Consider the following 288,358-nt stretch of genomic DNA (forward strand, 5'->3'; position numbering starts at 1 on the left):
TGATAGAGATTCTGTTGAATCTGTGGATGGCTTTTGGTAGTATTTTTTTTTTTAATTTTTTTTTTCTTTTTCAACGTTTTATTTATTTTTGGGACAGAGAGAGACAGAGCATGAATGGGGGAGGGGCAGAGAGAGAGAGGGAGACACAGAATCGGAAACAGGCTCCAGGCTCTGAGCCATCAGCCCAGAGCCCGATGCGGGGCTCGAACTCACGGACCGCGAGATCGTGACCTGGCTGAAGTCGGACGCTTAACCGACTGCGCCACCCAGGTGCCCCGGCTTTTGGTAGTATTGACATCTTAACAATATTATTTCTTTCAACTCATGATCATTAGGTATCTTTCTATTTATTTGGGTTTTCGTTGATTTCTTTCATCAGTGTCTTGTAGTTTTCAGAGTAGAGATCTATCATCCCCTTGGTTAAATTCATTCCTAAGTATTTTATTATTTTTGATGCTATTGTAAATGGATCCATGTCTTTATTTTTTCAGAAAATTCACTGTTAGTGTATAGAAATGCTAATAACTTCTGTATGTTAATTTTGTGTCCTGCAACATTATTGAATTGGTTGATTAGATTTAACAGTTTTTTGGTGGAACATTTATGATTTTCTATCTATATAAAATACCATTTGCTAACAAAGAAAATTTTATTATTTTCTTTCCCTTTCTAAGGTCGTTTATTTCTTTTTCTTGCCTGATTGCTCTAGACAGGACTTCTAGCACTACAAGAAAAGTAAGATTGGGCACCCTTGTCTTGCTCCCTATATCCAATCAAAGCTTTTAATCTTTCCCCAATGAGTAGGATGTTACCTATGGGCTTGTTTTATGTGTCTTATGTATTATGTTGATGTGTATTCCTTCTATGCCCAATTAGTTAAGATTTTTTTTTATCATGAACAGATGTTGAATTTTGTTAAGTGCTTTTTCTGTCTTGATTGAAATCATATGATTCTTTTCTTTCATTCTATTAATGTAACATATCATATTGATTGATTTGCGTATGTTGAACCATGCTTGCACTCCTAGGATTAATTCCATTCAATCATGGTGAGTGATCCTTTTAACGTACTGTTGAATTCTGTGTGCTAGTATTTTATTGAGAACTTTTGTCTCTATATTAATCAGGAATATTGACTTGTTCTGGTACAGAACAATTTTCTGTTCTGGTAATGTCTTTATCTGGCTTTGGTATCAGGATGATGCTGGCCTCATATAATGAGTTTGGAAGCATTCCCCCATGTTGGATTTTTTTGGAAGAGTTTGAGAAAGGTTGGGGTTCATTCTTCTTTATATGTTTGGTAAAATTCACCAGTAAAGCCATCTGGTCCTGGGCTTTTCTTCACTGGGAGATTTTTAAGAAGTTTTTATTTATTTATTTTTAGAGAGAGAAAGAAAGAGAGAACACAAGTGAAGGAGGGACATAGAAAGAGGGAGAAAGCAAGAATCCCAAGCAGGCTCCACACTGTCAGCGTAGAGCCCAATGTGGGGCTCCAGCCCACGAACTGTGAGATCATGACCTGAGCCGAAACCAAGAGTCAGGTGCTTAACCAACTGAGCCACCCAGGTGTCCCAGGAGATTTTTGATTACTGATTCACTCTCCTGACAAGTAATTGGTCTATTTGGATTTTCTATCTCTCCCTGGTTTAGGCTTTATAAGTTACATGTTAGAATTTTCTTATGCAGCTTAACTTGTCACAGTCTACTCAAAGTTAACACTAACTCAACTCTGATAACATATATGTAACAACTTTACCCCAATATAGCTCCGTTTTGTCCCCCCTTCTTTGTATTATTATTTTCATATACATTATATCTATATATGTTATACCCCCAATAGTACAGTTATTACAGTATGGCTTTATGCAGCCTTATGTTTTTAAAGAAATTTTTCAACAGAGAAAAATATATACACTATCTTTTATACTTATCCCCATTTTTATTGTTTCTTGTGTTCTTCATTTTCTCCTAAGGACTGAAGTCACTATCTTGTGCCATTTCCTTGCAGTCTCAATGATTCCTATAACATTTTTTGAAGGTGGGTCTGTTAGCAATAAATGCTCTCAATTTTTGTTTATCTGAGAAGGTCTCTATTTGGCCTTCTTTTTTAAAATAGAATTCTGGTTTGACAGGTTTTTCTGTCACCATTTGGAACATTCCAGCGCTTTTTGGTTTTCATTGTTTGGGATCATATGTTAGTTATTGATCTTATTGTTTTTCTGCATATAATGAGTCTTTTTTGTTTTCTTGCTGCTGTCAGGATTATTTTGTCTTTGTTTTTGTGTTTCAGCAGTTTGATTATGATGTATCTAGGTGTGGATTTCTCTGTATTTATCTTACGGTGATTTGTGGGGCTTCTTGGATCTGCAGATTCATGTTTTTCATTAAATTTGGGATGTTTCCCATCATTATTTCTTCAAATATTTTTCCTGCTCCTTTCTCTCACTCTTCTTCTTATGGAACTCCCAGTACAGGTATAAAAGTATAGTTGATGTTCCAAGGTCTCTGAGGCTCTGTTCACTTTCCTTAAACGTTTGTTCTTTCCATTCTGTGGATTGCATAATTTCTATTTACTTACCTTAATGTTCATTGTGTCTTTCTTCTACCATATCAACTCTACTGCTGAGACAATTAGTGAATTTTCCATTTTAATTATTGTGTATTTTGACTGTAGAATTGTCATTTGGTTCTTTAAGAAAACATTTTCTTCTTTGTTGATATTTCCTATTTGTTGAGCCTTCATTACTATATTTTTTCTTTAACTTTCTAAAGATAGTTTTCTTTAACTCATTGGATATGCTCATAATACATACTGAGGTGTTTGTCTGCCAAATCCAATGTTTGGACCCACTCAAATCAGTTTTTATTGGTTTCATTTTTTCCCTGAGTATGGATCACACTTAACTTGTCTCTTAACAGGTCTTATATAGTTTTCTCAAATAGTAAAGATTTTAGAAAGTAGATTTTAGCTAATCTGGATTCTGTGTGCTCTTTATTCCCTGAGGTTTTTTTTTTCCTTTTTAATAGTTGTGTGGTCTTAAACTGAAGTCTGTCTCCCCTGTGGTGTGTGTACCGAATTTTTATTTTCTATAGTCATTATTTTTTAGCCTGACCTTGTGGGATTACTCTTGTGCCTGCATAGCTTAGTGATAAGCCAATGGTTTGGACAGAAATTTTGCTCAAATACCTTGTATCTGTATGGCTGTCACCCTTGCCACTTGGTCTGTGTGTGACTTGGGGAGCACATTCAGAGTTCAACCCCTTCTCCAGTACATCCAAGCTTTTATGTTCTTCTTGGCCCTCTCAGGTGTCCTCACACAATAGTTTATAATTAGCCAGAGATGTGTGGAATGCTCATCTCTCTCCCTTTGTGGACTTCTCATTTCTAGGATCTACCCATTAAATTTCTGCTTATTTGATCTTTGTGCCAACTGGGACTGAAGCCTGGACCTAGAAAAGCTGTGTGTTTCCTCCATTTATTTTTGTAAACAAGTTTGTTGCAAACACTGACAATGCCACCTTGAACGTTCAGCCTGTGTTCCAAGTTGATGCCCTCTTTCCCCATGGAGGCAAGGCTACTGGTTTTCAAAGTTTTCCCCGTTCTGGTAAAAGTACTACATCATGAACTGGGTGGGAGTGGGGAAATGGAACCAGTCCCAGATGAGAGGTCCAGATATTAATATAGCTTTTACCTAACCTTAGTAGTTTTTCATGATTAAATACTTCTCAATTTATTGTTTAAATTTGGTCAATCTTCAGAGCCCAAAATACTTGTTTTATACGTGTTCATACTTATTTATGTGGAAGATGATTTGCCAGCCTCTTCACATTGCCATTGCCAGAATTCCCTCTATAAAAATTGGATTTAAAGAAGATTTTTTATTTCATCAAAGAAGGAAGGAACGAAACATATTTACCTAGTTGTACTAAACCTCCTTTCTCAGGGTTCTCTTTCAGGTCACATATCTGCACAACAGCTTAATTGTTTGCTTTGTGTGTCAAAATATCACGGTGTCCTAATACCTTTCTAGCTTTATAGGAATTCATTCTTTGACTGGGAAAAATCATTTTTCACTTCCCATCAGCATGCCTGGAGAGATTGAAACTGCCTTTCATTCAGCCCCACCCATTACACAGGAAGATAAAATAGGTCAATATTTTTTTCTTTCTTATAAGTATAGAGAAACCATAAAGTATGTTATCTTAAGAAACTCCATTACCTACTATCTGACATAAAGGTTTTATTTTCTCCTTTCATGTTTTTTTAAAAAATCAGTTGACATACAAGAGGGATTAAAAAGTGCTTTATAGAGTATACATCATCATGCTTATTTGGTGTTGATCTGGCAGGAGAGAAAGGGAGGATGCCAGGGGAGATTTGTATTCTAAACCATGAAGAAATGCTACTGTAGGGAAACCAACCATATATCACACAATTTTATTTATTGTTAAATTAGATCTCAGTAAGTATAACCTGTCTGCTCAAAATTAAAAACAACTAAACTTTTCTAGCTCTCCATATTAGACTTTTCATATAAGCAAACTGACAAATGAAAAAATATGCTTTGTTAGACCATGTATCTTGATTTGGGGTATTCAGATACACGGTAAATATAACTGTAGATAACACACCGGAAGGAAAAGAACTCGGAGAAATTGAGAGTGGAGATTGCAGGATCTGTTTTTTTTTTTTTTTTTTCCTTCCCCGGAATGTCAAAATAAGATAAGAATAATGGTACTTTTCCAAATGTATAAAACAAATGGATTTCAGTCAAAGCAAAGAGGGAATGGCAATGACCGAGTAGATTCTTGGTTTTATGCAAATGTATTTACATCTTATTTGGTTGTTCAGGGTCCTCTGATTCTATAGTATGTTCATCAGTAACTTCTCACTCCCTTAAATGTAAGTTTACTTATAATACAATAATAGTATAAATATTGGTAAGATTCCCTGTTATAATTACTTTGTAAAAAATAATCCCTTTTATTCTGATCCTTTCTTCCATTAAAACTGACTTATATTTTCTCATAAGACTAAGATATACTCTCTTTGAAGGGAGAGTACAAAAAGAGCCAATAAAACTAAACTCAGTCTCTTGGCTTTTGGTTCTAAATTAGGTCTTGAAAGCCTTGGCTTTCAATTCCATGAGCGACCACTTGGAGGAATAAGGTTTTGTTTCTTTGTTTTCATCTTCTTCCTTTCTTTAAAAGTTTTTGAAATTTCAAGAGTAAAGTATGTATACAGTGGCTACATGTGGATGATGTAGGAGCCACTTGGTGAAGGGATGAGAAATTTCCCTGGATTGTGGAGGAGACTTTGAAAGTGAGATGTCCAGAAGAGACCTTGAACAGTACTTGCCCCTTCAGAGGGTTGGAGACCACAGCAGGGTGAGGTACAGGAGAGGTGGAGAAAGAATCTAGAAAGCTCACTCGAGCCTCTTCTTAACATAAGAGCCAACCCTAAGAGCATTGACCGGGCCAAGTTCATTGTCTTTAAATATGCAAATATCATCCCTTCCACCCTGGTGAGAACCATCTTGCAAGGAAGGGAGAGTTAGCTACTTAATAAAGCCACTCATGGTGCAGGCTGCTCTCTGGAGTCGTCCCACCAGTAGGGTGAGAAATTCTCCCTGCATTTGCATTTGTGTAACTGAGGGAAGCCATGCATGAGGTGCTTCCCACAAATGAAGACTTACTTCTGATGGCTTGAGAATCTGAAATCTGGAGATAGATTCAGATGTCCATCTCTAGTCATAAAAGACACTAGCGTTTTAATTTTTGCATTGAGGCAGACACACTATTATATACTTGGAAATTCAGAATTTAACGTTCCTAAGTCATCTTGCTTTATTTACTGTAGGTAAGAGAACATATGATGTTAAGTCATGCAAATATAACATTAACTCATCAGCTGGATGTTCCCTAGAATTGAACAATATAAATGATGAAAAACAATATATGAAAAACTAGTTAACAGTTTCTAGAAAGGAAAATGCACGGGCTCTGTATTTCTCGGTTATAAAACATATCATGGAAATTGTGTTTATAAGTGCCAACTAGTGTGGCTTAATAGCGAGAGCCTGAAGTTTCTCTCTTTTTTAAATAGCTGATAGACGAGGCAAGGGAGATTTATCACTTTTTAATTAAGCTCACGTCAACTCGTGAAGTTTATTTCAGTACAAATCTGTTGACCAAAGTCCTTTTTGAAGAAACTGCCCCTTGTTGAAGCTTAAGTATTCATGGGAAATCTCACAGTGAGCATGGACTGCTCCTTGGGCCGAGCTGCCACATTTCAACCAGAATGACTGTGCATTCTAGTGCTTCCTATGTGCCCAGCATATTTATGGAAATGAACTTAAGATCAATCTTTGTTATTTTAAAATCTAGAGCAGCAGGTCTCACTGCCCAGAGGGAAGAAGATAAATGCTGAAATAAATCTTCGAGACTCTGCGCTGAACCCCAAACCAGCGTGTGCTGCCCCCCATGATTCTTGCTGCTCCAGACTTGGAATTTGGAGGTCTCTAAACACGACCAGCAGCGTCGTTGATGGTGTGAAAATAAGACTAAAAGGCAGACTGTGGTCCTTATTTCCAAGGTTCTCCTTGTAATAACAATCCAGACTTTTACGAAGCTTCGGGGAGGAATCTCGATGTGTCTCTGCTACGTTGAAGGTATTTGGAACAAAAGGCTGCAGCCAAGTAGTCGCCCGGTTTCAACAGTTGGGGAAGTGATGAAGAATATGTATTAAAGTCAGATCAGAGTTAAGCTCACCCAGATCTAAACAATTCCCACTTGCTTTTCAGATGCTACTCACCATTTAGAAGGCTGACTCAATGACTGTGAAGGTCCAAATGACAACCACAGTTTAATGAGCTTGAGCTGGGAGGGCAGCAGTAAACGAATGGGTACATTTGGAGCTAGTGGAAGAGGTCTGGGCCGGGTATGAGAGACTGGGAAGCCTCGGCATGCCATATTTGACAACCGAGGCCATGCAGGCGAACTCAGAGAACCACGGCGGCTGTAAGAGATCCCATGGCGCTGATGGCATTTCTAATTTTGACTTCCACTAGCCTCTTCCCTCCAAGTTCTGCCACTCCTTCCCCCTTGAATGGCCTCCTTTTTCAATGGCTATGTGTTTTTACCTTCTGTTCTTTCCTCACGGGAGCTCTGAGCCCATAACCATTTTCATCTGTCAAAACCCAATGCATCTTTCAGTGCCCTTTCCACTAGGGAACCTGGCCCCAACCCGCCGCCAGCACCGGGTGAAGCTCCTATTACATCCGGGGTTCCCATGCCGCCGTGTGCCTTTCCTGCGACACGAGGCGGGTGTTTTGGAGTCCGTAAGGGGCTGGAGCATGGAGAGGCAGGGGAGAAAGGCTAAAGACAGGGGTTGGCAGGAAGGGGATCCTGCAAAGACTCGCGTGGCCCAGGTTTCTCTCCTCTTATGGACTGAATGTTTCTGACTCCCAATCCCCAAATTCTTTCGTGAAAACCTAACCCCCAAAGTGATGGCATTAGGAGGTGGGGCCTTTGGGAGGTGATTAGGTCACAAGGGTGGAGCCCTCCTGGATGGGATCAGTGCCCTTACATGAGACCGCAGAGCGCTACCTTGCCCCATATGCCCTGGGAGGACACAGTGAGAAGACAGCAGCTGGTGAATCCAGAAGAGGGTCCTCTCCACACACCGAATTTGGTGGTGCTGGCATCTTGGACTGCCAGCCTTCAGAGTTGCGAGAAGCAAATAGTATCTGTGGCCGGAGCCCGCAGTCTGCGTTGCTCTGGGACAGCTCCGGGGCTGAATGAGACACTCAGAAGGGGTGCCGTCTGAAATGTTCTTCCTTGTGCTCGCTCTTGGTGAAAAGACCCAGGGAGAGACCTGGACACCCTGCCCCATGTCCCCTTAACCAAGTAAGTGACAGGCTCTATGGCATCTCCCCAACAGTCCTCATTTCTCTCTGTACACCTCCACTTTTTTTAAGTTTATCTTATTTTGAGAGAGAGAGAGAGAGGGAAGGAGAGAGCAGGGAAGGGGCAGAGACAGAGGGAGAGAGAATCCCAAGCAGGCTCCGCGCTGTCAGCACAAAGCCTGATGCAGGGCTCAATCCCGCCAACTGTGCAATCACGACGTGAGCAGAAACCAAGAGCTGGACACTCAGTTGACTGAGCCACCCTGGCTCCACTTTTGACTTTGTCCCCAAAGCCTCTGTGTCACCTTTGCCATTTCCTGTGGGACTGCTCCGTGGCCCCTCTCTCATCTCTGCCCCTGGTCCTGTGTGTATGAGCCTCTGGGTTGTTGCCAGAAGCTACTTTCTAACACGGATGTCAGTGCGCAGAAACCCTCTTGCGATGTGCCCGTGAGCTGCATCCACTGCCCCCTCTGTCCTTGCTTCTGGGACGTGGAAGGCCCCGTCCTTGTTGCCACATCTCTCAGGACCCACAACAGTGTCACTTCTGGGTTGAGTGCTGAGCATTTGTGTTGTACCTGGACAGCAGGGTGAGGACAGGGAGGGAGAGATGGGACAGCATGGGGCAGTGTCACTGGCCAAAGGGGCAGAAAGCCCCAGGAGCTTAAGGGTCAGCCTCATGGAGGGATGACGTCAAGAGAATGTTGGGTGAAAGCATTTGAGATTAGTGACTAGGAGGCTCTCGGTAATCTTCACAAAGGAGTTGATGGGGGCGCCTGGATGGCTCAGTTGGTTGACCATCTGAGTCTTGATTTCAGCTTAGGTTGTGATCCCATGGTCGTAATCCAAGCTTAGTTGGGCTCCAAGCTGAGTGTAGAGCCTGCTTGGGATTCCCTCTCTCTCTTTCTCTCTCTCTCTCTCTGTCTCTCTCTGTCTCTCTCTCCTTCTGCTCCTCCCCCACTCTCTCCCTCTCCTCACCCCCCTCAAATGAAAAAAAAAAAAAAAGAAATCGATGGGACCCACTGATTTCAGAAGTGGGATGGGACCGTGAGGCTCAGGGGCGAAGCAGCAGGTGTAAACTCCTCTCTCAAGAAGCGGGAAGGAAAAGGTGAAAGGCAGGATGTAGCTGGAGGGTAAAACAGAGTCGAGGGAAGATTCTAAAATGATTTTTATTAATAATTAAAAAACGGTGACTTCCAAACCCACAAGCTGAAGTAACCCTCCCTCCCGTGGTCTTCGTGGGGTCCATAGGGGGCTCCGGGCTCTGAGGTCAGCGCATCCCTGGGAAGCTTGTTATGACCTTATATAATCATGATATACAAACCAGGATTTTACAGAAAAACAGCATAATTAAAAATGTCACTATTATTGCACTATGTTTTCTTTTTATAGGAGCAGGTGGAGGCTGGGACCTGGGGGCAAATAAGATCCCTTTGTTGTTGTGATATGAAACAGGGTTGTTGTTTTTTTTTTTTTTAAATTATTATTATGACTTAGGGCATTTCATTAAAATTGATCAGTCGGGTTTAGTGCAGGATTGACTGCTGTGAATTTGTAAATTTACCTTAAAGAAAAACCAATTTGTGTCAAAAAAATCTACAAACAAATCACTCAAGTAACTATTAGAACGTGAATCTGTGTACCAGGTGAGTCGTGCAGCGGGATAATATTTATACGCTGTGTGTCTACAACTGGAAACCTGTCAGTAGCAATGGGGACAGAAAGGTGTGGGGACAAGTGGCTGCCTCAGTCAACTATGGTTCTCGGTCCTTTTCACTGAAAATGCCATTCGTGTCTGTTTGCTCACCAGCGTCTGTTCAGTGAATAACAGACACTGAGTGGTATGTAGTTTAAAGATTAATAGCCTTCATCTACCTGCTAACTCTTAAAGTCCGTGGCCAAAGGTAACACCAGACTGAAACCAAAAACAAAATGGTTATCCCAAGACGGCAATTCTGCTTTCCTTGATCACACTGAGAAATGTGCTCCTGCAGATATTACTGACATTGCGAATGCAGAAAATGTAAATAAATGCAGAGAGCCAAAGCACTCATTATTTGCATATGGCTTTTATCTTAAAGCCTACTTCATTTTCATTTCTAGTTTTCAATCTGGACCCTTTCCTCATTCTTGCAACCTACAATTATTTGGGGGCTTGTCATAGGAAGGGAGAACGCGATCTAAAAAAAAGGAGCATGTATCTTGTACAAAAATATTAGCATGAGCTTTGTGTTTTAAAGCGTATCCTATCTTAGGAAAGATAGGAATTTATCACAGATTCTTATATTTTCCAACACATGCTTCTGAGACCTGAAACATATATGAGCAGTTTGCTAAAATCTATTACGAACTTCGCATTTTGTATAGTAATGACATAGATGTTTGGTTGATCGTTATTTCTATACCAGTCTAAGTCATTTTCTCCTATTTGAGATTTGAATTTCTAAAAATTCTTAACATGTTCCTCTTTGGTATTTATCAAGAAAACTGTAAACCATGGGGATTTCTGATTATCTAAAATAAATTGTGAGGTGAATCTCTTTCCATGAATGTAAATAAAAACCTTGGAGCATAAACAAAGCCAGTATAAAGACTTTGAGAAATGCTAATATATAAGCCCCATGAGGGTGGAGACTATTCCTTCTTTACCAAATGTTCCCAGTGGTGCTCGAGCATTTATTAAGACACTCAAAAAATAGTCTGTTTTTGCATGAGATGCCTCAGTGCCATTTTATATGCATTCATTTTATTCCTGTTCAACTAATCTGAATTTGATTTTAACATATATAAGTATAGATTTTATTACATGTATATTATGTGTAATATATTAATCATACATACACTTATCTATCTATTGTGCAATATATGATACAACATATAATTCAATATATTAGCATATATAATTAAATTATATATTAAATTATATATGAGCATATATAAATGTATACAATTAATATATAATTTGTATGTTATCACCTTCTTATGTTATATTATTATTTATATATTACTAACTCATACATAAGCAGTTATAAATGTATATATACATATGCAGCTGTAAAGGTACACTTTTGAGTTTTAAGGCCATTTTTATCTAAAATTATGTAACTACTGGGGCGCCTGGGTGGCTCAGTCGGTAGGGCGTCTGACTTCGGCTCAGGTCATGATCTCAGTTTGTGAGTTCAAGCCCCGCATCGGGCTCTGTGCTGACAGCTCAGAGCCTGGACCCTGCTTTGGATTCTGTGTCTCCCTCTCTCTCTGCCCCTCCCCCACTTGTGCTCTGTCTCTGTCACAAATAAATAGCTGGAGGGGTTGTGGGAGGGAGGATGGGCTAAATGGGTAAGGGGCATTAAGGCATCTACTCCTGAAATCATTGTTTCACTACATGCTAACTAATTTGGATGTAAATTTTAAAAAATAAAAAATAAAATTAAAAGATAAAAATAAAAATAAATAAAGAAAAGAAACATATCTATAGATGATTTAGTAAAAGCCCAAGGGGGGGGGGGAATAAATAAATTAATTAAAAAATTTTTTTCATAAAAATTAAAAAAAATAAAGCTATGTAATTACTAAGATGTAGTCTGTCTTTAACTTGATATACATGTAGATATAGCCAAGTGGTGAACCTGATCCGATTCCCTCCACATAGCCATCTTCGGTCTGACCATTAAAAAGAAATATTACTGTCACTATGCCATTAATGGGTCAACAGTGGCAGACCCACGCTGCACGCTCGCTCACTCATGTCCCGCCTTACTCCTTCTTCATCGGACGTGCCAAAGCTCTTCTGAGTTTTGGGGGAAGCACCCCCCATTGCAATCCTAGGGGTAAATCTTGATCTGTCTGTGCCAATCCTGGGACCCACACTGCCTTGCGGTCGGTTTAGAAATTGTCACGACGTCTGTGTCTGGCTAGAGAAACCTCTCTGATGGGGGTTTTGAGGTTTCCCTGCTCTTGAGTTAACAAAAGATAAAACAATTGCTTTGTTTTCCTGGATGCGATCTTGTCCTGGGTGTGGCTCTGCACTGCTCTGGCCCGAGCAGGTGAGGCTGAGGACAAGGCCAGGGTGTTGAACCTGGGGAGCTAGGAGAGGAAATGAACCTGGCTCATCATTACTTTGCCAGGAGCAGAATCACGAGCACTGGGGCCCTTGAAGCTTCTTGTCATAGGAGAAAAGAAATCATTTTATTGTCTTCGAATCAGGGTTTTCCTTCTTGAGGGGTTGAAATATCCTGACACGTTACCTGCTGATAACGATCGCCAACAAGAACACAAACTCTGGCACCCAGTTGGGGCTGGTACTACTTACCAGGATGGAAATATATTGATTACCATGACCGATGACGTCACTCTGTGAAGAAAATCAGTGCCCTGGATGGTAGGCTTAAATTGCATCAAGAGCTTGGGTTAGGGATAAAAAATTATAATATGGAAAACTATAATAAACCACACGTGGTGGCATCTGCGTGGAAGCAGCTGAAAGCTACCAATGAACATGAGTTAATGCTGGCGAAAACTTACGACATGCTGAGTACCATTGCAACTGCTTTCAACCCAAGTAAGACAAGATCAAGGAAGTAGAGAGCCGTGGCCCCACAGCAAATAAGGGACAGAGCTGAAATTCATACCCTGAGAGCGGATTCCAGAGGGTGTACTTCTAACCATTGCACAAAGAGCCCCACGAACAGTAGGTCAAGGATTAATGGGTCCACCCACTGGCCATGGAACATTGGCACTTGGTTCATAAGCAATGCTCACATGAGGTCATTTGCATAAGATTCGGGCATCCCTTTATGAAAAGCATTGGAATGCATCCAAAATAATATGATCAAACGAACTTGAAGAGATGAAACGTTAAGGGCCACTTATTACAAAAAATAAGTTGAGAAAACACAAGGGGTTACATTTATTTGGACCAGAAGAGGTACATTATGAGTTTTCAAATATTTCAAATTTTGTTGTCAGAAAAACAGTCATCGAATATTCTCCATAATAAGATAAAAACCATTTTTTGACCTCTTGAGATAGGCCAGGCACATATTCTTTATGTGATCATTGGTTCCCCACTGGGAGTCACACAGTGGCTTTATCCCTGCTCATTTTGTTTTCATTTCTGTTTCATTTTTGGTCACAGTATTATTTCTTTTATTTTTATACTAGTTATGACATATTCATTTTAATATTAACTCCCATACATATATGTTTTTAAAATATAAATATGCTTTCTGGAAATGTGGATTAAAACCAGAATTTATTGTGCCATATTTAAAAGAAACTGACGGACTGATTGTTATAAGTAAAAATACTTTTTTTATTTATAAAAATATTTATTATAATAAATAAGTATTTAAGTATTTATTATAATAAAATATTTATTAAAATATTTATAATTAGAGGATAGCTAATATTATAAAAATAAAATAAATAAAATATTATTTATAAAAATACTTTATTTATTGTTAAGGAAAAATGTATGAGCCCATTTAAGTAACAAAATAATCATTGTCGATAACATATACTGATTCAAAAATATAAGCACGTGTATATTGAAGTACCACGAGATGGACTTGTTCTTACATGGTGTTTCGTAACCTGCTTTTTTACTTCTCCAAATTGTAAAAATCTTATATATTTCAGCAAAGCTATTTATAATATATGTTGTGCTTCCTGCAAGCAAGGTTTGCATCATTTATTGTATTCAATCTTATAATATTGGACATTTGCGTGTTCCTAATTTTCAGTCTTACTGAAATGTAAATTTACTAAATAATCTACTAAACTGTTACCTGGTGAGTAAATCTTTGGAATATTCTTAATGAACTCCCAGCTACAAAGTACTCAGGAATTATGAGGTCAAATTGAATCTGTTTTTAAAACTTTTCATAATTATAGGCTTATAGGGCATTGGTTTTTCTTTCTTTTGTACTGTCAGTTGATAAATTGTGTCCACTTTTAAAATTAAAGACCTTATATTTTGTATTAATTTATAAAATGTCTTTATGTATGACAGCTAGCAATTCTTTGTCCTCCATTATGAATATTTTACCCATATAGCCTCTTGATAGTGAATTTTGTTCACTGTGCCTTTTGGCAGAATCAAATCTTTTGAACATTTCATTGATTATTTCACTCTTCCCTTTTTTTTTTTTAATTTTTTTAACGTTTATTCATTTTTGAGAGACAGAGAGAGACAGAGCATGAGCGGGGAAGGGGCAGAGAGAGGGAGACACAGAATCCGAAGCAGGCTCCAGGCTCCGAGCTGTCAGCACAGAGCCTGACATGGGGCTCAAACTCATGAACTGTGAGATTATGACCTAAGGAGAAGTCGGGCGCTCAACCGACTGAGCCACCCAGGCGCCCCTCTTTCCTTTTTTTAAATAAAAGGTGACCGGGGCGCCTGGGTGGCGCAGTCGGTTAAGCGTCCGACTTCAGCCAGGTGACGATCTCGTGGTCCGTGAGTTCGAGCCCCGAGTCAGGCTCTGGGCTGATGGCTCGGAGCCTGGAGCCTGTTTCTGACTCTGTGTCTCCCTCTCTCTCTGCCCCTCCTCCGTTCATGCTCTGTCTCTCTCTGTCCCAAAAATAAAATAAAAACGTTGAAAAAAAAATTAAAAAAATAAATAAATAAATAAATAAATAAAAGGTGACCAATTCCAAGTGTCCCTGGCGGGAACACACTGCATATTTGGGAACAATGTTTCTCCTGGGTGGCTGTGGCTGTGTCCAAGTGAGGGAGGGGGATGTGGAGGAGACGGGGTCAAGTAAGGATCGTTTACAGCGGCAGATCAGGCTCTGCCTGGCAGGCCAGGGTCAAGACTGTGACTTTACTCTCGGAGACAGGGAGCTGCCACGGTAGTGTGAGTGCTGGAGTGCTGACCACACGGGCAGCCGTGCTGAGAGTGAGCATCGCGGGTACAGGTGGCCTATTCAGAGCATCCCAAGCATCCGCGGGTAGAGTCGTGGCTCAGAGCATCAGAGCGGGGGAATAATAGATGTGAAGTTCAGAAAGTGACCAGAGTCAACGGGATTTTCTTCTAGGTCGGATACAGGATGTGAGGGAGGGAAGAGCCAGGACAGTTCTGAGGGTTTTGTTGACTGACAGACAGGAAGGGGAAGCTAAACATTTACTGGGGGTGTGGCATGGGGCCTGAAGCCAGGGCCATGGTGTTGGGGGTCGTGGGCGGGCTGGGGCCTGAAGACAGGGGCCATGTGTGGGAGGGCATGGGCAGGAATGTAACAGGGGGGTGGACAGGTCAACCTTCACTGGGGAGTGGAGGCAGTGAGGGGACCAGGGGAATGTGACGTGACCATCGCTGTGTATGAAAGACCCCCCCCCCCCCCCCCCCGGGATGAGTCAACATAAGATTCAAATGAAACCACGAGTAGGGTTCTGCGTTTTCCCCATTGTCTGTTGTCAGCGTGGGGTCACAGCAGGTGAGGCAGAGGGCTGGATTGAAGCGGGTTGGGTTTTCCAGGAAAGAGTAATAAAACAGCAGTGTGACCGAAGTTTCTTGAGTGTGACAGCATATTGCAGTGACGGCTCAGGGCACCATGATGGACAAAGAGGGCAGTGAGTGCGTGCGAGAGGCGAGTGTGAAAATAGACACACGTCCGCAGCACAGTCAGGGACCCGCGCCCAACAGGGGTCAGGAGGCAGCGACACGAATACACAGGGGCAGCGAGGGAACTTTTGCCCACCTCTGCCCCCTCTCTGTTTCTGGCGAGGTTGCTGTGTTTACTTTTAAATTCATCTTTCTCTTTGTCTCATGAGGGTACAAGGGGATCACTGGGCATATTCTGTGTTTTATGTTGCCTTCTTGACCTCGCCATCGCACCCATCCTGGGCTCCACATGCCGCTGGCGCCATTTACCGCGACAGAATAGGGTCCCAGTGCCCTGCACCCTGGGGTGCCGTTTGCTCACTCTGCGTCCAGCCCAGAGTGGGAGGTACTCTGCCATGGCCTCCTGACCTTGTGGGTTTTCAGGAGGGAGAACCACTTAGCATCTCTGCTTGTGTCTTCCCTTCTGTCGAGTCAGCTCCGTTTTACTCTGAATATCTCAGATCCCTCTTTTGTTAAGGCAGAGAAATGGTTTCTTGTCTGGTTTTCAGAGTCAATGGTGGTCCCTTTGGTCCCGTTCTGAGACTGGGTTAGATACCTGCGCTTCTGTCACCAGAAACTTCGTGGTTAAAGTTCTTGGAAAAAATAGTCCATACTCACTGCCCATCCTCAATCCAACATAAATCCTTTTTCCTCCCGGTGGTTTCACTGGAACTCTTCTCCGGAAGGACCCATGTCTACCTCGTTAGTTACATTCACGGCAGGATCCAGAATACAGAAGTCGCCTCCAGTTATCAACCATATTTCCTAAAGACCAAACACGGTATCGTACATACTTACCCCCTTGTTCAGGCTTAGCACCCCAATTCTCCACCTCCTTTGAAAACCAGGGATACGGAACTGAGCATTTATTTCCGAGTTCCTTTTCACGCTCCGATTTTGAGACGTAGGCTGAAGTAGACCTTCATGCATCCTTTCTATACATAGCACCAAAATAACTGATTTCACAAATATGGCATAAACAGTGCATGAGAGAAAGCATCTGAGAAGTTTGGATTTCTCTCTTAGTGGTCCAGCGAGGACAGCTGTAGCTAAACCAGCGGACAGAACTGACCTCAACATGGAATGACTTCAAGAGTACGGACACTTCTTCTCACACACAATTCCAAAGCGGGAAATTGGGGTTAACCAGGCAAGTCTGCCCTCCAAGGTCACTCAAGGACCCAGGTTCCAACCTCTTGCTTTCTGCTCTGTCATCTCCAACACCACCGCCATTTTCTGCATGGCGGGAGCCCAGACACTGCTTCTGGATTCCCATCTGCAGGGAGGAGGAGGATGGAGACAGTTCTGAAGTCTGGATTCCCCGAATCCAGAGATGACGTTCCCCACCTGTGTTTCCAGTCCCTTCGTGAAGACATAGGCGTACTGCCACACCGCACGGCGAGACAAGTGGAGAAATGCAGTCTAGCCAAGCAATTATGTGTTATAAGGCTAAGATTATATTACCACTGAAAAGGGGAGAAGGAATTTCAGAGGATAGCTACCAGTCGTCCCCTCAACGACCCTCTTCTGCAATACTGTGTTTTTAGAAACGAGAGGAAAACAACCAACTCCACTTTAGATAGAATTAATGGAATAAAATTCTTCAGGTCCTGGAAAATAATGGCCTCACCATCCTCTGCAAAGGTCTGCCTCTTCTATTTTATACTGTTTTAAATTCTGGTGCTCTTTTTTAAAGATGTGCTCAGATTTTCCAGTTTACTGAAAGCAGAATTATTTACTATTTAAAAATGATATCGCACTCAAAACAGTGAAAGGGACGTTTAGGCTAAGGGCAAACCTTGTTACTCTCACAAAGTTGTAAAAATCTAGCACGTAGAAGAGAAATCAAGTTAGAAAAACATGCGACGATTGCAAAGTTGACCTAATACTTCCAAGGTCTCTTCTGAAATGACGTTTATATGAAAAATAATAATTCTTCCAACATATTCTTAACCAACACTGATTTACCTTTACCAGAGACCACACCCCTTGCAAGGTGCTGGGCATACAGTGGCCGGACACGACTCTACCCTCGAGATTGCTTCCGGTCCCATCATGAAGTGCGGATTTTCAACTAGACTTTCTACGCACTTTAATAATTGGATCCCCTTAATTGGAGAGCATTTCAGAGTTTGTTTCTTTATACTGGCTTAGTGAACTGTTGGCATTTAGTTATTTAGTGAGTGAATCATCACAGAGTAGTCTAAAATAGAAACTCTCTCTCTCTCTCTCTTTTTTTCTTTTTTCTTTTGCAAAAGTATATCTGAGCCTTAGAAATTATCCTTGAAAAATACACAGTTAATTATATATTTTTTTAATTTTTTAAATGTTTATTTATTTATTTTAATTTTTTTTTTTTTTTTTTAGTTTTTATTCATTTTTTGATAGAGAGAGAGCACAAGTTGGGGAGGGGTAGAGAGAGAGGGAGACATAGAATCCAAAGCAATCTCCAGGCTCTGAACTATCAGCACAGAGACTGACGCGGGGCTCAAACTCATGGACCGTGAAATCATGACCTGAGCCGAAGTCGGACGCTCAACTGACTGAGCCACCGAGGCGCCCCTGTTTATTTATTTTTGAAAGAGAGAGACAGAGTGCGAGTTGCGGAGGGGCAGAGAGAGAGAGGGAGACACAGAATCCGAAGCAGGCTCCAGGCTCTGAGCTGTCAGCACACAGCCCTACGCGGGGCTCAAAGTCGGGAATGGCGAGATCATGACCTGAGCCAAATCGGATGTTTGATCGACTGCGCCACCCAGGCACCCCAGGAAATCATGTTTTTAATGCCCAATTAGGGAATGCAATCTCGAATCGGGTGGTAAAGTTAGAAATCCAAAGGAGTTGGATAATTTAGTGAATCTCCTTCCATCTTGATCTATAGGGCTCCAGGGGATTGAAAAATGCCTTAAATATGCACATAGTATAGAGAGTATGACTTTTATGTGAAATGCACTCTTCAAATCCGTGCTTCTTTCCCGGCTTTCTACCAATGTTTGCCATTTGCAAGATCATCGTCACTATTCTCCACAGCAAGACAAAAGAAAGGAAAACAGAGAACTTCCAAATCGTGAAATACCCGGATTTTAGTTGCAATCATTTACGGAGCTAAAGAAAAACTACGGTGAGAGAAACGTTGTGTGAGAAATCCAAAGCTCCTACTTAGACATTCAAAGCAAGGGAACTATAAATTCTTTTTGTTCTTTTTTATTTTACACACTTTCAGGAAGAAATGGGCATAGTGGGTAAATAAATAAAACATTTTGAAATTTTATTCTCTTAATAAAGAGGGTCTATTTTGAAATTGTTGTTTTGTATCATTTTCTATCAAAATGCACTATTGATGAAAATCGATGGTAATTTTTAAAGACACTCCAGGAATTCAGAGGCATTTCATACGAAGACTTTCTGGAAAAGTTTGCGGAACAAGAACCTGGGGTGTGTTCATTTAGCAATTGAACGGAAACCTCCAAACTTAAAAATGCCAACCCACCAGTCTGCCCGTGGAAACGGGAAACTCGTCCAGCTCATCACTAAACTCACTTTTAGTATAACCTCCTGAGGGCAGAGGCATCTGTCTGCCTCATTCACCACTGGGTGCTTGAGGTCAGCCACAGCTATTGGCACATAATAAACTCTCAATAAATATTTGCTGAGTGAACCCATGAATTACGCGTTTAGAAAAGACGTCGAGCCTCATTAGAAGAGACATCCCCAGGATGGATGTTCCTGGAAGGACCACGTGGGCGCAGGGCCCCCTGCAGAAGCACAGGACTGGTGCCTGGCAGGAGCCGGCAAACTTTCCTTCGGAGCAGATGCGGCCGTTGGCAACATCGTGAGGTGACTTTTATGCGTGTCTTTTGCCTTTTCTTAAATTAAGGTGTAATTTCCATATAACGAAAGGTACTGGTCTCGTGTGTTCAGTTCGCCGAATTTTGACAATCACACCCACTTGCGTAACAAGGGATAGATTACCTCCGTCATGTCAGATAATGCCTTTGTGTTCCTTTTCAGGAACTGCCCGAGCCCACGCCGCAGCCCCCCCACCCACGCAGCCACTTTCACAGCCCCCCTCTGTCGCCAAAGACCAAGCGCGTGTCTTCTTGGTACACAGGGAAACAAGCGGCTTGTATACTCCGTGCTGGTTCCTGTTCCTCAGGGTACTATTTTTAAGTTTCAGCCACGTTTTTGCATGTATCAATGGCTCGTTCCTTTTTATTAATGAACGGTGTTCCAAGATATGAACACACCATGGTTTTTTTCTCTCTTCTCTTCTCGATAGACATGTTGCTCCCAACGTGGGGCTACTTTGGACGGGACTACTGTGGATATTCTTGTACCAGGCTCTTTTAAAGGATTTCCAGACCTAATTCCAACATCAGGGACGGGGGGGGTCTCCCCCTCCACAATAACAAGAAATTCTTGGACACTAGCAGGCCGTCTGAGAATTCAACTCAATTCTGACACTATCTATCCGGAGCCAGCATCAAATCCCACAGGTTAAGGACTCAGTCCGACAAGACTGCCCCTCCACACCCCGCTTCAGATGCCCGTCACAACCCCCAGGCTGTGACCGATGCCTGTGACTGCCTCCTTAGGTTTGATTTCTTTGCTACAATAGCTCACAGAACTCAGGGAAACACTTACTTATGTTTACCAGTTTGTTAACGGGTATGATAAAGGCTGTAGATCAATACATATGGAGAGACACGAAGAGCAAGGTCTCGGACAAAGGAGCTCTGTCTTCATGGAGCTTGGGGCCGGTTCAATGGCCCATGGAAGCATGTGTGGAGGCTCTCTGAGAAACGGGACCAAAAGAGCTGTCCTCTGGGCTTTTTATGGAGGCTTCACTGCATAGTCATGACTGGCTAAGTCATTGGCCGCTGGCTGGTTCCCCCCCTGAACCCTGCTCCCTGAAAGTTCATACCCTCCAAACACCTGGCTGGTCCTCCTGGCAACCAGGCCACCATTTGCTTGGGTCCAAAAGTCACCTTCATTAATAACAAGACACACATTTCACCTTAATGGCTCTGAAGTGTTTTCAAAAACAATGGGGGAAGACCAAATATATGAGAAATGTTTTGCTGATCTGAATGACTTCATATATATTTCTTGCAAACCATTATAATGTAAAGTTTGATTGCGGCACGTGTTTTCATTTATTTGGGGTAGATTCTTAGGAAGAAGATCACAAGAGGGTACAGATCTGTTTACTCTTGTAGGAACTGGGAAGCACGATGATCACCCCCTCAACACTCCCTCCAGAAGCATGTGACACCGCGTTCCACGTCCCGCTCACATTGGGTGTCACCAATCTTTTATTATCGTAACCACTCCTGCGGATGTGATACGGTATTTCACTGTGGTATTCACCTGTCTCTCTCTGACGATCAACCATGTAATATTTTAATGCACGAGCAATTGATGTATCTTCTATTAAGTGTCTTGCTCAGGTCTGATTTTTATTGGATTGCCTTTTTATTATTGATGTGTAGGAGTTCTTTGTATATTCTGGGTGCAAGTAGTTTGTCAGTTACTGGTACCACAACAGTTTTTCCCTTGTAGACAGCAGCCACACAGCCAAATCATGGGCTTTGAGGGATGATATTCTCATTTTTGTCATCTTAGACGATGGTTTCCAAATCTCAGTGACTATGGCAAAGCTTTCGCCATACCAAAATGCCAAGAGTAATAACGCCAATTGTAATTCTTCAGGAGGCTAGCTTTAATCACTTGAAAGGACTAATTCCGGGCCGATGTCTTTCCTATTGCGGTTGTTGTTAAAGTGCCCTTCCTGTAATGACATATTGGTTATAGTAGATGGTAGGTTTGTCTGGTATCATTTTAATATTACTATTTTCCATTCTTGCTTTGCATATGTTACTAAATACGTTTTGCAAACGTCACTGTTTCCCCAGTCAGGGAACCGCAGCTCTAACCCAAGTAGTGACTAAAAGTGGACATTTCGGATAAAATTAGGGACAATGGCAGTGCTATTGAGCCCCCTGAGGGAGGCATCTGGAGCCACGCAGAGATTTTCTCCCCCACTTAAATCTACATGTTTGAAACGGGGTCTCATAGTTGCATTCTGCTAAAGAAATGAAGTCACACAGTTACGATCTGTTTGACACTTTACCTTTTGCTAACATATGTGTCCTGCCCGAAACCAAAGTCCTGCTAGGTCAAAATAACAACATCTATTTTGCTTCCATCCATTTTCTCAGGCACTTGAGTTTGATACAGAAGGAAATCTGATTAGTCTAATGGTTTACTCACCACGTAAAAGAGACCACTTATTTTCCAGGACCATGCTAATTTCTAGGAGGTTTTAATGAGATTTTTGTTATTAAGAAATAATCAATTCATTTAATAAAGTCTAAAAAGCATACAAAATAGGGCACTTGCCAAAGATAGAAGCACACATTTGTTTAACTTTCCAGGTTTTATGATTTTAGGACATAAGGAGGCTTTGCATTATTATGACAAATTTGTCAATAAAAACCACCTAGTTTGCGACATCAATTGATCAAGAAAAATTTGGTTCAATGAGATGCTTAACACTAAGTATATAGAAAGTGTATATATTCAGTAAAATCCCTTCCCATGAGTTAAAATACAGAAAGATCCCTCAATGTATCTCGCTTGCTTTTGTGAGGTAAACTAATCATTTTAGGAGTCATTTGATGTCATAGCTAGACTCTAGCTGATGTGATAGTTCTTGTGGTCGCAGGGTTCTAGCTGATCAAAATGAGCCATGAAAGTGCCCCCATGGAGCTGGGCTGCAGTGACCACCCTTCCCTCATGTCTCCATCTTCCCTAGCTCCCCATGGCTTTCTTCTGCACCGACAAAGATACCGGAACCTGGAAATGCTGTGAGCCACAATGGACTGTTTTACAATGAAAGAATAATTTGGATCAAATTATCTGAGAATTTCTTTCACGACGATGGGGATGATGATGATGGTGATGGTAATGGTGATGATGGTAATGATGGTGATGGCAATGGTAGTTACCCTTCTGGAGCACATACTCTGACCCAGGCACTGTTGTAAGTACCTTACACACTTTAATTCACTTAATCCCCACGACACCGCTGTGAGCTTTTGAGAACGGAAGGTGATAATTCATATGGAACTGGGTGAATAGCCTGAGAACTTCTATCTGCCGGTGCAACCTGGATGCGTGTTGTCTCATCAGGGAAACTTTGAAAAAAATGTAGGTGCCTGAGCCCAACCCCTGGCGGTTCCAAAGGAATTGATCTTGGGTGGGACCTTGGCATTGGTATTTATTTTTGAAAGCACCTAGTTGATCTTTCGCACTGCCAAAGTTGAGACTACTGCTCTGGAGTTGGTCTTTCACTCAGTGATTGTGCGTCTCAGGGAGATCACTTGCCTCTCTGAGCATCATCTGGAAAATAGAAACAATAACTGCCTTTCCTAACTCGCATGTCAGGTGTGTTTTGAGAAAGCAATACATTATCGTTTGCTAATGTCCTTAAAAAAACTGAATGGCATTATATGAAGTATTGTCATTAACTGGGAACAACACCAAGTGAAATGAGGAAGAAATCACGTTATGTTATCATCAACCCCACCCTGCAGAATGCAGGGAAAAACAATCTCTGTGGTTACTTTTATTCTACATGATGGAATTCACTAGAAATACTGCAGAAGGTAGGACCCTGCATTTTGACACATCTACCAAGAGAGGAACACTTCGTTCGTTTCTTGGATCTCAGAGATCCATGCAAAACTTTTCCTTCCTTTGTCCTGCTCTCAGCAATCTATCCAGTTCTGGGAAGGAACCCAGAAGACATAAATTTAAATACAGAAGAATATATCCATAAGATAATGGATCAGTTGCCAACTGATACTTTTCCAGAACAGAGCTCCAACCACATGCACGATTATATGGTGCAAAATCATTATAGTAAGGTTGATAATCAGAGTGGGAAAAAGTAACCGCAAAAAGATAGTCTCTTATTTGTATGAGGCACATTACATTTCAGTGACATTTGATCGAAGGATACATATGTTGACAGTCCGTTATGAGTCTGATTGTTTGGAATAACGAATATTTGAAAACAGGGGCTTATGGAGATCATGCTGACTACACACTAGTCCTTCAATACTCTAAAATTTAGAGTAGGCTTTGGAATGCTTGGGAGAGGAATCTGGCTTTTCAGGAGCTTCAAGGGACACCAAGCAACAAACAAATTCAGCATCGCCGAGGTAGCGATTCTTCTGAGGAAGAATTTTGAATTGATGGGAAGGTTTGTGCCTTTGGACCTTTTCAGAATTCCACAGGTCCCGTGGATATTAGATATTTGTATTTACCGCAAGTATTTATTATATGATTCTATAAAAAATATATGCACTATGTAAACACATATATTTTTTATTATATGTCATTATTATATTTTGTTCCTTATAGAAATCTAAAATTGCTATGCATTTTTTAAGCCCACGTTTTAATCCACGTGCATTAGTATTTCGACTTGGTGTGTAATACAATATCAGAACTTGTATATAAAAAGAAAACATAAAAAGTTCTTGCTTCGATAAGCCTAGAAAGAAGGGACGCCTGGTCAGTGAGGGCTATTCCCTGCGATGGGTTACTTCCTGACTTCTGAATTCAGACGCAAATACATTCACGATGCAGAATACAAGTAAAACATTTTCTTTTCATTGAAATGTGTTTGTCAATTGCACGGAATGATTCAAGCTTGTAACATTCCTTTGGCAAACATTGGCAGATACAGACTTTTGTCATATAAATCAGTGGCAGTCTGAGCCAAAGACTCTCTCTTTCTCTCTCTCTCTCTCTCTCCCTCTCAAATATTCGACAGCAGTATACACAAGAGCTAAACAATGCCAAGACTAATATTGTTTTAAATAGATATATGCTACATTTTAAAAGGAAAGGAAATAAATGTCAAATCAGGCCTGTTGGATCACAAATAAGTTATGCTGCACTCAGGAAACAGAACGCGATGCTGTTTTTCCAATCCATTTACACTCCCTGATTGATAACTATTGACTTTCTGATTAGCCTTTCAGATGGGTCCAACTAAATCCAGGGGCCCCCTTTTCCCCAAGAGTCCTCGTTCCCAGGGTCGCTTGAGCTGTCTGCATGGCCTGCCACTCTCTGCCACTTTCCCGCTCCTCTGATGGGATTCCCCCACCCCGTGTGCGCTCCCCACACCTGCTCTGTGCCTGCTGATTCTCCCCCTACCTGCACTCTCACTGGAGGGCCTCTCTGATTTTCACAATTCCTGTTACCATCTGTGTTTCTTTCCTAGGGCTGGAAGCGGATCACCTCACCCTTCCAGAGAGCAGGAGTCCCAAGCTATGGTGCCCACAGGGCCTCCGGAACCCCCGAGGGAGGACCCCTCTGCTCCTGTGCCTTCCAGCTTCTGCTCAGGGATCCTCGGTCGCCCCACTCGGGCTGCCGCGTTGTCATCACATGGACTTCTATCTCTGTGCCTCTGACTTCCCGTAAGGACACCAGAACTGTATCGCTCGTAGTGGGCACCCTTGATGTTTTGGAAATGGTGGGAGAAGTTGAAGAGTAATGGAAGCTTGGTAAGAAAAGAGGAAGACCTCCTCAGCAACTTACAGAGGGGCCCCTATGTCCTGTAGCCAGCGGGCAGGCTGCTAGGGGCCATGTTCAGGACTTGATCACAAGGGTAGAGGGTTCCGGAGAAGGTGGATCTCTTGACCTAGGCAAGCCTGCTGGCTGAGCTCAGGGCCCTGGGAGAGAGGGAATGGAGCTCTGAGGTCAGATCAGAAAATCTACACTGAGGGGCACCTGGGTGGCTCAGTTGGTTGAGCATTTAACTCTTGAATTCAGCTCAGGTGGTGATCTCATGGTCATGAGATTGAGCCCTGTATTGGGCTCAATACAGGTTCTGTGCTGAGTGTGGAGCCTGCTTAAGTTTCTCTCTCTCTCTCTCTCTCTCTCTCTCTCTCTCTGTCTCTTTCTCTCTGTCCTTCTCCTGGTTACATGCTCTCTCTCTCTCCAAAAAAAAAAAGAAAAGAAAAGAGAAAAGAAGAGAAAAGAAAAGAATAGAAAAGAGAAGAGAAGAGAAGAAAAGAAAAGAAAAGAAAAGAAAAGAAAAGAAAAGAAAAGAAAAAAAGAAAAGAAAAGAAAAAAGAGGAAATCTTCACTGATGCACTAGGCAGTCTTGGATTCCCAGAGCCCTCTGGCCCCCAAGTGCAGAAATACTGACTGTCACCTGTTAGAGGCCAGTGCCCCCCCATCAACTAAAGACATGAGGGCCTGAGAGATGTGACCCGCAGGGTCCTGGACAACAGCACTCTCTGGGGATGGGTCATGTCTCAGCTTGGCTGGGGAACACTGATCTGCTAATGGAAGAGAGGGACGTGACAGCAGAGAAGGGTAGAGCCCAGAAAACGTGTCCCTAGGGAGCGCGTGAGTGTGTGAGTGAGTGGGTGTTGAGGCTGGTGGTTCAAGACCTGGGAAGGTGGGCAGCACACAGCGTAACAAAGGAGAGAGTTCACCCATGTGGGGACCTGTCCTCAGATACAGGATTTAAACCTTGGCAAGACCTGGGAGTCGGTGCTACCAAGGTGCAAAAAAGAATGCTTTTCAGAAGGCTGGAGAAAGCCATGGCCCACACTCAGTGAGGCAGACGTGCTGGGATTGTACGAAGTTGGTGAACAAAGGGATTGAAAGGCTCCAAGAAGTTGGCACATAGGGGTTAATATGCAAGGTGACATCAGTCCCTTCCGAGCGTGTGTGGTGTGTGCGTGAGAGACTGTGTGTGTATGAGTGTGGTGTGTGTGTGTGTGTGTGTGTGTGTGAAAGGGTGTGTACGCATGTGTGTGCAGGGTGTGTGATCTAGTTCGAAGTCTCCACAGTCTTGTGCTCTGTGTGCCTCGCGATCTGTCTGAAGTCTCCCGTGTGCGTGTTTGCTTTGCGGGCTGGAGGTGAGGCCACGGGACTACGAAGCACTCCATCCTGCTCGGTCGCCAGAAGGGGCTTTGCGAGGGGGGTGCATGTGGCTGGAGCCCAAACACCCAAAACCGGGATAAAAGGAGACTTCCTATCTTCTCTGAAACTCACCCCGGCTTATCTTTTTTCCTTAAAACAGATGGTTTTCAGAGTAGTTTCAAGTTCAGAGCCGAATTGAGAGGCTAACACAGAGAGTTCCCATCGCCTTCTGCCCCCAGATGTGCACGTTCCTCCCTACTAACAACGTCCCCCACGGGTGAGGTACATTTGTCACAATCGATGAATCTGCACCGACACATCATTATCCCCCAAAGTCCACACTTGACACTGGGATTCACTCTTGGTGTTGTGCTTCTGTGGGTTTTGAACAACGTGCAGTGACGTGCCCACCGTTACTTCCTCGTGCAGAATAGCTGCTCTGTGCCCCGTTGCCTCGTCTTGCTTTTCCTCTAAACCCTGGCAACCGCTTCTCCTTGTATTGCCTCCACAGCTCTGCCTTTTCTAGACTGTGGGAAACACACAGCATGGAGCCTTTTCAGACTGGCTTCTTTTGCTAAGTGATATCTGCATACCTTTTTCATCTCTCCCGCTCTGCTTCACAATTTAAACTTCAGCGGTTTAAAATGTGTGCAGTTTTTTGGCTCATCCTGCCTCCTTGGCTTGAGAAGTCCTTCTCCTCTCTTCTCTCATCCCAGTGAACTCTTCCTCTGGGTTCATGTTGGAGACAGTATCCCTTCCTAGGAGTCATTTCTGGCTGTCCCCCGTCTCTTGGAGCTATTATTTTCCCCTTCAACCTGCTCATGATGCTCTATGCACATTGTTTTCATCGTATTGAGCACCGTTGGTTGTGGCTACATGTTCACATTTTGTCATCATTCTGTGTGATTTTATGTCCTATATGCTGGGACCCACCTTCACATTCCAAGACGGTATCTGACGCCCAGGAGGAAAAATAAGCCACATTTCTGCCATGAACTCAAAGGTTGTGAGCACCGGCAGGGAAAGAGTGACAAGGACTTACGGCCAGTCATCCGGAGGTGACGTAGGAAGAGTCGATGCCATCCAACGTGTGGCTTGATGGGGGTTTTCATGAACTGGCTATCATTTCCCAAATTGGAAGGAGACGTGAAGACTCATTAAGAAGCAAGGACACACATAGTCTTTCTTCTTGGTTGGCTTGAGGGAGAGTGAAACACGGCAGCCTGAAGCAGAACACGTCACTGAAGGGGTCGGGGCTCAGAAGTGGTCGTTGGGCAGCGATCCCTGGGAGGCAAGGCGTGAACAGCAGGAGAGACAGCGGCAGATGTGGTGACTGGCAGATGTTTGGGGAGCATCTGGTTCGATGCTTAGAGAGGGAAAGGCTAGGAGTCTTCCCACCGGGTCGGTGGCTCCACGGTTGGTTAACGTGGTCAACGGAAGGCTCAGATGAATGGAGACATTTCCCCATGTCGTTAGGCGTTCTTTAGAAACATAGTTGTAATGACTGCTTAATATTTTGTATCTGACTTGGTCATTTGTTACTTAGTCCTTTCTTTCCTATTGAATAGTTATGTCTAGTTTGGTAGCGTTGCTAAAAGAGTACCAAAAAGAGCTCGTGTATATATACATGCCTTTGTTTTTCGCATTTCCGTAAATTCGATGAGTAGCAGTTGAATGACAAGGCCAAAAAAGGAAAGACACTTTTTGTAACCTCTTTTAAGGTTTGGAGTGTGTAAAACACCTACATGATCCCTAAATCAAAAAATATATAAAAGGATACATTCAGAGCATGCTCGCTGTATTTCCATGCCCTCTACCTGTCCCCATCCACCTCGTAGGCAACCATTGTATTTAATTTGTGAATTTCTCTTTCTTTCGCTTCTTTTTATAATAACATGAAATATGTACCTGCATATTACATGTGTAATGGTAGAAGATATATAATAACATATATTACATATTTTTTTAATTGCTTCCTCTTTCTCACACAAAAGGTGGTATGATCTATATACTATTCTGTACCTTGGTTTTTCATTTATCTTTTCAGAAGGACCTTCCTCATTTTTTAAAGTCTGCGTCCCATTCTATTATGTAGTCGTATCATAATTTATTCAACTGTTATTTCCCTCTTGATGCTCATTTGGATTGAGTCAGTCTTTTGCCTTTATAAATAAACATGCGCTAAACACCCTTGTTATTATGCTGCTTTGCATTTGATGGGGAACCATCTGAGTAGGTTTGTAGATTCCTGAGAAGAAGGCTATGAGGTCAAAAGATAAATGCACGTGTAATTTTGTTAGCTTCTCAAACCCTCTTCTGTGAAGTTGATACGATTTTTTTTTTCATGTGAGAGCTCCGGTTTTCCCAAAGCTTCACCAACAGAACGCGTTGTTAAAACCACACGAACATTTGCAATCCGCGCAACCAAATTCGTTGCCCCAAATCTTGTATCCTAATGGCCTAGAGGGTGAGAACTGCTTCCGTATCTCACTAACCCACTTCCCGGATGTCTTCTGAAGAGAGCAGCCAAGAGAATGAAGATCCTTGTCACCCGAAGAAGATGGGTTTCTCTTGGCATTTTGGGGCGGGACTATTTTTCATCTCCACAAGAAGTTTAGAGCCTTTGGAACCTTCCCAGTAAATACTAATCATTAAGACCACCAAGAACCCCTGCTCATTTCCTGACACTCCTTACAACTCTGGGTGGGAACCACTGGCAGAAAAGAGATTTCAAGATCAGGAACTTGAACATGTGGTCACCATCTAAAAATAGCTATTTATTTATTTATTTATTTATTTATTTATATGTTGATTTTTGAGAGCAAGAGAGAGACAGAGTACAAGCAGGGGAGGGGCAGAGAGAGAGGGAGACACAGAAGCTGAAGCAGGCTCCAAGCTCCAAGCTGTCAGCACAGAGCCCGACGTGGGGCTCGAACCCACGAACCGTGAGATCATGACCTGAGCCAAAGTTGGACGCTCAGCCGACTGAGCCATGCAGTGGCCCTTGCTGTCTGAAAATATTTAAAACTGGTCAGGCACCACATGCAAGAAGAGTTGGCAGGTCCTGGGGATACGTAGGTTTTTTAGCTCAACATAATAATAATTTTCCAAAACCAAGACTTGCCAACATTGGTGGGATCTTTCTGACAGAACGGTGCTCTCTGTCTCGGGAGGTCTAAGTGGGAGCCCGCTGGCCATCCTGCCGGAGAGCAGGGATCGAATCGCCACCTGAAAGGACAGGTTGGACTGGCTGACTCTATTGCTAGTATGCTGTCTCATAAAACAATTCCTTGTTTCTTCAAAGCTGCTCTCTGATGCTTTGCATCCTGAGCGGTCTCTACCCTCACCGCCTTCCTGAGGCTGGCCTTTCTATCTGGCACGTGCAACACTCCACATCTTGTCTACGCTTAAGCCTCTCCGGTTAAAACCAGCTCAATGCTTCCCAAGACTCTTCTATTAGGAGAAAAGAAAATTTGGAGTTTGTCTAAATATTGAATTTTCTAAGAATGAATTTGAATTTTCACACAAACAAGAAAAAATTGTATGGGGTATCTCTAGTGACTAAAGCCACAAATCGAACAGCATTGTTTTGCTGTCTTCTATGTGAAAAGCATGCAGACGGGCTCTCTGAGAATGCAGCTAACTTACGGTGGAACTTTCTGGTCAAAGTGAAGCTGGTCTCATCTCTCCTAGACCTAGATTCTATGTATGCCACTGAATTTGACCTGGTGATGTGTATAGCAAATAGCATTACTGCTCTAAAACTTGAAATGCAAGCCTCAATCTGCTGCTCAGGTGGATTAAGTTCTATATTTAAATGGACTCAGGTGTTGTTCCCCTACAGTTGGGCACTTTCTTCCTTTACTAATCAAAGTAAACAATGGAGCAATTAAAAAGAAAGCAAAATATTGCAAACACTGAGTCCTTTGTATGTGAGGGGGGCTTTTTAATTTTCTCTTATTACTTTTTATTCCAAACGTGACATAAACCAAAAATTCTTTGCAACAACTGCATCAATTATTTGAAAATAGATAATTCCGGCAACTTCAGTGATTGTGTATTTAACGAATCCATATTGTGCACATATTCTCTGCCAGCCAGTAAACGGGGGGAGGGGAGCCAATAAAAGCCACTGGAATAGAATGAGCATCTGCTCAGGCGTCTAGCCAGTTACCATGAACCCTAAGGTCTGGAAGATTCCCTACCTGTGCTAACACAGTGTACTGGGCAACTAAGTACTGGAAAACCAGTCTCCCAAAACACCTGGCTATAGAAAAGTCAGACGTCAACAAAAACAAAGCAAACAAACAAACAAAAAATCAGTGGAAGCTGAGAAATGCAGAAAACACCCCACCCCCATCCTCATTCCAGAACTGTGAGACCCTAGACCATCACTTTCCCTCTTCGGGCCCATAATGATTTCTTTCTCTAAAATGGGGAGGCCTCTTCCAGATCCGTGCTTCTGTAATTTACTCTATGCTTTTGTGATTTACTTGACGGCAGTACGTTTCTTCTCTTGTTCTGGAATTGCAGATACTATTTGCAAGTTTCACAGGATCCATTTTACACCCACATTCTTGGCTTTTCGTGGTAGATCCAGCTGAGGCATTAGACTCTGCTGGAGCCCAGCCTGACGGCGAGTCAAAGGGATGTGGGATCTTCTAGACTAGAGAGGAACCCACTCCCGGCAGGCCCAGTAGATGGGAGGCACATCAGAGAGACCCAGAGGTACTCAAAAGAGGAGAAGAAAGTACTGAGGACAGTGGAAGGACATCTGCAGAATGAAGGGTAGAGGTGATATGGGTGGAGGGGAACCAGTAGAAAACCACTCTTCAAAGTTTGATGGTTTCAGGATCATGGGAAAGCCAGGCATGTCACCCGTAAGAACTCTGTGTAGACTCAGAATGACAGAAAGAGAGGGACTTGGCCCTACGCTCACCGCCATTTTTATTGACACAGCATTAACTGCGGTTAATTTCACACTTTCTTTTTCACCAGGGTCTTGAAACATCAAGGTTGAGGAGGAGTAGAGGTCATAAGCTGGGCAAAATATCTCCTTCACACCTAAAAACTTTCCTGAGAATCATAGAATTTAGGATCCTAAAGGAGACCCAGAAGTGATTCATCCAAACCCCTCATTTTTAAGCTGAAGAAGAAAGCAAAGCCACACCGGGGTTTGATGCTTGTGTGGGGAAAAAACCCAAGAACAGAGCTTGACTCTTTGCTTCAACGGGCCCTGGTTTCAAGTGCAAAGTCTCACTTCATGGATGGGGCTTGTATCTTTTGCAAGGATTCCTGATGGGGGGGATGTGTCTCACCCTGTTTAATTATGGTCACCTTTAGAAGTAGACTCTTTTTAGAAATAGACTCTTTTGTCTATTTTTAAGGCTATTTTAATCTCTTGCACAAAACTGTGAGATTCACAGGGAGAAAGAGAACTCAATCACTGTTTATGTTGAAAAAGATCTCAAAGTGAATATCAATTGTTCACACTAAATACATAACCACCATGCCTTAAATAAACAACTTTTAGCTCCATTTAGAATCATGTAAGTTATATAACTGACCCACCTCCCCCCCCAGACCAAGAGAGTATAGTAGTCTAAGAAGGTTGCTACAGGATTACTTTACTGATGTTAATTTTCTAAGAAAATTTGTCTAAAAGGATGTCTATTGCCAGAGAAGATGGAAGGATTAAAATTTAAAAAGGAACACTTTTGATAATTCTAACATCGGGCAGACACTCATTCATCCATTCAGTTGTCACATAGCCAACCAGGAAAGCTTTATAACGTAAACTATCCAGTGCATTCAGTGACTGCCAAGCCATTTTTCTACAAGTGCTTTTTTGTCTTTTTTTAAAGCTGAGTTTCCATCTTATGAGTTACCTGTATCCTTGGTGACAAAGATCATCCCAAAGATAGTTGGCGTCCTCTAACTCTTGATCTTTAGTTTCCAAATACGCAAGTCAATAGTTAGGGTGAGACTTTCAGTACCAAACCTGAGTAATAACTTAAAAACAAGTGATCATGTGTTCCTCCAGGTACCAAGGGTTGACTTAGGAATCAGTGTATACTTTTTCATCGATAGACCTATGTACCAGTGATCTTCTAGGTTTACAGGTCATTAGCTCTACACTTCACATCCCCTCAATGGTGTAAGAAGCTGAGCTCCAAGAAATGACTTAGAAATATTGGAACTCGATGTCCCTTTGACTTTCTCCGTGCTGTGCCTTTGCAACAGCCCGTTCTCCTTCCCTAGCTGACAAGTGGTCGTATTTCTTTACTCAGGGCAGCCCTTTGACAAGACCTGCAGTGCAACTGACACCAGTCCTCCTTTGTGTCTCAGGCCACCATGAACTGTTAGTCGATGTGTGTTTCATACAAATATTGATGATGGTTTATGGGGTGCTGATTCATAAAGGACTAGAGCTAACAGAATCAAGCCCTTTTCACGATTTGCATTCCCGATCGCTTAGTAAATAATAGGATGTATCTACAAAAAAAAATCTAAAATTTAAATGAAGAAACAATGAGCTCTTGGGTAGTCGATCAAGCATTAAAATTGAACACAACTGTAAAGAGATTTACGTCATCTTAAAGATCCTAGTCTAAGTAGAAGAAAGAAGGAGAGAAGTCTACGCACAGAGGTAGGAAGTTTGTGCCTGTTGGAAAGCCATGCTTTGATTGACAGGCTCCTCAGGACAGCATCCGCTGTTCAGAGAAACTTCAAGAATTATATGGGTTTTCTGTGGGTCAAACGTAAATTAGAGAAACAAATCCTATAATAGTGTCCTTTAAATTAGATTTGTAGCTACCAAGGGAACTTATGGGTAAACATCTTTAAACGTAAACAAAGTGACACAAGTCAGAGGAGAGGGGGGCAGGCTCTCAAGTGTCCTTTCCATTCTACCTTAACTTCGGGACCCTAAGTTGGGTTTCTTTTCTCCCATCTCCCCACTTCCCACCCAAGTTAACGAAATGAAACCTTCCGTCTTAAAGGCTGTATGTTTTTTAAGTGAACATAACAAAATTGCCAGGTACTCAGCGGCCAGTGAAGACAGAAGCTCGTGGGTAGTAGGAGGCCTTATGTTATTGATACTTGTGTTCGTTCCTTTACAAATAAGACGATGGCGTCTTATTTGGCGTCAAATTCAGGAAGGACAAAAATGAAGATAATGACAAGAACAACAACAAAACTACACGAAGTGCACAATCCTGGTGTCTGCTGACGTACAGCCTAAGAAATAACAAATCACACCCGGATAGAAATAGAACATCATCTCTGAATAAGAGAGCAACCTTTAGTTTCCAGAGATACATGATTCAATGGGCATAGGGGCCAAGAAAGAAGGAAGGGGGATTAGGTAATGGGTGTAGGCAAAGTGACTCACGATTAAACAAAAGCAAAGTGTGGGTAAAATTCAGGAAGGTATTGTTCTTGCCCAGGTATTGCCATATTTGTGGAGTGGAGTTATTGATTTTGTTTTACAACATGTGTGGATATCTGGATGCTCTCTAAAGACTTTCATTCACCCCCTGACAAGATGTTCTGACAGCTGTTTCCTCGGGTGGACTCTGTTCTCTGTGTATTTGCCTCAGAAGTGAAATCGCCCCGTTTTGATAGGCATTCAGCATTTTGTTTTAATGCTAATTTGCTGCTTGACCTTTTGCTTCATAAACTAAGAGTACTTAGTGCTCACAAACATTTGGGAATAAAGCGTTTCAGAGGTAGAGCATAGCCCATCCTAAGACCGTCTTTTCGGCTAATAAAAACGATTTCCTCACAATCTGGCAACGGAAACTCCATAGACGTTTCAGTTACCTAAAAACCTGAAGTGGTGAAAGAAGGTGGTCCATTAAACGGGAAGAGAGATGTATTCAGATATGAAGCAGAGTTTTCCTTAGATAACAGTAACATCAAATGCAATTTTGCATGACTGCATTTTTCAGTATCATACTATTGCATTTGGATTTTTTCCTACCGTAAGAATTGCGTGATAATCATTTTTGTTATTTTTTTTTTTTGAAATCATGTTAGTCTAGGCACGCATCTGGATGGAAAAATTGTGTCACTTGGAAAGCAGTGATGTTTATGAGAAAAGGGAATCCACAAGTTAAATTCCCAAATATTGTAAAGGGACACAACAGGGCGAGAAAATGAACTGGGCATTCATAAGCAAACACAATAATTGGAGATTTAGTGAGAATTTCAGTCTTCAGTTTTTCTGTTCCCAAGAAATATAAGGGTTTACACCTAGTATATCAGGTTAATGTGGGACTTTCTAATGAAAAAGTCACTTAACCTCAGTCTGCTTAACTGCAAAGTCAGTTTACTGAATTCTAAAATTGGGATTTGGCCAGATGGTCTCTGAAGTCTTCTCAACTGTGACAAATCGGAGGCTGTAACGGGCGAGAGCCAGAAAACTCTGAGGGTCCACGTGGAACCAGGGCTGGAGAGAACTGTCCAGAAGCAAGAAAGCAAATCCTTCCCCCAGGGGGAGACCGTGGGTGACCCGGGACGCCACATCTAACAGAGTCACTTCCCAAAAAACTCCAGACTCACTCTGAAACCCCAAGAAGCTTGCTAAAGTCACACACCCAGGAAGCAGAGAGTGTGGAGTTGGCTTCAAATCCAAACGGTCTCACTCTGGACTTAACTAGTCTTAACCCACCTCCTGAGGTCTTAGCTCAGATACACCCCAAGACGGCACCCGCTCTCCAGGCAGAGGTCATGATCGGCAGAGTGAGAGATGCTTGCTTACCCAGGGTTTTTCCATCTTTACCCAGGCTTTCAAACCCTGCCCATTGCTCTAATGATCGAGAGAAAATGGCCTTTCTGCCAGAAGTCTGGAAGTAGGTCCCTCAATTCTTATCTTCACTTTGATGCTGAAAACGCGATGCCATCGACTCCCCAGCAAGAGAGGCTGTGGTGAGGCCGAGGCTTTGGGGGCCCCCAGCAACACCACCAGCACCCTTTGCTTCCACTTCAGGCAGAGGCCTGAGACTTGTCTGTAGACACAACAGTGTGGGCTGAAACAAAATTCTTCCTCTTTATAAAAGAGAACAGTGGAGCATCTTAAGGAATACAGTAGAACAGGAGAGAAAAGTCAAGTATTTACCCTATTATGTCATATATATGGTAAGTAAGCCTCAATTTTGTTTCATTTTCCGTATAAATATATACTCCTCCTTGACATTAAGTGTAGTTCTCACTACAGGTTAAGTTAGAGAACCCGGCTGAGAGAAATTCAAAGTGATGTCTCTTTGATAAGGGGTAGAAGAGAATAATGGATGTGCAAAAGAACAAAAGACCAATACTGATAATAAGTTCACGTTTGTGCTCAGGAAAACATCTAGAATGAGTAGCGTTAACGCTGGGGCTAAGAAGAACCAAGAACCACATCAAGCGAAATAACGGATTTTATGTGTATGGAACCATATATAAATGCCATGGAGATTCTCTCGATCTGTGTAGACCCATAGTCAAATAAGCCAAGTTTTTAGGAGTGAAATATTTGTATGTAAACTAAGTTGGGTCTTCAGAATTTGCTCCGCTTTTAACCCATGTTGCCCCTGGAGTATGAGATTGCTCAAGGATAATGGTAGGCTCCCCCGCGATCCTCAAATGAAGAACCATTTCTATCTGAGCAGCAGGAGCAAACACACCACTCTCCCTCCGCCCTGCTCTCAGTCAGCAGCGCCTGGAATAAACCTGATGGCTGCTGGGACGGGCTGCACCTGGGGTCATCACCCAAGGTCGGCGTGCGGGACGTAGAAGGAAGTATTCACTCCTTCGTGCGTTCCCGGGGCACGGTCTCCACGAGAAGGACGCACACGTGGACAGTGAGAGGAAAGCGGGTCTGTGGTTTCCTTCCCACGCGCCCAGTCTCGGATTTCATCCCCGAGTGGCATGGGTCTCTCGGCCCCGGATCTCACTGGGTAACTCCGCCAGTTTACGTGGGCGCACCCTGCAAGGCCTGGGTCAGCCATATGCCGGTAGGAACGAACCGGGGAGAGAGAAAGACAGGACAAGAGCTCGTCTTCTCGTAGCGGTCATGGATGTAAAATCCCGGCAGCACAGTGGGATTCCTGGTAATCAGTGTGACACAATGAATGTTGACAAGACAGACTGTTGATATGTTCATTTGCATACAGATGTGCACCCTTCCGTCAGGTTATACAAGGTGGGCCCGGCGGGAAGGCCCAGGATACTCCTACGGAGTATGGCTCGATCCCTTCAGCGAGGCCTCCAAAATTCTCTATGCAGAGAAAGTGGCATTTTGTTGTCGAAAGAAGAATTTACAAAAGAGAGAGGATCTGAAGATCAACAAGGGACCAGATCACGCATAGTTGCATGCTTCCTTGCAGCGAGCGGGGCGATCTTACGAGGCCATCCGCAGGTGACCTTGCAATCCACGAGTGACCTTGGAGGCAGGACACTGGAGTGCCATGAGGAGACACGCAGGAAATCATTTGAGAACGACATCTAACCAGTAAGAATTGATTTCGCTCATCAAGTCCTAGCAGCGAGCAGGTCTTTGTTAGCGGATCCGCAGGCATCGTGGATGGAAGGATCAAGAAAGATCCATCGCTCTTGGCCTAAGGTGCCCTTCTTTTCGAAGATGTGTGTTTCACCGTGTTGTTCTTGCCACATTGGTATTTTCATTTTCAAAGAAATGGAGATTCCAATGAATTACAACATTCTAGGAGGGGTGGAAACCGACACCTCTGTCTTCCGCAAGGAGAACTGCAAATTTGAGACCCGTCTGTTGGTTTCTGGATTCTGTTTTAAACTCATCAGGAGGAAACTGAGTGGAAGCATTTAGGCATATTACCCAAAAAAAAAAAAAAATTGACAAGGACAATAAACGTCACAACCATTAACTCAGGAAGAACATGATGGATACGAGTGGGTGTGTGGTTTGTAAGAAAGGAAATAATAACAGTTAGGATCTGTTCTCTTCCCTAGACTTCGACGTGCGCTCCGTCAGTACTAGATAAATGTTAGTCACTGGTAATAAAACCAGTGTCCGCTCTTGGTCTATAAGAATCTGAAAGCTCACTTTTGGCAAGGCAGCAGCTACATTTATAATATCGGACTTTCCTCTGATACTTAGCATTGCTAATGTGCAGAGCAGTGGGCAAGCTTGTGGCTCACCCCCCACCACTGTGCTGACCCCCCCCCCCCCGGATGGCTCTGGCTCTGTGCCCGCCCACCTGGGATCCAGGCTCCTGCCTTTGGGTGTCCTGCCCTGGTCTCGTTCGGTCTCCACGGGGCTCTGGAAAGCTCCCCGGAAGTGCGTTTTCCTCACAACATGCAGCCATTACCTATTTATTAAAAACAGTATTGTGTTTATAGGATTCTTTATTTCTGACTGAAGCATTTTCCAGAACATCTGGTTGGTTACACTTTACATAAATTAACAGACTGTCATCCCCTCTTGACAGTTACCTGTTTACTTTCACTTCATTAAATGCCATTTTTCAGAAATAACACAAGATATATGAAACACAACATGTAATTAAGCAAAACAATACAAATAAACAGAACTAATCATAATGAGAACGGGAAGGAGGAAATGCATTGGTGCACGGAGCCAGGGAGGTGACGACTGCCTGGCTTTGGAAGGGAAACGAAGGGCACAGCAATGTGCTGGGAAAGTCTGTTAACCAGTCCGCTTGTAATGTATACGGTGCTTTATTGAAACCAGATGAAAAGTCTTGCCTTGGAAATATATTCTGCAGGTGGAGCCAAGTCCCCCACTTTTAACGCAGGAAAATGCAGGTCAGAGGAAGCAAAATGGTAGGGACGCCCCTGAAGATCCAAGGGAGGAGGACACGGCGTGGGCCCAGCGCAGCAGTGACGGACGGGGTGTGAGGTCTGGAGGCGCACTGACAAGGCCTGCAGCCACCACGCACGGCACCTTTGGAGGACCGACTCCAGGTCCGCACTGGAGGCCCACGGGTCGTCTCAGCAGAGGTGCTGGCAGGTGCCTTTCTCAGTCCTGGGTCTTTTCTCTTCACGGAGGCTGCTGCTATCTCCAGTCTTAACTAACTGTCTACGGAAAAGATTGATTTGTATCCGTTGCTGTACCATGTACACGGGAGAGCAAACCCTCATCCGGCCACCAGTTTAGAGGGAGGGTTTTTTTTTTTTATCAATTTCTCTTTTCTTTCTGGTTTTCATTCTTTTAAATCTCTATGTATCATCTAACCATCTATCCATCTATTATCTATCATCTATCTATCCGCCTATCCATTTATCTATTACCTATCACCTATCTATCTATCCATTACCTACTATCTATCTATCTATCTCTTTCTCTCTCTCTCCCTCTGTCTCTCTCTCTCTCGGTCCATCTGTCTATCCATCATTATCTCCACCAACTTTCACCGTGATCCCTGGGCCAATGGAGAAGGAAATAAAATAATCCTATTTTCTCTTCTATAATTAGCAATAGTCATAAATCTCCTGTTACTATTCATACCCAAATCATGTTTAAATAATTTAATTCTATCAGTGCTGAATATACATTACTCTCAACAGAATCCAACGTTTTTTTTCTCGCGATATACATAATGCATCTCCTCATCCCCCTCAACACAGTGTCACTCTTTTGCTAGGTGTGTCAGTCACAATTTCTTTCAAGTGCTCATACTTCGGGGCCAGTGCCTCTGAAGTGAGCAGCAGGTAGAGAAAGGGAATCTATTTCTGCCGGGTTGGGGAGAGATGGGGCTCCACAGGCTCTCGCTAACATTTTATTCCACAAACAAAAGTAAAGTGTTAGGCAAATACACCCGAACTTAAAATGATTTAACTCACAGAGAAAGTGCAAAATTTACACTCGGTATTTTCTGGTCTATTTTCACTTTCCAGATGAACTTTTTTCCCCCAATAACAGTGCTAATAGACTTGCCAGGTTTGATACATAAAGGCTGTTAAATGAGAGAAGGAAAAAAACAAGACCAACTAAAATAGATGAGACTATTCCCCAACAGTGTGGATCTATGCAAGGCTTTTCCAGGAGAATGACAACTTTATGGCCTTTAAAATACCAGGAAGCCTTTGGCAAACTGAGTTGGCCAGAAAAGGCATGTAAATTAAATACTTAATGTGTGTGAAAGAGAAAACTAGGCATTTTCAACCGTGCAGATATTAAACATTTTTGTGTGGCCAAGAATGATAAATGGAAATCAAGAGGACCAGGAGGCTGGGGGATATTTACGGCACATATAATGAAAGATTGCCACTCTCCCCCCATGTACAAGCATCTCCTAAAATTGACCTAAACATGATCAGAAATCTGAGAAAATTGTTAATATGAGCAGGTAATTCATAAGGACCAATAAACATGCAGCAAGATGTTCAATTTTCCGAGAGTCACGGGAATGGGGATAATGAATAAATGAAATAATGAATAATGAAATCAGGCCGGCCCAGCAGTGGGAAGACACATGCCTGCCGAGGGCCAGGAAGGAGGGGCTCAGAGACTTCCAGGGGATCAGGAAGTGGTGCAGGCTTCTTGAAGAGAAGCGCGGAAACATTTCTTAAAATGAAACATAGAGCAACTCTTGAAATCAGCAATTCTCCTTTCAGGAATGTATCCCAGAGAGAAAACAAAACAAAACAGAACAAAACAAAAAGAAAACCACGGCACCATTAGATAAGAACGCATTCTCAGGATGGAGTCCACGCTGCTCAGGGTGGGTGACAAGAGACCCGAATCAGAAGAGCGGTGGGTGAGTCACAGTTTGTCAGTGCGCAACAAGGTGTACCGTGCAGGAGTCGGAAGCTCCACAGAGCGTGGTGCCCTGAGTCCCGCTGCGCCAACTTGGGTATTTTAAAGCGGGAACAGAGTCTGATGTGGGAGGTTATCCCACCTTTTTTTGGAGATGATGACATGTTGGCACCAAGAGGGTTGAAAGAGGCCAGAATTCCTTCATTGGTATAAGCAGCGATACGGGCCATACGTATCTTCTGTAATTCAGAGAATAAAGAACAGAGATAAACGAGCGGTGTCTACGAGACAGAGCATGGGGGGGGGGGGGGAGACCAAAAAGCAGGTGGCTTAATGTAATGATCTGCCACGTTTCTTGGGGACAGGAAGGTGACACAGCACAGCACAAAGAACCGGGGATCCACGTGCCCGTCTCCCTGCCAATGCAAGCGACGGTTGGAGAATCCCGGAGCATGACTTTAGATGGAAGCCCGAGAGGGGTCAGGCTGAAGATGTAAATCCATCTGGGAGGTCAGGCCTGCGAGGGCCTTTCACAGCACGGCCAGATCACCGCCTGGGAGGAGGGTAGGCTGAGGACAACGTGGCAGGTGGACCGAGGGGTTCTGGTGAAGGAGAGGGGTTGCCCCTGGACGTGTATAGAGAGTCTGCCCCCCGCGGCTCCCCTAGACCGAGGCCTGGGTGTCTGGGCGAGGACTAAGCCACAGTCCTCGGCAAGTGAGCAGAAGGAGAGAATGCCCCTGTCCCTGGGCATCGGCTGCCTTCCCGGGCTGACCTCAGGGTGTTGGTACCAGTAATAGTTGAGGACCGCGATGGTAACAGGGGTAGCCCCACCTGGAGCTGGGCAGTGGAGGGACCGTTGATGGATTCCATGGGGCGCTATTGCCAAACGGCAGACTTGGGAACAGCGTGCTCTGCCCTGGGAGCTGGCGTTGCCCTGGGCTTCGTGTGCCTGGGCACCGGGGTGGCGGGGATGTAGTATCTGTGGGCCGCCCCTTCATTCCCAGGCTGGATATTCCTCTGTAGGGCCTGATTGGTCTGCTTCAAAATCACTGTCAATAAAGGAAACGCAGTAGGTATTACAAGTAAAAGGCCAACGGGCGCCTGGGTGGCTCAGTCGGTTAAGCATCCGACTTTGGCTCAGGTCACGATCTCGCCGTTCGTGGGTTCGAGCCCCGCGTCGGGCTCTGCGCTCACAGCTGGGAGCCTGGAGCCCGCTTCCAATTCTGTGCCTCCCTCTCTCTCTCTGCCCCTCCCCTGCTTGCGCTCTGTCTCTTCCTCAAAAATAAATAAACATTAAAAAAAAAAAAAAAGTAAAAGGCCAGGAGGGAGAAGAAAGTGAGAAATTGCATGTAGTTCAAGATTCAAGTTAAGCCTTGCTTGGGTCACGTTTCTTTGAGCCTAAATCCCTTCAAGGCAATCGCTGTGCCCTTGTTTTGGTCGTTCAGCAGGAAGGGCATTATAAATCCCCCAGGAACAGCAGCGGTGGTGAGTCCCACACACCCCCCTGTGCACAACCACCTTCTGAGCGGGTGCATCCCTGCTTGAGACACACGGGCCACCAGACATGGACTGTCCACCGGACAGGGGAGATCGTGTCCTCTCTTTAACAGAGAACAGGTACACATCCTCTGGCTTGTTTCTTAGTCCTTTGATTTATTTTATTATTTTTTAACGTTTATTTATTTTTGAGAGACAGAGAGACAGAGTTTGAGTGGGGAGGGGGCAGACAGAGAGGGAGACACAGAATCCCAAGCAGGCTCCAGGCTCTGAGCTGTCAGCACAGAGCCGGATGAGGGGCTCGAAACCCACCAACCATGAGATCATGACCTGAGCCAAAGTCGGATGCTTAACCGACTGAGCCACCCAGGCGCCCCTCTTTAGTCCTTCTAAATTTACCGCTTTCTCTTGGGTCAACTCTAGCTCAGGACTTACGGTGTCTATTTGCCGGGGTGCGATCCCACGCTGTGGACCACACAGAGACTGTGTTTCCTGGCTCCTACAGGAGGCTCTGGCTGCACCTGTCTATCTCCACCCCTATTTTTGGCCTGTCCGATGCACTTCATCTTTGTGTCCCTTGCATAATGCCCCAGTGTTTGGCTTTCTTTGGACAGTGCTGTCTGCTCCAAAACTCCCCTGTGCTCTCCCCCGTTCCCGTGCGGTCCCTTCAGAGCTCAGCCCTGCACAAGCATGCGTTCGTGGATGTGGGGACGACCATCACTGGATACTGATGGCCATGTTGCAACAGAATAAGGTTTGCATTTCCATGCACTCCTGAGCCAACGTGACAACACAGAGCAAGAAGGGTGGCCAGCAGGAGGGCTTGCTGAAGTGAGGGGGCACCCCCATGCTGTCCACGTGGCTGACGTAGATTGGGGACCCGCACCTTTGTCCAGCCCCGTTGGGAAGTGAGTGAGTCCGCGGGGTCCCCGGCGATTTGGTCTACAAGTCCTACGCGTTTGATTGAGATTTTACAGGGCTGCTTAAACTAGAGCGCTTTCCTGGAATTGACTGGTGGTTTTGGAATTGTGTACAGCAAACCACAATCACATCCTGCGTGCTGGTCCCTATGTTCCTGCTGATGCTGACCTCAGCTCATGCCAGTGAGATCTGGCATTTGGAGCAGTGGATGAGCCAGAAAACAGAGCGGGAGAGTGGAGAGGGCAGGTAAACAAGGCAAGAATCAAGCCTCCAAGGGAACAGAAAACAAGAAAATAGGCTATGAGGATTCAGCACAATTGTCGAGGGATCGTGGGAAAGGTGAGACCAGAGCTGTGAACTAGCACATCGAGAGTCTGAAGGTGAGTTCACAGGAGCAGGAGATACTTCTTTGATGATTTGTTCATTCAAAAAATATTCTTGAGGGGCGCCTGGGTGGCACAGTCGGCTAAGCGTCCGACTTCAGCCAGGTCACGATCTCGCGGTCCGGGAGTTCGAGCCCCGCGTCAGGCTCTGGGCTGATGGCTCGGAGCCTGGAGCCTGTTTCCGATTCTGTGTCTCCCTCTCTCTCTGCCCCTCCCCCGTTCATGCTCTGTCTCTCTGTCCCAAATAAATAAATAAACGTTGAAAAAAAAATTTAAAATAAAAAAAAATATTCTTGAGCACCCATATTATGCTAACTCTATAAGGTAAAATGTATTAACAATGTGACTGAAATATATTGAACTAACACCTGGTTTTCCAGAAAAGAAAACTCAAAGACTTACAATGGCATAAAAAAAAGTGACGATAGTGGTAATGGGGAAGGTAAATACATGATAGTGTGTCAGTCTCCACACTTGGCATAAGTTATTTAAATTACTTTTAAAAATGGCGCCAATATTTTTAGTGGAAAACAATTGTCCTCCACTAGGAAAAGCATTTTCATGGTGGATAAGCATGATATTATTGGCATGCCTGATTAGAATCTGGAAGCATTTGTTTATAGAAACAAGGTTAAAAGGATGGCTAAATACGCTACAATAATGTTATCGGTAATGAACTTTAAGTTTATTATAATTTAATTCTATTTAGTCCCAGAAGCCAAGCATTTTGTCAATGGGAAGAGGGATGTATGCATTCAGCAAAGATTTATTGAATGTCCTAACAAAACACCATGGGAATTAGAATTCATTTACCAGCCAAGCTACAAGTGAAATTTTGAGCCAAATCTTCCATCAGTTGGAGACTGATTTGCATCTCTGCAAATGAATGTTGAAATATTTGCTGTAACTGAGGGTTGAACTGAAGACTGAGTCCCACTGTTTACTTTATGCTTGACCTTGGACAAATAACCTTACTTTTGCAGACGTCTGTTTCTTCAGCTGCTAAGTGAAGCAGATGATAGGAGTACCTACCTCATGGGATCGTTAGGAGGATTCACTGAATTGAACGCAAAGGGTTTTCCATGACTTCCTGGAATAGCAGAGTGAACGTTATTAGTATCATTACTTTATCAGATGCTTTTCCCGCATCTTTGGGGATGGTCCTGTAGGTTGTCTCCTTTGAGATTGCGAATATGGTCAATTCCTTCCTAGGTTCCCTAGTAGTAAAGAATCCAGCATTTCTAGAAGAAACTCAATTTGAGAATAATACGTTATTTTATGCCTGCTGCATTAGATTGGCTGAAATCCCAATATCTGCAATATTTGGGTTTGAATATTTGCAAGTGGAATAAAATTGGCCGAACGTTTTTGGTTCTTTTTATCGCGCTTACCTAGTTGGACATTTGGATACTACTGCCCACAAACGGGCAGTGTTTGCTCTTTGTTGGCCAGTGTCTTTGTTTATTTTGCACCCAGCGGAATTTAAAGTAGTGATTTGAATGTTAAAAATATTATCGAAATACCATTTTTTATTCCCTCTTGAGTTATTTATATTTTTGTGGTAAATCGTTCATTTTGTCTAAGCTTTCGAATGTAATTGGCATAAAGTGTTCATAATATACTCTGGTTTTTAAATATCTACTGTATTTGTAGTTGTGACACTCTTTTTGCACCTAATCTTGCTTGTTAGTGTCTTCTATGCCCTTATGAGTCTTGAAGATTTTGTGCAGTGAAGCTAACTTTTGGCTTTGTTAGCTCATTCCATTCTGTTGACTTTTTTCCTTTATCAATTGTTGCTTTTTATTATTTCATCCTTTTATTGGATTTATCTTGTTAGTATTTTAATCTTTTAAAAATAAATTAATTAATAGTCCCCTCTCTTCTTGTATAACAAAACCTTTTACGATTATAAATTTCTCTAAGTATGGTGTTAACCAAAATTGTACATTTGGTATGTGGTATTTTTGTTATCTTTTGTTTGTAAGTCTTTTATAATTACCACTTCAATTATTCTTGATTCTTTTAAGTTTTAAAAAATTAGTTTTTTTTTTACTATTAACTTGTAACTTAATTGCTGATAATTTACCAATATGGTCTATATATTATTCTTTCTGTAAAATATGTTAAGGTTTGCGTAATGGCCCTTAAAAGATTCAGTTTTTGTAGAACTCCCATATATATTTGAGAAAACTATATATTATCGACATGTTGAGTGAAGCAGTCTCTGCATATTCATTAACTCATATTTGTTAATTACATGTTTCTACTCTTCTATATCTTTACCAATTTTTCTTGCTTTATCAATAATTGGATAGGCTGTAATAAATCTTTCTACTATGATTATGGATTTGTCAATTCCTTCTTTAAAATCTGAAAAGTTTTCTTTGTGGGATTCAATACTTTTCATCAGACTTATATGTATGTAGAATTAGGTGTTCTCGTTGAATTTATTTTTTATCATTAAGTTGTGATTTCCACTATTTTAAATTATGTCTTTATCTTAAGATGCTATTTTCTCTTACTCCCACTCCTCATCGTTTAAGATAGTTTTCCATCTTTTTGCTGTCAACATTTCTACGTCCTCATGTTTTAGATGTGTACTTAGTAAACACGCACACATACCTCCCGTATAACATTGGTCATAACTGGTAGGTTTAGATCATTTACAATTATTGTATTATGGATGTATTTCTACCACTTTAATTTGCGGTTTCTGCTCGTTTTACTTTTTCAATGTAATGCGTCTTCACTTTTGCTTTTGTAGCTCGCCCTGATTGATACATTTGGGCCCCATTATCTTTCCCAGTTGAGTGCATGTCTTTCCTGGCTGGGTTTGTAAAATACTGCTCTCTGTTGAAAAAATTCTGCCATTGATAGATACTGCGTGGTGCACATGCCTATTCCTGTAGACAGTCACTGTATTAAAAATGTTGTCTTTAAAATATTCTTTTGTTCCGATGGGGTAAGTATCCTTGTTATTGTTTTTCAAATGGTTTTGAGCATTTGTGGGTTTATATCCCCCCAGAACAACATAATAATTAGCTTTTAAGTTCAATTAAAAAATTATGGGAGTTTTAAGTATTGCATTGAACTTAAAGAGTAATTATGGGAAAGAATACCATCTTTAAAATACTTAAGAACAAATGTGATATAGCTACCCATGTTTTTCAGGTATTTTTAATGTCTCTTAAGAATGTGTATGGGGCGCTTGGGTGGTGCAGTCGGTTAAGCGTCCGACTTCAGCCAGGTCACGATCTCACGGTCCGTGAGTTCGAGCCCCGCGTCGGGCTCTGGGCTGATGGCTCGGAGCCTGGAGCCTGTTTCCGATTCTGTGTCTCCCTCTCTCTCTGCCCCTCCCCCGTTCATGCTCTGTCTCTCTCTGTCCCAAAAATAAATAAACGTTGAAAAAAAAATTAAAAAAAAGAATGTGTATAGTTTTTTCATAAATACCTTGCAAATATATAAATTGAGATTTGTTAGTTTACTTATGTTGATTAAAGTTTACCTTCACATTTTAAATACTATTATTATATATTTATTTTTTAAAATTCACCACTGTAGACATCTGAATCTATCTGAAGGGACACATGTTTAGTCTTCATTTAATTTCTTCTACAGTTTTCTGTTCCAGATTTCCACTATATCTTTGCCAAACTTGGTATTACATCTTTTAAGAGTAATTTTTATAGATAGATGTATACATGATAGATTGACTTAGAATTGAGAACCATTTTGTTTTAACGTTTACTTATTTATTTCGAGAGAGAGCACACACACTTGCAAGAAGTGGGGGACAAAGAGACAGGGAAAGAGAGGGAGAGAGAACGAGCCTCAGCAGTCTCCCATTGCGGGGCTCAACCTCACGAACCATGAGATCATGACCTGATCCAAAATCGACCGAGACACTAAAGTGACTGAGCCACCCAGGTGCTCAGATGTGCTGACAGCTCAGAGCCTGGAGGCTGCTTGGGATTCTGTGTCTCCCTCTCCCTCTGCCCCTCCCGTGCTCACACTCGGTCTCTCTCTGTCTCTCAAAAAATAAGTGTTACAAAAAAAATTTTTTAAGGCGGTTCATTTATCTTCTTAATTTAGTGACTTACGGCGATGTATTTTCCCCCATGTCTGGATTTTTTTGCCTTTCATAGGTCTTAACAGACAGGGGCATCCTTATTATTCATTTCTAAATTATGATTTCTCTCATAATTTTTGTAACCCAAGAATCATTTTGAAATGAATATTTTAGTTTCCAGGCAATTGCATTTCGATGGCAAGTCTTTTGCTATTAGTTTTTAACTTATTCGGCATTGTGCTTTTGTTCCCTCAACTTTGTGTTCTAATGTTTTGAATGTGTACTTCCTTTTTACGTTGGCTTTCGCTAATGTCTGGTGATTTTCTGTGTACTCTTCTTTGCATTTGAGGTTAATTAGTTTTAAAATGTTCTTCAAGTGTTTGCATGGAGAGCATCTGGACAGAAGCAGGGCATATAACCTTTACTGCAGCCTGTCCAGTGTGAAGACGCCAGATGAGGCAGCCAGGCCAGTAGGCTGCTGTCATGAACAGACTAACTTCCGATGTCCGGGGGCTACCTTTCCAACAAACCAAGAGCCAACGTGCACTGCTTTCTTCCGGGGGAAGGGAGAAGGGATAGCGACAGGTCAAACTGACCGGCTAGTTCCCTTTCAATATCTTTTTAGTTGCCTTGGTCTGTGTCTGCTGGTCTCAGGTGTACAACACCCTTGGGAATCTCCCATTTTATGTAACAGTCCTAACTCATCTTGGGCTGTATGTTATTTATCTCAATGAGAAATCTAACTGCTATCTGTTTTTCTGATTTTTTTAGGGCTTCTGATCCTCTGGGGATTCCACATCTTAGTTTCTTATTTCTTAGCAATTATGGATCTGTGTGTATCTTCTGTAGGTATTTGACCAAGAAAGAAAAGCTGCCTATGGTCTTGATCAGCCATCTTGAATTAGAACAACGGATTCTTTAAAACCTTAACATATTGCCTAAAAGCTTAAACAGAAGTGAGGGAAGTTTTCAAATCATTCATCGAAATCTCCACTTAGGTATGCAGCAAAAATAAGAGCATAATAAACCCAAAGGAAGAAGAAGGAAGGAAATAACAAAGACCTGCGTAGAATTCAATGAAATTTACAAACGAAAAACAATAGAGAGCATCAATGAAGCAAAAACTGGTTCCGGAAAAAAAGTCAATGCAATTGATAAACCTCTAAAAAGACTGACAAAAATAAAGGAAAAGATATAGATTACCAATATCAAGAATGAGTTTCCGAATCTCACTACAGATCCTGCAGCCACTAAAACGACCACAAGGGAATATTCGAACCACTGAAGCTCATAATTCAAAATTCAAAAGAAATGGACCAATTCCTTGAAAATCAAAAAGCACCAGAGCTCTAGCAATAGGAGATAAATAACCTGACCTATAACCTCAGTCAGATCATCAGAGTCAGTGTCAATAGTGATGGGTCATATTGCCAGTATGTACCCTTAATGTGTAATAACTGGAATAAAAAGAAATATGGGAGGGACGGAAGCAAATGCAGCGAAAGATTAATATTCCTATATACATTGGTTTTAAAAAAAAAAAAAAACTTCCGGAAAGAAACAAAAAAAATCTGTCTTCTCCCAGCTTCCATGACCCTACCTGCCAACCTACGAAGAGAACAGCACTTGGGTGGTCTTGCTCCCCAAGCGCATGTCTGCAGTCAAACCAGGAATCAAACATCAGACAAGCCCAAGCTGAGATGCTGACAGATGGGGTCCTTGAAGCTGGGTTGAGAAGATGTAGTCTTTTTGTCTGTTTGTTTTTCTGGAAGTTCCTTTTCTTTTTAAATCAACGTATATAGGAATATTAATCTTTTGTTACATTTCCTTTCCCCCCTATTTCTTTTTATTCCCGTTATTGATTTGGGGTCTGTAAACAAATTCTGCATCAAATGAGCTGTCCCATATGGGATATCAAACTTGTACCTTTTTCCCCATTAAGGGCTTACTTGAACTAAACCAGTCTGTAACGTAAGAGCTATAATATCAAATAAATAGATCTGCTGATATCTCTCACTTCTATTTTCAGAGCTTCCGAGATCTTTGCAGCTTGTTAGAGTGCATCATTAACCACCAAGCCAAGCCATCAGAAACCTTCTGCTCCCTGTACATATTTAGCTGACTGTAGATTTTCTAGTTTATGGAAAGATACAGTGCAAATCCAGAAGTCCTTACTAGAACACGTGTAATACAGTAAGTTGCAGTTTGGAATCAAATATCCACTTTTAAGTTTATGTCATTTTTTTTTGTACAACAAATGGCTCAGCATTAGCATAGGGTGAATGATATTTCTTAGGTCATGTATCTGTAGACCATTGCAGACCAATCGTTGATCACAATTCAACTTTCTTCCTGCGCCCAGCAATATAATATAAATTTCTGGGTAATCAGTTAATGTGGGAAATGTGAAGGACTAGGTATTAAGAGAGCAAACAACTCACTTTTATATACAGAACCCATACATAGTAGTTGAGGCTTGATCAATAAGCTCCCCTCACTATTTCTATAAGTGCTTCCTCCCCTACCCAGTCCCCGGGCAGGTGTGAGAATGTGTTGTCCATGACCTTTAACCAGCGGGCTTGCTTTGCGCCTTCCGTGTGCCCAACACCTAACCCCACGCACACACGTACCGCCTTCCCTTTCACGGCAACCCCAAGTCCTTCACTGTTCAGATCCTTCATAATATTTTCCCCTAATCTCCATGTCTCATCATAAAAAGAAAAGGTTATTTTGTGATGTCCTCCATTGTTTTTACCACTTAGGCCAATTCCTCATGATGCAACCTATTGAATCAAGAATGGAAACGATAAACCCTCTACCAGCTGTACATAAAAATCTCTGAGTGGCTGTGTCAATTCTATTCGCATGCGTGTTTCGGCCACACACTGTTATATAGACTCAGTTGTAATCTGTCTGCATTGATAAGCATCTGACCTGGTTATTGGTCAGCCAAGAGATAAATACTCCACAGAGAAATCCCCACAAACTCCTGCCTAATGACTACTCAACAGCTTTTTATCGTTCAATATTCTATCTCGCTCCAAATATCTACATGGTGGGAATAGGCATCTAAACCAAATCCAAACTCCTGTTTTGTCTCCAAAACTGCTCCTTCCCCTGTAGTCTTCTGAATAAATTGCAAGACTTTCCCTCAGCTGCTCGAGCCAAAATGCTGGGAATCAGACCCGACTCCTCTGTGTCATAGCCACCACTGACATGCCAGCCAGTCCCACGGGTGCTGCTTTCTGTCCCGAGGATACCATCGCTCAGCCATAGCGCGAGCCTCCATCATCTCCAGCCAAGGACGGTGACAGCATCCCTGCTTCCCGCTCTTGTCCCTTCTGTGGTCTGTCTAGTGTCTGTACAGAACCCCTCGTGGTCCTTTCAGAAGTGAAGACATACCCTGCCACAGCACCCTGCACGTGGTTGTAAAGGCTCCAAGGTATTTTGAAGATAGCTTAGATGGCCAGAATCCTGTCCACATCACCACTGTCAGTCATAACGGGCATATCGCTGGCTCGTGCTGTTCCTGCCGCACCGACTGTCTCGCGACTCCTTCAACACAGCAAGTTGTTCCCACGCCGGGACAGAGACATGTGCCAGTAAACAAGGTCCCTACCTTCATGAGAACTCGCACAAATTGTCTGGCCATATGGAGATAACAGTTCCATAGAGTTGCTGTAAATGTTCATTTAATCAGTGTTGATAAAGCACCTAGCATAGTAATTAACACAGTATAGGAAAAAAATTTTTTTTGAATATTAGTTCTTTAATGCTCAGATAATTAATTTTAATTTTTCTTGGTAACAGAAGAAAAATAGTTTCACGGGATAGAATTACTGCTGAGTACAACTTTAGCAATATTCCATACTTTTAAAATAAATGCTTAATTGCTCTCTCTCTCTCTCTTATTTACCACATTTTGCCTTTGATTTTGATGCCAATAATTCTGTTTAATTTTATTGTTCTCATTCTTATCATCTACCCACCCGTGTCCCCATCTGATAAAATTTCAGCTTTTACACCCACCTGAATTTATGCCTGTTTTTTCACGTATGGATACACCTTTTTTCAATATTTTCTGCATTTCTTTTGATAGCCACAGTTGATAATAGGTAGAAATAATTAATTTTATGCACTCGGTTTTTTCTTTTCTTTTTTTTTTAATTTTTTTTTCCCAACGTTTATTTATTTATTTTGGGACAGAAAGAGACAGAGCATGAATGGGGGAGGGGCAGAGAGAGAGGGAGACACAGAATCGGAAACAGGCTCCAGGCTCTGAGCCATCAGCCCAGAGCCTGACGCGGGGCTCGAACTCACGGACCGCGAGATCGTGACCTGGCTGAAGTCGGACGCTTAGCCGACTGCGCCACCCAGGCGCCCCAACATTCGTTTTTTTCTAACAAATAATGTAAAATTAAACAGATTCCCTCTCATCGGTAATTACGACGTTCAATCGTTCTCTTTTTCCCACGTTGTCATTCCTTTTATCTTACTGGCCATATTCACAAGTGGGCGGTCCTCATCAGACTCGACTTTTGGTGACGCAAAGTTTGGTTTTTATGAGAACATTTTGTCTTCTGTTTCTGTCACCAAGTTTCTGCTTCCCTGATTTTGTTTCCATTTCCCATTTATATCTGATTGCCTCTCTGCCCTCTTGTTTTCCTTTTTCTCCATGGAGTTTCATTCTTCTTTAATATTGCCACATATACATGCTTCGTTGAGGACGCTAATCACATGTCTTCTATGTTCTCACCTTCTTGTGTAGAACACCATTTTAAGTAATACATTCCATATACTGCTGGAAATGACCAAGGTCGGGCATCATAGAATCGATGGGGAGAGTGGCCAGAGACAGAGGAGGATGCTGCATTCACTCAAAGACTCTGGTTTCCAAGAGTCTATGTGGTGGTGGCACCCTTGCACGTGGGGTCGGAAGATGGCAGCAGGCCTGGTGAAATCTGACACTCTTCCAGGAAGGGGTCTTGGGTGCTGGTCAAAATGGTGGCAGGCACTAAGGAGCCAGCATTTTTGTTTGAGTTGGATATCCCAGTTGCTGGGAGCAAGTGGTACCAGACCCAGGGCAAGGATGGGTGGGTAGTCTGTAGTCAGTTTGGGGAAGTCATACTGGAAAAGTCTCGGACCAACTTGAAGTGCCTCCCTCCCATGCATTCTGTCATCTGGCCAAGTGCCCCTGTGTCTGTCTAAGGAAGGCTGCGTTGTTGGAACTTTAGGTAGAGTCTTGTCATGAGCGGTATTTTCTAACAGGTAGCAACACTGGGGTTTTCTCTTCCTTCTGGGTCATCTTATCTCCAATCACCCCGAGAGCCCTGGCTAGGGTTTGCGGGTGACGTGGCTCAGCATCAGCCACCTGCCCCGTCTGTGAAGCAGGATGGCAGCTGAAGCAGAGAAAAGGACTGCCTTGTAGATCTTCGAGCCTCTCCAGTTGTGCGAGGACAGAGGGCTTGAGCTCCCCTAGACCCAGGACCCCCAGCTTCTCTGAGCATTTCCCCTCACCCTAAAGCTCGGATACTCCTTCTTTTTCGCCCCCCCCCCACCCCACCCCCACAGCAGAATTTCAGCCTCCCAAGAGGATTGGTCTCTACAACAACTGTTTGTAAACATGGCTCCCGATTGTTCCAATCTCTTCTCCGATTGGCTGACGACGATGTGGGAGTAACCAGAGTAGCAGACAAACTTCTCATTGTGACAGATGGGCCAAGGTTATTTCATTTTTAGTCTGTTTTGTTTAGAATTTATGTTGACAAAAAGAAAAAAAGGGAAGGACAGACAAGATTTCCTGGAAACAGGGAGGTGTTTGTTGTGTTTCACAAGATGCCCGAAAGGCACAAGATTTCTTTCAGCTTCAATCCAGAAGAGATCACACTGCCTGAGGCCTATCAACAAGGCAGTCTGGCATCTCAAAATGCAAATCAGGCCCGGAGACTGACAAAGAAAAGACATAAAATTGATATTCTGCTAGTTTCGAAAAAAGCCCAAAGTAATATTTACAAATAAGATTTTTGATGATGCCAGGAGAAACCAAATTTTTTTTTTAAAACAAAACAGAAAAGCATAAATTCTTGTCTAAGCAAATGGAAATGCAATCCCCAGGATACCACGGATTCTGTGGCAGCCTTTTTGGTGATCGCGCCTACTGCTCCCGTGTGAGGGAAATCGCGATACGGGGTTTCTGGGTTAAACTGGGATTGCCGACAGGAAAGTCATTTCCAGGTTCAGTGATTTAATTTTGGGTTGACAAGATTAAGTTCATGCAATGCATAAGAGAGGAGATGGTGGGGAGGAAGAAGAAAAGGCGTGCACGTTAGCAAAGTGGCTAATTCAATGCTCAGTTATCTTTCAATTATCATTTGCAGTGATTATGTATATTGCAAATATAACTTACTCTCCGTCGTTTATTCTGTTTTTTCTTGATGACCTGGGTCATTTATCATTGTTTTTGTCATTGACATCTGAATCTTTTTGGCAGACCCCATGCATTTCTTTTTTATAGATTGGGAGATGTTTATTAGAAAATTCTGATGTGGACCTTGTAAGGTTTAGGGTATAAATATGAAGATACTTAGCCTTTACATCCTGCGCTATTTTTAATTTACAGATTGCATCATCACTTGCTCGCGGGTTTCCCATCACTTCTGTTTCGCAACAATTGTTATTGTTTGCAGAACCCGCTTCTCAGAAAAAGCCTCCCTCGTTATTTTTCCAGGATTTTTGGTTTTTTTCTCTTCCAGTGTAATACACAGCATAGTAGGTAAAATGTCTTTCTTTTTAGTGAAGTGAGATTTTTCATCGAGTGTCTGGACAAGTGGAGTCCCCTTTCGTTCCCACTCCATCTACCTGCCAGATTTGTGTTCCGTCCTTGTTTTTAATTATTATCCATTTTCTCCTACTGGGGGAGGGGCTCACATTTTCCTTAGACCTCTGTATTACAGAGGGCCGTCCAGCCTCTACTTATGCTTCGCCACTGCCAGGTTTTAATTTGTTCATTTGACTAGATTTTCTTAAAAATGTTTAAACCTTGGGGCACCTGGGTGGCTCAGTCAACTGAGCGTCTGACTTCGACTTAGCTCATGATCTCACGGTTCGTGAGTTCAAGCCCCGCATCGGGCTCTCTGCTGTTAGTCTCTCGACGCACTTCCTGCTTCGGATCCTCTGCCCCCCCCCCATCCCTCCCCCACTAGTGCTCTCCCAAAATTAAATATTAAAATAATAATAATAAATTTTTAAACCTTTTTAATTGTGAATTAATTACATAATTGTGTATAATTTTAAGAAATCCTACCATGAGATCTTGTATACCTTTCCCCCAGGCCCCCCAGAGGTAACATCTTACAAAACTATAGCACAGTATCACAACCAGGAAACTGGCATGTGTGCAATCCGTCAGCCTATTCAGATTTCATGGGGTTTACATGCACTCCCTTGAGTGTGTGTGTGTGTGTGAGATGGTCCCATGTGCAGGCCTGTGTGACCAACACCACAGTGCAAATACACAAGTTTCATGACAAGGACCCCTATGTTCCCTTTGTAACCCCAGGTACGTCCCTCCCACCCTGTCCCAAAGCCCCGGCAACACAAGTGTCTACTCTAGCTCTATAATGTTGGCATTAAGGAAACTTTGAGTCCGACACCCTTTGAATCAGGCCATGTGGCCCTCCCGCGCATGGGCACAACACCATTGTTCTAGAACCCACTTTCAGCTCTGAAAGCATTCGCTCCTGCCCAGTTACAACTCTCTATAGTAGCAAAAGTCGTATTTCACACCTGGGACCCGAAGGTCTTGTTTTTAGCAATTTTCCTCTCTGCACACAGATGTTTGGTAATTCCCCCCTCAGCTTGCTAACGACAGACACCTGCCCCCTTAATCAATCTGAATACTTTGACCTCTGCGCTACAATAGGACACAGACTACTTTTCAGTTGCCAATGGGAGTTATATGATGAGGCCAGAGAAGTGGGCAGGACCATACCATGCGCTGAGAAGCTTAGATTACCTGGGGTCAGAAACGGCTCCAAGATCATAACGTGCACAGCTGACATTTCGAGCTGTCTCAGAAGGGGCTGTTGCCATCTTGGGTACCTACGACCTTCCGGATGCCATGCTAGATTCGTTCCCCTGGTTCACGAACTCAGTGCACCACATCTCCAGGTCAGGTACGTCAGGTACTGTGAACTCCTCACGGAGGTTAACTCTTCTCTAGTCATGTGGAGGGTGGACAAGGACTAGAATTTGCCATCAAGATGGGAGATCCCTCTCAGAATAACGCTACGTAGGGGTGCCATCACTCCCCCTGTATCTAAAGTTTATGAGTTTCTGCAATGACATAGATAGAATATGCTCTTCTCTTTATTGGGATAATTTCTTTTTTTTTTTTTATTTTTTTTAAGTTTATTTACTTTTGAGAGAGAGGCAGACAGAGAGGGAGACACAGAATCCGAAGCAGGCTCCAGGCTCTGAGCTGTCAGCACAGAGCCCGATGTGGGGCCCAAACCCACGAACCTCGAGATCATGACCTGACTCGAAGTCGGATTCTTAACCGACTGAGCCACCCAGGCGCCCCGGGATAATTTCTTTTTAGTCTTCTTCTAATTATGAGTCCTTTAGCACAAATTTATGACAGATTTATAATACCATGTTGTGCTAAAATTTGTTTAATTTATACTTCATACTTACAAGTTTTTTAAATTCTTCCTTATCTCGGGGCACCTGGGTGGCTCCGTTGGTTAAGCGTCCGACTCTTGATATCGGCCCAGGTCATGATCTCATGGTTCCTGGGATTGAGCCCTGCGTTGGGCTCTGTGCTGACAGCTGTCTCTCTCTCTCTCTCTGTCTCTCTGCTCCTCCCCTGCTCTCCCTGTCTCTCTCCCTCTCAAAATAAATAAACTCTAAAAGAAAATTTACAAAATTCTTCCTTATCTCTGTTATTTTCCCCTTAGACTCTCTTCGATCATTCTTCTTCGTTTTACCCCACACCGGTACATCATTTCCAACCCAGTATCCAGTTTCCTGCCACACTCCTCACATTCAGCTTAGAACCCTTCTGATCAAATCTTTCCTCTTTCCCCGTAAGTCTCTATAGATGTAGGTTCCCCACTGTCCACCAACCCACCATTCAGACATCGTAAGCGGCAATCCAGTAAACTACATGCCCTTGCTTTTATGTTTAATCTAGCTACACATATCCCGCACCCTTTTGTTCTCTTTCAAAGCCAATCAAAATGAGTTGCGGGATTTTTTTTAAGGTCTTTTATTCTCACATGAGTCAGCACCAGTGAATAACAGTCATGCATTTGGTGAAAACTGGCAGGGCCTTCCGTCATCCGTGGGAAGGGAGGACCTCTTATCATCCATGGCGGGGAGGCGGGGACGGTGTACGGTGGCCTCTGGGAGGCGATCACCATGCCTCCTGCGCCTGGGGTACATACAAGACCCACCGAACTCCTGGGTGTCTGTGGCTTTTTCTTCCATGGCGGTGTGTGAGATGTTAGGGCTCGTCGTGAGGAACAGCTCTGTTCTTTGGGGGCATACACTTGACAGCCTGTTTTTGTTGAATCCCGAGCTTCCCTTGACTAATCTTTTTGGCATCATTGCCACATTTGAAACATGTTTTGGGGCTTGTTCCCGGACAATTTTCTCTATCCTAAATAGGAATTCTTCATTATTTCTAATAAAGACGGAGGGAGAGAGAGACAGAGAGAGAGAGAATTTCTCTGCTCTTCTCTGACTGGGTATCCAACTTGCTAGGACACCCCGTTGCTGTGCAGGAGGCATGCCCAAACTTCTGGTGATGGAGATGGGCTTTCAGTAGCCCGGTGTGGGATCTGGAATCTTCCTCCTTTCTAAGAACTTCAGTTCTAGTGCACCTGCTCGCCTCTGAGTTGCTGTCACGGTTTCTTCTGGCAAACCTGAGTTTGAGTTAGCCTGGAAGGCTCCTCTTGCTCTGAAACCAGTTTTGTTGCATTTCTGGCTATTAAACATTAGCCAAAAACAAACAAACAAACAAACAAACAAACACCACCACCTCGGCTGGGTGTGCAGCCTGCTGTCCACTTAAACCAGCACAGACCACAGCACGGAGAAGCCACCTCCCTCCCAATCACCTTAGTGCTTTTCCCACTGGCCAGAAAGTCCTGGAAGTGTGAGGTTTAGCTTCTTCTTCTATTTTCTTTTTTTTAATTTTTTAACGTTTATTTATTTTTGAGAGAGAGAAACAGAACATGAGCTGGAGGAGGGGCAGAGGGACACAGAATCCAAAGCAGGCTCCAGGCTCTGAGCTGTCAGCACAGAGCCCGATGCAGGGCTCGAACCCACGGACCGTGAGATAGTGACCTGAGCCAAAGTCAGATGCCCAACCGACTGAGCCACCCAGGCTCCCCGGGAATTAGCTTCTTAATCAGTGATGTGATGTGATTACTGTGAACAGTAGTAAATTTCCTAATCACTATGCTTTCAACATTTGTCATTTCACGGGAAAACGGGGGGGGGGGGAAGCGATGAAAGCTTTGGGAAAATACCTCCTCTAACTACTACCTACTAGAAATATGAAGGCTGGTTTCTGAAAATAATAAAAAGAGGGGAAAAAAAGCCCCAACAAGCCCTTGAGGTGTACAAAACAGAAAATCTAAGCTCATGAACCACACTGTAACTTTTAAAAGCCGTTCTCTTGGTTGATCTAAATTTTATTCCATCCTCTGGATAATACCCAGTCAGAAACTCCCTCCGAGCCTAACATAAAATAATTAGATGGGCAGTATATCCTCCAAGTCTTGTAAGAAGAAAATGGAAAGCTTTGTTAGCTTGCCTTTTATTGGTCTGAATTTTAAACCCTTGGGTGTGTCAAGAAGTAGGATTTAAGTAAGGACCTGGGAAACTTCTGAACAGCGCCCTTCAACTTGTCAATTACTTTCGAGCAGGGCCGGATGGATAGAAATGTATCCGTTTGATTTTGCTCCTTCTCCTTCCCCGGGATTTTCTGAGTTTCCCGCTTACTCAACGGAGCGCAAATTGCTGTTCCTACAGATGCGGTGCCACGATTTCTGATTTGCTGGCTGTCGTGCCCATTAAGACCCAACTAGGCTGTCAGGCTGTCACTCCTTGGTGATGCAACGATTTGTCTCATACGAGGCACTTGATTCGAGAGGGAGAGCAGGGAGAAATAAAAACCCCTCGGTGGTCCTGTTTCTTACTTGGAAGTACACAGGGGTTGTGCAAAAGCGTGAGCACGAAACACCGACGCCACGTTCAGGCTGAAGGAGCGATTGCCCCGCACGTGACTTGGCTGCACTGTTGAAGCGGATGAGCCTCCCTCCCGGGGCTTGGAATGTGGTGGCTTCAGACCCGCTCTCAGGAACATTCCCATCCACAGCTTTCCGGGGGCTTCATCTGACACAGCCCAAAGCACAGCCTCCGAGCTGAGCAAAAGCCCTCATTGCTCACCGTGCCATCATTAAGCACCCAAGGGTGCATGTCGGGCTCTCTGAGAGCCCGGGGCGCGGCACGGCAAGTGAGGGTTAACCGCGGGGTGCAGTGCCCGGCACAGGAAAGGCCACCAGCATCCCTCCCGCCCAGGCACCCAGTGCAGGTGCCTCTCCAGCCCTGTCCCGTCCTCTGCCTTGCGGGGATCTTCCTGTTCATGCCGGCTTCCTCAGGGGGAAGCAGTCCTGCTCACAGCACAGATGGCTCTTGAAGGCCCCAGGGTCCTTGGTGGGGGGTCACCGGGCAGCACCTGCTTCTGTCTGGAAGCTTCCTCCTGCTCCTTCCTTCTGCCCGCCTCTCTCCACACGGCCTCCATCTCCCTTCCAATGGATAGCGGCTCTCTTTCGCTCCTTTCCTCCGCATCCCCAGTTGTCCTATAGTTTCTAGCCTTTCTTCAAGAAAAGAGCCTGAGATACTGCCTTGGAGTCTTTGTTTCCACCCTGAGGAAGGAAAAGAAGAACCTCACCATGCAGGGATCCTTTCACCAAAATCCTTCACAGACTCATCCGTCCTGTGCTGCAGTCTCCGTGGGAGAGCGCCCCCCACCGCAGCGGCCGGTTCCACGGGTGGAGACCCCCAGGCCCTTCCTCATGGATTACTTGAGAGAGACAGAGACAGTGCACACAGGGGAGGGGCAGAGAGAGAGGGAGACAGAGAATCCCAAGCAGGCTCCGTGCTCTCTCGGCTCAGAGCCCAACTCAGAGCGCCAACTCATGAAGCCGTGAGATCATGACCTGAGCCAAAACCAGGAGTCGGACACTTAACCGACTGAGCCACCCAGGGCCCCTAGACACCCTCCCTTCTAAACTCTCCAATCATCTCTCCAGATCCTTTGTCAGATGAGATTTCCGGATCGCAAGCCGTATTCTGGATGTGATAGACTCAGCCCGGGATACGTGCCGAATCTCCTTCCTATAATCTCTACACTTTGTTCCATTTATACATCTAAGTTAGTTTCCTTTTGTCTTTCTTTCTTTTTTTCCCCCAGCCACAGCGTGTCATTGTATTTTATAGTCAACTTAGAGGCACTGAATGTCTACTAGGAATGTAAAAAATGTAGTCACTGAGATGTTCGCCATCCAATATCATGCATTCAGACCTCACAGATGTTTGGGACTAATTTTCCATTTGATATGGAAATTTAGTCATGTTACTTGCCTCCATAGTTTGCAATAACTTAAAAGACTAAAAATTTAAAGATTGGTTTCTACAAGTCATTGAATATATGGTGAATTAGAAATGAAGCTTATACTCTAATAAAAAAAAAATTGCTAGTGACTTAGTAAAACAATGAAATTTCCAAGCCTTCTAGAAGAGTAGCCTTAACTTTCGTATCACAGAGCATGTGACCAATCACAGGGCAAACACCCCTGCATAAAAACAGTGTTTTATGCAATTCAGGGGCTTCCTGTGGTAAACCTCACCCTTCTGCTTGGAATAAAAGGGTGTCAGCCACAACAAATGTGGTAAGGATAGACTGAAACCCTTGAGGGAGAAAAACAAAACTTCAAGAAGAAAACATAAAGAAAAAAATACTTTTATGACTTTAAGGTAAGAAAAAAAACCTCTTAAACAGGACAGACAAAGAAAGCTTTAACTATCAGAAAAAGGTTGACAAATTGCACTTCATTGACATTAAGAGCTCTTATGTAACAAAAGACACCATTAATAGAGTCAAAAGCCGTGGCGCGGACTGGGGGAATGTGTTGGTAATCCATCTATCCAACAAAGGCACTTCCGGAGAAAAACATCTCGACGAGCACACAGTCAGGTGTTCGCCGTCCTTCGTCATCTTGAAAATGCAAAGGAGCCCAGCGACGAGATGCTACCGTGGTAGCCAGCTGGGTGAAGGTTGGCGCAGGCGACGTTCTCGTGCATTCTGGTGGGACGACACGTTGTTACCAAAACTTTGGCAAAATGGTAGGCAGTACAAACTAACACGAAACACGCACCTACTTTCAACCGAGGTAACCTGTTCCCGGGTGCGCATTCCAAGAGAAAGATGTGGTTATTCCACTGGGCACGTGGAAGTTTGTCCCCATTGGCTCTGTTTATGGTGACCAGGAAGTGAAAGCAGCCCGACGTCTACCAACAGAAGAACGAAAAATAAATCATGATATATTTATGTGAGGAGATATTACACCATGCAAAAAGGAACAGGGGCACCTGGGTGGCTCAGTTGGTTAAACGTCTGACTCTTGGTTTCAGCTCAGGGCACGATCTCACAGGTCATGGATTCGAGCCCCGTGTCAGGCTCTGCACTGCCATTGCGGAGCCTGCTTGGGATTCTCTCTCTCCCTCTGTCTTTCTGCCGCTACCCAGCTGTGGCATGTGTGTGCTCTCTCTCTTTCTGTCTCTCTCAAAAATAAATAAGCATTAAAAAAAAAAAAAAGAACAAAACTACCGAAATCTGCAACAAACAGGTGAATCTCACAGACATGATGTGGGATGAAAGAATCTCGCTGCCAAAGCATATAAACTGGAGATGTCACTTATAAGGAGTCAGTAACAGACAAAGCTGGTATCTGACCTTTGAAATCTGAAAAGTGGGTATCTCGGGGGGGGGGGGTTATTGGCTGAGAAAGGGTAAAAGAGTGCTGGAAGGTTCTACGCCCTAATATCGGTGGGGCCATGTGGATGTGCATACATATATCTACGTATACGTATCAAGCTCTACACTTGAATTCACGCACCTTACTGCCTTGTGCCACAGTCTAATACACAAGTACAAGGAAGGGCTTATGGGGGGAGAAAGGTGTGGTGAGACTTAGAAGATAGAAAGCTGTGACCCTAGCAACAAGAGAAAGACAAACTATCAAATCATAACTTCTCTTGAAACCATCAGCAAGGTGAGGTTGCGAGGAGACGCTTGCGGCCTTCAATCCAAGGAGAGACAGACGAGCTGGGTGCTTGCTCACCACCTGCGGCAGAACCAAGGAACAGGAGTTTCTAGGCATCACACGAGTGGGTACGAAGAAGTCACTTAAAAGCGTAAAGTGTTTCTAGAGGCCTTGAGTGGGCTGGTGTGACAGGGAGTGGGAAGTCGGAGAGGCCGGGAGGCCTGTACCCGCTGGCAGGCGTCTTTTCTTAGATGCCCACCAGGTGCTCGTGAGGGGCACCCAGCAGAACGGGGAGGGGACGATCAGCTCCCCGACGGTGCAGGCCCGGAGAAGAGGACTGAGCACCCTGGGAGAGGCATCGAGATCCACCCGATTCTTCCTCCTTAGGGGACGTGAGCCTCCTTCTCGGGGCAATGCAAAACGCGTGCTGTCCCTGGGTACAGGTGAAGGCTCGCTGTGGCTCGTGGGGGCATGAGGGAAAAAAGCCACCTGCTCTGAGGGAGAGGCTGGAAACTGCTGGGTTCAGGATCCCATATCCAATACCAGGAGAAAGGCAGGAAACCCTCCCTCAAACGAGAACCACCAAAGGCTCAAAGCAGAGATGGGCTGCAAGAGGGAGAAGGTCAGAACCAACAGACACGCCACCCCTCAGACTCAGGTGCACAGAGTCCGCTGAAGATGCATGGACCAGGCTATGCCAGCCAGAGGGCAATACCTGCCATTTTGAAGCACCGGGAGGAACCCGTAACTACACAAGTGTAAATTGGTAGATTAGAGTCCCAACATATTAATAACTACACTAAATGTAAATGGACTGGGGCACCTGGGTGGCTCAGTCAGTTAAGCGTCCGACTTCGGCTCAGGTCATGATCTCACGGTTGGTGGGTTCGAGCCCCGTGTCAGACTCTATACTGATGGCTCGGAGCCCGGAGCCTGCTTTGGATTCTGTGTCTCCTTTTCTCTCTGCTTCTCCCCTGCTCACGCTCTGTCCCTCTCTCTCCTTCAAAAATAAATAAACATTAAAAAAATTTTTTTAATGTAAATGGACCAAACATACTAATTAAAGACAGACATTCTCAGACTGAATAAAAAAGAAGTAGTCAACTCTGTGTTGTCTTCAGGTATCTACTTTAAATATAAGGCTATAGATAGGTTAAAGTAAAAAGACATGAAAAAGTCATTCCATGTTGACACTAATAAAAAGAACGTGTGGTTATCTTAATATCCTATGAAGTAAACTTCAGCAAAAAGATTTCTGGGCGTCAAGAAGGACAATACATAATGATAAAAGAGTCAATGTACCCAAAAGACGTTATGATCCAAAAATGCATATGCATCTGATAACAGGGTTAAAAAACACAAAAAGAATAGACCCAGAGACTGAAAGAAGAGATAGAAATCCAAAATTATAATTAGATTTCTGGTTTCAGCCCCAGGTATAAGGAGCTTGTTGTCATCTCCAATGTTACAATAAGAAAAACCTGAACTGAAAATTCACAACTTTCACACGTTACCAGTGGGAATCTGTAGCCACTCTAGAAAACAGTTCGATGATTTCTTATGAAGTTAGGTGCAAAATTACCTTATAGTCCAGAAATCCCACCCCTAGAGCTTATCCCTAAGGAAAGGGCACTTAGGTTCACACAAATACCTGTCCATAAACGTCTAGAGCAGAATTATAATCACTTGAACAGATGATCCAAATATCTTTTAATTGATGAATGGATACCTAAACAGTGGAGCATCTGTAAAATGAAATACGAGCCAGTAGTAAATAAGAACAAACTACTAATCTCTACAATATGGATGAGTCTTACATGCATTTGCTAAGTGAAAGGAGCCAGACCCAAGAGCCTACTTGTTCTTTGCCATTCTGTAAAAATTAAATTATAGACATAGACCAGTGTTTCCCAAGGTTTGGGGGCTGCAGTAAAGGGTCACCACAAATGGACACAAGAAAACTTTTAGGAGTAAAGAAATGTTCTATATTGATTGTGGTGGTGGTTATGAGGTTATTTTCATTTTTTAAGAACTAATAAAACTGTACACAAAAGGAGAACTTTACTTTTGTAAATTATAACTCAATACACTTGATTTTATAATGATTAATGTGAGCTATATTGTCTACTATAGTTTAGATAAAACTTTGGCCCATTTCTACAGTTTAATTAAAAAGAGGAAAAAAAATCTGATTTCTGGCTTAAAAAGTTGGATGTACCAAATCAAAGGGATTACTACTAAGCTAATGTGAGGACACATACATATTTTATTAATGCTTCGTTGAAATGTATGTCCCTCCCAGTCACCAACTTGCACAGTGATAGGCCCCTTTGTTCGTTCCTGATCGGATGAGGGTAATGAAGAGCGGACACATTACCCACTTGAATATCTGTGAGAAGAATGAATGTGTAGTTTTGTACACTCAGTGCTTGGGTCTCTCAAACTCCTTGCGGTATTCAGAAGCTACAGTTTTATGAAAGACCCTTGAATTGTAGCTTGGAGAAGTGTCAGTTCAAAAAAATGCATGTTTCCCTTCTGCATCCATCAGGCAGCCAACCTGTGGTCCATTAGAAAGGGGACCTTGGAAGAAAGAACACACCTCACTTTACCTTCCCTTGCCCCATCCGTTGTGGGCATCTCCCATCGGGTGACCCTAGTGTCTGGTAGGCGGACTAAGAGGCTTATAGATATAGTCCGTTAGGTTCAGCCTCTCAGGACTGAGAGCTGGACGGAGTGAGTGAGAATCCCAGGGGATGTGGAAGCCAGCACAGTATTCTTCGCAAAGAAGGGCATTTCCGGATGATGTGTCAAAACCCAGCAATCGTACCCCGTATGGCTTACGTTTGGGAGTCTGGAGAATTCTTGGTCCGAATGCTTTCTAGGTTTGCTGGACACCAGTTTTTCAATGATGTGGGTTTAATTCTACTTTCTCTTGGATACCTGCATTGTCTTTCAGTCTGAACTGGAAAATCAAGTCTGCAGGCTTTGATAGGATTGCCTTTAAGTGATCCCTGGATTCATAGAGTCTCATTATTCTAATTAAGAATCCAGAAAACCTTAGTGAACTAGTGGAAATACCAATGTTCTTTGGTTCACAAGAAAAATGTAAAGCAACTTGAAACTGATGCGGGTGGGCGGGGTCCGAAGGCCCAGAGGGGTCCCCCAGAAACAGCTAAGAGGGTCCTTGGCTTCGTGCAGGATAGAAATCAAACGTGAGCCAGTAGGAAGTGAGAGCAGAGATTATGGAAGACGTAGAGAGAGAGAGATACAGAAGGAGCATCTGGGAGACTCGGAAAGGAAAAAGAGCATGAATTTCACCTCTGTTTGAGGTCCTGATAAGTCACTTATTCCCTGGATCCCAGGAAGTCTCGGCGTCCATATGTCTAGCTCCGGTGCTGGTCTGGAGTAGCACGTGATGACCTCGCCCGGTCACTCCTCAGATATTATCTATTATGCTGAAGACTCCAAGCAAATCATCAACTCCTTGTCCCTTACAAGGGGGACATTAAGGCGTATGTAGGGCAGAAGTGCAGGTCCTGGCAAGAATAGAAGCAGGAAAGGAAGCAAAAAGCAGATTTTCAAGGAGCCTTCCAGCTTCCCTGTCTCCACACTCTACCAAAAGCCATTGAAAGAAGAATGGTACTGATATTAGCATGATGGATAAAAGCTCAGACTTGAAAGCCAGTCGCAGGAATTCTAGCTCTAGGGGTTTAGCTGTGTGATCTTAGATCAGTGACTTATCTTCTCTGTGTCTCTTGGTTTTTCATCTGTAAGACGGGGTTAATAACAGCCTTTCATGAGTTAACACATGTACACTTCTTAGAACGGTGCTGATGTGTATTAAGTGCCATGGAGGTACTTTCCATAAAATGAAAAATGGCATGCCTTAAACAACTAATGACATGTAGGAAAAGAAATCAATTTGACCTTGATGTTTTAAACATTCTTTTTCAAGGGGCACAGATTTAGAGAAGTAGGCTCATATTTTTTTCCACCAGTTCAAACCATCTGGTTTTGAAATAAACAAAACTATACAGTTCTAACTGTGAGGTCTGATGTTGCCCTCTTTAATTTTTTGTAAGAGTCCATGGGCAGATGAGAAGGCGATGAAAATTATCATAACTAAATAAAAACGTGAAGGAATAGCCCACTAACTTTGCAGGTGAAGGAATTAGGGACAGCTTAGAATTTCCAGTTCCTGCCTCCAAACAGAGTCAACATTGGGGGTTAGGGATTTAACATAGAAATTGTGAGGGGGACACAGTGCATGACAACATCTAATGTAAATTATGGTGTTAACCACCAGAGTAATAAAGAATAAGATGTCAGTATTATGAAGGAATCATATAAGTGGGAATTGGCAATAGAAAAAAGGATGTTTATTTTTTAATGTAGTTACTTAACGTACTTTTGGAATTGTTTTTTTTTTTTACTACATCTACATATTACTTTAAAAACAAAAAGAAACATACTTTAGAAAAAGCACCCCCAATACTGGTTGTTCATAACGTGCTAAGTAATGTCCTTATTCGAGGGTTATTTTTCTGGATTGACAGGAAGGCGAGGCAGAAGCGTGGCCGAAATCATTGTCAAAGGACTTTATTAAGTGAGTCAAAGAGAAAAGAAATCCTCATGCATCTTTACAGGGAAATATCGTTTTAAATGTTATGTTTTTGATTTTTAGAAATACATTTTCCTCTTGAAGTTTTTAATAATTAGGTCTTTACAAAGGAAAGAAAATAAGATATTGCCATAATTGAGATGTAAGAAAACTTCAAACACAGAGGTTGTTTTTTATGATTCCTAAGGGGAAAATCTGATAGTTATTTAGACCAAGAATCTGAATAACAATGATGTGTGCATAGCTTTAAAAATAATTTGTGGGTGGCTGTTACAGTTTAAACCAGTAACTTCTTCCTTCTTTGTAAGGTAAATAGCTTTTTTGACTTCCAAATTGCAAGGACAACTTAGGGTCAAGATCAGGTGTCTGGCTGATATGAAATAAACAAGACTGTCAAAATGGCAGAAGAATGGCACACACCTGCCCCAGATACTGACACAACCACCTATTTCTGGAAGCATTTGGACTCCAGGGAGTACTCAGAGGGTCCAGAGGCTACTTAGTCAACCAGCCAGTTCTGGAGTTAGTTAATTTTGGAATTCATAATTCAATGCACATACAGCTGGTGTTTGAAGCCAGGAGATCTTTAAACTGTCTCTCTACCAGGAACTTTCAGTCCTAGCTCTTCTTGGGAAGACAGAAGCACTTCTTTTAAAAACAGAAGGAAAAGGAGGCCAAGGTTAAACAGTGTGCCGGGAAGGTAACGGCGATGAACAACGAGAGATGAAGTGAGCAGACTTTCTTTCTCAGGACTGCGTGTCCGTGGGGCCGGTGGGCGCCTATTTGAGTCACAGTGCTGAATATGGCCCTTTATTGTGGGCCTCACTATTCCTCCCTCTCATTCAGGCTGGTGTGGAACCAAAGAATAGAAGTCTCAGGGGTGCCTGGGTAGCTCAGTCGGTTAAGCACCCAACTCTAGATTTTGGCTCAGGTCATGATCTCATGGTCTTGAGATCGAGACCCGCATCCAGCTCCGCTCTGGGTGTGAAGCCTGCTTAAAATTCTCCCTCACCCTCTCCCTCTGCCCCTCCTCTGCTCAGTCACTTGCATGCAAGCCCACGGTTCTCTCTCTGTGTCTCTCAAAAAAAAAAAAAAAAAAAAGAATAGAAAACCCAAAGACTGTAATAATTACCAGTAAAGGATGTTCCATATGAGCTGTTATTTACCCTCATATTTTAAAGAGATGGAATCGACTCAAAATTGCCTTCATTTTTTTTAAAAAATGGTTTATTTATTTTGAGAGAGAAAGAGAGTGAGAGAGAACAGGGGAGGGCCAGAGAGAGAGAGAGAGAGAGAGAGATAATCACAAGCAGACTCTACGCTGTCAGCGCAGACCCTGACTCGGAGCTCGAACTCGTGAACCCGTGAGATCATGACCTGAGCCGAAACCAAGAGTCTGATGCTAAGCCGACTGTGCCACCCAGGCACCCCAAAATTGCCTTCATTTTTAAGTCCCAACTTTAACCAACTTGAAGCGTCATCTCTGCCAACCATTTCTAGCAGCCCACCTTAAAATCTGCGGATCCCGTAGTATCTTCTAGCTCCATGTTCTATTAACGAATGCTACTGCAACAGGTTCTCACTGGTGAAATTCCATCTCTACTGCATTGGAAGAATCGTAAGTTTCCACAAGCACACATCCCCACACTTGGCTTGTCACAAGAATATATATTAATTTGGGAGTTGCAGGGACACTTAGAGCAGCCAACAGATACTCCAGCAGCTAATCAAAGTCATAGCCCGAAAGTTCCCAACTTCTCACAAGACGGCGTCATCGCCTCATCTGACACAAACCCAACGGCACAATGGCCTCCAACGTGGTGATGCCGCCAGGCTAAATGAAGGCTTTAACCGAACCATCACATTGTAAAAGCGTTCTGAGTTTCGCTTAAGAGTCCAGATAAAGAAGAGATTTCATTTAAAAATAAAGACATCTGTTGCCTCCTGTGTCTACATGTCTTAGATTGCCAGTTTCCTGTGGATAGCTTTTGGTCCACTCATATTTCTGGGACCAACAGAAATCTTCCCAGTGATCTCTTTAGAGTGTGCACATCAGGACTCCAATAGCCATATTATGAGGTAATAGATATAATACCGATGTGGGTCATTTCTTGAAATACCTATCTTTCACCTGGTAAAACACTGCAGTGGCTTCAACCAAATCAAATAGGAAGGGAAGGGGGAAAAACACGTATCTTCAAATAACAGCCAACAACGAAAGTTATTTCTTAGGGAAGAAAGGGACCAAATTGCTGGGATTCCCTCAGGTTTTGTTATGAGTGTCCATTTCCGGGTTCTGTTACACTTTATTGCCTCAAAACATGAATGCATCTGTCTCGAATGATGCTTATTTTTTCCAGTCATTTCCCACAGCATTAGTGACAAAAGCCCATCCAATGATGCCCATTCTATTTCAGCTTTATCACATCGCTAGACGCAGAGGGGCTGACTGCAATTTTTGAAAATAAAGTAAAACAATGATTTTTGCCATCTGAAACCTGCAATGAAGACTCTCGTGAAAATTTGATGGTATGATGATGTGGGTACGTGGAAGAATCAAAACACCGCCACTCGGAAAGATGTCTTTCTGTCGAAATATAAAGCACCACAAATTAAAAAGCCCCAGCCCACACAGTCCCAAAGGTTAAACAGAAATTTGGATTTACTACGTAACTTGCAGGTAATTTCTCCCCGAGTGCAGCTTTATTCTCAGGCTCTCTTTATGGCATTCTTTGCAATGCAAAAGTTTTTAATTTTGAATGTTGATGAATTCAGTCTACAGATTATTTTCTTTTATGTGACCTGTGTTAGGGGTCGGATGAAAACTCTTTGCCTACCCTATGGTTATAAAGAGTTTCTTTTATGTTTTATTTTGAAAGTGATATCGCTTTGTGCTCTATAGTTAGACCTGTGATCCATTCTGAGATAATTTGTATGAAGTGTAAGATTCACGTTGAGTTTCATCTCTTTTTATGTGGATGTCCCATTGTCCCCGCACCATTGGGCGAAAGTATCCTTTCTCCACTGACTTGTCTTGGCGCCATAGTCAAAATCAATAGAATATATTTAAGTGGGGCTATTTATACTCTCCATTCTTCTCCACGGGTCTATGTGTTGATGTTTTTACCAATCCTACGCTGCTTCGATGATTGCAGCTTTAGAGTACATCTGAATATCAGGTAATGCGAGCCTCCCATTTTGCTCTTTTTAAAAATGTTTTAGGGGCGCCTGGGTGGCTCACTCGGTTAAGTGTCCGACTTCGGCTCAGGTCATGGTCTCACGGTTTGTGAGTTCAAGCCCGCGTCGGGCCCTGTGCTGACAGCTCGGAGCCTGGAACCTGCTTTGGATTCTGTGTCTCCCTCTCTCTCTCTGCCCCTCCCCTGCCCATGCTGTCTCTCACTCTCTCTCAAAAGTAAATTAACATTAAAAATTTTCAATAAAAAAATAAATAAAATAAAGTAAAATAAAATCAAATGTTTTAGCCATTCTAGTTCCTTAACGTTTCCACCCTTGCTTTAGAATCAGCTTGTAAATATCTACGAAAAATCCACTTGGATTTTGATGGCGATTGCAATGAAGCCGCAGGTCACTCTGCAGAGAGCTGACGCTCTGTGTCAAGTTTTCCCATGTGTGAACATGGCCTTTCCCTCCGGGTTCAAGGCCTTTGTTCCCTGACAATAACATTTGTTTGTTTGTTTGTTTTAGTTTTCACAATACAGGTCCCACACATAATTTTTCTGGGCTTTTAACCTAAATACTCTGTGGAGTATTGGAGTGGAGCTATTGTAAATGGTACTCTAAATTAATATTCCCAGTTGTTCATTGATTGTTTATAGAAATAAAAGTGATTTTTGTATGCTGACCTTGTATTTTGTAACCGACCATCATTGTACATTCACTTAGTTCTAATTGTTGCTGTTGTTAGATTTTGTGTTTGTGCCCTTTTTCGAGTTAAGGGATTTCTCCTCTGTTCTTTTTCTGAATGTTTTTATTGTGGGAGGATGTTAAATGCTTTTTTGTGCATCTATTGAGACAATCGTGACATCTTTCTTTTGGTCTGTTGATAAATTGTACACCGTTGGTGTGTTATATTGTTATTTCAGTGTTGCTAATATTCGGTAAGACTTAAATGTTGAAACAGTACTGCATTTCTAGGGTGAATCCCTTTAGTTATAAAGTATTATAACCTCTGTCTTTTAAAACAGGAGAGCTTTAAAAAATTATTTGATAATATTTATTTATTTATTTTGAGACAGAGAACAAGTGTATGCATGCGGGGGGGAGGGGGAGAGAGAGGTGGGGGGAATGCCAAGAAGGCTGTGCACTGCCAGCACAGAGCCCGATGTGGGGCTCGAACTCACACACCATCAGATCACGACCTGAGCCAAAACCAGTAGTCGGACATTTAACTGACTGAGCCACCCAGGTGCCCCCAAGCAGGAGAGTTTTTTTTTGCAAAACTGTAGTACAATCTCACAAAGTATTTACACTGATAGTGACACAATCTACTAATCTTATTCAGGTTCTCCTAGTTTTTATTGCATTTATTTTCCTGTGTGAAACATACACACACACACACACACACACACACACCCCTTATATGCAATTTTTGTTTGCATATTCCTTGTATGCGATTTTATCATGTGTAGTGTGTGTATCCACGCCATCACAGTCACACACACACACACACACACACACACACACCCCTTGTATCCATTTTTGTTTGCATACTCCTTGTATACAATTTTATCTTATGGGCAGTTTATATCACAGTGAAGACATCACAGTGAAGACACTGAACTATGCCGCATCTACAAGGATGCCTCTCATGTGCCCTTTTACAACCACACTCACATTTCTTCTGTTTTCCCACCCTGTCCCTAATCTTTGGCAACTGTTAATCTGGCCTCATTTCCGGAATATTGTCATTTCAAGAAAGGTACATAAAGGGAGTCACATGGCATTGTAGCCTTTCGAGGTTGGCTTTTTTTTCAGTGAGTCTAACTCCGTCGAGGTCCATCAGGTTCGTCTACGTGGTGTGCCAATGGCTCACTCCACTCTCCTGCGGCGTGGTGGTCCAAGCCACGATGCACGTGCGGAAGTTTGTTTAGCTCTTCACCCATTGAATACATCTGGGTTCTTGCCGGTTCTTATCTGGTCTAACAAAGCTGCTATGAACATTCACGGACAAGTCTTTGTGGGAATGTAAGTTTTCATTTTTCTGGAATAAATCCCCAAGAGTGCAACTGCTGGGCTGTGTGGTAGTTTCGTGCTTGAAAAGCAACCGCCCAACGGTTTTCTTTGCTCGTTGTAGCACCTCCCATACTCCCGGCGATGCACAAAAGACCCAGTTTTTCTGCATCCTTGCCAGCGTTCGCTGATGTCACTATTGTTTCTTTTATCCATTTCGATAGGTGTGTAGGGATCTCATCGTGTTTTCGTTTGCATTCCCTGATGGCTAATCATGCGGAACATCTCTGCCTGTGCTTGTTTGGCGTCTATACATCTTCTTCAGTAAGATGTCTCCTCACATGTTTTGCCCATTTTCTAATTGGATTTTTGTGACTGTTGAGTTTTGAGAGTTCTTCATTTTGATAGTTCTCACTACAGATACTTTGCGGGATATGTGGCTCTCTACCAGTCTGTAGTGGTAGTTCCATTCTCTGCTGGGGTCTCTCAAGACTCCTACACAGCCCAGGGATAAATGACCCTATATGGATCCCTTCTATCATCAGCCTGGAGCTGGAGAATTCTGGGCATGGCCACTTCTTCTGTTATGTGTCTGGGGGGGGGGGGTGTGGGGGTCCTAAGATACCTTGCTTCTCTGTCATCCCTCCAGTCCTTGGGTCCTTAGCCCGACTGTTTTAACTTTTCCCTTTCTAGAACTTTCTTTTAGTTGCTTCTTGCACTATTTCCACGCTCTGGCAGGAAAGCATTGGGTAACGAGTCTATGTCATCTTGTGTAGACCGGAAGTAGGAAGAAGTTTTCTACTTCTTCCACACTTCTTCGTTTACTTATCCCCAACCTTTCTTCCTTTTCTTGGGTTAATTGGAAAGTGTTTATGATTCCTTCTTATCTCCCCTATTGACTTATATATTATTTTTTAAAGATGGTTGTCAGTTCATCATAGTCTGCTTTTAAATACTATTTTACCACTTTTCATCTGGTGTAACAACCCTAAAATGGCATATTTCCAATTATTGTCTACATCCTTCATTGCTGCCAGTGTGTGATCACAACCATCCCAGGTAAGCAAGTTACAAATCCCTCTCTCTGAAGGTGTCAATCTCTCCTTCAATTTGGGGTGAGTTGTCTGCTCTGTATCTTCAGTTATCCAGTGTATTAAAGAGAAATTTATGAATTTGAACTTAGTTTGAAATTTTTTCTTTTCTTCTCCCAAGTTTGGGAGAAACATTCTTTCCCATTTATTGCATCACAGTGCAGAAATATTGGTTCTTCAATATTGAACTATTTCATGATGTATTTCTCTGTGTAATGTTGGATTCGACTGCTAAAATCTTATTAATGATTTTTGCATTTATATCCATCAGGTATATTGAGATGTAGATTTCTTTCTTATAACTTTTTAAAAGTTTATGTATTTTGAGAAAAAGAGAGAAAGAGTGCATGTGAACAGGGGAAGGGCTGAGAGAGACAGGGAGAGAGAGAATCCCAAGCAGGCTCTGCACTGTCAGCACAGAGCCCAACGTTGGGCTCGATTCCACAAACTGTGAGAACATGATCTCAGCCAAAACCAAGAGCCGGACACTCAACCAATTGACCCACCCAGGTGCCTGTCTTATAAATTTTTAAATTTGGTTTTAGTATCAGCTTAATGCTGACCTCATAAAATGAGTGGGAGAGTATTCCTTACTCTTATATTTTCTGTAATATTTTTGAGGAACTGTTATTTTTTACCTTAATGTTGGTTGAATATACCAGGGAAACAATTTGGATATGGATTTTTTTAAGGTAAATATGTTTAACTATAGATTAAATTTCTTTAGTATATATAGAATTATTGAGATCATCCATTTCTTCTTGAGTGAGTTTTGGTATTGTGTATATTTTGAAGTATTTACCCATTTCACCTAACTTGAAAATTTTATGAGTGTATAGTTTTTTCATAATTATTCCTATTATTCTGTTCATATTCTTATCCTATATGTAGGCTATCTAGCAATGTCCTCTCTTGTATCTCTGATATGGGTCCTGTTATTGATGCTATTATTATTCTGTAATGTCTGTAGGGTTTGTAGTAATGCCCCTTTGCTCATTCCTGACCTGATAATTTGTGTCTTATTTCCATTTTTTTCTTGTTTATTGTGATTGAATATATTTCAATTTTTTTTCTTAGAAACAGCTTTGTATTTTATTGATTTATAGGTCCATTTTCTCATTTGTTTCTGTTCTCTTTTTATAATTTGTCCCCTTTTATTTACATAAGGTTTAATTTGCTCTTCTTGTCTTTGAATTCTTCCCCCAGATTTCTTGAGTTATAATTGACATAAATTTTTGAGCAATTTAAGTTTAAGGTATCCAAGCTGATGATTTGATACATGTATATATTGTGAAATAATCACCACAATAAGGATAGTCAAGGTTCCTCTTAATGTGGAAGTTCAGATCATTGATTTGAGACTCTTCTTTTTATAACATGAAGCTTTTGTGCCGTAAATTTTTCTCAGAGCATTGTTTTGACTGAAAAGCACATTTTGGAATGCTGGTTTTTATTTAATTCAGTTTAAACTATTATCTAACTTAACTTGTGATTTCTTCTTTGGTCCATAAATTATTTTGATGTGTGGCCTTTAATCTGCAAATACTTAGGGATTTTCCACACATCTTTCTGTTACTTATATCTAGCTAAATTCCATTTTGATCAGAGAATATAATTTGTATCATTTCAGTATTTTAAACCTTACTTAGTCTTGCTTTTATTGCCAATGTTAGTCATTTGTAATTGTGGAGATATAAAGCTTGGCTGGATTTCCAGGTGCTCCTGACACTCTTTATACACCCTGAGAGTTTCACCCGTAGTCATGTGTCTGCTTAACTGCTCTGATCCAAAAAGATAATAAACATTCTCTTACCTTTTTTTAATGTTTATTTATTTATTTTGAGAAAAAGAGAGAGCAGGGGAGGGGCAGAGAGAGAGAGGGACAGAGAAAATCCCAAGCAGGCTCCTCTGCCCTGTCAGCCCCAATGCAGGGCTCAATCGCAAGAATTGTGAGATCATGACCTGAGTCCAAATCAAGAGTCAGATGTTTAACTGACTGAGCCAGCCAGGTGCTCTGTCTCTGGGCCAAATAGTTAATGCCCAAAGGTCTCCAAGGATAAATGGAGCTCAGGACACTGGAGACATCTCTAGGTGATAAAATCCTAGATACATAGGGCTACTGGGCCTTGGAGAGATTTCTTTACACACCAAAGGACTGGAGTAAGGACAAGACCTTCCTGAAAGGCACAGGAATACTCACTGATACTCATTTATTCTTATTCTTCCCTGTACTGGTTTTCTAGAGCTGCTGCAATAAAATTGTGGCTATGAACATTAGGAACATTTTCTCATGATTCTAGGGGCTATAGGCTTGAAATCAAGGTAAGGCTGCACTCTTCCATCTGAAAGCTCTTGAGGAGAATATATTTCATGCCTCTGCTGAAATTCTTTGGTTTACTCCAACCGCTGTCTCCATTGGCCCATGCCTTTTCATTTTTTCCTTCTGCCTCTGTGCACTTCACTTCTTCTTGTAATGACAGTAGTCACTTTGGATTAGGGCCCACCCTAATGACCTTATGTTAACTTGATTATCTCTGAAAAGGTCCTATTTCCAAATAAGATTACATGCACAGGTACCAGAGGTTGGGACGTTGATATGTCTGTTGGGAAAACAAAATCAAACCCACAACAGATGACTGCTAGAAATGTCACATTTAACATGTCCATACTGAAATTCTAATATTTCCAACTGAAATATCGACTGACAAACTTCCTTTTGTCATTTGATGTCAAGTTTACCTACCAGATACCCAGAGGGAACCTCTTGGAGTCATCTCTGATTGTTCTCTTTTTCTCACAACATGTGACCAATATCCAAGAAATTTTGATTATCTGACATTTTCTCACCATTTACGTTGTCACTACCTTGGTTCAAGGTATCATATTTATAATTGTTTTATAATATTACATGGTGTCCCAGCACTATAACTTACATGACAGTATCCTAATGATTCCTTTTTGCTTCAAATTGTCACTATTACATATGGCACTGTGATAATAATCCTCACGCAAACATCTTTCTGCTCTTAGGTAATTATCTCTTCTAAGTCAAATCCTCGAAGTTGCAGTCAACTTGCAACTCTCTCAATTGCCTTTCAAAAAGTTGTATGAACTTATTTCTTTTAAATGATCTGTAACTCACATCTGTAATTCACATTCTGAAAAGGGTGTTGGTTTTTGAGAAAAGGCAAGGTATTTGCTTCCTCTGTTTATTTTAAACAAGTATTTATTTTGTGCCCACCAGGCACCAGGCCCCGTTGTAGACACAGATCCCTGCCCTCATGGAGCTTAAATTCTAGTTGGGAAGACAGACTATACATAATAAGCATAGTAAGCAAATGAATTATATAGTATATTAGAAGGTGATGTCCACTGTGTCCAACATTCTGTCCTTAAATACATGTATTAATATATAAATATAATATAATTAATAAATATAAATATATTCTCCATAAAAACAGAAGCCATCTCCACCATACTCCTTACTTTTTTCTGAACTCTCAGAAGAATTGCCTTTAACATCTGTGTTTCTGCCAACAGTCTTTCAAGGCAATTTGGGCTTTACCTATTATGGCCCTCAAAATAATTTTTCCATCTGCCAACTTTTATCCAATTCCATAGCCATTTCAGTATTTTTAATGTTTATTTTTGAGAGAGAGAGAGAGAGAGAGAGAGAGAGCGTGAGCAGGGGAGGGGCAGAGAGAGGGAGGGACAGAGGATCCAAAGCAGGCTCTCCTCTGACAGTAGAGAGCCCAATGTAGGGCTCGAACTCATGAAACATGAGATCATGACCTGAGCTGAAGTCAGATACTTAAATGACTGAACCACCCAGGCACCTGCCGTTTCAATATTTTTCAGTATTTGTTATAGCAGCACCCCACTCTTGGTACCAAAATGGGTCTCAGTCAGGATGCTACTAGAAAACCAGAACTAGCAGTGTGTGTGTGTGTGTGTGTGTGTGTGTGTGTGTGTGTGTATGCGTGTAGAATATAAATAAAGAGACAGTATGAGACTTACATAATTGTAGGGACCACCTAGCCAATGAGGAACCTTTAAGTGAGCCTGCCGGCAGGTATCTCACACAGGGTGGAGGTTACAATGGAAGCAGAATTTCTTCCTCAAGGAAACCTTGTAAGTCCTTTCATCAGATCGGATGATGTCCACCTACATTATCAAGGGCAAACTCCTTTACTTAAAGCCAGTTGAAAAACAACTTCACAGCCACACCTAGGTTAACATTCGATGAATAACTGGGCAGCACAGCTAGCCAGGTTGTCACGTAAAACCAACCACCACACTCACAGACTGGCAGTTTGTGTGGGAAGAATTCCCATCAGTTTTTATTGCGTTGCCTTAGAGGTAAAAATTAGGGGCAAAAAGGGGCCATCAGACTTCTTATTTACTGTGAGGCATTTAATCAGAAATCTGTCTCTGATCCAGAATGCCTCATGTGTGAATTCAACATAAAATTAACAAAGATGAATATTAAAAACCCAACAGTAATCTAATAATAAAACTATAAATTTTAAGGGAAAGTTTTACTAGTTTAATTAAATGTTACAATTTTTGAGAACACCTTCCAAAACATGCATCAATAATTTATTGCTATGACTCAGTTCAATGTCTCAACATCTGTTGACTGTGGATAAAAGTCTTCTGTACTCACTAGATTGTTAATATAAAATTACACTGTATGATGTGTATTACCCGCTTATGAAAACCATCAGATGGACTATATGATATACTTTGGTTTCTTCATTCACGTCTTTTCTTTTATCAACTCATTTTTGGAGTTCTTTTTATTGAGTTCATATTTTTATTAAATTCTTCTATAGTGGAAAGCATGTAAAGAAGATCTGTGTTGCTATTTCTTGATTTTTTTTTTCCAACAGAGTTCTTTTTTTATAGCTTTTACACGTTTTTCTTTTCTTTTCTTTTCTCTTATTTCTTTTAATTTTCTTTAATATATTTTTATTTTATTCTCACCTTGAGGATGTAGCATGAATATGTCAAACATGATCCTGCCCTTCTGGAACTTAAATCCTTGACCCTGAGAGACAGATGATCAACCCGAGAGTACATCCTACTGAATAGCTCTTAGAAGAGCCCCAGGAGTCGCTGCAAAGCCCAGTGAACGGCTCCTGAAAGCCCATAGCAGACTCAGAAGTCCTTCCTGCTCATGCTAATGTCCTGCGGTTGTGAAACGGACCTTTCTCTTGAGGGTTTTTCTCCCTTGGTGTTTCCCAGCGCCCCCTTTTCCAAACTATAGAATATTAGGAGAAGTCTAAGGATTTAATCAATGCGGATTTTGCATTCTGCTGTCCGGAGACAGGGATAGGATTAAAATGTTCACTTTGCCTGATTTGAATTTTTAAATTTGTATCTGCCACCATCCCATTGACTTGAATTGTTGATGATGGTGAATGTTCACCTAGCGTTTAATTTCACGTATCAATTTACATCTTTATGTTTAATCTGTATATATGTATTTTGCACTTTTGTATCTTAGGTGTTGCATGACCGTGTTTTATCCCACCCCCTTTACCTGAAAATCTAGCCTTTAATGTAAAATAGTTACCTTAATGCTTCCTGGAAGAAAATTCCTTGCTATTCTTTAACGAATGGTCTTTTCTGTCTTCCTACAGTGTCCGTCGGCATTCAAACAGATGATGCGATCTGTCAGCTTCACACAACCATATCTGTAGGCTCCGGATGAGTATCTGAAATCAATAGGGATGGAATCGTGGTAATTAAATTATAGCACTTACATATAATTACACTTATGTAAAAAATATCCACCCCTGCTCATAGCTGCTCCTGAATATGATAGACATAAATCTTTGCAAATGATCTCTTTGGGGGTGGGGAGGAGAAAGAGCGTTAATCTTTAAAATTATGCCGGGAAAAATTAGGATACTGGAACTATTTCACTTCAGAGAAATCATTTGATTCAAAGTCTAGCTTTAAACCCGTTCATTTTCATAATTTTTATCTTGGAAAATTAATTTTGATGCAGCCCTTTCTGCAAAGCTTCGCGATGAAGAAACTGATCTCCTGGCATGTTTTGCTTGAGGACTGAGAAAAGCAGGACCCGTGGAGTCAGGGTGGTGGTCATGCCACCTGCACCATCAAGAGCACACATCACGCTGGGCACCTTGCAAGCATTTAATCAATGAACTGGTGCTTGTTGCAATAAGTTGATTCATTCATTGACGTTAAAGAAGACTACTGTCCTCCCAAGCATTCAGTAACATGACCTAGATGATTACTTTGTGTTAGACCAGAGGTGGTATTAGCTACATTCTCTCCTTTTGGGTACAAGAAATAAAGACATTTAAAGTTTTTGTTGTCACTCGTTTTTCACCGAATCCACTCTTTTGTTCAGCAAATGTTTGCTTCCTGTGTTGCAATTTACTTTTTCTGCTTTTCATGTGGGCGACCAATCAAAAGTTTATTTGTGTGGGTTCCAAATAATCAATGATATGTATTCCCTGAATCATAAATAAAATATTTCCTACCACCTTTGTCCAGATAGAGTATGAAGTGACAGGGGTGGGGGTGGGGGACAAAACCGGGCCTCGCTATCGATATGGGTTAGCAAGTCATCCGAACTGCAAAAACGTACCCATGGATAGACTGCCAGCCTCAACCAACCCAAACCGGTGAAAAATGGAAGATGCAAATCTACTAACCCCTTTAAAACTTAGTAACTTAGATAGCCCCGATTATGCCTTTTTCCCCCAGAAATATCTGGGAACTAGTCTCCATTTCCTTTCAAGAGTTACAAAAATAGTGATTTTGTTTATCAATATTTGCTTTGGAGTTACAAGTTTCAATAGCTACAACATTGAAATAATATTAATCCTATCTACATTATGTCTATGGCAAGGGCAAAAAAGAGAATAGGCACAAAAAAGTGTTTTAAAATGATATTTTTAGGGGCACCTAGGTGGCTCAGTCGGTTAAGCGGCCGACTTTGGCTCAGGTCATGATCTCGCGGTCCGTGAGTTCGAGCCCCACGTCGGGCTCTGTGCTGACTGCTCAGGGCCTGGAGCCTGTTTCAGATTCTGTGTCTCCCTCTCTCTGACCCTCCCCTGTTCATGCTCTGTCTCTCTCTGTCTCAAAAATAAAACGTTAAAAAAAATTTTTTTAATAAAATAAAATAAAATAAAATAAAATAAAATGATATTTTTAGGGGCGCCCGGGTGGCTCAGTCAGTTAAGCATCCAACTCTTGATTTTGGCTCAGGTCGTGATCTCATGGTTCCTGAGTTTGAGCCCCATGTCGGGCTCTGCACTGAAAGTGTAGGACCTGCTTGGGATTCTCTCTCTCCCCTTTCATATTGGTTCCGGTCATGATCTCATGGTTCGTGGGATCGAGCCCCACGTTGGGTTTCTGTCAGCACAGAGCCTGCTTGGGCTTCTCTCTCTCTCTCTCTCTCTCTCTCCCTCTCTCTGTCCATTCCCCACTTGCACTGTCTCTGTGTTTCTCAAAATAAATAAAAATTAAGATTAAAAAATTAAAAAGCGGTAAGGTTTTAAATCAGTACATTAGTAAAACAAGTACATAAAGTATTATTACTTTAGTTATTATCAGAACATCATCGTCAAAAGCATACTTTTCTAATTAATCTTCCTTTCCCATGGACAATTTATTAGTCAAAAATTGTAAGTTTATACGTAAAACATATACTAGAAAGGGAAAGGCATATATTTTAAAATATAAATAACAAACAACCATAAATAGACCAGGCTTAGGTTAGCGACTTCCTTCTCCTGGTTACAAGTGTGTCGCAGATGATGTCTGCGTCTACATGATCCCGAACAATGTGCAACTTTCAATTTTCTAGGTGTTTGGCATTATGTACAGAAAACACGAATTTCTCGTTCACTGCCTATGAAGATACACTCGGCTGTACGCTGTTGCCATCAGAGTAGATGAGAAATATTAGTTGCTGCTTTGTAATCACTCTGGCTATTTGGAGAAAAGATGTGCAAAACCATAGAACCATTACCTGGTCGGAGTTTCAAATTTCAGAAACTGTGGGTGTCGTAAAGAAAAAGAAGGAAGTGGGAAATGCAGCTGCTTAGTAAAAATGGAAATGTCTCCATGCTGGCAGATCTATGTCACATGTGTCCCTCCCTAAGCCAGTTTCTCTGGGTCCCAGGAAAGTGTTCTCATGATCTAATACTGCCCTTCCCAGAGACAAAGGACCAGAAATCCCTTCTGGATGCACGATTATTAACAGCCTCCACGGGTCTAGGTCACCTTCCCAGACGGGCAGAAGGGACGCGTGTTAGTCCTATGAAGAGCTACGTTTGCTTATTTGTTTCTCCCTATTCTAAGGAGTTTTGCTGTAAAATGGTGATAATTTAACCACAGGGGTATCCGGAGACCAACCCCAATGCCAACAACCCTGCCTAATTTTTTTTTCTTTGACCATAGAAATCTTTACCTGCTCTATGGGTTGTTATTAATCATGCTCACTTTTAAAGATAATTTAGTTTTAATATATTGTCAGTGCAATTCTCTAGGGTGCATGAGAAGCGATATGTCTCGTGCGCATCCGTCTAGCGCCATTTCCTGATTCTGGAGCACCTTCCTAATATTTCTGCTTTTAGCTAAGGGAAGTGACCTAAAGTAAAGATGTGTAATGTACACCCTGATCAGTGTTGTAACTCGCAAATGTCTTTGGGGTCACTGCATTACAATGGTGCCAGAGAGTAATGGCTGTGTATTATCAGCTTTAGGGCTCTTCCGTTGGCATCTTATTTAGTTCTTACCTGGCTTGTGCTGCCAGGGACGAGGCTCTCTTCTCTGGGGAAGGGCGGGGGGATGGATATTTCACAGAACCAAATAGCCTCTCCAAGAGACTCATAAAGCTACAGCTGTAAAAAGGGTCTGCTATTTAAGGCACTTAACTGGTTGCCCACCACCTTCCTATTTGCTTAGGTGTGTGGAATAAAATTTATCGTGTCTAGAAAGCACCATTAATGCTTCCATATTAGATGAGTCACATGGAATGACTTTTTTGTAACAATGGGATCCAACATTAACAGTACTGTATGGTTCAGCATAATACCTGGGAATAGGTTACCTCCCTCCACCCCACCAGTAATTTTTCCATAGAAATAGAGAGCAGCACTTGGGAACACAAAGGATATTACTGTTCTGATTTGCCCACACATTGGTAGAATGGCACGTTCCCGGTAAGAGGTTCTAGCTAGAAGCTGACTTCTATAAGATGTCTTCAGATTAGGTGGACCAGTTCATGAATAACCTTTAGTAACTAAAGCAAAATAAAAATTCTCCCCCTCACAAATTAGGAGCTTCAATAAAGTCTGACGGGCGAGTTATTCTATTTGCTCTCTCCTGAGATTTATCTGTTAAATGTAGACCTCTCTGTGCATATAAGAAAACAGTGAATGTGAGGGGAAATGTGGACATAACGACAGCACATAGATATACATACATCAGAAGCATCTCAGTGTTAGAGCCACTAAGCTGATCCAATGAGAGTTTGGATGAGAACATTTGGACCAAGGGGAATCCCATCTATCCTGTTTGCATTGGAGAATATTGGGGATTTGGGGGCATCGTTCAAACTACTGGCATGAATATGTGTATGGCAGGTTCAAAGGCAGAAGGGAATCTGGAATAAAATTTAACAGGTCAAAGAGCCACACTGGTTGGTGTTTACGGACTTAGGAATATTCCGTCCTGTTCCACTTAAGACATTGTTTTCCTAGAAATGAAACACAGGTCTTGTTTTCAGAAATCATATGAATTTAAGCTACAATGAACTTTTATAATCCAGGATGTGAAGGAGTAAGGGTGAAGGTGTATGCAGAAAGTGCGTGTGCTTTGAGAAAAGATGTAGCCAAAAGAAAAAAACACACACACACCCCGAGAAACAAGCTAATCGAGGTTGATGTTGGCCTGCTACATACTTGTACTATGTGTACACAGCTAGTTCAAGGCTGAAGTAAAGCTCCCCTGGAAATAACTGGACACAGAGTGGAGGTGAAAATGGACATTATTGGCATGCTTCTCGATGCCTGGATTCCACGGGGGAGAGAAAATCAGCTAGACCTTTAAGGAAGGTCCAGTCAGGTAAAGCAGAGGTTGATTGGAACACTACACATGGTTCTAGATGACATCTATCATACGTAAAATAATTTCATTAGAAATAAATTATTTGGCTGGCTTAGTTGGAATTTGTCCTTTTCCGATTAAATATATGAACGACAATACACGACTGATATGAGCTATAGATGCACTTCAGATCTCACTGAGCCTCTGTGTGAAGAAAGTCATAAAATTATTCTCCACTATTGCCAAATACTGTGGCATCTACGCTAAACAGCTGGCGACCGCCACTCAGGAGTTGAGAAACAGGCCAAGGGCTTGCTTTATCCAACACGTTTTGCCTCCCTTGAGTAGACGGCCTGAAATCTGATCTGTACCCACCCTTCAGTTTCTGTACCTCTGGATCCAGGAGAGATGTTCTCATGGTGGAGCATTATTCCTCCCAGAGACAAGAGGAGCCCGCCTTGCAGCCACTCTCTGGTGGAACTTCTACATTATCCTGGAATCCTCACAGTTCTTAAAGTGACTCTCCACACGATCAATCTTTCTGTGATGCAATGCAGGAAGAGCTTTGTGAACATTTTGTGAAGTTTCAGAGACATGGAAGCATGCCATTCTCATAAAATGATCCTTTGGGTTTATTTTTGAAGCAATCATCACACATGTTATTCACAAGCTGTTTCTGATGCATTAAAATATTTATTTAAAAGGTTCACTGTGAGCCAATGGCCCTCTCTCTAGAACAGTCTGCACTAATGGGGAAAATGTCCACAGCTGTCTCAGGTATTGTCAGGAGTGGTTGATTATGTATATCACCATAAAGTATGTTTATAAATTATGTTTATTGTGTTATAATTAGTAGTGCTAACAGTGCATAATATCAATAAGGCAATTAAATATGTAAATAATAAATAATGGCAATATTAATGCCACCAAGGAGCAGTGCTCAATAGCATCATGTCTACTCGGTCAGCTTAGGGCCACATTTCTCATTATTTCACTGGGAAGACATGGAACAGAGCCAGTCATTGGCTTAATGAACACACAGCCCAGTGCAAAGGTTGAACACAGCCTTGCGTAATGGCTGGAAAAGTGAGACTCGCAGGTTGTTTTCCCAGGAAATGGGGAAATGCTACACGGTCTATCTGGTTTCACAAAGCAGTGAATTTTCGGAAATTTGAAAAGTAGATTGAGGATGGGGAGGAGACCTCTTTAGCTTCTCATTTTAAATGATGCCTGTTAAAATTTCCCCACACAGCTGCCTCTATATTCTCACTAAAGGCCTATGGGAATGTAGAAAAGAATATAGAGATCCAAAAGCACCACAAAAATAAGGACTTTCAGATAATTTATAGACTGAATCTTGGAAAAATTTTCTGCTGGTTCCCTGCCAGTGAAGCTGGATTAAAGGACACAGTTGATGGGAGGACCTTACGAATCTCGGGTGGACTCATCCACTACCCTCCCAGACTGAAAACGGGGAGCCACATTCAATGAGGCCCGAGGGCGGGTCTGCATAGACCATTCCTTTGTCTGGAGGTAAAAATCTCTGCAAGAGGTAAGAAATGGAATATTCTGAATGTGAAAAGAAAAGGCAGCACACATAATATATTTTTAATGGGAAATAAAATTAATTTTAGAAAACTTTTAGACATCTTTTCAGTGGTACAGCCAGGCAATGGGAGTGGAATGTCAAAGCTGGAAGATTAAATATACCAGGATGTGATGAATGGGAGACAAGGACAGGTGGAAGGGTTGTAAGAGGCCAAACACACAACACCAGAATGAACATTGATGCTGCAGGCAGCAAATTTCAGGAATATCAGAACCAGAAAATTGAATTGTTAGTATGGAGGGTAACTTTGAGAATCTGCTCAAGAGGGGAAAACAGCAATGTTAAAGGATCGAAAAGTCTTGGATGTGACAAGATGCCCAGACTAAAATAGTAGTTTTTTGAACAACAACAACAAAAAGAAATGAGGAGGAAAGCTATCAAAGGCACAGCTGAGGAAATATTTCTGGATTGAAATAAGAGCTGGTTGTGTAGATCACCATGTCACGAGGTCTCAACCATGTAAAGGGTCCATTATGAAAGGCCCGTTCCCTTTCATAAGGCTCCACTCTTCAATACGAGCCAAGGACAAACAGAAAATCGAAGAAAGCTTTCAAAATGGGAGACAAAGACCAACATGTACAAACAATTAAAAAGAATCTTGGAGGAAAAAGAGATTGAGATTGAAGAAAATTGAAGAAAGAAATTACTGATATCCTTAGGGAGGTATGAGAACATATTCTATTCATGAAACAAGAGCAGGATGCAATAAAAACAGAACATTCCAAGGCCGGAAAACCTCTGTTGAAAATTAGAAATGTGATAAACAGTAGATAAGAACTTAGTGAGTGGATTAAAAAACAAACCTGAAAAGATATCAAAATACAGTACACAAACACACACACACACACACACACACACACACATACACACTGAGACAAAGAATATGGGAAGATTAGCAGGCAGTCCAGGACCTGCCACATCAGAGTAAGTCTTCACTTCTACAATGAAGTTCCAAAGGGCAGGAAAAATATTTGGAAAGAAATAAACCAAGAAATATATATATAGCTTTTAATTTCTTTGAATCAAAGATATGAGTTTCTAGTTTGGGCCACCAAGTGCCTAGCACTATGGATGAAAACAACCTCATGACAAGGCAAGGTATCAAGAAATTTGGGAAAATGGGGACAAAGAAAAGACCCTACACAATTACAGAAGGAAAAAAAAAAGGTGACTCATGCAGAATGCCGAGAATGAGAAAGGCATCGGACTTTTCAATAGCAACTTGAGATACTAAAATTAATGGACAATTACCTTAAATTACCAGGGAAAATGACTTCCAACCCAGGATTCTGTACTCATTAAACCACTAATCAAGTATGAGATAAGAATAAAGACATTTTAAACCATGCAAGATCTCAAAAAGCAGCACAGTGGAGCCAAGAAATCTTTGGTCATTTCAATAAAGTAATGACAATGGTAAAAAATGAAAACATTAATTTTTTAAGATGTGAACTAAAAAACTAACTTAGATACACAGGCCAGGCACTCAATCTATTTTCTAAATCTGGCATATAACTTATATCAAAACCAGGGGAAAATACTACAAAAAGAAGAGAAAGCATTAAACTGACGTCTCACTTATAAATATGACTCAGAAATTCTAAAGTGACCCTTAAAAAGAAAATGTAACAATAGCTTCTAATAATAATCCTTCTGAACCAAGTAGGATTTATTCAAGGAGTGTAAACAAAGGTTAATTATTGGCAGTTTGTTAACATAACGATCGGATGTTTAGGCAGGTTGAAAATGCCATGGAGTTGTACTGAAGTTGCTAGAATTGTCATTGTGCCAGAAACCGCGCACCCACCTTGAAGACCCTTAGGGTCAAATGGAAAAGTGAAGCCAGGTTTCCTTTTGCGACAGTTTCCCAGGACACACCGGAAGCAAGGATGGAGGCGGTCCACCGGTGGCCTCACCAGCCTGCTGACCATCCCAGCTGCTGTGTCTCCACCCTCACGCCCTTCTCCCCGCCCTCAGCCTGGCCACCCTGTCCCCTAGCCCTTCCTTGGTCATGCCAAGGATGCTACCACCCGGGGCCTTTGTCCTGGCACTCCCCCTGCTCTGAATGTCCTTCCCCCACCCACGAACCTCCTCCAATTTCCAATGGTGACCTCCACATTCACCCTGCCTGGGCGCCTCGACATCTACACACCCCTCAGATCCCGTCCATATCACCGAGACTCTAATTATTCTTGGCTTCCTGGTTAGAACTACTCACTCACCCTACTGCACACCTCCAGATATTCTGAATCAGGGCTTTTTCTTTGTTCTCCATATGCACCCCAAATCTGTTTTACCTCCATTACAAAAAAAATCATTTCCTTATAGGTCTACAGAAGTACATTTGCTGTAGTATCCCCCTCTGTGTGTTTGTTTTCTTGTTATTTATTCTCCTATGAAATGGTCACCTGTTTCTCAAGAGAAAGAATGACAGATGAACTTCATGAGCTTCCCAGGGCCAGTGGGCACCCAGCTGCACTCATGATGGGCATGTTCACGGAAAGGGCTCTCTCCCTGCTGACTGCCTCTTCTGGAGCGTTTGCTAGCATCTTACCTAAACTTTCCTTGGTTATCTGAATCCCGGAGGGAACTCTTCCCCTGAAAAGAATGCTCACTGTCAGACCCAGCTACTTCTATAGCTACTTGTATCATTTCTCTATTTTTGAACTGGGCTAAACTATCAAACAGCTCCCACATATAAACTGAAGAAACAGAACATTCAGTTACCTCGCTGTATTTTCCTAGATGTGTTAGCGATGCCAAAGGCCTAGACGCAGCTCTAAGCTCCCGCCTGGGCTCCCCGTTGGGACCAGGAGGTGAGCAAAACACTCCTGACAAAGTACCTGCTTGGGACACAGGGCACACAGGGAGGCAGAGGTTGGGTTTAACTGAGGATGGTTACCTATAGCTGCCGTGTTGACTACTATTTGCTCAACGAGGAGCCACTTTTATTCCCACTCTACCCAATCTCAAAAGCCAGGGATGTGTGGGGCAGCAGATGGAAAGACCAACAGGAAAAAGTTAGTAACATGCCCATCTGTCTTCTCCGATGATCTGATTTCCAGCCAGCCTACTCACTTTAAATGGGTCACTCTTAAACCCAAAGAGAAAATACTTGGTCCAAGTCTCAAGGGCTCCACGGGAAGGTTCTGGAGAGTAACGATGTAGGCACGTAAGGGTGTCCGTGAGTAAGTTCTGCATAGTGATGAGACAACGAAAGTAAGCCACTGATGAGGGTGGTCTTCGTTTCTGCTCATCCCCCCAGTCTCCTCTGCCAAAGCCCCCGGGGCTGAGTCCTGGTCCCCCTCTTTGGGCATCCAAACTCACACCCTGGGGATCATAGCCACCGTGTGGCTTTAAACCCCACCCCCAGGCCACAATTCCTAACCGTGCGTCAACTGCCCCAACCTCTCTCCCTAACCCCAGATGTACACCCAGCTGCCAACTCAGAATCTCCACTTGCGGGTCTCAAAGTCGCCTCAAATGTGGCACACCCGCGACTGAATTTCTGATCCCTTCCTGAACAAGCCTCCGAAGCTGTCACCTTCCGCTTATGAGCCAGCAGCGAACTGTATTCCTCCAGGTGCCCAGAGCAGACTCCTCAGGGTCACTCTTGTCTCATTCCCTCCCCTAACCCTTCACATCAGCAAACCCTGTCCCCAGTGCAGCACGTGCGACGTGTCACCAGCCACGACCACTTCTCACCTGAAATCAGATCCTCTTGCAAAGCACCAGCCACATCCTTACAGCAGAGGGCAGCGCCCTGTGTGCTCGTCCACCCCTTCTCTAGCGGGCTGCCCCTCCCCCTCTACTCCTCACTCCTGCCTCCGTGCCCATTCCTCAGGGCCTCTGCATGGACGGCCCCCTCTGACTGGAACTCCCTTCCTCAGAAACCTGCACCTCCCTCCCTTGTCCCTGCAAACATAATCCCCCACCCACCCCACCCTGATCTGGCCTTCTTTTCCAAAGCGCTGGCCGCCTTCTAACATACAATGTCATTTTTCCACTTACATTCTAGCTACTTATTCCTCGGTTGGGTCTCAGCACCCCGCAGAGTCTAAGCCCTGTGAGGACAGTGATTCCCACTCCTGTTTCCTCTGTCCCTGACGAATCCCAAGGCACCCACAACAGTGCTGGCTCATGGTAGGTGCTCTGTGTCTGCTTAATGAAAGAGCGTGGCTTCTGCAGCTAAGGTCTGTATTTCAAGCGACCGCATTTTAATCATCAAAAGCACGACTCTAGGACGGGAGGATCTTAATACTAGAAAACAACCCGCTCGGTGTGCGTGAACTTGGGCCTTGAAGAAAATGCTTCTGGTAGAAAAGAATGTTGTAGGGCCAGAATAAAAGGGTTTTGCAGCAGGCACCCTGCGGGCTCGGCCAACATGCTTCTGACAGTGATGTGGTGATGTCAGCACTCTGTCCAGTAACGGACCACCGCACATGTGTGGCGGGGCATGGTGCCACACTGTGTTGTCCGTGGGGCATGTTTAAGCTCTTGTACCGCAGGATGTAGCTCCCTTCTGGCTGCATTTTCTAACCTCATCTGGATATTCCACTTTCCTCCCAAAGTCACCATCTTTTGTTTTGTTTTCCACCCCGTGTTTGCCTGTTTAGCGCTGACAAATGTGGAAGCAGAATGGTCCAGATTGCTTAGCCAGGGCTCCCGGCATTGACCTAGAGCCACTCATCCAACACGATAGAGGTTGTGCGAGCACCTGGTCAGGTGAGCTGCCGAGAACACTTAACTCCTAGGACGATGCCTTTTTATTCCTCACTCATTAGTCAGAAAACGTCTTGACTTTTCTCCCACAGAGCGGACATGAGCTAATTGTTGGGGACACACAGAGATAAAATTCTAGATTCTACCCTCTAAAATGTGGATCTTCTTGTTTCCAGATCACAATATATGAGGGACAGGAAATACTAGGCAGAGAGAATGTGGACTAGTACCTTGAACTTAGTTAATTGTTTTTTAATGTTAATTTTTGAGAGGCAGAGAGACAGAGTGTGAGTGGGGGAGGGGCAGAGAGAGAGAGAGAGAGAGAGAGAGTCTGAAGCAGGCTCCAGGCTCTGAACTATCAGTACAAAGCCTGAATTGGGGCTTGAACTCACGACCTGTGAGATCATGACCTGAGCCAAAGTCAGACGCTCAACCGACTGAGCCACCCAGGTACCCCTTGAGGACTATTATATAATATGAAATTTATAATTATAATTGTATGATATTTTTGCTTTACATAAGGCCTATAGTTATAATAAAACATAACAGATGAATCATAAAACAAAATCATAACTCATTATAATATTGTCTTGTGTTTGCATTGCACATTTTAACCTCTCAAAGCCCTTTACAACCATTATCCTGATTTGTTCCTACAATAATCACCAATGAGAGGAATCGGGATCCTTTCACTTTTCCTTATTTTTTTAAAAAAAATTTAATGTTTATTTATTTTGGAGAGAGAGGGAGACAGAGAGACATAGTGCGAGCAGGGGAGGGGCAGAGACAGAGGGAGACACAGAATCTGAAGCAGGATCCAGGCTCCGAGCTGTCAGCACAGAGCCCGATGCGGGGCTCAAACCCACAGCTCAGGAGGTGATGACATGAGCCAAAGTTGGACGCTCAACTGACTGATCCACAGAGGCACCCCTATTACCTTGACCTCCATAAGAAGTAAAAGAGAAAATCCCTTTAGACGCAGACTAATAAATCCAAAATATCAGCTGCCTGGTGTTGTTTGGTATGGAGGCAAATAGGATAGTTTCCAGGGCATCACTGAATTTGATAATATGGATAACCATAGCAATAAGTCTATGTTCTATGCTCTCTTTAGGAAGGTGGGAATTCATGGAATATATTTTACGAATAATTCCACCTAAAATTATTTTTAAACTTCAGCTATCTGGAAATTTCACAATGTCACCGCGCCAGGAAGGAGCACATTGAATGTTGCTTGGAGGTTTAATATCTCGACATCAAAGTCTCTGAATTATTTTGTCTTTGAAAATCAAGTCTCCAAAGCTTCAAAAATTTCTATCTTTGTTAGAACTTTGGGAAAACGTTTAAGGGGCCCTTGTAATTAGATCTTTTTTTCCTTTCACAGAGGCTCCTTTCTAATTCACAAGCATTGACCATGTAAATTCACGACAAGGCTAATACTCTTACGGTCATAAATGCAAAATGTTTTCGGCAGAACGGAGAGAGGTTACTACTCGATGCGTCACAACCTGTGGAATGTTCCGTCCCATATGTTTTGGATATCTTTTTCTGAGACTCCACTAGAAATTTATCAGTTGAAAGGAAGGTGATCATAATAGCAAGATGGCTAGCTGTATGCGCGAGGACGCGTGTGCTCAGAGCTATCGGGGCTCACGATCTCGGCTGACCTCACGGAAATCAGAGATGCGTGAAGTCAAACCCTCTGTCCTGCCGCAGTTTGCTAGGGGGTCGTGTCCCTCCCCCTGTCGCTGTGCTCCTGGCTGCAGAGTGCACGATGCAGGTACCTCCTTAGTGCCTATTGCTCACGATACGTCACTGTCTTCCGCCAGGAAACAAACACGCACATCTCCGAAGTTGTTTGAACCACCCGAGAAGGTCAAAGTTGGGATAATTACAGTCACCTGACCGATGTTCAGATGCTCACATTCCCAGATGAATCCATAACTAACTCTATGTGATGGCAGTTTCACATTATTCTTGTGTTTGCCAGCCTGCAATGTCATTCCAGATGGCAAACACAGAAATAGCATGAAAAATTTCCTCCTGAAATGCACTCTTTGAAAGTGTTCTGTTAGCCCGCTCACAGATCAAGATGTTCCAACATTTCAATCCTCATGAGCATAAGTGATATGCCCCTTCTCCTAAAAAAAAAAAAAAAAAAAAAAAAAAAAAAAAAAAAAAAAGACAGATACTAAAATGCTTCATTACAGCAAATTGCTGGTTGTTATTAATGTCATTATTGGTGGTTCATGAAAGTTCTCTCTCCCACCCCTAAGGAAATCCCCCCTGCTTTATTCCTGGAAGCTGCATTCATCACAGTAGGAGGATCTCCAGAGCAATAGAAACGTAAAGGTGTCAGTTGTTAACACAAAAGTGAAAGTGCTTAAACTTGATTACCTTGTTTAATGAAGTGTCGCATTTATTTACAACATGACATGATGAATCGTGTTCCAGCTACCGTAAATCAGCTTATAAAAATGGACAAATGGTTCAATGGAGTGATGCATTTGCAAATCTGAAATGAGGAGATCTGAACCCATTCTGACATGTCCCACGTGAAAAAAACCCAAACAATGCCATTTTGAGATCGGCCCAGGAATTACACTTGATGAGTAGATTCTTAAAACCTTTTCTGTTCTTCAACCGCAGAGGCCCTGCCTTCTATCTCGGCCTCAGTTTGCATCTCGCTGTGGCTGGGAACCTCCTTCTCTTCAACCTTCTCAACGTCTGCAGCTCCCGGCCCAGCCCTGTGGCTCCACGGCTCCCCCAGGCGAGGCGGAAAGTCACCGCGGTGTCTGACAGCTGGACAGGATTGGCAGGGGCCCCAGCTACTCCTGTTCAGCTTTTCTTTTCTTTTCTTTTGTCACCTGCTGGATGGGAAACTAGGGATCACAGGGCAAATGCCCTCAGCTGCCTGGAGTGAATTCAAATCTGTATTCATCATGGGCTTCTTCAGGGGAGAAGCCAAGTCTCTGATGTGCAGAAAGAACTGCGTGCAGTTGGAGGCTGGGACTGGGGGTGGGGGGGGTGGGCACCAGGGGTCCCCTTCTCCCTTCCCTCCCTGTGGGACGGACTCTGGGCCACAGCAGCGGTGCGGCAGGCGGAAGAGAGGCGGGGCTGGCTGGTGTGGACAGCCTTGTCCGTTACCAAATGCCGTGGTTCCTGAACCTCACTCTTTGAGGAGTGGGACTGAAGTGACAGAGGGAGAGCCTCTGACCTAAGCAGGTGGACGCATTCAAAGTGACAAGATACACTCCCAAGTTGACACTCAGTGAGTCACATGTTTGCAAAACAGGACGTCTGCTTGGGGATCCATAAGGGAACGCGGCACAGAAGGGGAAAGAAGAACACTGGTAAAAATGTGTTTATTGGTTATTATTTGTCACAACCACCGGTGGGCGAGGAGCGATGGGTGCTTTTCAGAGTTTATTTCCCCGGGTAAACTAGACCTGACTCCGTCCGATGGAGGGAAATGGCTTGCCAGTTTGGGGTAGAAGTCTTGTTTTCATGATTCAGCCTTATCACTAATCGAGTGACCTGGACAAACGACCCATTTTCTCATCTACAGATAAGGGACACTGACACCTGGCTTTCCAACATCGTAGTGACAGTTCATGGAGAAAAGGAACTCCCATAGGGCTGGGCACAGCCAGTCATTCGTTAAATGGGACTTTCTTCCCTCCCTCCCTCCCTCCCTCCCTCCTTCCTTCCTTCCCTCCTTCATCCCTCCCACCCTCCCTCCTCCTTCCTCCCTCCCACCCTCCCTCCTCCTTCCTCCCTCCCTCCTTCCCACCCTCCTTCCCTCCTTCTTTCTTGCCTTCCTTCCCCCCTCCCCTGTCTTTTTCCTCCCCTGTTGGAATCTATAAGTCTCCTTTTTGCCAGCATGTCACTTGAACACATCACGCAGACATACAGTCACACAACCCACATTTTTGTGCTCTCTGTATACAGAAAAGTTCTCTCCATGGATTCTAATTGGCTCCCTTTTAATGTATTTCGAGTGTGACTCATCGGGGGAAAAAAAAGCAAGAGGCACTTAAATTTAAGCCTCTAGGAAGATAGTTTACAGAGCTCTTGATTTCGGTTACAAAAGGTAAATACAAGCTTCAGATCCTGTCTTTCTGGATTTTCTCACCAGGCAAACAGATAAGCTAACCCTCGGGTCCTTGAGGCCGGGGGGGGGGGGGGGGGGGGGGGGGGGGGGGGGGGGGGGAGAAAAAGAAAGAAAGGGGGAATTTGAAGCCATTTTGGACTTTTAAACAGGAGCCACACCTCCATTGCAAGCAGGGAATTGGGTGAGAATCTGGTGGCGCGAATCCATGGGAAGAAGCAGCCACAATGGGTTTTCAGGCTGAGAACCTAAGTGTCCTGGGTAGCTCAGTGATAACCCAACACCAAGAGGCCCCGTTTTGTTCCGGACTGGGGGGCCCTGGGCTGCTGAGCCGCGTGGCAGGGTGGGTGGGAGGCGGGGCAGGGTTTCCCGGGCGAGCAGCACCCACCGTGCCCCCCTCCCCCCACGCCATCGTCCGCACTGGGGCACCAGGGCCCGGAAAAGGACCACGACCCCAAGGCCCGGAGGCTCCGATTCCACGGCGGGGCTGCCCTGTACCAACCAGAAGCCCGGCTGGTTCGTCTCCTTGGTAACTTGGAGGAAACCCCTGCTCAGATCTGTTGCCCCATCCAAAATCGAAGACGCTGTTCCCCGAATTCAGAAACCCGTCCCCGGTCTTAGGTCTCACACAGTTGACTTTGGCTGGAAGGAAATCAGTGGCACTGGAGCGCCAGGGTCCTGGGGACGCGCCGCCCGCCTTGCCCTCGGCTCCCGGCCGCCCCGCAGAACGGCCAGCGCCCCCTGGCGGCACTGACACGCAGGCCCGTGACGTGTGGCCTCCGCAGCCGTGGCCGTGGAGGGCGGAGGGCGGCCGGGACGCCCGGTGTGTGTGTGTGTGTGTGTGTGTGTGTGTGGAGCGCCAGGTGGGGGTGGGGGCAGGGAGGGACCCCGCTCGTGAACCTGAGCCTGCCCGCCGCATCTGCGCAAGGAGCCCTGAGTGACAGGTGTAGACGGGTGCCACATCGGCGGCCAATATGTTATGAGACCATGGTAACAATCGCGCATCTCCAGGGAGCGGGGCTGCTTCCTTCTTCACTATCAGACATGAAAGAAGTAATTTCAGGGGCCAGAAAAGGATCTCTGATAAAAGAAAACATCCCAGCTTCCATGGCACTGGAGTTTGCCCCAGAGCAATAGCTTTGATATGTTGGGGTTTTTTTCCCCCCCAGTGTCTTTCTTTATGTTTACAATTAATCCATGATTATCTACAAAAAAATATTCTGGCCTATAGGGTGCTAGTAGAAAAGAATTGGTTCCTTTCTTTAAAAAACATTCTGGTTTTTTTTTTTATTGACTTGAATATCATCTATAATAACATTTACATAGTGCTTCACCGTTTGCAAAGAACTTTCACACACGGAACCTAATTTCGGTTCAGGTCCCTTAATCCTCGCACAAACATGTGAGGTATGAATTACAAGATTATCTCTGTTCTGTAATGAATAATATTAAGTTTCATTCAAAGGGACTGCCGAACATGGAATCATCCCCTGAAAATTTCTTGACACCCTTCTGGAGACATTCTCCGGCCGCACCACCTACCCGTGGAAACCGGTGAAGAAATGGCAGGCTGGTTAGAAGCCGTTGAGCTGGGTGGCTTTGTCTCTGGCTCTTCGACGAAGGGCTGTTCACAGAAACACGAACGAGGGTGATGGTGGCGGCGGAAACCAGAGCTCTCCGCTCGGGTTCCCTCCTTCCTGGTCTCCCTCTGATTGGAATATTCTCGGTCTCTAAAAATCCGTGGCACGGGGAGAACAAATTTGCAGAAGGGAGACATCAGCTTTGGTCACAATCGCCCATTCCGTAGGTTTTGAAGGAGAAAGCATCGCAAAGGGTTAAATCTGCACAAGCCTGTTTGCATACCCAGACCGCTCTTCTGTAAGCCTCGCTCGTTCGTGATTCCTTAAAATTAAAAGCTTGAGACCGTGGGAGCAAAGAAAGGCAGAGTCCTCGCCCAGGAGCACCTTGGGTTCGGGACATGCTCCATCAGTTGGTACCGAGACCACAGGGCGGCAGGTGCCTCTCGGTCCGGTCTGCTTCCTGGTCTCCGGGCGCCCCAGTACCTCTCCTCTGGCCCCAAACCCACGCAGGCCAGAGCGGCGGGCCGGGGAGGCGCTCTGACAGCGGAGGGGGAACCCGTGCACCTGCTGACAGACCCCACGTCCATGGAAGAGGCAACCAGCTGGAGCGAACGGGAGATAAGGTTATCTCAGGCACCTGGAACCCTGTCACGGCTGCACTGGGGCCGTGAGGGAAGAGAAGGGTGGTTCTTATTTGGGGAAATGGTGGTGGAATCCTATTCTCAGCTGTGACATAGGTGTGTGACCAGTTTCAAGTCCTGCGACTTTTTTGCTTCGACTCTGATTGGATCAACGTTGGATTGGGGGAGCAGCATCTGATGAATGCGGGCAGATCTCACCGTGGTGCCTCCCTCTTTCCTCCCCGCGATCACTCAGGAGCAGAGCTTGGCTCTCCCGGGGCGTTAGACGCTGGGAGTACGAACCCCATAGGGCGTCCTTACAAGGCATGTGATGATGCGGTTAGTTAAGTGACCCCAGAGGAGTCCGCTTTCCTCCTAGGCTGAATGCTCTAGAGAGGAGGTCCTCATCATTCTGTGAGTCTGGTCTAGAGAAACAGCAGTTGAGGTGGGAAGGGTGGCAGGGATACCGTCTGGGAGGAGCCGGGGAGCAGGGCTCTGGCATGCTCTCTGTAGGACCAGCCCTGCGGGGACGGGCCTGCCCAGGACAACCCTCCAGGAGGACAGACACTTATCCTGAGATCCACTCCAGTGAGACCTCCCCTTTCAGCCTGCCCAGAGGTTCTAACTCGGGGCAGGGCCGGGGATGCCGATGCCGGCGGGAGACAAGAGGAGGCCTGGGATGGGGAGGGGCTGGGCCCCTGTCAGGGGATGCCTCAGCAGAGCCTCTCCCAGAGATGCCTGGGACTGTCCCCTTGCTGGCCTCAAGGGAGGGGCGTGGGCACCTGTGCAGGTGCCCCCCGCTTTCGGCTCCGGATCTCCCTCGGCATAGGCCCGGCTTCCTTCACTCCCGTCTGCCTGACTTGCCTCCCTCACCGGCCTCCCTGCTCCCTTCCGTCCTTCCTCACTGTCACATCCTCCCGGGGACTGTCACCATGATCCTTCCGTTTCATTTTCAGCCAACTTTCACTTAACCTCCTGGCTCCCGGGACAAGAAAATGTTTAGGGGGCACCTGGGTGGCTCAGTCAGTTGGGCATCTGACCGGCTCAGGTCATGGCCTCTCGAGTCTGTGACTTCGAGCCCCGCGTTGGGCTCTGTGCTGGCAGCTCAGCCCGTAAAACCTGCTTCAGATTCTGTGTCTCCTTCTCTCTAACCCTCCCCTGCTTGAGCTCTCTTTCTCTCTCAAAAATAAACATTAAAAACATAAATTAAAAAAGGAAGCGTTTGGAAAATTTAAGATAAGACAACTAATAATGTTTCAGAGGCACCGGGCTGGCTCAGTAGGCTGGGTGTCTGACTCCTGACCTCGGCTCAGGTCACGATCTCACAGTCCATGAGTTCAAGCCCCACGTCGGGTTCTGTGCTGACAGCGCGGAGCCTGCTTGGGATCCTCTCTCCCTCTCTCCCTCTGCCCCTCTCCTGTTCCCTCTCTCTCTCAAAATAGATAAATAAATATTTACAAAACAATACTGTTTTTTATCTGTGCTGCTTGGAAAACATTGTCCAAGGGCGTCAGCACGGGGTGGGGGTGGAGGGCCGTCTGCGTGGGAGCAGCTAGCTCCAGAGAGAGCCTCCCATGTGACCCCGGACCGGCAACCTCACTGGGTCCCAGTGTCTCCACTTGCAAGGTGGGGGCAACAGCGGTGCCCGCCTCGTAGGGCTGACGGGCTGCTCGATTCCAGACCCGCGTAGACACCCACAGCAGGGCAGGTGCCTGGTCGGTGCTGCGGGCGTGCTCCCCTTACTTTGGGGGGTCCACCCTCCAGCTTGCACGGCGCCGAAGGAGATCTGAGATCCGAATGGCCACGGACCTGGCCAGGGGGACCAGGCTCAGGCCCCGATGAGGAGGGAGCCCACCCGAGTGACCCAAGCCAGAGTCTGTAGGATGGATCGCGTGGGTTGTGTTGAGTGGACCGTGTATATTGCCCCAAAAGTGCGATCACCTCCAAGGCAGCGCACTATATTTAAGGGGAACATTCATAGTGTCTAAATGACGTGCCCTTCATAGTTTTGGATCTTTGTGACTTGACATCACTCTCCCTTCAGGCTGAGTAATCTGGCAAACACCCAGTTTTGTACCCCTTGTTGCTTTTATTTAATTAAAAGAAACCACAAAGTGAAAGTGATCCTTCCTTCCTTCCTTCCTTTCTTTTCTTTTCTTTTTTCTTTTCTTTCTTTTCCTTTCTTTTCTTTTCTTTTTTTTCTTGTTTCCTCCTGTTAGAAACTTCCTCTCACCAGGATCCACTTGGGAAGTTTCCATTCCAGGAATTTTTTATGAAGTTGCAAGAGACAAATTGGGTGACTTGAATAAGTCACCATTGTATCTGCTGCTTTGAAGATCACAATGCACAGGGTGAGTATTGCATGCTACTCGCCCTGTTCGGGAGGAGAAACTTCATTAGCTGAGACGTGGTGAAACATTTACAGACGCCCAGTCGAGAGGCCATTCTAGACGCACAGGCCGTGTGGCAGGAAACACTTGGCTGACGCCCCGTTCGTCTGCGCGGTGACACCAGACCCTATGATGTGAACAGGAAAACGGGGCCCTACGTTAGAAGAGCAGATAGCATGACCTGCTGTACAGTTTGCAAACTTAGGCTTTTTCCCGAGTAGTTCAGTTAGACGCCAACAGGACATATTGAACAGATTTTCAAGTTTGAAAAAACTGTGCATCCCTTCCTGTTTGCAAAGCTGGCCACGCTGACCATTACTGATGACTGGGGAGGCCTTCTTCTTCCCGAGAACAAGGCATTACTTCAGCATCTTGGTAAATCTTCCTTTCGCCCATCTGTGCCTCCTTTCTGGTTTACAGCTGCCGTACTCATGCTCTTTGGGGGAGACCGGGGCCTTGCCTTGTTTAAGGGAGATTATTCTGGAGGAACGCGTTTCCCTCTGGGCTGTACCAACGGAACAAGGTTCCCTCCCTACACCGAGATCACTTACAAGCCCTAACCTGGCAAGTCGCCTCCTTTGATGCAGTTGTCCCACCATGGCCAGCAGCTCGGGAATGGATGGCAGTCAAGGACTCACAGACCCATGGAGCTGACCCCCCTCCCCTCTCCATCTAGCAGCATGGAGGTGACTTTGGTGCAGAGACATCAGCCATCCTGTTACCAGCGTGGGACGGTGAGCCTTGTGGGAGCCCAGCCTGAGGTTTCTGTGCCAACCACGGAAGCCGCCGGGGGAAGCGGGCTTCAACATCCCCGCTGACTGCCTCTCGGAACCTCCATGTTGCCAAAAAGCTACAACAGTGGAGGGGCCGTGAGAGGAAGAGAAGCACCAGGGGCTGGAAGACAGGGCCTGTTGAGCTCACGCAAACGAGAAGGGGACCCAGGAAGACTGCCACGTGCCACCTCTAGAAGAGCAGTGATACCTGCAGGGATGTGGGGCAGAAGATGAAATGACTACGGCGTGCAAACGTGCCACGGACCGGACATCCACATCTGTTGACTGGAACCTGCGTCGTCAACGGGCCTCCCTTTCTCTTCTCCGGGGACCGTTGGCGTCCCGGTGCTTCCCTCATGGAGAACGCACCTTCTGTTCCCACTCTGGCTGTTGGACGGGGTGCCTTCTCTTTCCCGGGGCCACTTAGCCGAGCGCGTCCAGGCAATAGAAGAACCAGGGCAAAAGCAGGAGCAATTATCTTCCGAGCCGTGGGACAAGGTGAGGGGTTCCCTCCCCCCCATCTGTTAGCTGTAGCCCCCTTAGCTCTTCTCACTCCCTTCCTCCCCATCTTGCCCGCCTATGACTGGGGCCACGGCTCGTTCTGTTTCGCGTCCCTCCCTCCCTCCCTCTGCTCAGCATCAACACGCCCCCCGTCCAGTTTTATGTTACTGTCTTCCAACTAACCAGGCAGCGATGCTTTTAAAGATGGGCTGATTTATGGAAAGAAATAAAAACAATCCGAGGGATAATAACAAACAGATTGGAGAGATGGGGGAATTATTAAGGACCAAAGCCCAGGCAGGGTCGTGTGCCATTACACACGGATCGCCCCTCCGCCTGGAAGTCTCCGTGCAAATGTTGGGCGCTTTTCCGCTCTCCCCCCCCCACCCCCGCACGCCTCCTCTTTTTATCTTCTCAAAAGAAAAATAGGAAGAAAATAATCCACAAAACAGAGCTTTCGTGGCGATGTTTGTTCATGTTTTCGAGAGAGGAAAAAAACCCAGGGCATTGTGTGGAAGAGGCTTCTCTGTGGCGAATCGACAAGGGTTTATTATTCTGAGCTGCATCAATCAAATGTGGCCCTATGAACAGAGAGTAATGTTGGCGAATCATCCTGGGGGCTTTTCTTCTGTGTGTGAGTGGTATCCATCTGTCAGCTGTCAATGCCAGTGAGAGATATACGGGGCTGTCACTTCTCGTCAACCAGCATTTGTGAAGTCTTTCGCAGCTGCTAAACAGCACATCCTGTCCTCAGTGAAGGCCGGCGAGGGCTCAGAGACCGTCGTGCTGGCCAGGCTGAGGGGGAGACAGAGATGTTTGGGCTGCCCTGGGGTAACCGTGTCGACTCGTCAAAGACACGAGTACAAGCCTCATTTGTTTCCTTAAAGGAAAGAAAAAAAAAAAAAGAGGAATTGGAAAAAAAAAAAATTGAAAAACCTCTCAAAGGTAATGGAAGTCGACTTTGTCTGCAGAGGGGTCCTGTGCAGTCTGGGGGCCTGTGAAACCCATAAGAGCAAACAAAATTTACATCCCCGTAAATGAATATGTTCGAGGTAGAGATTGGGATACATATTTTTTAAATCAGCAGAATAAAAAGAGGGCATAAGTTTTTTATGGCCTCCCCTAAATAAATTATATTACTACAAAGATGATGCATATGCATAAAAGTTTGCATAATGGAATATGTGCTTACTATGTGTTTGTAATGTGAAAATGAACATCGTGAGCCCTGGCATGGCCGTACTATACTAATGCAGATGTTAAAAACCGGGTTAATTTTTATATGGAAACACTCTATTAATCATGACTCTGGTACTCCAGTGGACATTTCAATATGTTTATTTATAGGGTGACTTCCACTTAATTGAATTATTTTAAAGTAAGCATGGTTTTGGTTTTGTGGTCTTCTGTCTGCAGGAAGTTCTTTGTACAACACCTACCTCAGCAAAACGGCCTCGACTCGCCATTAATTCACTCACTGGTACACAACAAGAAATAAAATGGGGAATTTCAAAGCACTCTTTTGTTGGCGTCTTATTTTAAGGCCCTGCAAAATTTGATTATGTTTTAGTTTTCCTGTGGGTTTGACACAGCTCTCGTTCAGAAAGAAGTCAGATATTTTGGGCTTCCGTACATCATAGATTCTGATTTTATTTTTTTATTTTATTTATTTTATTTATTTTTACGTTTATTTATTATTGAGAGACAGAGAGACAGAGAGCATGAGCAGGGGAGGGGCCGAGAGATGGAGAGACACAGAATCTGAAGCAGGGAGAGAGAGGGAGACACAGAATCTGAAGCAGGCTTCAGGCTCCGAGCTGTCAGCACAGAGCCCGACGCGGGGCTCGAACCCACGAACTGCGAGGTCACGACCTGAGCTGAAGTTGGACGCTTAACCGACTGAGCCACCCAGGCGCCCCCCCACCTTTTTTGTTTTTTTTAATTTCATAGATTCTGATTTTAAAGCAGAGAGGGGTAAGGGATTTCTTGGGGAAATGAAGGAGTCTGCTAACGGAGGAGTCTGCAATTGTGAAAAGAGGAAACGAGACAGAGTTCAGTGGCCAGAGACTGCGTACAAGGGGAGACGTTAAGGCTGCAGCCAGTGAACTCAGAATCATCAGGCACATTGGCTAACATATCTTGGGGTGAAAGCCTGGGATGTAAAACTTATATTTCTGTGATATAAACACGCAGTCTCCATGTACCGACCAGTGAGGATGTGACTCAGATTGAAGAGGAGAATTGATGGATCGTGCCTACTAAGGCCTTGGGTCTGATTCCAGGGCACCCGGGAAGATAAATTTGAGCCCACAGTTTCAGTATCCAAAGAAGCTATAATGGGGATGTGAAGACCATTTAAGTAATAAAAGTTGAATAAACCAAGTACTTACAGAAGTGTTTGCATACAATCGAAGAGAGCCAGGGGAGCCCGGGTGGCTCAGTTGGTTGAGCATCCGACTCTCAGTTTTGGCTCAGGTCATCAAGTCCTTTTTGCCAAATAGACTCCTACTTGCAACCTTGCAGATTCAGAGGATTCAGACATGGCAGTCTTTGGTTGGAAGCAGTCGGCCTGGAGCTAAGGGGTGGGAAGTGAAGTACCGAACACGTTGGGGTCAAATTATGGGGATTGTTGGATTCCAGGCACAGAATATGGAGACTTTCGAGAGGCAGGTAGTTTTGTTTGAGAATTTTTTTCTAATAAAGACCACGGTGCAGGGATAGAAAGACGAATGAGTTCTCTGACATCAGAGATGTAGAAGCAAATATGGGTGACAAGCCCGGATAGAATTTTAAGATTCTCCCAGTTGTGTGATTCTAAAGTACTTTTGCGGTCACCAAATCGAGACACCTGCAAGAGTAGGCTTAATTCAGAAGTATACATTTGCAGGACCAAGAGAGGTCTACTGGTCTCTCTTTATGTTCACGTCATTAGAATGATAAAACAGATCGTGAACAGTAACGTTGCACGGTATTCCTGTTGTCAGAGAAGGAAAAGCAAGGATGTTTTGTTAGATTTAGAAGTGTCTGAGCAAACTTTGAAGAGGTGTGACAGCTGTTTGCTCTCAGATTAAGTGAATCTCAAACAACACGTGGTACAACAGAAACGGGCCAGGGTCTCACCGACCATTTTGACCTTTTGGTATTCGGTTGTTACTCGATCATTTTTCAAACACAAATGACTCGAGAAAGAAAATTCAAGGGGGTGAATAAGGGGACCTGAATCTCGCGCACACACACACCGCACACGTATTGGTAAGCACTCCCACACAGAGCCGTAAACAAAAGCAGTCTGGGCTACAGGCATACGTGGGACGTGTGTTCTGCGAGAATACGTCCTTCGATGACCCTCGGAGGATATACTAGTGAGTGGCCTCAGTTCACGAAGGAAAATTGACGGCATTACAACAGATTGCCTTGTAAAAGTTATTCTTTCCTGGGGGGCACAGAAGAAATGGCTTCTGTGGAGGTGGAGAGCGGTAGGGAGGGGGGCCGATGCCGGTTATCATGATTAAGAAGCCCAGGAGGCAAGGGGATCTTTATAAACTTAGTTATTCTCAAGGATAGAAAGCACAAGCCCAAGAAAATTGGATCTAGAGAAGCCTGTTTTCCACGAGGTACCGAAGAGGGTATTCTTCGGCCCAGAGAAACAAAGAATGACACCTTCTGTCATACTATTTTGAAGCCATCAGATCATATAGTGTTTAAACAACTCGTTGCCATTAACATTTTTCTTTCTCTTCCTCTCTCCCTCCCTCCTTCCTCTCACCCTACCCTTTATATTGCAGCTTTGTGGAAACAGACAGGCCCCTTAAATCCTATCTCTCCTTGTGTCTCTGTGGGTCATACATCCAGCTTGCTCAGATTCAAAAAGAATGCAATAAATGGTAAGAGGTGGGTCTAGAAATGGATGATAGTTATCAGGCAGCTCCCACTGACAGGCGACTGTGTTTTTAGAAGTGTTGACTTTTGTGTCATACGTGTGCACACGATGGACCCAGATTGATGGGCATCTGGACGCTGTTAAAATACATCGTGGGGAGAATATCAAGTCCTCACTGCCTTTGACTTACGGTAAACCGGAGTTTGTATGTTAGCAGAACACATATAACTGGATATTCTTTGAATCTTATGCATGAGGGGTGGATAGTCAGCAAGTTGCAAATCTTTGGCAGAAGAAAGCCATAAACTATGGTGAGATGCAAGTTTGGGTTGAAAAGAAAAAAGCAGCAAAATATGTTTTGTGTATTGACATTTTTATTAGAAAAATATAACTAAAAGAACAAAATTGACAGGGATAAAATTTTCCAACCAGCAGTGGTACAATTACTGCTTGGAGATCTTGTCAAACATCAGGAGACCATTAAGGAGCAGTCCTGCTCATTATACACCAAGGCAAACAAATCCACAAAAAAATACCTTGTCAGGGTAAATTCCTTTCTGCTCCAGATACCAAGCATCTAACAATTTTCTCCCCAGGAGAGGTAATGAAGTGAATGCATTAGAATAGCAATAATAATAATTCCTATGGTTGTAAATTATTTAAGTTTTATCCAAATTTTCCAATTCCCAGTTAGGCTAGGGGAGCCACAAGAAATCCTAAGAGAGGATCAGAAAGGCCCTGGTCAGGATCATCCACACGTCGCTGACTTTTATGCTTTTCTTCTCCATGGAAATGCTTCTTTGGGAAGGGTAGTGTAGAAAGGATTTTCTCAATTATCTTTGCCCATATCCTCTTCTGTGGCTTACCTAAATCCACCCTCTCCCCATCATGGTGTGTGTGTGTGTGTGTGTGTGTGTGTGTGTGTGTGCGCGCGTGCAACACAGATGAGGATGGAAACTATTTTGGCTATGACCCGATGTTCTCAGGGATCGTTAACACCTGACCACTGAAACCAAGGATCCGGAGACAGAAACCAAGTCTGGTAGGGATCAGGACTCCAGTGGCATCGCATTGCACTTCAGATAAGATCCCGTCGCCTAAGCGTGGGTTAGCAACCTGTCCATGTGCTTACCCTGCTTACCTCCCCTACCTCATCTTCTCTTCCAACATCAGCCTTGTGATCTATTTCTAAAACATATCAAATGTGTGCCCACCAAGGGCCCTCACTCTGGCAGGGTCAGTCTCCTGGACCACGGGTAGTTCCTTCTTGCCTTTCACATCTCAACTGTCAGTTGAGCTTCATATAGCTTTACACCTTCCACCATTCATATCTTGGATGACATTCATAATGTCATCTCCATGATATGGCTCCCACATCTGGCCAAGATAGAGTCACAGGGACTGGTTTTAACTTCCCACCTGGAACAATAAATAATGCATTAAGTTAAAGAATAGAATTAAGTATATATTTAAGTATTTTTAAAGAAACTGGACATCAGGCAATGAAAGAGGAAGATTTTTGAGAGACAGGAAAAAAGTGAACCTCAACTTCTGTTCTGTATTCTCTCCTGTCTAGAAAGAGTTTCAAGATCATTGTGCAGAGAGCAGGAATCCAGAAAGAGCCTGACAGTTGCCCCAAGTAGAGGAGAGAAGATGAAATCCAGGGGAGAATAAGGCAGTCAGACTCACAGAACAAAGTTTCAGAGAAGAGAACTTCACAGAGAGAACCAGAAGGTTGCTCCCTGCCGTATTTATCAAAGTACTCATCAGCACATGTATGTGAAGAAACTAATTCAGCTTGAGAGATGAATCATCGAAAACTATTAGAGAGATGGATAAACTGGATCTCACCAAAGATTCAAAAGTTTTTAGCTTCAGATGATACCATTAAGACAATGAAGGCAAGGAATAGACTGAGAGAAAATACTTGCAAAACATATCTGACAACAGGCTTGTGTCCAAACTACACACATATACACATACCCACGCACACACACAAACAACAAACACTCCTTGGGACACCTGTGTAGCTCAGTCGGTTGAGCGTCTGCCTTCGGCTCAGGTCATGATCTCACAACTTGTGGGTTCGAGCCCCGCGTCGGGCTCTGTGCTGATGGCTCTGTGCTGAAGCCTGCCTCGGATTCTGTGTCTCCCTCTCTCTGCCCCTCCCCTGCCCATGCTCTGTCTCTCTCTGTCTCTCAAAAATGAATAAACATTTTTTAAAAATTAAAAAAAAAACCTTTTCAATAATATGAAGACAACTCAATAAAAAAATGTGGGCACACTATTTCTATAGACATTTCACCAAAGAAGATGTATGAATGGCTAATAAGCACAAGAGCAACATTGCATTAGGGAAATGCAAATTAAAGATGCAATACAATACCATTTCACACCCACTAGAATGAATACAGTGAAGAGAACATACAATGAAAAATATTGGCAAGGATGTGGAGAAACAGGAACATTTATATATTACTTGTGAGAATTGCAGCCACCCTGGAAAACCATTTGGCAATTCCTTCAAAAGTTAAATATAAATCTGGGCTATGACTCAGCAATTCCATTCTTAAGTATCTTCTCAAGAGATGTGAAAATACACATCTACACAAAGGCTTACACATGAGTGTTCTTAGCAGCTGTCTATAGGAAAATAGATTAATAGTTGTCTGGGGCAGGGGACAAGGATTAACAGCAAAGGGGCATGAAGAATATTATTAGTATGATGAAAATATTCTAAAACTGACTTGTGGTGATGGTTTCACAACTTGGTAAATTAACTAAAAATTATTGAGTTGTACACCTGACATGGGTAAACTATATAATATGTTAAAAATATATATTAGCGGGAACAGTACCATTATTCACACAGGGCCAAGTATAGTGCCTTTTCCCACCCATAAGCCTGAACTATCTCATAAATCATGGAACACTGGATAGACTGCTCAGAATAGTCTTTCCCCAGAAACTGGGAATAATAGGCCGGTGTTAAGCACTTCTATGATACCACCTAACAAATATTAAAAGTAAGACCTGAAAGGAAGAAGCTATTTGCATGTATCTTGATGAACTGCACCTCAGAACAAAGGCCAAATATATTTTTAGGAATAGAAAAATATACAGTGCCAAATTAGGTGAAATTCAATGTCTGGCTGGCATCCAATCAAAGATGAACAGGCATACAAAGAAAGAAGCAGGAAAATACAAATTATAGTAAGATTTTTTTTAAAAAAAATCAATAAATCGAAACTTATCCAGAACATTAGGTCCAGAAATGTTAGAATTGGCAAAGATGTTAAACAGCTACGATAACTTTATTCTGAATGTTTAAAAAAGTTAAGCAAAAAACATGGATGATATAAAAAATGATCCAAATCGAATTCTGAGAGATGAAAACTACAATGGATGAGCTGAAAATACAGCAGATGAGATCAACGGTAGATTAGCCATTGTGGAAGAAAAGATCCTTGAATGTGAAGATATAGTAATAAAACTATGAAAATGAAACACATGAGGGAAAAAAATTAAAGTGAAACTGTGAACATTGAACTGTGGAACAAATTTTTTTTAACATTTTTTTTAATTTAGTTTTGAGAGACAGAGACTGACAACAAGTGGGGGAGGACAGAGAGAGAAGGAGACACAGAATCCGAAAGGGGCTCCAGGCTCTGAACTGTCAGCACAGAGCCTGATGCAGGGCTTAAACCCATCAACCCTGAGATCACGACCTGAGCCCAAGTGAGACACTTAACCGACTGAGCTACCCAGGAGCCCCTGGAACAACCTTAATGGCTGAAAATATTCCAAATTTGATTTAAAAGAAAAAAAACTACAAATCCACAAATTCATGAAGCTCAAAGAATCCCAGGCATAAGAAACATGAAGAAAACTACACCAAGGTGCATCATAATAAAATTAGTCAAACCAGTTCTAAAAAGAGAATTCTATAAGCACTTCTCCCAAAAGGAAAGGACATGTTAATTACAGAGGAACAAAAATAAGGACTCCACCAAAATTCTGGTCAGAGTCAATGCAGATTAGAAGTGAAACAGCATCCTTGAAGTATTGAAACAAAAACAAGACTATCAATCAAGATTTCTATAGCCAGTAAAAATATCCTTCAAAAAAATAGGAAAAAGGAAAAAAGAACAGATGGAACAAAATGAAAAAAAATAATTGTAAGGTGATGGACTTAAGCTTAGCCATTTATATAATAAAACTAAATGTAAATGGTACAAATATTTTTTTAAAAGGCAGATATTATCAGATTGAAATAAACTGCAAGATCCAACTACACACTGCTTACAGAAATGTACTTTTAAAAAACACAAATAAGTTAAAAGTAAAAGAGTGGGGAAAAAAGATCTACCAAAAGTACAAAATGTGGAGGAGCTTTATAATCAGAAAAAGTAAATATAAGCACAAAGAATATTACCCACCATAAAGGTTATTTTGTAATTATAAAGAATTCATTTTATCCAAAGGACAAACCGTACTAAGCCATACTAGACTATGGTACAATAATACTAGTTTTATGTAATAACAAAACTTTAAATACATGAAGCAAAAACTGATAGAAATAGAAAGGGAAATACACAATATACAATCATAATCAGACATTTTAATACCCCTCTGTCAATAACAGAACAATGAGACTAAAAATCCGTAAGGATATAGAAGACTGAACAACACTGTCAATTAAGTTAATTCAACTACTCAATATCCCACTCATCAACAACAGAATACACATTAAATTTTTTTTCACACAGAATATTTACCTAGGTAGACCAATTTATGGTCCATAAAACCATAAAATAAATCTCAATATCTACACGAATTCAAGTTATACAAAGTATGTTCTCTGACCGAATGGAATTAAATTAAAAATCAATAAGAAAAATAGTTCTACAAAGTCCCCAAATATTAAGAAAGCAAATAACACATTCCTAAGCAATATATGAGTTAAATAAGGGGTAAAAATGGAAACTGGAAAGTAGTTTGCATGAAACAAAAATGAGACTGCATGGTGAAATGAAACATCACCTCCTAATCACTTAATCTAAAGTAGCTACTCATTCATTCTCTGTAACATCAGATAATTTTCATTCTCTGTATCCAATCTCCTTATGTCTGATATTTTGGTATTTATTTAATACTTTTACTTGATCGTTATATACCTTCCACCTTTAGAATCTAGGCTCCATGAGAGTAGAATATTTTCTGTCTCGTTCATCACTTTAGTCTCAGGATCGTATCTACTGCCTTGTGGAGTTCAGTATAGGTATCTGCTGAGTAGACAAATGAATAGATGGATAGATGAATGGTTGAATACAAACAAGGCACCAGGAAAGGTAAAATTAAGGCCTGGGAGCAAGAAATAAAAAGGACAACTTTGTTATGAACCAAATGAAAGGGTAGGATATTGCCCAACGAGCAGAGAGCTGGAGGGAGAGACCTCCAGAAAGTTCACGTAGCAAACAGATCTCCTGAGCTGTCTGACCATTCTCACAGCTGCTTTTATATTGCTTTGGCAAAGAGAACTTAAGTGTTGTTTTCCTAAAGTAACACACTCTAAGGACAACTGGGATTGAGAACCACCAACCGCAGAGTCTCTGTGGAACTGCTTCCGCATTGCGGGGAAGGCTCCTAGACCCTTTTGCACCTGGCACTTACCTTTTCTTTGCTTCTATGGAGCAATGATTTCATTGCACTTTAGTTTCACTGACTAGGGTCTTGGAAATTCTTATCTGCATGGCATGCAGGTGCCGTGGTGATTAACACAGCATGGATAAAATTTAAATGTTGCAAACCAAATTTACTCATTAAGCCATGAGTAAATTTCTCAAGGGTTTGTATAAGTCTCATAAACAAGTAGTAGGGGAACAAAGGGCTGAGAGTAAGATGTTTACGTTAACCTCACACAAATCTCGATTCAAACTGGGTACAGGCACGATGGTCCAAAAAGTCTTACTGTCAGTTCAAAATGCCCTTGACAATCTTCTGAAAGAACCACTGAGACTCTCAAACAGGAGCGAACACACATACACATGTGTGTGTGTTTGTAGACCTATAGATACGCATATACACAGTGCATAATTACTATGCAAAACAATTATGTCCTATAAAGTCACTGCCAACACTGAATTACTGAATACTGAACCCAATGCTCCAAGGGAAAAATATTTGTTTTATTTACATCTATTTAATATATAATATACATTTTATGTACCTATAATATAATATCCCATAATCTTATATGGAGAGTATATGCATATAATCTTTGTTTCTAAGAATTCTTTCTAACATTTCTCTTGTCTAACATCTAGTATCTCTTCCCAAAGCTGTTCCATTTCTTCTTTCTAGTCTTCCTTTCTAGAGGCAATTACAGTTACAATTTTTTTTAAAACGTTGTGAAATATTTCTACACAATTTTCACTTTATGTGAAAAATAATCATTTTCTAATCAATGACACTGACTTTACTTTAGTGATATTTATCTAATGCTAAATATTTTTTTTTAATTTTTTTTTAACGTTTATTTATTTTTGGGACAGCGAGAGACAGAGCATGAACGGGGGAGGGGCAGAGAGAGAGGGAGACACAGAATCAGAAACAGGCTCCAGGCTCTGAGCCATCAGCCCAGAGCCCGACGCGGGGCTCGAACTCATGGACCGCGAGATCGTGACCTGGCTGAAGTCGGACGCTTAACCAACTGCGCCACCCAGGCGCCCCATGCTAAATATTTTTTAACCATTCTTTTTCTTGGCTTTGTATGAGTGCTATGGCCGCCCAACTTTTAGTATTCATCATGGAAAAACCCTTGATCTTCCTTAAGCAGTTACGTGTAGGGGACTCCTCTGTGTGGAAAGCACAGGGGACCGGCCCGGATGGGTCCCTGCAGGGCAGCCCTCCGAGATTCATACCCCACAGCAGCCCCTGGCTTCCTCTGCCCCAGTCCCATGCCTGTTCGTACAAGCAGTGCTCCTCTTTCTATGCTTCTCTGAGTCCTGACACCCTTTGTTATCAACAAGGCACATGGGACGCTTTCAGCTTCAAGGTGAACTCTTCACCTTCAAGAAAGGTCCCTCTGCTGACGTTTCCTGAGACCTGCCTCCCAGGCCTGCTGTCCGGTCTCCACCGCCACGGGCCCTTCTGTCTCTCCTCTTCTCACTCAGCTGTTTCTGATAGACCTTTCACAGAAATCAGAGATGACCTCATACTTGTCTCCTTGTTCACTGAAAATGGAGTTTGTGCAATGTGTCTTTTCTTTTCTTTTCTTTTCTTTTCTTTTCTTTTCTTTTCTTTTCTTTTCTTTTGTCCTTTTTCTTCCTTTAGTGTGATTGGTAGGAAAATGCAGCCGTGATCACGTACTTGCTACTTTGAATAATTATGTGAAAAAGTTTGTGTCCACAGATTCACCCCAGGCCTTGGGCCTCTGCAACTTACATTTTAGAGCTGGACTTTATTTTTCTTGAAGGTCACCGTAGTTAAGTCTCGGAATTCCTCTTCTCACCACGAGTCTGCCGCTGGTGGGCCTCAGGGTTAATTGCAATCCTCTTTTTCTTCCTTTGTTCCTGGCTACCTTCTGGGTCTGCTCCTTGAAGAATGGCTAGATTTGTGTCCTCATGACATCACCCAGAAGTTTCTCACGGCCACATTGGTTCTCTGCGGGCTAAGGAGGGCTCTGTCTTCCTGGTTCTAATACACTTACTACTGCTTTCTTTTTCAAGATATAGGCAGTAGTGTAATCAGAATAATGGTCCCCACGGATGTCCACATCCTAATCCTTGAAATCTGTGAGTATGTTCCCTTGAACAGCAAAATAATTTCGCAGATGTGGTTAAATTAGGCGTCTTGTGATGGAGAAATTATCTGGATTATCTGGGCAGGTCCAATGTAATCACAAGGGTCCTTATAAAAGGGACGTAGGGAATCAGATTGCGAGGAAGGGAGAGAGGAATGTGAAGGTGCTGCTCGGCTGGCTTTGATGATGGAGGAAGGGGGCATGAGCCAAGGAATGCAGAGGGCTTCTAGAAGGTGAAAAAGGCAAGAAACAGATTCTTCCCTGGAGCCTCCAGAAGGAACAAAGCCTTGCCAACACCTAGTGTTTAACCCAGTGAAAGTTCTGGCCCGCAGAACCTTAAGTTAATAGATATGTGTTGTGCAAACCAGTAAACGTGTGGCTAATTTGTTATGGCTGCAGCTGGAAACACAGACAAGCCACGTCCTGTCTTTGTGGAATGTAGCACAGTGGCGATCAGCACTCTAGGTTATCAAAATCTTTTTGCTTTCCTAAATTCTTCTCTCCTCTTGTATTATTTCATGTAACCCTTTTCACTCCCACCACAGCTAGAAGAACTCTCCTGAAGATTTCAATAAAATTGTGAATGTTTACAACCAGACCAAAAAAAAAAAAGGGTTATATTGACAAATATATATTTTATTTAAAAAATAATCTTATGCTTCTTCACCAAGCCATTTTCCTTATTCGGGATAAATATTCATGGTTCTTTTATCCGTTCGTCATATGACAGTTTTCAGATGCTTTGTCAGTATCTTCTCGAAGTTTTTTAGCTTGTCGATGTCCCACTTGCAGCGTGGTCATGAGAACTAGACAGCAAAATATGACCTCCTTAGGTAGTAATAGTAATTATAATTGCTATATGACTTCTGAGTGTTTGCTCTGTGTGAGAAATTGTCCTAAGTTGTTCATTAGACAGATACACTGTTTTTAATGTCTCAGTGATCCGATAAGTATTGTCATTAGCCTTATTCCAAAGACCTGGAAACAGAGGCACAGAGCATCAGGTAATCTGCTTATATGGCTGGAAGGTGGAACTTAAGTACAGATGGGTTTGCCCTAGAAATTATGTTCTTAAGAGCCCTTCTAGGACTACGTGCTGCCCCACTTTGGTTCCATTTAAACTAATATTGATAAAATATTTCATGAAAAACACCTCTGTCTTGCAAAAGACAGAACAAAAGAAGCAAAAGGCAAATGGAGCCAAATGGAAAGCGACAAATGAGAGAAGGAAGTTTTAAAGGAAATTTAATGAAGGGCCACAGAGAGAAAGGAAGAGATATTGCATCAGTGAAAATATAGACAAGATGCTCTAAAAGGAGGATAATTAGTGGACATGAGCTCTTACGAATAAAAAAATTAATAACTGAAATAAAAATTAAGTTGGAAGGTTGAAACATAAATCAAGGATATCTCCCTAGAAGTAGAACAAAAACACAGAGATGGACAATAAGAGAAATAGAGGAGAATTAATCCACGAGGACTAATATCTACCTAACAAGACTTTAAAAAAATTCAGCACTGAAGAACATGAAAATTCAGATTAATGGGTTCCATGAATACAAAGCACAATGTTGGAATAAAGAAGAAAACAGCTGGCATGAAGAGAAATTCCTAAATGCTTTTAAAAAGACACAGACAGACCAAACCTGCCAACATGGCAAGTGATAAGAGTCAAAGAAGCATCCTACTCCTCAACTTGAATATCTGTACCTGGTCAAAAGAATTATTTAATTAAAGAATAAAATAAAGACATTTTCAGACATGCGCAGCCTTATAAAATGTGCTTCCTATGTATTTGTTTTCAGGAAGCTATAGGAAAAAGTGTTCTGCCCAAACAGTGGGATAAACCAAGAAGGAGAATGGCATGGGAACCAGAACAGCAGAGGAATTAATAAAATAACTAGAAAATCCAGTCCCGAGATAAAAGGTGCACAACCAAGCCTGGAAAACATAGTCCAGACAGGAGAGGGGGGTGGACGGCTCGAGGTGGGTTGTCAAAGATAGATCCAGAGGGGCAGAAGTTCTGGCAAAAGAACACTGAGAGTTTGGAAAGAAAGTTACGTCAAGAATTTTTAAGCAGCGATTCACAAAGAAGCTAAGCAAATGAGAAAAAAGAAACAACGGTCAGCTCCAAGGAAAAACTCAAAGTTGCAGGAGACACATAGTGCAAGTATAGCACCCCGCTAGGCTCAGCAATAAATAGTGTTTTCATAGTTGTGGTAATGAAAGTTCAGACAGGCTTACGGATTTGAACATAAAATTAGGATAGAATTCTATTTGGGCATATAGAGGAGAAGAAAGTTTTTAAGTTTGAGTACCTTCGTTTTCCATAATAGAAAGTCAACAAAGTGCAAAATTTATGCAGTGCACCGCATTATCTAGAAGCGTGGAGGTAACTGTCAGAGGAAAACGATCAAAGGCGTTGAGAGTAGATACGACTGAAGAGTGGAAAGAGACAAGATGGTGACCACCACAGGGGATGACTATGGCTGTAAATCTTGAAGACTAGTGGAGTTTTTTTCCAGTTTGGTTGAGCAGACAGCCCTGCGTAAGTTTAAGGTGTGCAGCATAATGACTTGACCTACTTGTGAAGTGACGAACTAAACAGAAGTTTAGTTCACATCCACCATCTCGTACAGATACAAAGTAAAAAAAGGGAAGAAGACAGAAAAATTGAGAATCTTGGGACTGACCCTCTTAACAACTTCCAAACAGACCATGTGTCACTTTAAAAACTTTCATTTAAAAGAATAAGAAGCCTCATTAAACCAAGAAAGAAAATACCAAGGCATCTGAACATGGCAAGTTCCCTGTTGCACATTTGACCAAGTGTATTAGACACAGAATCATTTTACACTCCCGTGGACCGCAGTCATCACATTTGACACGCATTGGGAGCGTTACCGTATTTTTCGCACTTAAGGGATGAGAAAGAGTAACTTCTGGAAATTCACGTTGTTGAGGTGCTGGTAAACATGGACACTTTCAAAAATGCTTATTCGCCAATTGATGTCTTTTTCTGTGAACTGTCTGTTCAACTCTTTTGCCTATCGGAGCCCTCAGTGTTTTTCACGGACCAAAAAGGGTCTTTTAGGCATTAAGACGAAGGGCTTACTGGCCGGTATTTTCAGCAGGTAATTTTCTTCGTTTTACATTTTCATAATTTAAAACATTTTTTTTTTTATGTAGGCCAAACTTTTTCTTTGTAATTACTTCACTCGTTTGGTGTGCTGTATCCAGAAGGTAAATAAACATGCGCTGAGAAATGACAAGAAGAAAGAACAATTAAACACCGACGTCCTGAGAGTGTTCAAGCAGTGTTCCAGAAAGGACTCCAGCTTACTTCAAAAGTACGCTTTGAGGAAATCTGACTGTAAAGAATGCACATGACAGAATGAGGCAGCACTAAGAGTCGTGGGGTCCATTCACTGGAGTGAACCTTCACAGACCAACCACTAGGATCCAGGAACCAGGGTAATAGTCATAATTCATTAGCGTTGATGGAGCACTCATTAAGCGCCAGGCACTAATCCAAGAGATTCACGTGCATTATCTCGTCAGGACAGAAGGGACTAGAGGTGGGATACTGAGTTCCATGCGCCCACAGCCTATGTGCAGAGAGGTCAGGGTGGGGTTCGGGTCATGACGTGTGCATTTGAAATAAAAACATGAACTATTGATCATTCTACCTGCGATGAAAAGAATAATCGTTCAAATGACAACATCAAAACAAAACATTGCATTTTTCATGACTTTTTTTTCCAAAAGGCAACCAACGTTTTTGTTTTTTTTTTTAATTTTTTATTTTTTAAGGTCGATTTAGTTATTTTGAGAGAGACAGAGACTGAGCCTGAGCGGGGGGAGGGGCAGAGAGGGAGGGAGAGAGAGAATCCCAGGCAGGCTCCTCACTGCCAGTGCAGAGACCTGTGTGGGGCTGGAACTCATGAACCGTGAGATCTTGCCCTGAGCTGAAATCAAGAGGCAGACGCTTAACCGACTGAGCCACCCAGGAGCCCAAGAGAGCCAACGTTTTTAAAGACATTGTCATTAAAAGGATGGAGATTGATACAGTCCTCAATCGTTCAGTTCTTTCTCGCTTACCTTTATTTTCTTATCTGGAATTTGTTTTCTCACTCACAAAGTATAAAAGTCACACACGGCTCCCTCCACCCCCCCAACTGTAACAGAATCATCTTTTCTGGGTGTGAGATTCCTCTAGCTGTACCTCTGCTTTTTTGTTCATAATTAATAAAATTTTAGGTCACACTTTGCTCAGTCATGACAAGATGAGAAAATAAGAGAAATCCTGGGTGCGAACGCACTTCTCTTTGAAAGTGAGTACGTGTGGGGGCGTCTGGGTGGCTCGGTCAGTTAAGCGTCCGACTTCGGCTCAGGTCATGATCTCACAGTTCGTGGGTTCGAGCCCCGTGTCGGGCTCTGTGCCGACAGCTCAGAGCCTGGAGCCTGCTTCCGACTCTGTGTCTCCCTTCCTCTCGGCCCCTCCCCTGCTCGCACTGTCTCAGTCTCTCTCAAAATAAATAAATAAACTGAAGAAAAATAAGACTGGAGCTGTCACCGTGGTCCCCCTCCCCCAGCTCCTTGGTGGCCTGCCAGCGTTATTCTGTTCCTTTCCGTGAAGGTCCTGCTCCTCTCTGCCCTTGGTTTCCCGCAGCTGAGTCCGGTACACTTCAGCCCCGTCTGTCCACCCAGGGTCACAAAGCTCTGTTTCCTGAATCCTTCAAGCCTCCAGCCCTTGCCTGCCCTGTCTCCACTAACCTTATTCCGGGAGGGCTCCTTTGGCAAACTAGCTCTCGTTAACCGTTAACGAGTGACAAGGACTCAGTTGGTTACTTTCCGTCACACATCTGCATTTCAGCAGGTGTATTCAAAGCTTACCCCTAAGTGAAGCCAGGCCTGACATGGAAGGAACCAGCACATCGGCCTGATTTCCTCAAACTTAAGTGGAGGTCACACCCTCTCCACAGACACTCCACAGCCAGTCGTAGTCAGTGGCCAGAGGACGTGTCATTGTGCTGAAATAGTGCCGTTTTCAGGAGCTGCTGACAACCGTCACTTACGGAGATTTGCCTCTAACTGGTCACGGATGCGGACTGCTCACGCGGCTCTGTGGGGAGAGGGCATTGTCTGCAAGGGGTGAAATTATGCAGGAAGACCACTTTTCACCACATAGCCCTCCAGAGTCCTGGGGATCCCGGTTCATGCCAGTTTCTGGATTTCTCTGAATTGGCTCATGCTTTGTGTCTCACTCAAGTTTTTCAACTAGAAAGCAATAGGCAAATGTTAATCTTTTAAAAATATTGCCTGGCACAGGGGTGCCCGGGTGGCTCAGTCAGTTAAACGTTTGACTCTTGATTTTGGTTCAGGTCATGAGCTTACGGTTCGTGAGTTCGAGCCCCACGTCGGGCTTCACGCTGGAAGTATGGAGCGTGCTTGGGATCCTCTCTGGCTTTCTCTGCCCCTCCCCTGCTCACTCACTCTCACTCTCTCAAAATAAATAAATAAATTAAAAAATATATATATCGCTATTATAAACAACGACTTTAGGTTAATATATAATAATCGGTTAGTTATAATACAGTCCATATGTAACAGTCAATATAGTCAATAATATTAATTAATGTAACAATTATGTAGTAACATGGCTGTTAAATATAACTTTAAAAATTCTATCACTTATTTTTGTAATTTAATCACATAACTAATATTACATAATAATAATTGCATAATTAATTAATACGTTAGTTAATAATATGATTATAAGTATACATAATAAACCAACAAGTATCCTTTATTACAAAACTATCAACTATTAGCATAGACATAGCAATAGCGTTGGTAAATTTCCCCCGAATGAGGCTTAGCTCATTTAACATTTAAATTAAGCACATGATAAGAATTTCTTCGAAACACGCTTTTGTTGAAGGCTTTTGCCCACATACATTAGATTCCTTTATTTCTCGACTGATCATTCTGGCGTCATCTCCAATGAGTCGTTTGACCGACTTTCAAAAATCAAATGGGGTGGTCACACTGATTAGAAACAAGCCAATTTTTATGTACAGCAGTGTTCTGAAGCTCAAAGACAGGCACGTTCGGATGGCGTTGGGTCTGGCCTGCCCATGACCTATGTATGTGACAGTGGATGACGGGACCTGACATCCCACATGGGCCTCTGGCTGGCTCCGCTTTGGGTGACCAGTTGACCCATCCCTACCCCAGATACACAGCGCAATCACACTGAGAGGTTGGGAAGCTTAGTTAATATTTAAAACATTTTGATGTTCAGATAAAGGGGATTCAAGTTGTCACCAATTAGGAGGGAAAGACTAATTATTATACAGACCTATGATCTTTTATAAGTAGAAATATTAAGGGAATCTAAAAGCTATCACATTTCATAAAAGAGCAGATGGCCTGAATTAGACCCCCAATATATAAGTGTGTGTGTATTTCTGTAGGTATAGATATGGAAATAGGTATAGGTATAGATCACGGAACGGGAATTTTTTAAAGGGCTATTGAGGGGACTGGAGAGGATCTATCTAGCATCTTCTGTAGGAATTTCCCCAGAAACAAATATTGTCTTCTGTTCTAGACTTTTAACTACTTGGGAACAGGCTTTCGTTAGCATATCTCAACAAAATTCATAGTTTAGGCAATGCATACTTCCTGAGTCGCTACTCTGGACGAGGCCCTCAGAGAGTGTGATAAACCACAGCGCTGGTGCTCAAGGAGCACACCTCCCGGGGAGCAGGACGGACGCACGTGTGTGCCCATTTTCCGTCTGGTCACACCCACCACCAGCACAGTGATTCCTGGGCCTTCTTGGGAAGGAACACTCTGCCTCAGGTCGGCTCCTGCGTCTCTCCTGAGCAGGTGCTCCTTCCCAGGCCGCGGCAGCCTCTACTGAGGACCAGCCCGCGATCCCAGACCGGCTCCTGCACCACGGGCACCCTCACACACCTCTTCCCACGGAAGACTGCTTCTGGAGGATGTTGCTCGGCGGCCTCCTAGTGCACCCCACGCAGAAAGGTCCCCTTCCGCTGGCTGCCTGGGCCTCCCTGCTTCACAACCTTGTGCCATTTCACAGACTCTGCTAGACGTTTGGGATTAAAGCAAAGGGATTTCGTGTAGGAGAAAATATGCCAGACTACGCGTGGCTCTTGCCAAAGGCCAAAGGAAACTTTCCGGAATAAAGTTCAACTCTTTGCAACCCTTGCAAGCACTTCTCCACGAAAGAAACCTGAAAGACACCTGTATCCTTCACAAGGGGCAAAGCAGCCTCAGGAGAGGATGCGTGTGATGGGCCCGGGGCACTTTCAGCTGACAGATCGGACGGGGCTTCTCCAATTCAGGCTGATCTCGGAGATGTCTGCGCCGGTGTGAGGGAATAATGCTCCCTCATCAGCCTCCCCGGTCTTCCGAGGAAACCGTCCGTTCAAACATGTGCACACACACACACACACACAGACACACATATACATGCACACACATGCGCACACACAGGCACACACACATGCACACAGAAGCATGTCCTTGCTCACACAGAAAGGCATGCCTATATGCACACACACGGGCATGCACACACATGCACACACAGGTGTGCACATGCATGCACACACACAGAGGCACACATATACATGCACAAAAATGTGCATAGACACATATATGTGCACATGCACACACACAGGTATGCACATACACCACCTGTGACTTTCTTTATCCTCAGACACTTGGAATTCTGAAGTGTGTAAGACGTCATCAATATCTGTTTTCCAGAGCGAACCCGCAGGGCCAGGAGGAGGGAAGTATGTGAAGGAGCAGCTATGACTCCAAAATAAAGCAGAAACAAGTAACAATGACCACAGGACTGTCGCTTTTCAGGAGGAGGACTGAATCTAACCGCCCGTTTTCAAAGTAAACTACTTGATGCCTGAATTAACTGTTTTCTTTTTCAATCTGGTTTGCAAACGTAATGACCGGAACATTTTTGTTTGACGTTTCCTCCAAAATCTCAGTAGCCATAGATTATTTATAAGCAGGTTCAGAAACTCAGGGAATAAGGATTTGGGGTAACAAAGATTCTTTTTGTTGGGCGCGGGATAGGAGCTAGGCGCAGGAAGATAAAGCGTGCCGAGTAGTGGAATGATGAATCCCGGAGAAAGAACCAGTGAACCTTTTGCAAACCCGGGAGCTTTTCCGGACTCGGCAACAAGACCTGGTGTCTTCACACTTTTGTTCGACAGTTACCAATGAGTCACAGATAACGACTGAGGTGGATGGTTTTGTCACCGGGACGTCTGTGTGCAGACAGCTGTGTTTGCGAGATGGGGTCTCTGGTGCTCCGAGTGTGGGGAAAAGGCACTGTGTAGCCCAAAGAGAGCGTGTCGCGCCCTCAGGAAGCTGCAGGACCTCCCCACCAAGGATGTACCCTTCTATCTTGTTTTCATTCAGCTTTACTCTCCCGCCAATGTGGGGGTCCCACTAAGCACACTTCTCTCTGACACCGTGTGGCTGACTGCACCTGCCGGGGTCCGCTCGGGAGGCCCCGTCTGTGGCCACAAGTCTCTCCTAGTCAGAGGGAGGTACCTCCTGTTCTGTTTTATTCTCCTTGTTTCCCTTTAGAGAATTTTATCCAATCGCCTCGTCTAGTTCCTGACCTTCTGTGACCAGTCCGTGGGCTGGAATTCATTCTCAGTTCTGAGACCATAAGGGGGATTTGCGTCTCTCAATGGTTTGGTTACAAAAAGGAAAGAAAATGAAAGAGAGTCCCATCAGCGATGGAGGTGGAGGTAAGATCCCAAGTGCGTAACCCCTGAGCGGTTCCGGGCCCGTGGGGCTCTGGCACTGACCCCGTGCAAGACATTTCAGCAGTTAACCGTATTTTTAGACGACTTCAAAACAGAGCCAAAGAATAAATCTAGTAGAAACAAGGAAAGGAGAACTTTGATTCTGGTTCTTGAAATGTGAATAAAATTGCTTCCTGAAAAAGCTCGGAAAAGTTGTTAATCATCCCTTTTTCAGTCATGATGTTTAGCAGGGTCTCAAGTGCCTGCCTAACAAATAGTCCCGTTGGCTTGAGTGACCTAAGCCAGGCATAAATCCTTACACACTTCCTACATGTCACAATGGCCTGCAAGATTTAAAAATAACGTCCTTGCTTGACAACTCCTTTGCAATTAGGCCGCGGGAGCACGCGCGCCGTGACTTGATCGCCCCGCCGCTGGTCTTTCCCCACCCCCCAACCCCGTCTCCCCACTCCCCTTTCCCTTTAATTGTATGTTTTATACATTCCCCGCAGTCTCTACAAGGCCGGTGTTCTTGGTGGCCGAACGTTACTGCAACTAGAATCCAGAGAGTCTTTCAAACAATAATTTCAGCGGGAGTCCAAGAAAGATTCTTCAAAGGACGTGTGGAGTCCATGCAAACCTTGATCTTATCAGTGTCTCCTCCCTGGGGAGAAGAAAGGAAAATGTTTTGAATGAAAAACATCTAGGCCTACTTGCTGTAATGCAACATGTTAAAAGTCAGTTTTAGATAGATAGAACTGACGTAGTGTGTGAAGGCAGAACACATCAGTTCGTTTATCCAGCCCTTCGATTAGCTTTTACTGCGCACCTACTATGTGGTAGGCATGTGCTCCCGTGCTGTGCGACACGACAGATACAAGCTGAATATCCCCACCTGCCTGTCAGATACTTTAAATCTGACAGTGAGGACAAGTTAGAGATCCAAATAACTATATTACCAAGTAGAAGAGTTTAAAGAAAGCTCCAGAACATTCTTAGAAGGAAAGGACTGCATCTAACTAGAGGGACACGATAAGTCTTCATGCAGGAATGGGTTTTCTTCCCAGAAAATGACTTCTTAAGAATTACTAGGACTCCAGCAGCTAGAGATTCAGCAAGAAGTCCTGCCAAAGCTATGGGAATTGTACCCAGAAATCCAATAAGGCGGCGGGGTTTGGGTATATTTGGGAAATGTTTGTGTAGCCTCGCTGAGGCACTCGTAAGATACGATATGGAGATAATGAAGAAGACACAGATCCCGTCTGTGGGGAGCTTCCGGTCTGGTGTGGGACCTGAACTTAAAACAAGGTGTAATACAGGCTACTTAGCTGCATGAGAGATTCATACACAGTACACGGAAGAGGGCACAGAAAGGCAATAAAGACTAGTCTTGAAAGATACATGCAGTGTCCACCAACCCAGATGGGCTTACGAGAGAAGTAGGGATTTATGCCAAGATTCAGAGAGGGGGAATGTGTATTCTGTGGACCACGTTGTAAGCTCCGGGGCCAGAACAAGACAGACAGCCAGCCCGCGGGGTGATGAAATAAAGGAAACCAGAGAGTTAGGCTAGAGCCACACTGGGAAGAACCTTGAATGCCAAGGAAAGGGATTTGCATTTATTTCCTAGGCCACAAAGGCTACCCAACAGGGGAAGGAAATAATCACGGGAAATTATCTAACCAAATACTTTTCTCTTTAACCAAAATAGGACCTAGAGCCCCCTGTAGTAAAGGAAGATAACACTGAGCAGACAGAAACACGCATCTAAATAATCTGGTATATAAAGGAGTCTTTAAATTTTTGATCATGGTCAAGTACAAGGACAGCCCTGAGCCGCTACCAGGGCCACCAGGGCATCAGCGTCTGTGTTCGCTCATCACCAGGCCCCAGGTGTTTAATTAATATTTGTTGAAACAGTGATGGAAACATCTGACAAAGGAATGAAACAATGAAAATGACCCCAAAACAATTTGAATATTTACGAATGAAGGAGCAGCCAAGAAGATCAATGCTCTCCCGGCTTTGGATAGACAGCCTCTGGCCGCAAAAGGGAGCACCGTGGTCGCCCCTAAAGGATGGGGGCGTCAGCCAAACATGCTCTTTTTCCTCTGGTGAGCTCAGTAACTGAGTGATAGTAAGAATATTCTATCCCAAAGTCAGAGAAAAACAGTAAGTAGCATGCTTAGCGTGCCTGCTTGCTGCAGACTTTCAACAAACGTATGCAACAGATAGGTGAGCGGGGTCCTGCTCACGGGTATCTGCAGGTCACGGGTACAGCAGTGGGCGACCCGACTACGTGATGGGAAGGAAGGTGGGTGAAGAAACCATGAGCCACCCAGAATCAATATTGAGCGGTGAGTTAGTAGGCTTAGCGGAAGGGGTATATAAATACGTGTCGTTCTTAAGGAAAACAACGTAGGCAATCCTATCATCTGCTTAAATACCGATGTGACGTCTTGGAGGCTAGAGACCGCATACCCGACGTCTTGGTTCCCCGCACCTGGCGCCGTGCCTCAGTAGGCTAGTGGGCACCCAAGAAATAAGGAGTAAACACAAGTTAATTTACTCCGGCGCCCCCTGTGGTGCCTGCACCCGTCGCCTGCCTCCAGGTTGTGGAGCTGAGGTGGTCAGCAGCCTCCCCTCATCCAGGGGGGACTCAGGAGACCCTTCTTCCTCCAGAGCCCATCTGCCAGATCCACATTCTGACAGTAAGGTGGCAATGCTCTGTTTTATCATTACAAATTTTTCCTTTGGCCTCTTCCGTGGCTTCCCGCTGTGCTCACAAGAACAAGCACCCGATGGCTCTGGGGAGTGGCGGTGGGGGGGACGGTGGAGAGGGCACAGGTGCTCCCACGGAGGTCCTGCCAGGTCCCTGGGTTGCGCTCACCACGCCTCAAAGCTGACCCGAAATGCCTCCCTCCGTTCCAGGACGGCCGCCTTTCCAGAACGCAGGCTGCGGGCTGGGGCGACTTGCCAAGTGCCGCTCTCGGCTGGAGAAGGTGCCTAGGGATGAGGTCGCAGGATCGATGCCCGGGGACACTTGGATTTTACCTGGATCCGCTCCACCTGGCGAGGCAATAAGGAGGCACGAACCCAGAGGTTCGCCTGAGAACAGATCTCACGCCGGTGACTTCTAGTCTCTGACGTTGGCGGTATCTCTCAGCTCTCTGGACGCCGTCCTGCCTCGTGCCCTTTCCCGGCTGAGAAGGCAACGCCAGCGGGGCTCACGCGTGTCCCGGTGGCAGAACCCATAGCGGGTGACCGCCTCCCCACCGTGTCCGCCACCGTATCTCCCGAGTCCGGGCTCTCCTCGCACCATTTCCATGACGGGATCGTTTCACCTGTAATAATTTTCCGGGGGAGGCTGGAGAGGAGGCTGCTGGAGATTTACCTGCTGTTCAAACCAGGCATGGTCGAAAGGGACCATTTTTCTTTGTGTTCGAAGCCAACAGGAGCACGAGAAGGCCCCATAAATACAGCCAATCAGGAGTATTTTATATCTACTGCTGCAATGAGAGAGCCCACCTGTAACGGAAAAGAAGAGGGCTGCACGGAAATAAGAAGGGGGGAAAAAAAGAAGAAAAGGAAGAAAGATTTAGAGAAAGAAGGGAGCGGGTTTGCCCCTGCCTGTTACAACGCCCCTGTCCTTTATAGCAAAGTAGCGCTTGGGACTGTCAGCGCCATCCGTCAAGGGCTCAATGCCACTCAAATGACGCCCATTACGGACAGGAGGGTGCGCGCGCGCGCGTGTGTGTGTGTGTGTGTGCGCGCGCGTGTAAGGACGGAGATGCTACTTCCCTATGCATTTCAAGTGGAGCCACGCTGGCCTGGAGATAACCTGCCACACGATTTTTAAATTATCTCTGTGCGCGCTCTGCTTGTTTTGGAAACGCTCTAAATAAAAATAATGGACTGTCTTTTAATAAGTCTCATTGTGAGGATTCCACATATCAAACCGCGCAGCGCAGCTTGGAGGCAAACATCGGGCATGTGTGATCTCCTGGAAGAGAGACAAATGGCGCTGCGGTGAGCTCCATCTAGGGACCGCAGACGAGAAAATGGCATTCGCAAACTCACACATCTGTCAGGGTGGAGGATATTGGCACCTGTCATGCAGTCTCCGTCATGACTTTTAATAAAGCTGCTTTCCCTTAGGTAAAATTGGAACTTGACTGTAATATTAGCCTGCAAGCACGTCTTGTTTTCCCCTTCAGAGCGCTTTTGTACGTGAGCCGGTTCAAATGAATCTTCAGGCTGAAGTAATGATGTTTACCAGTGCTTTCCCCCTGGCTCCCCAGAAGTCCGGATTTGAAAAAGATGTTGCACCGAGTTCCCCCCCCCTTCCTTTCTTCCTTTTGCAAAATGTCTCCTTTTGCCAACGAATGCTGCTTTCCATATTTATTTTCATATCACTTGCTCCCCCCTCCCCCCCCCCTCCCCCCCCACCGCCTCCTCCCTCTCCTCCCCTTTCTGACTGGGTTGTTGTTTGAGTGAATTTAGCCCGGGGAAGTATGTATATCATAAAAACCGGGTTGGGATTTGTTGGCTGTCAGTCAATAAATCAGTCAGAGTTTAATTACCAGGCAAGTGATGGGATGTGGCGACAGGCATCAGCTCTGGCGGAGAGCATTTCTTCTGGGGCAGCGGCTAAGAAAACCCTAAAAACGAGGTTTACTCTATGTGTGTGTGTGTGTGTGTGTGTGTGTGTGTGTTCGCGTGTGTGTGCATTAGGTGTGAGGAGGGTGAGAGGCAAGATCAAGAAGTAAAGGTTCAGGGGGCAGGTACCAAAGAGAATGAAATGTTAAGGAATTCCGTAGCTGCAAACCACCCAAAAAAGTTTTTGTTGCGAGACACTGGAAGTCTTAGGAGTCATTTTATAAAATGTTCTTTAGTGAAAGCTTCTTACACTGTGTTTGAAACAGCAGCAGCTGAGTGCGACGTGATTCCTATGCTAACATACATGCGTTTCATTTCTTTGTGCAACCCATACAAGCATTTTATTTGGAATCTGTGGAATTAAAAAAAAAAAATCCTCTAGGGTCACGCGGGCGGCTCAGTGGGTTAAGCGTCCGACCTGGGCTCAGGTCGTGATCTCTCGGTTGTTGGAGCCCCGCGTCGGGCTCTGTGCTGATGGCTCGGAGCCTGGAGCCTGTTTCGGATTCTGTGTCTCCCCCTCTCTCTGCCCCTCCCCTGCTCGTGCTCTGTCTTTCCCTCTCAAAAGTAAACAAACGTTAAAAAAATTTTTTTTTAATCCTCTAAACTAAAAACCCTGACGCTCCCTCCCCAAAAAATATCAGAAAGGATTATTGCGTAAGAAACGATGTAACGTGTTAAACGGAGCTTCCCAAAGTGGGAGTCGAGTGCGTTTGCCTTTGTGTAACGGTTCTCTTATTTAATAATCCCACTGGTCATCAGCAGTTCTTCCTCCCCGACTGACGTTTTCAGGCAAGATTCCAGGTTGAGAGACCCTGAAATAGAGAGTCAGGATTTTTGTTCTCTTCTTTCTCTCTCTCTTTTTTTTTTTTTTTGTTTCCAAAGGCGATTCACAATCAAGGTGGCTTTTATTCTTGGCTGGTTACAAGCAAGGCCATCTCCCACGCGTCTTGTGTCACGAAGCCAGCCGTGGAGCTACCACAGGATCGTGTAACTGCAAGGGTGCTCTATTTTCCTTCAACTCTTCTGCGGCAGGTGTGCTGGTTCGTTTGAAACCGTTTGACCGTTTCAAGGAACTGTGGGAATCTCTGGATGTGGCACGTTTGTGCTTGGAGGACGCACTTCCGGTCTGGGAGCGCAGTCCAGGACGGTGGAGGAGATCGAGGATTTACATTCTGTGGGATTTACGGAGTTATCCTGGAGCTTATCCTCCCCTCTGGAATTATTTTAGGATTTTATCATCAAGAAGATGTGGCGATCATCCACCAAGTACAGGAGTGTGAAATTTCAATAAATAATCGTAAAGGTTTAAGACAAAAGATTGGGCAGGATGAGCTCCCCGGCCACGGACAAAGGATTCTGAGCATCACCAAAATCACCGGGCTCCGGCTTCTGCCGACTGCTCGTGTGAAGAAAATGTTTGGCAGTTTGCCCGCCATCTTAGCAGCAAAACATCAGCCCCTTCAGTTTAAATTGCTGTTAAGGAACAAAATGGAAAAGCAAAGGAAAACAGAACAAAAACCTAGATCACCTAGCCAGAAAATTGCCTGTGACCCGAATCCTGGAAACTTTAACAACTACAGCCAGCCCCCCTGCGCCTGTAGGCTCTATGTCGAAGGCTTCCCAGACCTCAGTTTACCCAGCCTACAGCTCAAATGTCAAAGCTCTTGGGCCCAATAAACGCCTCCACATCTTCAGTCCAGGTAGCAAGTGATCGATTTCCATAAACTAAGGAATGAGCAGGCTTGGTTTAAATGTCCATTGAAACAAATTTTATGACTGCTCCAGTGCTGTATCAGAGAGCCCACTGAGCCTGTAAAACACGGCACCAGCTCCCCGGACGTGTCAGTTGAGGCAACCAGAGTCTTTCCTGGGGACATTCCCTTTGTGAATGTCTCACCCCATATTAACAACCATCAAGCCCAAACCTGATGGGGTATTTTAAACAGAGGAACTGCTATTGGGAGAAATAATAGTGGTCTTGTCTTAGAGGAGAAAGGAAGACGTAAGATCACAAGATGGAAAAAATAAAGTAAATGCGATTTCAGATTAGCCTAAAAGAGCTTCGATCCATAGGGCTTGACATTTCACAGTGGCAAAAAGCTGCCCGTGTTTTTGCCTCAACAGGATCATTACCTGCCACAAAACTGTATCTGAAGGAAAGGACTGGAAGACCATCCATTCCTTCTCAAGACAAATCTAAATATGTCCTCAACAATCAAACGACGGGTGGGTGACTCAATCCAATCCCCCAATTTCTGTTGAGTATTATTCACCCGTCTCTTCAAACCGAGGAGAAAACACACACTGAGAGAGTTGTTAAGTGTGTGCTTTCTCCGCTCCCAAGCAATCGATACCGCGTAGAGATGTCCAGCCGTGAGTGTGTGCGACGTCTTTCATTGCTGTTACGTTGAAAACAACCACCGGGCTTCAGAACGAAGTAACATTAGGCTACATTTTTATATTACCTTATTTCTAAAGATCTTCAGGAAGAAGGTTTTCACTAATGGAATCACACCCTATTATAGGGCTCTAAAGTCCTTCACCACCTCATATCCTGAAGTGCTGACTAGATGTTCATTTCCTCTTCTTCTTTTAAAAGAGAGAGGAAAGACTTCACTTACCTGCTGCGTGTTTACTTTTCCTAGGCCAGCTTACCAGGGTGGGCTGAGGACCTCACAGGGCGGGTGTGGACACTGACACAGCCTTGCTTTCTGCCACAGGCTCCCTGGCATCCAGCACTCCCGCGTCGCTGTGAGCACACGCTCATTCATTCACTCACTTGCCGCTTCGTGCGTCTGGAGAGCCGGTTCACACGTTCCCCGTGAAGACCTCTTCATGCGCCAGGGAAAACACAGTCATGAACAAGACAGGTGAGGTCCCTCACTTGAAAGAAGCTGCCATCCTCATGGGGACAGACTGAAAACAAACAAATGCAAAAGCAAAAAACAAAAATCCACTTGGAAAATAAAAGTAATGCGGTGCAATAGATGTGGCTTTTTTCTTGGCTCTGATCCTTCACTATGATTCTAGATGTCCAATGTCCATATTAGCAGACACCACAAACTCCATGCTTTCCAGGTCACCTCTGTGCTAAGTTCTCTGGGCCCATGACCTGTCCACCACCATGCGTGGTGGCTTTATGACCGAGTTAATGAACCAAAGACTAAGAATAAATCATTACGGTGTTTTATTGACTCTCCAAGCGTGGCACATCCATGCTTCCTGTCTGAAGCCAACCCAGAGATCCTCATTTAAGCATGTGTTATGAGCACAGTCCCAGGCTCATGGACTGACTCACACATAAGTTGCTACTAGTGGTGAGTTTTTCTAGGCCATCATTCAACTGTTTAAAGTTTTGGACTCTAGCCCCTGACATCTGCATGCATTGTGGCAACTTATTTTAAGTTAGAGGAGCCCCTACCTCCCGCTGAGGAAGGGATATTTGGTTAGCTAAGGCGTTTGAGTTTGACCCTACTAGCCATCGAAGGTATTGACCATTTTGGAGTGAAGGATTAGCATAAACTATATCCTTACCTAAAGCTCTTGAGGTCAGGTGCTCTATTCCTTGAGTCTGAGAAAACCCAGCACAGATCAGAGTAGTGGACACATACGGGCATACAACAAAAGTGTGATGTATGAACTACTGTGCGAATGAATGAACACATGGATGACTGAATGAGGCTGAAATATCAATGTTGTGACAGTAGCAGGTATAATTGGGGGAGGTGCACCCTTGTGGGGGAAAAAACAGACACAGCTGGAAAAGTCTAGCAGTGAATTTTTTTTTAACATTTATTTATTTTTAAAAGACAGAGAGAGACAGAGCACAAGCAGGAGAGGGGCAGAGGGAGAGGGAGACACAGAATATGAAGCAGGATCTAGGCTCTGAGCCATCAGCACAGAGCCCGACGCGGGGCTTGAATCCACGAACTGTGAGATCATGACCTGAGCTGAAGTCAGACGCTCAACCAACTGAGCCACCCAGGCGTCCCGTAGCGGTGAATTTATAAGACTCTCATAGGCCCTGACAAGTGTCCAAATACTGTCTATCTCTGTTCAGTGAGTCACTGGCTAACTATGAGCGATATTCAAACTTGCAACTCAGTAGTCCTTGTTCAATGTCAGTGTAACTGGTTATAAAGACACAGGGCAAGATTTAAAGAAATAACTCATAAAATATTTATATAGAGATAGATATATAAATAAAATTAGGTCATCAGAATTACTAATACCTTGACTATCTATGCAATAGTAACCTTGAATCCCAACACCACGTAATTTGATCTAATGAAAACATTCATTGAGTATAACATTGAGTGAACAAGGCATACAGTTTCCAAACCATTTAAAATCCGTGATATCCACTTAGGTATCTGCTCAAGAGGCCTAAATTACGCTCTCAGTATATAGGAATACTAAAATCCAGCTAATTTTCTATTGGCCTATTAACATGGAGTTGTCCACTTGCAAGAACAGAAACACGACCTGAACTGGCTTAGAGGCATGTATGTACCATGGGAAAAACCACAGGCAGGGCAGGGGCACAGTTGAAAAGCGGGGTGTAGTTGAGCTTTGAGGATGGCTGAGATCAGGGACTCAAACACCATCAGCTTCTCTTATTGTCTCCAACCCAGATCTCCTCCTTCCAGCATGGTAAGTTCGTTCCTTCATACTACGGACCAGCTTCTTCCACACCAAGAAGACGTGGCAGCCAACAGCTGGAGGCTGTTACACCTCCATCCTGGGGTGGAGAAGAGCTCAATCCGTTGTCGTTGCTCTACTTGGATGGTGCACCAAGATACGTCTCACCTGTCACCTGGAGATGAAAGGGAATATGACTGACAGCTTTCATGCAAACCACAGAGTCGGGGCTCTCCTCTCCTAAAGAAGAACAGGGCAGAAGAGAGCAATGACCCTCATTCTTCTGCCCTCTCTGTCCGTGGGTAACCTTCTGGAGGCTTCTGTCATCCCTACTGACTGTGCTCGGCTTGTTTTTTTTGTTTCTCACTCAGTTGCATGAGCGAGAGAACAGTGGTGTATTGCTTTGTTTGCTGTGGTACCGCCATAACGAGGTACCACAGACTGGTGGCTTAAACAACAGAGATTTAATCCCTCAAAGTTCTGGAGGCTTCAAGTCCTACATCAAGGTGTTAGCCAAGTTGGTTCCTTCTGAGGCTGGGAGAGAGAATCTGCTTCAGGCCTTTCTCCCTGGTGGTGTGCTGACAATCGTGAGCATTTTGGGCTTGCAGAAGCATCACCCTGATCCCCGCCTGAGTCCAGCCAGCCTTGTCCTTGCCTGTGTCTGTGTCCACGTCTCCCCTTCTTGTGAGGACACCAGTCATGTTTGATTAGGGCCCACCCATACACCTTCATTTAAACTCCATTACCTCTGTAAAGACTCTATAAGATCCCACTCTGAGAAACTGAGGGTTGGGACCCAAACATATCCCTTTTAGGGAGACAAAATTCAACCTATTACAGAGGGCGAGGGACATTTCTGCAAAATAAAATGAATGAACTTGCTGAGAATTAATACCATTTCAAGATACTTTTTCTCGAAATAGATTCTCCGTAAACCCTCTTCCACTTGTTAATTTCTTGCGTTCCAAACATTCTTACTACATTTTAGTATTTTTTACCCGAAGTTAAAATTGTCAACTTGTATTTAACTTTAGCAACACAAGTATAAACAACTTTACTTTTCTTGACATTTACCTAATAATATGTAATTACACATTTTTTCCTTTGCAAACCTATGAACAATCAACATACAAATGCATGTTATTTAGAATTTTTTAAACTGAATTAGCTTTTCTTAAGAATATTTCTCAAGTGGAACATTGGCTATTTCCCCATCTAGTTACTGAAACAATTCTCGGTAGATGCAATCACTGTAGCATACAACATTAAAACTGCTTTATAAATCATGGTCATCGAACACAAGATCTTCTTTTGAAAATTGTGTCCTGCACATTGCACCACAATAGGTATTAAAGACAGAGGTTAAGTGAAAAAATAAATTACTAATACAGGGTATGGTTCATTGTTACACTTTGTGAAGGGTTTCTTGTGAAAAGGAATCACAGGCAAGGGTTGATCTGACATTTTGTGTTAAAATCATGTCATGGTTTGTGCCGATCTGTAAAGCCATCTGTGCCCTCCCCCCCGCCCCCACCATGAGCCATTGGGAAGACTTGCTGGAGTCAAGGAGCTGAAGGAATTTCTGGAGACCCTACTCACCTGTTTCATACTCTCGGAAAATGTCCACACTAATTGGCATTCATCTTGGGAAGGCTGTGATGGCCCCCAGGGGTGTGGGCTGCTACCGTGCACGTAAATACCGTTGTGTCTTCCCTTTATTCTGAGAGTGACAGTGGAAGAAAGTGTGTGTTCTGGATGTACTGACATCAGTATATTGTTACAATATGAGTAACCAGACAGCCCACTGACAGATGGGGCTGTTCCGTTTATAACACGCAGGCACCCCTTTCTTCCACACTCGGAGGATTGAGGATGCATGCCATGTGCTGGGAACAAAAGCAGGCACTGATATTTAACAATGACGCTTTACGTGCTACCTATTCTCCCCGTGCATGGGCCCTAGCATTCAGGTCCCCACACCAAGGACTGGCGACATCCTCCATTGGAAAGACTACCCAACCTTACCTCCCATGGGAGGTGCAAAGAGGGAACCCGCCCCCTGGGGTACCCACACAGAGACACTCGCAAGGAAAATGCAACCACCTCAGTGGGAGGCTATCTGGTCCTGGAGAATCCCAGCCCCAAGATGTGCAGCTCAAGGTTTGGAGCAGCCGGTTTTTGCTTTGAGGTTTTACTATGTGTTTTCCTTCCATGTCAGCATCAAGCAAACACATACTTCTCGTTTCAAATCACTGCGGCTGTAATTTCATCAGAACCAGCACCAGGTATAAGGACGTACTTTCTGCCCCTCCTTGTCCCTCACACAGGTGCATAAGCATTGGCATGGATCCACTGGAAGGGGAAGGAGAAGCCCACCAGGAACTATGGAACCACAAGTATGACAACGCTGCGTCCAGAAGACCCGGGTCTTCTGGGCAGCCAAGCACTCGGGATCCGGGAGGGCCCAAAGTGAGATGTTTTCTCAAGTTTTCCGAGCAACAGTACACAGACAAAAAGGTCAGAGTCTGGCGGCCCCACTCGAGCATATGCACACCTATTTATGAAGACACTTAGCGTGGATTTAGTAAGTTCACCGCAAAGCTCCAGGGGCGCCTGTCTCTTTAAATCCGTCTCCTCCCAAGTGAAATTTGTGGCCCTGATGAATGGCAGAGCAGAGTCATCCATAAAAGGGCAGAGGAAAATCACACTCATTTGCATACAGTAATTATTCTGTGAATCAGGCCACCTTTATTGCTGCAGAAAATCTACTGTGAGCATCACTCTATAGATCACGTTTGAAAATCTAACAGCTGAGGAGAGTAATTGTTTGGAATCCATGTAGTCCGGTATCCTGTCTCCAGCTTGTCAATTATCCCACGTCTAGGTAGACAGCAAAATCTCTGGGTACCAGTCAATGAGTGTGTTTTTTTTTTCTTTTCTTCCCCTTCCCCGAATTTCTGGGAGGTCCCTACGGACCAGGCATGGCCCAGAAGACTTTAAGATAACCCTGGACTTGACTGGTCAGAGTTGACATCAAACATAAATGGCGGGAGGGTGTTGTCCTTCCTTCTCCAGAACCCTAAGAACCCTACCCCTGCCCACATCAACCCACCAGCACACATGCACCATCACCCCTATCTACTCACTCCGGCTGCACCCACCTTATCCCATGTCCACTAGTGAGTCCCAGACGTGGCCTCTGCATGCCTCTCCCTGATGGGCTGGAGAGGACAGATAGATGTATTAGCCTTTTGTGGCTCTCCAGTTCTAGGAAAATGGGGGGGGGGGGGGATTGAGGTAGAAATGGAATAGAAGCTGTGCCAGCGGCTCTGAAAAGGAATGATAGGAATAAATTCATGATTTATGGGGTGGCGGAAGGACACGTAACACATATCTTGATCTCCAGAGGAACACGTAAAGGAATGCTTCCATTGAGAAGAATTTGTACGGGGCGTAGTTGAAAGAGAGACACTTGTATCAGGCTCATTTCAAAGAGTTAGCAGGGACAGCACACACAGAAAGGCTCAACCGGTGACAGTCAAGAGGAAGATAAACAGCTAATGTGATTAAAACAGGTGCTTTTTGATTCTGATCATTTCCATTGTTGCCTGGAATATACAGCTTTCTCCTGATCTGCAGGTTTTAAGATACACAGTGTAACTGGGTCAAAGACTACACAGAGCCTGAGAAACAGCTCCCTGAACTAACCACTTTCTTTACATGTTGATTTATCCTTTCTGTACCCAGGTCCAAAAGCCTGTTGTAAAAACAGAGCAAAGATTTATGTATATCAAAAATTCAAATAAGACACTTGATGTAGAAAAGGCAACATTGGAAACACCATGAGCTGAAGGGCCGAATAAAGCCACGTTACTGCCACCGGGAAGGAAGGCGGAAAAGTCAGTTAAGGTAATGCTGGAAGAAAATCTGGAACTAGAGGGTTCGGTAAATGGTGTTCCAGCCTCCAAGTTCCTACAGGCTGAGATTTGGTTTCGATAAGTTATTTGAACATAAATGTTTATTAAAGAAGATTTCAGAGGCGCCTGGGTGGCTCAGTCAGTTGAGTGACTGACTCTAGATTTCGGCTCAGGTCATGATCTCACGGTTCCTGGGATCTGCATGAAGCATGGAGCCTGCTTGGGATTGTCTCTCTCCCGCCCCCTCTCTCTCTCTGCCCCTCTGCTGCTCATGAACTCTCTCACTCTCTCAAAATAAATAAATAAATATTTAAAAAATATTTTCATAACATGGATGAACCATGAGGACATCATATGAAGTAAAGTAAGTCAGACACAAAAGGATGTGTACTGTAGGATTCCACTTACATGAGACACCTGGAGGGCTTATATTCCTAGATGTGGAGAGTAGATGGTGGGGGCCGGGGGCCGGAGAGGGGGCCGGGGGGTCACCATCTCATGGGGACAGAGCTGCAGTCTGGGAAAATGAAGAAGCTCTCGAGACGGATGGTGGTGACGGCTGCACGGTAGTATGACCGTACTTAATGCCACTGAGCTGTAGTACAGTTGCAAATTCTGTATTCTGTCTATTTTCCCACAATAAAAAATATATATCCACCTTAAAAATTCTTGCACCTTCTTGGACAACGGGGGAGATCCTAAGAGAGAAAGTCATTAATGTTACAAAATTGGCAAAAGTACCAAAGCGTTTGACCAGAGATGGCATCTTTAGGAAATCAGTGTCCTCTCGTCTCATGAGAGATCTTTTGGGAGGACTTGTGAGTTTTACTGCAAACCCGTCTCTGCCAGGCAGAGGTGTTGAGAAGGCAGAACCAGCGCACTCCGGAGAGCAAGCCACGTGTCTCGGTGAACCCCGTAAGTCTTCTAATCCAGCTGATGTTCTAACGGAGGGTTTTCTGATAATATAGAAACAGTATGGTACAGCTCCAGCCATAATCTGTCGGGACACAGAACTTGAGGAAGATGGGAACAGTTGATATGGTGTGTGTGTTACCATTGCTGGTTGATGCAATTGCCGAGCTGGTCTCAAAACCGTAGGCATCTTTATTTGGATACTCGGCTAAGTTTGTAAGTAACCAACCTGGCCAAGAGCTTGGTGCCTTAAAAACTCACAAAGTTAACTACTGTTGGAAGGAGGTGCTACATCCTCCTAGCTCAGCCACTCCTAGCTCAGCACGGCAGTTCTCAAGGTTTCTCCTGCTGAATGTATCATTCGGCTCCTAAGTTCTATTTTCAGTGGCAGGACAAAAGCCGGTGTTTAAGTGAACACAAGATGAGCCGATGTCATTCATAGCGCCGCTGCTGACCTATGAGACGGCCTTGAAAGGAATAAAGTAAGATCCAATCGACCAATTTGACGATAAATTATATTTAAAAGATAATAAATAAATAATCAATCAATCAATAAACATTTAAAAAAAATAGTCAAAAACACTTAGCAACTCAGAAGCAGCCAACCATTCTATTTGGTCTGTGCTTTGCAGGTCAAGTTTTTGATGTTGGTCCGCACAAGCGTAGAAAACCTTCAACAAAATCTTGCAGCACAAATATTAGAAACTGCAAAGTCTCTCCTAATTTGACCTTTCTGAGACTGTTTAGCTTTTATTGTTGTTTGAAGGTACACATTTCTGTTGATCACGAAAGGTGTCTGAGTTTTAAAGCGCTAACCAAGGAGTTGGAGAGGCAGTGTTCACGGACAGAAGGCATGGCTTGTCCAAAGCGGTTGAGGACACTTGGAAGCACTGAGTGGGTTGTGGGCTCCCGAGGACCCAATAAGAGGAATTTGGGGGGCCAGGGAGGGTAAACGAGCCCCATAGGCTGAGTCCTGCTTTCTGTGGTGCTTAACAGTGAGAGAGGGTCGATTCCAAAAGGGCTGGAATTCAACACATGTGAGGAGTGAGCATGGCAGGAGGAGTCAGCTGGCCATGACAAAAGAAAAAAAAAATCAAGGACTTCGGAATTCACTTATTACTTCAACCAAGACTCCCTGAGAAGGTATAAACTGTGAGGTCACAGGTGTAAACTGAGAAGTCACAGGTACGAAGAGAAAAGAGACCCCATCAACTACAAGTCAAATTGCATGAGTATCAGGCTAATGAGCAGCAAAGCTTCACCAACAACCTGGTTCTGACCTAAGAGCTATGTGTTCAGAATTTTTTGACACAGTGAGAAGATCCTGTTTCAAGAGCAAAGGCCCTTTTGGGCCCAGGTCGGTCTTCCTTCCCAACAGAGCCCAACTGTCTACTCGGTACTGAGTAGACATTTAACAAATACTTGTAGATTCATTAAATAGAAGCTCTAATTTAAGTGATTAATATGGTGAGAACAGGCAGGCTACAAAAGGAAAAGCCAGGCCACCAAGAAAACGAATATCAAAGATTTTAAGTGTATTTTAGACAAGATACAAAAATAACTAAAATTTTACTTTAAAATTCACGTTGGGGCACCTGGGTGGCTCAGTCAGTTGAGCACCCGACTTCAGTTCAGGTCATGATCTCATGTCTGTGGGTTTAAGCCCACATCGGGCTCTGTGCTGTCAGCTCAGAGCCTGGATCCTGCTCCGGATCCTATGTCTCCCTCTCTCTCTGCCCCTCCTCTGTCCATGTTCTGTCCCCCCCTCTCTCTCAAAATAAATAAACATTAAAAAAAGTTTAAAAATGATAAAATTCACATTGTACTCATGGCCATATTAGTTCAGGCTATGGGTTAGAATGTTAAGTTTGCTCCACATAACTTTCTATGCAAGTCATAGTAAAAAATTGCTACCATGTATTTTTTTCATATTTCCTATATATCACATGAATTGTAATGCAAGAGAGAGAGAGAGAGAGAATCAACTCAAAATATCCCTATATATTGTGATATATTCCCTGTATATGAAGTGTAGTATTTTTCTGCAAAGGGCCCTGTCTTGGGCATGCTTGTCATATTCTAGCTCTAGCAAGTTACCTTTCTCACTGCCCTTAGGGAGCTCTCCAGACCTCTGGAGACCTATATGTTGCGTGGTACAGAAGTTTAAGGTCTTATCTGGAAATTTTTCCAAGTTGGCCAAGTTCATTACTGCATTAGGCCCATGGATAGATAGTAAGCAAGTTTACTTCTCACATTATTATGTTCCCAAAGAGAAGCGTAGAACTCTAACATTTGCAAATGGTAAAACCACTCTTAGCGCCAGAGAAAAACCCAATAATTCATGGGGAGTCCCGTGATCTGGGTCTCTCTCTTGTTTCCTTCGCTTCCTGGGTAATCGCATGGCCATCATCCCTGGCGGGGTGATGGGATAGAGTGAAAAATGCTGATACTTCTAAGCTAAAATTCTGTGTATTTTATCTCCCTTGTCAGAATCAAGCAGCCATGGAAAGTGCTGGAAAAAGTACATAGAGTTTTGGTTCCTCTCCTTGTAGCAAGTGGTGCTCCTTCAGCGGTCTGCTGTTCATTAGGGACCAAGCTGCCAATATTGGCTTGCTCAGATTAGCTCTTTATAGAACTGTACCGATACCAGTGTTTGAATTCCTCTTCAACTGAAAATTTGTCAGAGAAGAAAAGCATTAAACCTGTCACCAAAGATAAAGATCAGATGTTTGATTTCAAACAGAAGAAGCAAACACTCCACCATGGACTCCATTAACTCTTGAGAACTCGCCTCAAAGTCATGTGGAGAACTAAGCCAGAACTGGAAAGGGGGAATAAATCCAGATTTTGCCGCCATTTTAACAGCTGCAGAGGATGTTGGACTTGGAACAGAAACACGGAGGAAAGGGAACAAAGGCAAAACCTTTCTTCCTTTGTTTCCTTTCATCACAAACGTGATTTCACAAAACCAGTAGAGCTAGCTGGTCTCAAATGTGTTTCATGGAAAACAAATGAGGCTCAACCGTTTACGTAGAATAAAAGGTTTGGGCAGATCGTGCTGAGAAAGAGGTTTGGATGTTAGGAAATCCGGGCACGCCATGACACCCCCATACCACGATTAGAAAACCAGCCCCATGTTGATAAATAAAACGAATACTTTCCAAACTTTCCTACCATCCCGCATTCTTACGTCCATTAAATAAAACCAACGTGTTTCTCCAGTTCATCAAATAATAATGGACAAACGATCGGTTTTGATCTTAACCTAACCCTGGAGTTTAGACGGCAGCTATTTCCACAGGGTCTGGCCACTAAAAAGATTAATAAGCATCTTATCTCTGCAACAAGCCAGATGACAAGCATCATCGTCCCCATATTATGGATTCAGACATCGGGGCAGGGAGAGGTTGAGAGACATACTGGGTGTCATAAAGAAAATTAGACTCTCAAATTTAGTGCACTTTTATTATGCTCTCTCAGGAAGGAGGTGTAAGGCGGTAGATCAGAAGTCAAGACCCAGGGCTGGAAGGTCAACTCTGGCACGGACTCATCCCACAGCCTTAGGCAAGTCATTTCACCTCATCACAGCTCCGTCTTCGACATTAGGTAAAATTGACAATTCCTACCAGCCCTCTCCTCCCCTGCTGCGAGGATTAATGAAATGAGACCTGTACCGCACAGCTTGTTGGTAGAAAGGCTCTCTATAAACACAAAATATGCTAAGTGCCTCCTTCTAGGTTGCGGGAGGTTTCAGCAAGCCCCCGGAGATTCTGATGCACACTGCCGTGCATTTGAATAAGCCGTCCCTGAGCTCTCCCGGGGGCCAAAGAGGCACAGGGAGACCGTGGCCTCCACGCGGGGGAGGGACAGGCAGGCTGCCCAGTGTCATTGCTGGTCTGGGAACACCGTGGCCGCATCCCTGTGAGGCCTGAGATAGGGCGCCGGATTGGGAGCCAGCAGCCAGTCATGCTGCCTTCTCAGATGGGCTCTGGACACCGGAAGAATCTTCTGGGAGGTGGGTTTGTTCTTGGAAGTGCCATCCGAGTCAGTGGGGTCTGGAAGGCTCCCATGGCAGTTGTAAAGAAGCATCCGGACTCTCTTCTGCCCAAAGGGAGGGCCGTGCGACTCCCCCAGGGTAAGCAGTCCAGGATGGGGAGTGATGTGTCAGAAGGTGACCGTCCATGAGCAGAGGAGAGGAGGGGAAGCTGGACCTAGGACCGCACACCTTGGGTATGGAGTGTCGCCATTCAGGAACAAGAGATGGAGAAAATCACCTCTCCTTTCCACAGTGCAGTGCAGGCGCCTCTCGACTCTGTCCTTGGAAAGTGCTGGAAGGACCACAAGACATATATGAGGGCTACTCTCGAATTCTGGCTCCAACCCAGAGATCTCAGGTGCCGACTCCGTTTGTGCAACTGTTCAGCCGGTTTCACCCCCCGGGGCTGGCGAATGGGCTTCTCCAGCTGAACGTGTCCAACACCGAAGTCCTGACCTTCCCTCACACGAACAGTCTTCCTTGTCTCGGGTCACAGCAGCTCTATCTTCCCGGTGGCTCAGGCCAAAGATACTGGAGTCACCCTGGGCATTTCCCTTCTTCTCGTAAGTGCCGTCCGATCTCCAGGAGCCTTTTGGGCACCGCGTTACGGTTTGCCCGGACGCGTTGTCTCCTCACCTCCTCATGCCAACCACCCACCACCACTGTGCCTGGATCACTGCACCCTGTGCCTACCTCCGTGGCCACATCTCCCCTTTTCCAAGGGCGTCAGTCATATTAAGGCCTGCACTGAAGACCTCATTCAAGCGTGGCCACCTCTGTGAAGACCCTGCCTCCAAATAAGTTCCCAATCGGAGGTTTCCGGTGTTAGGACCCCAACCTGTCTTTCCTTAGGGGTCACAATTCAAAGCCAAACATGCATAACGTGTTCATTGAATTTGCTTTGACGGTCTGTTTTCCCGTGCTAGAAAGTGAACTCTGTGAGGCAGGTCTCTGTGTGGGTGTTTAGGGGTTGTTCTTGTTTTCCTGATAGAAAGTCAGCTAAGCACTGAGAATACGGACCGGAACCTAAGAGATGTCACTAACTACTTTCAAGTGAAGGAACGAATGGACTTTATCACCATTTTGCAGGCAAGTTCTGCGCCTTGCCCAAAGACCCGCAGATACTTAATTGGAAAGTCTGGACCCACATCTCGGGGGCCCCCAGCTCAACACACGGGATTTGGATAAATCACTGATTAAATGGGCTGGAGGTAATGGAGATGATGAGATTATTATCAGATGGAAAAGGCAGGCTGCAAAAGCCTGGGAATCTGGCTAACTTCGGCGGCAAAACTTGCCTGGGTTCTGGTTTCAGACAGGTCGTTGGGAGCCCTTGGGTGCCCACGAGGTCGTCCGGCTTGGCGTTTCTGTTAATCAAACAGCACAATAGTTGCCTGGATACCCTCCTCATTTCATCAGCCATGGTGGCCTGTTACCAATTTCCAGAAAATGAAACGAGGCCCCTGAGGACTGTAATTTGGGGAGTGCAGTAATTTAGGAATGTTTAAAGGGATCTGGAAAACCTGTCCAGTCAGTTGGTTCTCAGGCGCAAATGGCAGGAGGCCCAGGCGTATGAAGGGTGGGTACCAAGTGCTGAGCGTGGCCCCCTTATCAGTCTCACTACCAGGGACCTTTTGTTTGTTTACTCGCTTAGATAAACTCTCGAATCCTTGGGAATGCTCCAATAAATCTGTTTTCCTAAATACTTCATTCTTGTTTATAGAACGCCTTCAAAGGCTGTGACAGCTTGTGGCGGACAGAAACAACGCCTGTCCCTCAGCGAATTCCCCATCTTCTTCCCTTGCCTCAAAATATTTCTTGAGGATGTAAAGGCCTCTACATAATGATCTCAAGTCTTCGCCTAAGTGGCAAAGGCTTGCCGGTATTCCTCTGGGTAAATTTTGCGTATTCTCAGTTTAGTTTCGCAGCGACTAAGCTCATTCTTTAATTACATTTGGGTTCCTTAATATACTTCAAGACGTGGCCAAAATATAATGACTATTCTACCTGAAGGCCAAGAGATTATTTTTATTTTTCTTCGTTAGGAGAATAACCCAGTAGAAAATTTGGATCGTTTTGCCTTTTTCTAGGAAGGGAGTTTTAGCAAATGAGATCCGTGTGTTTTCCCAGCCACGGTGAGTCCAGCTTCAGACCAGGCTCGTGCACACAGCTTTGCCGTTCCTGGGCAGTTGGATATAATTCCAACAGCCTTGCCTCTATTATCTGTCTAATAGATTATCCTGCTCCATATCTCCGTGGCACCAGATGGCATTATCTCCTTCGACTGGCTGTTGCCTTGTTAATACAGAGTTACATGGAAACATTAAAGGTCAGGAGGGTACCATATGGTCTATTCTGTCCTGCCCTTTTATGCCCAGGAAAGGCCAAACCATCATCTGAGCTTTGTGTCCGCCAGTAGCTGGTTATATTTGATTCTCCGTGTGACTCATTACTCCATTTCTACCAAAATGCTGTAGCCAACAATGCCTTCAACGTCTGCATGGTGGCCATTACTTCTACATCCCAAACATCTCCGAGAAAACGAAACTGTAAACGACTTTTACCTGGGTTCCTTTTTCTTTTTAAATGCTGCACTATCCTTGTGTTGTTGTTGTTGTTGTTTTTTTTTGAAGAAATACATTGTCTAACAATTCGAATATACTTTTCTAATGTTTTGCATACTGTTGATATCGCGGGTCACTACCCATCGGTGGGTAATTATCACTTGCAATCTGGGTTGTTTCTGTGCGATCTGCTTCTTCGGCCAAGGATCCAAGGATCCTGGTCCGTCTCCTGGTCCCTCTTTCATCATTCGTTTGCTGCCTCAAATGTCTCCCACCCAAGCAGAGAGGCCTTTGTATCTCTCTGATGAGTCCGGGTTCTAATACAATGAAAAGGTGGAACGTTTTGCTTCCCAGGCAGAGCTGCTGAATGAGAAACAAGCTGCTAGCTTGGAGCTAACAGCCATCAGTCCCACAAGAGTCGCCACAGGATGTTCTTTCAGGAGGTGACGCCCATACCAGTGAAGCAATGGCTCTGATGCTAACCCTTTGCATGTTCAAGTATCTCCTGCACGCTGGTGGTGAGTTCCTCGAACACCACGTCTGACCTGGCAGCATCTTTCAATCCTCTCTCTCTCTGTCTCTCTCCCTCTGTGTCTCTCTCTGTTTTTCTTTTCTTTCTTTTCTTTTCTTTTCTTTTCTTTTCTTTCTTTTCTCTCTTTCTCTCTCTCTCTTTAGGACAGTATGAGATCACTGTTGGTAGATCTCACTGTAAACTTCCTCTGCGGTTGTCAATTTATAAGCAATCCTTGAACGTTTGCAAAGTGTGTGTCCCCTATAATTTAGATTAAGTCTTTCTTCCCTCCTGCTTACTTTGGGCCTGAAAGGTCAGACTATTGAATTGTCACCAGATACAATGAGTAAATAATTACTCCATGGAAAGCAAGGATATGGATCAGTTATTAACCTCCGTCCTTAATCCTCTCTCCACACCCTCACTCTCAGAAAGCTTAGAAATTCTGTTTATAATTTCAGAAACGTTCCTTCATCCTCAAGTTCAGCCGGTGCCCCATTTTTCTTTCTTATGAAAGTAATCTGGCTCCAATCCTGGTATCTCACAGGCTCCAGGGTCATCAGGTAAGTCTCACACCTGAACTTGGGCTTTGTGAAGCTGGTGTTCCCGGCAACTCTGCCCTGTCGCCTAGATGCTACAATTGGGTTGTGTAAGTCTGTAATCAGAGAATTTACAAATTCCTTTTCCAATTACATAGAGGACGGTTCAAACTACTCTAAACACACTACCTCTTCGTCTGGAGGTGGCAATGATCGTGAATCTGCCTCCTGGAGCTGCCACATGCTTTCAGTGATGGTGCAGGTAGACCATTTATCTCTGTGCCTGGAGAGTAAGAAGGGCTCACTAAGTGTGACTATTATTATTATTATTATTATTTTAATGGTTATTTAGTTTTGAAAGAGAGAGAGAGGGCAAGTGGGGGAGGGGTAGAGAGAGAGGGAGACACAGAATCCCAAGCAGGCTCCGGACTCCGAGCTGTCAGCACAGAGCCAGACGTGGGGCTCGAACCCACAAACTGTGGGATCATGACCTGAGCCGAAGTCGGACGCTTAACCGACGGAGCCCCACAGGCGCCCCTCAGTGTGATTATTATCACACGAGTTCTCAACAGGGACTGAGAGGTGGCCGTTATTACTCCTATTTCACAGATAGATACGCTGAGGCACAGACAGGTGAAAAAACTCCATTCAGCTCCGACTGCGAGCCTGAAAAAAAGCCAGACAAAAGCCCAGATATTCTAAATTTTCTCTGATTGATACACAGTACAAGGCGACAATATAATACAATATCTATTACAGACAGAAATGAGTCTCCTGGTTACCATTTCCCCAAACAAATAGAAATAGAAGTCATTCAACCCTGAAACCCACATAAGTGCAGGTAGATAAAAGCTTTTCCTCTGCGGGCACGGTCAAGTGGGATGGAATGTCAGTCCAGGTGAGGGTGGAATCAGGTGGCCCAGGCTGGGGCGGGGCTGACAGACCGAAGGGCATCAAGGTCCCCAAAGAAGACGGGTTAGGACTGGCACTCAGTGTTTGGGGTTACTGCAATGCACCTCCCATGTGTCCAACACTTATCTAGATTAAGCCCCACTCCTGAATCCCCGGGCTCATCCCCGGCTCTAATAGTGTGTCAGTGGTGGTGACCAGTAAATTAACCCTGGAAAACACTTATTGATCTCTACCTCAGATTGCTGACTTCAAAAAAATGTCATTGTTCCATCACATATACTGTTCTGCCTCATTAACTGCTGTCACCGTGTTCCTGGGCACCCGGGGACTCATTATTCGTGACACAGGACTCGGCATGAACTTGCCAGGCGGTTACCAGACCAAGGCAACAGGTGGCCGCCCACCCGCCCGCCCTCTTCCTCTACTTGTGGTTGGAAGGGGACCCAGCTTTGTTTACTGGACGAGTGGACACAAAGCTACAAGGTGAAGGATGTTCCCAGCACTTGTGGTGTTCCTCACAGCCTACAGGGTACATGAGCTTACACTTCCTCCAAGGCGACTCCCAAAGCCTGCTCAGGCTTCCTCCTCATGGAGTGGCTGTCACCAGCTGGGTTCCCCGGTGATGACCCACTCCCCTATGAGCTGAGCTCCATCAGATGAGGCTTAATTAAATAAGGACTAGCCAGAGATCTGAAATGCAAATAGGAGGCCATGAGAAGTGGAAATCAGACCAGGTCACTAAGGAGCAGGCTGGGAAATCGCATACATTTGTGAAATTAAGAATTTAGAGTCAGGGCAAAAGGAAATTCAACTTCCATAGACCTAGGAAGCAACCAGAAAACATTTGGAAATTCTAACATCTAAAGGTTTTATCACTTATATGTACATGGACAGGCAAGTCCTACAGGGAAACAATTTTTACTTTTCCTGCAAGGTTTAAGGAAAACCTTAAAGTAACACATGGAACTGAACTTCCTTTTTGTGATAGATTAAAAATCCAGCAGGAGTGGGTAAAAAGTGTGAGAGAAATGAGACAACTAAATTGTGGGACTTGATTTTTTTTTTTTTAAGGGAAAATCTGACTTTGGGGAGGGGCTCAAGAATCAAAACCAAATGCCCCTGAAGCAAATAGTTGTCCAAATAGATGGCCCTCCCCTCAGATAGTCGCTTAGGAAGTCACATGTCAGTGCTCAGATGATTCTGGTACTTTTGTTTCAGATAAAACCCTTGCCACATTCTTCTGGCGATTAGTACGAATAAATGCTTCTTTGAGGTTTGATTCAATTCCACAGCTAAGAGTCTTTCTCAACCGGTATTTGTGAATAATATGTATAATAATATGTACAATTAAGTTTAGTAACACTGTAAGTTTCTTTCTGGGGAGAGGGAGGGTTATTCGGATTTTTTGCGAGTTTTGGGGGATTTTTTTTTTGTTTTTTTTTGTTTTATTTTTTGTTTTTCGTTTTGGTTTGGGTTTTTTTGGGTTTTTTTTGTTTTGTTTTGTTTTGTTTTGTTTTTTGTAATACAAAAGACTAAATTTTCGTTCAGGGCTTATAAAATGGTCCTAAAGGAAACTTGTAATTAATAGACGCTCATCATTGATTTTAATTCCAATTAATCTTGGTTTCTCTTCAGTAGAGATATATCTGAAAGAGTTTTCCCTCTATCGTCCATTTGAGCACATGCTTTTCGGTAGGATGATGTGTAATTTCATTTTCTACAATTTGATTTCTACAGAAAAATTCGGGTTTTGAGAAAAATTAAACTTACCCAAGGTCATGAGAAAAGGTAAGAGAGGAAATGGGTCTAGTTTAAGTGAGCACAAGGCTGAAAGTGTGTCCACGGGGAGCCCCACAACATGCAGGCATCATGGGATGAGGGGAGGGAAGGAAGGTAATTCTCCACTCCCACTGAACGCAGAATAACAGCATTATGTTTGAACAGAGCCATGGAATGACAGTCATGGAATATTGCTGCCTTCTGAGGAGAGTGGTGTCTGTCTCAGGAAGCCGATGCACTTCTAGAAACTGGAATCTCTAACAAGAGATACTAAGATATTTTTTTTTCGAATCTCCATGATATTAAGCCTCATTTTTCATGTATCATTGTATAACAAGTTACCCCAAATGTGGCAGCTTCTAACAACAAATGCACATGGTCTCACATAGTTTCTGCAGGTCCGGAGTCCAGGAGTGGCTCAGGTGGATGGTGTGGCCCGAGCTCCTTCCTGGGGTTGTGGTCAGAAGCAGCAGCACTGACCCCAAGTCTGATGGAGGCCGGAGCAATGGCTTCCAAGATGGCGCACCCCACTGGCTGTGGGCAGGAGGCCCCAGGTCTCCACCACATGTGCCTCTGCTTAGCAAGCTTGAGTGTCCTCTGAACATGCCAGCTGGCATGACACAGAGTGAGTGACCTGAGAGAGAACAGGGCAGGAACCACATATCTGTGTAACCTAGACTTTGGGTCACCTACCAATATTTTGCTGTGTTCCCCTGGTCACACAGACAAACCCTCACCCACTGTTGGAAGACACCACACAAGGACCAGAACACCAGAGCACAGGGATCGATGGAGACCATCTTGAACTGGTCTCCACATCAGCTCTCCCAGCCCACCCTGTTTTCTACAAAGGCCTTGTTTGTGAGAATGTGGAGGAAATTTTTAAAGAAGGACTGCATTCCACACCTAGGTTAAAGTATGAGAACCAGAAGAGAAAAAAAAAAAAAAGATCCATAACATGGACTAATTAAGCATAAGTGAGAATCCGAAGCCAGGAACAACCCCACAAATGTTGAGAAGAATCTTGTACCGTTACTGTACTCACTTATAGATTACCGCAAATACAGCCTGAACAATACCCCTCCATTACCTCACAAGGCTGGAGGTCAGAGGCTGGACCCAGATCTCTCTGGGGTGAAATCAGTGGTCTTCAGCAGACTACATTCCTTGAAGAGGCTCCAGGGCAAATCGTGCTTTGAACCCAACCCATCCTGTCTATCAGTCACACTCAGCTCCTTGGGGCTGAGGTACCATTCACTTGCTGACTGTCTCTGATCTTTGCTCTGGAGCTTTCCTGGGCTCCTTGTCATGCTCTCCGTGGGCCCCAGGGTCTATCTCCAGGGGTGCGGACACGTGGCCTTTGCTCTGAAGCAGCAGTGGTGTGACCAGCTTCTCTCTACTTGGAACCTCTCCAACTTCTCCCAGTCAGACAAAGTGTCCTGCTTCTAAGGGCCACTCTGATTGGATTGGGCCCGCCTGGATAATCCAGGACGACCTCACTATTTTAGGTCTTAAATATCAGTTATACCTGCAAAGCCCCTTCTGCCGTGGAAGAAACAGAGTCACGGGTAGTGAGGATGAGAACGTGGACATCTTTGGACGCCATTCTGCTGACCACAGTACCTGATACTCCTGAAGACACACCTGAAGGGGTAGCTAATTCGGTGATGGTAGAATTGGGAGGGATGGGTAGAGGGGCTAAAAGGTTGAAAGGGAAGGAGCCAAGGCGATCTACTCACAGAAGTCGGACGCCAGAAATGTCCTCTGAGTACCATGTGGATGAGGCCGTCGAGCTCTGCATGGCTGCAGGCATAGCCCCCACACCTGCCCACAGGAGCCACCACTCAAAGCACGTCCCTCACTTGGAAGGCACTGGGGAATGGCAGCAGGGACAGGAGTGTTTGATTTGGTTATTTAACTTTTAACCAAAATTGCGGACATGTTCCCCTCTTTGAATCTCATCAAGGTACACACACCCACATTCACAGCTAGCGTGAGACGTATTTGCCGCATTTTAATGAACAACTGGTTTATGGCTAAGTCACAAACCCCAGAAACAGAGTGATACTGTAAATTCGTGAGAGCCTTATGCTTTAAGTGTTATCATGACAGATCCAACTCATACGAGAATACATCTTTTCTTTCCATAGTGTGGGGTTTACCTTACATTTAGTTTCATTTGCATGCACGGTTTCCTTTCACATTGGCTACTTTTCTGCATGGTTAGGAGAGTTTTCCTCCTGTTAGAGTACTGAATCATTCCTTTGAGAGGAGTGTGGTCTGAAGGTCAATGTTAAAGAATCGCTGGAGAGTCAGGCCAACTCGCCCTCTCTTTTTCCTATGGCATCAGGGTCTCTATTTCCTCACCCTTCCTATGATCTGAACAGCTCTCTTGTAATTCTTCTGCAATACGAATACCTGTGAACACATTCAGTGGCCTGATTCTACCATTAAGTAATGTTTTCTGGTCTCTTTCTAACTTTCCAAGTTGAGAAACCAATAAATATTTGTCCGAAACTTGCCTTCCCCAAAGCCAATCCACCATTAACGTAACACTGATGTACTTCAAACTCTCAAATGTTCTGAAAGAAAATATGTGCTATGCATATATGCTGGCTGGTTCCACTATTTTTACTTAATTGATGAAACAAATTAATTTGAAACAATTTCAATCGAACTTTCTTGTTTCCCCGCCTCCCATGGCTTTGGCTAATAGCCAATGAGACCCATCAAACAACCAAAAGGATCATGGACACACATGTTAGGTTGAACTGGTATATTTTATCCATATTCTCTGACATTTAAATACGGCCTCTCTCTCTCTCTCACTTCCTCTCTCTCTTTCTTTTTCTCTCAAAAAAAAGGGGGGGCAAGGATGCCTGGTGGTTCGGTCAGTTAAGCATCCTACTCTTGATTTCGGCTCGGGTCATGATCTCACGGTCATGAGATTGAGCCCCGTGTTGGGCTCTGCACTGGGCATGGAACCTGCTTAAGATTCCCTCTCTCCCTCTCCCTCTGCCCCTCCCCACCTCAAAAAAATAAACAAATAAATACTGCCTAACTACACTCTTTATTTCCCTTTGCAAGAAGAAAAATTTCTCCTAGCAAAATATGTACATTTTAGTAGAATATTACACAAAGAGCTTCTTTCATATGCAGATTAAGTATAACATTTATACATTTAAAAAGATTAACATTCTCCATAGTCCTCCTTAGTTGGCATTGATATAGATACGTACATTTAATAACATACCAAATATTCTCTGCAGATGTAGACCAACACCTGCCATTTATGCTATCCTCAGGAACCTTAATTACCCATTCTTGAATACACATCTTGGAAGAATGTAATGGTGCACCTGGAGGCTTGGTTCTGGAGACGATCTTCCCAGACTCAGTGAAGGAGCAACCGAGTTCATGACTCTGAGCAAGAAGGAAGATTGAGGGAAACCCCCTGCCATGCAGAGGGGTAGCATACATAAACAGTGGGCACAATCGTGCAAACCCTGATCCCGGGCAATGGATCTGAAATGGCCCGTTATCCATTTCCTAGGTAATACACCAACTAAATGCTACTAAGAGACAAGACAGCTGGAATGTCTGTCTAGAAGTTTAATTTCTGGCAACAAGATGTAGATGTCCAGCCCCGTCTGCCCACAGCAACTGCCAGCTGAGTGGCAGTATTTGAAGGAAGTGGGTGACTGGAGGAATTCAGAAGAACTGGTAACCAGCGTGAAGGAGGGACCGTAACCATTCTGGAGGGACCAGTGGAACCATCCAAGAACCGGAGAGGGCGGGCACACTCAGGAGCAAATTCCCCGATCCCGTCTTGTGATCTGTTAGATGCGAGAGGAAGAAAGCTCAAAGTAAACAGCTTGAATTTACTAAGAAAATGTATAAATGTAATGTTCTTGGAGATCAACAAAAGTGTATCTAATCCCCGCCCCCCCCCCCCCAGTCTATCTATCTTGGCGATCAACACGGGCGCTTCCTTGATTCATCTATTCTTAGAGATTTCCATGAATAAACTGACGTAGTAGCATCAGAGTTTCTAAAACCAGAAGCCTGGATGCCAGCTGGGATAGAGTGTTGCTTCAAGCACCCCGTAGCAGGCAGTGGCTCCCCAAATATTCCCGCATCCTAATCCCATGTCACCCCACCCGGCTCCAGGCTCTTTGCTGATGTGACGTAGGTTATAGACCTTAAAATAGGGAGATTATCAGGGATAACCCAGGGGGGCCGACGCTAATCACATGAGCCCTTAAAAGCTGGAAGCAGAGGGGCGCCTGGGTGGCTCAGTCGGTTAGGCGGCTGACTTCGGCTCCGGTCATGATTTCGTGGTCCGTGAGTTCGAGCCCCGCGTCGGGCTCTGTGCTGACAGCTCAGAGCCTGGAGCCTGTTTCAGATTCTGTGTCTCCCTCTCTCTGACCCTCCCCCGTTCATGCTCTCTCTCTCTGTCTCAAAAATAAATAAACGTTAAAAATTTAAAAAAAAAAAAAAGCTGGAAGCAGAGGAGACAAGGCAGGTGGAGGGGTTTGAAGGGTAAGAAGGGCTTGGGCACCTCCCTGGTTTGAAGGAACAGCTGCAGGATGGATGTGGGCGGCCTTTGGAGCAGAGAGCAGCCTCGTGGTCAGTCAGCCAGCACCCACGGTCCCAGGCCCGTGGCCCCTGGCAACGAACTCAACAGCAACAGGCATGAGCTGGAGGCAGACTCTCTCTCAGATCTCAGGACCAGAGCCTCGGCTGGCTTGGCCAGGAAGGTCCCCGGTGCGGGAGCCAGCCAAGCCCACCTGCACCTCCGACCTCCAGAGCCAAGAGGTGACAAACTGGAGTTACGTTACGTAGCTAAGTTTGTGGTAAATTCTGATGGCAGCAAAAACAGAAAGCTAACAAAGCAAAATGACTACTAGAAGCACTTTTGACAGTCTTTTGAAATGTTCTTAGGAATTAAATATGCCTTCCTTATGTGAGTAAGGATTTGGGCCCACTGCCAGGGAAGGCAAGCTTGTTGGACTCTGCAAATGACCCAGAGCCCCGTTCTTGGGGACACGGCGTGTGCAGAGCCCCTGATGTGTTTATGCCCGCGGTGCTGGGTGCCGGGTATGGTGCAAGACACAAGACAAGCGATGGAGACTCTTTGCCCATAACGGCCACCTCCGTGCAGCATTTAGGGTGTGTCGGAAAGGCTTAGCATCTCCTTGCAAATCGCTTCTCCATTGACCACTCTATTTATATATAGGATGATTCCATGGATCAGAATGGTTTTTTTTGCTTGATGTAAATTTCCTGGTAGGAAAGTGGGGGTTCTCATCTACGTGTTAGCAGGCATCGAATTGATTTCTTCCAAACATCTACAGTAATCAGTTTCAAAACAGTAATGGGGATTCTCTGGGTCTGGAAAAAGGCTTAGTGGAAAAGTTAAGTTGAAACAGGAGGCCTTTTAAGAGAGACAGGGTGTCACAGACCTTCTGTGAACTCCAAAGGCCCTGACGGGCAAGGCCCTGGGTCTCTGCTTGGAAGATATAGAAAACCAGAAGGACGAAGAAAGGCACAGAATAAGAAAGAGGTTGGCAGAGCCAGCTTGCACAAATTGGGAAATTTTACTGAGGGGTGGGCCCTCCGCTGGGCCAGGGCCTGACCCATTTGCAGTCTTGTGCCTGTGGACCCCTTTTCCAAATACTGTTTATAAGCGAATAAGAAAAGACTGCATAGGATTATCAAGGAAACTAATTGCACTGAAATTCAGCTATCACAATATTTAAAAATATGTGTGATATCATCATGTGTTTCTTTCATAGTTTTAAATAAGTTGAACTAGTTTGAATAACCATACCAAAATTTTAAAGTAGTGATGGGAGTCAATGATATTGTAAGTTATCTGTAGCCCTACTAATATGAGATGAAATTACTTGTGACTTCTGTTGACAAAGTCACAACACTGCTAGGTTTCTGTATTTTGTGGCCCACATTGACCGTGAAAAGATGACGCTTCTTAGAGGCAAGCACAAAATTAAGATGTAATTTTTCCCCATCCACGGCTACGTGTTCCTGTGAATTCTCCCCATGGACCCACCTTCCCAAGGATTAGCCTGGGTGGATTCACCCGCCCTGGGGTACCCAGGGGCCTCATGGTTCGTGCACCTCACTTAGTTTGCTTGATTAACTTATAGTATCATGTAACTTCATGAATCAAACCTTGAAAATAAAGAAAATTTATAAAAATGAAACCCTAATTTAAAAATAAAGGAACCAGACAAACCATTTGAATGAATTTTGCTAACTCATGCAAACAGGTAATTTCAAAACGCATTTCCTATAAAATTGTGAGTCTCGTTTTCATCTGAATGGCTTTCTGTGCAGATACAGTCAGAAGTAGACAGGATAAGGCAGATTTAATTTTTTTTTCCTCTTTCTATCAATGGGGTTGATGAAATTATTTTGCAGAGTTTAACTTGAATCTCGTCCATTCAGGTCGAACTGTGGGCACAAGGAAAACATCTTATAAATTGTCTTTGTTTGCAATTTAATACTTTACTGAAGTTGCTCCCGCCATAAAATCTGGGATGAGACCTTTCACTTCCTGACTCCCAGGCTAGGGTTTGATTCGCTGCACCAGACCCTTCTACACAGTATTGTATTAAATTGAATCTCCATAATCAGGTTGGTACATTTTTCTGTCCAATCATCCAAACAAGTACTTATAGCATGAGCAAAGCATATCTAAGCAGCCCCTGCATCTTTTTCTTAAAGCCCCATGGATAATTACAAAACAACCAGGATGTAATAAAAAAAATTCTGAATAATGAGAAACGTGTGAAAAACAGTTAAAATCCAGGACATTTTGGAGAGTTTTCAAAGTCATGCAGAGAGAACGACACCGCTAGTTTGAGTCATATCTGACATATTTTCGGCATTAGAGGAATGTTCATTCCCAGATTTTATGAATACCTGCACGGAAGCAAATAGAAACAGAAATGATTACCACTGGGGCATCTGGGTGGCTCAGTCGGTTAAGCATCTGACTTTGGCTCAGGTCACGATGTCGCAGTCTGTGAGTTCGAGCCCCATGTCGGGCTCTGTGCTGATGGCTCAGAGCCTAGAGTCTGCTTCGGATTCGGTGTCTCCCTCTCTCTCTGCCCCTCCCCTGCTCATGCTCTCTCTCTCTCTCTCTCTCTCTCTCTCTCCTTCAAAAATAAATAAACATTGAAAAAAAGAGAAATGATTACCATTAACATCACAGAAGATGTTACACTTCACAATTATGAATGTAGAACAGCGTCAAACAGAGATGGGAATTTCTGGGATCAACACATCGCCAGGAGCAGGAGGTGGGATACCAAGAATCAGCAGGTGAGATGCAGGAGCTGTGAGAGGGTCCAGACCACTGAGGACCCTTTGAGTAGCCCTGGCTGGAGGAGGAGGAGAGGTCCACTGACTGGACTACACCTGAGTCTGGGAAATCTATGCTTAGATGAATGGCATAGCCAATTGCAACTTGGGTTTTTTGGAGATTTTTTTTTTAATGCTTATGTATTTATTTTGAGAGAGAGAGCAAGTGGGGGAGGGGCAGAGAGAGAGAGAGAATCCCAAGCAGCCTCCACGCCGTGAGTACAGAGCCCAATGCAGGGCTCAAACTCACCGACCGGAAGATCATGACCAGAGCTTAAATCAAGAGTCGGGCGCTTAACCGACTGAGCCACCCAGACGCCCCTGTAGATCTTTTGTTATCAGCAAAATTCCAATTAGAAGAGTTTCTTGGGTGGCTGATGTGGTCATTGGTTGCGTCTGTGCCCAGAAGCCCTTTCCTTTGTCGTTTTGGACTGGAAGCTCGTGCCCCCCAGGCTTCATACGTTGAAAACATAATGCCCAATGTGACTGTATATCAAGAAAGAGCCTGTGAGGAGGTGATAAGTTTAAATGAGGTCATAGGGTGAGGCCTTAGGCCCACAGGCTGCCACCCTGATAGAAGAGGAAGAGACACCAGAGCTCTCTTCCTCCAGCGGGTGGGCATACAGCAAGAAGGCAGCCATACTGGAGCCAGGAAGAGAGCTCGCACCAGGACCCAAATCAGCTGGGGCCTTCATCTTGGGCTCCCAGTCTCCAGATGCACGAGAATAAATGTCCATTGTTTCGCCACCCCGGTCTGTGGGGTCTGTCATGGCTGCCCATGCAGACTATTAGACCCATCTTCTCATGGAATACCCTTTGGTGGGGGGATATTCCCTTTCATTCCTGAGGTTGATGAGCCTGCCAATCAAAATTGCCAAACACTCTTGGGGCGCCTGGGTGGCGTAGTCGGTTAAGCGTCCGACTTCAGCCAGGTCACGATCTCGCAAGTCTGTGAATTCGAGCCCCGCGTCAGGCTCTGGGCTGATGGCTCAGAGCCTGGAGCCTGTTTCCGATTCTGTGTCTCCCTCTCTCTCTGCCCCTTGCCCGTTCATGCTCTGTCTCTCTCTGTCCCAAAAATAAATAAACGTTGAAAAAAATTTTTTTAAAAATTGCCAAACACTCTGGCCACAGGTGGGAGAATGGAGAGTGACACCAAGCTAGTTATAAGATGTGCCACCAGGGACACAGGGTCTATCAGCACCTCCCCTGGGAACACAGGAGAGGAAAGATGCTGAACTCTGGGCTTGCTCAACTGTGTGACCTGAGTCCCTCTGGAGCTCTCTGAACCTTGCCCTCACTTATTCCTCTCCACTGAGCAAGCCCACCAGCCACTAGAAAGTACTAGGGGCCTCAACCCCCAAAGGGGAGGATGATGGGGGGGTAGAGGGCACAGAGGGAGTCAGTGGGGGAGAAAGATGACGGGGGAGGGGGAGGGGAGGGGCAACAGAAGACCCCCACAGCTGCCACAGGAGCCTGAGAACTAAGGCAGCTTGGAGAAGGGTTTCCCTGACCTCAACCACACCAAGAATGCCTAATAAAATGGACCCCAGCCAATTCTTCATTGGGGATCCAAGCATTTGACACATTCACTACTTCAGTGGCCATCAGAAAGATGGTGAGGTCAGCTCCCAGATGGACTCTGGCAGCTAGAACCCACCCTGGCAATTGCCAATCTATTGATTGTCATCTGAGGCAGGCATGGGCAGTTGACCGTTAAGATTGTCACTGAACAGCACAAGAGGTCTGGCAGACTGTACTCCCACAGATATCTGTCACATGTCTTCTGCTGAGACCTTTCCTCCAAATATCTTGCACAGAGAGCTAAGCCACTTCAGGGATTTCAGAAGTGATCCCTTACAAGCATGGCATGGGCCGTGTCCCGAGAATGTGGAATACGCGAAACAGGTCAAAAGCAACCCATTGCAAGACATCTAAGTTGTGTCTTTTGGTTCATTGGAGTCCACTTTCCCTCCTTCTCCTCCTTTTCTTCCTCTCTTTTCAGTGGAATCATATTACTTGTGTGATAATGAAATTTACTTTTAAATTGCTTTTTAGGTATTAAACAAAAACTAATCAGACCCAAACCCAAATAAAAATAAATGAAATCTTGATAGTAGGCAGGCCCTGATAAATGTTTTACTACCTTCCCACTAAAATACGAGTAACATTAAGCACCTCCCCCCACAAACTTCAAGAACAATCTGCTTAAACACTAAGTGGTCTTGAGGAATCTGGGAGGAGTCTTCACTTGCTCCAAATCGTTTAGAACAAAAATTACTTTTTACTTTAATTTTTTATAATGGAAAAGTTCCCAGCAAGAGTAGAAGAAAATAACAGAATGAGCCCAATGTACACTTCTTGGTTTTAAAAATTATCAAATCATTGCCAATATGGTTTCAATTATGTCGTCATCAACTTCTCTTCCTCTTTTGTTACACTGTGGCAAATTCCAGATAACATCCGTAGACATCGCACAGTAATTTTATTTGGAATTAAAAAAAAAAAACACTCTACCTAGACTTTGCATCATGAAACAAAGTTTGGAACATGTGTCATTCAAGAGTACATGTGAGCAGAGATGTCACAGATGTCTCCTGTAGACATCAGTGTAAGGCTTTTTGGCCAAACTCTTTAAAAGATCTCATATTTGTTGTTCTTATATCAAGAGTGTGTGTCTGTCTCTCCTTCCCTTGAATCCAGGCCACCCTGTGACTTGCTTTGACCAAAGAATTCAGCAATGCTGTGCCAATTTTAAGCCTACTCCTTGAAAGGCCAGGAAACTTCCATTTTCGCTCTCTTGGAATGCACACTTATAGAAGCCAGCCACCACAAAAAGCGTTCAGGCTGGACTACTGACTATGGAGAGGCCCAACAGGACAGTGACAGTGCCCAGCTGAGCCTAGCCAGCCCCGCTGGGTCCCCCATGTCCACTCACCCGCCTCCTGGACGAACCCAGGTATTCATGAAGAGCCAAAGGCTGCCCCAGGAGCCCGAAGATCCAGACAAGTGAGATATGATGTTATGCTAAATTGCAAGTTTGGGGGTTTGGGGTCAGAAATTTTTAAATTAAAAAAATTTTTAACATTTATTTATTTTGAGAGACAGAGAGAGGCCGAGCATGAGCAGGGGAGGGGGAGAGAGAGAGAGAAGCAGAATCTGAAGCAGGCTCCAGTTTCTGAGCTGTTTGTTAGCACAGAGCCCGACGCGGGGCTCGAACTCACGAACAGCAAGACCATGACCTGAGCCGAAGTCGGACGCTCCACTGACTGAGCCACCCAGGCGCCCCTAAAATGTTTAAATTACTGACATGCAAATGTAAGAAACTGGAACAAGATTCACTCAGCGTTCCACAATGTTATCAGGCAAAAATAATGTCAATTTTAATTTACATTAAAAAATGTAACTATGTAAGCAATAGAATTAACATACTAATGGCAAGATGGCATGGTGGCTTGGAACAAGATGCCTACATTGACAACATGCTATTTCTGTGACTGTAGAAAATTATCTTGGTTTTCTTCTCCATAGAATGCAATGAACGATCTACGAGGATCAAATGAGGTAAAGAAGGACACACATAAATAAATGAATAATGTAATCAAAACCATAGCAGAGGGATGGGATTGATAAATCCAAGACATTAACATCGACAGATATCTAGCAAACATGGCCAGGGAAAAGATAGGATGAGGAAGGAGGCTGAAGAAAGAAAATGAAGAGAAAACAAAGCAGGAAACACAAAATGCAAACATTACAAACCAAAAAGGGTAATATAATTACAGAAGTAAAGAACAAGTTAATCTATGAAAGTATTATGCAAATCGATGCACAGATAAATTAGAAAATCTTAAAGAAATAACTGGTTTCTGAAGATTAACTTTGACCCAAGAAGAAATGGAAATCCTGAATCAGCAAAACGTAGAGTACTGAAAATATTGTCATAACGACTTCCAACAAAGCCACCCAAACTGGAGAGTTTTACATCTTTTTTTTTTTCTTTTCACTTTCAAATAACTGATAATTCTTGTGAAAATGTAAAACTTCAGAGCCTGGAAACAGTAGCCATTGGTTTCTACTTCCTACTTCTACAGGGAGATGGTTTCCTTCTCTTGCTTTATGCTCTTAGTTTTACAATATTCCTTTTCAGGCGATTCAGCCATTTTGTCTTGAAGACGTGATCTCTTTCTTGCTTGATCAAGTTGATCTTCTCATGAAATTACCTAGAGACGTGAGAAATTTCTACACTTTGTGGGCACTCCTTCTCTTTCGAGTTATACTTTTTTTTTTTCTAGGCCACGTTCTTGCTTCAAGAACTAACAAATCAGATGCATCTCTTATACAGTCTAGAAGAAAATCTAAAAACAGTCTGGAAAATATGTGTTCTTGGAGGAAATTTATCTGCTATAAAAACATACTGAAATGTACAATAACCAAAAGTATGCTGTGGCTTAAGAACACTTAATGGGAAATCTTTTCTTAAGAAGGTATGTTGTGGGGGCGCCTGGGTGGCGCAGTCAGTTAAGCATCCGACTTCAGCCAGGTCGCGATCTCGCGGTCCATGAGTTCGAGCCCCGCGTCAGGCTCTGGGCTGATGGCTCAGAGCCTGGAGCCTGTTTCCGATTCTGTGTCTCCCTCTCTCTCTGCCCCTCCCCCGTTCATGCTCTGTCTCTCTCTGTCCCAAAAATAAATTTAAAAATGTTGAAAAAAATTTTTTTAAAAAAAGAAGGTATGTTGTGGACACCAATCCATCTATCTACCGTCTTTCTCTCCGGCCCCGTACTCCTGCGTGCTCTACCTGTCTGTCTGTTTCTCTCTTTTTTTTCACCCACCATCTAATACTGCCACTTTGTTTTCCTTCTGGGATCCATTCTTTCCTGAACCCTCATTCCCGTGATATTTTTCTGGATCCCTTTGGAGAGGAACACTGGCTCTTCCCTGGACCCGTAGCTGCAAGCTGGCTGGTTACAGAGCTGCTTCTGGAGGCACAGTGCTTCCAGAAGCCATCATGCACAGTCCTTCTGAAGGAGACCGAAGCTTCAAGACAGCGGGGGAAAGGCTCTCTTGAGACTATTTCAACTCTCAATCCGGGCAAGCCTGGAATCAGCCACATCCCCTATCCTAATTGCATTGACTCGAATCTCCCTGTTTTACTGAGTCGGTTTGACTTACACTGGTCCTAAATTCTATAGGCTTTTTTCTGAACTTTATTTTTAAACAGCTTTGGTGAGGTATGATTCACAGACACGCACTTCATCGGAAAGAGCAGAATGGAGTGGATTTTAGTAGACGCACATATGTTTGCCTCCATCAGCAGGATTTTTGCCCCCTACCCGCCTAATCCATGAACGCCCCAGCCCCAGCTCCCCCAGCACTAGAAAACAACCGATCGAATCACACAGTGTGTGGTCTTTTGTGGCTGACTTCTTTCCCACGGCATGACGTTTTCAAAATTCATCCACGTTGTAGCAAGGGTCAGTCCTCATCCTTTGTCACTGCCAGTGACATCCCATTGCACAGATATACCGCCATTTTATTTACCTGTTCCTCTAAGGTTGACGGACCTTAGAAGAACAGAAGAAGACCCATGGAGGAAGTCTTTTGGAAGTGTTTTTCCCTTTTATTCTCTTTTTTTCTACCGAGCAATCCCTCGGACCCTAAACCCGACCAGGTCCCGAGTGAACATCCATGGGTACCATCAGGGTTCTTGGCTGGACATGTTGTGTGACCAACAAGAACAAGACAGTCGAAACACCTGCGAAGCTCTTTCCAGCAGGGAGGAGAGTAGAGCGACTGAAGGAAACCTGCACCTTTTGAAATTTCAGAGCCCAGAGCTGGCAGTTCTAGAACATTGGCGATCGGTCGTGAGGACATTGCGGTGGCTTGTGCTCGTGGAAAACGGACTCCCCTCAACTTGCCAGGAGAGAGCTGTGCGCCTGTGTGGAAGACAGCGACGCCCAAACCTAACAAAACAGCTTGCTAACCGGGCAGCTCTAAATATTTCTAACGCCTTTATCAGTTCTTGTATTTTTCTCCAAGTGCTCCCACACTACCCTTGACATCTGGACTCACTGAGTCATATGGGAGAATAATCGCGCAGACCACATTCTGTTGGCATAAAGCAATGTCCCCAATCATGTCTTCTTTGCAGCTCTGCTAAGAGGTGAACAGTCACTGAGACTTGACCCCCGGATGCTGGAAGACACTGAGGGCTGAGGTTGCTAAGCATCTGCACAGAGCTCTATTCAGCACATCTGGGCGCTCAGCTGAGAAAAACTTAATCTGGTAACACGATTACCGCTTTTCCCTTCTAGGATGTTCTAGCACGTTCCGGTCCATTGAGGGAAAACACCCACCATGAGCTTTCTCTCACTCTGAAAGAGTTTCCTGGAAGAATCCAGGAATATTAGCTACTTATCAGTACATACTTGACCCCCCTCTTCGGGCTTTTTGTTGTCGCTGTTGGGGTTTTTTATGGTTTGTTTGGTTTTTGTTTTCTTGTCCCTTCCCAAGTGAGTAGAATGTGTCTGCTTTTGGAGCCAGGCTCTGTCATTTGTCTGGCACAGATCATCTTCCGGGGATGGCATGTACATTTTATGGCACTTTATACAGACCAGCCCGACTGAAGTAAGTACACAAGATGCAAAGCTCAAAGTGACATATTCCAGATCTGTCATTCTTACCATGGCTTTGAGCTTCAGGCACTGACAAATATTCCACGCGTACCAACTCTCCCAGAGGAGGAAATGTAATGATGTTTATGTTATGCAATATGTAAAATATTTATACCCCAGCTCCAACACAAACTGACTATCATTTAAATCAGGAGGCAGTGTTTACAGTAAGGACAAGTGAAGTTATCTGTGCCACTCTTTGTAAGCAAAAGGGGAACCCCACAGAATAAATGCTCAGTTTATGTACAGAGTAAGATCTCACCACTGTCAGTGTTTTAAAGAATAACAGTTATGGGAAAGGTTTTTAATGTGCATGCTTCTCTTAGAATTGTTAAATTACCAAGAAGGGCAAAATTTATGCCTCTCTGACTATTGCCCTTATCTTTAGAATGGAAAAGTCTTTTCTTTTGACAAACCATTCTTTCATGAATAACCTCTTCAAGAGCATTTAGTTATCATTATTAATAAATTGTTACGGTAATAAATTATATTTTAAACATTTTATTAAATGCAGTTCTCATGTACTTAAAATAAATTGCAAAGCCGGCTTTTTTTCATGGTATTTAATATATATGGTATGACACAATGTGCTTTTAATATATTTAATGTTATATACTTTAAAATGTAAGTGTGTTGTACTTTTATGGAACTTACTTTATATTCCTTTCGGTATGGAAAATGTATTACTTTTTAATATGGGTTCATTGTGGAGTGCCATTAGGAAATAGAGCACGGTTCTTAAAAGTGGTAACTTTCAGAATTTAAGTACATTAAGCGTGGGGGAGGGGAAGAGACTGCATTATGATAACATCAAGCATCTAATTGAAACTGACAAAAGCAAGGGGAGACGGCTCACGCTGACACTGTAATGGCACCTGCATTTGCATTGACATCATAACAATTTCTAATGCAAGCACATGAGACAGCTCCCCCGACAAAAAAAGACTTCCCCTGACATGCCGCCACTTTCGCACATTCTTTGGACACGCTATCACTGTCATTCAAGATAAAGATAAAAATATTACGGAAAACATCTTGAGTCCATGATCATTAGATACTTTCCCCGGTTGAAATATGGTGGTCGTTTTCGAGAGTTTCTTATTTTGAAGCCTCAAAAATACACCGTTCGACTCTCTGGGAAGAATGCATCACCAAATTCCCAACTGCCCAAAAACTGCTCTGTAAAATAAGGGATTTAAAAATGGATTTTGCGGGGGACAATATTTTTGCATAGATCTTTAAGGCGAGAGGGAATGATGGTTCTTCTTTTGAAGCGGCAATTTTTCGGGTCAGTAGGTGCGACGTGGTGAAATCAAGCACAGGTGAAAAGTATGACCCCAAAGGAGGCAAAATAGTTAATGGTTTTAAAGGGGGCTATTGGAGCTCAATCCAATGATGACAATTACGAGCCAGATTAAGTTAGAGAAACACATGTCCATGTTGAAATTCTGAAACTCAGCCTTTGCGCTTTAGCTATCCTGGGGTAGACACCAGGCTTCAAGCTCAAAAACGGGCTTTGGAGCCAGAACACCTGTCTTAGAATGCTGCCTTGTACCCCTGTGCCACTCCACTGGGCCCTCCTGGCCAGGACCCTGCATTCTTCTGCCTGCATTGTCCCTGCCTCTGCACCCTGGCTGGGCCCCCGCTAGCTACACACTGGCTTCCCTGGGGCCCAGTCAGCTGCAGGATCAGACTTCCCCCAACACCAGAATAAGAGTCTGACGTCCTAAGTCTATCCCTTTCCAGAAGGTGCATCTCATTCTAGACGCCCGATCCCTTTCCCATTTTCCTACCACAACGTAGGTCACCAGGCTTTCCCAGCCACGTCCTCACAAATGACGTGAGAAGGATCGTTTAAGCTCAGGAACGTTTTCAGGTTAAAAGGTGAGATCCTTGAAGGGAAGGTAGGTTTTTCTTCCACTCATGTATCCAACATCCATTCACTGGATATTTACCAGGCACCGGCTCCATGTCTAACCTGCCATAGGCACTGTCCATCGGGGAACAAGAAGGGCATGCTGTCTGAGGAAGTCAGACCACGAACAAGTAACGGGCCAATGAACATATGATCTCAAAGAGTGATGATGTTATGAAGAGGCTGGGACGAAGGCACGGGGCTAACCCAGGGAGTGGGTATTTTCTTCATATCATCAGGAAAGGTTTCTCTCAAGTAAAGACCGAAAGACAGGAGCCACAAGACAGTGTAAAGACGAGTCCACAGTGGAAGGTGTGAGGACCCGGCAAGTGCCCAGTTTGGCTACGGTGCCAGTGAAAGGATGGGTTTGGGTGATAGACTGATACAAAGCTGTCAGTCATGTCAACATTTGAAAGTCATCAAAAGACTTAGGGAGCGAGTTTCCACATTCTAATCTGTGTTGAAAAAAAACTGGCTGAGAAAGATAAATGCCACACGATTCCACTCCTATGTGGAATTCAAGAAACAAAACAAACAAGCAAAGGGAAAAAATAATAAAGGAGAGAAAGGAAGAAGCTGGCCACAGAGAACTGATGGTCACCAGAGGGAGGTGGGTGGAGTGACGGGTGAAATAGATGATGGGGATTAAGGAGGGTGCTTGTGATGAGCACCAGGTGCTGTATGGAAGTGTTGAACCACTGTATTGCACACCTGAAACTAATATTACACTCCGTCTTAACTAAGTGGAATTAAAATAAAAACAAAAAAGAGAGAGAAGGGCAACTGAGTAGCTCCGTTGGTTGGGCTTCCAACACTTGATCTCCCTTGATCTCAGGGTCGTGAGTTGAAGCCCCACATTGGGCTCCATGCTTAGTGTGGCCTGCTTAAAAGGGAGAGAGAGAGAGAGAGAGAAGGAAAGAGAAAGAGAGAGAAAGAGAAAGAGAAGGAGAAGGAGAAGGAGAAAGAGAAAGAGAAAGAGAGAGATGGGCATTACATAAGGGTAGAAGGGTCAAAAAAATAATACACATGAAAGGCTGTCTGGCTTCCATCTGCAGGGTGGACCGAAGGTCACCAAGAACAGAATGTGGACAAGAGGGAAGACAGCATTGCAGCAATCCAGGAAGACAAGTTGGCTCTTTGACTAGAGTGATGTCAGTGCCATGGATGGAAGTGGATGGACTGGAACATGCTCTAGAGAAGGAAACCATAAGACCTTGTGGTATGGGAAGCAGGGAGGACGGACTGGAGGCAATGCCAAGGTTATTATCTGAGTAACTGTATAGACAGCAGACCATTCACTGAGATAAGAGAGCCTGAGACAAACATACATTAAGGTGGCATGACACTTGGGTGCACACGTGTTTGTGCATGTTTACACGTGTTGGAGGTGGATAGGTATCATGCACTCCATTTTCAACAGGCTACTCTCGAGGTGTTTCTGCAGAACTCCAGTACAGATGTCAGATAGGCAGCTGGAGAGAGAATTTTGAAGCTTAGAGGAGAGGTTGGCATCAGAGGTAAACATTCTAGAGTCACCAGGACACTGGCAAAGCTTTTGTGAAAAAGGCTTACCCAGAGAGTGGGCACAGGATGAGATAACAAGAGGCTACAGGACCAAAATCTTAGGAACTCCAAAATTTGGATATCAGGTTGAAGGGTAAAAGCCCAAAAACAGAGCAGCCAGAAAGAAGAGAATCTAGAAATCTGGAGAAGTCTTCCAGGGAGACAGGTCACCGCACAGAGTACAGAATACTAAGGAAAGATCGAGTCAACAGGTCAGAGGTGAAGTTTTTCAGGCTAGGAAGTGGGAATTCACTGGTGTCCGTGGCAAGAATGGTCCCAGCACTCAATGGGGACAGCTGGGAGGGACAGCTCACACTGGACTTGGTTGAGGGAGTGAAGGGAGAAGAGACGTGGAGTCAGAAAATGCTCTAGGGCTTTGCCGAGGGGAGGAGTGAAGAAATGGGGCTGTCGTGGGCCAGAGGAACAGAGAGGCTAGAAAATTGTGTTGGATTGAATGATTTCCATTTTTGTTACATTTGAATGGCGTTTAACGTGGTTGTGCTCCCACATACAGCAGCCCATCTGATTCTGTAAACACCTTCCATGAGAGGTAGATAGGGCATTCACTACTTACATTTTACTGATGAAAAGCTGAAGCCTGGAAGGGTTGAAGACACCTGTCTGAGGTCAGCGTTGGCTTCGTGGCTACGTGTAGTGCATCGAATGGCGTCTGCCCAAAAGATATGCTCGTGTCCCGGCCTCCAGAAAATGAATGTGCTCTTACTTTGAAAAGTGGTTTTTACAGATGTAATAAAGTTGAGGATCTTGAGCTGAGACCCTCATGGATTATCCAGATGGGCCCTAAATCTGATGATAAATGTTTTTATAAGAAACAGAAAAAGGGAAAACACAGAGCCTTCGCTCTTCACACAGCCTTCGCCAGGTGAAGACAGAGGTGGAGATTGGAATGACGAGCCACAAGCCAAGAACATGTGGAGCCACCAGAAGATGGGAGAGACAAGAAGCATTCTCCCCTGGGGCCATCAGAGGGAGCATGGCTTCGTCAACACCTTTATTGCCGTCTTCTGGCCTCCAGAACTGTACACGGATCAATTCCCGTTGTTTTAAGCCACGATTTGTGGCAGTTTGTTGGGACAGCCCCAGAACACTAATCCAACCGGCAGCTTGTGCAGTCATACAGGCGTCTGCACTCAGAGGGCCCTGAGGTTGGTTTACTAACTGTATTACCATCCTGAAGTTACTTACCATTTTTGAACAAGGGCCTTGCATTTCCATTTTGCACTAGGTTCTGCCGCTGATGTCCTTGGTCCTGCCAAGGCCATGGCAAAGAGTGGCTTAAGCCAGGCTAGCACACGTCTGCCTCCTAAACCATGTTGCTTTTAATGACGACCCGACAAGTCCCCTGTACGCTGTGGTCATGGACAGCACAGCTATGGCTTCCGTTTTCTTGTTTCTTTTCAGAAACGATGCACGCATGCGGACAATGGGGAATAAGAACGGGGGAATCGCCAAGTGCTCAGCACCTCAATATACTTGGAAAACTTAGAATTCAATGCTTCAGAGGGGAATCACCGTCCTTTTCAGATGGAAAAACTTACCAAGAATACACATGTTTCACAATTCTTCTTAAAACATTAAAAATAGTAGTTTTACCTATTGAAAAATTTGATACAATTTTCAGTTCTCACACACCCGCAGTTTACAAACAACTGATCTATACCAAACAAATGAAATAGAGGCGGAGCTCAATTGTTCTTTCACTCATTTGTTCTTTCGCCTTCTCACTCAATAAGCACCCATTTGGGGCGCCTGGGTGGCGCAGTCGGTTAAGCGTCCGACTTCAGCCAGGTCACGATCTTGCGCTCCGTGAGTTCAAGCCCCGCGTCGGGCTCTGGGCTGATGGCTCAGAGCCTGGAGCCTGCTTCCGATTCTGTGTCTCCCTCTCTCTCTGCCCCTCCCCCGTTCATGCTCTGTCTCTCTCTGTCCAAAAATAAATAAACGTTGAAAAAAAAAATTAAAAAAAAAAAAGCACCCATTAGCCACAAATTATGTTTAAAGTGTTCGATGAGGTACAAGGAGAACAAACAAAGAATAAAAGACAATCCTGTCATCTAGAAAGCTAAGTAGAAATAGAAAGACACCTGAAGTAAAAACATTCACTCAAGTTTTTGAAGTACATGTATTTTAATGTCATGACAAATAGTAAAAATATTACTGAACAAAATGTATAATTAGAGCATTATGGCTCTTAGACAATCTACATATAGGCTAATAAAGTAATTTAGTAGAAGGGGATTCAGGAAAAAGTTGATTAGAGTGAGTAAGTATCACTTGTGAAATTTTAGATTTCCGAGAATGTTCATCCAAAGTGATTCAGCGACTGGAAGAACAAAAGTCTCAATGGTGGGTTCATGGGACATGAAAAATGGACAAGGAGTCCATCTATCATGAGGGGAAAGGTTAGGTAAGAAGTCAGACTACCAAAAGAAGAGAAGTATAAATGAAGAAGCTCTTCTCCAAGTCGGTCAGATGTGTCCCTTCCCTACGACAAAAGTTGTATCTTCAGGCTGTTTGCCAAAGGCGGCCGTTCAGAGAGAGCTTGTAAAGGCGAAGCAGACAGCTATCCAGTTCTATTGGATACAGTGCAAGCCAGTCCATGTAATTAGCATCACCATCGCCACCATCATCATCACCACCATCATCATCACCACCATCATCATCACCACCATCAACATCATCACCATCATCTCCATTACCACCACCATGACCATCACCATTGTCGTTGTCGTCAGCATCATCACCGTTACCATCGTCACCATCACTGCCATCATCACTTTGCCATCATCATTATTTAATATTTATTTACCATCTAGCACTTCATGAATACTGAAATGGAAAATGACACTAAATCGCTTTTAAGCTTTCACTTAAACATTGTTTATTCCAGGAAGATAGAACTACAAAGAGTACACATTTGTCTATTAATGCCTTGGATCTCGAGTTTGTTGTCTCGCCAACTAGACCGTAAGCCTGTTGATGGCACACCACATCAGCTGTCTCTTGAAATCCTCACGGCCTCCGGTCAACATCGTTCGGGGCACAAGTGTAAGTCGTGGTTCAACCACGACTTCACAAGTAAGTCGTGGACGACCACTGCTGTTACTAAAGGATGGTGGTAGTACCAAAAGGAAAACTAATGACTCTTGTGAGTGAACGACTGTGGGTCATCGGTTATTATATAAAAATGGAGACAGGAGTATCTGTTTTAAATGGTGGGAAAAGGAAATCGTTTTATAAAAGGTAGATAAATAGGTAGACACAAAGCTTTTTCTAAGTGTAGTTAATGCATCAAAGACCTGAAGAAGTAGTAATGCATCAAAGACCCCAGTAGGGTGACTGGGAGGGGGGATACAGAAATCATCTTAAATATCCTCCAGGTTGGCATCAACTTTTCAGAAAGTATTTGAAAATAATTTAAGTATATTAATTTAAGACTAGAAACTGGTGTCTGACTTTTCTCTCCTCTGAGTACATTGTTTGAAGTTGTGGAATTCCTTTGTCGCTATGATATCAAAAATAAACTTCATGCTATAAAACATATGATCTATCCATCCAACACTCTTCATCATTATTTTTTGCATCTCGGTAGCTATTCATCCATTTGTCGACTGATTCATCCCTCAGCCGTGTGTTTGCTCTGATTCAACAAACACTTTGCCTCCTGTTTGTTAAACACTGCATCAGTGATGTGGCTGCAAGGTAAATAAGCCACACTCTCTGAGGCGCTCAGATCCAGTGGAAACTAAAATGTAAATTATTTTTAAGAAAACCCGAGAGCAGTTACATTATGGAGGTACTTTAAAGGGTCTGAGGCGTCATAAATGAAAGAGCTATTAAGCCTTCATAAAATGTCAGAGATGTGGGACGCCTGGGTGGCTCCGTCGGCTAAACAACTGACTTCAGCTCAGGTCATGATCTCATGGTTCATGGGCTCGAGCCCCACATCAGGCTCTGTGCTGACAGCTCGGAGCCTGGGGCCTGCTTCGGATTCTGTGTCTCCCTCTCTCTCTCTGCCTCTCCCCTGCTCGTGCTCTGTCTCTCTCTCTCTCTCTCTCAAAAATAAACATTGAAAAAAATATTTAAAAAACATGTCAGGGATGTGGATTGGATTTTCCCAGGGATGGAACGTGGGAGTCAGGCCTTACAAATGGAGGCACCATCTCTGGCACAATATGGCCGCAAGAAGGAGAATGGGGTCTACCCCGCAGCGTCCAACCAGAGGTTAAGACCACTAGGAGACACACACACACACACACACACACACACACATACACACGCATGCACCTGAAAGCATACACATACACACACGCACAAACACGCATACATACGACAGAAACATGCAGTAACACAAAAGCACACCCACAAATACACAAACACACACACACACAAAAGCACACAGCAAACATAAACACACATAGACACACATACAAGAACACACATACTTCTGGCCCAGGGGTCAGAGGGACAGGGAAGGGGGCGCACCCCTGCCCAGCTGCTGCCTCCTGCTCACCAGAAGGGCAGCAGAAGGGCGCAGAACAGCAGCAGTGTGTGGGGCTCCCGCACTCCCAGCCCCCAAAGGGAAACCGTTCAAGAAAGGGAATTCGGGGCACTGAGTTGAGCCTGATCTGTGGACTCATTTCAAAGCCTCCGCGGTGGGTAGACAGAAGGCGGCTGCGATGTGAATGGACCAGGGCTGCACCCACCACGGGGAGCTTTGGGCCAGGGTGGATCAGGGAGGGCATGTGCTCTTGGCGGAGGACCCGGAACTTTATTCAGGAGGTGTCTTGAGGCCCTTAGAAGAGTCTAAGACATTAGTTGGCCTGGTGGTTTTCTGGGTGTCCGGAAAACGCAGGTGTGGCAATGGAGGAAGGAACGAGGGCAGGAGCAAGGGAGGGACTCCGGGGCGGCACACAAGGGCAAAGCAGAGAGGCTCCGGGGTTGTGCCAGGCTCTGGGGCCGGAGACAGTGGTGGCCCGGGCGCACTGCAGGTGTGTGATGAGAACAGGGGCAAGGACCCACGCGGCCAGCAGGTGCACGTCTCGGCCACGTGGCCTTGGGCGAGGTACATAGGTTCCCTCTGCCTCCGCCCCCTCACTGATAAAAATGCGGAAAACCATCCTATTTACCCCTGAAGGTCACTGTGAGCATCGAGGGGCCCGGGGCCCGCGGAGCGTCTTTGCAAACAGGCTCGCACGAATGCCGCCTGTCTCTGTCTTAACAGGCATCTCGCTCCAAACCTTTGGCGTCGGCCGCGTTCTTTGTTCCTCTCTCCCCCTGAAAGTCGAAGCGTCGGAGGCTGTCTGCTCTCACACCCCGACTGAAGAAATGAGGATTCGAAGTGAGAGAGACAACATTGGAAGTGGTGGGGATCTGGCTGCCATTTCAAAATATTACCCCTTAGCCCGGTCGTGTCTGCGATCCCACAGGGTCCCAGAATGACTTCGGTAGTATCAACGAAATCGATTTTAACGTATTGTATTTTAATTTGTCTGCATTCATTATCTATTGATGATCTATTCGCTGACCCTCTATGAAACATCATATTTAATGAATCCTGGTTCCCTAGGTCAGCCAGAGGATGACAAGCCACCGGGGTTGCCAGAAACCAAAAAATTAAATTTCAGAAGCATCAATTACTAAAAAGTACCACTGCAACCTATTATGTGAAATAAGCCATGGTCTGTGCATTTTTTTAGCATGTTAAATCTTTGGATATTTTGAAAGCTGCGGGTTTTTTTTTCTCTGCTAAATAATTTTGTATAGTGGAATGTCGTGCATTTAGACGTGTTGGGAGGGCCAGCACCAAATACTGTAATTTCATGTGAGTATCTTTTCCTTTGCTATGATGTGGTGAGTGAGGTATTGCACTGGCCATCGGGAGAGCTGGCTTGCAGCCCAGCCAGAAGGGGACACGGGGCAGGTCACTTGTCCTTCGGGGAGTGTGCATTGGGTTTTCTCTGATATCCTTGTCCTATCTGGATTTTGGAGCCGAATTGATTCCAAATGGGTGTGAGAAGGTCAGGGAAAGAGAAAGCGTATCCAGTCTCCTGTGCAAGCTGCCGGGTGGAGAAGAGCCCAGGAGCATGGATCCCACAGAAAGTTCCAGCTCTTCCCCTTTCTAGAGCACCCTTGGGCAGGCACTCTTTCTCCCTGGACTTCACCCTTCCATCGGGAAGTGGGAACGATGGCTGTGCCCTCTTCACAGGGTTGCTGTGGCCTGGACAAGCAAGCATAAACGTGTTAGCTAGGGTTACGACTTCCTCCGGTCTCAAGAAGACTTGCGTCAGCAGCCCTGGCTTCTAAGCAGACTGGGTGCGGGGCGCTGTGGGGGCTGAGACGAGAGTCTGGAGGTTCATGGGTCTCCCGAGAGGTCTGGCCGCCAGCCAGAAGCTCATTCACCGAAGGAACTGGCTTCGATTATAACCTCCAAGGATTCTTTTCCATTTTTTATTACCCAATACTTAGTTCATTGAATTTTCCAAGATAACCGGCAAAACTCGGGCAGAAATTTATAGTAAATTGTATTGCTCTTCCTTAGATGAAGCCATTCTTCCTCCTTTCCCCCCACATTTCCCTAGTTTAGTTCATTCCTTTCTTGAAACGTATCCTAGGTTCTGAGTAGCATTTCAGCACAACAACAACAAAATGCCTTTTTGTTTTGAAAGACCCACCATAAGATAAAGGGTCTCAGGAAGCTCTTAAGCCACCAGGTGAGCCCGAGAGGCAGTGTGTCCACCGCCAGGGGTGTCTCAGGGAAGGTTCTAGACCTTCCTGTGGATCCATTGTTCCAAGGTCCCTGAGCTTTCCAATACCCTCAGGAAGGGCAGGGAAGGAGCAACATTGCACCTGGTCTCCAAAGGCACAGGTCCAGACAGGTGACAGGAAAGCGTGCCGGGTTGGTAGCTGGGGCCACCGGTGGCATTGGAAGGACAACATGGGACAGGCTGTGCGGGACTGGGTAGTGTCCCCCAGGGTCTGTGTCCACCTGAGGCCTGTGCGTGTGATTGGTTTGGAAATGGGGTCTTTGCAGATGCAGTCAGGGTAAAACAAGGGTGAGCCCCGATCCAACATGACCTGTGCCCACGTGAGAAGAGAGGAGGGACAGACAGAGGGACATCGGCAGAAACGCCATAGAAAGAGAAGGAAGGAGGTCAACTTCATACGCGAGCATCGCTTCCCAAAGCCACATCGACTGTCTCCAAAGACTATGAATGTTCACGCAGTCTGCATTAATTATATTTATTTCCAAACATCGCTAATTTGCGGAATATATTTTTACTTTATTGATGAGGTACATTAGGATAATAATGTGCTATATTTTTCACTTACACTGTATTTGTGAGGAAAGTATTATTTAGCAGATGAAGAAGTACATATGAAAAGATAAGGCGCTCACATACATCACCCTGCTCATGAAAAACAAATCCCTGCTCTTAACTTCTTTTCCATGCTCCAGCCATATCCCACGGCCGCACTGTCTCCAAAGCAATCTTGATAGGCATATAAGGAATGAAAAAAAAAAGTTATTTTGAATCTTCTGCCCCCCCCCATGATTCATGTTTCTTTGTAAACTGAAATGTTGAGAGTCGAGTAGATTGTATCAGAACAAAGTGGTTAAAGAAAGAGAGATAGAAAGATGTGGAAAGGCAGGTCTGTGGGGCTGTTTGTAATGGATGCCGGAAGACGAACGCTCCTTGCCTTCAGAAATGTTTCTTTCCTTACACAAAAGAAAAAGAAAAAGAGTTTTCAGCAGCCTTCACGACGAGACGTAACGTCCCATCGTTTCTATGAAGTCCTCAATGGTAATATGGAAGCATCGGCATTTAATAGAAACAGATTCGAGGTCAGGTGGCTTTTTTTTCTCCAAAATAGTTCTTTCCTTGCTGGAAAAGGAATGTAAGTTAGAGAGTAATCCATCAATCTTTTAGAGTGGTTTTAAACTTCCACCAGCCTGGAAAATTTCCCCCGTCCTCACCAGAAGTCAGACAATGACATGTCTGATGGCACTGGGCTTCAGAGCCGTGAGCATTATTGGGAAATGCTTTTCAAAGCGCTACTTGCCTTGTCTCAAGGCTCTAAAACAGGACCCGCTTTCTCGCATCGCTCATTCTGAAGCCGAGATCAATTTGCGTGTCTGGAGTCCGTGCAATTTTACCACAACTGACACCGATCTTTTTCTCACTTGTTTACAGTGTGAGAAACGCCATGGAATCGTGTGTTACTTCCTCCAAGTTTCCAGCACATCGTCGGCTCAAGGATGATAGAAGTGCTTTGGAAAATAGGTGCCAGCTTGCCATCCACGTGATCCGCTGCGCTGGCGGGCAAGATCGCGTGAGTCGGTGAAGTCCCAGCAAGTCTGGATACTTCATTCCACCGTTGGTTCAGTTTCTTAAGCACGCCAAGAGTCAGAATGCCAAAGAAAAACCCAAGTTAACGATGAGAGTCGGAGCTAAAATAGCTTGAGGTTTTCTTTAGGAAGGAGGCATGAGGTTGGGGCGCCTGGGTGGTTCCGTCGGTCAAGCGTCCGACTTCGGCTCAGGTCACGATCTCGCGGTTCGTGGGTTCAAGCCCCGCGTCGGGCTCTGTGCTGCGACAGCTCGGAGCCTGGAGCCTGTTTCGGATTCTGTGTCTCCCTCTCTCTCTGCCCCTCCCCCATTCATGCTCTGTGCCTCTCTCTCTCTTAAAAATAAATAAGAAACATTAAAAAAAAATTTTAAAAAGAAGGAGGCACGGTGCATTCTATATCCTATTTTCATTTCTTTAGGAGATGGGCCCAGAAGTAGGATTGCTGGATCACAGGGTAGTTCTATTTTTAGTTCTTTGAGGAACCTCCATACTATTTTCCGCAGTTTACATTCCCACCAACAGCGAACTAGGGTTTCCTTTTCTCCACATCCTCGTGAATTCTTGCTGTCACTTGACTTTAAACGTGCACTGTTATTTGTCAATTGCATCTCAAAACGAAGAATGAGGCATCGTGTTAAGAACTCCCTTGGCCCCTACACTATTCAGCCTGCCCGTGGCAGGGCCAGGAGACAGCAGCAAAAGAGGAGGGCACTCCCAGACACGTCTTTAATGACCTTTCTTCTGGCCATCACCCCCAAGTTTCATTGGCTTAAGCCCCTCACCCTGACCGTGGCCTTTCTGAGGCTCCCAACTTCCCCATCATGGAAGGACATTAATAATATTTTCTCTAGTTGGGAGGGGGACAGAGAGCACGTTCCCTAGCCCCTGGGTTAACAATCCCTCAAAGAGGTTCATGGCCCCTCAAAGGTAAGTCAGCCTTGTTGAGTTTGTTGAGTTTGGTCTGTGTTGCCTTCACCTTCACAGATACCATCCTGTCTGGGGTACAGATGCTCCCTGAAATGCCTGCCAGCTTGGAAACAAACAGGAGAAAGACCCAGATATGAGACGTGAGAAGCCTGGGCAACCCCAATTTAAATAATCTGCTCCTAAGTGACTGAAGTCTGGTTCCCCAGAAGGCGTGCTGCCCCGTCCCTCCTCCCCACTCTCTCTGAGTTTCGAATTTCTATTTTGATGCTGTTCCTCATTAAAATGAGTCCTTGTGTGTGGAAATAGTTTGCCTCTCTCCCTGCCTTATTGAAAATTTAAAAGAACATTACTCCCCAGAATAACTTCATCAGTTTGCACATACAGTAAGCTGTGTTTCCATCATTTACTCGTCTCTGGCTCTTATCTGTCTATCAAATTTAGTCTGCGGATCAGCTCAGCAAAGCCTGTGCCTAGCTCTTATTTTCGCTCAGTGCTTAGAACATAGATCATATCTAATGTATGAAAATAATAATAGCAAATGTATAAAGCGATCATGAAGATACACTGCCGAGGCTAATGCTGACAGTAAATTCTCAAAGGAAGGTTTCCTCTTTCCCGCGTCTTAGGAGATGGGGCGCTGTGCTGCAGGTCCCAGCCGTGTGTGGTGGCCTGCGTGTCCACGGAGCGCTCCCCAGGGTGACCTGACTTCTTGGCTCGGCTGAGGGTAAAGGAGTCCAAGCCACCCGGCACCTGCACTTGCCCAGCTACTCCTGTAGATAGGAAGTTCAGGTTCTGCTTTGGATGACCGGTGGGGAGGCCGATTTCTCCCCCCACCCCGCCCTCCGAGGATGAAGGCACAGGTGTGTCTGCTACTTTCAGACAATCGGATGTTACAATTTTTCAGAGCCTGATGAATCAGCTGAGGTCTGTTGTTTCACTGAAAACATGAACTAGAGATGCTATGGGTAAGTGCATCTCAACGCTTTTCTGGACTGGCAGATTTCCGGTAATATTAAGCACGATCTATTAGAACAGCCGCATCCAGATGTAAGCTGTCACTCGGAGAGGCGTTGGCCATAGTCCTACTTTTATTGTTACAGATGTGCGGGCGGTTTATTGAGTGGTTTTCTCCTCAACTGGAATGTCCTACATATTTAACACATGGGTAGGGGATTATCTGTACATTCACTTATTATGTTCTTTGTCTAGTTCTAAAAGTAATTTAAGCCAACTTAGAGGAATACGAACAACATAACAAAATGACAGAGAAGAAGTGGGGACATTCCAGAGAAGGAAAAATAAGAAGTAAAGTTAGTAGCAGAGCGAGTTAATGCACAGCCACCTACTCTTGAAGTCTGTACCTGTCAGCGCTGGGTATGAACGTGGCCATGAGTGTCGTGTCAGCCAATACAAAGAAAGAAAGGACACAATTTACATGATTCATTAGGTCTATAAAGTTCAAAAATATTTGCTTAGGAGAAGCGTAATCATCCCTATGACTACCGCTAGTGAGAATTCTTTTTCACGAGTTCACATAAAGAGGACATCAAATAATGCAGGGAAGAGCTGCCCCCATCGCGTCCCCTCGGGAGGGACCGTGCCTTGGCACCCTTCGTGCCACCTGGAGACCGCCCATTGATGTATAACTCAGGTCGGGCAATTCCTTGGGGGCAGAACACAAAAGAGCCCGTGTATGCGGGTCCCTGCTGGTTTGGTCAACCCAGAAGTCGATTTCAAAGTGCAGAAAAAGGCTGGATGGCATGTCGTTCAGGCTCCCCTCCATCAGCCAGGCGTTTGGTAAGTGCGGGGCAGCCGTGAGCCGTGAGTTCGAGTTATGGCTCCTGGCAACACCGGCGGTGTGATCACTCTGGGTGGCTGAACGAGGGCAGGGCTGTGTGCTGGGCCAGGCAGCCGAGCTGGGGGCAGGGGGAGTCAGGATCTTCTCCCAACAGTGAAGGATCGCCTGATGAGAACACATGCCTGGTGGGATGACACTGGATGGACCACCTCGACCTCACAGAGAGAGTACACGCTCGCGTTACTCGGGCAGGGGATGCATCAAGCCGCATCCTGCCCGACGGCTTCGCAAAGGAGCTTCGGTTCATCCCCGCTCTGAAGGCGAACCTCTCGGAGGAGTCTCAGCCCTGGGGCCGGGATGGGGCTACCGGATTTTCGCAGCTTTCCACCTCCGGGCTTCAGAATTCAGCGACAGCAGCCGGTCTTTATCTGCAGCAGCCAGGAAATATACGTGTTACTGACAAAGCTGGGTCAGCAGTAAGGAGGGAGGAAACACTGCCGCTCAACCACTGAGAGAAGTGAACGCACACACACAAAGGTCTTTCCTGGCCACAAACATTAACAGGCAACCTAGAGCAGGTCGCCACAGTCACAGGATTGTGGGGTACGGAGGAGCTGGAATAATCTCCTCGCTTTCAACAAAGGCACCACTCGGTGTACGAGACGAGGAGATCAAGTTAAAACGCACTGTGGTTTTTTAGGAGCTATGTGAGCCCAGACACAAAGGCCTTGCAGATCCCACGTGGTCATTGCAGCTACAGACAGAAAAGCATCACGGCGTACGTGCATAAGCACACGCACACGCGTGCACGCACACATCACATGCGCACACAGGCACACGCACCCACACACGCACGTGTGAGCCACGGAACGTATTTGAGAGAACACAGAGCTACGAGACACGGATTCCATCCTTAACTCTATCACTTTCCCGCCAAGTGATTTTGGATAAAAGCGGTAACATCTCTGTGCTTTAGACATCTTCTTATGAAAATAAGTACTCTTGGCTTAGATATTTTCTACGAATCCTTAAAACTCAGTAAACCTTTGGAGATGAGCGCAAAATCTTTCACGTAAGGTGATGTTTTCATTTCTGAAATCGGAAGTCAAGGAGAGCAGGAAATATCTTACCTGATAACAAATACAACTAGTATGGTCATTTCTCAAAGGAGTCATTTATGAGGTGGATGGATAATATCTAATGACAGTTTGCCTACTTAACGTGGCTTCATACAAAAAATAAAGTGTGTGTTTGCCTTTTTTAAAACCAAGCTTAAAAATAATTCATATGATTCTCATTAATAAGTTCAAACACATCTTATTGCAGTGAACTTATCTTACTGTGCTATCTCACTGGAGGAATAGGAAAATATCACCAATTTACTGCAATAAGGTAATTACTGTAATAAGATAAATGTTAACTTTTTAATGAAAACCACTGTACTTGAGTAATTACCCTTCCGAGGACTACTCCATATATGATTTCTTTGCAATTATTAAGATTAATTCACTTTTTTAGTAGGAACAGACCAAAATTCCAAGCCAAATGATCATTTTTATAAGCACATTTTCGAATGTCCTAGAACTTTCAAAAGGGGGAGAGAGAAATGGATGGAAGTCTTGTTTCCAAATCTATTTTATTAAGTCACAGGCTGCCAAGTTCCTGGGTCCAGTTAAATGCCAATATATAAATAGATGTGATTAAAAAGAGGAGTGTTGGTTGACCATCAGCTACAACGTGGCAAAAAGTGGAGATTTAATTAGAACTTTCTTTGTTCGCAAATCCACGAGCCTGCTATAAACAATGCATCACACGGACATCCTAAATGCACGAATAGACGTGTGACCACACTACACCTTCAGAATTCCTGTGGATCCGAATGCCTCCAGGATGCTATGGAAAGGCAATTATTGCGATATCAGCTTAATGTTGAAAGTCGTACAGTCAACGGAACAGCAACATCCAACCAGAGTAGTACCTGGAGAGCGTATATTTTATTTCACGAAGTTTCATATGCACATTGGTTTTCATTATTGGGTTTGCTACGCCTGGCGTCACATCTTTCTCTTAGAGAAGATGCTGGGCTCTCTGATCAGCGTTCTTCCCTGGCCTCTGGAAGTCTCCTCTATTTCTAACCATCAGAGGAGCCTAGGAGAAAAAGTGACCCACTCTTGTGTAATCAGCTTTGTGGATTTAAGCATTACTTTCTGGAAAGCATCATGGTGGTAAACGTGAGGTAGTTCCCACTGGGATGTGGTGTGAGTTGAGGGACTCCATCTAGCACTCAGTCCAAACGTGAGTTCTGCTCAAGTTTTTGAATGTGGCATGGACTTTTGTTCACTGTTTAGAGTGACCAAGTGGAATGCAAGAGAAAAACTACTTATTAAATCTATTGTTTACACTCTATCCATTCTTTATCTCCATCCATCCATCCATCTATCCATCCATCCATCTATCCATCCATCCACCCTCCATCCATCCATCCATCCACCCATCCACCCATCCATCCATTTCTCTCTCTCTCTCTCTCTCTCTCTCTCTCTCTCTCAATTGTACCATGCTAAATGTTGACATATTGAAAATAGGCAAGAAGAGAAGCTCATCCTGCATCCATTGAGTCTGTTTTGCTTTTTGCCACTTCCTGCTATTAGAATAAAACAATCCAATTAGCTCCTAAAAATCTCTGCACATTTTGCTCATTTCATGAGCTCATCCAGATAGGAACAGAGATTGGAGGGAGTACAGTCCTCACTATGCCTCAACTTCCTCATCTGTCAGATGCGGAAAACAGTACTCACTTCATAGAGTTACTTTGAACGGTGCCTGGCACATGGTAAGCACTCTTAGTACTAACTCTCATTAGTATTGGATGAAATTGAAATATAGGAGAGTTAGCCTATGTAGCAGTCAGACTTGTAAAGATGCCCCAAAGTTTCCTCAACTCTGTCCATCCAACCCAATGCTAATACAGGCACAGTTGTGAGTGTGGCTTAGAAGGTGTCTGGTCCAGTCAAGTGAGCCCTTTAAGAGCAGAGTGTCCTCCAGCTGGTGTCAGGAGAAGTCAGAGACACTTAAACCATGAGAAGGACCCAGCATGCCATTGCTGGCTTTGAAGATGGAGGCATCCATGAGGGAAGAAATGTGGGTGGTCTCTAGGAGCAGAGGATGGCCTGACCAACAAGACAACGGGGCCTCAGTCCTACAGCCCCAAGAAACTGGATTCCACCGACAACCTGCCTGAGTTTCGAAGAGGTGTCTCCTTCAAGCATCCAGATGAATCCAAGCAGCTGAAACATTAGTTTGGGGTTTGTGAGACCCTGAGGAGAGAGGTGAGTTGAGTCTGTAGGACTTCTGACCTACAGATCGGTGAGCTAAAAATCAGGCGTGGTTTCAGGCTAAGTTGAGGTCATGTGTTAGTGGCAACAGAAAACTAATAGAACAAATAACCTGGCACTCCCGCAGGGTAAGGTAAGGAGAATTATACACCCTTTATAATATTTTACATGAACTCTTACAATGGTTGAAGTCATGGAGGAGGGCTAAATTATAGACAGGAATCCTTACGGGGGGTCTCATGGCTACCCCCGACCAGAAAGCCCTCTGTCCGAGCTGCATCCTGCATTTTTGGTCACCATGGCTGCTGGTTCATCCATCTTCTTAACATGCTGGAATGGCTCTCAAAGGGCAGAGGGATTCGGGTTGTCCTGTATAACCCAAAAAGAAAATCCCATGGACTGATGTGTCATATGAAGCAAGCCTGGCTGCCGTTCAGAACTATCAGTGGCCAAATGGGTCAATTCAGACAACTGTGGAACAAAACATACACTGAATCATTATTGTAACATGGCCGTGACAAGCGTCTGCTAGATCCAGGGCCACCTTCTCCTCCCTGGGCACTTGGAAGGCCAGCACCCAGCAGTCGGGTGGCCATAAGGCGAGTCCCAGGCAATATGGGCAGAGATAGCGACTGTTGCTTCCAGGCCCAGGCAGTGAAAACCCTGGCAATTCTCCACCCCTTCTGCACCTGTGTCAGTGACCAAGGAGGCTTGGTGATCAATTGGCAGAGCGAGGACAGCAGCCCGGGTCTCCACGTCCCTGCATGGAGAACAGCTCTCCTGGGAAGCCGCTGTATTCCACTGGCTGTTTCATGAGGGAGAAATTAAGTTTCCCACGTTTTGTGGCTATTTGTTACCTTGCTATAACCTAGCCTATCCAGCTGCTCAGCCAAACCATTGTTAAGCATGGGTTTAAGAACCAAATGGACTGAAACATGTAAGTGTTCAGATCATTTCATCAAAGACCCTGGATTTCCTGGCTTACCAAGTTGCATCAACTAGTCAAGGGCAGTAATAGGATCATGAATTATAACTTTTTTTAATATGTATTTATTTTTTTTAAGAGAGAGAGAGAGAGAGACAGACTGTGAAAAGGGGAGGGGCAGAGAAAGAGACACACAGAATCCGAAGCAGGCTCCAAGCTCTGAGAAGTCAGCACAGAGCCCGACGCGGGGCTCCAACTCACGAACCGCAAGGTCGTGACTTGAGCCGAAGTCGGACGCTTTGCCGACTGGGCCACCCAGGCGCCCCCGGATCATGGATTATAGTAACAAGTATTGCCAACATCAGTTGTGTTCCTTATTGTGTGCCTAGCACCATGCTGGTGGCCCGTTTTATCCTCTTTTTATCCTCATAGCAGCCCTACAGAATGAGCACTGTTTTCATTCCGTTACAGGAAGGAGGGAAACAAGCAAGGCGGTTTCATTACCTAGGCCAAAGCAGACAACAGCCCCGGGAAGGGCAGTCTGGCTCCCTGTAGGAAACTCCCTCCTGTAAGTTGAGTAAACAGAGAAAGTGCATGTAGCAAAGTGCGCGTAAATATATCCCGTGATTTTATTAAAGAGAAGCTGGCGTTTTTTTGTCCCCCTTCTGATACTTTCTCTGCTAAAGCCACTTCACTGCTGGCATTAGCATCGAGGAATACCTTCGCTCCTTTCATAGGCTCTTCACTAGCCTCTCGGGGTCCACGACGATAAACAAAGGGGAAGAAAACCGTGTTAGGCTGTCGAAGGCCAGAAATTATTTGGAGCCCCTCCCATACAAGGGTGCGGCTTCTGCCCTTGACAAGCCTCCACCGCGTTGTGTCACAGCTGTGGCGACAGACCACATGAAAGGAGAGAGCCTGTCCGTCCAGCGGTGGCCCCGGGGAACACCGGTGTGGCGGTAGCCAGCCATCTCGCCCCGGCCGAGTCACCCACTGCCTGGGCTCAAAACCCACACAGCCAACCCAGGAAGCATGAGCAGGACTGTCGCCCCTTCACTAAGCTTTCGTTTGGTGTGATTTGTTATTCAGCAATACTGACACCGTGAAGCTGAAGTCATTGATGACACCCGGCAAAACGCTAGAAAATTCAGTTTAGGGAATTCTCCCAGATTCAGTATGGTGAATCCCATTTGCTAAATCTAATTATTCTGTCATTGATTTCAGAAATAATAAGAGGTAATTTCTCCATCAATTGGTCACAACTCAATTTCATTTATCATTGGAAGATAAAAGGGAGTCTATTCCCTTACTTGACTCTATTTTGTTCATTTTCTGAGTGGTCGAATAGCATTACATGCAAAGTATCAATCGGGAAAGAATTCTATCCTTAATGTTAGAGCCTGTTAGACCTCACATGCTTAGGCAGGTCGCGCCGGGTCAATTATTGGTCATTTCTGAGAACTATCTTCTTATGTGCTGCTGGAAGTGTCACCAGAGATTTACTGTTGTCATATCGAGCCAATAACCTGGCAAGGAGGAGCTCTGTCTTTTGGAAAGGATATAAAAGTAAAGAACTAAGCACTCAGCGGCATGAAAGAGCTCGTGGCATTTTGAGTTGATCCTGACATCCCGGATAAATTTCAATCATAGCGATGGCATCCACTTCTGCGTTTGTTACAAGCATTAAGGCATCTACGGTTTTGTTCTGTTTCCTTCTCTTCTAGCTGACGTCCCCTGTCCAGCCAACTGATTCTTGCTTTGCTCGGTGACCCGATACTGCTTGGACTAGGGGTCCTCAGACTCGGTTCTGGAAAAGGGGCCGAACATAAATCTTTTAGGCTTTGGAGGCCAAGAGGCGAAATTAAAGATATTTTCTGAATATTCATATAATAAAAGAGAAGACAAATGTCCCCAAATCCTTTGGTAAAATTCAACACGTAATGGTAATAATCAAGCGTCAAGTTTTAGGTCTACAGCTAACGAAAAGCATGGCACTCTTTTGTGGTATGACATTTGACATAACCGGTGTTCAAAGTTAACATTCTCTGTAATCCAACCAGTTGCGCAGGTTTATCCGTGAAACCGTTCTTAGCTTACACGTCACCCAAAAATGGTCAAGCAGGTGGATTGAACCACAGGTGGTAGTGTCCCGAGGCTGGCTTAGGCACTGACTCTGTGTATTCTCAGGCTGGAGACGGGCTTCCTCACAGACCAGACTGGATCAGTGAGTCACGGACACCGCGAGGGTGCTGTCCCCCAGGACGGGGAGGCAGAATCGGGACGAGAGAAGCGCCTGTGGTTCCACGAGCTGCTGGGGCCATTGCTCTGCAGATCCAGTCTACTCATGGCTCTTTCGGGTTCCGTGGAACATGCTTTTACAAGAGTTCTGCCGCTATATGGCACTGTGGAAGGGAGAGGATGTTTCTCAAAAGGACAATTTTACTCCCCCCAGAGATGAGCAATGTCACTCCCCACGCTGCTGGGGCAGCTGACTTGCCCAGTGTTGCCCAGCTGTCCAGCGAGGCCAGGACTGCAGTGACTGGACCCAGCACCCTGCGGTTAGGCCCTCGTTGTCCCCTTGTCTTGTTTTTCAGAACGCTTGCAAGATTTATTCCGAGCACTTATTTTTTCATTTTTAACGATTTACTGGTGAAATGCCTTGGGAAAATTGTTTTAGAAACCAACCATTTTCAAAGGTCGCTATTCATTGAAACATAGGAATATTATGGCGTGCTATTTCAGTCTCATTTAAATTATTTTACAGTTAAATATACGTAGACTCTTTATATTGCAATTCATTGAAGCCACGGCACCGGGGTAACTTAATTGGTGTTTGTTTGTTTGTTTGGTTTGTTTTGTTTTTACTTCATGGTTTTTTTTTTTTTAATTTAAGTTATAGTTAGCACGTATGGTAAAACAGACTTCAGGCATAGAATTTAGTGATTCATCACTTATATGCAACACCCGGTACTCATCCCAACAAGTGTCCTGCTTAATACCCGTCACCCATCTAGCCCATCCCCCCACCCACCTCCCCTCCAGCCACCCTGTTTGTCCTCTATACTTAAGAGTCTTTTATGGTTTCCTTCCCTCTCTCTTTTTTTTCCCTTCCCCTGGTTTATGTTTTGTTTCTTAAATTCCACATAGTGAAATCATATGGTATTATCTATCTCTTACTGACTTATTTCACTTAGCATAATACACTCTAGTTCCATCCACGTTGTTGCAAATGGCAACATTTCATTCTTTTTGATTGCCGTGTAATACTCCATTGTATATATATCTTCTTTATTCATCAGTCAGTAGACACTCGGGCTCTTTCCATAGTTTGGCTATTGTAGATAATGCTGTTATGAACATCGGGGTGCGTGTTCCCCTTCAAATCAGTACTTTTGTAGCCTTTGAGTAAATGCCGAGGAGTACAATTGCTGGGTCGCAGGACGGTTCTACTTTTGACTTTTTGAGGAACCTCCATACTGTTCTCCACGATGGCTGCACCAGGTTGCGTTCCCACCAACAGTGCAAAAGGGTTCCTCTCTCTCCACATCCTCACCAACACCTGCTGTTTCTTATGTTGTTGACTTTAGCCATTCTGACACACACGGGGTGGTGTCTCATTCTAGTTTTGGTTTGCGTTTCCCTGAGGATGCGCATCTTTTCGTGTGGCCGTTAGCTCTTTGCATTTTATGTCTTCTTTGGACAAACGTCTGTTCATGTCTTCTGCCCATTTCTTAACTGGGTTATTTATTTTGGGGATGTTGAGTTCGACAAGTTCTTTATCGGTTTTGGGTATTAACCCTTTATCACATAGGTTGTTTGCAAATATCTTCTCCCACTCTGAAGGTTGTCTTTTAGTTTTGTTGATTGTTTCCTTCGCTGTGCACAAGTGTTTTATCTTGATGTAGTCCCAACAGTTTACTTTTGCTTTTGTTTCCTTTGCCTCCAGAGACATATCTACTAAGAAGTTGCTACAGCCGAAGTTAAAGAGGTTAATGCCAGTGTCCTCCTCTAGGATGTTGATGGTTTCCTGTCTCACACGTACATCTTTCATTCATTTTGAATTTTTTATGTTTATTTATTTATTTTAAAGAAAGTGTGCATGCACAATGAAAGCAGGGGAGGGGCAGAGAGGGAGGGAGAGAGAATCACAAGCAGGGTCAACGCTAACAGGGTGGAGCCTGATGTGGGGCTCAATCCCATGAATAGTGAGATCATGACCTGAGCTGAAATCAGGAGTTGGACATTTAACTGACTGAGCCACCCAGGCGCCCCTATCTTGAATTTATTTTTGTGTCTGGTGTAAGAAAGTGGTCCAGTTTAATTCTGCACGTTGCTGTCCAATTTTCCTAACACCATTTGTGGAAGAGAGTGTCTTTTTTCCATTGAATATTCTTTCCTGCTTTGCCAAAGATTGGTTGGCCATATAGTCATGGGTCCATTTCTGGGTTCTGTTTCATCGATCTATGTGTCAGTTTTTGTGCCAGAACCATCCTGTCTTGGTGACCACAGCTTGGTAATACAGCCTGAAGTCTGGGATTGTGATGCCTTCAGCTGTGGTTTTCTTTTTCAAGATCGCTTTGGCTATTCCGGGTCTTTTGTGGTTCCAAACAAGTTTTAGGTTTGGTCTAGCTCTGTGAAAAAATGCTGGTGGTATCTTAATAGGAATTGCATTGAATGTGTCAATTGCTTTGGGTAGTATAGACATTTTAACAACATTTGTTCTTCCAACTCGTGAGCATGGAATGTTTTTCCATTTCTTTGTGTCTTCCTCAATCCCTTTCATAAATGTTCTATAGTTTTCAGAGTACAGATCTGTTACTTGGTTAGGCATATTCCTAGGTATCTTATGGTTTTTGGTGCAACTGTAAGTGGGATTGTCGTTGTTGTTGTTGTTTAATTTCTATTTCTGCTGCTTCATGATCGGCATGTAGAAGTGCAACAGATTCCTGTACATTTTGAACAAGGCACACACTTAATCATAGGGCAAAATTTACGTTAGGTCAACCTGCAAAAAGCTGGAATGATTTGTCTCTGGAGGTTATGAATCCACCTCACCCAATATACGCATGCATGGTCTAGCCAACCCAGACGAGCTATTGGTGTGCCTTTTGCTCGGAATGAGGATTTCGACTATTGACTTCAAACTTTTCAGCCCTGTGATTCAATGTATCTGGGGTCAAAATGACAAGTTTGAGTATCATGCGATCACAAATGCTATCACCCTTGAGCCAGCTAGTTAAAAATACATATTTATACATATATATTTATACATATATATTTATACATATACATATTTATACATATTACATATTTATAATATAGTACATGAATTCATATTTTCTTCAATGCATGTAACTCTTACCGATTACCCAAATATGATGTGCACGTGTGTAAGTAGTATATGCATTTAGTAACATGTACTCACCTTGCTCATACTATGCAGTTACCAACTATAAAATACTTTCCATCCATTTAGGTATTAAATGCTGCCACACTGTGATCTAATGGCTGGATAAAATCTAAGACCTAATTTGTAGAGGCATGGGAATTTACCAAGGTTTTCAACAGAGCTCTTAGCCTGAGATAGAATTTAGATCATCCAGCAGGAACTTCTTATTCGTGTAAGATATTCTCTTAGCACAGGTGCCTAGCATCCCTGGGTTGGTAACCCCACAAGCCCTCCAGCTACACAATGTCTGCCTTGAAAGCCAGATACACCGAAAGACAGATTCTGTTGGGTCCTGGTGTCTTGACGCACAACAGAACCCTTGAGGGGGTGAGGGAGCCGCCCTGAGCCATCCCTGCGCCCAGGAGCAGGCGGACCATGCAGGCGCCTGCCTCCGGGGCCTTGCCTGAGGGAAGTTGTTGGAAGTCAATGCAAATGAGAACTGCTTCCTCCAGAGCAGAAAGCAACCTTCGGGAACCTGGAAGGCAGATGTGTATTTGAGGACAGCATTTGTGCCCGGTCAGACCAATAGCACTCTGCGACATTTCAATCCCCTGGCTGGCAACTTCGCCCCCCATCTTTAGCCCCTCCACCATGATGAGAGGGAGACGGAAACAGCTGCCTGCACACTTGTGTTAGCTTAACGAAAACATTAACGTTAAATTTTAGAATTTAAGTTTAAGGGAAAGGGTGGTTCAGTAACAAACCTTAGGCCTGTGCCGTTGATTTTTTTAACTGAAGGGAAATTTACATAGCAAAGTGGGTAAGTCTGCCAGTCTTCACCAACAGAGGTCATACAGCCACTACCACAACCAAGATATTAGAGAACATTTCTGTGCCCCCCACCTCAGTAAGTTTCCTCCTCCTACCCCCAGCCCCTGGCAGCCCCTGGGCTGTTTTCTGTCCTGACAGGCTTGCCTTTTCCAGAACGTTGTATGTATAAAATCATACGGCATGTAGACTTTTGAGTCTGGCCTCCTTCACTTAGCGCGTAATTCACTCGAGCCACATCCACGCGGTTGTGTGGTTCCTCCCCTTGTGTAAGGGAAATAATGTATTTATGAATGTATTTTTTTTACGGTGATAAGAACAGATAATGTGAGATCCACTCTTCTAACAGATTTTGAAGCACGCAGTACAGCGTTGTGAACTGCAGGCACAAGGCGGTCCAGGAGAGCTCTGGACCTTACCTTGTCTTGTGTAACTGGAACTTTATACCCCTGGAGCTGCAGCACCCCCTTCCCCTCTCCCAGCCCCTGGCAACCTCCACTCTGCTTTCTGTGTCTACGATTTTGGCCACTTTAAGTACCTCCTATAAGCGCAACCATACTGTATTTGTCCTTCTGTGACTGTTTACGTCACTTAGAATAATGTCCCGGTCCATACAGGTTGTTGCATAGGGCAGGATTTCCTTCCGTTTTAAGGTTGAAGAATATTCCATCAAATATGTGTACCGCGTGTCCTTTGTCCGTTGATCTGTCGGTAGGCTCTTCAGTTGTTTGTACATCTTGCCTATTGTGAATAAGGCTTCAGTGAACACGGGAGCGCAGGTTATCTTTTCAAGATCCTCATTTTCGTTCTTTTGAATAAACACCCAAGAGTGAAATTGCTGGATCCTATAGTGGTTCTACTTGTAATATCTCGAGGAGCCTCCATACCGTTTTCTGCGGCACTAACACCATCCCACGTTCCTGCCAACGGTGCACAAGGGTTCGAACTTCTCTACATCCTTGCCAACACTTACTTTGTTTACATATAATATGTACCTGAAAGCCACCCTGACCTGTGTGACATGGCATACCGTTGTGCTTTTGATTTAGTGATTCTGAGCATCTTTTCATGTACCTGTTGGCCATTTGAGTGTGTCCTTGAGAGAAACACCTATTCCAGTCCTTTACCTATTTTAAAATAAGCCTAATTTTATCTTACTTATTTGTATTTTCTTTTTTTGGCTATTGAGTTGTAGAAGGTCCTTATATATTTTGGATATTAACCCCTTATCCGGTATGCGATTTGGAAATATTTACTCCCACTTATCCGCGACGTTGTGTCTGTGTTATAGTTTCTTCCTTTTCACCACCGAGTGGCATCCTTCCGTATGGTGATAGCACATTTCGTTTAATTCATTCACCAACTGAAAGACACTTGGGTTGTTTCCAGTTTGGGGAGACGAATAGAGCAGCCATAAATATTTGAATACAGCTTTTTCTAAGAATACAAATTTCCTTCTCTCTTGGGTAAATACCTAGGAGGGGATTGCTGGATCATAGAGTAAACGTATGTTTATTTTCCAGTCAACACAGACTAAGCATATATTGTCCTTCCTTTAAGAGCAAAGACGAGACATCCTTTCTATTGGGAATTCACTTCCCACAGAAACAGTGACCAGAAACACTTCACGGGAAAGTAGAGTCAGAAGAAGTGTAAATTTCATTCGGTCCAATCTCTGCATCTTTCACCGCAACAACGCTGAAGACCAGAGTGACAAACCACACCCATGCGTGCGCAAGGAAGAAGGAAGAGAGCTGGACAGACACTGGACCCCCGAGCTCTGCCTTGCTTTGCCGGCTCCCTACCGCATGCTCCGTGTGGAGTCTTCTGTGAATTACAGGGAGGGGAGGGAAATCTATTTAAGGAAAACATGCCCTATATTTTAAGGAATAAGTAGGGTGTAGGAGTGGAAGGATCCAGATAAATTATTTACATTAATCAAATTCATTGAGAATTGACTCAACTCCCCATTCCCTTTGACCCGATTACATACATATCCTAACTGTCGCATCTTCGTCAAACTCTCTTTTCTACGAGAAGAGCTGCTATAAGTATTAATACATGAGTTTTTATCCTCATTATTATTTCAATCCTACATATAAAAATATGAAATTTAGAGCCACTAAAGCTCACTGGAGGAGCCCCTGACACAGAGCTTTACCAAGTTCTTAATTTTGTTACAGGTTCATTCGCTGATTCAAGTGCTTCTTGTTAGCTAAATTCACAGTTAGTGCAGAGAAATTTTCTAATAAACATCTGAGATTAAAGTACCTTTGCTGACAGCAAAATTACAATTTGTAGTCCAAAGATGCATTCAATTATGATCACTCAGAGAGAAAAAATAAAGGGGGGGGGGAAACCCCAAACACAAAAACCACATACACCAAGGAACAGCAAGGTCTGCAAAAGTAATTCAAATCTTAATCCAATAATCTATTTTTAATTACCCACATTATGGTCATTTACAGGGTGATCATTTCCGAGTCTCAAATATCCAATCTTTTGGCCCAAAGCCGTGGGGGTAATTGCTTTATAACTGGGTGAGAATATATCATCTATGTCTGGTCTAGACTCAGCAAGAGTATTTGTAACCGATATTTAAAGCAGCATTTCTGGATGAGATTCAATCTGCCTGAAGAATTCCTGCTAATATTGCTTATTTTGTCTAATACCTTCAGGAAGTGTTTAAAATAGCCTTACTCATTGGGCGGTACTTCCGTTTTCTAGCTCTATAATCTGGTCATGTGGTTTTGAGGAGAAGTCTGGGAAACAACCAACATATCTACTGTTGCTGGTGTCCAAGAAATCCTAAATGTCAGATGCTGGGTAAGGGAATGCCCGCCTTGCTGCATAGACTATGACCACGCTCCCTAACTTAACCAAACCCTCTGGATCCTACCTTCCCGCATTGTACCTCCACCCCTCCTCCTGCCTCTGGCACTCCGCTGGCCTCCGGTGTATTCCAATTATTCTGGAACACTTCCCCCTAGCAGGCAGAACCCCAAGTTTAAAAACTCTCAGTTGCCCTGTACGGAAAAGACAGGCTGGGACTCTCTCAAGATCCTTACTGAACAGTAAATGAGGGCAGAGGAGGATGGACGTGAGTCAGTGGGGGCAATTTAAAATTCTTCCAAGCCCAGCTTACCTCCAGGGCCAAGTGTTGTTTCATTCATGTGGCTTCCTCAAGCGAAAAGTAGCTCCACCCAGGAAATCTCTATTCCTCGTTTCTCTCTTGAACCAAATGCTCTTTAAAGTGTTTGTTTGCATTTGCAACCCGAGGAACATGCTTCTAATGCCAGTCCCGGAAACCAGGCACACCCTCTCCATTCGGGTGACCCTCTACTCCATGTCCTTCCGATGGGGAGTGGCCTGATCTCAGTGGGTTCTATCCTCTAACATATTCGAGTGTTACGATAACGGCGAGATCCGCCAGGAAGAAGCCCGCGCGTGTGGAAATAGAAGGAAGGACCACCAGAGTTTAGTGGGCCCAGCTTGGGAGAAGAATCATGTGCTCTTCATCCCAGAGGCAGTCTGTGAACACAGTCTGGCCGGGCCCTTTCTCTTGACCTGCGTAGCTCAGAGTTCTCTCTTGTAGGCCTTGCAAGGTAGAAGCGAATGAACAAGGGCGCACCGCCTCTCTTCGTTATGGGAGGCGTAACAGGCGCATGGCAGGCAAGCTTGCGTTTGGCCACTTGTGTTGTTCAGTTCATACCAGCTGGTTCACAGCTACCGGGCTTGTTCTGACCTCCTCGCTTGTGACCCCCAACTCACTTGTTTACACAAATGAAACGCTCTCCCCCCGCCCCCAGGAGGTGACTTCTCATTTCCAGTGGTTCCCTTTTCTCAGACACAGACAGGCATGTTGGGGTGATGTATAGAGGATGCAGGTCTCCATGGTGATGGGTCCCGGGCCTGCATTTCTTGGGCCGCGACGCTGACACCGCAGGTGCCCAGGGTCAGTCAGCCCAAGTGAGTGCAGCAGGATCCCTACCTGTCCCTCCACCCCTCCACCACTCTGTCTTTGGTGCCCTCCAATCTTGGTTGATGAAGACACCCAAAGGCACACAGGGCTTTGCACTGATGCTCTTAGGGGTCTTTCACGGTGGAAGTGCCCACCAGGACCCAGTGCTGGCAAAGCAAGGACACCATGTTCCCTGGCCCCGAAGTTGAATGTTCCATCACAAAGAGTCAGGAGGCAGCAGCACTCAGAAGGCAAGACATGTCCCGTGGCAGTGTGGGACAATCCCTGCTTCCAGAATTCTGCTATAAGGCAGGGACACTCTGCACAGTTACACGGCTGTGCCCTTGGAAATGTTGTCAACGATCCCTGGTAGCATAACTCAGAATATGCTATAACCACATGTTCTCTATAATCATTAGGCTGAGAATAAGTGGTTCCAAACTCTGGCAAATATAACATTTTGATACCCGTTGCCTCACATCTGATAATTCAAGCTTGATCACAATGCGCTACTTCCAATGGGAAATAATGGAGCGGAACTCTCAGCCGGGGAACTTTCTCCTCCATATGGTTCAGAAGCTCCCTGGGATGTGTAATCCTACTGGGAGTGCCATCTGTGTAGACTCCACACAGGCCCGAGCCGAGGCAAGCTCTTCACTGCTAACACAGCCACAGATTTTATTCTGACACCAATACATTCAGACAAAAGGCAAGACTCTCTTCTCACTGTCTTCTCGGCCCCTCACACGCGTAAGGGGCAGCTTGTGTGGGATGTCTCTTTTCCAGGCAAGGAGCCAACCTCGCATACCCCAGAAGGATGAATTAGGGGATCCCCTAGCTCGCTGAGAGCCCGCACAAGCGATCGTCTCTGCAGGCTTGAGTGGCCTCATGGAGAGAATAATCATATACACATCACACTGACAGTGAACTCGCCTCATCTCACCTACCAGGGTGTGAAGTCCTTAAGGTCTCAGAGAAGGTCTTATTATATCTCTGGGGTCCCCCAGTGTCCAGCACAGGAAATTAAACGAGAGTCTTCGTTACAAAAAAAAGATGGACAGAAGCAAAAGAAAATGCATTGAAAGGGTGTGAGACAGTTCAGGGAAATACTGGCAAAGGATCTAGGTAGAGGCTAGAGTTTAAATAACATTTCCCCCCCAAATAAGCTGCTTGCTGGATTAGTGAGAAGCCACATCTACTAACACTGAGCCCTGGAGGCCACGTCCCGTGCGAGGGTGTTGTCTCCGTCGACCGTGGTGGGTCTTCGTGCAGGCAGACAATTGCACACCCTCTTGTGCCTCTGGCTTTGAGTCAGCGTCTAGTGGAAGTGAATCTGATTAGGGGAGACTAGTTACATACTGAGCCCCAAGTGCAAAGAAGGCCGAGAAACTCAACGTCTAGCATGTCGTGCTCCTCGAGAGGAGATCCTCTTTATGCCTTATCAACCTTATGAAGCAGGGTTCCAAGGCCAGACAGACGAAGGGATTCACAAATGTCCATAACACAGAGTATGTCTTATATCGCTCTTTCTCTGTACAAATAGAATACACTAACTAATGAGAGAGTAATTAAGAATGAATGTGCCAACGTTTAGGCTGGTCTTTTTAAAGGCTTCAGTTCATTCACGTTATCTCTCTGGATGAGATCGTCCTCCTAATCAACCATGTGAAGAGTTCCAGAAACGAAGGACTTTCCAGTCTCCGAGACTCACAGTAGGGTTACCACGCCTGATCTGTCAGAAAAAGAACCTCAAATTTTCTGTTTCCTGGCAGACAGATTTAAAACGCTCATCCTACGTGAGCCATCGGTTGCTAGAGTTTATGTTCTTCTAGGTCTGCTACATGTTGTACTGTTAACAACGTTCAGGGCTCTTCAAAGAGCATGCTAGAGTAATGGGGCACCTGCGTGGCTCAGTCAGCTAAGCGTCTGACTTCGGCTCAGGTCATGATCTCAGGGTCCGCAAGTTCGAGCCCCACGTTGGCCTCTGTGCTGATAGCTCAGGGCCTGGAGCCTGCTTCGGATGCTGCGTCTCCCTCTCTCTCTGCCCCTCCCCCGCTCGCACTCTGTCCGTCTCTGTGTCTCTCAAAAATAAATAAACATGAAAAATTTTTAAATAATTGTCCTGGGGATTAGAGAAGACAGACGCAAGGAAGGGAAAGCTCATCCACTGTATCCCTCCCAGCACCATGTGTCTGTGTGTGTCTCTTTGTCTGTGAGTATATATAAGAAAAGAAAATGTCATGCTTCTGACCCGGAGTTACTAAGAACCCTACTAGACCAAGACAAGTGCACAGTGCTTCTGTTTGCTTGAATGTTCTTTAGCTGGGCCCAGCTTATCCGATAATTTATACAATCATCTGCTCAGCTTTGACTGCATAGACCAATCCTATGAAAATGCTGACAGAAGCCTTTCTTGCCAGAGCTTAACTGATAATACATACACTGCATTTTCTCTACCCACGAAAGCTACAATTTGAGAGAATTCCATTTCAAAAAAATTAAGAATTTTATAAACGTGTCGTATGTGCTCGGAAATGTTTTAGAGCCTATGAAAATGACTGAGACATGAGCTTTACTTTAGAAAAGCCCACTGCCTAGTAGTAAATACAAATAGGGCATGGGGGATTGCACTGTTCATGACATTACTTTAAATACTATTTCAGTAATACCAGAAGCAAGGTGACAACATTTTACAAGTTATCTCCCCCCCCTTCCTAATGCCCCTGGAATGTATTTGTGGATTTTAAAAATACAAAAATACTTAATTAGACATATTGAAACAAAGAAACAGACTAGCTATAATGCATGAAAAAGTACAACATAACCAAGTAAGTGGAAAACCAACAAAAAAAGCATTTGTTCAACTCTAGAGCTTTCTATATGACTCTCTGACCCCATCAGGTATCCAACAGTTACTTCCTTTAATGTGAAATGGTCGGTCACAACTGAATGGTAACAAGCGAAATCTCATCACACATTTTCCGAGTTTGAGAAGATTTCCGTTCATCACTCCATCACAAGGGATGTTAAAGAGAACACAAGAACTCTTGTTCCTATTTTAAATGTTTATTTGTTTATTTTGAGAGAGATGGGGGGAGGAGCAGAGAGAGAGAGAGAGTCCCAAGCAGAGCGCAGGCTCTGTCAGTGCAGAGCCCGATGTGAGACTCGAATTCACAAATTGTGAGAATGTGACCTGAGCCCGAATCAAGAGTCGGACGCTTAACCGACTGAGCCACCCAGGTGCCCTTAGTTCCTACTTTAAGTTAAGGGTCTTCCAGTAATGTGATCAACAATACATAACTAGGTGTAATTAGCACATTGAAACTGACAGTGGTCATATAATTTTGTGACAATACCCCGTATGAAGTGGGGTGCGGGTCAGGGAGCAGTGAGCAGGGGAGGGGTGGGGAGCAACCAAAGGAAAACAGTGAGGTTCAAGTGAAGAAATCTGTAGGTCTCATCTACCCAACAATATTTTAATGTTATGTTTGAAAGAAGTAAAGTAGAAAATGTTGATGTTCATCTGCAGGCCCTTAATTCCATGTCGAGATTTTTAAAATTTTCCCAATGGGGCGCCTGGGTGGCTCAGTCGGTTAAGCGTCCGACTTCAGCTCAGGTCGCGATCTCACGATCTCGCGGTCCGTGAGTTGGAGCCCCGCGTCGGGCTCTGGGCTGATGGCTCAGAGCCTGGAGCCTGCTTCCGATTCTGTGTCTCCCTCTCTCTCTGCTCCTCCCCCGTTCATGCTCTGTCTCTCTGTCTCAAAAATAAATAAACATTAAAAAAAATTTTAAATAAAAATAAAATTTTCCCAAGACTAATCTGAGAAGGAATCCAGAGAAGAGAGGAATCACAGGGATGTCATTGTCCAAATACAAATCAGATGGTCGCCCTTCCAACAGGAAGGTAAAAAGCCTTTTCTGATTAAGGAACTAGCATTTCTCTATTTGGAACATCATTTTCTGTCTCCTCCCTCTCATCTTCTCCTGGGTGGTTCACACGCATTCTTCAAAATCCAAATCAGACACAGCCTTCCCAAGACTCTCCTCAGAGCCCTGTAGACTGCATTCGGCAAGGCCTCTCCACTCTCCATAGCTCACCTCTATCACAGCTCTCTGCACACGTGCTTGTCTTTCCCTGACCTACTTTCATCTCTGAGTCCCCACTGCTGCCCACAGAGGAGGTTCCCAAAACACGTTCACTGAATAAGTGAATGAGTGAGTGAATGAATGGTGAGTGAAGGTGATGGACAAGGGGGTTGCACATCTGCCACGCTCTTACCTCTAGACACCGAGGGGACACTTGGAACCCAGAGGTGAGATACATGCTCAACACTAGAAAGCCTGAAGGTGGAAGACAGCTCCCGTTGACTGAATCCCGACAAACGCCAGGCACATCTCTACTGGACGTCTTCTCATTTGTCCCTGTGAAATGCCTGGCGTGTTTGGCATGGTCAGCCCTTCCTTACGGATGAGGATCACAAACCCAGGAAGGTCTACACAGGTTAGAGTCGCTTTCCACTTCACTGCAGAGTCTGATTAATGGCTTGAACACCCATTCATTTCAAAATGAGGTATTAGGTAAATGCAAAGATGATAGTTTTCTACCTCAGTACTTTTGTCAAGCATTCTTACAGTTTAGATTAGTCACGCCATCTAATTGATAGTCTAATACAGTTGGACTTTTGCCAAACACAAATCATGTAGCTCGGGAGCTCGAGAAACACAGGCGCTGGAGGACTAGACACACTGATGCTTCACGAAGACCAGAGAAGAGCCTTGAGCTTTCTCGTACGATAGCTCAGCCCTGGCACCCAGAAATGTGTGAGGTTGTGTGTTACTTGCAATGTTGGTTTCCATGCAAATGTGGTTTTTAAAAATTCCTTTGACTTTAAGGGTGCCTGGGTGGCTCAGTCGGTTGAGCGTGTAGCTCTTGATCTCTGCTTGGGTCATGATCTCACAGTTTGTGGGATCGAGTCCCACGTTGGGCTCTGCATTGATGGTGCCTGCTTGGGATTCTCCGCTCTCTTCCTCTCTCTCTCTCTGCCCCTCCCTTGCTCACTCACTCACTCTCTCCAAATACATACATACATACATACATACATACATAAACTTTAAAAAATTATGAACAAAAAGTCCTTTGACTTTTGCTCCAGATATAATTTCTATCATTTAATTTCTAGTAGAAAAAGGTCTATGTTATGTTTGCCAGGAAAAAATTTTCCTCTTGGAATTGCTTTCTAAGTCATCACCTCTGCCCTGAATGACTGTTAATTCTCTCCTTACATGCATTCCTAGATGAACTCATGCTTACAGATCATTGTCATGCCTACAGATCTTGAAGTTTTACGGATCTTGAGGTCCTGTTCTACCAATTCATATTGTAAACTGGGGCAGAGCGCTTACATTCGCTAAACCTTGATTGTTATTGTTGGTAAAATTGGTAATACGAGGACCTAATTTACAAGGTTGTTGTAAGGTTTCAGCGAAAGGCTGAACATACATCAATACCTATCATAAAGCCTGGTGCTACAAAGAACTCAGTATAAGTATTAATTCAGTCTCTTCCTCTTCTAATTCATTTTACACATAGCTGTCATGTTTAAACCTCCCAATGCATAAAACTAATCGTGTTATAGCTTGAATCAGAACCACTGTTGGCTTCGCCATGAATAAACTTCAAAGACCTCACTCTAAAATTTAAGGACTTGTTTCCACATATCATATATCCTGCATTCCAGCTAAAATGAGCTAAGTATTAATTCCTCCACACAACGTAATCTTCTGTAGTTTTGTTCTCATTTCCCTGCTGTTCAAAATATTCAAATTTGCATTTTTCAGAGCCAGTTTAAGAACAATTCTTATATTCCTATGTATTCATATATTATTTCTCCTTAAGGGACCAGCTATTTCTTCTGAGACAGGTGAGCAAGAAGGATGCTTGAAATTTCACATGACTCAACCATGTTCCATCTCCAGACGGAAGAAGAATGAAGAATTTCTCCTTAAGGAAGAGACATTAGATTTCTTTCCAGGTCTATTCGTGGGCATTAATTTTCCTTGCTTCCCCAGAGGGGTCTGTTAGAAGGATCTCCTGGGGACCCACCCATGACTACCTCCAAAGAAAATTAAATCCTTCCATTTAAATCTCTTAGAAGACACCTGAAAATTATCTGGGAAATTTTCTTTCAAAACCCGTATGTCTGGCCTTTGTACAGACAAATCAGGTCAGTATTTCTGGGGTTTGGACACTGTCGTGAACAAGTGGAGAGAATCCCTCCACAGGTTACAAGGCGCCCTTATTCCCGGAGCCAAACCACTCTCGCATTATTCACCAGGCTGGAATCACATGAGATCACGTAGTTTTGCAATTTCTACCTAATTGCTTAGCTGACACCCCATTCCAGTGTGTATTTACTCCCAATGCTGGGAAAATCTTGGACCACTGTTTCAGGAGGAGTGGCAGGCATCTTGAACAAAGATCTCACCTTATTTCGTTCCACTGTGAAGTCTTCCCCCAGTCTTTGAAAGGCAACAATTTTGGCATCAGTTAAACGCCACAGATCTTCATATCGCTACAGTTTCTCAACATGCCAGAACATTTACGACATGTATGAAAGACCCCACAGTTAAACCCGTGAAAGATTCTGTATTAAGATTTCTCTACAGGGGCTCCTGGGTGGCTCCGTCGGTTGGGCGTCCGACTTCGGCTCAGGTCATGATCTCGCGGTCCGTGAGTTCGAGCCCCAAGTCGGGCTCTCCGCTGACAGCTCGGAGCCTGGAGCCTGCTTTGGGTTCTGTGTCTCCCTCTCTCTCTGCCCCTCCCCCGCTCTCACTGTGTGCGTGTCTCCCTCTCTCGAAAATAAAATAAAAACATAATTAAAAAAAAGATTTCTCTACAAACTCGATGACTTTAGATTTGGTGACTTGGTAACTTTGCAAATCTTCATTTCTCTTGCCACACTGCTGCATTTATCTGTACGCGGTAGCCCTGTACATTGTTCAAAGGATAAGTTTCAGTGAAGACATAGAAAGTATATACTGTCACATGTATACTTTTCGTCTTCCAAAAATCTGCCCGGGAATAAACGCGTGCGTTTGGAAGGAGGCAGGGAGGCATATTACAATCTTTAGCAATTCTTAATCTTTTCCTTGCAATTCACTGTGGTCCAAAAAGAGAGCATGCTCAGTGCTCTTTGAGACATTTTGTGCCACCTGGTAGAATTTTCTTGGAAGAGAATTGTCGGGGGTCTGAATTCCTGCTCAACTTGATCGTCACCTGAGGCATTTTCTCGGCGCTTAATATTACCAGTCTAAGTATAGATTCCCTACTGTGTCAGGCAATTGAACTGCACTAGGCCCATAATAAAGATTTTTTTTTATGTGAAAATTAGTCTTTAGCGAAAGAGACCTATTTTGTTAGCTGCTGGGTAAATTCAGGTAACGCAATGTCATCCACACTTTGGGTCATTCTATTCTAGTCTGGTTAATACATAGAGATTATTGCCAACCTTCTCGCAGGCAACACACAGATGTTAACACTGCTTTCCATTAGTTAGAGGCAAAAGTAATTGTAATTAACCTTTTTTCCTTACCCTCACCCCCAGGAAGTCAAAACAATCTGATAATGTCATATTTAGCAATTAGTGATGTAACTGTTTACTCAAGCAGAGGTTTTTTTTACCAAACATAAAAGGGATTTTAAAAACACATGTATGGAAGCGATAACTGATTTGGGTAGTTGAAAGTCTCTTTCCTGAGACACCCAAACCAATGCCAGGGAAAGCCATCTGGGTAGAGGCGCCATGTCAATGCCTCTCTCGCAGGAGGCTGCCATGGGAGTTTGGGCCAGGCATCCCTATTTCTTGTCTACTGCACTTGCCTTTGTTCTTGTACATTGCAACCATGAACCCACGCGCTATGCTCTACGATGTGGGGCAACGCAGCATTGACAGGATTCAAGATTCCAACTCCCGTTTATTCATGCGGTGTCCTTATGCACCATGAGATCTATCATGAAGAGATAACACTTTCTCTTCAAAGACAGACTGGATGAAGCCAAGGACACTGCTCATTTTCCATGAAACAAAATGTCAAACTAACAAGGCAGTGCAACAATCCAGAAAAATCCCCAAACTTCCCCATTCCATGGTAGAAAGCAAACAAACGAAAACCCCGCCTTCTTGGAAACTAAAAATGGGTGAAAACGCAAAGGGTCATCTCTTGGAAATATTTATACAGAATTCCAAGGGGGTATGAATGGATGTCCTGCCTCCTCGACTCAATGGTAAATTGGAGTGGGGGAGGGGGGTAGGAAAAGACTGAGTCTCATTACACCAACTTGGAATTACACCAAGTGTGTTGTCCTTCACGTTCGACGATGATGCCTCCGAAGGTGTTTTTCTGCTGCTGAGCTCGTTCTAGTTTGTCATAATTTATTTGGCTTAACCCATGTCTGCATATTCGTTGCCAGAAATTCCTTCCACATGTACTCGAGTAAAGACTTTTCCTTTGGCCCACAAGTATAGCCACTATTTGCACTGCTTGTAACTCTTGACATTTCTATCTCTTAGATTCATGTTCGCTGGCTTCTCTCACACTAAAAGAACCACCCAGTTCTGATTGCTCTGTGCCAGGCGGGTCCCAGCAGTGCCCAATCATACTGCCTTCTGCTGGAAGTTGTTCTTCACCAGTCCCTGGAGGACTCCCTTCTCTCCACCCTGTTTGCAGCGGCCCCATTAAAGCTCGTCACACAGCAGCTGCTTAGGTGTGCTTTTGTCATCTAATATCTATTTTCCATAAATATCCACGGCAGCAACATCACCTCGGTGTTTGTGGATGGGCTGTGTTCCATGGCTCGGTCTCACGGACGTGAAAAATAAGGAACGGGAACTGAGGGTCTTAGCTCAGAATCACTGCTCCAACTTAATCTGAAAAGTGAGATATGGTGGTATCACCGATGGGGCAGAGAAAATAGGATATTAGATCAAGAATTTTTAAACAAGGGGCATGTGGAAAAATATGTGGAAGTTGCTGTGTGAAAATCTGTGTGATTTGAAGGGAGTCCATGAGGTTCTCTGAATGTCAATATTCCTACCTGAGGAAAAAAAAAAAAAAAAAGAGCTAATTCAACCTACTTTGTAGGATCATTGTAAGAATGGGAAACGGAATGTCCAGATTGTGTGGCCCAACGCCTGACACAAATGGGAGCTCAGAGCAAACATAGTATATATTTGCTATTATTAAATAATCACTATTAATATTATGAAGCCAAGGAAATCATCACTTCCTTCAAAAGCTGAGAAATGGAAAGAACTTACTGGCCTAGAACGAAATGGAGAAGAGGAAGAACAGGGGTTAGAGTGGAAGATATAACGAATTAGGTGGCTCTTAGCCCCTTCTAAAAATTATTACCAAAAGGGTTACATGGTCGACCAGGGTCATTGAGCAGTCAGCAAAGAAGGAAAGACCTACACGTGAGCTGCGCCATTTATAATTCATGGTAATGTGGGTAATTCTTTGAATTTTTCTAGCGCTCAGGTAGGCCGCTTATAAAAGGCCGATATCTGATTATTTCCAATGTTTTCTCTTTCTTTATCCCTTAATGAGACCAGGAGCTGTCAAATATCTTCTCTGGTTATGGATATGAGCCAAGTCCTGATGGAAGAGAAGTTTCATTTATTGGTTTGAATAGGAGTCAGCAAACTAGGCCTGTGGGCCAGATGCAGCCCACTGCCTATTTTTGTAAATAAAGTTTTATTGGAACATAGCCACATTCAATCACTTACGTATTGCCTATGACAATTTCATGTTACGACCGCAGAATTGAGGAGTTGTGACAGAAACCATATAGCCCACAAAACCTAAAGTATTTACTGTCTGGACATGTATTTTTTTTAAAAATGTGGGTACCTGGGTGGCTCAGGCGGTTAAGCGTCCGACTTCAACTCACGTCACGAGCTCACGGTTCGTGGGTTCGAGGCCCGCGTCGGGCTCTGTGCCCACAGCTCAGAGCCTGGAGCCTGCTTCCGATTCTGTGTCTCCCTGTCTCTCTGCTCCTCTCCCCACGCACTCTCTGTCTCTCTCTCTCAAGAATAAATAAATATTAAAAAAAATGTTTGCTGGCCCATGGGCTAGACTCAAAGTAAAATCAATCAACAAAAACATAAAACAAAATAGTAAAACCAGAGCTTTTCAAATAATTCCTTGAAGCAGTTCGGGGGGGGGGGCAGTTTCTTATTTTAGAAGACAAGACAGATGACTGTTTGGACCTGATCTTCTCTCTTTGTTTTTCAAGGAAGGGTTAGTTGCCAGTAGTAAATCATGTTGGACGTGATCGTGAAAAGATTAGATTCATAGTTCAAAAGAGAGAAATCAGTAAGGAAAAGAAAACATTTGGGGAATGGCTTTCAACGGGTTTTAAAAGTGGCTGAGAAGCATTTAACTGGAATGAAATCTCAGAGATGCGAGGTTAAAGTTTGGGTTGCTTACCATGATTCTTCTAGAGAGAGAAAAACAAACTTAACTGAAGCACAGGGAGCAAATACAGAGTCATGTGTTCCCCCAAATAATGGAATTTTGAAGACAATGGAGCCCTGAATCGCCCACAGGGATTTTGCCCAACGTAAAGTTCAGCCAGGCCTCAAGATGTCCAAAGACAGAGCAAACTTCACAGAAGTAAAACAAGAAGTTATTTTAATTCATAAAGAAAAAAAAAAACCTTTGCGCAAAATACAAAAGAAGTAAACACATATTACCCTCAGCAGGCTAGGAATGATAGACTGTTAAGAGAAGATGAAGGAATTTTGTGGATTTTTCCAGGGACCGCATGGACCTTTCCTACCCTGCCGGCTGGCCTGCAGCTAGGTGTCCCAGTCTCCAGAAGCCACCTGCCTTCTCTCAAGGTCATGGGCTCTCAGCCCCCACTGCTGGAACCAGACATGTACAGAGAGGGTGTCCCGGGTCTGGAGGGGGAGGGGAGGCCCAGGAGGAGAAGGGCCAGGCTGGCCTCGCTCTGCTTCGTGGTATTTCTGTTCATAGCACTGCAGCCGTCCCTGACTGTCGTTAGACCAGCAAAGAACCGCGTGGCTGGCCCTGCTCACCAGGACCAAGAATCCCCACGTGGGCAGGACCCGAGGCACATACCCTTCGGGACACAAGGTCACCCTCCAGGGCACACGGCTGCAGAAGCACCGGCAGAGTGAAAGGTATTGGAAACTACCAGCTGGGTTTGGTGTTTTGCTTACTTGCAAACTGCTTGATTTGCTTTGCTTTTCAAAAAAAAAAAAAAAACCACAATGGCTTAAAAATCCACGGCTGCAAAAGCTTCCACGCTGGCGATACATTAGTTCAAAAACCGGCGCCTGGCTGGCTCAGTCGATAAGAGCGCACGACTCCTGATCTCAGGAGGGTAAATTTGAGCCCCATGTTGGGTGTAGAGATTACTTAAAAATAAAATCTAAAAAACAAACAAACAAAGAACTTGCAGATGAGTGCATAAAAGTACTTTCTCTTATGTCAACTGTTCTTTTTCCGGAGTGGTGGAAACTGGTTGGTTTTTTTTCCCCCATAATTGGCTCATTTTCTAAACGAATGTATGCTGTTCCCATTCCTGGGAAAAATGTAGTCGATGTTACCAACGCTTACCCCATCCCCCCGATTCCGTGGGGCCAGTGCTCTTGAAGAGCAGGGGCGGGGCGTGCCAACCTATGAGCTCAAGGATTGGTTTCCTCTGCATTTGGGAGGGGCGTGCCCCTGGGGTGTTCTGACAGCCCCGCGACACCCCCCGGAGTCCCCCTGTCATGTGCACCTGCTGCAAGTCACACGTGCAGTCCCCCTGCATGCTTCCGTGAGAGCGTATGAAAGTCACATCTCCGCCTTCAGGACCCCTTCCTGACCATTCAACATTGCCCTTGACCAGTAACTCCGACGGCAAAACCATCACTGCACCAGGGCCCCTTGGAAGGAGGCGTTACGAATTTATCGAGACGTGTTCGTTATTTTGCATGTGTGTGTTCTTCAGCCGGAAACTCTTCCAGGGCCCAAGGGTGGGCATTTCATTCCATCAGGCCGTAGAGTGCGTGGTTCAAGGACTGCTGACCCGGAGACTGCGCGGGGGGCAGCAAAGTTAGGGGGCGCCGCTTTCTCTTCTCACGACCCCGAGTGTTCAGCAGAGCCAACGAGACTAGGGCTGTAGCCCCCGAGGGTCAGTCCTCTGGGAAAAGTCATTTTGAGTGAGTAGCAACTTAAAAGGTGGCTCTCCACGATGTATGCACTGATGGATCATCTACTTGGTTGTCGTGTTAAGTTACGCCCCGACACCACTTTCGTTTTCATTTTCTGCTAGATTCTTCTAGCTTCCCACCTCCCTGACTTACACCCGCTCCTGCTTTATTCCCTAAGCCTCTCTGAGCTGCATCCCAGGTGTTTACGCACCGGACACGCTCTCCTGTCCTGTAAATCTTCCCAGCAGCGCTTTCTTGTAGCTTTCTCTGTATCAGTCATACCTGCACAAATGGAGATTTTAGTGCTGGCTGCCACCTCCTTTATGTCTGGCTTAGGTTATAAACTCTTCAGGAGCCTTGTATTTTTATGTGTCCTTGCGAACTCGCAGCCGGCAATGGTGCTCAAGGGCGAGGAGGCACGTCCCCACCCCATCTCAGCTGGGCACTCAAAGTCAGAGATATTACTCGTAGATACCATTTCTATAGGGTATTTGGCGTTTGGGCTTGTGCGTCCATTATTATTATTTTTTTTTTTTTGGCTTGTGTGTTCGTTATTATTTTTTTTTTTTAGGCTTGTGTGTTTGTTACTATTTTTTAATTTTTTTTTAACGTTTATTTATTTTTGAGCGACACAAAGAGACAGACCGTGAGGGAGGGAGGGGCAGACAGAGAAGGAGACACAGAGTCCAAAGCAGGCCGCAGGCTCTGAGCTGTCAGCACGGCTGACACAGCCCCGTGTGGGGCTCGAACTCACCAACCGTGAGATCATGACCCGAGCGGAAGTCGGACGCTTCACCGACTGAGCCACCCAGGCGCCCCGGCTTGTGTGTTCTCTTTAAAGCCCAGGAACCACCAACAACGAGCCGCTGAGGTACGTCTATCGGTAAGAAACAGACGTGACACACGATTCAACTTGACGGGGTCACCGGGTGGAAAACAATGGAGCGTGCCGCACACCCGAAGAGTGAAAGCATACTTTAGAGTCAAAAGTCCAATTTACTCACGTAAGCCTGGAGGATAAATTCGGAAGGCAAAAGTTTGAGAAGAAGATCAACAGTGGGAATGAACAAGAGTTGGAGAACTCCCAGGGGGGCAAGTGGATCCGTTATGTAAAGGTATGGAACTAAAGAATGGGGTATACGGGGAGCATGTTTGTGGGCGTTGTTCACTGCTCCATTGTGACCTGTGACTTGGGGGGACGATCCCACACCTGAGTGACTGCCCTGGACATCCTTTCCACGTTCAGGCTGCTTCCTGGCTGATCATGACCTTGGGAGTCAAACGTCTGGCTCTATGACCTTCCATCTGCATGAACGTGGCCATAGAACCGTAAGCACCGACTGAAGGAAACAGAGGAGATGAGGGGCCCCGTGCTCGTGCTCCATAAATAATCCCTACTGCTTGTGTCATGCTCCCCGTGAAAGAGTGACCTCCTGTGGGGAATTAGGGGCGCCTCTAGTGCTTACACACGCACGCACGTGCACACGCACGGTGTTACTATCTTATTCACTAAGTGTGAATATGGTGCACCTCCCCAGCAACGTTTTAAGCTCCTCCTGGGTAGAGTCTAATGTTACTATTTTTGACTGATCTAACACATTTGAAATAGTTTTCTCCTTCTATTCTTTGACTTAATAATAGCATTCTTTGATGTATAAATTGGGCTGCTATGTATCTGAAAATGATATTCTTTCAGCTTTGTCAGTTATGATAGTTTATTTTGCAATCCATCAAGTGATTTTGAATATCTACTTGTGTGCTATAACCTAACACTTGAGAGAAAAAGCAGGAAAAGTGAACAAAACAAGGTAGAGGGTGGTTGTGGGGGAGTCCGCCGAGACTCTGGCATCCCGTTCACCTTCCCCGTTGTCCCCAGGGTTACCCCTGGCCAAGGCCCCTTCCTCCTCTTCCCTGTCACTGAAGCCGGTGGAAGAAACGAGGAAAAGTTTGCTATTTCTCCCGGGGGAGTTTGATGGGGCGAAAGAGGAGGAGAGGTCGGTTTTGAAGTAAAGGTACGGAATTTGGTTTCAGATACATGATTGCCAGTCGGGACGCTGCTGTGATGCCCCGGGGAAACCTCGTGTGCAGAAGGGGCGGGAGGGAGTGAGGGCAGGTGGGTTCGCCTGGTAGAACAGGTAAAGGGCGAAACGCCAGGAGATAGCTCTGTTAATCTCCGCAGGGCGTCCGTGGGGTCCCTTGAGTAAGAGCAGACAGTGAGACTTGAAGGGGACCCAGAAAGCAGCACTACAGGACATAAGGAAGGAAACGTTTTCCAGGGAAAAGGTGGCACGGGGACACTTGGGAGGTCGTTGGACGAGCCTCAGAGGAAGCCGACCGACGGCAGCGATGAGAAGGTGACCGGTGGCACCCAGGGTCTGAGCACCCTGCCTCCTCCCCGGAGCACAACCCGGCGTGTGATCAAAACTTAAGGTCTATAAGTGCCTCAGCCAATAATTCCATTCTCAGAATTTATCCCAGGGCCCAGTTGTGGAGAAGCGTCGCGACGCAGGCCCCAGCAGATAGAAGACTATTGTTTGTGACGATGTTCGAGCAGCGGGGTAAGTGAAACTCAGACGAGGAGATTTTTGCAAAACGATGTTTAACGCAACTGCTAAAAGCAATACAGCGATAGGAGTGCCGTAAAGATGTGCATCAGATATTGTACAGCAGAAGCCGCAGATAGCGGAATGGTACGTATATCTTTCCCTTCTGGTGGACATCCACGTACAAATGCAACGGTTTTCTCCATCCGGCGGCACAAAGTAAATGCCAAAAATGAGACCCCGCTGACTGAATCCGTTTCACTACCTCCCTGTGGTCGTGTGACCTCCAGCAGGTGAATCACCCCCTTTGCCTCAATTTCTTCGCTTGTGACGTGGAACATCATTAACGGTACCGCCTCCAAGAGTTTCCAGGTGTAAGTGAGCAAAGTGACATCACTTACAAGACTAACTGGCACATAACCACTGCCATTGTTCCAACAGATTTTTTTAGCTTTCCTCTTTTTCTGAATCTATACTTCCTTGTTCTAAAATAAAAAAAAAAGATTCAAGTCAATGGGGGGGGGGGAAGAATAATTATTAATGACATTAGAGAAAATGACTTTGGTCATAAGGGTTACCGGGTATCTTTCTTGGGTTCATACCCTTTAGACGAATATTGTTGGAGGACTTTGGGAAGAATTAGGGTGGCCGTTTGCACTGCATAACCATGTTGAGACGTTGACTTGAAGAGGTCTGCTTTGAAATGTACCGCTGGTAAGTTTCCCTGAAACGTGCGTAATTATTAGCAATTGAATTTTAGACATTCTGTTTTATTTTAATTGAGATATATTTATTCAAAATATCAAAATGACTTTTAAAAGTTTGGAGGTCTTGGGGCCCCTGGGTGGGTCAGTCAGTTAAGCTCCTGACCTTGGCTCAGGTCGTGATCTCACAGTCCGTGGGTTCGAGCCCCACATCGGGCTCTGTGCTGACAGCTCAAAGCCTGGAGCCTGCTTCCAATTCTGTGTCTCCCTCTCTCTCTCTCTCTCTCTCTCTCTCTCTCTCTCTGCCCTTTCTCTCTCTCTCTCTCAAAGAATAAATAAACATTTTAAAAATTAAAAAAAGGGTTTGGAGGTCTCCCTCATATGGTTTTGAGCTTGATTTAAGAAGAGAGAATATAATTTAGAATGTTTTATGCATTCTGGTTGGTTTTTAAACAATTCTGTAGTTCCGTCGAGGCTCTTTTTTTCCTCAAAAAAGCCAAGTTTTCATTTTTTTCAGATTCGAAATAATCTTGTTTCATTCTGATTCAGTACCTACCATAATGTATACATATGGAAGATTTTCTTTGATTAGTAAGTATGTAATTTCTAAGGTGACTCATGCCATTTATATGGAATTTTTGATAGGTACTTTTATTCATATCTTTCTTTTAAAAGTACTATTAAAATTATATAAAATATACCATTTTATAGACAGTGTTTGATAAAAAGAAATGCACGTCACCTTTCAAAACCTCAAGAAATGAATATAAATTATAGAAACTGGCATAGAATGGCTACAGCTCCATCAGAAAAAAAAATCGTACTGTTAACCATGAAAGGATTTGTTTTTAACAAACAAATTAATCCTTCACCTTTCATTTGAGAAAACAGAAATGGAGTGATACCTAGAATTAATGCGTTATTTTCAAAGTAGAGTGAGTTGCATCCAAACCTACCAGCCAGCTGCATCTGGAAGTTTGCCGTGTAGTGAGGAACAGTCCACACAGCATGTCTCGCTGCCCGGTTTCTTGAGGATTTGGACCAGAAGGTACTTAGGATGCTTTCTGTGGCCATCATACATACAATGGAGCTAAACACGAAGGGACAGTAATACTGAGCTGGAAGGGAGAGAAGAAATGCAGTGTGAAAACCTTTCAGGAGGTAAAGTATTGTGTGCTCGCGCTGTTGGTGGCTGCTTCCAGAGCCCCCTGTGTCTGTAGTCCCTCCTCCCCAACCTCAATTCGCATACACTCACTGCAACGAAGTTATTCACTTTCCGTCCTCCTTGCTCACTTCAACCGAACAGCAAGGATTGCATCTTATGTGTTGTGACTTTATCACAGTGCCTCACGCATAATAAGCACTTGCTATGTGATACTAAAGTCCCGAAATGCTTTGTGCGAATGCTGGACCCAAGGAGAGGGGCACTCTGCGTGGCTCCTGGGACCCCCTGTGCCTTGTCCAACACCGGGACGCCCTCCCACCTACAGCTCTCAGCACTTACCTTAGCCTGAGAGGCTGGGGGCTCACCGCCAATGGAGATGGTAAGGAATCTTGCTGGAATGTCACGGGCTCTGTATCGTATCACGTGGAAACCGAGGGTAAATAAAGACCAAAAAACCAGAAGATCAGATTTCCTTTCCTGCATCTTCTTTCCAGCATTTCTTGGTTGTTAGTAGCTCTTTCATAATGGAAGTGGGAGAAACCAATTAAAACAGTCCCATTTGTGATTAAATTTGTCCTCGCAGAACGCAAATCTGATAGCCAAAGGTCAGTGGCCCAGCATTTTATCAGTGCCTTTTATTCTTCATCCTCCTGCACTGACTTTATTTTATCATTTTCAATACCTATTTAAGTAATTCAACCCGCTCAATTATTCTTTAACAAATTTTTATCGACGACCTCTCTCAAGTAGGGTATGTGGGCTGTGTGCTATTAATGTAATGTCGTACAATTAATATCTTCTCGGCATTTCCTTATTCAACAAGTGGTACTGGTAAGGGCCAACCTATCTTTTAAAGGTAAACCTTGTCCGGTTTAATACAAGAATGAAATCACTATAGATCTATTATTTCTCGGAACAGAATATCTCCATTTGCATAAAATATTCTTCCTTTGACAAGTTGCCAGGAAGAAACACCTCATGCCCATTCTTCACAGTGCTCTTTCTATGGCATTAAGAATAGAAGAAGTTACCACGGTGGCCTTAAAACTATTATTCTCTCCCCTTGCACCTCCTGGCCCTCCTGATTTACAATATCGTGCCTCGTGGAGAGCTCTGTCACTGAAATGCCCAGATAATGGACAAAGGGGAGCCTCTTACATAATGTAATTTCACACCAAGGAAGCCGGTTCATAGGTTGGAATATTAGGGTCAGATGTGGAGCCTATAACCCTCAGGTTGGTTGAAAAATAATGGCGAGAGTCAAAATTTAAATAAAATTTAAATCTCACCAACTGAATGATCTATACGCCTTAAGGACAAGCAGCCTAGTAGACCAAGCCCCTGCTTAAATACCAGAGGGGAAGAAAACCACGGGTCGAGTGCTACCGTATTAGAAATCATATGGCTGGTTGAGGGGCAAATATCTTTCTTTAAAAAAGAAGGCAAGGTAATGCCTCCAAATGTAAGAGTTACGGCCCACGTGGAGCTACAAGAGTTGGCCATTCAGGAATAAAGGCATCTTCCGCCAATAGGCACGTGCGATGTTATTTTTATGTGTTGACTTGACGGGTCCACATCGTACCAGATATTTGGTCAAACATGACTGTATGTGTCTGGGAGGGCATTTCTGGAGGAGATTAACATTTGAATATACACACCCATGTGCACACACAGACACACACACACACACACTCGCCCCATTGGTTCTGTTTCTCTGGAGAGCCCTGACGAGTACAGCAGGGTCTGGGGAGAAAGTGTAGACAGACCAATCTCATGTCTAAGTGGAGAACAACCATCCCGCTCACTTTGGTGTGAGACGTCATGTTCTGGGGAGACCCGGGATCCGAGCAGCAAGACGGCGATTGGCCAGAATTCTTGTGGTTTAACCAGTGGTGGTATTTGGCTATCATTCATATGACACCCCCAAGGCTTAGCCAACTTTACATTTCCTATGCCTGTACACTGGTTTGGAAACTGCCTAGTTGACATTTCAACGCTTGCCTTTGACACGTTCGACTCCCATGGAGCTGAGCAGAGCCGCGGCAGCACGGAGCGCCCACGCCTGGAACGCTGTCCGCCTCTGGCAGGCACGTGCCCTCGAGCTCACCTGGACACTTTAATTTTGGAGATGAAAATATTGGGTACACTTGTGCCGGTGGTTTCTTAAAATAAAGTTGTCATTTTCGATCACTCAGCCATGAGTGACAGCTTTTAAAAAAGGTAAAAAGGGAAGGGGGTTAGCTTTGGCGTCTCTTCACCTGTAACACAAGCGGTTCTCACTTTGCAAATGGGCCAAGGGTCTCCGTGCATATTGGCTACCCTGACATTCCAGACCTTGTTTATCCTTGTTTGGCCACAGAACGCAGGCAAGTCAGACAAGTTGTCTAACCCATAGGTTATTTTTTTTAATGTTTCTTTTTGAGAGGAAGAGAGACAGAGCGTGAGCAGAGGGGCAGAGAAAGGGGGAGACACAGATTCCAAAGCAGGCTCCAGGCTCCGAGCTGTCAGCACAGAGCCCGATGCGGTGCTCGAACCCAGGGACCGTGAGATCACAACCCGAGCCGAAGTCAGACACTTAACTGACTGAGCCACCCAGGTGCCCCTAACCCAGAGATTGGATTATTAATCTCTAAAATGAGAAGGTATTGGTTCCCTGGAATTAACTGTAACCAAGTTCCACAAATATGGATGCCTTAAACAACAGATCCAACCCCTCACTTCTAGAAGCCAGACGTCCAGGAGCCAGGTATTGGCATTGTTGGTTCCTGCCAGAGGTGCTGAGGGTAAATCTGTTCCAGGATGCTCTCCCGGCCTCTGGCGGTGGCTGGCAATCCTTGGCATTCCCTGGTTTACACACGTACCACTACAGTCTCTGCCTTCGTGACGTCTCACGGCTGTCTTCCCCCTGCGGTCTCTGTGTTTATATTTCTCCTCTCTTCTTATAAGGACACCAGCCACGTTGGGTGGGGCCTATTTTAACCCAGTAGGGACCCAAATCAAGTAATCGTATCAATTATGTTATATGATGATGATACGATTGATGACATCATTATCAAGTATGTTATATTATGATACTGAATTATAGATCCAAATAAGATCATAGCCTGAGGTTCCAGGAGTTGAGACTTCAACCATCGTCAGGGGCCCCAATCCAACCCAAAACCGTTAAAATCATTCCACTTTCTCGGTAGACTGGGGAGCATTGGATGCCCAGCGGTGGCTCTCATGGGTGGCAGGCGTTCATGTTATAAATGGCATTCTCTGGCCCTAAAACCTCATAGTGGATTATAAGCTATGGAACACCAATTTCTGGTTTCTTTTTTTTTTTTTTTTTTAATTTTTTTTTTCAACGTTTATTTATTTTTGGGACAGAGAGAGACAGAGCATGAACAGGGGAGGGGCAGAGAGAGAGGGAGACACAGAATCGGAAACAGGCTCCGGGCTCCGAGCCATCAGCCCAGAGCCCGACGCGGGGCTCGAACTCACGGACCGCGAGATCGTGACCTGGCTGAAGTCGGACGCTTAACCGACTGCGCCACCCAGGCGCCCCACCAATTTCTGGTTTCTAAATCAGTTTGCCAGGCAGCACGCATCTGTCGCTCTGACACGGATAGGTCCCTCCAGGGGGCAGCTTCCTCGTGGCCTCTGGAGAATCATCTTCCCGAGTAGGGACAGAAGAAGACGACGGCCATCCCGCACGGGACAGCAAGGTTGCTACCCTCCATGTGCATTATGAGAAATGTCACGTACGCATAAGTGATTCATCCTCCAAACACACTGGTAAGGAAGACGCCGTGGTGATGGTTCCTTCGTGGAGATGCTCACGGGACACACACCGCTGCGTGGAGGTTGCCTCTTTAGGATAAAATGTCCCCTCCCCTTGCCTACCACCGTGTCTCCTTAGTCTGCTTTTTATTTTCCCTGAGAGTACTTTCTACCGCCTGGCATGGGGTATGTTTGTATTCGGTGTTGTTCGTGGTTTTTCTCCCCACAATAGACTGTACACCAGGAGACCAGGGATCTTTCTCTGGTGGCTCACTGCCCCGCCCTTGCGCCTGCCACAGGATGCATCAATAAGTGAACAAATAAATCTAAAAAGGACAGGTGGGAAATAGACTACGTGAGTTGCCTAGTGTGGGGCCAATCTAGGATTCAGATCCAAACGTTTCTGACGTCACAGCCCACGGCCCCAGGAACAGCCCTATGGTCCTGCATCGTCGTCCAGATGTCCCTCAAGTCAACCCGGCCCCAGATTTCGGAATTTGGAAACAGAGAAGATCGATCCCAAGTTGGACAAAGCCTTAGGACTCAGCTTTCCCTGCGTCCCCAAATTACTGCTGTAGACAACACTATTACTTTCCTAGGACCCACGTTTCCAGGGGGGACAAATAGCCTGACGGTCGTAGTTGGTGTTTTTGTCCAAATGCTTTACGAAACGTCAAAAAAACACACATGTGATCTAACGTCAGAGTTGGAAAAGAAGAGATTATCTTAGTCCAAAACCCTCATTTAGCTGACCCCACGTGTGGTCCTTCCTCCCAGCTGTTTGAAACACAGACAAATAGTTGATGCATACGTCATTTCCTATTTTCTTGTTCTTGGATTTATCAGACTTTTTTTTTTTGTCTTCTAGAAGAATCAGAGAACTCTTCCTCATTGGAAATTGGTCTGCTTTTCTTCGTATTTCCCACATCAGTTATTACAATAAAACTGGATGATTTCCTGGTCCTTTGGTCCAGGAGAACCCACTTGAAGCAGCTTGATGTCTTTTCATTATTTTGAGGTTCGGGAACGATAGAACGTTGTTACTTTATTGCCCAACTTATCACTTGTAATATAATATTAGAACTACAACTCTACGTAAACATCTGCCGTGGCCAGAGATGCGCCTGCTTTAACGAATTGTGACGGGTAAGCAGTCAGGAGGCCCAAACCTGGAGGTTGGGTCAGGAACAGACTTCCTGTTGTTTAGAGGGTCCTGGAAGTTGTTGGAACAGTGTCTCCTAAGAAGAGAAGAATCAGTCAAAACTGCGGCCAAGTGCATCTGGCCTTCCTCCTCTCCAGAGGAGCACCCCTGAAAATTAGGTGGCTCGGAGGGGTGCACATCCTGCATTTAATACGAGGGTGTTTGCTGTGTCGGGTAAGGAAGGCTGAAGGACGGCTGGCCCGCGAGCTGTACGTGAACACAAACGCGAGCCAAGGGCGCCTTTTGGGAGGCCTGCATTGGATCCCATAAAATCCCCTGGGATGCCTAAGGAATAAGAGTGGGGAAGGCTGACCCTGGAGCCTGGGGTCAGGAGACAGGTCAGGCTGTGCTGGGCCCCTGGTGGCCTCAGGGGGCGATGCCACGCAATTCTGGAAGAGACCTGGGCTGTCAGCACAAGCCTGGAAGGCCGGGCCATACGGCAGGGCCAGATTTGTTGTTAGAAACATTTAGATTCTATATTTAAGATCTGGAGCTCTCCACCCGGGGCCGTCTCGTGCACGCAGAGATGGGGAGATTCCAACAGACGGGAGGGTGGGCCGGTCCCTTCGACAAATCTGGCCGGCTTGGCGAGGAGTGCCTGGCAAGCCGGAGCCGCTCCTGGGAGCCGGCCCCGCAACCTGCATCCGTGCACACGGCCGGCTGAGCCGGGCCCGCAACCTGCATCCGTGCACACCGCCGGCTGCCAGCGAGTTGGCAGCCTCTGGAACAGCCGACGGCCCAAGTGCGGGCAGCGATCCCGCACCCCACGCTGAGCCAACCGCCTGCCGGGGAATTAAATTACCTGCTAACCACCTAACATGCTCCTGGGAGAGAGGGGGTCCCCTGGGTCGTGTCCACGGGCCGGAGGGGAAGGAGGGGACGGAGGGGACGGGTCAGGGCAGGGGTGGAAAGGACGGCAGGGCGCCTCGGACGACGAGGGCCTGCCTGGCACCGGGCAGCGCTGGCCGAGCTCCTGGCCGGGCTCCTGCGGGTGGCAGGGGGGGGCGGGGAGGGGGGGGCGAGCCTGCCTCCGTCACCATGGCAACTGGTCTCCCTGGTTACCTCGAGGGGCCGAGTCCCCACAGGAGCAGCCACGTGGGCACCTCCTCGCAGAGCCCCTTCCCGGGAACCGAGGCCCAGCAGAGTCTGGAAGGGCGGTGAGGAGCGGGGGGGCTGCGGGGGTCAAGTCCGACCAGTGGGGCTGCCGTGCAAGGCAATGAGGAGGCTTTCACCACATGCTCCCCTGGGGGCCAGGGGGACAATCCCAGCACCCAGGCCACATGCAAGGCGACTGGAGGATCTCCAAGGGAGCCTTGGGACACCCAGACCGCCCTTCCCGCCGGTGGGGGGGTGGGGGGCGGGCATCAGAGGGCCACCTGCCCGAGCAGGTGGACTGGCCCAAATCTTCCGAGCTCTCTGCCTCTCCTGCCTGGAGACCCGTCCTCTCTTTCCGGGTCTCTGGGTCTCTCTCTCTCCCTGTCTGTCTCTGTCCTGCCCTGCCTCTCGCCCCCCACCTCTTTCCTGCATCCCTCTCTTTCCCTCTCCTTCTTGCTCCCTCTCTCCCCCCTCCCTGTCTCTCCCTCCTTCCCTCCCTCTCTTCTTCTCCCCGTCTTTCTCTCTCCCTCTCTCTCCCTCCCTCTTTCCCATCTCCCTGTCTCTTCCTCTGCCCCCCCTTCCTCCTTCTTTCCTGCCTCTCTCTCTTTCCCTCTCCCTCCCTCCCTCCCCCCACTTTGTTTCTCCCTCCCTCCCCCCTCTGCCTCCCTCTCTCTGTATCTTCCATCAGGCACAGTCTCAGTTTCTTCCCAATGCAGTTCCTGAAGGAACCAGGGAGCCAGTACTCGAAGATTCAAGAAGGATCACTTAACTGTCTTCAGTCTTTGCCAATTTACTTCCTGTTGCGAAAACAGATGAGAAAAAATGAAATAGACCACACCTGCATATCCCAGAAATAAGATCACCGGATGGTTCTCCTGTGGAGAACTTCTCGTCTTCTATCAGATACAGGTGCTGGACACTTTGTCTCCCGGGTCACCTGTGTGGGGAAGTCCTGTGTCTATAGCAGATGGGAGAGAAGGCTGCCCACCCAATCCAATTACTTACAGATTTCTATTCACCACTCATGGTATCAGGGCGACTTTCTTAACGTATAGTCACATTCAGGGTTAGTATCTCTTCTTCCCGAGCTACAGCCTTCCTGCCATTGGGGCAATAGCGAAGGGCAGCCCTGGGAGTCGCTTTCGCGCTGGAGGAACCTTCCTTAACGCTGATGGGAGGATCATCCGGGACTTTCACTCCATCACCGTGACTCTCGTAACTGCCCAATTCGCCCACAGAACACCCCGTGGTCTGGATGCCTCCCCAGGGTCCAGGTGACTGAGCTTTGGTGGTCCTTGCAATGGTGGCCAGGGAGACCACACACCCCCCCCCCACCTCCACCCACCCAACCCCCGCCCCACAGACCACCAGAGGAGCTCCAGGCTAAGGGCCACACAGGCTGGTCTTGGTGCAGTGCTCAACAGTTCTGCAGGGAGAGAGAGGAGCTCTGAGTGCCTGGGTGGATCACAAGGTTTTTACTCCAGGGCTCATTTCAAGGGTGTCCAAGGGGCACAGCCGATCCCAAACACACGTTGTGGGAAGCTAAGGAAGTGATGTTGAATTTGTGCCATTTTGTAGCCTTTAAAGACGTAGGAAGAGTCTCGAATGCGCCTTGTGGGCCAAATCCTCTGGTTCAGCAAAGTCAAAACAATGAGAATTAGCCTGCTTCTATATATATCTCCGAAACCTCCCACACATCCTTTTCACAGAAGTGCAATGAAGATTAATCATTAATGTTTATAAAGAGATCTGAAGAAAGAAATCATTACCCATAAATGCTAAACATTGTTAAGGTTTTGGATACCAACATCAAGATAAATATAAAACACAAAATGAAAAGTGCCATGCGTCTGCTACGTATATTAGTGATAACCTTCTGGGCTACGTATGTGTGGGAGGGTGAAAGCACCAGGCTTTTGGGTGTTCCTTGGGGGTCATCTGAACAGCTGACGTGACTGACTTTAGAAAATCATTCAAGGCTCCTCTTTACCCTGGGATACTGAATTGCAGAGGCAGAGACGACTTCCATGAAGCTTGCTTTACAGGTTTCTCTGAGATGGTCTCCTAGGCCATTGATAAAATGAACCACCATTGGACGTTCACAGACCCAACATCTCACACCAGAAACCTCCGCTTTCTTCACACTTGGAATACTTTTTACACGTTAAGACCTCAAATCAATGCATGGGGTTTAGTGAAATGAACTTCCATTAGATGCAGTATAAACAAATGGACAGTTCACGAATTTTCTAACTGTTCTCTTTGTAGAACATAAGCTCTAATATCTTACTGTGCTTTGTGGTCCATTGTTTTAATCAAACAAAGGGTCATAAATAGGATTTATTAGACACATGATCATAGACTTTATTAAATCCAAACAGATCACCCCAAATTGAAGCGAGTTTACAGCTTGCCAAGGTACCTATGGCAAATCCTCTCATCTGTCCTCTGTCTGTTATTATTCGATGTTACTGATAAAGAGTCACTCGTCAAAGTCACCCAGGGCTTATCCCTTGCGCTCGGAGGGACAGGTACAAAAGTTAGTGGCTCACTGGGGACACATTCCTTGAACCCGTGGGGAAGGAAAAGCATGAGAAAACAAGTGGAAAAAGAGTTCACCTGCAGCCCCGTGTGTATGCACAGAGGTACAGTTTCTAGTTCTAACTCAGAAGTTTGCTTTGTGCGTCTTTAGCCACACTCACGTGCGCAAAATAGAGAACCCAACTGTGGAACACCATACACGTAAGCAGCAAAGGTCTAGAAGGTATCTCCTTCTGTGAGGGCAGAACAAGTCACGTGTGCCCCCCAGGGAGCAGTGACAGGGCGTGGCTGGCTGCTGGCACGGATCTGGAAGCAGGAGCACTCCTGGGGCCCCGACTCAAGGAAAGCAAACCAGCACAGAGAACAGCGATCCTCGGTCTTCTAAACAGACCCATTGAAAAAAAGGATCTGTCCCCTAAGAGCTCACAGGCCTAATTAAGATTTCTTGAACCTGATCAAAATGTTAATTACTTTGCACAAACTCAGCAAACACATAGGTATCGCATCCCATGAACGTTTCTTTCCATTGCTGTCCTGGGAAGATAGATAGCAATGAAAATAGCGTGTCATTAAGTAGATTATACATCGTGCTCCCTCCTCGTTCTCATGGGTATTGAATCTTTACTGACCATTTTGTTTTTCTTTATAGTCAAGCAGGTGGCATATTATATTGCCAATTACTAATATTTATTGAAAACCTACTCTCGTCAGGCACTTTACCTTTGCTCCTCGATTTAATCTGTCAATAAAATTACCAGATAGATTCTCGTGTTTGCATTTCGTGTGCACTTATACTCAGAGAGGTCAAGAATTTGCTCTAAGTTACACAGCTAATAATCGACAAACCTGCAGTGAAATCCAAGCCTGCCTGACGATCCCACACTCTTCGCCCCGTACCAAACCCACCTCGTAACAAAAGAGGACAAATAAGGCAATTCTGCTACCTCAAAATCCGCCGCGAAATAGGTCTCTGCTTCGAGACCTAGCTTCCTTTCCCCGTGAAAACAGAGAATTCCATTTGTTTCTACCTAATTTAACATTGCTGTACTAGTCGTAATCTACGCTTCTTACCCGGAGGTGTTTGTAGGTGCGAGCGGGATTGCTTATGGACCACATGCTAGCCCGACTGACTAGAAATACACTGACTGAGCCCTAGAAATACACAGGAATGTGCTCACGGAAATTGTTCTGGATACTCTTCTGATGGATTCCAATGGATATTAATCCAGGAGCGATCATCCACTCTAAGCCAGAGCTGGGAGTGTCCTTGGATCCCAAAGGTGACGTTTCCAGAGCCTGAAGGGCCTAGGTGAACCGTCTCCCCATGCTTCCAGATACTTTGAAGGACATTCCACTGGTCTTCTCTCCTGCATTGAGGACGGACAGCGACCTTCTGTGTAAGCCCGAATTCACCGTCGAGCAGACCACAGGGCCCCGAGGGGCGTCCACGAAGAATCCTGGTGCTGAGCCGAAGACAGGTGCGAGCCCAGACGCGTCTCCTCCAGAAACAGCCACAGGCAGATATTTCCTTCCTGCCAGTGGATGCTCGCGGAATTAATAAACACACAAAAGTTCTCTGAGAAGCTGAAATAGCCGCACCAATGATCTGTGCGCTGGATTCGTCAGCCCTCTGGGCCTCCCTTTAGGCCTTCTTTTTTCTGATTTTATACACAGTTCCAGCCATCTTCAGAATCTGGTTTTCGCATCTGAAAAACCACAGATTGGAAGGGAGAAGGGTGTGTTTTCGTTGACAAGCGTGCAGCCATCAGTGAGCAGGGCACTTGAAAACGGGGCCCCAAGAACAGGTAGGGGACGGAAAAAGGAGGCGCCCGCATTCCAGAAGCACAGGGAGAAGCGACCCGAGTGCCTCCGCCCCACCTGAGAACCAGCACCCAGGAGGAGGAGCCCGTCCACAAGGGGAACAGCTGGTTCCATCACCTCTGTTGCAGGAGGAGGAAAGGGTCCAACATTTGGGGGAAAACGCTAAAAAAAAAAAAAAAAAAGTGCCAGTCCCCGGAATGACGTCTGGTTACTGGAAAATAACTGGGGACTCCCTCATTCCACAGGCAGGTTCCCACCCGTGCTCTGTCCACTCACCTGCCCACCTGGCCCCGGTCCGCCGGCCGCACTCTCTGTACGAGGCTGAACCTGATCCGCGCCGGGCTTCACACGTGTCTGCTCGGTTCGTTATGTGCTGCAGCCACGCTCTCTAACCCTCAGTATAAATTTATATGGGGATAAAAAGATCACTTCCTCCTCCCATGAAAATACTAGAAGGGGGGCCTCAAATTATGTATTTACGTTTGGCAAAACCTGAATCTTTTATTCAGTTACTCCTTGCCTAACAGGACCCTGAAAAATCATAATAGTCAGAGCACTTACCCGGCCCGGGCCGGCCTGACACCGTGCTAAGCGTTTACTCACTTCATCTTAGTTAAAATTCACAGCAACTCTCACAGGTTCAAACTGTCACCCCCATTTGACAAGTGAGGAGACTGAGGCCAGGAGATTTATGTAACTTGCCCAAGGTCACACGTCTGGTAACAAAAAATCCAGAAAGACAAGTCGAGGGTCTTATTCTCACGGTTCCATAGCTGGTGGTGTTGAGAATGACCTGGAGCCTTCCTAGACTTGGCCCTGGACGCGTGGTCTGGCCCGAGTGCCCGGGGCCCGGCCATTATCAGCCGGGGAAGCCACTCCGCCGACCATATCTGGGTAGGAGGGGAGCTCCTCAGCTTAGATCAGATGGACAAATACTGTTTTGATTTCAACACTGTCCCCTCCGTGGCCCGCGGGAGAGGGATTTCAGAAGGAGGAGTCTCTTTGGGGAAAACATGGCGGCGGGGCAGGCGGGTGATAATGGGTTTTCCAGAGAGGCCAGACCTGAGGGAGGTTAGGGAGGTCAGAGAAAGGTGATCGTGTGCCAGTGGGGATCTGGGGGGAGGGGAGAAGCTGTTAGTCAAGGAAAAAAGAAGGAGCCCAGGATGCTGGCCAGATGTCGTGATTGGGGGTTGGGGCAGGTGTGGTTAACAGAGTCAGAGAACGTATGAGCAGGAGCACGTTTAGAGGAAGAGCTAGCAAAGTCTGATCTGGAAATTGGGGTAAGGAAGGAAGTTTCTGCAGCTACCGCGGGTGTGGAAGAGGCATCCTTGACTTTGTGCCCAGTGGCCTGTGACGGCACATCAGGCAGCAGCCATTTTCATCTCCAGAGAGCCTCCGGCTGCGCATTCACCAGCACAACGGTGCTCACATCCCTCAGAATCAGGGTTTTTCCCCCGATCTCTCCCAAATGCCGACTCCGAAAGGATTGGCGTGAAGTGGAGTCCTGCAGGAAATTCAGGAGGTGGTGTCCACGTTAAACAGAAAGAGGCAGCAGATTTCAGAAAGGCGGAGATGGCCGGCATGGCATAGCCCTGTCCCCTCTCTCCGCCGTCACCCGGGGACACCTCCTACACCGGGCTTCCCTCCGAGCCTCGAACACACGGAGTGAACATGCTAACCCTCTTCCTCTCCCAAACAGCTTTCCAGCCCTTGCCCGGATGGGCCCCCAACACGCTCTTTCTTTCTCTCGTGGAAACCGCTCCTCTCCGTTCACTGCCTTTATCACAGTCTGTGGGGTCGCCCATGAATTTGTTTGCTCCTTGTTTCTCTTTGGTCTCCGCCTCCGGTGTGGCCTCCCCGTGGGAGCGAGGACGATGACTTTGACTTTCAGAACTCTATCCCTGGGGCCTAACCCACAGCCTGGAACAGGTGGGCCGTCAGGAAATGTTTGGTAATTATTTGTTCACTGACTGTGTTGAGCACATGATGAAGGGGAGGAGAGGCACCGCTTACAGAGGGACAACGGTGAGCTCTCCGACAGATGGTCTCTGGAAGGCCGGAAGAAGAGACAATTTCACTAGCAGCCGACTGGGGTCTCATCCAGGAAGGCAGGCCTTGGACTTTCATTTGCGTGTGACAAATGCGCAGCCATCGGTGGATTTGAACGCAGAGCGAGCCCGCCTTACTAGTACTTAGCACGCGAACAGCCTCCCTGACACCGTGAGGCGTCTCGTGGCCGGTGGATACCTGGCGCTACAAAGCAGGGACCCACACGTTGTATTAAATAATGTGTGAAGATGACATTTAATTGGAACTTAGAAAAGAAAACGAAATGTGGCAACAAATGTATTTCGTCCTCCCTGTAACAATAATCCAGTTATAATTACAACTAAAAACATGGTTCCTAGAGTGAAAATAATGAAGGTTTTTTGTTTGTTTTTTTTGTTTTTTGGTGAAATTTTCAGACACATTTTTAGGATAGGATGCTGTAGTCCCTTTCCTTCGCGTTTACTTTTGCGGCATGGTCATAAAAACCATCACACTTGCAAATAAATATTTTAGGTCTTCCTAATTTTTCCCGAGGGTCTCTCTCAGGCAATGATTTGGTCTCTCTATGATTTTCTTCAGAAGACCCTGTCATCCTTATGGAGTTTTTCTAGGGTGACGTTTACAATTGCCTGTTCACGGCCAAATCCTCTTTGTCAACGTCTTTGTGGGAGATTTAAGCAATTCTCCAATATCACTCCTACTGATTTCTAGAAGTTGTCTGTGTTTTACAATGTTTCCTTTTTTTTTTTTTTTTTTTACAATTCAGTTGTGTTTTCTTGGTAGTGTGTCATTTGAGTCTCTATCTACGACAGAGTGAGTCACCCTTGACTCCGGGAAATTGAGTACACCATGGCATTTGACGGCAGGAGCTAATCTATGAGTGGTCAGTTCTTTTTTTCCTTTTTAATAGAATTTTTTTTAATGTTTATCTATTTCTGAGACAGAGAGAGACAGGGCATGAGCGGGGGAGGGGCAGAGAGAGAGGGAGACACAGAATCCGAAGCAGGCTCCAGGCTCCGAGCTGTCAGCACAGAGCCCGACGCGGGGCTCGAACTCACAGACCGTGAGGTCGTGACCTGAGCTGAAGTTGGTCGCTCAACCTACTTCTGGGCCACCCAGGTGCCCTGATAAGCGGCCAGTCCTTTAATTAAGATCTTGCTGCCTTGGTGACCAAAGCTTCTCTGTGCAGCCTCGCACCTCGGAGGACAGGACGACTGGATGTGGACAGCGGCCATCCTCCTCTCTGGTCCCAGGCCGGCAGCATTCTTCATGCTTCTGAACCGTGTGATTTCCTGTCTGTACCCCAGCCTTCCGCCAGGAATGCCCCACCCTGTTTCTCGTCCATTATTTCTTCCACAGAGCGTTTCCTAATCTTGCTCGTCAGATTTACATCCACTTTCTTCCCACCTGCTTTTCACTTACTTTTCTTATTCTCCTTTTAACTGTAATATAGAATCAAATATGAGGGCTTTCGTGTGGTATAGAAGAAGCTGTATTTGTTCCATGCGGCTGACCTTTTCAATAGCTGTCTGATACCTGATACCCAAGGAAAAGGATAAAGCTGCTCAGAGAGACTCCAAAGAGGGCCACTCCTTGCCTTTGTGTCTGCACCATATAAACGAACGTAGCTTGTGTGTTCACAGACCGTACGAACCCACGGACACTGTGCGATACTTTTGCTTGACCAATACCTACATCACTTCATTTGATGAGTGTCTCTCCCATTATCACCTGGCTGGATACACTGACCCCACACCTGCGTTGCCACAGTTCCGCTGAAACGGGTTCTGATGATCTGCTATGTGTGAGTTTCCCCAACTAGACTTTAAGTTCCTTGGGGGTGCATAGGGATCATACTTTTCTTTCAGTCTCGGGTGTCTAGTAGAGTGTGATGTATAGTAAGTGCTTACTAAGAGTTCGTTTCATTAAGTAATAGATATGTATGAACTTTTCGTTATAATTATGTTGTCATGTCATGATTGTATTCAGTTGCAAACTCCTAAAAGAGTCAACTGAGATGCGAAAAGATCAATACCTCCTGCATTCTTCACCTTAGTGTTCATCCTGCCTGTCCTGGTTGATAATCCTGGGCCGATCACTTACCCACCGCACACTCCCATCATCTAGAACGTGAGAGGCTTGGACTGCTTGTCCTCAGGTGCTCCTCCAGCTCAATAATTCCGGGAATCACTGGATGATATGTAATTTACTGATCAAAACCCCCTTCTACTCATTTCAAAAATTGTTGTGTATCCATAAAGTCATATGGTTTTGTAGTTTACATTTCCTGGGAGTAATCTGCAAATATATCAACCTCCTACTAGTCCGGTATTTAGTTCAGTAATCATTTTACCTCACTGGTGAATAGATCCACCATCATAAGGTGAATATCTCGAGATGCTTAGGGGCAGTGACTTGTTTTGGGCAAACTGGGCACTGGGTCCCTATCTTTTAAAGTAGGACCTTTGACCAATTTTTGCCAGATTAACCTCCTGAAGTGTTCGAGGGAGATTACACTGTAGATGCCGTGGGTCTTCGCCCCAAGAAGGGAAAACTAAAGCACAATATTTTCAAAGCAGAGATACCAGAGAACAGAACGTGATTTCTGAGGCCATCTGGGAAGACCATTTCACTTGTCATTGTTCAAAGACACTCAGAAGAACAAACTCTTATTTTTATGTGCATATATTTACAACATGAAACTACCAAAGATGAAATCGCTATCATTGTTTATCTTGTACGGATACAGCCTTGGTGTGTGTTATGTGAAGTTTTTACCTTGAAGCAAAAGTACCGTAAAGAAGGAAAAGCCAGTTTTGTGCTAGCATCTGAGAACAGTGGCGTATGGAGTTTCATGTTGTATAAACCCATAATCGTTATCTGGTACAGCGCATAATTTTCAGGATGTTAAATCTACGAGTGAGAAATCGGGCATTGTAAGAGAAGCAAGACCCCGAGCAAGAAATTTTGGCTGCCACGGGAGATTTTAGAGCAGGTAGGAAGATGTGCTGGGTGATGTACAGTCATCCCTTCGTGTAGAGGGCCAGAGACGATGCTGAAAAGGTCAGAGCTTTGGCTGATTCCAATACATGATTAGCCGGGACAATGACGGCTGAAGAGTTAAATTTAGACCAAGAGACGGATGCTCACATCCGGAAAGAAAACTGTACTTGGGGAAGGTTTCTCTGAAGACCGTGCCAAGCCCTTTGATTGATGAACACAAACAGCAAAGCCTTGACATTTGTTCTGATCTTTCGGACGGAGCTGGATAAAATAATGCTTTATGAAGAAAAGAGTAACCAGGAATGAACCAGGGAGCAAAAGAACTTAGACTCAAGAGAGGAGACTCTTCCACGGAAACATCCATACCCCTAATACTCCCCCAAAGAAAGTAAAATAGTATTAAAATCATCTTTTGCTTAACCAGCGTGCATGTGTTGAGCACACGCTAGGTATAGAGAATCACGTTGAACATAGCGGAGGTTACGACTCCGTAGAAGACATCGTTCTTGCCCTCCAGCTGTTTACAATATAATGAAGCAAAGTAAGGCAAGCACGAGAACGATGATAAAACATCATGCGAGGCGTGGAGTGGTGACGATCTAGCAGCAACACAGTCTTGCGCCTTTGTGAGTTGCCTACAGCTTTTTGTAGAACAAACGCCCATGTGTTTCTCTTCTGTGGGCGGTGTGCTCAATTTATCTTCCAAAGTGAAATAGCACATCCACGTCCTTTGAATTATGCAAAAGGGGGAAATCGGGCTGAGTAGCTTCACCATGCAGTTGCTTCCCATTAAATTGGTGTGACCTGTCATGCTGACCTGGCGGATCACATAGACGTGGAACAAAAATTCAAATATGCTTTGAGAGGAAGAATGTTTCCCGCTGCTGAGAAGAGTCAAGAAGATGTGATGCAGGCTTCGAAGGAATTCCCAACAGTGAGTCCGTCCATTGTCTCTCCAAACGACACCTGAATAGGATGATGTCCATTTCATCATCCGAAGATTTGGCAGATTTGTTCTAAAAATCCATCTCGTCATGTAAGATCTTACATTTTATGCATCGATTCATCCAAAAGGCCCGCCCCTGTGTTGAGTTCCCACAGTGCGCCTGGAATTCTGGCGGAGGTAGGTCTATGCATCCATTGGGGCTAAAGTTTACAGACCGCTTGATTTTCATCAACAATCAGCCAATTAGTGGATTCTATGCTGACACTTACATTTGAACCTAAAGGTTTATTTATTTTACCATCCACATTAAAGGAATATTGTAGAGAGCTTTTCAAAGAAAAACCGACTGCTCTGGGGACAAGGGAATGGAAAGAATCCCAATGTATCACTTCACCAGGTTCTACAAACACTGCATCGCGAGCCAGTAGCCCCAAGTCAGGACGGCTGTGATACTCTAAATAAATACACCATTACACTTAATTGACTTAGATGGAAATCTTCTAATTTCCTGATTGTTTGTGGACCTTACTCAGCGCATACGTGGATGACGATGGTTGTGTATGTAGGTGCTTGTGACAAGCGTGAAGGGGTATCTTAGATATTAAAGGGAAAATGAATCCGTTTCACTGTATGCAACAAAGGGGGAGGGGAAGTCACCATCTGGACTCATTCTACTTCTGACAAGAGCATCACTAAAGATGACATCCTTGCATCCAGCCCATGTATGTATTGAGAGATTTTCACAAAACTAGAATGCACCACGAATGTAGCGATACGAATTAAAAATTACTAGATGTAGCCAAGAGGAAATCAAAAGTGAGGAAATAAAGAAGCAACCATATAATTTACTGTGCTAGATAGTTTCAAATAAACTGGTATTAATGCTATCATAGCAATGATGAGAAGCAACTAGTCAAGCATCTGATTTATGATTTGTGAAGGATATTCTCATTATCCTCTGCTCAAATGACTGCTTGAGGGGCAAATGGCTTCGGAAGAAAAAGCACTTGTATTTTAAAATCCCAGCAAACTAGGAACCTACCTGGCATTCTCGATAAATACTTTCTCTTCTGTCTTACCATTAACTATGATACCAATGACCAGTGATATTAAAGGTTTTTGCTTCTTTGTCTTCAAGAAACTAGCTCCGGTCATTTTGGTGAAAGAAAGAAGGAAAGAAAGAAAGAAAAGAAAGAAAGAAAGAAAGAAAGAAAGAAAGAAAGAAAGAAAGAAAGACACATAAACAAAAACAACCTATCTTGTTTTGGAATGTGTCACAATACAGCTTAAACATACAAAGAAATTAGTTTATAAAATATGGATTCTGAGACAGCCGCTGGAGGTTATTTTTGTTAATTATTCTGCGTCCCAGGTTGCCTTAGATATTTGCACTTATACTTTTTCAGGTAAACTGAAGAAAATTTGACTTACATAGAGATGAAAACGATCATCCACAATAAATAGCTCTCAGGATCCTAAAATGCTGAACTTCAGCAAAATGACTCCTAGCAGCTATCCATCAAGCATTTATCTTGGTTAAGGCAGTAATGAAGAGGTTTTGGGGTTTCTTCTGTTTTTGTTTTTGTTTTTTCCCTATGCTGGGAACCACTGTGTCACAATTGTGATGAGTTATTTAAACAAAACTGCCAACCAAAATTCCCATAGTTCAATCACGGGGTATTCTGAGGTGTTTTAAATTAATAATGACCTTGGCGAATCCGAAAGGAAAGAACATTTCTGTAAACTAAGCGTTTGATGTAGGAAATGCCTACATTTCTGCCCCAACTAATTCCTTGGTGGTATTTGTGGGGGGTGAATGGGACAAGGGTTATGACTATAGTCGCATTATCTTGAGACATCCATTTCAGATGGCTGGGAGAGATGCTAAACAGAGGAGGGAAATGTATAAAAAGAAACAAAGAGAAAAATTTTGTAACACTCTGTTGACTGAAGGAGATATATAATTTAAATTAGGTTCCCTGACTTCATCTCGGAGCCTCTGCCACTCAAATATAGATAACAAATTGATCTGGATGAAAACTAACATATCGTCAGACCAATACAAAGGATTCTTTTTGTCTAAATGAAAATAAAAATGAGGCTTGCAAAAACCCCCTGCAAAATTCCACCACTGAGATCTTTCACGTGTCTTGAGAAGGTAGAAGGGTCATAGATTGTGCCCCGAAAATTCCAACAATCATTGTCGTATGGGGAGGAATCTGACAAATTATTATTGTACCATCTGTTCAGTTTCCTGTAAGCTTAATTCTACCCTTCTGTTTACAGAAAATATGTGTTTATAACATAGAGAGGGGGGAAGAACCACCTCCTTTCAGGCTCCTGCAAGATTGGCTGGTGGGAAGAGACGAATTTCTCTAGCCACCACAAGCCACTGAAGTCTCTCGACAGACTTTGGAGAATGAAACTGACAGTGTTTTCTGCAAAGCAGATTCACTTTTTATTCATTATCATTCTTAACTCCATCTAAACAATCTCTTCATTGTAGTAGGTGATAAATGGGTCTGTAGCTACCGTGGGCTTCAGGATAACAGTATAGAAGGTAGGGATGCTGTACTGTAATATAGAGACTTTTATCTTGTTTGCTAAATCGACGTGTCTGTTGACTGTTCCCACATATTTTTCCCCAGTTGCCCGTTTTGAACAGAGCCGTCTTCCATTCAGGGAGACAGCTCCTCATGCAAAGTTCTAGGTATCTGTTACATCTGAAGCTCTAAGAACTCACTTTCCTCCATGCGGCCGGCCCGCCACCTGGGAAGCCACTCCCCTTTTCCATTGGTACAAATATGCAGTGAAGCTTTCAATAAGGTACATTGGGCTGCGTGGCAGTAATTCACGTGCAGATGTAAGATTAAACGATGTAAGTAAAAAGCCAGAAGTCGTGATTAGCATTTAGAAGCAGCATCAGCAAATTTCAGACGAGGTAAGCCAATGTCGGTAATTTAACGACCGTGCAAAACACATTAGAAATATCCAGTTTCAGCTCGGGGTAATTCGTTGGACATCAGATGCTTGAGCCTCTTGGAGGAAATCTAAATAAATTATTATAATATAGGATCAGCAGGAATCAACGGTGACATAATCATAGCTAGCCCAATTGTGTGCGTGCTTGTAAAACACCTTCAAGTTCATTGAGAAGACAAGTTTCTACCTTAATCTGTGTATTGCTTTGGGAAGGGCTATAAAAAATGAATAGCCTTTCGCATGCTTCTAAATCCTATTAACTTTAACCTGTGGACACATAATGAAGAAACACTAATTATGTGTCTTTGTGAATTGTTTCCACCGATAGGACAATATTTTGAAAATAAGCTAACTTTTTCAGAGTCGCCTTTTCACAAAATCCCATCTTTCCACCGGGAAGATATTCTGTGGTTCTGGAGCGTCAGCCTACCTTGGCTCTGCCCTTTTCATGGAAGAAGTCATTTGGGCAACGATATTGAACCAAAAAAACCTGAGCTGCCTTCTTCCCTGTGTGCATCCCTGCTGTTTAGGGCTCTGCTATGAATGAAAAGAATCCTGAGAGATACGGAAGAATCCATATCTCAGGCTTCATCTGGGAGGAGATTACATAATTGTGTCTTCACCTCTCCCTTCTGCGAGTGAGGGAATTACTCTTAAAGTCACATCTAAGCCTTTCTCATACATCTTTCATTAACGCAATGTTTAATTTATACACTCATGAATTAAGTAAAATACATCAGACAACAAATTTTGAAATTTTAAAATCGCCGCGGAAGAGAGAAGAGAGCTGATTATTTTTGAAGGCCCATTAAAATGCCAAGCGAGGGGCTTTTGCTAACACAATCTCGTATATTGCTTACAAGTCCATCAGGCAGCCGCTGATCTCCAGAGGAGGAAAGGGAGGCCCAGAGAAGCCAGGTGACCTTGGCCGAGCCGTATGAACTAATTCCGTCCCATGTGCCACGCTGCGATCACAGGTCAGAAGACACTCCGAAGTCAAGTAAGAGCGGGAAACAAAGTTGTGCTGACGGTGACGGTGAAGGCTACTCCCACAGATAGTCAGCTGGTCATAATCTCTGCTGCTAAGACTTAAGAACACTGAATCTATTATCTCAATTTGCTAACAAATTGCGATGGAATCTTTCGACAACTTTCTGCCATCACAAAATCTGAATGCTTTGGGGAGGTCCTCTCTGCATTTCTACTGCCATGATACAAAATCTTGGTGCTTGGTAGGGGCCTAGACTTCCTAAAAGCACCTGTTTTTGTTTGTTTGGAGAGGGAGGTGGGCGGGGGGCAGATGCTGTCAATACGCAAATCTTCAACAAAACAGCAGTGAGCACAACAAGTTAAGCATACTTTTATTGGCAAGGGGAGAGTTTTTAAGTGTTTTTATGTACTGGGTACATTTTATTGCTCTTTTTTTTTTTACAATAAGACAAAAATCAATGAATGCTGTTTGAATTTTATGAACTCTCATAAAGGCACGAGAGTATGTGTTCACAAATATTTACACATTCGGTTTGCATGCATTACATCCGTGGAATCTCTCCGTGACAGGGAAGAATAAGTCACGATTTCATTGTTCCAACCTCTGAGGACTTCTGCCTTTCACTGGCATCATGTCATTAATTTTCACCATGTTCTGGAGACACGGAGTGAAGATGGGAAGTGTTCCTGTTGGTGCTGCAGCCTGAGAACAGCGGCGCAGAGAGGTTGAGCTGTTTGCTCTAAGTCACGCGGAAGATCCCAGGAGCCCACAGGAGGCCACCGTAGGACCGTTTCCAAAGATCTTCTTCCTCTTTACGAAGAAAGGAAAGCACGGGATTCCAAAAGGCCAGATCATGTGGTATAAACCCTCGAGAGCTCAGATGCTTTCAACGTGCATGTTGATGACAATTTGAAGAAACACTTTTTCATGTCGAAGATCGTATAGCTACCTAGCTATCCCATATCCCATCTGCGTCATGAAAATGGAAACACACACACACATACACACACACACACACACAAGATGTCTGGCTGCCTCATCCAAGACTTTCAATGAAGGCCAAAGTACCATAAATAATCATGATAATTATGGCAGCCCTGGTTTTGTTTTGGTTTTTTTTTAATTTTTTTTGATGTTTATTTTTGAGAGAGAGAGAGAGAGAGAGCATAAAAGGGGAAGGGTCAGAGAGAGAGGGAGACACAGAATCTGAAACAGGCTCCAGGCTCTGAGCTGTCAGCACAGAGCCTGACGCGGGGCTCGAACTCACGGACCCCAAAATCATGACCTGAGCCAAAGTCAGACACTCAACCGATTGAGCCACCCAGGCGCCCCTGGTTTTGTTTTTTATTTTCTTTTTCTTCATTTGTCCAATTTTGTAAAAGCCAGAAACAAAGAGGACCATCATCCCCACATGCACTCCGACAGCAGAGCAAGGAGAAGTGAGGACCCTCCACGCAAGGCCGGTGCAGCACCCTGTGTTGGAACAAAGCAGGCTCTCTGCCCAGGAACCTCCCTCCTCCAGGGTTCCTGGGAAGACGGTAGGATACGAAGCAAATGCCCTGCTCAGTGACTGCAGACTTAATGGGAAATTGAACTTATGTTTCAGTACATCTTTGCAAAAATTAAATTTTTAAATAAGCTTTTAATTCTATAATAGTTTTAGATTTACCGAAAAGCTGTGAGGGTAGCACAGAGGGTTCCCACGTACCCCATGGTCAGTCTCCCCTCTTGGTAACCGCTGGCATCCGTAGGATGCATCTGTCCCCAGTTAGTCAACCTGTATGGCCACAGCATCATTACTAAGCTCCGTAGTTTATTCAGATTTCCTTAGTTTTCCTCTCATGTCCTCTTTCTGTCCCGGATCCCATCCAGGACACCACACTCCATTTAGTTTTCAACTTCCTTAGGCTCCTTGTGGCTGTGACCATCTCTCAAATTCTCCTTGTTCTTGATGACCTTGACGGTTTGAGAAGTGTTTGTCAGGCATTTTGTAGAATGCCCTTCAATTTTGGTTTTTTTTCTGATGTTCTCCTCATGGTTATCCTGGGGGGGGTGGGTTTTGAGATGTTTCCAGTTGAGATGAGGGGCCATTGTTTCTAACCACCAAAGATGGTTTGAAGCCACCTTCCTGGACTGGGAGGACTCCAGAATTACCATACATGCTGTGACAGAGGCTGCAGGTTGCCTCGCCTTTACCCACAGCCCCCTTCTTCCTAATTAAAGGAACTGTAGTTTCATTTCAAGCCACAGTGTACACAGCAAAAATCATTCACCTCGCCAGATTTTTCTCTTTTGTAGATGGCGCTGCCTTGTGGCATGGTGCACACAATGAGAAGTGGGAGCAGAGATCATCTGAGGTTTTCTGAAAGGCTTTGGCTTTCTTCATGAAGGTGTTCCCCCACTTTGGCTCTCCTCTCCCCTCAATGGAGAAGTGACATTTGGAGGCGAAGCAGCCATTCTGTGACCCGGACCTAGTGCACATGAAGACAGAGCCAATGCATGGGGTAATGGGGTAGAACATCCCTAACTACCTAAGGCTGTTGCAAGGGTCCCAGGGAGCCTGTCCCAGACTTCTTAATCTATGACCCAGGAAAGTACTAATTTGTTGCAGTCACCATGGTCAACACTTCTGTAACCTGTGGCCAGAGAAAACCCCTGGACCTTCCTCCCTGTCCCACGTCCCACAACACTAGGGTGACAAGCATGTCCTATGCGAAGACCCTGTTCACCGTGTTGATATTACTATTAACTTCTCTTCCACAGGTATCTTCCCCACAATGTGGAGTATCTCAACCCCTATGAGATCCCAGAAATCATTTTTATCCACTCTTTGGTGTTGCCAAATCCTGTTAACTAACTCCAATGCATTATGTTTTCTCCCTTCCTTTCAAGCACCATTTCTTACTATATTATAAGAGTCTCCCTTTTTTAGAACACAGAGGGAAACACCCAGCTCAGACTGAGACTTAGCCCTCAAGGCTGTAAGCCTGTTCTTGTATTGCTGGAAAAAGAGCTCCCAATCCATCCATGTGTGATACGGTTCACAAGTCCCAGCCTCAGTGCAACGACTGTGGCGACCCATCTGAAAATCAAAGGGCAATCTCTTTTCCCTCACTTTTGTGCCATAATTGTTCCAAATTGTGCCAAATACCCTTTGAACACACTATGGAAGAGCCATCAAGTGCTGAAACCTTCTGCCACCAAACGTCCTGCCTAATTCTGGAAGGAATGAATATCTAGCCTGCCTACAGAGGAAGCCAATGGCCACACTTCCTTGGAGGGCAATGTCTTTTCTCAGCAACCATGGTCTAGCCTCAGCAGCATCTAGCATCGCCACTTGTGTGGGACTGAGGACAGGGGTTTTTTGAGGAAACAAAGATTAAAATCTTCTCTTCCTTCCTTGTTGGATTGTTTGCATTGATAAGCCTCTTATTAATGCTCCTTAAAAATGGGCAGTGAGACTTAACTGAATGTCTCTACTGGAACATCTGTGCAGAGGTTCCTTAAGGCACTGTGATCAATCTACCGTGAACTACTTTGATCCCCATGAAACATTCCCACCCTCAAACTCAAACTCAGACCTCAAACTCTTCGCAGGTGTGATTGCTTTGGAAAAGTTGGAATGTCGATGCTGACCCATCACCTGTCGATTCAGCCAACAGTAGTGACCCTTCACCAAAACGGTGCCCCTCCGCGAAAAGCCAGGACCACGCAGGTTATTTTATATGGCACTTTGCTGGGACGCGCCAAGTTGCAGTTGTATTAAGAGTTTGGGTTGGTTTAAGGGCTCCTGGGTGGCTCAATTGGTTAAGCGTCCGACTTCGGCTCAGGTCATGATCTCCACGGTTCGTGCGTTCAAGCCCCGCATCGGGCTCTGTGCTGACAGCTCGGAGCCTGGAGCCTGCTTTGGATTCTGTGCCTCCCTCTCTCTCTGGCCTTTCCTCTCTCTCTCTCTCTCTCTCTCTCTCAAAAATAAATAAACATTTAAAAAAATTTTTTTAAAAAGAGTTTGGGTTTGTTTCTTTTTGTGTCTTCTTTTTAAAAAAATCTTTTTCTGAACCAGACAACCTTATGCTGCAAAAGTAATCCAACCAGCTATCTTCAAAATCTTAACAGGCAAAGTGGATTCCTCAGTTCATCGTCATGGAGCTTGGGACAAATTGATCAATTTTCTTTCTAAATAATTACCACCTGGATGTTGATTTTGCTTTCCTAAGATTAGCCCGTTGAAAAGTCTCTATTTGAGAATGTTAACCTAAAGCAGCTAGGCACGTAGACCACATACCAGAGCAGAAATCATTTCTTTAGGCAAACCCTAACCACTTCGGAAAAATGATGATCACTGATTCTTTGGTTCAGATACTGCAAAACAAGAAAGGAATCTCTAAAATCAAACAACCGTGGAACTCGTATCTTAACACACACACGTGCAAGGGAGGGAAGAAGCTTCCATAAGGCATACCGAGCACCAACCAGTGAAGAAAATTCCCAGGAGATCCTAACAGCCAGGCTTGTCTTTGGAATGGGAAGAGTAAACAGTAGTGCGCCCTGGAGTCCATCTGTCCTCAAATATCTTCTCATCAATACGACATCACTTAAATTCGAATTCTGTTGATTTAAAATGTTACATGCAGTTTGGGCTAAAATGCAGTAAGTTCTAATGGAGAAGAAAGATGCTTCACAGAGTTCCCGCCCTATGCAAGTGGACAACCAAGCAAGAGAGGGAAAGCGGTGTGCAATCAGCAAACGTGCTTCGCCGTGTGAGAAGTTCCCCGAGAAAACGTAAACGTGCGGAGGAGGGAAGTGCACGGGCCGCTGGGATGAAAGCGTCCACGTGAAAATCTCCAGATGAGCCCATTTTATCCACACGTTACAGTGACTATCATGATCAGGATAAACAGTAAACCATTTTCAATATCATGCAGCTCCCACACGTTCTGCTCAATTCACTAACTTTTCATGGCTAATCCTGTTGGCCGCTCTCCCGTAATTTCCCGCGCTGCCACACCAAGAAACACCGTATCTAAGAACAGTGCTCCGTTGAAAGATGCACCTAGACCTCTCTTCATAAAACCCATATTGTAATTATAAATGGTCTCATCCTTCCACTGCCATATCTTTTTCCTTTCTCTTTGTATTTCTGAGAGGCATTTATGATAATACGTTCTTGACATTTGACACAAGGTGAGAAATGTCAACGTAAACCTTGCTTCTCTTTTGTAAAAACAGAACTTATGAGTGAAAGCCAGGCCTTCACAAGCTGTGCATTCTTCCTTGGAAGGTTGTTCTCCCACAGCCTCTCTTTTCTCATCTGTAAAATGAAAATAATAGCCAGCTCAAATGGTTATCTGGGTAAATACAAGTAAAAGAGAGAAAATAAAAACCATTTGGAAATCCCATTACCAGAGGAATTTGCAGTCACCTGGTAACACACATCTTCCTTTCCACTTCATGAATACTTATGTTGTTGTTTTTCTTTACAAAATGTATGTACCTTATATGACAGCTTGTTCTCACACCTTCCCATTTAAGAGTATAGTGTGGGGGTGCCTGGGTGGCTCAGTCGGTTAGGCGGCCAACTTCAGCTCAGGTCACGATCTCACGGTCCGTGGGTTCGAGCCTGACATCCGGCTCTGTGCTGACATCTCAGAGACTGGAGCTTCTTTGGATTCTGTGTCTCCCTCCCTCTCTGCCCCTCCCTTGCTCGCATGCTCTCTCTTTCAAAACTAAATAAACATTTTTTAAAAAGAGTACAGTGTGGGGGCGCCTGGGTGGCACAGTCGGTTAAGCGTCCGACTTCAGCCAGGTCACGATCTCGCGGTCCATGATTTCGAGCCCCGCGTCAGGCTCTGGGCTGATGGCTCAGAGCCTGGAGCCTGTTTCCGATTCTGTGTCTCCCTCTCTCTCTGCCCCTCCCCTGTTCATGCTCCGTCTCTCTCTGTCCCAAAAATAAATAAAAAACGTTGAAAAAAAATTAAATAAAAATAAAAAGAGTACAGTGTGAATATTGACCCATTTAGGTATATATATAATCCTCTACCGAAACTTTTCGCTAACTCTATTCATATAGCTGGAATTGCTGTGTCCAACCATAATCAAAATTCACACTTTTATTTTTTAATGTGTATTTATTTTGAGAAAGAGAGAGAGAGTGAGCAGGGAGGTGCAGAGAGAGCGGGGAGAGAGAGAGAATCCCAAGCAGCCTCCACACTGTCAACGCGGAGCCCAGGGTGGGGCTCGAACCCATGAATGCTGAGCTCCTGACCTGAGCTGAAACCAAGAGTCAGACACTTAACCAACTGAGCCACCCAGGCGCTCCCGAAATTCGTATTTTTAATACACTTCCAAACTGTGTTCTAGTAAAGACTGCAGCACCTGACATTCCCACCGGAAGGTTTTGGGCACGCTGGTTTTCTCATGTTGTCGCCAGCACTATATAGCATCAATTTTTAATCTCTTCTAGGTTATTGATTACTAAAAGGCCATTCATATCCCCACTTATCTCTTGGCCATTTCTTGGCCATATATATTTGTTCTGTGGTGAATTGACAACGTTCATTGTTTACTACGCAAAACATGCCTTAGCCTCTCAGTCACTGATGCTTTCCTTCTCCGCCATCGATGCATGGGCTGTTTCCTCCACTCCCACTCTTGTCCCTGAGGGACCTCAGTGCCCATGTGTGTGACCTTCTGATAGCTGAGCCTCCCAGATCTACATGCTCTTGACCAATCCCTCTTTCTTCCCTTCCCTCTGCTCTAGCCCCCATGGTCAAGCATTGCAATCGTCATCACTGAGAATTGCACCATATCTGAAATCTCTGCCATTACTTCTACTCCCAGTTCCTGTTGTCTAGAATCACACTCCAGCATTTTTGTTGTTGTTGTTACTGTGCACCTCAGTAGGTAGTTCATAGAAGTGATTGCTGAGCAAGACCTTTTAAAATCATATATTTAAAAGGTCTTTAAACAATATAATTTCTTTTTTTTATAATTTTTTAATGTTTATTTATTTTTGAGAGAGAGACACACACACACAGAGTGCGAGAAAGGGAGGGGCAGAGAGAAAGGGAGACATGGACTCTGATGCAGGCTCCAGGCCCCGAGCTGTCAGCACGGAGCCTGACCCGGGGCTCAAACCCATGGACCTTGAGATCATGACCTGAGCTGAAGTCGAACACTTTACCCACTGAGCCACCCAGGCACCCCTAAACAATATTATTTCTTAATATTAAGATGACCATGGAAATCTCATTCATATTAAGAATTGAACATGTTGGGGCGCAGTCGGTTAAGCGTCCGACTTCAGCCAGGTCACGATCTCGCGGTCCGTGAGTTCGAGCCCCGCGTCGGGCTCTGGGCTGATGGCTCAGAGCCTGGAGCCTGTTTCCGATTCTGTGTCTCCCTCTCTCTCTGCCCCTCCCCCATTCATGCTCTGTCTCTCTCTGTCCCAAAAATAAATAAACATTGAAAAAAAAAAAAAAGAATTGAACATGTTTACATTGGACCAACCTGGTCATCGTACCCATGTCATCTGGGCAAACATGTCTACTTTCTAAATTTAAGTTGTGCATTTTCTTTATTATAAGGGTTTGCAAAACCCAAAAACTTTGGGGTCCCATTGGCTTTAATTTAAATTTGGATTTTTTTCTTTTGTCTATACATCTCCCAGGCCCTGGGAATAGGACTTTTATGTATGTTTAATGTAGTTGGGGAGATAGAAAGAATCTGATTCCCTCTTGCCACCCTATGGCTAATGTATAACAGTGGGCACCATGATGGTCTGAAAATTGCCTGTTATTCTGTAGGACATGACTCGATGAGCCCTGTGGGTCTTCACTTCTCTTCCAACGCTGAGTGACTTCACATCTTTTTCAAATCAAATCAAATTAGCACATTCAACATTTGGATACAATCTTACTCATTTTCGTGCTTGTATTTTTCAAAAGTCTTGTTCATCCCCGAGGTTCTCATAAACCTATTGACCAACTCCCATTTTAGAATCATGGAGGGGGGCGCCTGGGTGGCTCAGTCAGTTAAGCGTCCAACTTCAGCTCAGGTCATGATCTCACGATTTGAGAGTTCGAGCCCCACGTCGGGCTGGGTGCTGAACCTGCTTCAGATTCTGTGTCTGCCCTCTCTCTCTGCCCCTCCCTCTGCTCACACTGTCTGTCTGTCTCTCTCTCTTAAAAATAACATTAGAAAAATTAAAAAATAGAATTACGGACGACAAGTTAGTCTCAACTTGGTAACCGTGACAAATTTGTGGGTCACTATTTTAAGCATTATGAGAAATTACAAAATATTTGAAGTGTCTTTCTCTATATTCAAAATAGTTAAAAAAGAATTAAGAGTTAAGGCAAACATGTGAAGTTATATAAAAGTTGAAATTGACATGGAGTAAACCTAAGTGTGTGCATATATTTGAATATTTATGTATGCGTATGATAGATTTAGATATATATTTATATGCATGCAGATGCATAAATATGACAGTCACACACATACACAAAGCTTATCGTGTGTGTGTCTGTGTGTGTCTGTGTGTGTGTCTGTGTGTGTGTGTGTCTGTGTGTATATCTATGTACGTGTGAAATGAGTTACAAACGTAACCGTAGCAAATGAGTTTAATTGACATGGCAACAAGAAAACTAGAAAACAATATTTTTGGCTTTTGCTCCGCATAATTAAACTAAAGTGGATTTCTCGATGCACTTGCGGCTGAACACAGAAAGATATTAAAAGGAAGTTCAGTGTAACACAGATGTGCCTTCAGAGGGTCCAGGTCCTCCTGGTGTGGATTCTTGAAAGTTTTTACATTCAATCTATAGTCTGCACTCCGTTCCAGAAAAATCTTTACACCGTTTTATTAAGGCAAACGAAGGCCACACCAAATGAAGATTTATTCTGTGCTCTTGGAAAGTACGGTTTTCCTTCTTGAAACGCCAGGCGAGATTCAGGTGGATTTTAAGCCTTTCTTCTTTCTGCATTCGGGCTGATGGAAGTAAGAGCTGTGTCTGTGCACAGCTTCACACCTTCAGGCGTCCGTGTGGCCCAGGCGAAGAGACGCAGACCTCCCGCTGACTTCGCGTGGGACTTACTCAGGACGCGATGTGCCCGGTGGCTGCGTGATGGCAAATTCTTCTGGCCCCGGCGGGCTCCCAGCCATGAGCAAGGAGAGCCCCGTACAGGGCTGTGGTACAATGGCGAGCCCACGTGCGCAGCAGGGGACAAACGCTGACCCTCAGGGAGCCTCCTGACCGCTTCCCCATCTCTCTGAGCTCCCAGCACTTTCTTCTGAGTGCTCAGTAGAATACGCTAGGCTGTTTTCATCGTAAGATGTACGTTTCCTTCCAAAGAGATGATTACGAGCTCCATAACTGATGCATGCATGAGACAAGTTGTGTTTCTTTAATTTCAAAATGAAAACATTTTTAAAACCACAGGGGGCTCTGGTGGCCTCCCCCCTCAGCAGGGGGCCTCTAGCACCTGTTCTCTGTGCTCCCCCCGGGGAAAACCTGGGAGTTAAGGAAAACCACCTACTCACATATTCCCAGCTTCCAAAATGCTTACGGGGCGCCTGGGAGGCTCAGTCAGTTACGCGTCCGACTTCTCCTCAGGTCATGGTCTCGTGGTCCCTGAGTTCGAGGCCCGCCTTGGGCTCTGTGCTGACAGCCGGGAGCCTGGAGCCTGCTTCGGATCCTGTGTCCCTCTCTCTCTGCTCCTCCCTTGCTCACCCTCTGTCTTTCTGTTTCTCAAAAATAAACAAACATTAAAGAAAATGCTTACTTCTAAACCTTGAGGGGTGCGTATATTTAACTCCCCAAGCACCTTTTCCACCAAAATTTCAGCCGTGGCCGGAAGAGGAGCCTCTCCGCTGGGCTGTGTCCATGACAGAAAGACACCCAAGCACACTCTGCTCTCCCTCTGTCACAACATCGTCTCCACACCCAGCACATTTCCCGGACACCTACCTGCCCGTAGGAAAAATCTAATGTGAAAGGGCAGGGTGGTTCCTGTCGTCCTGTAGGGGTCAAAGGTCAAAGTGGAGGCCACGGGGAGAGTGCGCCATGATTCAAGGCTGATTTCCAAACACATTTGACAAAGACTGGTAAAAAAGCCAAAAGAGATCCTGCAATCTTAATGCTAAGTGGCTCTGCATTGGAAAAATGCCCAAGGGCTGTGTCTAGCACAGTCACTTACTAATGAGTGACAGGAGATCGATGGGGACGAGTGCGGAGCAGTTCTGTCACTGGGACGCCCAGCCGGATGTGACCGGCCTTAAGCAGCATCGCCACTGGAGGAGTGGTGCCCAGCCTGCCCTTGGTGCGAGCGGCCAGCGATGCCACCCCGTCACCCTGGGGACAGGCAGGAGCCACCTTCTGGGCCTTGAAGGGAAAGAGCAGGTGGCAGGGTTTTACTGGGTCTTCATTTCAACACTCTGCTCTGAGGTCATTGCAGAATGACCCGAGCACCCCTTTGCGCCAAGCACGGTGAAAGGCCGGCGATGTGGAGGGGGCCGGGGATGCTCCAGTGGGAGAGACCATGGCCTTTCTGAACACAGCAAGGGGGTCCCTGGAGGGCACTGCTTTGCCCCCCTCTGCCCACCGAGACTGTGGCCGCGGGGTCAGTTTAAACTCAGTGACCCCCAGCAGACATACCCAAAGGCCTCCTGCTGGTTCCTGTAAGCTCGTCATCTCTCTAAGGACGTGGGTCCCTCCCCAGAAAGAGCTGCCCGCAGAGTGTCTGGCCTGTGCCCCCTGGACACGGAGTCCTGGAAGGAAGAGTAAATCTAATTAAACCTCTCCTGCAACAGTAAATCAAAGGAATGAGGGATAAATATGCTAGGGTTTTGTTGGGGGCATTTGCTTATATCAGAAACAGTAACCCAGAAAGAACAAATAGAACCTCAAGGGGGAAACAGGTCTGGTTTCCTCTACTCAAAAGTCATAAGGAAACATTAGAAAGAGAGAGGGGAAAATCACACAGACAATTCTTCCGAGGTCACCATAGGGAGGGCTGCTAAGGCCTTTGGACCCGGATGTGCACCTGCCGAGGCCCAGGCTGAGACTCCGAGGGGCCGTCAGGGGCCATTCACTCCGCAGACACTATCTGTGACCAGTTCCCTGCACGCAGGGGTCTCTATGCTCAGAGCTAAGATTACTATCAGGAAGAGGCCATTTTAATTGATCGGCTTATGTTCACAAAGTGCTTTGAACACAAAGAGAACTATATAGTGCTTACTAATATTGTAGTTATGTTATTAATAAGTTAATATGTTTTTTAAATGCAGCGCTTTCTCCCTCGTGACTTGGCAGGAAAAGCCAAATGGCACAGAAACTTCTAGAAGTGCTCAGATTCTTGCTCCCTGAAGGCTTTCCTCTTCCGCCGTCCTGAAGGCGCGTGACCTTTGGTATGTGGTTCGGGCATCACGCCCCGAGCGATGCCTCGGTGGGGTGACACTTGTCCTATGCTTGGGGACAAGTTTGCCAAGAGTACTGGCTTATAGGAACTGCTGACAACTTGGCTTAGATATTTGCTTCTGAGTCACTGTTTTAATTGTCCACAAGTTTCCTCTGATTCAATTTTCCCCGGCCTTAACAATGACTTGCCTCTATGGCCTTCTTATTCCAATAAAGAAATTATTTGTAACACTTTTTACGATTCTTTGACTACAATGGCAGACTGTCTCCAGCATCATGCATTCAGCGAAGGCTTTCTTTGCTCCTCACATGTGCACCAAAATCCCAGGTCGCGTCGTGGCCTCATTGCCTCACACTTGAAGCAGGTGCACCTCAAAATTGTACCCACCCTTCAAGCTCAGCTCAGGCCCTCCCCCATCATACCTTTCCAGATCTTTCTACCAGGAAATTATCTCATCCTTCTGTGGTCTCCTGCAGACTCTTCTGTAAATGATTTTATGTCACTTATACCTTGTCACTTTCTTGTTATCCATGTTCCCAGTTTATCTCCTTAAAGAAAAGGCTGTGTCTTTCTTATTGGTTTTCATAAAATAACATATTCATTGAGAACATTCAATATTCTCAGTATTCGCTGAGAACATAACAGGTTCTCAATGAATATTCAATCACTAATTTCAGAAGCGAAGGATGCAAGAAAGAAAAAAGAAAACAGAAAGGAAGGATGCATTCACCATAAAACACGTCTGAGTCTTTATATATATATATATATATATATATATATATATGAAATGTATTGTCAAATTGGTTTCCATACAACACCCAGTGCTCATCCCGACAGGCACCCTGCTCAATGCCCGTCACCCACTGTCCCTTCCCCACCAATCTCTATCAACCCTCAGTTTATTCTCAGTTTTTAAGAGTCTCTTATGGTTTGGCTCCCTCCCTCTCTAACTTTTTTTTTTCCTTCCCCTCCCCCATGGTCTTCTGTTAGAAAACGTAAAGAGACACTTCTCTAAAGAAGACATCCAGATGGCCAAGAGGCACATGAAAAGATGCTCAACGTCGCTCCTCATCAGGGAAAACACGTCTGAGTCTTATACACGACTCCTAGAAGATCTGGAGCAGTCCCAAGGAAGACTAATTTTCTAGGTCAAAAATTCCAGTGCCTTCACTCAGCATGACATGTCCACATAAGAAATACCATATTACTGGGTCCCCTCAGGGACTCACACAGTTAGACGTCTGACTTCAGCTCAGGTCATGATCTCATGGCTCATGGGTTACATCCCCAAGTCAGGCTCTGTGCTGACAGCTCAAAGTCTGGAGCTTGCTTCGGATTCTCTCTCTCCCTGTCTCTCTGCCCCTCCCTTACTATGTCTCTCTCTCTCATCCCCACCTCAAAATTAAATTAAAAATTAAAAAAAAAGAGGAAATACCATATTACGAATAGAACCGAAGTAGACTCATGGTAAAATGGCAGACCATAGAGGGGTTGGCTCCAATCACATAAAAATGCTGTGTGACTTATGGAAGTTCTGAAGAAATCAGATCACCTTTGGAAGAAAGGGAAATCTCAAGGTTCAAGAAATGAAGAAAGAAGTCAAGGACAGTGTGGAGAGTAGACCCCCAGGACCGCTGTTACCTCTGGCCTCAAGCCCACCTGGCAAAGAGCCCTGTGTTCTGCTGCTGTGGCCAAGAATCTCGGACGGCCCAAAGGTGGGCCGAGGGGCACCACCTTACAGCTGGAAAGTCGTGTGAGAGAAATCAAAACTCTTGGAGTGGTGTTTGGCTTTGCACATGTATGGAGGGAGCTCTGGACCAAGACATCTCTGTAAATGTGGGGCTGGGACCATTGAAAGCCTCCGGGGCCCAGCAGAGCAGAAAAAACAAAATACAACATGACCTGTAGGTAAACAGGACCTCACAGAGCAGACAACCCTCTCAGGAGAGGAACTCACGAGAAAAAAACAAAACTCAAACCACATGAGGAGACAAAGCAGGATGAGGGAGAGTCAGCAGATTGAATCAAGAGAAGAATCGGGACCCTTCAAGAATCAGAAACGAGACGGCTATGTGAACAAATGTGAAATAGCATTGAAATTTAAGATATTTATAGGGATCTTTTAAAAAGAGAAACCCATAATAAAAGACAGGATGATATAAAAAATAGGCAGAAACTAAATTGGTTCTCCCCCAATCCAACCTCCAATGTGGTCTGCACCCAGTGCCTTGCTGTCCAAGAGTCATGGTAGATGTGAGGAAGTAAGCTTGCAGTGGAGAAACTCTGGCCAGCCCCACTGTGGCCAAGTGATCAAGGTTAACATCATCGATTAAAAGTGATGTCAATAAGATGTACCCTTGGTATAATGGAATGGAAATTGCACCTTCTCTCCCGCAAACCCATAACCCTGGTGTAATCATGAGAGAAAAAAAGAAAGCCTGACAAAGCCCAGCTGAGGGACATACCACAACATACCTCAAAAGGGCCAAGGTTGTCAAAAACAAGGTAAGTCTTAGAATCCTCACAGCCAAGAAGAGCCTAAGGATACAAGATGATCGTATGCCATGGGGTGTCCTGAATGGGATGCTGGAACAGAAAAGGGACATTAGGAAAAACTGATGAAATCCAAATAAACTGGGGAGTTTATTTAATATAGAGTTTAGCTCGTATGTCTAGCAATGCACCAAGATCGGTTTCTGGCTACGACAAATGTGCTACGCTCATGGATGATGTAACAACGAGGAAAATAGGACTCTGCACTATCTTTGTAAATTTTCTGTCAATCTGAATCTATTCCAAAACAGAATGGATTTAAACAAAAGAACAGGCAACTCTGACAGCCGTCAAATAGACCTTCTGAAGAGATTACCAATAAAACAAATACAATTGCTGAGTGAAAATTTCATAACACAATAGCCGCCAGAACAATTGAATGATACATTCGAAGTGCTGAAGGAAAACAAAAATGTAAAAATCTATATCCCTCCAAATAATCTTGTCAATCTGAGCCAAAATAAGGTTATTTGCTGAGGAAGAACCATCGATAGACATTTGCCATTTACAGACTCTTGGTAGAACTTCCAGCATTAAAAGACATACTTCAGAAAAAAGGCAATGGAACAGAAGAAGCAGGAGATGAAAGATGACAGGAGGAAGTTAGGATGTCTAAGTAAGCATTTACTGTAAATAATAACAATGAATTTGGAAAGTGGTGGTTAAAAATGGTATTAGAAAATTAGTAGACAGTAATAGAAACAAGAAGGGAGAGTCAGTGAAAAAACTTTTTAGGACCCTTGGATAGTTTAAGGAGAACACATCAACATTGATTGTTTGGACTTCATTAAGTCAAGAATACTTGTAGGGGTGCCTGGGTGGGTGGCTCAGTCGGGTGAGCATCCGACTTCAGCTCAGGTCATGATCTCGCAGCTCGGGAGTTCGAGCCCCGTGTCAGGCTCTGTGCTGACAGCTCGGAGCCTGGAGCCTGCTTCGGATTCTGTGCCTCCCTCTCTCTCTGCCCCAACCCACTCGCATTCTGTCTCTGTCTCTCTCAAAAATAAATAAACATTAAAAAAATTTTTTTAAAGAATACTTGTAAAAATATGGTGCCAACACTAAAGAACTAGAAGTGTAATGTTGAACTTGTGAATTGGTATAATAAGGTTTTTGAGAATATGGCCTCATGATTGGTTTTTATTGTGACATTAGGCAAGTTACTTAATCCTTCCCTATAGTTTTCTCATCTCTAAAGGAAAATAATAATCAGAGATAGCTCACAGTGTTGTGGTGAGGGTTACACATATTACGAAGTTCTAAGAACACAATAAACTCTTATCAAACCTTAGCTATTGTTATTTCAAGCCCCAAACAAATTTGGGAAAAAAGAAATACATATAAGATGTGGTGAATCCAATAGGACATGGGAAAAGAAGCCAAGGAAGAGCCTGTAAAATGGAAAACAGAAAATATGATGGCAGGAGTCTGTTCAAATTGTATCAATTGAACAATAAATGTAAGTGGGTTATATTCACACACTAAAAGATTCAGATTTTCAGATGGGCAATACACAAAATCCAGCTCTGAGAATTTTACAGAAATGTTATTTCATATGACAGGAAAAGATTGACTGTAAAGGATAGAAAAGGGCCCCAGTCAAGCTGTTGCAGCACCACCAATAAAGGCAAAAACTGACTTTAGAGCAAAAATTATTCTGAGGGATAAAGAGAATACTAAATAATAATTTTATTAGTCAGGCTTCTCCAGGGAAACAGGATGTGCATAAGGAGAGAGAAAGCAGTTTGTTTTGAGAAATTGTCCTACGAGACTGTGAAAGCTAGCAAATCTAACATCTTCTGAGTCAAAGTCCCAGTTCAAGTCCAAAAGCTGGCAGCCTCTTGCCAGTCCAGGAAGAGCTGATGTCCCAGTTTAAAGGCACTTGGGCAGGGCACCTGGGTGGCTCAGTCGGTTGGGCATCCGAATTTGGCTCAGGTCATGATCTGACGGTCTGTGAGTTCAAGCCCCGCGTCGGGCTCTGTGCCGACAGCTCAGAACCTGGAGCCTGCTTCGGATTCTGTGTCTCCCTCGCTCTCTGCCCCTCCCCCGCTCATGCTCTGTCTCTCTCTCTCTGTCAAAAAATTAATAAACATTAAAAAAAATTTAGAGGCACTTGGGCAGAGCCCTCTTACTAGGGGAGAATTGGCCTTTTGCTCTATTCAGGTCTTTAACTCATTGGGTAAGACACACCTGTATTATGGAGGGAAATCTGCTTTACTTAGTATACTGATTTAAGTGTTCATCCAAAAACACCTTTAAAGAAACCCCCAGGATAAAATCTGACCAAATTACTGGTACCTAATGGTCCAGTCAGGTTGAAACACAAAATTATTAACCCAAGAGTCCAAAGGCAATCTGCTGGCAAAAATTCTGTCTTGCTTAAGGGAAGTTAGTCTTTGTTCTATTAAGGCCTTCAACTGATTGAATGAGGTCCACCTATCCATATCAGGGAGGGTAATCTGCTTTACTCAAAGTCCACTGACTTGAATATTAATCTCATCCAAGAAAGCAACTTCACCAAAACATCCAGAATAATGTTGACCAAATATCTGGACGCCATGGCCCAGCCAAGTTAAAACATAAAATTAACCATCATAATAATAAGAAAAGAAATACATGAGAAAGAGGAAGCGTCCTAAGGGTGTGTTCTTCTAATAAAGGACTGTAAATTGACAAAGAAAAACTTGACAGCAATGCAGGAGAAACTGAAGTAAAAAACCTATGGACATTGTGGGAGATTGTAGCACACTCTTTCTAGAAGCTGATACAGCAAACATCGATGGAAATTTGGTGTATTTGAATACCATTTTTCACACAATCAATCTAAGAAAAATATAGAGCTCTACCCCAAATGTTTAGAAATATGAATCTTTTTTGCATGTAAATTTTTAAAAAATTACATAAAAATTAAAATTAAAAAATTAAAATTAAACATAAAAATGTTTAAATGAACATCTACTCCAAAACATAAAAATTTTTTAAAATGAACACATACTCTGCTGAAGAGAATTTTTCATTTAAATGTCATGCAAACATAGTATCTTATTCTAAAACAATACAATTAAAAATTATTACATATAGACAGAGAACCGCCCCTCTCCCAATTCCCTGCATTTTTAGAAACTAAAAGCACACATTCTAAAATGAAATGGAAATGATTGATCCATTATTTTCTTTGTAGATCCGTGGAACACAACCAGACCCAGTAGATCTATGGCATTACAGCTACATCTTTCTGTAGATTTACGTTCAGCTCATGGAATATTAGAGTTTGGCCAAAATTCCTACCAGTTTACACAGGTGGTAAGCTGTCCAAACCTAAGGCTATGACAACTGCCCCATATATGTAGGTAATAAACGGTCACTGTTTGTCGCTGTGCCACATTTGAGCTTTCTATTGGGTAGCGTCTAGCCGATAGTAAACCTTATTTTCAAATCCCAGTTGGTCAGTATTGACCGGTCAGCACAGACCCACAGAGAATCTTCACGTAAAACAGACTGAAGATCTGTCACGGGTTGGAGTAGGCAGAGAAGGACACCAGACAACTAAGTGAAACACAGCATACGGGGTTGAAACTCGGACCAGAAAAAGGGCGTGAGTGTGAAATCTAGCAACATTTGAGCAGAGTGTATAGACGGGTTCAGAATTTTGCATTGTCAGCTCACCCCATTTGGTCACGGTTCTGGGGTTTACTCGCCGCTAATTGTAGGGGAATCAGCGAGAGGTGTAGGGAGCCAGGTGCATTGTTTTTGCAACTTTTCCGTAAGCCTATGTCTTAAGTCATATCAAACTAAAAAGGTTTTAAGTTAATCTTTGTAATGCAAACTTCACTCTTCCCCAGTCCTCGCGAGCGAAGCATTGTTTCCCTCCAGGATTGGGGGAATTGCACCAAACTCAAAATAGGGAGACAGAGAGCTGCTTACTGTAGTATTTCTACCTTTATGGTTACAAAGCCACAAGGACACAGTCATTGAATTCAGCGGAGCACGGATAATCAATTCTGAAAATTGAAGTGTGATCTTTGTGGAAGAGGAGTGATTTTATTATTTACTCTTTATCTCCCATAGATCAGTGGTCTCCAAATCAGTTTGATTAGCACAGCATTAAAAAGCCTACGCAGAGTGCAAATGCATAAAGCAAATCAAAGCAAAGGTGCTCTCACAGACGGGGGGTGGTGTTTGAGCTTCTTACACGTAGCCTCCCCACACACCTTCTCGCACCCACACGCCAGACTGCTGAGGCGTGGCTCCAGAACATTCTGGAACAGCTTGAAAAAGACTACCACAGGATAGGGGCGATTTGATTCACGCTCTGCTAATGATGCGTAGAACTGAACCCTGATAATGACGCTAAGGCTACTACTTAATGAGCCCCCTGGAACACCGCTGCTGGTTAAGGGATGGGATTATTCTCTCTTGTCTCTCCGAAGAAACATGTTCTCCGGGGACGCCGCTGTGTGAGAAATGCAGAAGTCAACCCCACGCACGTTCTCAGCTGCCGTTTGTGTCTTCCGGGCACTAAGTGGCCATAACGCGTGTGTGAGTCTGCGGGTGCACTTGCGGTCACGTAAATTAACTGTGAGCATTGTATTGGGGGGGGATTTTTTGTTTTGTTAAAAAGGAGGAAAGCCACTCCGCTTGGGATAAATACTAAAGAGAGGGGAGGGCTCTGTGGAGATCAATCTCCTGCTTTTATATACTCCCAAATTACACTCCTCAAGAGGGAGCCTCGAGCAGCACTGTCAGTCATGATAAAGCGATCGGTCTGAGATTTATTATGAGTTTTCTTTTCATGTATTCAATGAAAAACGTCCCACAGGTGTGTTTATATTACCAGAGATAGATGAAGATTAATTGTGTGCCCAGGTGCTGAAATGCAATTGACATATTTTCTGAGATTTAAGTTGTGTGAAGTCCAATGCTTTAAAAGAGCTGGGGGGGGGGGGGTGCCCAGAATTCTCGCATAGAGAAGGCATATGGGATCCCCAAGGACTACAAGAAAAAGTAAACCATCATTTACCTTTAGGAAACACAAACCCAACTCCCACCCTGAGGCCTAAGATACTATCTTTGGATCCCCAGAAGGTAACACTTGAAGTCCCTTGAGGTTGCTCAAACACCCCATGACCCCATTGGCCACCCCCCCACCCAATATGGTATCCTGGCTCCCGAAACTTGATGTCAGCCACAGTCCGAGACCCAGGAAGGAAAGGGGTCAGCTAGCGTGTAAATACAGGTGACTTCAAGCAAAAGGAAAGTTCGGTTGAAATCCCTGGCTCTTTTCTCTTAACTGCGTTTGTGGCTTTAGCTCCATTCTGTACATCTTCCCTCTATAAATGTCTGAAGATTACACACCGCCTCGCGTTGGACAAGACTAGTTGCTTCTGGCTGCTCTCTTTCATAAAGCGCTTGAGGGCAGGAATGAGCCCATTTCTGTTTTTGTTGTTTTAGGGACAAGTTTAAGTGAGGATATTGACAAGCCGTAGATATATATTAAGGCTGTGTGTTGTGAGAAGGTTCTGTAGAACTCCACGGGCAGTAGAAATAGCACATGTCAAAGTTTGTCTTTGTGCGCCGTGAAATTAGCTGTTCAGCTTGGGGGGGGGCGTGGTTCCTGAAACAGAACGCTTACTTCCAGGGGTTAAAAATAAACAAGCCTTGGAAAGGCATTATGGTAGATACCTATTTCCATCCATAAGAAAGAGGATAAATGTCCCTAGTATGTGCTGCACAGTGACACTGGCTGCTCCCATCAGCTGGGCCCATGACACATGTAGCACACGCTGTCCTAAGGGCAGACTGGACTTTTGCATGCAGACGCCCCAGATCTTGTCAAGTGCAATCCACATGACATTATCTGGTATTTGCCAGCTAACCTTCACAAAATGGACAAGTGGCTTGAAAGTGTCAAGAAAGAGAACTGCTTTGAGATGCTACAAAATGCAGGCAGATGAAGCATGAAGAAATCGCAGAGGTGACCTTTCTCCTACTGTTATGAGCTCTTCCCGGCTAGATTAAAAGGAAACAGTTTAATGCCCACAATAACGAGCACGTAATAAAGAAGAGAAATCACACACACACACACACACACACACACACACACGCCACCCGGCACCACTGTTTACCTTATTTCTATCTGTTCAGGATACTCATGTGAATGAGTACAGAATGACTGGAGCAGCAGCAGTCATTTTGCAAGCATGAGGAATCAGCATGAGCAGAAAAGTAAGCATATGCTAAGGACAGCAGAAAGGGGAGCGAGAACGAGCCCAGGTCCTTGATGACAACACAGAGCGACTATTCCTTCCTGTGAGATCCTCCCAGAATATAGCTTGTTTAATATCTTTGCGACGTTAGCCACTGTAGCCAAGTTTTCCGTCATTTCAGCCAGAGCATAAAAACTGAAAGAGTTTTACATTAGCAAAATGATAGCACCGCTCGGTGAAAAAAAACAGATATTGGTGAATATCCGGAAAGAAGTAAGTGATTTGTTTACCACCAATCTGTAATTTGTGGTAAGAATAATGTAAATGCATTAATCTGAAAAAAAAAAAAAATCCCGCAGCTGCAAGCTAGAAGCTTGGAATCCTCTGATGTGCGTAGAAGTTCTTTCCCAAAAACTTGGCCAAGGAGGAAAACAAGAGACACATCTTCCTATGAGTTTCCTGGTACAATTGATTGATCGAGGAATATGGAAGGTGAGGAGCCAGAATTCAACAAACTCTTTGCATAGAAGTTTGAAAACCAAAGAACGTAGGTTTGAAAAACAATTATAACTGAAGCAATGCTTATCATGTATTTTTCTCACTTGGAATGATGAATCTTGGTGAAGGATTTTTTATTTTGTAGTTATGATAGCCATTGAGACAAAGCAGCAGACATAAACTGAACTGATCAATGGCCATTTGAATTGCTGTATCATAAAACATGTACCACATTTTCCAAAAATAACAAAGCATTTACTGCTTTCCCTATATTCCAGTATTAACAATAATTTTATACTCTTAGCATATATTTAATTACTTAAATACTTTCCTAAAAGTTACCTTGTATTTAAAAATTTTTATAAATATTTTCTGAGAGCCTACCAGGCTTTGTAGGAGAAAGAGAGAAAACCAAAGCCTTTGCTTCAAAAACTGATGATTCCCAGGGGCGCCTGGGTGGCGCAGTCGGTTAAGCGTCCGACTTCAGCCAGGTCACGATCTCGCGGTCCAGGAGTTCGAGCCCCGCGTCAGGCTCTGGGCTGATGGCTCAGAGCCTGGAGCCTGTTTCCGATTCTGTGTTTCCCTCTCTCTCTGCCCCTCCCCCGTTCATGCTCTGTCTCTCTCTGTCTCAAAAATAAATAAACGTTGAAAAAAAAAATTTTTTAAAAAATAACTTGAAATAAAAAAGAAAACTATACGTAATTGGTAAATCTGAAAAAAAAAACGACAAAATTTTAAAATAGAAATTAATCTGTTTTAAAGCTTCAAAAGAAGTTTTAATGCTCATACGACTTTAGAATGGCCAATCTTCTCAGTCTGAATAACATGCATTTCATATGAAACTTTTCTATCAGTCTCTAATGCATAGCAAAGGAAAATACTATCCAGGGAGCCAAAATATAAACCCATTGTACATAAATAAATGAAAGTATAGCAATTTTTGGTGATAGAAAAGTCAAATTACCTATAAATAATTTGCATGTTACTGCAAGATATAAAAACAAGTTGATAAATATAGGAAATGTAGCATCTTGGTAAAATAATTCAAATTATCTTCCTATGGACGAGTAGCTAATCCCACAATTTACAGGTATGTAACAGAAAGGATTAATTTCTTTTGATTTTTTCAGATCAGTGTTCAGATAGATTCTGGCCGCCATTTAAGATTCCCACCACATGATGGGGCGCCTGGGTGGCGCAGTCGGTTAAGCGTCCGACTTCAGCCAGGTCACGATCTCGCGTTCCGGGAGTTCGAGCCCCGCGTCGGGCTCTGGGCTGATGGCTCTGAGCCTGGAGCCTGCTTCCGATTCTGTGTCTCCCTCTCTCTCTGCCCCTCCCCCGTTCATGCTCTGTCTCTCTCTCTGTCCCAAAAACAAATAAACCTTGAGAAAAAAAAAAATTTTTAAAAACTGACGATTCCCACCTGATAAGCACAAAGGCATTTATTTAGTGGAAGAAAGGAATCCACTGAGTTCCCCCCAAAAAAGCCACAAGACCCCACATGATGGAGAAACGCCTCCGATCAGCATTCTCTTCGAAAAGTTGAAAAATTAAAATCGGACTCTTGGGTTTTAGTAGGACGAGGAAAGGCCTTCACTGAGAACGCAGAGGTGGGGACGGCTTTGCAAGTCACAGAAGGTAGAGGCCCAGGGAAGTCACCAGTGGTGGTGTCACTGTGCAGAGAGGGTGGCTGTCAGCCCCAGCCCCAGGAGAGCGGGGCAGCTTCTGGGCACTGATGAGTGAGTAGCATCTGCCTCTCGTCTCTTATGCTTAAGCCTGTTTCTAGATAGGAGGAGACTGTCAGAGGCCCCAGGAAAACGACTAGAGGTGCTCCTGGCAAACTAGTCCAATTTTCAGTTGACTCAATTATTAAAAAGGAAGCAGGCCATTCTCTTCCTCACACTGACCTTTCTACCAAGAACCCGGTTCAATTTTCTAGTTGTTTTAAAATTACTATAATTTTACAAAATGAGCCACGTTTTCCTTAGAAAAGTCAGGGCGCATGGGTGGCTCAGTCAGTTAAGTGTCTGCCTTGGGCTCCAGTCGTGACTTCGGCTCAGGTCATGATCTCAAGGTTCGTGAGTTTGAGCCCTCCGTCAGGCTCTGTACTGACAGCTCAGAGCCTGGAGCCTGCTTGAGATTCTGTGTCTCCCTCTTTCTCTGTGCCCCTCCCCTGCTCACGCTCTGTCTGTCTCTCTTTCAAAAATAAACATTAAAAACTTTTTTTAAAAAGAAAGAAAGAAAGAGAAAGAGAAAGAAAGAAAGAGAAGGAAGGAAAGAAAGAAAGAAAGAAAGAAAGAAAGAAAGAAAGAAAGAAAGACTCCAGGGCAGATAAAGACAAAAACTATTTACTATTTGCTAGTTACTAATTACTATTTAAGTATTTACTATTTTGTCACTGAGCAGCTAAAGACCATTTCGATTTATTCTTGTCTACTCTATTTTAATCTGTTACTATCGAGCAGCTGAGTTCTGTGGTCAACAGGAAACATTAGAAATGAAGCTCCAGGTTCGAGTATCACTGGAATGTCTGGGTCCTTGAGCCACTTAACCTCTGGGTCTGTAAAAGGAAGGGTAATGTTGACCTACCTCACCGGCTAGTGAGAAGATTAACCAATTCATGATCTTTGAGTTCTTGGAAAGTGTAAGGTGCTATGCAAATGCTAAGTAGTGTTATTATTAATGTCTCACTTCAAATTAGAGCTTGCAGGGATCATAATTTTTGATATAAGAACATAGAGAATATTCTACAATCAATCCTTTATTTCAATACCATGTAAATAACAAAGAAAAGTATGTAACTGAATATTTTTACTCTATTGTGAAGTAAAGTACTTGCTTTTTTATTTAAGGGAGGACTAGCTAATATGAACGCATAGAAAAGAAGAGAGAGAATATTTCTGGGAGGTTTATTCAAGTCCAGAGAGCCTTGGAGACAACTCATTTCCAACCTTGGAATCCTATTTGGATTGGTCAAATTCTAGACAAAAAAGAAAGAACGTTTTATTAAAGACTTCCTTAAACCTGAAACCTGAAACCATAAAACTCCTAGAAGAAAACATAGGGAAAAAGTATGTTGACCTTGGTCTTGACAATGATTTTTTGGATCTGACTCCAAAAGCACAAGCAACACAAGCAGAAGTCAGGGTGTGGGGCCCCATCAGAGTAAAAGCTGCTGCACCGAAAAGGAAACCGTCAACAAAATGAAAAGACGGCCTAGGGAATGGAAGAAAATATTTGCAAATCATAGGTCTCGTAAGAGGTTAACAACTAACAAAACTCAATAGCAAATACATAAATAAATCAATAATCTGATTGTAAAATGAACGAAGACCTGAGTAGACACTTTTCCAAAGACATACCAACGCGCAAGGTGCATGAAGAGATGCTCAGGGTCAATAAGCCTCGGAGGAATGAAAACCAAAAGCACAGGGAGATATCACCACACACTATCATCAAAAAGACATGATGAAAGGGCGGGCCTACACCAGCCGACTCCATCTTGTTCTGCGTCCTTCACCTAGACCACGCCTCCTCCTTTTGAGTGACCTCCCGCTCACCCATTCAAGCTTCCTGATCAAAACACGCCACTTCCCCAGCCAATCGGCTGCCCCTAGACCCCTATAAAACCTTTGCGCTTTTGAAACTCTCTCTCTCCCCGGCATCTCACCGCTGCGTCGTGCAGGTAGGGGAATGAGCTTGAGCTAGCTCGAATAAAGGCTCTTTGCTTTTGCATCGGACTCGGCTCCCTGGTGGTCTTTGGGGATCACGAATTCTGGGCATGACAATGAGATCACTGAGGTTGTGAGGAACTGGGGAAAAGCGAACCCTCGTGCGCGTTTGGTGGGAATATTAACTGGTGCAGCTGCTGTGGAAACCAGTATGGAAGCTCTTCATAAAATAAAAAATAGAATGACCAACTGATCCAGCTATTCCATTTCTGGGTGTTTATCCAGAGGAAAATAAATCCATCACTAATGAATGAATGGATAAAGAAAATATGAATATATATGAATACGTACGTAATACATACAATACATACGTATCCAGTTATGAAAAAAGAAGTCCTACCGTTTGCAACAACATGGATGGAATTTGAGGGCGCTATTCTAAGTGAGAAAAAACCAGACAAGAGTATTGAGAGTGTTCCTCTAAAAGCAAATACTGTGTGTTCTCACTTACAGATGGAATTTTAAAAAGCTGAGCTCTTAGAAATGGGGAGTAAAATGATGGCTGCCAGGAGGTCATGGGGGAAGGGAGATGATGGTCAAAGGGTTCAGACTTTGAGATAGAAAATGGATACATTCGGTGCATCTACCCCACGAGTGGGGGCCATAGTTAACAATCCTGTGTTGTACACTTGGAAGCCGCTCTGAGAGTAGATCTCAGATCACTGTCACCATGGCAACCACAAGAACTAAAGGGTAATTAGCTGATGTGATAGATGCTTAGATTAAGTATATTTTGGTAAACATGTTGCAACATGTATGTGTAGCAACCATCACATTGGACCCCTGCACTTAGACAATTTCATATGTCAATTACATCTCCGGGAAGCTGGAAACAAACTAATGAGAACCAAGAGACTTCATTTTGGGTAACTGTTGCTTTTGTTGACTCTCACATATTCTAAAGTTGCTTTATGTATTATCTACTTATAAATCACACTGCACTTCACAAATACTGGTGAAGTGAATACAAACATATAAAACATTAATGGTATGTCAAACGTAAAGAAAGCATATAGATGTAAAATAAAACTCTTGGTATTAAGCCATAAACATACAAAAGTATGTTCAAAATTTAAAATACACAAACACTGGGAAAAAGAGAAATTTAAGAACAGAAAGACTCTTTATTATTTCAGGGAAGTACCCTCACAGTAGCATTTGTATGTCGATTTATATTTTACAAAGTGTTTTTCAAAAAATCTCATTTAATTATCCATTGTATTCATCTGGGAGCTTCTTAGCAACCAAGGTGAAAGAAATGATCACTTTATATAGTCTTACCTAAAAAAAAATGAAGGTTAACAGATTTTCTGGGACTATTTCCTGAAAGAATACAGTTCTCAGACCTTGCATCAATGATGTCTAGTTTTCATCTTTACTAGTATTTTGCAAAACAACAGTTACCTCTTCCTAGGGACTTCTGCCACATCACGTCTCTACATATGCAGATACGTTATCTCAAAATCCTAATTCGGTGTCGCTAAACCTTCCGGAACATAAGCTAACATGGTCTCGGGAGGCTCGAGAGCGCAACTCAAACTGTTGTCACTGCTGACAGTTTTCAAAACTGAGCCCGCTTGGCTGCCTGGGTGGAGGGTGTGCGTCTGCGCATGCGTGCGTTCCAGAGGCTTCAGTAGGCAGCTTGGTAATCGGGGATCCCAGAGGCAGGCACGGGATTGCAGCTGTTACATACAATTTAAAACCACAGGAAAGTCAGGCTGCGGTTTCCACCCGTCCTTAATGTGGATTGTGAGGTCCGGAAGAAAGGAACCGAATGTTTTTGAGAAGTCACCGGTGCTTACTGACATTTGCTCACTGAATCTTTGTGACAATGGTCTGATGAAGGGCTTTTAACCATTTTCCCAGTGAGGAAACCAGGCTTGGGGAAGGTTCAACTCCCAGTGTGTGAGTGACCCCTTCTCTGTAGGCGGGCCCATCCCATGGTACTGTCTGCATGCTAGACCTCTTTTCCACTTTTCTTTAAAATAAACCCACCCTCATTTAGATCCGAAGGTCAATATTGTCTCGAGTGTGAATCTCAGTCTATGACTTGATCCTTTTCAAACAAAATTCTCCGTTCCACTTCGGATGCACCCTTACATGATTGTATGGTATCTGCTCTAGTTTGCTAACAGGGACAAAACCTCATATCTTCTTTTCCGGCTTGTATCATTGCCTTCATAGAAGAGCAAACAGCCTTAACTTCAATTACATTTACTACATCAGAAAACAGAATATGCTTCATTTTGTCCTTTAGACATAACCTAATGACAGACCAATATTGAAAGTAAGCGATTGCCTGAAGTCCATTTCAATTCGCAGCATCTAATATGTCTAGTATAAAATAATAAAGTGTTCCTAGAAATATTAGAAGAAACACCATTATTTAATTACCATAAGGCCTTCCGGGACAGAAATAAAACGTGATTTACGTGGATTGAGCAGGGGGGGGTGGGTTAAAGACTGAAAAGGCATTATACAGATGAAACTTGAAGTGCTGGGAGAAAAGAAAGGAAATTGTGGATAACACAGCAAAATGACAGATAAAATGCTAAAGCTAATAAAATTAAAAAGGGGAAAAAATCTAAACAGTGATATTTTGTATCACTGAGGCAGAAACAAATACTTGAAGCATCAGGGGCCAAAAAGACTTCAGATATGAAATAAAGCATTTTTTTTTTCAAAGCCAACAGAAAAAAGAAATCATGGAAGAAACCTTTTCATGTCTATTTCTCCTACGATGCCATATTCCTTTTGGTGAATCAGATTATTAAGCAACTGGCTTGGTTGTAAAAGACGGGGGATCTACAAATGGGTTTTGACCTAGATAGCTAGAAATAAAGTAACACGTATGTAACCAAAATGTGTCCAGTGAGAGATTGATTCAGAAAAGAACTAAATAAGAAACCTACATAATACCCTTAGTAATCAAGTAATGGAAAACTGCAAGAAAAACCAGGTGGTTATAAAACATCAGTCGTGTTACTGTATAGTTTTGAGATTTACTCCTCAGAAATATAAACGCCAGTAGTTAGAGATGTAAGGCCAATTGCAAAAGTTATAGAACATATTTCAGGAGACGATGCGATTCAGCATGTAAATTGAATTTAGTAAATTCACTTATGAAGTGCTTCAAAACACCATGAAATAGCTTGTGCTGTGGTTTAGATCATCCCCCGCCCCCCACCTCTAAAAACGGCAGTTTCTTTCCCTGCGAGAGAGCCTGAGCCACAGTGCCTGTGGGTTTACGGAATTCTTAGATTCGTTGCAAAGTTTAGCTTTCAGACAAGCTAGTATCTTAGTTATGTCCGTTGGCCCCCCAAAAATAAAAAAAAAATAAGGCTTATTTCATTTGAATTAATATAAACAATTTAAATAAAATAAAATTTAAGTAATTTGAAACAAAGGGCTCCTACCAATATTGAGTAATAATCTTTAAAAACTCTGGAGAAAGATGACCACCTACCCACCAGAGGTCGCTATTACAGGAGGACCTTGCTTCCAACTTCCATGACACGAGCGTCGGGGGCCAGCGAGGGCTTTTGCTCTGGGTTGTCTCCACTCTAGACCTGGACGACCACAGTACCTGTGGGAACATTACTGGACACAGGAGCAGAGGAAAAAAGATCCTACCCTGGACTTCAATCATCTGCCCCTTAGCAACCCGAGCCAAACACAGGTGGCAGACTTCGGTGATGTGACCCGGGGCCTGGCAGGCCGGGACCAGGAGCCTCCCGTGATGCCTCCAACAGGTGTTGGACCCATGACACAGAGACCGCTGGGACAATTCAGTCCTAGCAGGCAGTGGGTCTACCGCAGCTTTGAAAATAACTTTGATGAGGTCAGCGGTGCTCCCACCCACGTGGCGTACCTTGTCAGCTTAGCAGCTAGAGCGTCCTCCAAAGGTCAAAGATTGTACCGCAGTGTGAACCTGGGAGCTAGAAAGGCATGTGGAGAAAGATACTGACGGTTACAATTTTTCAAACCTTCCCCCATGGTAGGATACTCCCAGAGACATTTTGGTGAGTGAGAACATTCCGCAAAGTAGAAACTATCTGAAAAATAAACAAGAAGGGGTATGACACGAGCTCCCTCCGAGACATCGCTTATATGGAAAGTCCTCGCTCGCAGACGATAGGATAGAGGGTGCTTTGTAAAGGCCAAGAAGGGAAAACAGGGCAAATGATGACTTTGCATAAATGCACGTTAACATCTTACACGCCAGTCTATTTTCTAAGCGTCTAAAACTTCAGCTGACCTTGTGCAAGGAAACATTCGCGATTATCCATGGACAGGGCGAAGTGTGCATTCCCCGGGCCTGGCGGGCGAGCCCTGCAGACGCCCCCTCCAGCTTTTCCAGACCTCAGCACTGAAATCTCCGAGGATCCCCAGTCTCTGTGTCTTGCCTCCACCAGCTCAAAAGCCACAGGGCTCTCCCACTGTCCCCCTGCACGACCCACTCTTGAGGATGTTTCAGGTTCTGCCAGATCGAGCTGCGTGTTCAAGGCATGGTCTCGTCACACCCACCCAGGTGGTAAGTCTGTCACCTAGTGGTGTCTACTTGGGTGTGTTTATTTGGATTTCGTTTCTCAATTAAGCTGTAAGCTTTTTTTTTTTTTTTTAACAGCCTTAAATTCCAGCAAGAGTCTCACCCCTTAAAAGGTATTGATCAGAATGAAATCAAAAACCAAAATAAGCCAATGAAAATACGAGGTAGTCCAAACACACAATCTGGTATGTACGAGAATTTTATATTTGACAAAAATGTCAATGCAAAACCAGGAGAAAAAGGGGTATGATTTGGTGAATGATTAACAAGTTGAGGCAAAAAAATAGAAACAGCCCCCTCTGGTATACGCCGGAATAAATTCTGAGTCGGCCAGATTATTAAGGAAAAAAACCCCCAAAAAAACAAAAATTGAAGACAGAAGATAATACATACAAAAATAACTATATGATCTCTGAATAGAAAATAAATGTCCAGGGGCGCCTGGGTGGCGCAGTCGGTTAAGCGTCCGACTTCAGCCAGGTCACGATCTCGCGGTCCGTGAGTTCGAGCCCCGCGTCGGGCTCTGGGCTGATGGCTCAGAGCCTGGAGCCTGCTTCCGATTCTGTGTCTCCCTCTCTCTCTGCCCCTCCCCTGTTCATGCTCTCTCTGTCCCAAAAATAAATTTAAAAACGTTGAAAAAAAATTAAAAAATAAATGTCCATCCATAAAATTGAGGAAAGAAACCTCAAGATATTAGTAAACTGGATTACAAAACAAGAATATAAAACTTTTTTATGTATATTCTATAAATATAAATAAAATTTAATTTTGCCTTCTCAGGGAAATAAGAGGTGGGAAAATTAATTTATAAATATATTACATATTTTTATAAATATATCTTCATATATTTATATAAATACTTATATTTTATGTATTTTTATAAATATATTTTGAATATATAAAATATTTATATTTTATATAAATACTTCTAAAAAATATAATATACAAATGATGTGTATGTTTTTGTGATTATTGATCATGGCAAAAATGTAAAGATAGCCTAAGTGTCCATAAATAAGCATTAGTTACATAAGCTTTGACCACTGATGCTATGGAATATACTTATGATACGTTAAATAAGAAAAACTTGGGGCGCCTGGGTGGCTCAGTCAGTTGAGCGTCCGACTTCCACTCAGGCCATGATCTCTCGGTCTGTGAGTTCGAGCCCCGCGTCAGGCTCTGTGCTGACTGCTTGGAGCCTGGAGCCTGCTTCGGATTCTGTGTCTCCCTCCTCTGCCCCTCCCCTGCTCATGCTCTGTCTGTCTCTCTCTCTCTGTCAAAAATAAACATTAAAAAAAAATTAAAAAAAAAAGAAAAAGAAAAACTCACGTAAAAAAGCTGAAATGGAGAAAACACTTAAGGAAATACAGGAATATTTTAGCAGGCTCATACAGAAGCTTTTTATTGATTTATTTATCTTTTTGTACATTTTCAGTTTTTTCCTCTGAGTGCAATTTTATAACTAAGAAAATGTGTTTCATTTTTTTAGGTCAAAATAAGTATTGGTTGAGGTTGAAAGAGAATTATTAAATACTTTTGACATAGAATCTTGGGGCGTCTGGGTGGTTCAGTCAGTTAAGCATCTGACTCTCGGTTTTGGCTCAGGTCATGATCCCGTGGTTCCTGAGTTCGAGCCCCGCATCGGGCTCTGTGCTGACAGCTCAGAGCCTGGAGCCTGATTTGGATTCTGTGTCTCTCTCTAGCTCTGCCCCTCCCCTGCTTGTGCTCGCTCTCTCTCTCTCTCTCTCTCCCCCCTCTCTCTCAAAAATAAATAAAACTTTAATTTTTTTTTCAATTTTAATATTGAATCTTAAGATTCCAATACCGTCACAAATATCAGCACAGTCTTTTTGACCATTAACTTCTAATTTTTTGCAGGAAGAATATTTTAACTTTCTTTTCTGTCTCATTCCTTAACTGGCATGATATTAATGCGCCAATTCATAGATAATCTAGCTAAAAACGAACCAACACATGTTGTTTCACTGCACATTTTGCAACGAGAGGGAAAATGTGCCTTGACAAGCTTGCAAATTTTTCTTGGAGAAGGGAAATCGCTTTGGGTGACTCATCTACCCCGTGTGCCAGTTGGTTGCGGGTAATTCCTCTATGCGGCATTTGAATGAACGAGCTGCTCGTGATATCAACTCCCCAAATGACTCCTGCATGTAAATTGGAAGGAAGGAAATAAAGGTGACACTTCTCAGCCCAGCTTTGGAGAGACGAGCAATTCTGCCAAATCCAGTCCTTCCAGGAGATTCCCGTGACGCAAGGGAGTGCCACCCACGTGCTCACAAAATCTAGCCACGGGTGAAATTATTCGCGTGTTCTTTAAGATCTCCGGGAGCTAAGGAAGAAGGAAGAGCCCCAACCCTTTTCTGAATCAACTAAAATAGCAACAGATAACATTCCGTTCAGGTCATGGCTCTGCTCACTGAAGAATCCCCGATGTCACTGAGGGGACGGGTCTCTTGCCAACGCGTCACTTAATCCGTCAAGACCGTAACTCCATTTGTACTGGATCATGAGGTATATGGAAGCAAACCAGTCACGGGGTCTGAGGACCTGATCCGCGGTCCAACCCGGTGACCCACCCAAAGTCTTCCGTTTGGGCGGATCACCAAAACTGGTTCCTTTCCTCCTCTGTGAAATGGGGAGGAACGTAAAACATCTCAAAATGTGGTCTTTCAGGCTCAAACTCAGGAAGCACAAAAAGAAAAACAAGACCTTTCTGTGAACTGAAGAAAGCCCCTTGCAAACCGTGGAGGGTCCGACAAAGGCAGTGTTGTTACCCCAAGCATCGCACAGCGAGCCCGCCAGGCCCCGCGCCCTGAGGAGGCAGAAGAGTGGCTTCAAAGTCCCGGCTGTGCCTTGATTCATTTCAGGACTACACGAGGAAGACGGATGGCCTCATCTGGAGCCGTCCACCACAAACAAGTTTTTGCATCATCCTGCCGATCGCAAAGACGGCCGCCGCCCGCAGGACCGGCCTCTGACCTTGTGCTCTCAGGAGGGCCAGCTGGTATTGGGAGGAGATCTGTAATGCACATTTCCTAATGACTCTGCGGCCGTCTTAGTCCTGACCCAGAGAATCTCGTCTGAAATTAGTAAGCATCTAATCGCTTTTTAATTCAAAGCAATTAGAAGGAAGGGCGCCAGCAAGCACCATTTGCAAAGAGAGTATCACAATGAGAAGGAAGGAGTGTAGGTTGGGCATCTGTGAACTACAAATGCACCTGTGTGCGTAACTGGCCCTAAAACGCCGGCAAATCAATGAGTCGGAAACGCGAGTTGTTACCGCTGCCCACGGTAGTGTGGGGCCGTGACTGTGATGGCTGCATTTTAAAACACGAACCCTTTGAATTTTCTTTTTAGAAACTTATCTCGTAACTTTGTCACAGCCCTTAGAGTTGCGCAGAACCTCGGAGTACGGGAACGTTCGCCAGGTCTGCAAACCGAGAGGAGGGACTGTGTACCCGATCAGCAGGCAAAGAAAAGCTAGAAATGACGCTCTGTTTCTCCTCCCTCCCCGCTTCCCTCCCTCCACCCCTTCCTTCCTCTTCCCTACTTTCCTTTCTCCTTCCTTTATCCCTCCCTCTCCTCGTCCTTGCATTCAGTAAATACTTACTACCTCCCCACCACGCTCGTGGGGATATAAAAATAAAGCAGAACTCTCATATTTCTAAACATAGCACAAAACCATAAGAAAGGAGAAGCAACGAATTTATTATGTGTTTTCCAGAAGCTCTCAGAAATCCTTTCCATGATATATATCAAAGAAAATATACGAGAGGGTAGGGAATCGTGGCACTGGGGGCTTTTCCTAAACTGGCAGAGCCTGGCTTCATTCAGGGCCAGCATATATTTAAATCCTACAATTTGAAAAACATCTGGCCCCCAGATAATAGCAAACAAAACCAAACAGTGATGGCCGGGTTCAGGGGTTGGTGTATGAGACACGGGAGTACATGTGCGTAAAAGAACACAACATCACACGCAATCTGTCAATGGCAAGCGGACGGCCTGCTTTAGAAGCGCACGCACACCGTAGGGCTGGGATTTGAACTGGATTCCTTTTCTCCTAAAGGGAGAGTTGGCTACCACCCCCAAACACGGTGCTAGACCCTCTCTGGGAGGTACCAGTGTGAGTGAGAGATGGTCCCCAGCTTCACGAAGCTTAGAGTCTGGCAAGGGAGAGAGGGAAACAGGAGGTCTCTTCTCACGCGAAAACATGGCAGAATGACAAGGAAGCCAAGGTAGAAGCAAAGCAGAGCCAAGAGCACAGAAACACGATTCTAGAAGAAGATCAAAATTGCTTACTGGCCTCTGGGAAGGAGGTGGGGATTATTAGGATTTTTAAAAGGTGGAGGAGAAAGGCAGGAGAACCACGGGTTTAAGGAAGAGCATGGCGGAGATGGGCGGTGACAAGCCCCAACATCTGCTCCAACACACGGCGCTGGAATGAAGACGCGTACGGGGACAGGGGAGGGCCGTGTGGAATTAACGACTCCCCGGGCCGAGGGTGGCTGGTGGAAGTGAAGAAAGCAAGGCTGATTCTACCAGGGGCAGCTGGCCCTCTCTGTCTACCGATGGCCCAGTGTGGCTGTCCTCTGACCCCTTCTTCCCGGCTGTCTGGGGTGGGCAGCACTGGCCGTCGGTGTGTGGCACTCTGAGGTCATTCCGGGAAGGTCACAGTGACCTTGGGCCATGGCAAAATCCCACTGTAAAATGCATCACCGTAGCCTCCCTTATAGCACGAACCTTCCCTAACGTGTTCTCCTGGTCTCCTGACACTCCTGGTGTGACATGATTTCACGACACTTCTAGATTGACAGCTCATAGGCAGCCCACCGCCGAGAACAATGGATTGCCAAAGGCTTTCTTGTTTTTATTTTGGCCGGGCTCCTCTTCTGGCGGATGGCAAAACCGTGCCCCCCAACCAGCCTGTCTCCCTCAGCACGGGCATCCCACAGTCACCGGTTTGCCACGTGGTCCCTATCTTCTGGGAACGTGCACGTTGCACGTTTGTTTTAACAGCGAACAATGAAGAAATGACAATTGTTTCCATTCACGCGTGGTTAATGAGGATCGCGTGATGATAACAGCGGTCGCACGGAAATCTAAAACTCCGCAATTGTACGCAAAGCTCCTACACACGGATAATTATATCCTGATTCTGAGGCTTTTCAGAAGCATAAAACAATATATACATCATTTTATTTTGTTTTGTTTTTCTTCCTGGATCATAGAGGACCAAGGTAGAAAACGGGGAAAAGAATATGCTGGCGAGGTATGAAAAACTAACGGATTGTGATGGTAATAGACGATTACATCATGCATTACCATAGCAACTAAACTTATAAAATAACAATTATGTGAGCAGAACTTATTTGAAATAGCTTTCTTGATAGCTGATATACAACCCTGCTGAAAAGATGAGACAGATAAATAGAAAGATTTGTTCTTTCAATTGAGATTTGATTCACTATTTGTCTCTGTTCTTGATTTTTCCCCATTATACTCTGAACTTCTTTAGAGAAAAGAAGTATCCTTTTGTCTCTTTGATGGAATAAAAGCAATGCTTAAACCTTTCTCTCTACCTTTTTCTGTTTTGGAAGAGCTCTACCATTATTTACTGTACTCAGAAGGGAGCAGAGCACACGTTCAGCGGGTACGACATATGTAACAATAAGAAAATACCGTGGGGAAGTATTTCCCCAGAACAAAAAAATAAAATGAAAATAAAGCATCAGTGAAACCCACTACGGAGTCCAGTTCCATTGTGAAGGCATAAAATGGAAGAAGTTTGAATCTATTCCTTGTGGAAGTTAGGTTTCATTTTTGTTCAAATCCACATTAGGAGAGAAACATAACATTTGTCTTGTAGAATTGGAATATTTTATGCAAATCCACCTTGCAAGTACCTTGCTACAAAATCCTGTGAAGTTGTAAAAAGATATTTGATGGTCTACACCATCAAAATATTCCCAAATAATTCAGTGACCCAATAGGCTTACTTTACAGCCACTGTTCATTCCCTTTCTTTCTTTCTTTCTTTCTTTCTTTCTTTCTTTCTCTTTCTCTCTTTCTTTCTTTTCTGACCCTTTTTTTTATTGCAAGAAATGTGGAAAACATTAGCTAAAATTGTGTTGGTCTGTACAATTTTATTCTGTTAAAGACAGGTTTTATGATACATTTAGCCCTTTAAATGACACTAATAGTCTCTGGGGACACATGGGGTTTTCCTCTAGTGCAACAATTAGGTCCATTTCAATGCTATTTGGATAAGTTGAAACAATTCAGTTACTGTATGTCTGCTCCTAGGTATGTACTGTAAGCCCAGAGGAGAGCCCCGAAGTTACCGAAACAAAAAACTTTTAGCCAGCTTTAGACATGTACCAAGCTATTAGCTCTTTCCGTATTTCACTCCCTTATTTTTCTCTCATTTCTTACATAAAGGAAGTAACAGGACCTTCTGAAGTGGTGCTGCTCACAGGAACAATTCAGTAATGAGCATTATTAATCACAGTTCCGTTCTTTCCTTCTCCCTCTCTCGAGTTCGCAATGTGTTTTCCACTCGACCCGAGAAGGTTTACTCGACTCCTTCATTTTGTCGTTTTAATCACGCGAGTTAGAATAAATACGTGTGCATAATTAGACACCCGCATTCTGCTTTTCAGGTGAAAACATATCTTGGTAGTTAGAAATCTGTTCAGAATACGTATTTGTACATTGCCCGATTGAGTTCAATTTATAATCAAATTATTACTGACTGAAAAATAAAGAAGTCAGAGGAAGCAATTTAGTGAATTCCAGATCTACAACATTTGGCTTAGCTCATACTTTTCAGTTTAATCGCTAGGAGGAAAGAAGTCCAAGAAGGCCTCTACTTGGGCAAAAGGTCCCCGGGTAATACTATTCACCTCTTTCAGACATCTGATCGGCTAAAATTACCTTATTAGCAAAATTGCTGGCAAAAACTTTCTTCTTTTTTTTTTTTTTAACAGGGGCACATGTTCTTTTGTCATTCAATGGGAAGAGAAATCTAGATTCTAATAAAGCTGGAAAAATGATTTCAAGATTTTGCAGACTTGAAGCCATTATTGATGCGCTATTGATCTCCAAACCCCCCAAGAAACTTCAAGAAGCAGACAGAGAAAACAACCGCAAAACGAACAAATCGACCAAACATGCAACCTTCTTCGGAGGGCCGGTCTTAATCGCTAACCAAATTGAGATTGTAATAAACATGTGTTCACACGTGCTGTCTTTTCCACCATTTCTTCTTGAATTCGTTAATATAATAATGCTCAGAAAATAACAGAGGGCCTTGCACTGGTCCTTGTGAGATTGAGGATAAATAGAAAACATGAATTTTCTTGTTGTTTACTTTGTTCTAGTAGAGTTACCATAGAGTGGTATATTAGTTTCGGGGGTACGATATGACCCAACAAGTCTACACATTTCTCAGTGCTCGTCAGGGCAAGTGTGCTCTTAACCAGCCCCCCTCCTATATCCCCCACTCCCTTCACCTCCCCTCTGGTGACCACCAGTGTGTTCTCTGTTATTTAAGGCTGATTTTTCTGTCTGTCTGGTTTTTTTCTTTACCATTTGTTTTGTTTCTTTTATTTCCCTTCATTTCTTTCCCCCGGACAGTAAGAGTGCCAGCCTGCATAAACGTTCTCTCCGGCCATGGCGATCCTCACTCTTCCGGCGTTTGAGCGCGTGAACCCATAGCCTTCCAAATTCTCATCTCCTGTGGGAGCTGCTATCATTCCATCTTGTATGTCTTTTTTTTTTTTCAACGTTTATTTATTTTTGCGACAGAGAGAGACAGAGCATGAACGGGGGAGGGGCAGAGAGAGAGGGAGGCACAGAATCGGAAACAGGCTCCAGGCTCTGAGCCATCAGCCCAGAGCCTGACACAGGGCTCGAACTCTCGGACCGCGAGATCATGACCTGGCTGAAGTCGGACGCTTAACCGACTGCGCCACCCAGGCGCCCCAATCTTGTATGTCTTTATGTCCTGCCTCCCCAGCAAGATGACACCATCCTTGAGTGGCACAGCCATGCATGGACTGGCCCTGCTGATGCCCAAAGCACCTGCCATGGTGTTCAAGTCCTTTGTGGGCCAACATCAAGCCCTCCCAGGACTGGTGGGTTAAGAGTCACATCAGGGCGTCTGGGTGGCTCAGGCGGTTGGGCATCCAACTTCAGCTCAGTTCATGACCTCGTGGCCTCTGTACTGACAGCTCAGAGCCTGGAGCCTGCTTCGGATTCTGTGTCTCCCTCTCTCACTGCTCCTCCCATGCTCAGGCTGTGTCTCTCTCTCTCTAAAAAAGAAATAAACACAAAAATTTTTTTTTTAAAAAGAGTCACATTAAAATCATCCTCTACCATTGAGTACAAATTAATGGGGCGGGGGGAGAAAAAGAGAAAAAAGTACTAGGGAAACTGAGGAGTAAAAGTCTCACCATGGAGCCATGGGAAAGGAAATGATTGTTGTAAATCTAAAAACGAAATGGGCTAAATAAGGGTTAATATCTTTTTAATATTCTGTTTGTTGTTGTTATGGTAATAAATGAGGGTTTTCTTCAGTATTTGGATTAAGCAAGTTGAAGATATAAAATGTACCTTTGTGATAAAAATTAAAGTGTATATATGCATATATGTATATATGTATATGTGTATATATATATATATACACACATATACATATGTATATATATGTGTGTGTGTGTGTGTGTGTATATATATATATATATATAGTTAGCAGTGAATATACGGTCATTTCTTCAGCAAGTTTGCTGGCTCAAAACTGTATAAAGCACCATTTGTTTGTTGTTTTCAATGAGAGTTGTAAAGATAAATGAAAATGTCTTAAAGGAACTTTAAAGTAGTCAGAGCAGGCAATAGATGTTTAAATGCAATGCATTTTTAAGTAATTAATTTTTGTAAAATGCTTTCAAATTGTCCGTGGGAATGTAATTTCTGTGGTAAATGTGAAACAGTAGGTCTGAAGCTTATACCGGGACTTCACTACTGAAAGCCTAAAGATACTCATTCTCTTTCTTTCTCTCTGTAATTGGACAGAGAAAGTTAGTTGAGAGCCCAGACTATTATAGTATAAGAGGAGATAGGGATCGATAGAATTCTCAAGCTGAATAACCTCTTGCCACTGTTTTTATTCGTCTCGTCATTTACAAAACAAAACGCCTTCAATGTTTCTGTCCACATTTTTACTACATCCAAGAATCTCTCAGCCAGATAGTGTTGTTAATGCAATGAAAATGGTTTCCTAAATTTCTCCTGGGAATTAAAATGTTAAAATATCATTTCACGCTGTTAATTTTCCATAGCCAGGTATCTCATCCCAAATACCTTAAAGTTAACAGAATTCTTATCAAATTCACCAAATATTTGAACATACGTGGTGAGCCAGGAACCACGTAGAACCCTGAGAATCAGAATAAATGAAATAAAAGTAAATAAGACACAGTTTCTAATTTTGAAGAGCCGTGGGATTTGGTTAGCATTCCGTACGGTTTATCTGTGATTTCCAATGGCGAAGGCATTGACCCAGTTCAAAAAGCTTTATTGATTCCAGGGGGAAAAAAGTTTTATGGCTTGTAATTTTATTTTACCATGTATTATTTAACTCAGATTTCAAATTTAACCATAAAGCAGAGTTAGGACAAAGTCAAAATTCAGAAGAATGCTGTTAGACCAAAGGTTTGAAAACAGTAGAGGTAAGCGAATCATGTCAAGAATAAGCTATTTTTTTTCACTTCTTACACATTGAAAATAATATTTTCTCATCCTGGTGAGAAGAGTATATAGACTTTGGAATAAACACAGTCTGGGTTCAAATCCTGCCCGTTTCTCACGAACTCCGTGACTTCAGTCAGCTAAGTCACCTTAACTGCCTCAGGAACTATTTCCTCTTTGCTCAAAATGGAATCCGGTTCTGGAATGCAGAGCTCAGAATGCCTTTGGCCCATATGAGGTAGGAATTTAGTAGTAACAAAGGTTAACAACCAGACATAACCTAGCTCGTCTTTGAAATTATGAAAATGTGAGGGTGATCAATAAAAAAGGTGGGTACTGCGTGGATATTCTAAATTCAAGATGGTGGCAGGACCAACCTGCTTCTGGAGAAGCATGGGAAGAGATCAGGCTTGCCCATTCACTGTCAAATTAAAACAGTTGCAAGAAGTTACGCGTTTCTGTTTGTGGATTCTGTGTATTTCAAAGAAGCAACCCGAGATTGGCTCGAGGCAGCTCGCAAGAGGAATGTCTTCCTACGATCACATGACGCAGGCCTTCTGGGTAGGTTTCATGACTCCAGAGTCTGACATTTCGGATTGAAGCCCGAGCCGCCTCCCTTCCTGGCTGTGTTACTCCAGATAAAGTACTTGATCTCTCTGAGTCTCAGCTTCCTTAAAAACGGGATGTCAGTTGGAATATTATTACAATTTAATAAGAGCGTGCACACAATGCGCTTAGCACAGTGCTTGGCACAGATAATGGCCCATTACGGTGCTAATTGTGATGAGGTTGGTTCCAAAGCCCACTTTCTCGAGCTGGAGCGGCACACGTCTTACCTTCTTTTAAATTATGGAAGCATGCTCTTAAAGAAGTTGGCTAGCCCATAGCTTTAGTATTTCAAGAGCTGAGCCTGCTCACCTCCACGTGGTATTGAAATGGAGGCAACATAGACGGCGCCCGAGACTGGAACTATTTATTCCCATGTCCTTGACATTCTGCAGTTATAAGCTGACCTCCTTGCACGTGCGCTGTGGCCTGGTGAACGGTTCGGCTTTAGTATTTACAGAGAGGCCCCACGTGCAAGAGGAAAAAAACAAAAAAACAAAAAAACAAACCAAAACAAAAAGCTATTGAGTGCGGGTTCTCAATTCATCAAGAAGGCATGAGATTCTAAATCTCTTTCCAAGATCAAAATAAGCCAAGCAAAGTGCTCTTATAATTCACAAGATAATGAGGAAGAACTTAAAATCTCCTCAAGTCCTCTTTAATTTAGGTTTAAAATTCGACTGGGTAGCTACAAGAAAGCGTTCTCAGATGGCACGTCAATGTTTTCCAGAGTCATCGTCAACTTCGATATTTTTCGTGACACTGCTAAAAAGCACAAACATGCAGAATCAGCGAGCCTCGGGTGTCTTTGCCGTCCCGGGGCACAGAAGTACATAGAACAGACGTGGTGACTGAGGTGCTATTTCTGTTTCTGATGCAAACCTCATATGCGACAGGGGATCGAAGATGACCAGGAAGTAACCCCAGCCTCGTGCTCGGCTCGAATGCTCTCACCACCACCGTCCACGACCTGGCTGTGCTTGAATGTTGGTGAAAACCCCGCCCTGCACGTGGGTTAATGTTGTTCTCGCTTCCGCTGACTGGCAAACCAGCGAGCACACACAGGATTGCAGTGAGAGAAGCTTCCTCGCCACGCACCGTCCCCTGACTCCTCACAGGCGCGGGGCCGAGGGGCAAGGACAGGTGACCGGGGTGGGCTCACCTCCCGGCACACCGTGAGGGGGGTAGGGTCTCCTGGGCACCCCAGCCCCACCCGCTCTCAAAGACGGCAACTCCAGGTGCTACAGACATCACGAGCTCCTATCTTCCATCATCGAGGCTGAGAGCCTACCCGGAAATATCCGCCAGACTCTCACATGTGGAAAGTTCCTTGCTACCGTCTTTGGAGATGTTGTAGGGAAACCAGTCAAAGAAAGTGACATTTTTATCCTGCTTCTGAGCCTGAGGACTCTGTATGCACCCTTCTGAGCCAAGGCTGGGCTAGTGTTGGGGGTGGGGGGAGGATGTGACAGGCAGAGGGCCGGTCCTCCTGGAGGGGAGCTGCTAGACAGAAAGGTGTTGTGTTGGGAGGAAGATGGCCGACCCCTCTGCCCGCCCCCCAACAGACACCCATGTCCTGACTTCCGGGCCCCCTGAGTGCTTCCTCGTGAAGAAGGACTTGGCAGGTGTGATAAAGGATCTTGAGCTGGGAGATTATCGGGGATCGCCCAGATGAGCCCTGAGTGCATCAGGACTGTCCCCAGAAGGGGGAGGCGGAAGGATGTCCCCGCACAGGCCGACCCGGGGATGCCGCCACTGGCCGAGGAACACCCACGGCCCTGGGAGCTGGGCCTTAAGACGCGCTCTCCTCCTTGATCTCAGGGACTGACGTGCATTCAGGACGCCTGGCCTCCAGAACCAAGCTCGCTGTAAGTTCGAGGTCCTCTGCTACAGTGGCCACGGGAAAGTGATGCAGACAGTCAACAAGTAAAGAAACAGGTCAGTTAAACGCTCACGCGTCGTCCTGGGCGCCCCCAGGACACAAGCAGGGTGTGGTGAGTGAGTCGTGGGGGGAGGCATCCAAGAGTGGCTGGGGGTGCCAGACGCCTCACCCCTGCCATGTTCCCCGCCGTCTGCAGCTCCGCGACTCCCTTTTCCTGCTGCCAGACAGGCTGTGGAGCCTGCAGGGGGAGGAAGGCCGACAGCATTGCGAGCTGGCCCTCCCTCCGCCCCAAGGCCCACTGCAGCTCCTCGCTTCTCCCACGCCTCCTGCCCGCGCCTTCACCTTCTCCAACTTAGCCCTCCTCAGGGCTCCCCTGGGTGACCTCCCTGGTTGACCTGCCCCGGGTGACCTGCCCCGGGTGACATGGGCACATCAGCCTGCGGACCATCCCCCCACCAACCCTGACCTTCTCCTCCTGCCCCGAGCCCCCCTCATGGCTTCACGTCGCATGAAGGTCCAGGCGTGGCCCACAAAGCCCTGGCCTCCTCCAGGCCCCAGGCCGGGAGCCCGAATGCTGAGTTCTTCTGGGTTCCTCACCCACCCTGTGCTCCTCGGTCATTAAATGAGTAAACCTCCGTGTGTTTTATTTCCCCTACTGGGAACGTTTCTCCCTTTCTCCAAGCTCCCCTTCCGCCCCTTGGATGTGCTGCTTCTCAGAAACCACGTCCCTGGCCCTTTGGTTCTCCTCCTTCGGGTCTCGCGGCTGCTCTCCTCTCCCCTTCATCACTGGTACCAGAGCACAGGCCCGTTGGTCCGTTTAGTGACTGTCCAACCCAGAAACCTCCAGGTGAGGAGCAAGGGTGCCTTCTGCTTCCTGGGCAGGGCCAGAGACCGTCCGCGGGAGCCAGATCTTCCTTGAGAGTGTGCCGATGTGTAAACGTTGTCCGTCACGAATGCGCTAGGGCCGACAAAACAGCCTGAGAACGTCTCGTTTAATGGTACGGGGAAAGAGGCAACCACCCGAGAGATGCATTCAGATGTGTCACGTCACAGAAAACATGCCCCCCCGTGGCTCTTCCTGAAGCCAGCGCCCGAAAACAGCTTTTCAAGCAAGGATCCTGCGTGACCCCCCAGGTGACACAGGTGTCACGAGACGCGTCGCATCACGCGTGGCAACTGACTCTTCAAAAGCGTAATAAACGAGGAGAGATTTGCGGTTGCCCCTGGAGTGAGAGCGCTCTTGCCCCCTCGGATTCCCACGTGTCCGACGGGGAAGGATGGAGACATGAGGGTGACACAAAAGGCGGTTTTGACACACCGTCGATCCCCGGGGCAGTCACGAAAGTCGTGGGCCTCCCTCTCAGGCAAACTCGGGGTGCGTGGGATGGGCTCGTGTTCCCACACAACATCATAAATATCATCCTTCACGGACATTACTGGGAAAGGGGCTCCGATTGTTGCGCTAGACCAGGGATAGGCGGACGTGTCCCGTGGAGGACCACAGAGCACGTACTGTAGGCTCCGTGGGCCCCAAGGTCTCTCCTACAACTAATGAGCTCTGCGTCTGGAGCACTGAGGCAGCCTTCGTACACGGTGAGCGTGGCTGCGTGCCAGGAAATCTGGATTCGGAGAAACTGAAATTTGACTTTCACATGATTTTCATATGTCGTGAAACAGTATCTGTCTTCTGATTTTTAAAAATCGTACAAAAACGTAAAACCATCCTTAGTTCAGGGGTCACGCACAAGCAGGTGGCGGCTAGATTTGGCCCACGGGCCGTAGTTTGAGGACCTTCGCTCTGGATCATTAAGAAAATCAAAAGAGACCCACAGTGAGTTCATGACAGATTAAGCCCGGGAGCAGACACTGAAATGATTAAACACCTACAGGTAACCAAACACTTTTCACAATATAAAGAATAAAAGAGTTGTAACAGAAAATGTATTTTGTTTTATTTTTTTTTAAGTTTATTTATTTTGAGAGAGAGCGTGCGCACAAGCAGGTGAGGGGCAGAGAGGAGAGAGAATCCCAAGCAGGCTCCGTGCCATCCGCACAGAACCCAACACGCAGCTCGAACCCACAAACCATGAGATGATGACCTGAGCCGAGATCAGGTGCCCGATGAAAAAGTACTTTAAAATACAGGAACAGCTGAAAGAAACTGGAAATGCAGCAGAAAGTTAAAAAGTAACGGCAAATGCCTCACACTGCATAAAGGGAGAAAATCCCTACCATTTAAAATCTTAATTAGGCTAATGCAATATTTAGTTTAAAAGTTTCAGCTAACTGCTGGTAAAATTTTAAATGTGCATCCACTTTCAAATCACAAGAGTAAAGAAGAGACTAAGGTGAAGAAAATGAAGCCTAGATTGCAAAACTCAGGAAACAAATAATCAGGAAAATAGCTGTTAAAAGATACAACATTAGAAGGAGAAAACAGACATTCTCGTGTGTTTATTAAACAAGAGATGACCGGGGCGCCTGGGTGGCACAGTCGGTTGAGCGTCCGACTTCAGCCAGGTCACGATCTCGCGGTCCTGAGTTCGAGCCCCGCGTCAGGCTCTGGGCTGATGGCTCGGAGCCTGGAGCCTGTTTCCGAGTCTGTGTCTCCCTCTCTCTCTGCCCCTCCCCCGTTCATGCTCTGTCTCTCTCTGTCCCAAAAATAAATAAACGTTGAAAAAAAAAAATTAAACAAGAGATGACCTTTAGAGCCACAGCAACAGCTCATTTAGGAACCTAATAAAACAGGAAACTAATGATAATAATTTAAGGAAAACCATTTTTGTACACTTAAAAACGCTCCTGCAAACTACTATATAGTCAAAGAGGAAATTAAGAGTGCAAGACAGAAAAAAATAAAACCCGAATATTTCCGATCTACATCTGTGTAACCGAAGGTGTGCCCGCAGGTAAATTTATTCCCTCATCTGCATTCGGCTTGAGAAATAATCTCAAAACTTCCTAATTTTCAGAAGGACAATGATAATACAGAAAAAAGCAGAACGCCATCAGAACAAAATCTAGAGTGGACAGATGATCGCACCACGCGGTGTCTGCAGGTGTGGGAGGGAGGTGCCCAGAGAACACTAGATGGGAGGGTCCCTGTAGCAGGACGGGTGACCCGTCTGCACTCGCAAAGCCTACCACGCAGTTGCCAGTGGTCAACTGCCATGGATGAGGAAGGAGAGTGGCTCTCCGCCACTGATACAATCATCTTGTCCACTGCTCGTTCACTGGTTCCTCTGTGCTGGTGGCTTTCTGGCCACCGTGGGAGGTGCAAAGGTATGTGGTTTGCACACATTCCCTTTGGTGTGCCTGCACACATGCCCCTTGCCCAGACCTCCTGGAGTTTAACCCTCCAACGTTGCTTCTTCCAGCTAAGCTCTTGGCCTCTGCCCAAGTATCCATTCATTACTTGGCTTGAATCACTGCCTTCCACTTGGAGCTCCCTTTGAAGTGGACTTCGCCCAGGGCTCTGGATTCCACCTGGCCACCCAAGCCCCCATATCACTGGCAAGAGGGGCATGTTAGTCTTTGGGTTCTCTGGTATCCGTGTTCTCTTGAGCTCCGGGTCCCAAGGAAGGAAGGACGCTGCTTCCCGCCGTGCTCAGTTGCTCTACTGCGTGGCCACGGCTCCCTTCGGAGAAAGATGGCAGAACCCACCAGTGCACGTAGTTAGCACAGCACCGTGAGGTCCCTTCTCAGGAAGACCTTCCCTTCAACCGATGGACTTCCATCTGGAAGCTGGCAAGGGATCGTGGTTGGACCCCAACTGACCAAGGACGTCTCCTGGGAGATTTTTTTTTTAATTGTCTTTGGTGATAAAGTTAAGCAACATGTACATCCGCCCTCCAACTCTTTCACTGCTGGAAACACCGTGGCCTGTTTACCACAGATGCTGCAGGTGCAGACCCCCTGCTGACACTGAGGACTTTCTACCCCGCTCATCACTGTGCTTACCTTCTTTTTTCCTCACCTCCGGATACCCGGCCTGTGATAACCAGGCGTCTTACCGCCCACAGCTGGGTTTTCCACTGCCTCTACCTTTCATGGGAGCCTTCCCCTTTGTGCTGATGAAACAGTGCCCTCCAGAGAGCACAGTCTGCCAATGGACTCTAGTCCGCAAAATGAATGCATTTTAATGCGATTACCTTGAGGTTGCCCTCAGGTGAGAAAGGCAGTTAAGAAGCTGCATGCCCAGGATTGGGGGTACCGAGGGCATCCAAGTGGGTGCCTGGGGCACCTGCTGCGGGAGAAACAGGAAAGCCCACACAGCGGTCCCCAGTACAAGTGCCTACCCTCCCTGTGCTGAAGAGTGGTAGGTTTTTGCTTTTTTCTCTCTCCTTTGTTAACCTCGGTTTGACTTCAGTTCAGGATGTAACACCTTTGCCACGCGTACCATCCCGGTGGGTCGCGCTATTAGGATTCCCCACCCACCTCTCACCCCAGGGTGAGCGCGGGATCCAAGTGGGCCGAGTGGTCTCTCTCCCTCCTAAAGCGTTGAACCTTGAACAGAATACGCGAGGATAGAAGAAGAAGATGTTGGACCTCATTAACTTCAGTAGTATTTCCTTGACACGACCATCTGTTAGTTCTTGCTACCCTGACCCCAGGAGAGACCCTGGTTCCTGTTCTTTACGAGCGTGTTTCTCGGGTCTTCCTTTTGTTTCTGTGCCCTCCACGACATCCTTGCAATACTGCCCTATGTTTATGCTGCTTATGCTCCACTTCTGTGTTGCTTGCAACCGAGGAACCCTAGTCGATAGAGATGGGTATTAACGCTCCAGCTTCACAGACGAGAAAACCGAGTTGCCGAGCTCATGGAGAATTGCGTGAAGGAAGGCAACCACTAAGGGATAGAACCTTTGATTACAAACGAAATGTTCCATTTATTCCGACATGACGTCTCCCTCCTACGTGTTTTTCCAGTTTTATTGAGAAATAACAGAGACACATCACTGTTGAAGTTCAAGGCATACAGCAGGATGGTCTGTTGACATCCATTGTGATGTGGTTACTGTAGTAGGCTCAGCTAACATCCATTCTCTCATATAGATACAATCAAAAGAAAGAAGAAAAGGAGAAAAAGAGAAATTTTCTCCTTGGGATGAGAGCTCTCGGGATCTCCTGTCTTAACACCTGTCCTATACATCACACAGCAGTGTTAGCTAGAATCACCATGTCGTACATCATATCCCTAGTACTTATTTATCTTACAATTGGAAGCTTACACCTTTTGACTACCTTCTTCCAATCTCCCGTCTACCCATCCCCTGCCTCTGGTATATGTTCTGCCTCCTCTATGTTTTTATTCCTGAAATGGGCCCGAAAGTTTCCTCTCATCATTAGACCAGAGGGTTCCAAACCGTTGATGTAGATTGGCTCTGAATTTGCTTAAAGGGATCAAAATCTACTTAAGAGATGAGTCCAGGTTTCTCTTGCTGTACTCCCTTCTCTTGCGACCAAGTGCAATGTCTTGCATATGGCATCTTGTATACATTAGATATATTTACTGGTCAATGATGCAAACGAGACACAAACTTGCAAGAACTGTTTAGCCGATGACCCCTTCAAATGCATTTTGCACCAATTCTTAGTGTGTCTGAATCAAGTTTTCCCTTACTGGCTCCTGCCCATCCTACAGCCTCTATAAAAACACTTAGCACTTGTTCTAGATCCGTATCCACGTTAATTCTCAGTGTGTCTTGCTATTATATATTGTAGCTCCTCGCTTAGACCAGGGGCCTTTGAAATTACACACTGCACTTGAAGAATCTGGTTCCCTGGGGTCGGCCCCTCCGGCCCCACTCAGAATGGCCAGCCCTGCTAGTCTCTTGCCACCCCTTTGTTCTGAAGCACCAACCTCAGTGACACCCCAAGTCCCCCCTTTCTGTCTCCGTGCCCAAGGCAGGGAATCCGGACAGTGCAGGGGATTTTTCATACTCTCTTATACAAAGGTTTTGGCATTTTATTGTTCAAATAAACCATTGAGGGGCACCTGGGTGGCTCAGTGGGTTAAGTGTCCAACTCTTGATTTTGGCCTGGGTCATGATCTCACGGTTCATGCGTTCAAGCCCTGTGCTGGGCTCTGCGCTGACAGTGCGTAGCCTGCTTGGGATTCTCTGCCCCCCTCTCTCTCTGCACCTCCTCTCTCTCTCTCTCTCTCACTCTCTCCAAAATAAATAAAGATTTAAAAACAAAACAAAACAAATTCAACACTTTTTCTGATATTGACACGTATTGTTTTTCTCTCTTCGGAAATCTGTCCCACTAATCCATTTTTTTTAAATATTTACATTTTGTTTATCTTATGAGGCACATTTGTATACTTTTAGCCTCTCTTCTTAGCCTTCTCAGAATTCTCCACTATAAACACATATTTTTACAAAAGCATTGGACTGTTAAATTAAATCATGGGCTCCTTGGAGATAAGAGATTACTCACCTTTGGGTCCCGGGAGCTCAACAGGCACCTATTACCTGGTGAACACTCTGGAATGTTTGTTGATTGCCTGGATGAATTAGCATATCCACAATAACGAGCCCATGTGAATGCTGCATTTCTACACAAATATATACCTATTCTCCATCAAATATTCATGCCAACAATTACCTGTACTCTATTTGAAGCCAAGTATGACTGTTTGTTTAAATGCTATTAATGTGGTGATGAACATGCGGTCTGTTGAGATAGTTCGCATTTTCAATTAAATTAATTGCACCTTCCAGCTCATCCCTCTGTTTTCCAGAGTTGGTGGAGACCAGGGTGGGGGAAGATGCACCTTGAAATCTTTGTGGGTCTTTGTGGGTCTCCTTGAGGTGAAATTTGGGCTGTCACGTGGCTCCTTCCTTTCCGATCGTCTATTTTCCTTGTCATCTGTTGGCCACGAAGTGAATGCTGAATTTTCCATTCCTTGTGTTGGCCCTTGACATCCTGTGTTTAATTCCCATAAGAGGACATCTCCATCTCGGTGAAATGAAGGAAAAGGTTGGATTCCAAGGTTCAAAGGTTGCATGGTTTTCTTTGTAAAGATCCCTAAATAGTCGGATAGGAACATACTGTATGTCTGAAGTGTAAAACAGAGAAGTAGAAACATTAATTTATTTCCTTTTCAAACTTGACTTCCATTTGATTTAACTGCAATAATTGCCATTGAATATCTTCCCACAGGTCAACCTCATTGTTTCAGAAATGGACAGCCATGTGACAAAAACCAAACACAGTATTCACGCTGAATTCAAGGAAGATCAAAATGCACGATAACATTTATCTCTAATTTCAAAGCTCCTTTGTCCTATTTTTCCTCCTCAAAGCCACTCTACATTAATTTATTGTTATTAGCCTCTTCTGCCGAAGCTCGTCTGTCACACACTGGATGTAATAATATACTGTTCAGCATTCTCTGCATCAGGTAATACAGGCCCGGAATGACAATGTTGGTCATTTCTTTGTATGGAAGCCCCTATGATAATGTTGGGCATCATGAATATTTAACTGGGGATATCTGTTGTGAATGCGTGTGTATCTGCGTGAGCATGTGTTCGCCAGACTATGATATCCACGGTGAAATGATCCCGAACCAAAAGTGTGCGAATAAACAACTACTGCGAATTCCGAGCACCACGGGGCATCCGGTATCAGTGCTCTGGGATATGATTAGCTCCTGAGTTGTGGAACCCTGTGAAACCAAGATAGATCTCGGTGGAACTGAACATACAGTGGGAGAAAAAAAGAAATGGAAAGGGGGAAAATAGAGTCAAAGCAAAACAATAGACCAAAAATTATGAGCTGAAAATCATTAGTGTCAATTACCCTCATTCAGCTCACATGTGACCAAATATAAAAATGGTTTTGGGATGGAGTTGCTGAAAAATTCAACAGATCGAGAGAACTGGGGCATATTAATGTCCTTCTGGAAGGCTTAATTTGGGGTGTGGGGAAATACTGTTTTATGTTTCTTCTTTCTCGACGCTCCGATAAGAGGCATTTTGTAGTGAGTGAAAATGACAGGAGGACAAGAGAAGGGCAAGATGCTGCATCTAAAATGAGTCCTTGCTATTTAGAAGCAGAGAAAGAACTGCTCTTGTAATATCAGATTAAAAGGTCCATGTAAATACTTTGTAAACAAGAAGAAAATAATAGTGTTTTAAATAGGCTACGAAGGGAGGGCTGGAGATTTTTGATGGCGCTGCATGTGGGCAGATGCAGAGAAAGGGTGACGAGATCTATTCACCAGCACTGTGTCGGCGACACCTGTTTCTCCAGCATCGTGTCCCCTAGCCACACACACACACACACACACACACAGGAATAAGGACCCCTGCGTGCGAGCTCACGCGCACGCACGCACTCACACACACAGGAGTAAGAACCAGGAAGCATTTATCCATTCAACAAATTATTAAACACTGAAGTCTATAAGGGGTCTAGCAGAGTACAGACGGGGGATTTATAACTGCCAACTAGGAAATCAGAAAGCAAGGAGGACTTGACGGGTTTGGATGGAGAATCAAGGGAAGTGGCACCTAGTGTTGGCCCCCAAGCCCCTGGGGAAGCTGTCACTAATGTCTTTTGGCCTTGATTTCTCCATCTTTAAAATGAAAGCACGGACCTTAATGATCACCAGGAGGTTTTTGGTTTGGTGTTTCAGGAAAACATATTGCAGCAAACTCTGATATATGCATTTAGCATAGTTATGTTTAGATTAAACACACCTTCACTGGGTCGAGTCTTGCAGTGGAGGAACAAAGTCATCCCTCAAATTGTTTAGATCCCTTATTTCTTTCATCAGCATGTTGTGGTTTCCGGCACACAACGTCTCTACACGTTTTGTGAGATTTACACCTAAGCGTCCGATTATTTTTGGAGGCATTACAAGTGGTATTGTATTTGCAAATTCACAACTGTCATAGGAATTTCATGCGCTGATTTTGCATTCGGTGAATCTGCTGATTTCACTTATTAGTTCTAGGAAGGTATGCAAGAAGTTGTGTGTTTCTTTGTTTGCAAATTCCTTGGGATTGTCTATCTAGACCATCATGTTACTTGAACACAGGGACAGACTTATTTCTTACTTTCTGATCTGCATACATTTTATTTCCTTTTCTTTCCGTACTGTGATGGCTGGAATTTGCAGCATTCTGCTGAATAGCAGTAGTGAGAGTGGACATCCTTGCTTACTTCTCAAGGTTGGAGGAAAGTGTTTACTCTTTTCACCATTGGGCAGGATGGGAGATTCTGTAGGTGCTCTCTATAGTAATGAAGAAGCACCCCCCCCCCCATTTCTAACTTGCTGAGAATTTTTACCATGAATGAGCATTGAATTTGGGCAGATGAGTTTCCTGCCTCAATAGGTATAATCATGTGATTTTCTTTCTTAAGCATGTTAACCCAGTAGACCATGTTCATGGAGTTTTGAATAATTTTTTTTAATTTTTTTTTCAACGTTTATTTATTTTGGGGGCAGAGAGAAACAGAGCATAAACGGGGGAGGGGCAGAGAGAGAGGGAGACACAGAATCAGAAACAGGCTCCAGGCTCCAAGCCATCAGCCCAGAGCCTGACGCGGGGCTCGAACTCACGGACCGCGAGATCGTGACCTGGCTGAAGTCAGACGCTTAACCGACTGCGCCACCCAGGCACCCCTTGGAGTTTTGAATATTGAACCAGTCTAGCACCCCTGGTGTAAGTCCCATTAGGTCACGGTGTGTAATCCACTTTATATATTGCCAAATTCCATTTCCTAATGTTTTGATAATGATTTTCTTTATCTATATTCATGAGAAGATCTGTATATGAAGTTTATGGTTTCCTCTCTCCCTCTCTTCCTTCCTCCCCGCCCCCTCCTTCCCTTCCTTCCTTCCCCTGTTCGTTCGTTCCTTCCTTCCTTCCTTCCTTCCTTCTTTCCTTTTCTGCTTTTCCTGTTTTTGTTCAATTTTGGTTTCAGGCCATTCTGTTTTTATAATATAAATTGGAAATTATTACCCTAACTCCTATTTCTTTGAAGAGGTTATGTAGAATTGGTGGGGTTTTTTTTTAATTTTTTGTAGAATTCTCCAGTGAAATGGATTCTTTTGAGCCCATTCACTGAGTTTTTATTTTGGCTAATGCATTTTCTGATTCTAAAATCTTGGTAATTCTTCATGCCTTCTGTGTTTTTGTTGAGATGTGTGTTTATTTGCTGAAATTTTCTATTATTGTGTCTATTATAGGCATATTTGTAGTTCCTCTTTGAGGAGATTTTATGATGGCTGCCTTAAATTCTGTCAGATAACTCTAATATTTCTGTAATCTCCGTGTTGCCATCTGTTGATTATCTTTTTTTTTTTTTTTTTTACTCAAATTGAGACTTTCCTAGTTCTTTCCTAGTTCTTAGTTTCCTAAAGTGATTCTTTTTCTCATTGGAATTTGGGCATTGGAGAGACTCTGCATCCGATCCAACCCTGCTGTTTTAGTAGCTTTTTCTGTCATTGCTCTAACAGGGGCTGATCTCACCCTGGATGGGAGAAACAGGACTATCTTCTTGGTCTCCCCACATAGACGCTGCTGACTATGATGGAGCGCCCCCACCACGGCTGAGATCTGTAAACATCCCGACCCTCCAGTCAGCCTGCCCTTGGTAATGCAGGAGCGGGAGCAGACGAAGTCCAGGCTTACCAACAGGTGTCCACTGACATCATGAGAGCTGGGCAAAACTTATCATCCAGCTGGGATAGGAGTCCGGGCTCCTGCTCAGCCTTCTCTGGAACTATCCTGGAGAGGAACTTGGGTTCCTCGCTGTGGCCTGGCAAGGAGGGAAGTCTACGGGCCCACGCAGCCTTTGCTGGGGGGTGAGCTGTAGTCAGTGCATTTCTTTCTAATGTATTTGACTGGAGTTGAGTGGTTAGCATCTAAAAGTTTTGTTTTCCTGAGCTGCCCTTCTCCTGATACTTTGGAGAGAGGAGACTTACTTGGACTTAGTCTGTGTCTGTCTCATGGTGTTTTGGGGATGCTGGCTTCTTTAGCTCCAAATGTGGGATATACAGGCAAAAAGAAAACCCACAAAAGGCACCACCGTTTCATTCTTCAGACAGAGAGGCCCTTAGCTGCTCTGCCTTCTTTACTCCACCTGTCAGAGTTTCCTTATGTTAATTTTACATGTAATGTCAAGAGTTTCTGATTGTATTTGATGAGAAGACTAGGGACAAGTTCTTCTACAACATCTTTTTGGAAGAAGTCCTATTGGTCGATTCTGAAATATGTTCCAAGGGACTTAGAGGTGTTCCGAATTATGCGGCAACATTCTCTGGTTTTAAAGCTTTAGAAATAAGTGACCAAGCTTTAAAAAAAAAATCATCTAGTTACTAGACAATTAAATAATTGAAGTTAGGGAAAATAAATAAATAATTACAGGGTACTGATAATACCTAATAATTATAAAAACTCATAGGGGGGCCTGGGTGGCTCAATCGGTTAAGCATCTGACTTCAGCTCAGGTCATGATCTCATGGCTAGTGAGTTCGAGCCCCACATCGGGCTCTATGCTGACAGCTCAGAGCCTGGAGTCTGCTTCGGATTCTGTGTCTCCCTCTCTTTCTGCCCCTCCCCCCTGCTCATGCTCTGTCTCCCTCTGCCTATTAAAAATAAAATTTTAAAAGTTAAAAAAATAATAATAATAAACGAATAATAATTGATAAATTAATAAGAATAAAAATTTTATGCCAAGTTGTCAAAGATACAGTCAAAGGAAATTTATAGGTATAGTACATTAACTTTTTCAAGAGAAAAAGTGAAAATATACCATTTAAACATTGAAGTCAGTAGGCTTTAAAGAGAAAACAAGAAAGTCAAGAGGAAGGAAATAAAGACAAAAGCAAAGATCAACGAACCAAGAACTATGAAAAAGATGGAATTTTTTAAAGATATATTCAAGAGTTAATTTTTCAAGATAATTAAATGCATAGACAAATTTTTGACAGATCTAATCAAGACACAAAGAGATGAAACCCCACAATTACAGAAAATTAGTATTAAAAAAGGAGTCCTTACTATAGACAGATAAATATTTTAAATTATTGAGAATAACCTTTACATTTTTACATTAACCAAGGTGACGTTTTATAAAATGAATTACTCTCCAGAAGGCAATGACTAGAGTTGACTTAGAACATCTTCAAATAGCATAGATTAAGAAACGAGAGGGGCACCTGGTGGCCCAGTCAGTTAAGCCTCCGACTCTTGATTTCCACTCAGGTCATGCTCTCACAGGTAGTGAGTTCAAGCCCCGCTTCAGGCTCTGCACTGACTGCAGAGCCTGCTTGGGAATCTCTCTCTCCCCCCCTCTCTCTCTCTCCCTCCGGGACCTGCTCGCTCTCTCTCAAAATAAGTAAACTTTAAAAAAAAGAGTCAATACTCCTAAATACAGAGAACAAACTGAGGGTTGATAGGAGGGGGGCAGCTGGGGGAGAGGGGACAGTGGGTGATGGACATTGACGAGGGCACTTATTGGGATGAGCACTGGGTGTTGTATGTACACAATGAATCATGGGAATCTACTCCCGAAGTCAAGAGCACACTGTATACACTGTATGTTAGCTAACTTGATAATACATTATATTTTAAAAAGAAAGAGAGTTAGGGGCGCCTGGGTGGCGCAGTCGGTTAAGCGTCCGACTTCAGCCAGGTCACCATCTCGCGGTCCATGAGTTCGAGCCCCGCGTCAGGCTCTGGGCTGATGGCTCAGAGCCTGGAGCCTGTTTCCGATTCTGTGTCTCCCTCTCTCTCTGCCCCTCCCCCGTTCATGCTCTGTCTCTCTCTGTCCCAAAAATAAATAAACGTTGAAAAAAAATTAAAAAAAAAAAAGAGAGTTAATATAAACATCTATTTGTTGAAATAATTGCTTAATAATATTTGCTTAATAAATAAAATCCAAGATATCAACCAAAAATAAAGTGGAAAGGAAGAGTTGATATAATGAATAGGTTCAGTAAGATGGAAAATTATAAATGTATAAAAATAAAATAAATCCTAGAGGAAAATATAATGGAAAAAAAGTTTTCGCTCCCAATTTCAACCAAAACATATCATGTCAAGAAATAAAACAGAAAATCAAAAAAAATTTTAATATATGAACAACCCCTGAAATACATAAAATATTGAATAAATGAAAAACATACTGATCATTTCTCTATGGAATTACTCAGTATTTTAAAATATTTCATTTCTTGGGGCACCTGGTTGGCTCGATCAGTTAAGCATCTGACTGCAGCTCAGGTCATGATCTCACGGTCAGTGGGTTCGAGCCCCACGTCAGGCTCTGTGCTGACAGAATATAAAGAATATTTTGAAAAGCAAGAGTATGGGGATTCATTCAACTAACTTTGCTAAACATTAATTAATAGAGTTAAGGGTAGTCATGCATACTAATGGAACAGAAGGGAAGGCCACAAACAGATCAATTCTTTATATATTTTCATTAACTAAGGCATGCACCACTCATGATTGAAGAGATAGTTAATTATATAGGGGAATAAAAGTAATTTGGTATCTCCCCAAAATCATACATCATAATAAACAAAAGAAGTTCATAGTAGACAAAGAAAAAATATATAACAATTAAAACAGCTAGAATATTTCAGCAGCTAAGGACATTTTAGCCTGAGAGCAGAGAAAGAAATAATAAAGGAATGTAAACATTTGGTTGTTAGGTTTTTAAAAAAAAAACAAAAAAATCCACTGAAAACAAGGCCAAAAAAACTTGATGACATTCAAAACTAAATTGATGTAACTTTTGACCCTCTTTACCCACTTTTGGGATCAAAGGTACAAACTTCTAGGTATCAAATAAGTCGGTTAAAGGGATGTAACATACACCGTGGTGATTAGAGTTAATAATACTGTGTTGCATATTTGAAAGGTACAAAGACAATAGATGTAGGAGTTCTGAACACAGGAAAAAAGTTTTTATAACAACGTATGGTGACAAATGTTAACTAGGCTTCTGGGGATCATTTTGCAAAATACACATATATTAAATCATCCTACTGTATCCCTGAAACAAATATAATGTTATATACCACTTATGCCTCGATTTTAAGAAAATAATGCAATCTATCAGCCCTAGACTAAAAAAGAAAAACAAATCACATGATTGTATCAGTAGATGTAGAAAAAGCATTTGACAAAATCCAATACCCATTCATAATTTGGGGGGAAAAGAAAACCTTTCAGTAAAATAGGAATAGATAAGAACTTTCTCAATTTGATAAAGACTATCTACAGAAAACCTACAGCTAACATCATATTTAATGATGAGAAACTGGCAGCTTCCCCACTGAGATCAGGTACAAGGCAGGGATATCACCTCTCAGTACTCCTTTTCAAGATTGTACTGGAAGGTCTAGCTACTGCTGTAAGACAGGTAAAGGAAATAAAAAGTATACAGTTAGGAACAAAAAGAAATAAAACTGTCTTTGCAGATGACACGATTGTCTATGTAAAAAATATAAACAGATTAACAACAACAAGAACAACAAACCCTTGGAACTAATAAGAGAATATAGCAAGAATTCAGGATACAAAGTTAATATACAAAAGTCAATTGCTTTCCAGTGGCTCAGTCGGTTAAGCATCCGGCTTCAGCTCAGGTCATGATCTCATGGCTCATGAGTTCAAGCCCCACGTCGGGCTCTGTGCTGACAGCTCAGGGCCTAGGGCTGCTTCAGATTCTGTGTCTTCCTCTCTCTCTGCCCTTCCCCAGCTCACACTCTGTCTCTCTCTCCTTCAAAATTAATAAACATTAAAAAGAAAGTCAGTTGCTTTCTTATGTGCCAACAATAAATGAGTGGAATTTGACATTAAAAACAGAATACGATTTACATTAGTACCTTCAAAAATAAAATAATTGAATATATATGTAATAAAATATATACAAGATCTGTGTGAGGAAAACCACAAAACCCTAGCAAAAGATATCAAGTAAGAACTAAATAAATGGAGACATATTCCATGTTCATGGATAGAAAGCTTCAATTTTGTCAGGATGTCAGTGCCTCCCACCTTAATCTACACATTCAATACAAACCCCAGCAAGCTATTTTTGGATATTGGCAACCTGATTCTAAAGTTATATGGAGAGGCAAAAGGCCCAGAATAGCCTCACAGTATTGAAGGAAGGAACAAGGTTAGAGGACCAACACTACACAACGTTAAGACTTACTGTAGAGGGGCGCCTGGGTGGCGCAGTCGGTTAAGCGTCCGACTTCAGCCAGGTCACGATCTCGCGGTCTGTGAGTTCGAGCCCCGCGTCGGGCTCTGGGCTGATGGCTCGGAGCCTGGAGCCTGTTTCCGATTCTGTGTCTCCCTCTCTCTCTGCCCCTCCCCAGTTCATGCTCTGTCTCTCTCTGTCCCAAAAATAAATAAACGTTGAAAAAAAAATTAAAAAAAAAAAAGCTTAAAAAAAAAAAAAAAAAAAAAAAAAAGACTTACTGTAGAGCCACAGTAATGGAGACAGTGAGATATTAACAGAAGAATGGACAAATGATCAAAAAAGAGAGCCCAGAGATAGATCCGTGGAAGGGCAAAGGCAACACGATGGAGCAAAGATAATCTCGTCAACAAGAGGTGCTGGAAAAACTGGACATCCTCAGGCAAAAACATGAATCTAGACCCACACGTGACACCTTCACAAACAATATCTCAAAATGGGTAATAGGCATACATGTAAGACAGAGAACAATAAAACTCCTAGAGATAAGGAGATAAGGAGAAAACCTAGATGACCTTGGGTATGGCAACGACTTTTAGATAAAACACCAAAGTCACGATCTACAAAAGAAATAGCTGATAAACTGGACTTTAGAAAAAGACAAGTCACAGACAGAGAAAATATTTGCAAAAGACACGTCTGATGAAGGACTGCTATCCAAATGTACAAAGAATTCGTAGAACTCAATAATAAAAAAGAAAACAAACAACCTGTTTGAAAAAATTGGCCAAATATAACAAAACTCTCACCAAAGAAGACATACAGATGGCAAAGAAGCACATGAAAAGATGCTAAGCATCCGATAGCATCAGGGAAACGCAAATTAAACAACCATGAGAAGGCACCAGGCATCTTTAGAATAGCCCAAATCGGGAACATTGACGACACTGACTCCCCCATTCTCACCAGCAACAGGAATTCTTACTCATTACTGGTGGAAATGCAGGATGGCATAGTCGCTTTGAAAGACAGTTTGGTGCTTTCTTACAGAACGAAACAGAACCTTACCATACTATCCAGCAATCGTGTTTCTTGGCGATTACCCCTCAAAAAACGGAACGCATCATGTTCACGCCAAAACCTGCACATGGATGTTTACAGAAGCTTTACGCACGATTGCCAAAATGTGGAAATACCTAAGATGTCCTTCAGGAGGTAAATGGATAAATAAACTGTGGTCCATCCAGACAATGGATTATTCAGCCCTAAAAAGGAAAGAGCTATCAAGCCATGGCAAGATATGGAGGAACCCCGAAGCAAAAGAAGCCAATCTAAAATGCGACATACTGTCTGATTCCAACAATGCGACATTCTGGAAAAGGCAAAACCACGGAGACGGAAAAGGCCAGTGGTTTTCAGAGGTGGGGAAGGCGGGTTGAACAGGAGAAGCACAGAGGACTTTTAGGGCTGTGCAAATACTCTGTAGGACACTATAATGGTGGATAATGGCCACTATACATTTGTCGAAACCCGCAGAACGGGCCACACCAAGAGTGAGCCCTAACGTTATCTACGGACTTGGGATGGGAATTCAGAGTAGGTGTCCAAGTTACAACAAATGTGCTACCCTGGTGGAAGATGCTGATAGCTGGGGAGTCTGTACATGTGTGGTGGCAAGTATATAAGAAATCTCTGCACTTCCTAATTTTTCTGTGAAAGTTTAAACTGCTCTAGAAAAAAGGCATAATTTAGAAAAGTGCTTTCTGTTTGTTTTTGTATTTCAACTTTATTTCTTTTACTTCTTTATTTTGCGTGCTCTGTGCTGACAGCGGAGAGCCCGATACAGAGCTCAAACTCACGAACCGTGAGATCACGAGCTGAGCTGACATCGAACGTTTAACTGACTGAGCCACCCGGGTGCCCCTAAAAAAACATGTCTTAATGTAAGTGACAAACACAAAAATAAATGCTGCAAAACCTTTGACAAGTTATCTCTTCTGTACATACAAGATCTTACAAATCAAGGGCCCTGGGAAATTAAAAATATGAACATTGAAAAGATCGCGGTTACCAAACTGGATCTTTGTTCAAATGAGCGTTTTTACGACAAATCAAGTGTTAAAAATTCTCGAAATGTAAGGAATCTTCATTCAAAATTAAGGGATTACCAAACTGGATCTTTGTTCAAATGAGCGTTTTTATGACAAATCAAGGGTTAAAAATTCTCGAAATGTAAGGAATCTTCATTCAAAATTAAGGAAACGTTCATGAGCGCTCACACGGCACGCACAGATTACACAGAGGTTTTGTTTTAAGTATAACTAAGGACGACTGAGTTTCAATACTTGCCAAGGGTAAGAATTACTGTTAATTGGTGCAGAAACGTCCAAAAGTGATAGCTTGGATGGGAAAACATGGGCAATGTGTCCCGATGTGTCAGTCCCGAGCCGCGTTGGCTGAGGAGGGGCTGGAGTTGTCTCCCCCCGACTACTTGTGTTGTAGGAGACTGGCTTCCCCGAGCAGCCGCCCCGGAGAAACACTGGCATCGGGCATGGACACGGTGACCTCACTGAGCCGAGTCAGCGTGCCCAGGCAGTGGCAATAATGCCACCGTGAACCGCCAGGAAGTGCAGCATGTGGGTCTCTCCACAACACCTGTGGTGAGTGTGTGCGTTTCCGTCCCAGCCTGCCTGCCGTCTGGGGGCCGGTGAGCACAGAATTTTTATATCCTCATTACCTCTTCCCCCAGGAAGGGTCTCCAGAGGCCCCAGCTGCTCTGTGCCCGGGCCCCGGGCCCCCCATCCTCTCGGTGCAAGTTGAATATTTAAACAGAATCTCTATTGAGTGTGGCAACTTCCTCTCCTGTTATTTTGATCTATTTTATTAATAAAAATGCTATGTTTTTATACTTTCCCTTTCCGTAAATATAGGCCACACACACACACACACACACACAGTCTTGGTTCCTTCAAACATCCCGTGTTTATTGCAAGTTTTCCTTAAACAATGGGAGATAGAAAAGGAGTAATTAATTCTCCCACAGATAGGAGTGCCCTCTGGTTTTAGTTTAAAATTGTGAGACCCAACAGAATTCACCGATCCTGGTCACGTCCCGGCTCAGACTAGCACGGCCGACTCGGGGTGCCTGGTGGGCGGCCCTCCCCGTGTGTCTTATCCTTTCTTCCTTCCTTTCACCCTCCATGCCCTTTAGAAATGACACGGGAGACGTCTGGCAGCCCTTCTCTCTCGTGAGCTACCACACAGGTGCCTTTGGAGAATCTTCCAGGGTGTCTGAAAGGTAGCATAAACAAGGGAGCAGCCCGAGCTGAGACGGGAGAGTGCGTTCGCCTGTCAGTTGGTACCTGACTTCACACCGTAGTCGAATCCAGATTTCAGGTTTAACTCTTGGCGGGCCTGACCGTCTGCAGCGCGGCCCCATCTCCCGGTGTTCCTGAGTCCCCGCTGTCGGCAGAGGCCTGGTCCCCGCTCCTCCCAGATCGACCTCCTGCTCGCTCGTCAGCCTCCAGAGCTGCAGGTGCGGCTGGTGTCCCCAGAGCCCGACGCGCATCCTCCAGACGTGTCATGAGAGGTGCCACTACACCCACTGAGATCCGCAGGCCGTGGGGTTTTTGACACATGACACGCACTTTCAGCCAGGCTGGTCGCAATCGGAAAAGGCTTCCTTTTCCCCTTGGCTCTTCGCGCTCCCCCCTTGCGTGGACGGCCAGGCAGGCCCACAGCTGACATCGCATGCGGGAGTGGGGCCGACCTCAGCTGTCAGCTCAGTGGTGCAGAAACGCGCTCGCCAAACAGAAAAAAAGAACTGTAAACTTTTAGCAGGGTATGAAATGTTCGTTTCCCGGTGAAAACTCGGCGGCCAAGACCCATAGGAGAGTTTCTGTCTTTGCCAGGTAAATGCACCCATTAAATCCGCGCCTGTTCCTCCCATGAGCCCTGGCACCGAACGAGCGACACCGCTCTGCGAGCGGCTGCACAGGGGACGAGGGGTGCGTGCGTGCGTCTCAGCAACCAGCTCTTCTTTTTTTTTTTCTTTTTTTAAATTTTTTTTTCAACGTTTTTTATTTATTTTTGGGACAGAGAGAGACAGAGCATGAACGGGGGAGGGGCAGAGAGAGAGGGAGACAGAATCAGAAACAGGCTCCAAGCCATCAGCCCAGAGCCTGACGCGGGGCTCGAACTCACGGACCGCAAGATCGTGACCTGGCTGAAGTCGGACGCTTAACCGACTGCGCCACCCAGGCGCCCCAGCAACCAGCTCTTCTCACGCACCCGTGCCAGGGTCTCACACCCGCTCACGCCCCGCACAGCACGGACGCGGTGAGCCCAGGGCAGCCCTGTCCCCTGAACCGTCACCACACCGCACAACTTCCCGAACAGGGCCGGGCAGACCTGATCAAGCCGACCCCCGCTTGCGGGACAAGGCTTCCTCGAAAAGCAGAGGCTGCAGGGGACGGAGAGCGCTAGGGGATGTTCTTGAGCGTCTCCCATGAGGCTGGAGAACGGGGAGGGGCCGCAGGAAAGCGAACGGAGAGGAGGAAAGGGCGGCAAATTACCGAACTCCAGCAGAGACAAGTGCAAATCAGCTCCTCTAAGAGGCAGATGTAAAACGAAGCTGCATAAATATATAAGGCACTTCCACTGTATTTCAAAAATGCTGAAATTATACAGCTGTCACTGCACACCTGCCGAGGTGCCTCTCCGTGCACTGTGTGGTTTCGTGCCTCTGCGGGGAGGACGGAGACAGGGGAGACCCTGGGCAGAGTGAGCGGACCCTACAGGGCCGCCCTCCTCCGCGGCCCACTGCGGTCAGGGGCAGGTGTGAGGCACCCCAAATGGCAGGCTGCCTTGCCTTTGCGGGTGACCTTCCCTTCTGCTCCAGGACCCCAGCCTGGCCTGGTGAGCTGAACCACCGGTCTCACCAAAAAAAATAACCAAATAAGCCTTCCAGTGGACCACGGAGCATGAGAAGGCAATGTGGTAGATGGGGCCATTTTCTTATAGGAACCAAAGGCTTATTTTGAAAAGGATGTCACAGTTTCCTTCCTCTGGCAGTAAGCACGAACAAAAAATAGGAACTAAAGAAAGAAAAAGAAAAAAGAAAACAAGGTTCGGGTAAAATGAAAACATGCATAAGGTCCTTCCCGACAACCGAAAAGCAGGAGTGAAACTTTCAGACCTCCCGGAGATGACTTCTCTAAAGCCTTATGTCCTAAACTTCACTCTTACTAACCTGGAAAACCACCAGGTTTCCAGATCATGTAGATCGTTTCTGCGGCAAGAGATTTTAAATTCTTCTCACCACCGAAAAAGAAAACCTCGGCCTGGGACTCGCCCAATATGTAACTGGCAGTTTAAAAACGTCCTAGCGGAGACCAGAGAAAACGTGGCTTCTGTCGTTAAGAAACTGCCTCGTGGGGTCTCGATGTGGCCCAGGCAAGTGCCTGGGTTCGACGGTGATATAATAATCCTGGGATAATCCTTCGGTGTTATTGTTCCACCAAGAGCTGGATTACAGACAAAGGTGCCTCGGTCAGAAGTTCCGAAGAGCGCACAGCTAATTGCTGACCCTAGCGGGCACAATTAGCTGCTGCAGGCGCAGCAAGACGGCCCCTGGGACCCATCCGTCCTCACACACATACTGTGAAACTCTCCCCGCACCGGTACCTTGGCTGTAAGGCGTTGTAGCCACCATTCAGCGGATCAAAGGTTTATTAGAAAGAACGACGACCATGTCGGCCTCCACGGGCGCAGACGCAGGCGGCCACGCACACATCCCAGGCAAACCCGATGCGCCCAGGGTGACGAGCCAGAAGTCAACGTGAGATACTTAGTACGGGTCCCAAACGGTGCTTGACGGGTGTGATTTGATGAAATGATCCCAAGCATTTAGTTTCAACGGACGCCTCGACAATCAGTACCGGTGTGGCGGTGTACCCGCCCTCTTGACCCTTGAGGGCGCGTCCCTCCCATCTCCAGACTTGCCCCATCCCAAGAAGGCCCTCACGCACGCAAACCCCCATGCAACCGCTTTGCTCCCTTTTTCCTAAAATGGCACCATGTTCCTCTTATTCTAGAAGTCATACACGACCCTGGTAGAAATTGTGGAAACCAGATTGGAGGAAAAGAAAGAAGAGAGGAAAATAGAAGGAAGGGCATCCGGGATCCCCCTATTTCAACGCGTGGGCTCCAGGTTACTGCAATTTTCTCACGTGATTTAAGCTAGCTCATAAGTATCACGAGTAGTAACAGCGGAATATTCTAGCATGTTCTGTGGGTTCGTTCCTATTCTCTAATACTTTTCGGCCACTTAAAAAGTTCTTGGTGTTCTGCCATTATGAGCATTGTACGTAAAATGTTTTCCATAGTTTGGGGTTATTGTCTTAGGATTTTTTTTAAGTTAGTTTATTTATTTTCTGAGAGAGAGAGAGAGAGAGAGAGAGAGGGAGGGAGCGGCAGAGAGAGAGAGGGAGACAGAGATAACCCCAAGTAGACTCTGTACTCTCAGCTCAAAGCCCGGCAAGGGGCTTGAACTCACAAACTGTGAGATCATGACCTGAGCAAAAATCAAGAGCCAGCGCTCAACCAACCGAGCCACCCAGGAGCCCCGGGATTTATTTTTAAGGTAAAATAATTAGGTCAAAGTATACTAGGTCAAAGGTCATGGTCAATGTTGTCAAATTGTGGTCCAGCAAAATTAAACCACCTTTTCCTCCGCCCAGCAATTTTTGACAATGGTTTAACAGATGTTCACCAGCTTTGTGCTATCATTTTTAGAAATATTTATGAAATTTCGCCTTATATTGTTATTATAATTGAACTTTTGCCATATGTTTGTTAGAAATTTGTGGAAAATTTTTGTTTCTGGCCTTCACGCATTTATCTGCTGGGTTTTTAATGCTTTTTCTAATCGATTGCATACTTCATTATGTGGCATAAATTATTTATTTATTTATTTATTTTTAATTTTTTAATATAATTTATTGTCAAGTTGGTTTCCATACAACACCCAGTGCTCATCCCAATAAGTGCCCTCCTCAATAGTCTAAGCTGTTTCCTTTAATGTTGGATTCTTTCAGCATACAGGTTTATTTTTATTTATTTATTTTGATTTTGTATTTATTTACTTTTTTTTTACTTTCTATATTTATTTATTTTTTATAATTTACATCCAAGTTAGTTAGCACGTGGTGCAACAATGATTTCAGGAGTAGTTTCCTTAAGCCCCTTCCCCATTTAGCCCATCCACCCCCCCCACCACTACCCCTCCAGCAACCCTCTGTTTGTTCTCTGTATTTAAGAGTCTCTTACGTTATGTCCCCCTCCATGTTTTTATATTATGTTTGCTTCCCTTCCCTATGTTCATCTTTTCTGCATCTTAAAGTCCTCATATGAATGAAGTCATAGGATATTTGTCATTCTCTGACTAATTTCACTTCGCATAACACCCTCTAGTTCCATCCACGTAGTTGCAAATGGCAAGATTTCATTCTTTTTGATTGCTGAGTACTACTCCATTGTATATAGAGACCACATCTGCTTTATCCATTCATCCATCTATGGATATTTGGGCTTTTTCTCTACTTTGGCTATTGTTGATAGTGCTGTTAGAAAACATTGGGGTGCATGTGCCCCTTTGAAACAGCGCACCTGTATCCCTTGGATAAATACCTAGTAGTGCAATTGCTGGGTTGTAGGGTAGATCTGTTTTTAATTTTTTAAGGAACCTCCGTGCTCTTCTCCAGAGTGGCTGCACCAGCTTGCATTGCCACCAACAGTGCAAAAGAGATCCTCTTTCTCCAAATCCTCACCAACATCTGTTGTTGCCTGGGTTGTTAACTTAGCCACTCTGACAGGTGTGAGGTGGTATCTCCTTGTGGTTTTGATTTGTATTTCCCTGATGATGAGTGATGTGGAGCATTTTCTCATGTGTCGGTTGGCCATCTGGATGTCTTCTTTGGAGAAGTGTCTATTCATGTCTTTGGCCCATTTCTTCACTGGATTATTTGTTTTTGGGGTGTTGAGTTTGATAAATTCTCTATAAATTTTGGATACTAACCCTTTATCTGATATGTTGTTTGCAAAGATCTTCTCCCATTCTGTTGGTTGCCTTTTATTTTTGTTGATTGATTCTCCCCTGTGCAGAAGATTTTTATTTTGATGAGGTCCTAATAGTTCATGTTTG

Source organism: Prionailurus bengalensis, chromosome D3 (genome assembly GCF_016509475.1).
Source record: "Prionailurus bengalensis isolate Pbe53 chromosome D3, Fcat_Pben_1.1_paternal_pri, whole genome shotgun sequence".
Taxonomy (NCBI): domain Eukaryota; kingdom Metazoa; phylum Chordata; class Mammalia; order Carnivora; family Felidae; genus Prionailurus; species Prionailurus bengalensis.